At 48.5% G+C, this 258,048-nt stretch overlaps 12 protein-coding genes, 1 long non-coding RNA gene, 4 other non-coding genes and 1 pseudogene across 35 annotated transcripts; 9 read left to right on the top strand and 9 right to left on the bottom strand.

The window, feature by feature from the left end:
• Positions 1-31,203: 31,203 nt before the first annotated feature.
• On the bottom strand, positions 31,204-36,258 carry LOC135275417 (uncharacterized). The gene is made up of 4 exons (XR_010343036.1): positions 36,170-36,258; positions 33,937-34,152; positions 32,252-32,417; positions 31,204-31,317 (listed from the first exon to the last, which is right to left on the bottom strand). It is a non-coding gene; the product is annotated as an uncharacterized LOC135275417 (long non-coding RNA).
• A 2,096-nt stretch (positions 36,259-38,354) lies between these two features.
• Positions 38,355-48,442, top strand: LOC110568369 (voltage-dependent L-type calcium channel subunit alpha-1C-like; annotated as a pseudogene).
• Positions 48,443-65,460: 17,018 nt separating this feature from the next.
• LOC135275580 (U4 spliceosomal RNA) lies at positions 65,461-65,607 on the bottom strand. The gene has a single exon (XR_010343194.1). It is a non-coding gene; the product is annotated as a U4 spliceosomal RNA (small nuclear RNA).
• A 7,553-nt stretch (positions 65,608-73,160) lies between these two features.
• CD27 (CD27 molecule) lies at positions 73,161-80,153 on the top strand. Of its 3 annotated transcripts, XM_064377514.1 has the most exons (7): positions 73,161-73,444; positions 73,637-73,773; positions 74,497-74,584; positions 78,619-78,798; positions 78,987-79,076; positions 79,343-79,462; positions 79,704-80,153. In XM_064377514.1, the coding sequence occupies exons 1-7, from the start codon at positions 73,309-73,311 to the stop codon at positions 79,826-79,828; spliced, it is 876 nt and encodes a 291-aa protein (XP_064233584.1). In that variant the 5' UTR covers positions 73,161-73,308; the 3' UTR covers positions 79,829-80,153. The 3 variants fall into 3 exon arrangements, with proteins under 3 accessions (XP_064233584.1, XP_012328290.2, XP_012328288.2); XM_012472865.3 differs by lacking the exon at positions 74,497-74,584 and having other exon boundaries at positions 73,166-73,444; positions 73,637-73,768; positions 79,704-80,150; XM_012472867.2 differs by lacking the exons at positions 74,497-74,584; positions 79,343-79,462 and having other exon boundaries at positions 73,165-73,444; positions 73,637-73,768; positions 79,704-80,139.
• Positions 80,154-80,438: 285 nt separating this feature from the next.
• On the top strand, positions 80,439-92,549 carry TAPBPL (TAP binding protein like). Of its 2 annotated transcripts, none has more exons than XM_012472863.2 (7): positions 80,439-80,750; positions 81,484-81,714; positions 81,864-82,133; positions 85,571-85,909; positions 86,809-87,111; positions 88,918-89,001; positions 90,031-92,549. In XM_012472863.2, exons 1-7 carry the CDS (start codon positions 80,687-80,689, stop codon positions 90,144-90,146), a joined length of 1,407 nt encoding a protein of 468 aa, XP_012328286.1. In that variant the 5' UTR covers positions 80,439-80,686; the 3' UTR covers positions 90,147-92,549. The 2 variants fall into 2 exon arrangements, with proteins under 2 accessions (XP_012328286.1, XP_012328287.1); XM_012472864.3 differs by lacking the exon at positions 90,031-92,549 and adding an exon at positions 89,193-89,537 and having other exon boundaries at positions 80,520-80,750.
• VAMP1 (vesicle associated membrane protein 1) lies at positions 84,424-98,573 on the bottom strand. Of its 2 annotated transcripts, none has more exons than XM_012472869.2 (5): positions 98,444-98,573; positions 94,077-94,203; positions 93,691-93,849; positions 92,889-92,940; positions 84,424-85,689 (listed from the first exon to the last, which is right to left on the bottom strand). In XM_012472869.2, coding segments are annotated over exons 1-5 (357 nt in total). In that variant the 5' UTR covers positions 98,446-98,573; the 3' UTR covers positions 84,424-85,672. The 2 variants fall into 2 exon arrangements, with proteins under 2 accessions (XP_012328292.1, XP_012328291.1); XM_012472868.2 differs by lacking the exon at positions 84,424-85,689 and adding an exon at positions 92,367-92,482.
• Positions 98,574-108,033: 9,460 nt separating this feature from the next.
• On the top strand, positions 108,034-108,174 carry LOC135275584 (U4 spliceosomal RNA). Its single transcript, XR_010343198.1, has one exon. It is a non-coding gene; the product is annotated as a U4 spliceosomal RNA (small nuclear RNA).
• Positions 108,175-115,860: 7,686 nt separating this feature from the next.
• On the bottom strand, positions 115,861-117,014 carry MRPL51 (mitochondrial ribosomal protein L51). The gene is made up of 3 exons (XM_012472832.3): positions 116,783-117,014; positions 116,587-116,697; positions 115,861-116,176 (listed from the first exon to the last, which is right to left on the bottom strand). The coding sequence occupies exons 1-3, from the start codon at positions 116,859-116,861 to the stop codon at positions 115,980-115,982; spliced, it is 387 nt and encodes a 128-aa protein (XP_012328255.2). The 5' UTR covers positions 116,862-117,014; the 3' UTR covers positions 115,861-115,979.
• A 717-nt stretch (positions 117,015-117,731) lies between these two features.
• Positions 117,732-152,912, top strand: NCAPD2 (non-SMC condensin I complex subunit D2). Its single transcript, XM_012472831.3, has 32 exons — positions 117,732-117,897; positions 119,728-119,876; positions 129,393-129,468; positions 129,752-129,810; positions 130,295-130,476; positions 130,778-130,920; positions 133,988-134,115; positions 134,188-134,311; positions 134,497-134,644; positions 136,529-136,726; positions 137,064-137,198; positions 137,295-137,382; positions 137,478-137,658; positions 141,914-142,038; positions 142,719-142,958; positions 143,745-143,919; positions 144,178-144,262; positions 146,258-146,391; positions 146,718-146,850; positions 146,937-147,021; positions 147,098-147,265; positions 147,522-147,694; positions 148,410-148,521; positions 148,601-148,724; positions 148,806-148,961; positions 149,312-149,489; positions 149,582-149,676; positions 150,144-150,224; positions 150,415-150,598; positions 151,972-152,098; positions 152,184-152,339; positions 152,578-152,912. Exons 2-32 carry the CDS (start codon positions 119,750-119,752, stop codon positions 152,661-152,663), a joined length of 4,206 nt encoding a protein of 1,401 aa, XP_012328254.2. The 5' UTR covers positions 117,732-117,897; positions 119,728-119,749; the 3' UTR covers positions 152,664-152,912.
• On the top strand, positions 118,676-119,663 carry LOC105731178 (transcription factor BTF3-like). 2 transcript variants are annotated; one of them, XM_064376765.1, is made up of 2 exons: positions 118,676-119,247; positions 119,305-119,351. In XM_064376765.1, exons 1-2 carry the CDS (start codon positions 118,863-118,865, stop codon positions 119,349-119,351), a joined length of 432 nt encoding a protein of 143 aa, XP_064232835.1. In that variant the 5' UTR covers positions 118,676-118,862. The 2 variants fall into 2 exon arrangements, with proteins under 2 accessions (XP_064232835.1, XP_064232834.1); XM_064376764.1 differs by having other exon boundaries at positions 118,676-119,663.
• Positions 129,888-130,217, top strand: LOC135275560 (small nucleolar RNA U85). Its single transcript, XR_010343179.1, has one exon. It is a non-coding gene; the product is annotated as a small nucleolar RNA U85 (small nucleolar RNA).
• A 4,020-nt stretch (positions 152,913-156,932) lies between the features above and the next one.
• On the top strand, positions 156,933-159,274 carry GAPDH (glyceraldehyde-3-phosphate dehydrogenase). Its single transcript, XM_021671013.2, has 7 exons — positions 156,933-157,517; positions 157,598-157,704; positions 157,832-157,922; positions 158,014-158,129; positions 158,217-158,298; positions 158,493-158,905; positions 159,011-159,274. Exons 1-7 carry the CDS (start codon positions 157,347-157,349, stop codon positions 159,078-159,080), a joined length of 1,050 nt encoding a protein of 349 aa, XP_021526688.2. The 5' UTR covers positions 156,933-157,346; the 3' UTR covers positions 159,081-159,274.
• Positions 159,275-160,297: 1,023 nt separating this feature from the next.
• On the bottom strand, positions 160,298-175,841 carry IFFO1 (intermediate filament family orphan 1). 8 transcript variants are annotated; one of them, XM_012472825.2, is made up of 10 exons: positions 175,069-175,841; positions 171,027-171,087; positions 170,781-170,876; positions 169,831-169,971; positions 169,553-169,561; positions 168,731-168,912; positions 168,488-168,608; positions 168,130-168,225; positions 162,483-162,613; positions 160,298-161,366 (listed from the first exon to the last, which is right to left on the bottom strand). In XM_012472825.2, the coding sequence occupies exons 1-10, from the start codon at positions 175,839-175,841 to the stop codon at positions 161,258-161,260; spliced, it is 1,719 nt and encodes a 572-aa protein (XP_012328248.1). In that variant the 3' UTR covers positions 160,298-161,257. The 8 variants fall into 8 exon arrangements, 6 of the variants coding, with proteins under 6 accessions (XP_012328248.1, XP_064233580.1, XP_064233581.1 ...); XM_064377510.1 differs by lacking the exon at positions 169,553-169,561 and having other exon boundaries at positions 168,731-168,888; XM_064377511.1 differs by lacking the exon at positions 169,553-169,561 and having other exon boundaries at positions 160,298-161,362; positions 168,731-168,888.
• A 1,124-nt stretch (positions 175,842-176,965) lies between these two features.
• NOP2 (NOP2 nucleolar protein) lies at positions 176,966-190,742 on the bottom strand. 2 transcript variants are annotated; one of them, XM_012472823.2, is made up of 16 exons: positions 190,640-190,742; positions 190,266-190,375; positions 188,852-188,897; positions 188,606-188,694; positions 188,186-188,418; positions 186,216-186,271; positions 185,938-186,095; positions 185,640-185,839; positions 185,407-185,496; positions 184,202-184,289; positions 183,982-184,122; positions 183,252-183,391; positions 183,019-183,108; positions 182,779-182,901; positions 182,427-182,655; positions 176,966-177,739 (listed from the first exon to the last, which is right to left on the bottom strand). In XM_012472823.2, exons 2-16 carry the CDS (start codon positions 190,369-190,371, stop codon positions 177,090-177,092), a joined length of 2,439 nt encoding a protein of 812 aa, XP_012328246.1. In that variant the 5' UTR covers positions 190,372-190,375; positions 190,640-190,742; the 3' UTR covers positions 176,966-177,089. The 2 variants fall into 2 exon arrangements, with proteins under 2 accessions (XP_012328246.1, XP_012328247.1); XM_012472824.3 differs by having other exon boundaries at positions 188,186-188,406.
• A 1,471-nt stretch (positions 190,743-192,213) lies between these two features.
• CHD4 (chromodomain helicase DNA binding protein 4) lies at positions 192,214-228,368 on the bottom strand. Of its 6 annotated transcripts, none has more exons than XM_012472821.2 (39): positions 228,191-228,368; positions 224,241-224,362; positions 223,825-224,040; positions 223,518-223,636; positions 223,162-223,403; positions 222,789-222,916; positions 222,400-222,535; positions 222,082-222,260; positions 221,624-221,863; positions 220,234-220,437; positions 219,906-220,111; positions 217,734-217,865; positions 217,555-217,651; positions 216,696-216,887; positions 215,676-215,876; positions 215,352-215,489; positions 214,956-215,077; positions 214,654-214,827; positions 214,184-214,325; positions 213,960-214,091; positions 213,732-213,849; positions 210,292-210,416; positions 209,701-209,938; positions 209,373-209,548; positions 204,857-205,037; positions 204,686-204,772; positions 204,507-204,595; positions 204,270-204,403; positions 203,481-203,625; positions 202,987-203,152; positions 202,631-202,728; positions 202,386-202,515; positions 201,434-201,505; positions 200,997-201,134; positions 200,607-200,715; positions 200,363-200,495; positions 194,374-194,569; positions 193,002-193,165; positions 192,214-192,824 (listed from the first exon to the last, which is right to left on the bottom strand). In XM_012472821.2, exons 1-39 carry the CDS (start codon positions 228,288-228,290, stop codon positions 192,807-192,809), a joined length of 5,739 nt encoding a protein of 1,912 aa, XP_012328244.1. In that variant the 5' UTR covers positions 228,291-228,368; the 3' UTR covers positions 192,214-192,806. The 6 variants fall into 6 exon arrangements, with proteins under 6 accessions (XP_012328244.1, XP_012328245.1, XP_021526710.1 ...); XM_012472822.2 differs by having other exon boundaries at positions 223,825-224,019; XM_021671035.2 differs by having other exon boundaries at positions 194,371-194,569; positions 228,191-228,344.
• LOC135275538 (small Cajal body-specific RNA 11) lies at positions 202,814-202,950 on the bottom strand. Its single transcript, XR_010343160.1, has one exon. It is a non-coding gene; the product is annotated as a small Cajal body-specific RNA 11 (non-coding RNA).
• A 10,586-nt stretch (positions 228,369-238,954) lies between the features above and the next one.
• Positions 238,955-253,376, bottom strand: LPAR5 (lysophosphatidic acid receptor 5). Its single transcript, XM_064376763.1, has 2 exons — positions 253,172-253,376; positions 238,955-242,930 (listed from the first exon to the last, which is right to left on the bottom strand). Exon 2 carries the CDS (start codon positions 242,712-242,714, stop codon positions 241,602-241,604), a length of 1,113 nt encoding a protein of 370 aa, XP_064232833.1. The 5' UTR covers positions 242,715-242,930; positions 253,172-253,376; the 3' UTR covers positions 238,955-241,601.
• On the top strand, positions 246,848-247,130 carry LOC110568324 (small nuclear ribonucleoprotein G-like). Its single transcript, XM_064376762.1, has one exon. The coding sequence runs from the start codon at positions 246,848-246,850 to the stop codon at positions 247,034-247,036; it is 189 nt and encodes a 62-aa protein (XP_064232832.1). The 3' UTR covers positions 247,037-247,130.
• Positions 253,377-258,048: the final 4,672 nt, after the last annotated feature.

The following is a 258,048-nucleotide window of genomic DNA, read 5'->3' as shown; positions in this document are numbered from 1 at the left end:
CTAAGGCGAATTAACATATTTACAATATTAAATTTTTGAACTTATGAATACAGCATATCTTTCTATTTATTTATACATATATATTTTTTGAGACAGGGCCTCACTCTGTCACCCAGGCTAGAGTGCAGGGGTGCAATGACAGCTCACTGCAACCTTGAACTTCTGTGCTCAAGTGATCCTCCCACCTGAAGTCTCCTGAGTAGCCGGGAGTACAGGTATATGACACCATGCCTGGCTAATTTTTTATTTTTTGTAGAGACAAAGTCTTTCTGTGTTGTCCAAGTTGGTCTTGAACTTCTGGCCTCAGGTGATCCTCCTGCCTCAAACTCCCAAAGCACTGGGATTACAAGTGCACTCAGCCTACACCCAGCCATTTATTTATGTCTTTGTTGATTTCTTTCACCAGTATTTTGTAGTTTTCAGCATACATATCTGGCACATATTTTGCCATATTTATACCTAAAAACTTCACAGGGGTGCTATTATAAATGATATTTTTAAAATTTAAATTACAGTATGTTGTTTGTTTGTATAGATCCAAGATTTTTATTATATTTCTTCTTCTTCTTTTTTTTAATTTGAGACAGAGTCTCACTCTGTCCAGCCCAGGCTAGTGTGATCTCAACTCACTGCAACCTCCGCCTCCCAGGTTCAAGAGATTCTCCTGCCTCATCCACTTGAGTAGCTGGGACTACAGGCACCCACCACCAAGTCCAGATAATTTTTATATTTTTAGTAGAGATGGAGTTTCACCATGTTGGCCAAGCTGGTCTCAAACTCCCAACCTCAAGCAATGTACCCACCTCGGCCTCCCAAAGTGCTGGGATTACGGGTGTGAGCCACTGTGCCTAGCCTCTCCTTCTTAAAGAACTTGCTTTAACAATTATTATAAAGTAGGTCTGCTGGCAATGAATTTCCTCTGTTTTTGTTTACCTGATAAACTCTTAATTTTGGCCAGGTGTAGTGGCTAACGCTTATAATCCCTGCACTTTGGGAGGCTGAGGTGGGAAGATCACTGAGTCCAGGAGTTTCAGACCATCCTGGGAAACGTAGTGAGACCCTGTCTCTAAAAACATAAAAACAAAAATAGAAAACTCTTAATTTGGGCCTGGCGCGGTGGCTCACGCCTGTAATCCTAGCACTTTGGGAGGCCGAGGCAGGCGGATCACAAGGTCAAGAGTTCAAGACCAGTCTGGCCAACACAGTGAAACCCCATCTCTACTAAAAACACAAAAATCATTTGGGTGTGGTGGTGCACGCCTGTAATCCCATATACTCAGGAGGTTGAGGCAGGAGAATCACTTGAACCCGGGAGAGGGAGGTTGCAATGGGCTGAGATTGTGCCACTGCACTCCAGCCTGGGTGACAGAGCGACACTCCATCTCAAAAAAAAAAAAGAAAGTCTTGTTCTAAAGGAATGGAGTCTTGGTCACAGCTGCTGTTCTGTTCCCCACCCCCAGCCAGCACTACAGAGCAGGGGGTGTCAGAATTCTCCCATTTCACCTATCTTCCTGTGAGTGACTGATTGGGGTCCCGAAGGAAAAGCCTGAAAGAGGGTGCACACCTCTCTCTGTCTGCAGCTTCCAGGGGTTTCATACTCTCTCAATAGCCAACAGTAGGCCACTATTAATTGTTAAAATTTTCCAGCTTATTCTTCTTACTTAAGTAAGGAAATGCTCAGGTTCCATTTCTCCCCATACTCTCTCTAGACTCCAGGTTAATTATCTGCCCTGTGATCTCAATTCTTTGAGATCAAGAAAAGTCATTCGTGTGCAGTTTGTCCAGCTACTTTCTTGCTGTATAGCTGGGAGCAACACTCTTGCCATCATTTCAGTTTGGACTAGAAGTCCACTAAAAAGCTTTAAGCAGAAAAAGGAAATGTTCAGATATGTAATTTTTTATTTTTTGAGATGGAGTTTTGATCTTATTGCCCAGGTTGGAGTGCACTGGTGCGATCTCTGCTCACTGCAACCTCTGCCTCCCGGGTTCAAGCAATTCTTCTGCCTTAGCCTCCCAAGTAGCTGGGATTATAGGCGTGCACCACTGTGCCTGGCTGGTTTTGTATTTACTTTAGTAGGGATGAGGTTTCACTATATGTGGGCCAGCCTAGTCTCGAACTCCTGACCTCAGGTGATCCACCTGCCTCAGCCTCCCAAAGTGCTGGGATTACAGGTGTGAGCCACCACACCTGGCCTCACATATGTAATTTTAAACACTACTCTGACTATGGTAGGGAGAATGGATTAGGCAGTAGCCAGAAGGGAAAGGGACGGAGATGTCCATTAGGAGGGGCCCATTGCTGTCATTCATGAAGAAGATGATGGTGGCCTGGGTAAGTTTGGTGGCAGCAGGAATAAAAAGAAGAGGCTACATTCTAGAGATATTTGGGAAGAAGAATAAATAGAAGTTGCTAATTGATTGGATGTAGGAAGTGAGGGAGAGGAAGGAAACAGGGATGGCTCGCAGATTTCTGGCTTGAGCCACTGAGTGGGTGGCGATATCATTTACTGAACTAGAGAATGATGAGGGATAAAAAACTATTAGGGATGTTTACATATTAAAATGTAAAACATTGTTAGAAGTGATGGTGGTGGTTTAAAAAAACGCAAAATAGCTGTCCATTAATAGGCACTATAACAGAGAACAGACAGGGAGAAAATATTTACAATTCATATAATTGACAAAAGAATTTCTATCCGAGATTTAAAAAAAAGAAGAAGAAAGAAAACACTATACATCAGAAGAAAGAGAAACAACTCAACAGGCGAAGAATTTAGTCAACTAACTAAAAAAGAAACCCAACGCCAAAATCATTTGAAAATATGCTCAACCTCATCGGTATCACGAAAATGCAAATTAAAACAAGATACTATTTACACATATCAGATTTAGCAAATAATAAGAAATTTGATGATACCAAGAATTGGCAGAGATTTGCAGCAATGGGAATATAAATGGATAAAATCATTTAGAGAGGAATTTGGCCATATCTTGCAAAAATGAAGATACGCATCCTTACCTATAACATACATTTAATTCCTAGGTACATAATCTAGAAAAACTCTTGTTCACATGCACAAAAAAACACATGCAATGTGTTGATTTGGGCATTGTAAGGTGAAAAATCATATAAACTTCCATCAACTGGATATATACATGGGGTATTTTCATACAATACAATGCAAATACAGTACAATAGTAAAAAATGAAGGCGCTAAAGTTATATGTATCCACATGTTAACACATACTGATACATATATAGAGAGAGAGACAGAGACAGAGAGACAGACAGAAAGCCAAAAACAGCAAGTTGGTAAAAAAAAAAAAATACATACAGTTTAATACCAATTATATAAGATTAAGAAACAAGCAAAATATTTTATATAGATTATAGAGATATTCGTAGAAAGAGCATTAAAACTTGTATGAAAATTATAAGTCCAAATTCCAGATATTAGTTACTTCCAGGGAGAAAAAGACAGAAAAGGGACATATAAAGGGCCTCAATTTTACATGTAATATTTCATTTTATAAGCTGAGTCATTGTTAAATGTGTAATTATTATCTATACTTTTTTATATACCATAAATATATCATTAAAACAACTTTTGGACCAGGTGTAGTGGCTCACCCCTGTAATCCCACCACCTTGGGAGGCCGAGGCAGGTGGATCACCTGAGGTCAGGAGTTCCAGACCAGGCTGACTAACATGGTGAAACCTGTCTCTACTAAAAACACAAAAATTAGCCAGGCGTTGTGGCACGTGCTTATAGGCCCAGCTACTTGGGAGACTGAGGCAAGAGAATTGTTTGAACCTGGGAGGCAGAGGTTGCAGTGAGCCAAGATCATGCCATTGCACTCCAGACTAGGCAACAGAGTAAGACGCTGTCTCAAAAAAAAAAAAAAAAAAAAAAACTCTTGGCTCACTGCAGCCTCAACCTCCCAGGCTCCAGTGATCCTCCCACCTCAGCCTCCTGAGCAGCTGGGACCACAGGTAGGTGCCACCACACCAGGCTAATTTTTTAAAAATATTTTTTGTAGAGACAGGGTTTCACCATGTTGTCCAGGCTGGTCTCAAACTCCTGGATTCAGGCAATCTGCCCCCTTGGCCTCCCAAAGTGCTGGGGTTACAGGCATAAGCCACAGCACCCAGCCTTATTTTATTTGAGACAGGGTCTTTCTCTGTCACCCAGGCTGGAGTGCAAAGGCATAGTCACAGCTCACTGCAGCCTTCACCCCCTGAGCTCAAGCAATCCTCCCTCCTCAGCCTTCCTGGTAGCTGAGACTACAGGTGCATGCAAACACGCCTAGCTAATTTTTTTTTTTTCAGACAAGGTCTCACTATGTTGCCCAGGCTGGCCTTAAATTCCTGGGCTCAAATGATCCTCCCACCTCAGCCTTCCATTGTGTTGGGATTACTGGTGTGAGCCCCTGCACCCAGACTTCTGTTGTTTATAAGCCACCCATTTTATGGTATTTTGCAATAGCAGCCCAAACAGAATAAGACACGTGGAAAAAGGACAAAGAGATGACAAGATAGTAAAGAATACCCAAGGCCGGGAGCAGTGACTCTCACCAGCACTTTGGGAGGCTGAGGCAGCTGAATCACTTGAGCTCAGGAATTTGAGACCAGCCTGGCCAACATGGTGAAACCATCTCTACTAAAAATACAAAAATTAGCCAGCCGTGGTGGTGCGCACCTGTAATCCCAACTACTTAGGAGGCTGAGACGGAAGAATCGCTTGAACCTGGGAGGCAGAGGTTGCAGTGAGTCAAGATTGCACCACTGCACTACACCCTGGGTAAGAGTAAGACTCTGTCTCGAAAAAAAATAAAAATTAAAAAAAAATAAAGAATTACCGGGAAAACCCTAAGAGACAATGAGAATCCAGACACGTAGACAGCAAAAGGCTTTAACCCTCACTTAACCATAAAGGAAATCCAAATAGCTAATGAACACATAAAAAGTGCTCAGCCTCATTAGGCATCAGAGAAATAAAAAGAAAAACACATACAGCCGGGCACAGTGGCTCATGCCTGTAATCCCAGCACTTTGGGAGGCTGAGGTGGGAGGATTGCTTGAGGCCAGGAGTCCAAAGCCAACCCGGGCAACACAATGAGACTTTGTCTCTATTTTTTTTTTTTTTAATTACAGGCTGGACGTTGTGCCTCATGCCTGTAATCCCAGCACTTCGGAAGGCCAAGGTGGGAGGATTGCTGGAGTTCAGGAGTTCAAGACCAGCCTGGTCAACATAGTGAGACTGCATCTCATTTTCTAAAAAATTAAAATAAAATAATAAAATAAAACTATAAAAATTAAAAAAAAAATTTTAAAAAGGCCAGGCGTGGTGGCTCATGCCTATAATCTCAGTACTTTGGAAGACCCAGGTGGGCAGATCACCTGAGGTTGGTGACCAGACTGACCAACATGGAGAAACCCCATCTCTACTAAAAATACAAAAATTAGCCAGGCATGGTGGCTTATGCCTGTAATCCCTACTTGGGAGGCTGAGGCTGGAGAATCCCTTGAACCTGGGAAGCGGAGATTGCAGTGAGTGGAGATCGTCCCATTGCACTCCAGCCTGGGCAACAAGAGCAAAACTTCGTCTCAAAAAAATAAATAAATAAATAAATAAAACCTACATCCACCAGATTGACAAAAATTCAAAACTCTGACTACTAAAGATTGGTAAGTGTGTGGAGCAACTGGGACTCCACACACGACCCAGGGAATATAAATGGCTTTGGAAATCAGTTTGGCATTATCTAATAAAGCCGACAATACTCCATGATGCAACAAGTCCACTCCTAGGTATATAACCAGAGAGATGCACGCATTTAAGGACCAGCATACATGTACAAGAAGGTCAATAGAAGAAGTGTGGGCCAGGCACAGTGGCTCATGCCTGTAATCCCAGCACTTTGGAAGGCTGAGACGGGCAGATCCCTCGAGCTCAGGAGTTCAAGACCAGTCTGGGCAACATGGTGAAACCCCATCTCTACAAAAGATAGAAAAATTAGCCGGGTGTTGGGACGTGCACCTGTGGACCTAGCTACTTGGAAGGCTAAGGTGTGAAGATCTTGAGCCCAGGATGTTGAGGCTGCAGTGAGTCGTGACCATGCCACCGCACTCCAGCGTGGGCTACAGAGTGAGACCCCATCTCAAAAACCCAAACCAGAACAAACAACAAAAAAATAGAAGCAGTGTCCTTAATTCCATTTCCAAAAACTGGAAATAAACCAAATGTTCATTATCACAAAGAGTGGCATAAACACAGAATTGGATGACCTATAGCAGTGAAAATTGATAAAATATAGTGAAACAGGGCAACGAGCATGAATCTCATAAGCATTTTATATTTTTGTTGTTCTTTTAATTTTTTCTTTTTTTTTGTCAGAAGCATTTTATTAAGAAAAATAAGTTTAGGGCTGGGCACAGTGGCTCACGCCTGTAATCCCAACACTTTGTGAGGCCAAGACAGTTGGATCACTTGAGGTCAGGGGTTCAAGACCAGCCTGACCAACATGGTGAAATCCGGTCTCTACTAAAAAAAATACAAAATTAGCCGGACATAGTGGCACACGCCTGTAATCCCAGCTACTTGGGAGGCTTGAACCCAGGAAATGGAGGTTGCAATGAGCCAAGATGGCACCATTGCATTCCAGCTTGGGAGACAAGAGTGAGACTGAAAAAAAAAGAAGCATAGGAGATTAGAATATTGCACCCCAAAATATACCAGTTTGGCATACCTATTATTTTGAGCAGAAGAAAACTGAAAAACAACAGATAACAAAACAAAACAAAAAAACAAACCCTCTCTGTCCTCCCTGCCTACTTGACTAAAAGCAGGCTTAAACTCTTAGGCCAGAGAAAGCACCAATAGAAATCTACATAACAAAACAGCCTTACCTAAACAATCCTTATCTTCCATTCGTTCTCCCAGATACTTACTTTCCTACCATTTGCTGACCTTGGAAGCCTAAAACCCTTTTCCTCTCAGTTGTCACTTCTCTGTAAATTTATTGTTCTTTGTGAAGATGCTATATAAGCCCAAATTCTAATCACCCTTTGAGTTACTCATCATCGAGTTCTCCGCATGTACGCACAATGCATGCATTAATACATTCAACTTGTTTTAGTCTTGTTAATCTTTTGTCAGCCTAACTTTCAGGAACCCAGTCAGTGAACCCAGGAGGGTTAAGGAAGGGAATTTTCTTGCCCTACAGAGGCAAGACAGAAAACGTACAATCTGATTCCATTCATAAACTTAAAAAAACTAATCTATGTTGTTTAGGGATGAATGTGTAAGTAGTGAAGCTGATAAAATAAAAAGCAAGGAAATGGCAATCACCAAAGGCTATTTAGTCATTACTCTGGGAAGGAGAAAGTTGGTTATGATCAGAGAGAGGTGCACGGATGACTTCTGAACTTTAATAATGCTCCATTTCTTGATCCAGGTGGTAATTACATAATAATTTTACTTTATAATTATTTATTAAACTATATATACACACATATGCAATATTCTGCTAGGATGTATATTTCACACATAAAGTAAAATAAAAGAGAACAGGCTTGGGTTAAGGATGGCAAAAGACCTGAAAGATCCCATTTTGAGCATTTTGAGATATCTATGAGACAATCAAATGTTGAGCTTAAAAGACTGGAGATGTAGGCTGGGCATGGTGGCTCACGCCTGTAATTCCAGCACTTTGGGAGGCCGAGGTAGGCGGATCATGAGGTCAGGAGATCGAGACCATCCTGGCCAACATGGTGAAACCCCATCTCTACTAAAAATAATAAAATTTTTAAAATTAGCTGGGCATGGTGACGCGTGCCTGTAATCCCAGCTACTGAGAGGCTGAGGCAGGAGTATTGCTTGAACCCAAGAGTCAGAGGTTGCAGTGAGCTGAGATCATGCCACTGCACTCCAGCCTGGTGAAAGAGCAACACTCCGCCTCAGAAAAAAAAAAAAGATTGGAGATGTAAATTCAGTAGCCCTGGATATAAAGATAAAATTTGAGGGACAGGAGTACATAAAATAACCTACAGAATGCATGAGGGTGACAAGAGAAGAAGGCCTAAGATAAGGTCCTGTGGAACTCCCACATTTAATGGTCAGGCAGAGGAGGAAGAGTTGGCAAAGGGGACTGAGAAGTAGCCAGCTGGGTGAAGTGGCTCACGCCTGTAATCCCAGCACTTTGGGAGGCCAAGGCAGGTGCATCACTTGAGCCCAGGAGTTTAAGACCGGCCTGGTCAACATGGTGAAACCCCGTCTCTACTGAAAATACAAAAATTAGCTGGCCATGGTGGTGCACACCTGTAGTTCCAGCTACTTAGGAGGCTGAGGTAGGAGGATCGCTTGAGCCTGGGAGGAAAAGGTTGCAGTGGGCTAAGATGGAGCCACTGCATCCCAGCCTGGGTGACAGAGTGAGACCCTGTCTCAAGGAAAAAAAAAAAAAGGAACAGCCAAAGATGCAGGAAGAAAACCGAAGAAATACTGTATCTGGAGAAAAATGTTTTAAAAAGTTTAAAGAAAGGCGTGGTCAATATGCCCAAAGCTACTGAGAGGTCAAGTAGGATGAAGATGCAAAAGTATCCGTTGGATTTAGTAAATGTGGTCATTGACCTTAGCAAGCGTAGATGCAGTGAGGAGACAGGGATGGAATGAAATTTTTTGGTTAGTCTCACTAGAAGTTTACCAATTTTATTGATCTTTTCAAAGAACCAGCTGTTGGTTTTGATTTTCCTTATTGATTTCTTGTTTTCAATTTTATTGCTTTTTGCTCTAATTTTTATTATTTCTTCTCTTCTGCTTGCTTTGGATTCAGTTTACTCTTCTTTTTCTAGTTTCTAAGGTAGTTGATGGTATAATAAATCTTTCTTCTTTCCTACTGTAATGCATTCAATGCTATAAATTTCCCTCTAAGCACTACTTTTGCTGTAGCCCACAAATTTTGATCAGTTGTGTTTTCATTTTCATTTAGTTCAAAATATTTTTAAATTTCTCTTGAGATTTCTTCTTTGACCCACTGGTTATTTAAAGCACATTGTTTAATCTCTAAATATTTTGAGATTTTTCAGCTATCTTTCTGTTACCGATTTCTACTTAATTCATTGTAGTCTGAGAGCAGGCATTGTGTAATTTCTATTCTTTTAAATTTGTTAAGTGTCCTTTATGGTCCAGAGTGTGGTCTATCTTGGTGAATGTTCCATGTGACTGGAGAAGAATGCATTGTTCAATGAAGCAGTCTATAGATGTTCATTATATCCCGTTATTGGTGGTGTTGCTAATTTCAACTACGTCCTTAATGGTTTTCTACCTGCTGGATCTGTGCATTTCTGAAAGAGGGATGTTGACGTCTCCATCTCTAATAGTGGATTCATCATTTCTTGCAGCTGTAACAAGTTTGCCTCATGTATTTTTGATATTCTGTCATTAGGTGCAACACAGTAAGGATTATGTCTTCTTGCAGAATTGACCGCTTTGTCATTATGTAATGCCTCTCTTTTTGCCAGATAATTTTTCTCACTCTGAAGTTTGCTCTGTTTGAAATTTATATAGCTACTCCCACTATGTTTGTTTTTTTATTTTCCCCAAGATAGAGTCTTGCTCTGTCACCCAGGCTGGAGTGTAATGAATGGCATGATCTCGGCTCACTGCAACCTCCACCTCCTGGGTTCAAGCAATTCTCCTGCCTCAGCCTTCAGGGTAGCTGGGATCACAGGCACATGCCACTATACCTGGCTAATTTTTGTATTTTTAGTAGAGATGAGGTTTCACCATAGTGGCCAGACTGCTCTCGAACTCCTGACCTCATGATCCACCCACCTCAGCCTCCCAAAGTGCTGGGATTACAGGCATGAGCCACTGTGCCCAGCCCCACTATGTTTTAATTAATGCTAACTATATCTTTCTCCATCCACTCACTTTTGGTCTGTAGGTACCTTTGTATTTAAAGTGGGTTTCTTGTAGACAACATATAGTTAGGGCTTTTTAAAAATTCACTCTGACCGGCCGGGTAATCCCAGCACTTTGGGAGGCCGAGGCTGGTGGATCACGAGGTCAAGAGATCGAGACCATCCTGGTCAACATGGTGAAACCCCGTCTCTACTAAAAATACAAAAAATTAGCTGGGCATGGTGGCGCGTGCCTGTAATCCCAGCTACTCAGGAGGCTGAGGCAGGAGAATTGCCTGAACCCGGGAGGCGGAGGTTGCGGTGAGCCGAGATGGCGCCATTGCACTCCAGCCTGGGTAATAAGAGTGAAACTCCGTTTCAAAAAAAAAAAAAAAAAAAAAAATTCACTCTGACAATCTCTCTCTTTTATTTCATGCATTCAGACCCCACTGACATTCAAAGTGATCACTGATATAGCTGGACTCATACATATCATATTTCTTACTGTTTTTTCTTTGTTGCTCTTGCTCTTTGTTCTTTGTTGCTACTTTGTCTTCCGCTCCTTTGTTGTTGCTGTTGTTGTTGTTTTTGAGGAGTTTTGCTCTTGTTGCCCAGGCTGGAGTGCAATGGTGTGATCTCGGCTCACCTCAACCTCTGCCTCCCAGGTTCAAGAGATTCTCCTGCCTCAGCTTCCTGAGTAGCTGAGGCTACAGGCATGCGCCACCACGCCAGCTAATTTTGTATTTTTAGTAGAGACGGGGTTTCTCCATGTCGATCAGGCTCGTCTCAAACTCCTGACCTCAGGTGATCTGCCCACCTCGGCCTCCCAAAGCGCTGGGATTACAGGTGTAAGCCACCGCGCCGCCTGTCTTCAGCTCTTTTTCTGGCTTTTATAACTGTAAGGGAGCATTTGTATGTTTCAATTCTCTCTCCTTCCTCTTAGCATATCAGTTATACTTATTTTTTTCCTTTTCTTTTATTTTAGTGATTGCTGTAGAGTTTACAATACACCGTTAAAACGAATTGAAATCTACTTTCAAATAACACTATACTACTTCACAAGTAGTGCAAGTACCTTATAATAACAAAATAATCCCAATTACTTCCCCCATCCTTTGTATTATTACTGTCATTCATTTTACTTATGCATAACATATACATATGACCAAATACACTGATGCTATTATTATTTTGAACACACTATTACCTGTAAGATCAATTAAGATCAAGAAAGGCCAGGCACAGTGGCTCATGCCTGTAATCCCAGCACTTTGGGAGGCCGAGGCGGGCAGATCATTTGAGGTCAGGAGTTTGAGACCAGCCTGGCCAACATGGCAAAACCCCGTCTCTACTAAAAATAAAACATAAATGGCCAGGCACGGTGGCTCACCCCTGTAATCCTAGCACTTTGGGAGGCCGAGGCAGGCGGATTGCCTGAGCTCAGGAGTTCCAGACTAGCCTGAGCAACATGGTGAAACCCCACCTCTACTAAAAATACAAAAAATTAGCCGGGCGTGATGGTGCACTCCTGTAGTCCCAGCTACTCGGCAGGCTGAGGCATGAGAATCGCGTGAACCCAGCGGGTGGAGGCTGCAGTGAGCCAAGGCTGTGCCACTGCACTCCAGCTTGGGTGACATGGCGAGACTCTGTCTCAAAAAAATAAAATTAAAATAAAATTAGCCAGGCATGACCTGTAATCCCAGCTACTAAGGAGGCTGAGGCAACAGAATCGCTTAAACTCAGAGGCACAGGTTGCAGTGGACTAAGATCACGCCACTGCATTCCAGCGTGGGCGACAGAGTGAGACTCCGCCTCAAAAAAAAAAAAAAAAAAAAAAAAAACCCAAGTAATCTTATCTTCTTTTACTCATTCTCCAGTGCTCTTACTTTTTTATGCAGATCTGAGTTTCTGAGCTATATCGTTTTCCTTCTCTCTAAAGAACTTCAGGCCAGGTGCTGCGGCTCACACCTGTAATCCCAACACTTTGGGAGGCCAAGATGGGAGGACTGCTTGAGTCCAGGAGTTTAAGACCAGTCTGGGCAACATAGTAAGACTCTGTCTCTTTAAGAAAAATTAAAAAGGAAGGAAGGAAGGAAGGAGGGAAAGAAAGAGAAAGAAAAAAAGGAAGAGAGAGGGAGGAAGGGAGGAAGGAAGGGAGGAAGGAAGGAAGGAAGGAAAGAAGGAAGGAAGAAAATTTCGTTTAATATTTCTTGCAAAGCAGGTCTCCTGACAACAAATTCCCTCAATTTTTGTTTCTCTGAGAAAGTCTTTATTTCTACTTCACTTTTGAAGGATAATTCTGTAGGATACAGAATTCTAGGTTGGTGGGGTTTTTTTCTCCATATTTTCACTCCATTCTTCTTTCTTTCATGATTTCTGAGAAGTCAGATGTAATTTTTATCTTTGTTCCTCTAGAAGTAAGGTGTTGTTTCCCCTCTGGCTTCTTCTGTGATTTTTTTCTTTATCTTTAATTTGTAGTTTGAAATGATCAGTCTAGGTGTTGCTGGGGGCATTTATCCTGCTTGGTGTTCTCTGGGCTTTCCGGACCTGTGGTTTAACGTCTGACATTAATTTGAGGAAATTCTCAGTCATTATTGTTTCAAATATTTCTTCTGTTCCTTTTTTGTCTTTCGTCTCCTTGTGCAATTCTCATCACACACGTTACACCTTTTGTAGTTGTCTTACAGTTCTTGGATATTTTGTTCTGTCTCCCACCACCTCACCCCACCACCAGTCTCTCCTGCTTGCTTTTCAGATTTGGAGGTTTCTATTGAGACTTTTTTTTTTTTTTTTTTTTTGAGACGGAGTTTCGCTGTTGTTACCCAGACTGGAGTGCAATGGCGCGATCTCGGCTCACCGCAACCTCCGCCTCCTGGGTTCAAGCAATTCTCCTGCCTCAGCCTCCCGAGTAGCTGGGATTACAGGCGCGCACCACCACGCCCAGCTAATTTTTGTATTTTTAGTAGAGACGGGGTTTCACCATGTTGACCAGGATGTTCTCGATCTCTTGACCTCGTGATCCACCCGCCTCAGCCTCCCAAAGTGCTGGGGTTACAGGCGTGAGCCACCGTGCCCGGCCTGAGACATTCTTAAGCTCAGAGATTCTTTCCTCAGCCATGTATAGTCTGCTAATTAACTCATGAAAGTGTTCTTCATTGCTGTTATAGTGTTTTTTTATCCTTATAATTTCTTTGTTATTCCCTCTCAGGATTTCTGTTTGGATTTTCTTTTTTTTTGAGACGGAGTCATGCACTGTTGCCCAGGCTGGAGTGCAATGGTGCGATCTTGGCTCACTGCAACCTCCGCCTCCTGGGTTCATGTGATTCTCCTGCCTCAGCCTCCTGAGTAACTGGGACTACAGGCACCTACCACCATGCCCGGCTAATTTTTTGTATTTTTAGTAGAGACGGGGTTTCACTATGTTGGCCAGACTAGTCTCAAACTCCTGACCTCAAGTGATCTGCCCACCACGGCTTCCCAAAGTGCTGGGATTACAGGCATGAGCAACCATGTCTGGCCTCTAGCTCAGAGGTTTCCATCTCTTAGATCGTCCATCTGTTCTTGTTGACTGTTGATTTAATCCATTAAAGCCCTTAGCTTATTAATCACAGTTGTTTTACATTCCCAATTTGATGATGTCAACCTTCCTGCCATATCTGAGTCTGGTTCTGGTGCTTGTTCTGTCTCTTCAAACTCTGTTCGTCACCTTGCAGTATGCCTTGTAACTTTTTCTCTAGTAACCGACATGTACTGGGTAAGGCAGCTAGAGTAAACAGGTCTTCAGTATGTGGGGTGCAGGGGAGGGGAAGTGTTCTGTACTCCTACGATTACCTCTCAGTCTTTCAGTGAGCCTGTGCCTCCGGACTGTGAACTTCCTAAGTACTTCTAATTTTCCCATCCTTTGGTGGCACAGAATGGTTACAGGGAGCTAGAGTTGGGTATTTCCCTTCCCCCAGGTCAGCTGGGCTCTAATAAACCCAGCCAATTAGGCTCTGGCTAAATAATTTCTCCTGAGAGCACATCTTGTTGGAAAGAACAGATATGCGCTGCTGAATTTCAAAATGGTTCCCTTCCCCCTCCACTTGCCAGAAGCTTGAGGGGACTTTTCTCTGATATTCCCAGTCAGAACCTGATAGAGGTCCAAAATGTAAAACTCACAAAAGCGGGGGCAGTTCCTGATGCCTGGGTCTTACTGGAGATTTCATTTCTCAGACTTGTCTATAGTAAGCCTCCAGCAAGCCATCAATTAGTCCAGATTTCACTGTCCCGAGACTGGTTCCAATAGAGGCTGCCGTTCATGGGCTTCTGCTCTGGTGAGTTGTGGTTCTCTGCATTCACCTGTCAATCTCTCTGATTTGTGGGGCGTAGGGGGGGGCAATGGTTTGTTCTGTGTCCAAGAATATTGAAGGACTAGCTGTTTTCTGGACTAGAGAGTCCAGAAAATTCTCATAGCACTGAAGTCTTAAAGGAAAATCAGTTCTTTCCTTCATCCTTCTAAGAGATTCACTCATAGGTTCACTAAACACCTGCTGGCATCAGGCACCACGCTAGGGACAGGAATCTCTGCGACATGATTCCTGCCTTCGAGAAGCTTATAGACTATTGAAACAAACACACATTGATACAGTGTGTAACGGTATATGAAGCACATGTTCCATCACATTGAATCCTCACTACAACTCTGCTGTTTCCTCTACTTTTCAGATGTAGAAACTCTCTGACCACAGCCTTCCATTCTTGCTCAGCCACTCCCACTCGGCCTCAGCCCTTCACCCAGGACTGCCAGTCCTCTGCATCCTGGTTTGCAGGCATCAGCTCCTTCCACTTTCACTTCCCTTTCTGTCCATCTTACATCCTATAGCCCACTGTTTTTGTCACTCTTTTGTTGATACTATGAAGTCCCTTGCCTTTCTGAACTTTAATTACACCTTTATGGAAACATCCCGCAGTGGCACAATCTCGGCTCACTGCAACCTCTGCCTCCCGGGTCCTGGTTCAAGCAATTCTCCTACCTCAGCCTCCCAAGTAGCTGGGATTACAGGCACGAGCCACCATGCCCAGCTAATTTTTGTATTTTTTAGTAGAGACGCGGTTTTGCCATGTTGGCCAGTCTGGTCTTGAACTCCTGACCTCGTGATCCTCCCGCCTCGGCCTCCCAGAATGCTGAGATTACAGGCGTGAGCCACTGCACCCGGCCGAACTGAACTATTTCCTTCTCCGTGTGTGCAGTGAATCTCTGAGTACCACAGGCAGTCTCACGCATCAGTGTATATTGTGACTTCAAATTTACGGTCCCCACCGGGCCCTCAACACTGCCTGCTGATCCTGCTGCATCCCTGTGGTCAACCTACTCCTTTCCTCCATGCAACGAGTGCTCACAGCTCCTCTCTGCAAACTTCCAAATGCTACCACATGCTCTTGCTGTCAACAGATGACGCAGCACCCATATTCACCAAAAAACTCAACATCACCAAATTTACAAATTACCTGCATTTGCACCCGCTTCCTACCCTTACAATGGACAGAGGTCCAGTTGTTGACAATACCAAATATTATCAAAGATACAGAGCAATTGGAACTGCCATAAATGGCTGGTGCAAGTGTGTGGGGAAAACTCCCTCTGTGTCTTCCCTACTCTCACACTGTAACAGTCAACACAGAAGAAGACATCTGTGGCCAAATGTGTTGCGGGATGTTCCCTACACACCAAGTGGCAGATACCAGCTGGGTGTCCTCTAGTTCAGTTCTGACACTGTAATCCCGACACTGTCTCCAGCAGGTTGAAGGCTTAGTCCCCAAGGCTGCCCCTCATCACACAAGTCACAAGCTAGAGCCTCTGGAACTTCTGACTGACCAGCTTCAAGTTAGTGTTCCCATGACCTCCTCTTTGGGTTTGATTAATTTGCTGGAGCAGGTCACAGAACTCAGGGAAACACTTATGTTCACAGGTTTATTGTAAAGGATATTGCAGAAGATACAGATGAAGAGATGCACAGGGCGAGGTATGAGGGAAGGGCATGGAGCATCCATGCCCTCCTGGGTGCATCACCCTCCAGATCCTCTGTAAAGCTCTCTGCACCCAGTCCTCTTGGGTTTTTATGGGAGCTTCAAAACATCAGCATTCCTTCTCCCAGGGTATAGGGTGGGACCCTCTCATTGGAGGGTATTAAGACCCACAATCAGGCCGGGAGCTGTGGCTCACACCTATAATCCCAGCACTTTGGGAGGCGGAGGCAGGTGTATCACGAGGTCAAGAGATTGAGACCATCCTGGCCAACACAGTGAAACCCAGTCTCTACTAAAAATACAAAAACTAGTCTGGCGTGGTGGCATGTGCCTGTAATCCTAGCTACTCGGGAGGCTGAGGCAGAGAATTGCTTAAATCAGGGAGGCAGAGGTTGCAGTGAGCTGAGATCACACCACTGCACTCTAGCCTGGGCAACAGAGTGAGACTCTGTCTCAAAAAAAAAAAAAAAAAAAAAAAAGACCCACAATCAGAAAGAAGAGGGAACATTAAAGTCCTGCCTTAGGACAGGTGAAAAGAGGGCAGGAGGTCAGAGTCCTGCCCCTGAGGCCCAACACTACAGCAAGTTTAAAATGTTAGAGCTACTTTGGAAAGTAGTTTGGTCATAGGGTAAATATGTATTTAGTTTGGTCATAGGGTAAGTATATATTTAGCTTTATAAGCAACCTAAAGAGTTCTACTCCTAGGTATCTATCCAAGAGAAAGAAAAACAAATATCCAAAATACTCATATAAGAATGTTCACAGCAGATTTTATTTACAATAGTCAAAAACTGGAAACAACCCAAATATCCATCAAGTGAATGGACAAACGAATTGTGGTCTATTCATACAGTAGTAGTCTACTATATTCTGCTGTAGTAACACACAGGTACACACAATAACATGGCAGACTCTCAAGAACATTATGTTGAGCAAAAGAAATTAAATAAAAATAAGCCGCGGCTGAGCATGGTGGCTCAAGCCTGTAATCACAGCACTTTGGGAGGCTGAGGCAGGTGGATCACTGTAGGTCAAGAGTTCGAGACCAACCTGGCCAACACAATGAAACCCCATCTCTACTAAAAATACAAAAAATTAGCTGGGCGTGGTGGCACACACCTGTAAGGTAGGGACCCCTTAGGATCACTGTAAGGAGACTAAGGCAGGAGGATCCCTTGAGCCCAGGAGGCAGAAGCTGCAGTGAACTGAGATCACGCCACTACACTCAAGCCTGGGGACAAAATAAGACTCTATCTAAAAAAAAAAAAAAACAAATTCACAGACCATCCTTACAACTAAATCTTTGCACACATTTTATTTCCTCAGGCTAGACTCCTAGAAGTGGAATTGTTAATTCAGAGTATGTGAGCACTTTTAAAGCTTTCAAAACCCATGGGAACATTGGCTTTGAAGCCAGACAGACCTGACCTTGAATCCTGGCTTATGGCGTGTGGCCTTGAGCACATCACTTCTGAGTGCTAAGCATGTGCCCAGTACTCTTCTTGTCCCTCTATTTGGCTACTTACCACATTCTAATTTATTATCACTATTAATCCATGGGTCTTGCATATTATAAACCCCTGAGGGCAAGGCCTGTGTATATTCCTCCCTGCATCCTGCTCAGCATCCAGCACAGAGCTGAGCGTCCAGGCCAGGGACAGTTGTTCCTGCAGGAAAAGTAATGGTCTGGAAGGAAGGCCTCCAGGTTCCATTCCCAGCCTTCCCACTACCAGCACACGGTCGTAGAAAAGGCTTTCATGATGTGGCCCCATCACCTGTGCAAACTCATCACCTCTTACTCTGTTCTTTAGCAATTCTGAACTCGTGCTTCTCAAGAACTAGTAAATCCCAAAACACACCTTACTTTTTTACATTTCCACGCCCTCGCCCACATCTCAAGACTGGTGGCCCCTATTGTGCCCTTGTGGGAATTAGGAAAAGGTGCCACTTCCCCCTAGTGCAGGCTAGATTTCAGACCCCACCCATCCCTTGGCCTGGCACCATACTGCACTGACCAACCTGCATACCATTTCCATAACCTGGAACAAACATGCCGGCCCACATAGCAAACCCCTCCTCATCCACCAAGCCACAGCTCAAAGTCTTCCTCCTCTGTGGAGTCATCTTCAGATACCCTGGCAGGTTTCACTGGTTTCTCTGCTCAGCTTCCATTGCTTTTTGAACAGCCTCCATTAAAACAATTTTCTTTTTTGAATCGTGGCTTTTGGCCAGGTGCCATGGTTCATGCCTGTAATCCCAGAACTTTGGGAAGCTGGAACGGGCAGATCACTTGAGCCCAGGATTTCTAGACCAGCCTGGGCAACATGGCAGAGCCCTGTCTCTACCAAAAATACAAAAAATTAGCCAGGTGTTGGGGTACATTTGGTCCCAGCTACTCAGAAGGCCAAAGTGGGAGGATCGCTTGAGCCTGGGAGGCAGAGGTTGCAGTGAGCCGAGATCTTTCCACTGCACTCCAGCCTGGGTAAAGAGTGAGTCCCCATCTCAAAAAAAGAAAAAAAAAAAAAAAGGAATTGTGGGGTTTTTTCCCCTACATAATTCCTTACCTCATAAGATTATCCTCAATGCATTTTCCTCTTTTATTTCTTATACAAAGCCCAGTTCCTAACACATAGGAAATGATTGATAAAACTTGTTGAATGAATGAATGAATGGACAGTTTTCCTCTCTGGTTCTCATGTTACTTGTCTAAGAATAAAGGAATCAGAATAAAAGATGCCTGAAGTTCCTGCCAATTCTAAAATTCTTTTTTCCAGTATACATTAAGTAAATATTAGTTAAGCAAATAAGCAATACCCCCCAAAAGAAAATCTCTTTAAAGGTGTGCCTTGAAAGAACATGAATCCATTTGTTTAAGTTTTCTTCTAGAAGCAGTTTGGTATGAGTTTTTGGAAGCTCTTAAATGTTTTGCCTTGCCTCTGGAAACTTTCAGAGACCATCTGAGATAAACCAAAAATAGAGTTTAAGGAGAATTGCTTTAGGAAATCCTTCCAGAGAGCATCTTGTCTTTCATCTCATTCAGATCCCTCAAATTAGGCAATTTGGAGACGATCTCTGTCTTGAAATTATGTAAATTACCCATCTCTGCTATTTGTCTTTCTCGTATATTTTCAAAAAAGGAACGTCTGTTTCTTGACACAAGGCAACTCTTTACACATCTTTGAGGCTAACACTAGTGTTACTTCTCTCGTGAGAAGAAATTTTACCCTGTGTCCTTTCTTCCTCTACAGAGAGGCTGGCCTTCAGTGGACACTGGCAACCACCTCAGAGAGCAGCAATTCCATTTGAGGGCTTCAAGCCCCTGAGAGACTAATAGGACCAGAGATCTAGAAGTGGAGCTTTTACAAACCATATGGGTTCCTGGATCCCCAGAGTTCACAAACTCTTAAAATTCTATTCACAATATTGCAACATTGTATGCATTTGTGTGTGGTTTTTTGTTTTTTTTTTTTTTTTTGAGATGGAGTCTTGCTCTGTCACCCAGGCTGGAGTGCAGTGGCATGATCTCAGCTCACTGCAACCTCTGCCTCCTGAGTTCATGCAATTCTCTGCCTCAGCCTCCCAAGTAGCTGCGATTACAGGTGTCTGCCACTGTGCCCGGCTAATTTTTGTGCTTTTTAATAGAGATGGTTTTTGCCACGTTGGCCAGGCTGGTCTCAAACTCCTGGCCTCAAGTGACCCGCCTGCCTTGGCCTCGCAAAGTCCTGGGATTACAGGTGTGAGCCACCGAGCCCGGCCTGCATGTGCATTTTTCTAACAGAAGGGCACATCATTCCTAAGACTCTCAAAGGAGCCCCTTGATCCCAAAAAAGCTAAATAAGAGCCACTGGTCTAGGGTGTGGGCTAAAATAGGCTAGAAAATACAGGAGCTTTTTTATTTTGAGACAGAGTGTTATTCTGTCACCCAGGCTGGAGTGCAGTGCCACGATCTCGGCTCACTGCAACCTCTGCCTCCCAGGTTCAAGCGATTCCTATGCCTTAGCCTCCCAAGTAGCTGGGATTATAGGTACGAACCACCATGCCCAGCTACTTTTTGTGTTTTTAGTAGAGACGAGGTTTTACCATGTTGGCCAGGCTGGTCTCAAACTCCTGACCTCAGGTGATCCAACTTGGCCTCCCAAAGTGCTGGGATTACAGGCATGAGCCACTGCGCCCAGCTACAGGAGCTTTTAAGTTCAGATCATGGCCAGGTGTGGTGGCTCACTCGTGTAACCCTAGAACTTTGGGAGGCTGAGGTGGGAAAATTGCCTGGTTTGAGACCAGCATGGGCAACATAGCAAGACCCTGTCCCTATTTTAATTTTAAAAAGAAAGAAAGATCAGGTCATACTTTGGTGCATTGTTTTAGGTTATGTTATGTTAAAGACAGACTCCTCAACAGTCACAGATTGGAGTGCCTGGGATCAGCCCCTCTGCCCACACCAGCGGCCCTCCCTTAGGGGCTTCCTCAAATCCCCTGAACTTGCTGAAACCTACCCTGCTGTGCAGACACAGAGAAGTCTTGGGAGGATACCAGACGCCTGGCACCTCTGCCCTTATGTCCTTTTTTTCTATTAGAATCCCATTTTATTTTATTTTTATAGATTTAGGGGGTACAAGTGCAGTTTTGTTTCATGAATGTATTGAGTAGCGGTGAAGTCTGGGCTTTTAGCATAACTGTGATCCAAATAGTGTACGTTGTACCCATTGGGTAATTTCTCAGCCCTCACCCACCTCCCACCCTCCCACCTTTCCAGGTCTCTGGTGTCTACTGTGCCACTCTCTGTGTCCATGCACACACATTATTTAGCTCCCTCTTAGAAATGAGTACATGCTCTCACTCATATGTGGGTGTTGAACAATGAGAACACATGGACACAGGGAGGGGAGCATCACACACTGGGGTCCGTGGTGGGGAACTAGGAGAGGGATAGCGGAGGGTGGGCAGTTGGGGAGGGATAACATGGGGAGCAATGCCAGCTATAGGTGATGGGGAGAAAGGCAGCAAATCACACTGCCGTGTATGTACCTATGCAACAATCCTGCATGTTCTTCACATGTACCCCCAAACCTAAAACGCAATAATATATATATATATGAAATGAGAACATGCAGTATTTGACTCTCTCTGAATTGTTTCACTTAAGGTAATGGCCTCTAGTTCCATCCATATTGCTGCAAAAGATGTAATTTCATTCTTTTTAATGGCTGAGTAGTATTCCATGGTATAAATATGCCACATTTTCTTTATGCAGTCATCCACTGATGGGCCCTTAGGTTGATTCCCTATCTCTGCTCTTGTAAACAGTGCTGCGATAAAGTTATCTTCAGAGTTACCAACAACCTTGAAGCCAGAACTGGGCTCCTGAGAGGGCAGTGTGAGTGTGAAGAGCGAAATCACTATTCTGCCACAAGGGGGCACCCAAAGCCCAGACAGATGGGACGACCAGCATCCTGCCTCCATTGGAATCAAGCCAGTAGTGGCTCCTCCCTCGGGCAGGGAGCCACTGCTTGAAGCTCCCAGTTATGCAACTAGCCAACAAGGCCCTTCTACCCCTTCCCCAGGGGGCTTCACCAGCTCCTCTTAGGACAGAGTTTGTGTATGGTTCTTGCTGGCTTCAGTCCCTTCCCCAGAGGTAACCCTGGACCTCCCCTCCTCCCCGGGGATTATCTCTGCCCTGGATGTGTCAGATCCTGACCCTGCATGAACATGGCACGTGCTTCTGTTCTCCACTCCCTGGAGTTGCCCCTGAGGCCATGCTGGGTCCTGTCCAGTGCTCACAGGCATGAGTATGACTTCAGGGTTGTGAGCAGAGCCCTGCAGAGGTATGCATATGGCTATGGAGTGGTGACCCGCTCGAACAGAAAGAGTAAGGAAAGGAACCAGTAGTCGGGCTGTAGCTTGAGTTTGCAGATTCCAGACTTGAGGTGCTCTAGTGGGTGTATAATTTGGACCCAGGAGGCAGGCTGCAACTCTAAACCCATCAAAAGCACATGGACTCTTTCTTTTGATTAGTTGTCAACATGAAAAATTTTCTTTTATTTTTATTTATTTTTTTGAGATGGAGTTTCACTCTTGTTGCCCAGGCTGGAGTGCAATGGCACAATCTCGGCTCACCGCAACCTCTGCCTCCTGGGTTCAAGCGATTCTCCTGCCTCAGCCTCCGGAGTGAGTAGCTGGGATTACAGGCATGTGCTACCACACCTGGCTAATTTTGTCTTTTAAGTAGAGACAGGGATTCTCCACGTTGGTCAGGCTGGTCTCGAACTCCTGACCTCAGGTGATCCACCCACCTTGGCCTCCCAAAGTGCTGGGATTACAGGCATGAGCCACCTCATCTGGCAATTTATTGTTTTTTTTTTTCATTTTGAAAAGGGGTACAGACTTAGACACAATCAGAACTACTAAATTTATAAATGTAGTTTGAAACATTGAAGGGAACAATGTGCTAAACAGAGCTATAGAGATGTACACAGGCCCAGGTCTGGCTTCCTAGCCTCAAATCTGGCAAATACACAAGTTTAGCCTTCCTGAGAAGGTAACCACAGATCATGACCATACACTGCCCACTTGAGACAGTAAAACTGCTCCCCTCGTGGATGGGTGTTCTTTTAACCCCAGGAAAGTTTGGAATCAATCTTTGTCATGGTTTTTACCATCTCAACTTAGCTAAGATGAAACCATACTTCTTGGAAATTAATCCCTGTATGGTTCTGGTTGAGGGTTGGCCACAAAAGAAATTAAGATTTGAGAGTCAGGAAAGCAGGATGGGAGCGGCGGCGTGCTCCGAGGCCAGCGTGGGGTGCCAGTTGTCTGCTGGCTCACCTTGTCTGCATGAATAGCCAGGGCCGTGGAGCTGGGAGAGCAGGGAGCTCCGGCCCCTCTGCTTGTGGCCAGGCTGGCATCATCCTCCCCGAAGCAGTGGCCCTTCCCCCTACTGGGGGATGGGCAGGGCTGGGGCTTTCTGGAGCCAGGGACACTGCTGCACACGGGACTCTTGGGCTCTGGTCTCCACCCTTTGGGCTCCCTGTCTGTGGACAACCCCATAACCCTCGGCGCCTCCTGGGACCCAAACCAGCATGAGCCCAAGTGGGAACATGAATTCTGGCCTGAGGACAGAGTGGTCTGGGAAGGCTTCTGGAGGAAGCGGCCTTTGAGTTGAGATTTGCAGAAGGAGGACTTCAGGATTCACAAGAGAGGAGATGGTGCTCTTAGTGGAAGACATGGACACGTGCAGAGTCTGGGAAGCGTGTGTGCCCATGTGGCTGGCATGGCCACAGCGCAAGGTCCCTGAAGGGCTGTGATGGGATATGGATTCACAACAGTCGACGTGACCGTGATTGACACTGCCCCCAGCTAATTGTTTTTTTTTTAGTAGAGACAGTGTTTCTCCATGTTGGTTGGGCTGATCTCAAACTCCTGATCCTCCTGCCTTGGCCTCCCAAAGTGCTGGGATTACAGGCATAAGCCACCATGCCTGGCCTCTTTTAGCTATTTTATAATATACAATAAATTATTGTTTACCATTATCACTCTGTTGTACTATCAACTACTACATCTTATTCTTTCTAACTGTATTTTTGTACCCATTAATTATTCCTGTGCACTCCCTGCAGCCCACTACTCTCCCCAGCCTCTGGTAACCATCATTCTACTCTCTATCTTCATGAGTTCAATTGTTTTTATTTTTAGCACCCACAAATGACTGGGAGCATGCAAAATTCGTCTTTCTGTGTCTGGCTTAGTTTAGTTAACATGGTGATCTCCAGTTCTACACTTCTTCTTGCAAATAACAGATTCTATTCTTTTTAATAGCTGAATAATATTCCATTGTGTATATGTACCATATTTTCCTTATCCATTCACCTGTGGATGGACACTTAGATTGCTTCTAAATCTTGGCTATTGTGAATAGTACTGCAATCAATATAGAAATGTAGACATTTCTTTGATATGCTGATTTTCTTTCTTTTAGGTATATACCCAGCAGTAGGATTCCTATGTCATAAACAAGCTCTCTTTTTAGTTTTTTGAGGACCCTCCAAACCGTTCTCCATGGTGGTTGCACTAATCTACATTCCCACCAACAGTGTACCAGGGTTCCCTTTTCTCCACACTCTCATTAGCATTTGTTACTGCCTGTCTTTTGGATATAAGCCATTTTAACTGGGGTGGGATGATAGCTCATTGAAGTTTTAATTTGCATTTCTCTGATGATCAATGATGTTGAGGACTTTCTCATATACCCATTTGCCATTCATACATCTTCTTTTGAGAAATGTCTATTCTGATCTTTTGCACATTTTAAATCAGATTATTAGAGCTTTTTTTCCTATTTAGTTTTTCCCCTGAACTCCTTATATACTCTGGTTTTTAATCCCTCATCAGATGGATTCAGGATTGGGTTTTGTCTTTATTTTACACCCAATTCTAAACCATTAAATGCTGTCAAGTGGAGAAGTGACTTAATATTTATATTGGAAGATGACTTTGTGCATTTGCTATCTATTGCTGTGTAACATACCAGCTTGGCATGGTGGCTCACACCTGTAATCCCAGCACTTTGGGAGGCCGAGGCAGGCAGATCACAAGGTTAGGAGTTCGAGACCAGCCTGGCCAACATTATGAACCCTGTCTTTATTAAAATACAGAACTTAGCCAGGTGTGGTAGCACACACCTGTAATCCTAGCTACTCAGGAGGCTGACACAGGAGAATCACTTGAACTCCAGAGGCAGAGGTTGCAGTGAGCTGAGATCGTGCCACTGCACTCCAGCCCAGGGGACAAAGTCAGAGAGTGAGACTCTGTCTCAGAAAACAAACAAACAAGAAAAATAAACCACCCAAGGTATAAATTTACAATGATGTTTATTAGTCTTCTCACACTTCTGGAGGCTGACTAGACTCACCTGGGCAGTTCTGGCTCAGGATGTGGTTGCCTTCAAACAGTATGGAGTTAGAATAGTGTCAAAGGTTTCCTTGCTCAAATATCTCCTGGTTAATGCATGCTGTCAGCCAGGGCTTAGCTGGGGCTACCTGGTGGAATACCCACACATAACCTCCCTACCTGGCCTGGGCTTTCTCACAAAACGGTGAATGGGTTCTAAGTGCACACGTCCCAGGAAGGAGAGCCAAGTGGAAACAGTATCATCTTTTAAGACCTAACATTGGCAGGTCAAGAGCAGCACTTCTACTGTATTCTACTTACAGAAGCAGGGGTCTAAGCTCATTTTCAAGGGAAGAGAAACTGAATTCTATCTCTCCATGACAAGTGCAAAAAAATTTGCAGACAACTATTCACAATAGTGAAGAGATGGAATCAACCTAAGTTTCCTTCCATCAATAGAAAAAAGAATCAAGAAAATGTGGCAGCCGGGTGTGGTGGCTCATGCCTGTAATCCTAGCAATTTGGGAGGCCAAGGTGGGCAGATCACCTAAGGTCAGGAGTTTGAGACCAGACTGGCAAACATGGTGAAACCTGTCTTTACTAAAAATACAAAAATTAGCAGGATGTGGTGGTGCACACCTGCAATCCCAGCTACTTTGGGAGGCTGAGGCAGGAGAATCGCTTGAACTTGGGAGGCAAGGATTGCAGTGAGCTGAGATTGCACCACTGCACTCTAGGTTGGGTGACAGAGTGAGACTCCATCTAAAAAAAAAAAAAAATCAAAGTGAATCAGAGAATAAAAGAACTACATTAAAGCAACTGAAAAAATTATGAAAATTAGAGATAGTAGTCTAACACTGGGTTGTCAATAGGTGACCCTGAGTTAAGAGAACCTAAAAAAAATAAAATAAAACAGGCCTGGGCATGTGGCTCACACCTTTAATCCCCGTGCTTTAGCAGGCTACATTGGGAGAATAGTGTGAGGCCAGGAGTTCCAGAAAAGCCTGGGCAACATAGCAAAACCCCATCTCTAGAAAAGTAACAAAAATTAGCCAGGTGTGGTGGTGCATACCTGTAGTTATAGCTATGAGGGAGGCTGAGGCAGGAAGATTTTTTAAGCCCAGGAGTTTAAGGCTGCAGTGAGTTATGATTACACCACTTTGTTCTAGAACCTGGGTGACAGAGCAAGGCATTGTCTTGAAAGAAAGGAAGAAATGTAAGAATGGAGGGAGTAAGGGAAGGAGGAAGGGAGGGAGGGAAGGAAGAGAGGGAGGGAAGGAAGGAGGGAGGAAGGAGGGAGGGAATGGAAGGAGGGAACAAGGGAGGGAGGGAAAGGAGAAAAAGTGAAAAAGAAAGAAGGAAAGGAAGGAATGCAGAGATAGAGGAGTACATAATCAGTATCAAAGGGCACACCATATACCTGGAAAAACTAATCAGAATGACTGACCTAGAGCCAACCCTGGCTAAGCTACTGAACTTCAATGATAAAAAAAAGTACTCCACTGGCCTGTTGGGAGGAAAATATAACACACAAACATGTGAGAAGAACCTCCAGCCAGCCTCAGACCTTCCCATAGCCCCAGCCAGAACCAGATGATGATAGAGTCAGAAGTTAAAGAACTAAAGAAAAATGAATTAAGAATATTCTCCCAAGAATGATGTCATCCAAGTATACAAGCGTTAAACAGAAACTATCAAACCAATTTCAAAAATACAGCAGCTGTGGGTGAAGATAGAAACTGCAGAATAAAAAGAATCATGACACATTTAACTTTTTGATAATTTTAATGAACATTCAATGAAAACATATCACTTGCACACAGGCATTTATCTGAAGTTCAGAAATTCTCCCACCTTACTTTAGTTTCTTCAGCTTCTGTTGTATCACCCAAATGAAACATATATATTTAAACTAAACACAAACAAAATATGTAGTGATTTTTCATCAATTTATCTATTAATCTAACTACCTATTTGCACAAAAAGAGTTTCGAATTAATTATCACCTTTTTTTTGTGAGATAGAGTCTCACTCTGTTACTCAGGCTGGAGTGGAATGGTACAATCTCGGCTCACTGCAAACTCTGCCTCCTAGGCTTAAGTGGTTTTTGTCCCTCAGCCTCTTGAGTAGCTGGGGTTACAGGTACCCACCACGACGCCTGGATAATTTTGGAATTTTCAGTACAGCCAGAGTTTCACCATGTTGGCCTGAGGGGCCTAGCACAGGCAGGAGCCCGACCTGGGGAGGCTGGGCCTGGAGAGGAAGCTTCAGGCCTGGACAGGCCACCGGGAGTCAAGAGCTGGCCCGGGAGAGTCCATGAGAGGCGAGCTGGGCCGAGAAAGGCTGGTGCAAGGAAGGACCTGGCCCAGACTTGAGGCCAGTGCCAGGAGATAGCTAGGTCCAGAGACGTCTGCCAGAGGCACAAGCTGGGCCTCAACTGGCCAGTGTGAAGAGGCGCTGGGCCTGTGGACGCAGCTAGGATGCAGCCAGGCAGCCAGGCAGGATCTTGACAAGGGGAAGCTGCCAGCAGGCAGCAGCTGGTGCTGGGGAGGCTGTGGGGAGTCCAGAGTTGGGCCCGGAGGTCCAGTCCCGCTGGCCTTGGGAGTCCCAGCATTGGGTCCTGAAGTCCACCTCTGCAGACGCAGCTTTTTCCCTCCCAGTGGCCCCCCCAACATGGGCACAATACATCATCACGTGTGCCCCTCCAGGGCCAGGTTCTACCTCCCAGCAGCTCCCGCCTCCCGTCGATGTCTCCAGGAGGTCCAGCCTCTGCCTCCCTACTGGCTGCTTCCCAAGGCCCGGAACGTCTTCCTGGCCACATCTACGGGCCCATGTTTTGCCTCCCAGCAGCCTCTTTTGGCTCGGCTCCTGGGGGCCAGGTGCGGTGGCTCACGCCTGTAATCCCAGCATTTTGGGAGGCCGAGGCAGGTGGATCACTAGGTCAAGAGATCGAGACCATCCCTGTCAACATGGTGAAACCCCGTCTCTACCAAAAATACAAAAAAATTAGCTGGGCACGGTGGCATGTGCCTGTAATCCCAGCTACTCAGGAGGCTGAGGCAGAAGAATCGCCTGAACCCAGGAGGTGGAGGTTACGGTGAGCCGAGATCGTGCCATTGCACTCCGGCCTGGGTAACAAGAGCGAAACTCCATCTCAAAAAAAAAAAAAAATACAAAAAATTAGCTGGGCATGATGGCACGTGCCTGTAATCCCAGCTACTCAGGAGGCTGAGGCAGAAGAATTGCCTGAACCCAGGAGACAGAGGTTGCGGTGAGCCGACATCACGCCATTGCACTCCAGCCTGGGTAACAAGAGCGAAACTTCGTCTCAAAATAAAAAAATACAAAAAATTAGCTGGGCATGATGGCACGTGCCTGTAATCCCAGCTACTCAGGAGGCTGAGGCAGGAGAATTGCCTGAACCCAGGAGACGGAGGTTGCAGTGAGCCGACATCACGCCATTGCACTCCAGCCTGGGTAACAAGAGCGAAACTTCGTCTCAAAATAAAAAAATACAAAAAATTAGCTGGGCATGATGGCACGTGCCTGTAATCCCAGCTACTCAGGAGGCTGAGGCAGGAGAATTGCCTGAACCCAGGAGACGGAGGTTGCAGTGAGCCGAGATCGCGCCATTGCACTTCAGCCTGGGTAACAAGAGCAAAACTCCGTCTCAAAAAAAAAAAGGCTGCTGGGAGGCAAAACATGGGCTCATATATGTGGCCAGAAAGAGGATCCGGGCCTGGGGAGGCATAGGCTGGACATCCTGGAGAGGCCGACAGGAGGCAGGAGCTAGGCCCCAGGGAGTCGTTGGGAGGCAGGAGCTAGCCCTGGAGGGTCCAACCTGATGACGTTTTGCTCCCATGGGGAGGAGATGCCAGGAGGGCAGGAGCTGGGCCTGGAGAGGCCAAATTCAGGACCCAATGCTTGGGCCTGCTGAGGCCAGCAGGAGGAGACCAGAGCCGGACCAGCAGAAGCCGACTCGGGGACGTTTGGGGCCTGGAGGCACCCTGGGAGGGCAGTAGCCAAGCCTGGAAAGGCCAGCATGAGACATGAGCCGGGTGGGTCTGGAGAGCCTGAGTCGAGGGCCTGAGCTTTCGGGCCTACAAAGGCTGCTGGGAGCTGGGTAGGAGCTGAGTCCACAGAGGTTGCTGTGAGGCGAGGCTGGAAAGTGGGCCTGTAGATGCCACCGGGAGGAGGAGCTGGGCCCCAAGAAGCCAACCTGAAGATGTTCTGGACACAGAGAGGATGCCAGAAGGCCAATGCTGGGCCCGGGAGGGCCGCCGGGAGGCACCGGCTTGGCCTGAGGGGGCCACGGGGAGGCCGGGGGAAGGGCCTGTGGATACAGGCTGCCACAGAGGCAGGACCTTGGCTGAGCAGAAGTCATGGTGAGGCCACAAGCTGGGTCTGGAGGGTCCACTGAGCGGCAGATGCTGGGCCTGGAGGGGCCTAGCGCAGGCAGGAGACGGGCCTGGGGAGACCACCGGGAGGCAGGAGCTGGCCCGGGAGAGTCCATGAGAGGTGAGGTGGGCTGAGAAAGGCTGGTGTAACGGAGGACCTGGGCACAGACTCGAGGCCAGTGCCAGATAAAAGCTGGGTCCAGAGACGTCTGTCAGATGCACGAGGTGGGCCTCAACTGGCTAGTGTGAGGGAGGCACTGGGCCTGTGGACGCAGCCGGGAGGCAGGCAGGATTTTGGCCTGGGGAAGCCACCGGCAGGCAGTGGCTGATGCTGGGGAAGCTGTGGGAAGGCCAGAGCTGGGCCTGGAGAGGCCACTGTCAGGAGGTAGCTGGGCCTGTCAAGGCCACTGGGAGGCAGAAGGGACACCCGGAAGGCCCCACCTGAGGAAGCTTCGGGACGACAGATGAAAGGCCGCCGGTAATTGGCCAGGAGACGAGCCAAAAGAGGCTGCCGGGAGGCAAAATGTGGGCCCATAGATGCGGCCAGGAGGACGATCCCAGCCTGGGGAGTCCGTCAGGAGGGAGGCATAGGCTGGGCTTCCTGGAAGGCTGGTGAGACACAGGAGCTGGTCCACATGGGACCGCTGGGAGACAGGAGCTGGTCCTGGAGGAGCCCACATGACGACCTATTGCGCCCATGTGACAACATATTGTGCCTATGTTGAGGGGGCTGCCGGGAGGGCAGGAGCTGGGCTTGCAGAGGCGGACTTCAGGACCCAATGCTTGGGCCTCCCAAGGCTAGCGGGAGGAGGCAGCAGGAGCCGGGCCAGCAGAAGCTGACTTGGGAACGTCTGGGGCCTGGAGACTCCCTGGGAGGGCAGGAGCCGAGCCTGGAGAGGCCAGCGTGAGTCATGAGCTGGGTGGGCCTGGACAGCCTGAGTTGAGGGCTTGAGCTTTTGGGCCTACAAAGGTCCAAAAGCTGGGAAGGAGCCGAGTCCACATAGGTTGCTATGAGGCAAATTCGGAAGTTGGGCCTGTAGATGCCGCTGAGAGGAGGAGCTGGGACCCGAGAGGCCTACCTGAAAACGTTCTGGGTCCGGGAAGGATGCCAGAAGGCCAATGCTGGGCCTGGAGGGGCCGCTGGGATGCACTGGCTTGGCCCGATGGGGCCATAGGGAGGCTGGGGGCAAGGCCTCTGTGGCAGGAGCTGGACCTGAGCAGAGGCCACCATGATGGCACGAGCTGGGCCTGGAGGGTCCACTGAAAGGCAGAGGCTGGGCCCGGAGGGGTCTGGCACAGGCAGGAGCCGGGCCGCAGAGGCCAGGCCCGGAGAAGAAGCTTTGGACCTGGGCAGGCCGCCGGGAGGCAGTAGCTAGTCCGGGAGAGTCTGTGATATGCGAGCTGGGCTGAGGAAGGCTGCTGCGAGGGAGGACTTGGGCCTAGACTCGAGGCCAGCACGAGGCGAGAGCTGGGTACGGAGAGGTTTGCCACAGGCATGAGCTTGGCCCCAATGGGCCAATGTGAGGGAGGCCCTAAGCCTGTGGATGCAGCCGGGATGCAGGCAGGAAGGCAAGTAGGATCTTGGCCTGGGGAAGCCACCAGCAGGCAGCAGCTGGTGCTGGGTAGGCTGTGGGGAGTCCAGAGCTGGGCCTGGAGCGGCCAATGTCAGGCAGTAGCAGGGCCTGTCAAGGACAGCGGGAGGCACAACGGAGGCCCAGAAAGCCCCACTTGAGAAAGTTTTTGGCCGACAGAGGAAAGGCAGCTGGAAGCTGGCCAGGAGCTGAGCCCGGAGAGGAAGCTTTGGGCCTGGACAGGCCGCCGGGAGGCACGAGCTGGCCTGGGAGACTCCATGAGAGGTGAGCTGGGCCGAGAAAGGCTGGTTTGAGGGAGGACCTGGGCCCAGACACGAGGCCAGCACCAGGCGAGAGCTGGGTCCAGAGACGTCTGCCAGAGGAACGAGCTGGGCCTCAACCGGCCAGTGTGAGGGAGGTGCTGGGCTTGTGGATGCAGCCGGGAGGCAGGCAGGAATTTGGCCTGGGGTAGCCACCAGGAGGCAGTGGCTGGTGCTGGGGAGGCTGTGGGGAGGCCAGAGCTGGGCCTGGAGAGGCCACTGTCAGGAGGGAGATGGGCCTGAGTAAAAAAACATCTTGAGTAAAAAAACAATCTTAAGTAGAACTTTTTGTTAGACAAGCCCCCCTTCCCTTGACCTGCTCCTTTTGCTTCTGTAATAATCTGCTTACTGCCCCGACCCTAAACTGGTATAAAAATGTTGATTGCCCTTTGTTCTTGGCCAAGAGGTTTGAGCTCTAGCTGACTCTCAGATGCCAGCATAAAGGTGGACTCTCAACAAACTCAGTGCATGGCACTTCTGTTTAAACTTGCTAGGGCATAACACTATGAGACCATTTCATGACTGCCACTTCTTTGGTAGGCTCTAAGCCCTTCCTCCACTTGGTCACACAAGTCTATCTATGCAATCCCACCACACCCACATGGCACTCCTCACTCCACACACAATGGGTGAGGTATGTGACTATGTGACCATATTTGACACCTCCCTGCCTTTACTCATATTTGAAACAGGTTCCCTTTCTCTTTTCACTTTTTGTAAGTGAAGCAGATTATGTTGTGGGGCTTCTGTTGTGATGGTGATTAATTTTTGTGTTTAAAGATGATCATGTTCAGCACTCCAGGTTGGGTGACAGAGTGAGACTGTCTAAAAAACAAAAACTTAAATGGTTTTCTTTGATGGAATTTATAATACTTTGCTTTTGCTTTCTCACTGATCTTTAATGAGACAGTAACTGGATATGCCATCCTTGCTTTCTTCCCCAAAAATGCTGAATAACTTTTCATTTTATTTTTCTTAGTATTAAGCCCCCAACGACAGGGTTCTTGTCAGACCCAATTTTGCACATCTAATGCTTATACTAAATAAATGTTTGTTCAATAAGTGAATCTAAATATTAATTGTAAATATAAAGAAGTCATGATGAGATGGGAACAAAAGGCCCATCTTCATCAAATTAATCTCTTCTTAATTTGTTTCTGCAGATTATCTTACCTTTTAATAAAAATTAATTCAGTTGCCCACTTGACTGATGTTTTCCAGCCTTGGAATTCCATATCACAAGGGACTTTTGAAAGGAATGTTTTCCAGTAGTCCTTCCACATACAGATCATTTGAATGTGCTTCAAAGTTTTGGTCTTAAAAGAGATCTTCAAAGATCCTAAAAGATAAAACTTTTTTTTTTAATACCCTTAGGAAGAGAGAGAAAGAAAATTATTATAGAAAATAAAGAATACAACCTAAATAGTATTTTTTTTTTTTTAGATGGAGTCTTGCTCTGTCACCCAGGCTGGAGTGCAGTGGCATGATCTCAGCTCACTACAACATCCACCTCCCAGGTTCTAGCAATTCTTCTGCCTCAGCCTCCCAAGTAGCTAAGATTATAGGCACCTGCCATCATGCCTGGCTAATTTTTATATTTTTTAGTACAGACCGGGTTTCACCATTTTGGGCAGGATGGTCTCAAACTCCTGATCTCAGGTGGTTCACCCATCTCGGCCTCCCAAAGTGCTGGGATTACAGGCATGAGCCATCGCACCCAGCCTGTAAATACTATTTGGAAGCAGCCTTTTGCTACTCCCTGCTGGTGACCTTTAATAACCCTCCTCCATTGCTGCTGCACACTGGCACATTTCAGGCTACACTTTCATCTGCACTGCAACCACAAGATCAATATTCTTTACCCCTTCAACCTTGTAAGCATGCTATTTTAAAAGAAATAACTTTCCACAAAGAATTCATGGAATGTGAAATAACAATAGTAAGCAGAGGCTGGTTTAGATTAAAAGAGGCATAATAACCAAAGTTAGCACAAGAAGATTGTTTGGATCCAGATATAAAGCAAACAATGAGCTGACACCAAAAAATCATTTTTAGTTTTGTCAGATGTGATGAGATAGTGGCTGTTTGGGGATGTGCACTGAACAGGTAAAATGATGTGAAGACTGTGATTTGCTTTACAATATTCTTGCAAAGGGAGGAAAAGAAATAGAACAAAATGTAGGACAATCTTAATGATCACAGAAATTCAGGAATGGGTATTTTAGTGTTCATTGTACTATTTTCTCTACTTCTGAATAGGTATAAAAACTGTAATTTAAAAATGTAAAAAAAGAAAAAAAAATGGCCAGACACCATGGCTCATGCCTGTAATCCCAACTCTTTGAATAGCCAAGGTAGGGGCATCACTTGGGTCAGGAGTTTGAGACCAGCCTGGCCAACATGGTGAAATCCTGTCTCCAGCAAAAAAAAAAAAAAAAAAAAAAGAAAAGAAAACTGGGTGTGGTGGCAGGCACCTGTAGTCCCAGCTACTCAAGAGGTTGAGGTAGAAGAATCACTTGAACCCAGGAGACAAATGTTGCAGGGAACGGAGACTGCAGCCAGCCTGTGCAAAAGAGCAAGACTCCATCTCAAAAAAGAAAGAAACAAGTTTAAGAGGAACCCCAAAGCAAAAATCCCAACCTTTTTCTCCCAATCACTGAAACACCAGGAAGGTGTAATAGTTTTGCAGCATACCTGTAATTGGCTGACAGTGACCCCCCAAGATGCTCATAACCTAATCCCAGGAACCGGTGAACATGACCTCATATGGTAAAAGGGACTTTGCAGATATAAGGAAGTTAAGGATTTTTGGCAAGGAAGATTATTCTGGCTTATCACAGTGGGGTTGATGTACTCACCCAGATCCTTATCAGAGCAGAGCAGGTGATGGAGAGTGATGGGAAGTGTAGTGATGGAAGCAGGAACCTCGAGTCATTCAAGAAGGGCAGCACAGCTGAGGAGTGCAGGATGCCTCCAGGGCCAGGAAACTCATTCTCCTACAGAGCCTCAGAAGATACCTGCCCTGCTCCCACCTTGAGTCAGTGGGACTGACTTTAGAATTCTGGCCTTCAGAACTGTAAGGGAATACATCTGTGTTGCTTTTTTTTTTTTGAGACAGATTTACACTCTTTTTACCCAGGCTGGAATGCGATGGCACGATCTCGGCTCACTGCAACCTCCGCCTTCCAGGTTGAAGCAATTCTCCTGCCTCAGCCTCCTGCGTAGCTGGGATTACAGGCATGCACTACCACGCCCAGCTATTTTTGTATTTTTAGTAGAGATGGAGTTTCTCCATTTTGGTCAGGCTGGTCTCGAACTCCCAACCTCAGGTGATCCGCCCACCTCACCCTCCCAAAGTGCTGGATTACAGGCGTGAGCCACCACGCCCAGCTACGTCTATGTTGTTTTAAGCCCTAATTGTGTGGTAATTTGTTGTAGCAGAAACAGGAAACTAGTATCATAGTGAAGCCTCAAAACCCACCTGAAGGGGCTGGGTGCAGTGGTTCATGCCTGAAATCCCAGCATTTTGGGAGGTCAAAGTGGGTAGATTACTTGAGGTCAGAAGTTCGAGACCAGCCTGGTCAACATGGTGAAACCCCCGTCTCTGCAAAAAAACTAGCTGGTGTGGTGGCACATGCCTGTAATCTCAGCTACTTAGGAGGCTAAGACGTGGGAACTGTTTGAACCTGAAGAGGGGGAGGCGGAGGTTGTAGTGAGCCAAAATTGTACCACTGCACTCCAGCCTGGGTGAGAGAGCAAGACTCCATCTCAAAACAAACAACCCCATCTGAAGAAAGTTTCCAGTTCTGTCAGCAGTCCCCCACCCAACCCCCAGAAGTAGACAGTTCTTCTTCAGGGTTTTTTTGTTGTTTTTTTTTTTTTTTTTTTTTGAGATGGAGTCTCACTCTGTTGCCGAAGCTAGAGTGCAGTGGCGTGATCTTGGCTCCCTGCAACCTCTGCCTGCCTGGATCAAGCCATTCTCCTGTCTCAGCCTCCTGAGTAGCTGGGATTAGAAGCAAGTGCCACCACACCTGGCTAATTTTTGTGTTTTTAGTAGAGACGCGGTTTTGCCATGTTGCCCAGGCTCTACTCAAACTCCTGGCCTCAAGTGATCTACCTGTCTCAGCTTCCCAAAGTGCTGGGATTACAGGTGTGAGCCATGGCACTCAGCACTCACCAAGGCCTTTGATAGCATGCTTTTCCAGGTGATCAATCCTTGTCTGGTCTGGCTCTGCCACACTCTCCACCACACCAAAGTGGAAGGAATCCTTAGCTACTTTTCAGAAGAGGAGAGTGTGTACTTTAATCCCAGCTCGGTATGGCTCATTTTTGTAAAAACTGGGTTTCATCATGTTGGCTACACTGATCTCGAACTCCTGACCTCAGGTGGTCCACCTGCCTTGGCCTCCCAAAGTGCTGGAATTACAGGTGTGAGCCACCAAGCCAAGCCACGGACTTTGTTATTAAATAGCCTAACCCAAGTGGGGCGCCGTGGCTCACACCTTGAATCCCAACAACTCTGAAGGCCAAAGTGACAAGATGGCTTGTACTCAGGAGTTCGAGACTGGCCTGGGCAACATGGGGGCAAGACTCCCCCCCCATCTCTACAAAAAAAATACAAAATATTAGGTCAGGCATGCACTGTGCCTGGCTAATTTTTGTATCTTTTGTTGAGACGGGGTTTTGTCATGTTGCTCAGGCAGGTCTCACACTCCTGATTCCAAGCCATCCTCCTGCCTCGGCCTCCCAAAGTGCTGGGATTACAGGGCCCAGGCAGCCTCAATTTTTCTTTAAGCATTCCCCCAATGTCGCACGCTTGAACAGTTTTTTTTTAGTTTTTAAGACAGGGTTTACCTCAGTCTCGCAGGCTGGAGTGCTGTGGTAGGATCACAGCTCATTGCAGCCTTGAACCTTGGGGTTCAAGTAGCTGGGAGGCTGAGGTGGGACTACAGAAATGGGGGCACACCACTTTGCCAGGCTGCCCTTGAACTCCTGGCCTGAAGGAAACTTCCCACCTCCCCAGCGTCCGGACACACTGTTTCTATTTTTGACCCACATAAACACTATGCTGGGTCGGAGTTTGTTACTTACCCTTCTCCAGCCAGCAGCACACAGGACGCAGCGGGAGGTGGAGGTTACCGGGCTCCACTCTGCGGAGAAGACAACCCAGCTACTAGAAGACACACCTCCGCGTGAAGTCGCCAACGGTCCGCCTCCAGTGACGTCGCAGCTCCCGGCAAGGGAGGGGGTGTGTCCGAGCTTCCGGCGAGGGAGGGGGTGTGCGTCCGAGCTCCCCGCGAGGGAGGGTGTGTGTCCGAGAGGGAGGGTGTGTGTCTGAGCTCCCCGCGAGGGAGGGGGTGTGTCAGAGCTCCCCCCGCCCCCCCGCGAGGGAGGGGGTGTGTCCGAGCTCCCTGCAAGGGAGGGGATGCGTCCGAGGGGATGCGTCCTCATCTCTACCAAAAAAAAAAAAAAAACTACACAACAAAATTAGGCATGGTTGTGCATGCCTGTAGTCCCAGCTACTTGGGAGGTTGAGGTGGGAGGATTACTTGAGCCTGGAAGTTCAGGCTGCAATGAGCCAAGATGATGCCACTGCACTTCAGCCTGGGTGACAGGGGGATATCCCCATATCTTTAAAAGAAATGGCTGGGCGCACACCTGTAATCCCAGCACTTTGGGAGGCCAAGATGGGTGGATCACTTGAGGTCAGGAGTTCAAGACCAACCTGGCCAACATGGCGAAACCCCATCTCTACTAAAAATACCACAAAAAATTAGCTGGGCTTGGTGGCAGGCACTTGTAATCCTAGCCTCTCAGGAGGCTGAGGCAGGAGAATTGCTTGAACCCAGGAGGTGGAGGTTGCAGTGAGAGGAGATCCTGCCATTACACTCCAGGCTGGGCAACAGAGTGAGACTCTGTCTCAAAAATAAAAATAAAAATAGGCAGGGTGTGGTGGCTCACCCTTGTAATCCCAGCACTTTGGGAGGCTGAGGTGGGTGGATCACAAGGTCAGGAGATCGAGACCATCCTGGCTAACATGGTGAAACCCCATCTCTACTCAAAATGCAAAAATTAGCCAGGTGTGGTGGCATGTGCCTGTAGTCTCAGCTACTTGGGAGGCTTAGGCAGGAGAATACCCTGAACCCAGGAGGTGAAGGTTGCAGTGAGCTGAGATTGCACAACTGCACTCCAGTTTGGGCAACAGAGCGAGACTCCGTCTCAAAAAAAATAAAAAAATAAAAAAGGGAATCAGTTGTATACTCAGGTGTGTACTGCATGTTACTATTTTGGTTAGGTTAAAACTTGCAGCTGTGGCATGTCTGTCGACATGTGGTAAAAATCTAAAGATGTGTCGGGGATGAGGGTGTAGGTGCAGATAGAATTATTTGCAATATTTTCTTTCTTATAAAAAGAGCATTCTGGAGCAAACATGGGAAAATGCAAACATTTACTTATTTGTAGTCTTCAGGGACATTTATTTTTTGGTTTGATCTTTTCATTTTTATTTTTTTTGAAGCAGGGTCTCACTCTGTCACCCAGCCTCGAATGCAGTGGTGTAACCTCGGCTCACTCCAACCTCCACCTCCTGGGCTCAAGTGATCCTCCCACCTCAGCCTCCAAAGTAGCTGGGACCACAGGCACACACAACTACACCCGGCTAATTTTTCTATTTTTGTAGAGAAGGGGTTTCACCATGTTGGCCAGGCTAGTCTCAAACTCCTGGGCTCAAGTGCTCCTCCCACCTCAGCCTCTCAAAGTGCTGGGATTACAGGCATGAGTCACCACACCTGGCCTTCACAATTAAAAATTAAATAAACTTGTGTAAATGAACTTCCCATTTCAGGTGATATATTAGATTTTCAGAAGTAGAATTTATGGGAATGAGGTCCTGAGATTTTTGTTTTTATGAGGCAACGTCTCACTCTTGCCCGGGCTGGAGTGCAGTGGTGTGATCATAGCTCACTGCAGCCTCCAGCTCCTGGGTTCAAGTGATCCTCCTGTCTCAGCTTCCCAAGTAGCTGGGACTACAGGCACGCTACCACACCTGGCTAATTTGTAATATATTTTGTAGAGGCAGGGTCTTGCTATTTTACCCAAGCTGGTCCCAAATTCCTGGCCCCAAGCAATTCTCCTGCCTTGGCCTCCCAAAGTGCTTGGATGAGGTGTGAGCCACCGTGCCCAGCCCCAAGATCCTGAGACTTAAGGCTTCATTGGGTCTTTCCAGGTCATGATGGCCCAGGTCCCAGGAGACAGTCTGAGGCCAAGTGCTCCTGACATGGAGGACTTCGGCCTGGTGAAGCCACCTCACCCACCAGCCCATGTTGCTGTGAAGAGGAAGCGAGTCCTTTGGGAGAGCCAAGAGAGCATCAGCAAAGGGCCCTGGAGGGCCAAAGCCCTGGACTTGGGATGTGGAACAGTGAGAAATTAGAATGAGATGGTGGGACCTACTTGAAAGGGCTTTGAATGTAGGACTAAAGAGTCTGGCATGGCCTGGCAGGTGTAAGGAGCCACCCAGAAGTCCTGGGCTAGAGATTCTTGGGTGGCTGTGTGCATGGCTGCAGAACTCTTTTCTTGGCACCATATCACCGTCTTTGTCCTTCCTGTTCCCCATGGGATGGTGCTTGGGACTTGCCCAAGGGATGCTGTGGGACAAAGGGGTGGTGTGAGGGGTCTCTGGGCTAGGGCTAGGGCCACTCACACTCATGTTTCTCTGTTCCTCCCTGCAGATGACTGCTTATGGGGCTTTCCTGCACAAGGGCTCTTTCTGCCGGAACTACTTCAACATCCTAGACCTGCTGGTGGTCAGCGTGTCCCTCATCTCCTTTGGCATACAGTGAGTGGGACCCCTCAGCCCATGATGGGCCATGCAGCTAGCAAGGGGTGCCAGAGAGGACAAGCAAACCCTGAAGGGCCGGCCTGCAGGGCCACGGCAGTGTGATGAGAGCGGGGTGGGGCCTCTGAAGCTGTGCGTGGCGGCTTTGAGTTCTTAGATTCGTGTCCTCAGGGGTCTGACAGTTGGGACATGTTGATCAGGCAAGAATAAGTTTAAATACCTGGGTTTTGCCATGACAGGCAGGTCCAGGCAGGGCTATTAAGAAATGGCTGTCTCCAGGACCTTCCTGCCTCCTCCACCACAGCCCCAGTGCCCTAGGCTGACCTTCAGCAACCCACAGTCTGCCACTGCCATGATCTCCCCTGACCTGGACCCTCCTCCCCGCTTTCTCTCCCTTCTCTCTCCAACCAAAGCACCTCATGTGTGAGTGTATGTGTGAATGTATGTGTATATGTCTGTGTATGTGTGGGGTGTTCGTGTGCATGAGTGTGTATGTATGTGTGGGGTGTGCATGTGTGTGGTGTATGTGTGTTTGTGGGTGTGTATGTGTGTGAGTGTATGTGTGAATGTATGTGTATATGTCTGTGTATGTGTGGGGTGTTCGTGTGCATGAGTGTGTATGTATGTGTGGGGTGTGCATGTGTGTGGTGTATGTGTATTTATGGGTGTGTATGTGTATGTATGTGTATGTTGACCAGTTGACCATGTGTATGTGTCTGTGTGCATATGTGTCTATAGAGGTATATATGTGTGTATATGTGTACGTATGAGTGTGTGAATGTATGTATGCATGTGTGTATGTGTGTGTGTGACTATATTTGTGTAGTGTGTGTGCATGAGTGTACATGTGTATGTATGTGTGTGCGCGTGAGAGTGTGTGTGTGTTTTTCATTTCGCTGATCTGGGGTACAGTCTAGAGTTCTAAGCGCTCTCCAGGTGACTCCCCTGTACAGCCAAGGTTGCAGATCTTGTTCAGGGGTGAAGGATCTGATTACTAGTTCCTACCAAGTTCTAACAGCTGACAGTGTGAATCCTGCATCTTCACTTTCAAAACACTTCCACATACACATTCTTCTATGGTCCTCACACACACAAAACTATGAGGGAGACAGGGCAAGTGTTATCATCATGGTATAGATGGGAAATTTGGGGTTCAGGACATCATGACACTTGCTCAAGGTCACACCTATGGTAGAGAAAGGCGTAAGTCCCAGGGCTCCTGGATCTCTCCTCCCAAGGGTGTTTTCATGATCGACTGAGATCAGGCAGGGACAGGGGCCTTGGGAAAGGCCCTTTACTGTGATCATCGATTATATTACCCCCTATTTTCTGCCTGGTAACCTACAAGTCTAGATTCAAATCCCAGCACGGCCACTCAATCACTATTTAACCTTGAACCAGAAAGTCTTCCTCTTTAACCTGTGTTTTTCCCATCTGACCTTTAAATCCCTTCCACTGTGATTCAATGCAAACTGACTCCCTCCCAGAGAGACTGTAGGAGAGACACAGTGATAGATAGGAATGGCCTTTGCATCTCTTGGAATAAAAGACCCATGCACCAGAGAAATCGGATCTTTCCACCAGCCCCTTCTTGAGCACAACATCCTGACCATACAAGGCATGAAATCACCACTTGCTGGCCTGTCATTCATTGCTTAAATCCCAAAGCAAGTATGAGGCTCTCTGAAAGCTTGAGAGGCTATCTCAGGTAGTTAGCCCATGAGGGTTAGGATGTACTCCACAGCTGCTCACCAAGGTGGTATGGTTAATAACCCCCACCTGGGTAGGATGGACAACTCCGGAAACCATCCAGGCATTTTGCTGAGGGGGCCTGTGTCCTGCTGTCTCCATCACATTGAGGAAAAGCAGTAGCTTGAGATTCCAAGAAGCTCTGGCTTGGCCTCGGCATCCCAGCTGTGTGGAACCTGTAGTGCAGCGTAGGAGACAAAGGGACTGGCCTTCTGAAGGCCAGTCCTAACAATCAACTCTCAAAAGAAAGGCTAATTGGAGAAAAGGCTTTCACATTTATTTAACGTGTATACCCACAGCCTTCAGAATGCAGACCCAAAGATACAGGGGAAATTGTCTACTTTTATGCTTAGGTTCAAAAGAGTATGGACAGCCATGTAGAAATGTGATTGGACAAGAAGGATGGGATTCAATGTGAACGGACTAAGTGGGGAACCCAGTAAGGCCTGTCTCTAGATTCTCTCTGTGAAGCATTCCTTCCTTCTGGGTGGGGGACAGGATCCTCTCTGCAATAGGGGTCTTAAGATCTACACTCCCATATGTAGATTTGATAACTTTTTATGGCCAGTTTTTATACAGAAAAGCAGAGGGAACATTTGAGTGATGTTTTTAGGTTGTGTGGCTGGTTTTTGGTGAGACGGGGTTCTGGGTTCTGGTTTCTATGACCCGTCTTGGGGAAGAGGGATTCTAGTGTCTTTGGCTAGCCTCGGAGGAGAAGGGGGCGGAGAGACAGGAGGGCAAGAGAAGGCCAGAGAAAAACTTTTGCTTCTGAGACTGCTTCTAAGGCAGTCATTTCAGGGTGTTGTTTCCTGAGCCCCAACAGTAAAGCCCATCCTTCCTTGGAGTCGTCAGTGTGCTCTGGGTGGGTTTTATGTATAGGTGTCAGGGGCAACTGTCTGGGATATGTGTTTGGAGATAAACAGTAAGAAATCTCCTCCCTGTGCCCATTGCCTCCAGCCACAAGGCCCGAGATCCCACCATTAGTACGGCATTCCTTTAAGTGTAATGATGTCTTCAGCAGGCATCATGATAAAAGGTATCATTCAGCACACAGCTAGGTGATTTACATAGAATTCTTATTTAACCCTTGCAAAGACATTCTGAGCTGATTACACCCCCATTTTACAGATGAAGAAACTAGAACTCAGAAAATTTAGGAAATTTGCCCTCAGTGCCTTAGCAAGTGGCCGTGAATTCCCATGGCCTTGCTCTGAGTTTCTTTCTCTGACACTGTGGATGCCTCTGTGAGTAGCACAGTACATTGCTAATGACCTGCCATGAGCCACCTTGCATGTAATTTATTCACCCACAGGAAAGCCCCCGGGTTACAGGAAAGCTCCTGGTTCTCACAGGGTGGGAGACAGGAGTAGAGAACGGCCCCAGAATGCGAACATCCCCAAAATGGACTTTACGTTTTCTCAGGTTTACCTGGGATTCACCTGTCAGGACCCTCCCTTACCACATTATCTGTGCTCCCCCAGAAACAGGAGGAGCTTACTACACTGCCTATTTCCCTCTCCCAGGTCCAGTGCAATCAATGTGGTGAAGATCTTGTGAGTCCTGCGAGTACTCAGGCCCCTGAGGGCCATCAACAGGGCCAAGGGGCTAAAGATGAGTCGAGAGCAGGGGTAGGAAGCCTCCAGCCAGCCCTGGGGGAGTGAGAGCTCCACAGAACCCGTGGGGGAGTGAGAGGTGAGGGGTGGGTTGGAAGGAAAAGATGATGGTCAGGCCAAGTGGCTGCCATGTGGGGTCCTGGACACTGGTCCCACTGCATGTCCCTGTTCTGTAATGAACAGGGTAGTAAGGGAGGCAGCCATCCAAAATGTCTTCCCTAAGCAGAATGTGCCAAAGGGAGATCCCACTCAAACCCTGTGCCCCTGTGGTGCCGCCGTCCCTATAGCCCTACCACTGTAATATGGGCAGTTAGCAGGGTTTTTCTCCTCGTAGTCACGGAGAGTCTAGTGGGGGGCTTTGCATCCCATTAGGGTCCATCACTTCCCATGTGACTCTGGGAGCATGACTTTGCCCCTCTCAGCCCAATTACTCCCCCTTGTGGCAAACAGGCTGCCCTGCTACCTCCTGGAAAGGCTCCCGGCATCTCCTGAAGCCACGTCCCTCTCCCCTTCCCTTCCCACTGCAGCATGTGGTTCAGTGCGTGTTTGTCGCCATCCGGACCATCGGGAACATCGTCATTGTCACCACCCTGCTGCAGTTCATGTTCGCCTGCATCGGGGTCCAGCTCTTCAAGGTAAAGCGTGGGCTCCATCGTGGTCCCGCTTCCCCCCTCCCATCAGCATTCCCCGGGAAGGGAGTTGGCAGATGCAGCACAAACAAGACAGTGGCCTGGGCCAGACTCAGCCTGGATGTAACCTCCACCTGCAGCCCGACTCAAGCTTCAGACCAGGGGAGGGAGGCATTGGGCCACCAGGCCAGAGGCCCCTCACTCTCTCCACTTCACCTGCCCTTCAGGTCACTGCCCTTCCTCCCTGTGGAACCTCTGTGTCAGTCACTTGCTTTAAGCTTGCAGCAGTGACCTATTATCAACAGCATCATGTCCCCGCTGCACCACCCAGCTTTCAGAGCCCTGCACTTGTCAAAATCAGCTCCCGCTGCTTCCTGCGGGGCCCCTTGGCTACAATGAGGCCAGTGTCCTCCTTGGGTTCTGGTCCTTTTTGCCCTAACCCTTTTAGTTCTGCTATTCTCCCACCTAAAGCACTCTCCCCTGCCACCCCCAACTGTGTAAACTCTCATCTAACTCCTCTCTGAGCCCAGCACCGCTTCTCCCTCCCTGGCAAGACCTTCCTAGAGAGCACAGCTCCGATGGACCCGAGCTCCCGTTTTTGCACTGGAGTGCTACTTGTAGCACTGGCGTCTGTATTCGCCACTGTTCAGTTCATGTGGGTCAGGCCCTGCCCATCTGGATTCTGCACTTTTTATCCCACTGTCCCTAGCACAGTGCTGGGCTACAGAGATGCTCACTAATTGTTTTTGGATTGCCTCACTGGTTAGTGAACATCTCTAATAATACTCTGTTCTCTGCCTTCCAGGGAAAGCTGTACACCTGTTCAGACAGTTCCAAGCAGACAGAGGCAGAATGCAAGTGAGTGGAGATGGGAGGGCAGCCAGGGCCCGGCCGGTCAACCCCGGGAGGCTGGAGGCTTGACCCGAAAGGAAGGACAGCTCATTTTGTAAGCCTGCAGTGGCACCTGGACTTTTGCCTACGTGTCACCTGGCCTCACTGACACAATGTGTAGCATGTTTTGTTCCTGAAGTTTCTGCCCAGTGAAGCTCTTCCTCTGGCTAAAACTGTGAAGTTCAAGCCAGGCAGTCCCATCCCACCCAGCATTCAGGGTCACTGGCAGCCCAGGCGTGAAGGAAGATGGGCGATCCCAGAGTAAACTCCTTCTCCTCCTCTCTCAGGGGCAACTACATCACGTACAAAGACGGGGAGGTTGACCACCCCATCATCCAGCCCCGCAGCTGGGAGAACAGCAAGTTTGACTTTGACAACGTTCTGGCGGCCATGATGGCCCTCTTCACAGTCTCCACCTTTGAAGGGTGGCCAGAGTGAGTATGTAAACCAAGGCCTCCTGAACCCTGACACTCAAGGGCCAGCACTGACTTTCCATCCCATCCCCAAGTTTTCTTAATGTCCCGCACTCCTTGTGGAGGTCATATTTTGCTGGGTCCTCCCCAGGCAGTGAGGTATATTTCCAGAACAACTTATAGGCCACTGTCACTGCTGAAACATAGACTCTTCTTTCTCTAGAAGGTGTCAAGAAACTCCCACCAAAAATGACCTTTTTTTTAGCTCTCTTTCCAACCTCAGCATGAGCCACAGTGTCAGAGGTCTCTGTCTTGCCCTTATGGCATCCGGGAGCTGGGTGTAGGGAGAGTTTCTCCAGTGTGGGCCCTGTGGTCACCATAGGATTCAAGATTACCACTCCCAGCATGCCCTTCATTGGGTAAAGATGGCTGAGATGCTTCTGTTTTATTGACTGGAACCCGTCTCCTTAGAAAAAGCCTTGCCTATATTTACAGTGGAAAGTAAGAAAGGGATGGAAGCGTGGGCCCCACTTCCACTGCAGAGGCAATGCATTCGTACCTACAGCAGCCCGTGGGCCTTGCATTCTGCATCACCTCTACCAGGCAGCTTCCCATCAGGTCCTTACATCTTTGTAGAGACACCTGCTTTTCCCCTAATATGTATTCCAGTGACATTAGAATCTGAAAGTCAAAAAATTCTAAATGTTTCTAAGTCAAGAGCAATGCGTGGATCTTAGGTGAGAGTTATCAATATTATGCAGTAAAATATAGGTGATATCTAGAGAATAACCAACTGCTGTACAGGGCTACAGAGGAAGAGGAAGAGATTATCCCTGTCTGTGAAGAGTAACAAGCTCCATGGGGCACACGGCCCAGGCTCAAATGAATGAGATACACATGTAAACTGTTTAAGTCTAAGACCACGCCATGGTGATGATGGGAGTAGCATGGGTCATCTGAGTGTTTTTATCTAAGTGGAAATTTGCTCTCAGAGAGATTTATTTTACATTCCCTCTAACATCCTCTGAGTCCATGCCAGTTTGCAACGCTGAGCTGTCTCAATATTTACCACTATTTCCAGTATTTGAAATCAATGTCCATGACTCATGTTACATTTAAATAGTTCTTCACAGTTTCAAAACACCTTCTTATACATTATTCTAAGTACCCTGCAAGGTAGGAAAGTCAGGAATTACTGTCTCCAATTTACAGATGAAGAATTTGAGTCTCAGAGAGGTTAAGTGCTTTGCCCAAGGTCACACAGCCAGTAAGCGGCCGAGCTGGGACTCCAACCCAGAGCTGTCTCCTGCACCCTGACCCCTGGGATCCCTGGAGCAGTTCTGCCATCCTTCCGCAGAGGGGATCCAGCTTCTCCAGTTCCCTCTGTGGGACCTGTCTCCTCCTGCAGGCTGCTGTACCGCTCCATCGACTCCCACACGGAAGACAAGGGCCCCATCTACAACTACCGCGTGGAGATCTCCATCTTCTTCATCATCTACATCATCATCATCGCCTTCTTCATGATGAACATCTTCGTGGGTTTCGTCATTGTCACCTTCCAGAAGCAGGGGGAGCAGGAGTACAAGAACTGTGAGCTGGACAAGAACCAGGTAGCTTCCTGGGAAGGAGCAGAGGGAAGCGGGGCCCACCCTGCAGAGGGATTGTCTCTTCACTCCTCAACCAGAGTGGGCTCTTAGTCTTTGAGAGGCCCGTGCAAAAGAAATGCAAGTTCCTGCAAACCCCAGACCTGGCAAATGTACTCAGCCACCAAATATCTGTGAAGCTTCTACTTAAGGATACTCTACGATAGGTTTTGTAAAAAAAAAAAAAAAACCTCATGCCCTATCTAGAAGTTGACAAGTTAGAAGGACCCAAGTGGGTCAGCACCACTGATATGGAGGAGAGAAACTAGGATTGTGAGGGAGTGAGGGCTTTGGGGGTGGGGAACAGGACGGCTTCAGGAAACCACTCTTTCATGGTTTCTTAAGTAAAACCCAGAGGCCTGTGTCGGAGGTGGGGGCAGGAAAGAGGCTTAAGTGGGAGTGAGATGGTGACGCCAAGTATCGTGACAGGTTCTGTTAGCAGTGAAGAGCTGGCAGTACTGTTGCTGAGTCAGGAGGCTGTCAGGGTAGGAGGTAGGTGTAGTCCCTCAGTTCTGTTCCCCAGCTTGGCTCCTACTGGGAGGAGTCTGTGGGGAAACACATCCTTGTCTGTGAATAAGGAGTGCCCACGGGAAGGAGCACAGCATGGTATGCCCCTTATGACCCCCGCCAGGCCAGCCAATCCCCTGTGAGTTTTCCTGTTTACATCTCGGCCACAGACTCACCCTGCTGGCTGCTGTATGGACCCTGGTTTGAAAGAAGACAGGAAAGAGGGGAGGCCAGTTAGAAAGTAGAAATGAGAGAGGCTGAGACTCCGATCTAGTATCAGGTTAACGATGGAAAGAACAGGAGGAGGTGAAGTGTTAAGGCTCAGGCATTGGACATCAGGGCTGAGGGTTTGAGAAGAGGCTGGGGAGATTCCCCAATTCCTGATCTGGAAGTCTGGGCACAGTGCAGAGAAATGGACTGTCTCCAGAGTCCCAAGAATCTAGTTAGCCCAGAATCTTCTTCCCTGTCAATGAACTGTGTCTTTCCATCTTATGGACACTAGCAAATAAGAAAGATTCATTTAGTTGGCCAAGTGTGGTGGGTCATGTCTGTAAAACCAACACTTTGGGAGGCTAAGGTGGGTGGATCACTTGAGGCCAGGAGTTTGAGACCAGCCTGGCCAACATGGCAAAACCCCATCTCTACTAAAAATACAAGTGAATAGCTGGGCGTAGTGGTGCATGCCTGTAATCACAGCTACTCAGGAAGCTGAGGCAGGAGAATAGCTTGAGCCCCGGAGACAGAGGTTGCAGTGAGCCGAGATCTCACCACTCTACTCCAGCCTGCTGGATTTAGGACAGGAAAGCAAAACTGAGGAAAGAAGTAGGCAAGGAGGGTCTAGGGCATGGGAAGTAATCGGTGAGAAGGCCAGCTGTCCGTCGGTCAGGAAGCACAGTCTTAGCCGTGCCACTCCCTGAGGAGCCACGTGCCAGGCATCACGGGGAGCGGGGAGATGTGCACTCCCTGCCTATGTGCTCGATACAGGGATTTGACAAGAAGGGGCTCTCTCCTTGATTAAGGGAGCCATGGAAAATTCAAGACATTTTCTAAATAACACCTCTGACCTGTAGGTGAGCTAGAGCAGCCAATGAGTCCTCTGACTTCCGGAGAACCCCACCCCACAGTGTGTGGTTTCGTTCACATCCCACACTTCTCTGCCAGCCCCACACACCCTCCAGGTAACTAACCCCACTCTCCCCATCCTCGCCACCCTCCCAGCGACAGTGTGTGGAATACGCTCTCAAGGCCCGGCCCCTGCGGAGGTACATCCCCAAGAACCAGCACCAGTACAAAGTGTGGTACGTGGTCAACTCCACCTACTTCAAGTACCTGATGTTCGTCCTCATCCTGCTCAACACCATCTCCCTGGCCATGCAGGTCAGTAGAAGGGGGAGCGCAGCCACGGTGCCACAGGAGGGAGCAGGCCATGGGGGTGGAAAGTGTACCGGAACGGCAGGGCCGTCTCAGTGCGTCAGCTGCCTGGTCACCAAGCGGGCAGCTGGAGAAGCACGAGTGTTCTCTGTCAAGGATGCGCTCCTCTCTGGTCCTTAGGGAAGAATCCATGGCACCGTGGGCTGGTAAATGGAGAGAGGGGAGGAGATGGAGAAGGGAGGGAGTGAGCTGGACACATTCGTTGTGTCAGTAAGGCATGGCGTGTGGAGGTGGCTTCTGCATCCACCTGTCTTCAGGGACAGAGCTTGTGCCCGAGCTCTCTTGAGCGCCAGAAGTCTCCATAGAGTCATCACGACCAATCAGGGAAGGAACACAGATGTGTTCAGAGATGGCAGAGCAGGGAAGAGCCTGGAGGCTCTCCTGAGTCCTCCTGACTGCCCATGGAGAGTTGGGTTTGGTTCAGGGAAGGTCTTGCTCAGGCGAGGACCTCCAAGAAGGCTGGGCAAAAGGTGGGGAGGAAGAGAGACCTCCCTGCTCCATGTTCACAGCTGTTCCCCTCTCCTGATACAGCACTACGGCCAGAGCTGCCTGTTCAAAATTGCCATGAACATCCTCAACATGCTCTTCACTGGCCTCTTCACTGTGGAGATGATCCTGAAGCTCATTGCCTTCAAACCCAAGGTAGGCCTCTGAGAAAGGCTTTTGGTTCCCAGGCGTCAGGGGTGGGCAGGATGGGGAGGTGTGGTGCAGGTATCGAGGGAGAATGAGGGGAAGAAGACATGGTGAAGGGCCATCCCTGCCCTGATGATCAGTGCTCCAACTCCTACCCCTGCCCAGAGCTGAACCCAGGCCAGGGAACACTCTTAGCTCATGGTGTTGACCCTGGCTGGGGTGCACAAGCAGCAGATTCCTCACTGAGCTGAACCTCTGAGCCTCTCCTGATGGTCCCTCTCCTATGCCCCATTCTCTAGTATATAAGCTGTTAACAGAAGAAACTATGTCCTTAGACTGGCAGACCAAACCTCTCCGGGCCTAGCTCCCCAGATCCATACAGGCCTCTGTTCCACCCTCCTCCCATTTCATCAGCCACACAGACCAACCTCGTATAAAACATTCAACCAGGGCTGGATTTGCTCAGGGCTCAGGACTCCAGCCTAGAGGCGCCTCCTGTTCCCTGCTGCAGAGGTTATGGCTTTGCTCCTTACATGTTCTGGGGCAGGAAGAGCAATTACTTGCAAATTTCTCTGCTTTGCACCTTGTGTAAGGGCAAAAGATTAGGCCTGCTGCCGAATGAGGTGGGGTCAGATTTCCTGTCCTTTGGATCATCTGTGGTCTTCCTAGCCAGTCACCCCCACTGTCCTCAGTGGTGGAGGAGCAGATGCTGGTGTGAGCCACACGTTCTACCCTCAGCCTCTGTAGATGGGTCAGAACCACTGGCATCCACTGGCCAGGATTCACCACCAGGACAGCTGCTTCTGAGGGGGGCTGTAACAGCAACTCTTTTTAATAGAGTTTTTAATAGAGATGGGTTTTTGCCATGTTGGCCAGGCTGGTCTCAAACTCCTGGCCTCAAGTGATCCGCCTGCCTTGGCCTCGCAAAGTCCTGGGATTACAGGTGTGAGCCACCGAGCCCGGCCTGCATGTGCATTTTTCTAACAGAAGGGCACATCATTCCTAAGACTCTCAAAGGAGCCCCTTGATCCCAAAAAAGCTAAGTAAGAGCCACTGGTCTAGGGTGTGGGCTAAAATAGGCTAGAAAATACAGGAGCTTTTTTTTTTTTTTTTTTTGAGACAGAGTGTTACTCTGTCACCCAGGCTGGAGTGCAGTGCCACGATCTCGGCTCACTGCAACCTCTGCCTCCCAGGTTCAAGCGATTCCTATGCCTTAGGCTCCCAAGTAGCTGGGATTATAGGCATGAACCACCGTGCCCAGCTACTTTTTGTGTTTTTAGTAGAGACGAGGTTTTACCATGTTGGCCAGGCTGGTCTCAAACTCCTGACCTCAGGTGATCCAACTTGGCCTCCCAAAGTGCTGGGATTACAGGCATGAGCCACTGCGCCCAGCTACAGGAGCTTTTAAGTTCAGATCATGGCCAGGTGTGGTGGCTCACTCGTGTAACCCTAGAACTTTGGGAGGCTGAGGTGGGAAAATTGCCTGGTTTGAGACCAGCATGGGCAACATAGCAAGACCCTGTCCCTATTTTAATTTTAAAAAGAAAGAAAGATCAGGTCATACTTTGGTGCACTGTTTTAGGTTATGTTAAAGACCGACTCCTCAACAGTCACAGATAGGAGTGCCTGGGATCAGCCCCTCTGCCCACACCAGCGGCCCTCCCTTAGGGGCTTCCTTAAATCCCCTGAATTTGCTGAAACCTACCCTGCTGTGCAGACACAGAGAAGCCTTGGGAGGATACCAGACGCCTGGCACCTCTGCCCTTATGTCCTTTTTTTCTATTAGAATCCCATTTTATTTTATTTTTATAGATTTAGGGGGTACAAGTGCAGTTTTGTTTCATGAATATATTGAGTAGCGGTGAAGTCTGGGCTTTTAGCATAACTGTGATCCAAATAGTGTACGTTGTACCCATTGGGTAATTTCTCAGCCCTCACCCACCTCCCACCCTCCCACCTTTCCAGGTCTCTGGTGTCTACTATGCCACTCTCTGTGTCCATGCACACACATTATTTAGCTCCCTCTTAGAAATGAGTACATGCTCTCACTCATATGTGGGTGTTGAACAATGAGAACACATGGACACAGGGAGGGGAGCATCACACACTGGGGTCCGTGGTGGGGAACTAGGAGAGGGATAGCGGAGGGTGGGCAGTTGGGGAGGGATAACATGGGGAGCAATGCCAGCTATAGGTGATGGGGAGAAAGGCAGCAAATCACACTGCCGTGTATGTACCTATGCAACAATCCTGCATGTTCTTCACATGTACCCCAAAACCTAAAACGCAGTAATATATATATATATATAATGAAATGAGAACATGCAGTATTTGACTCTCTCTGAATTGTTTCACTTAAGGTAATGGCCTCTAGTTCCATCCATATTGCTGCAAAAGATGTAATTTCATTCTTTTTAATGACTGAGTAGTATTCCATGGTATAAATATGCCACATTTTCTTTATGCAGTCATCCACTTGATGGGCCCTTAGGTTGATTCCCTATCTCTGCTCTTGTAAACAGTGCTGTGATAAAGTTATCTTCAGAGTTACCAACAACCTTGAAGCCAGAACTGGGCTCCTGAGAGGGCAGTGTGAGTGTGAAGAGCGAAATCACTATTCTGCCACAAGGGGGCACCCAAAGCCCAGACAGATGGGACGACCAGCATCCTGCCTCCATTGGAATCAAGCCAGTAGTGGCTCCTCGGGCAGGGAGCCACAGCTTGAAGCTCCCAGTTACGCAACTAGCCAACAAGGCCCTTCTACCCCTTCCCCAGGGGGCTTCACCAGCTCCTCCTAGGACAGAGTTTGTGTATGGTTCTTGCTGGCTTCAGTCCCTTCCCCAGAGGTAACCCTGGACCTCCCCTCCTCCCCGGGGATAATCTCTGCCCTGGATGTGTCAGATCCTGACCCTGCATGAACATGGCACGTGCTTCTGTTCTCCACTCCCTGGAGTTGCCCCTGAGGCCATGCTGGGTCCTGTCCAGTGCTCACAGGCATGAGTATGACTTCAGGGTTGTGAGCAGAGCCCTGCAGAGGTATGCATATGGCTATGGAGTGGTGACCCGCTCGAACAGAAAGAGTAAGGAAAGGAACCAGTAGTCAGGCTGTAGCTTGAGTTTGCAGATTCCAGACTTGAGGTGCTCTAGTGGGTGTATAATTTGGACCCAGGAGGCAGGCTGCAACTCTAAACCCATCAAAAGCACATGGACTCTTTCTTTTGATTAGTTGTCAACATGAAAAATTTTCTTTTATTTTTATTTATTTTTTTGAGATGGAGTTTCACTCTTGTTGCCCAGGCTGGAGTGCAATGGCACAATCTCGGCTCACCGCAACCTCTGCCTCCTGGGTTCAAGCGATTCTCCTGCCTCAGCCTCCGGAGTGAGTAGCTGGGATTACAGGCATGTGCTACCACACCTGGCTAATTTTGTCTTTTAAGTAGAGACAGGGTTTCTCCACGTTGGTCAGGCTGGTCTCGAACTCCTGACCTCAGGTGATCCACCCACCTTGGCCTCCCAAAGTGCTGGGATTACAGGCATGAACCACCTCATCTGGCAATTCATTATTTTTTTTTTTCATTTTGAAAAGGGGTACAGACTTAGACACAATCAGAACTACTAAATTTATAAATGTAGTTTGAAACATTGAAGGGAACAATGTGCTAAACAGAGCTATAGAGATGTACACAGGCCCAGGTCTGGCTTCCTAGCCTCAAATCTGGCAAATACACAAGTTTAGCCTTCCTGAGAAGGTAACCACTGATCATGACCATACACTGCCCACTTGAGACAGTAAAACTGCTCCCCTCGTGGACAGGTGTTCTAACCCCAGGAAAGTTTGGAGCCAATCTTTGTCATGGCTTTTACCATCTCAACTTAGCTAAGATGAAACCATACTTCTTGGAAATTAATCCCTGTATGGTTCTGGGTGAGGGTTGGCCACAAAAGAAATTAAGATTTGAGAGTCAGGAAAGCAGGATGGAAGCAGCGGCGTGCTCCGAGGCCAGCGTGGGGTGCCAGTTGTCTGCTGGCTCACCTTGTCTGCGTGAATAGCAGTCAGACTAGCAGCTCTTCAGCTCCTGTCAGATCGCCTCCTTCAGCTTCTCTAATTCCTGGCCAGACATATGTGCAGCTCCATAGCAAGGAGTGCTAGGTCCTTCTGCAGACACCCATACCATCAGGGTGGGTGGTGGTGAAGCACAGATATAGGCTTCAGGTGGTCTTTGCCCTTCCTCCACTTCACATCCAGTGCTTCTCCCAACTGACCCATAGTGACCTCAGGCCCACCACAGATGCAGAGGCCTCAAAGACTCCTTCACCAGCTGCCATGATTGATTAAAGTCTAATCTCTAAAGCAAGTTCCTTATTCTGTAACACTCATAGTGGTTTTGACTCCCTGGCCAAACCTTAACTGATAAAAATCACAATCACTAATCTAAATTGCAAACAAGTTTTAGCCATTGCGTGCATTTGGTACTTAAAGTTTTTTTAATGCTTAAAAGAATTTAACATCTATTAATACTCAAACAGGAAATAAATGAAACCAAAGAAAAAAATGAAAAAAATTTTTAAAGAATTTGACATATATTAGGCTGGGCGTGGTGGCTCACACCTGTAATCCAAGCACTTTGGAGGCCAAGGCGGGCAGATCACCTGAGGTCGGGAGTTCAAGACCAGCCTGAACAACATGGTGAAACCCTGTCTTTAAAAAAAAAAAAAAAAAGAATTTGACATATAGTAATACTTAAACAGGAAATAAATGAAACTAAAGAAAAAAATCATGAAAAAAATTTTTAAAGAATTTGGCAAATAAGCATTGTAGATTAGCTTTATTATTATATTGATATTTAAAATGTATAATTGCTAGGCGTGGTGGCTCATGCCTGTAGTCGCAGCACTTTGGGAGACTGAGGCAGGCAGATCGCTTTGAGCCCAGGAGTTCGAGACCAGCCTGGACAACCTGGTGAAACCCTGTCCCTACTAAAAATGCAAAAACTACCTGGGCGTCATGGTGTGCACCTGTAGTTCCAGCTACTCGGGAGGCTGAGGTGGGAGGATTGCTTGAACCCAAGAGTTCGAGGCTACAGTGAGCTGTGATCGCACCACTACACTCTAGCCTGGGTGACAGAGAGAGACCCTACCTCAGAAAACAAAATGAAACAAAACAAACAAAACCACACAAACTTGGATCATCCTGCTTCTTGCAGCTCTCCCCATCCAGCCCGCCCATTTCTTTGGCACTAAAATATGATGGCTTCTCCTCAGGCCTAGCAGCACCCACACCATCCATCCTAAAGCTCCCATTGACTATCTGAGCTCTCATAAAGGTGAGATTTGTCTCATATGCCTCCCTTACACCTCTTCCTAGTAGATTTCTTCACTTTTTCCCTTCCATTCCGAGTACAGCCCCACTTAAGGAGCTCTGAGCTCTCATGCTGCCCTACCCCAGTCAAGAAGGAAGTTGCTGGTGATCAAGTCACACTCCAGTGAACACTGACTGGCACCTTTTCTGCATCAAGCCCTAGCAGGGCATTCACCTGAGCTACCAGACGTGGCTGCTCGCACCTGAGCCTGCCCTATGAGGCAAGCATCTGCATCCCCATGTGACAGTGGAAACAGACCCCAGAGCTTGAGCAACCGCACAGCTAGCAAGTGACCGAGCAGAGAGACGGCCTTGGACGTGGGCCAGGCAGCGCAGATTTACTCGAATCATCCTCCACTCCTTCAGATTTTCACCAACTGATTGATCCTTGGACTCCCTCCCCAGGCTGCTCTGACATCCAGGACCCTGCATGTGCCTGTCGCCTGCAACATTCCTCTATCCCCATCAAAGTAGGGAGCATCAGGCTGGGTGCGGTGGCTCACAGTGGTAATCCTAGCACTTTGAAAGGCCGAGGTGGACAGATCGCTTTAGGCCAGGAGTTCAAGATTAGCCTGACCAACATGGCAAAACCCCATCTCTGCTAAAAATGCAAACAAATTAACTAGGAATGGTGGCGCGTGCTGGGGTCCCAGCTGAGGCATGAGAATCACTTAACCCGAACCCAAGACTGAGGCAGAGGTTGCAGTGAGCCAAGATCGTGCCACTGCACTCCAGCCTGGGTGACAGAACTCCACCTGGGTGACAAAGGGAGACTCCATCTCAAAAAATAAAAAGTAGAGGGCATCAGTTCTGGCCAACATATGGGTAAAAGAGAAGGCTGCCACTGCCCTTGCCCTTTGGGAGTCCCAAAAACCCTGCAGAAAAGAAGGGTCAGAGGAAGCACCTGTGGGAAAGGGTGAGGCCCCACCAACCCACTCTCTTCCTCTCCTCCTCTCCTAGACGAGGGAGCCATCAGAAGCAAAGGGAGTGTGGGAAAGATTAGTCAGACATGTTTCCATAAGTCACAAGAGAGCCCCAGTAACGGCCCACAGGGTGTCATAGCAACACGCCTACACCCCAAGGCACCACCTTCCAGCTCTGGAGAAAACAACAGCCGCCTTCAAATGTCAGCATGCACATGGGCAACGAACAACCTGAAAATGAAATTCGGGGCTGGGCGCAGTGGCTCAGGCCTGTAATCATTTTGGGCAGCCAAGGTGGGGGGATCACTTGAGCCCAGGAGTTCCAGACCAGCCTGGGCAACACGTTAAAACCCCATCTCTTAAAAAAAAATACAAGGCCGGGCGTGGTGGCTCACGCCAGTAATCCCAGCACTTTGAGAGGCCGAGGCAGGAGGATCACGAGGTCAGGAGATCGAGACCGTCCCGGCCAACATGGTGAAACCCTGTCTCTACTAAAAAATACAAAAATTAGCTGGGTGTAGTGGCGCGTGCCTGTAGTCCCAGCTATTTGGGAGGCTGAGGCAGGAGAATTGCTTGAACCTGGGAGGCAGAGGTTACAGTGAGCCGAGATCACACCACTGCACCCCAGCCTGGCACCTGGCAACAGAGCGAGACTCTGTCTCAAAAAAAAAAACAAAACAAAAAGTAGACAGGCATGGTGACGCGCACCTGTAGTCCCAGCTACTCAGGAGGCTGAAGTGAGAGGATCACTTGAACCCAGAGAGTACAGGTTGCAGTGAGCCGAGATTGCACCACTGTACTCCAGCCTGGGCAACAGAGCAATACCCTGACTCAAAGAAAAAAAAAAAAGACAGCAGGTGAAATTAAGGGCCAGGCATGGTGGGTCACGTCTCTAACCCCAGCACTTTGGGAGGCCAAGTCAGGCGGATCACCTGAGGTGAGGAGGTCAAGACCAACCTGACCAACATGGTGAAATCCCATCTCTACTAAAAACACAAAATGAGCCAGGCGTGGTAGCACATATCTGTAATCCCAGCTACTCAAGAGGCTGAGGCAGGAGAATCGCTTGAATCCAGGAGGTAGAAGTTGCAGTGAGCTGAGACTACGACATTGTACTCCAGCCTAGGCAACAAGAGTGAGATTCCATCACAAAAAAAAAAGAAAGAAAAGAAAGAAAATGAAATTAGGGGGAAAAAAAACCTTCCATTTACAATAGCATCAAAAAGAATAAAATCTTAGGTGCACATTGGCCGGGCTCACGCCTGTAATCCCAGCACTTTGGGGGGCCAAGGCAGGCAGATCAACTGAGGTCAGGAGTTCAAGACCAGACTGGCCGACATGGTGAAAACTTGTCTGTACTAAAAATACAAAAAAATTAGCCAGGCATGGTGGCAGGTACCTGTAATTCTAGCTACTCAGGAGGCTGAAGCAGGAGAATCGCTTGAGCCCAGGAGGTGGAGGCTACAGTGAGCCAAGATCGGGCCATTGCACTCCAACCTGGGCAGCAGAGTGAGACTCTGTCTAAAAAAAAAAACAAAAAAACTTAAGAATACATTTAACAAGGAAAGTGCAAGACTTATACATTGAAAACTAAAAAACATTATTGAAAGACACTAAAGAAATCCTAAATAAACAAAAAGACATCTGTGTTCATAGACTGAAGGTTCCAATATTTCCCAATTTCATCTACAGATCCATGCAGTCCCTATCCAAATTCCAACTGCCTTTTTTTTTTTTTTTTTTTTTTTTGCATAAATGGACACACTAATCCTAAAATTCATATGCAAATGCAAGGGACACAGAATAGCCAAAACAATTTTGAAAAGAAGAACAAAGTTGAAGTCCCAACTTCAACACTTACTATAAAGCTACAGTAATCAAAACTGTGATACTGACCCAAAGATGGACATAGAGATCAGTGGAAAACAATTCAGAGTCCAGAAATCAACCCATACATCTATGGTCAATTAATTTCAACAAGGGCGCCAAGACCATTGAAAAGAATAGTCTTTTCAAGAATCAGTGCTAGGACAACTGCATATCTACAGGTAGAAGAATGAAGTTGAACCCTTATCTAAAACCAGATTTTAAAAATTTAACTCAAAATAAATCAAAGAACTAAATTTTTTTTTTTTTTTTTTGAGACAGCGTCTCACTCTGTTGCCAGGCTGGAGTGCAGTGGCGCGATCTTGGCTCATTGCAAACTCCGCCTCCCGGGTTCAAGCAATTCTCCTGCCTCAGCATCCCGAGTAGCTGGGATTACAGGCGAGGGCCGCCACGCCCAGCTAATATTCGTATTTTCAGTAGAGACAGGGTTTCACCATGTTGGCCAGGATGGTCTCGATCTCTTGACCTCGTGATCCGCCCGCCTCGGCCTCCCAAAGTGCTGGGATTACAGGCGTGAGCCACCGCGCCCGGCCCAAAGAACTAAATTTAAGAGTTAAAACTGTAAAACTCTTAGAGGGAAGGATAGTGAAAATCTGTATGACTTTGGATTTGGCAACAGTCTCTTAAATATGACACCAAAGCACAGGCAACAAAAGAAGAAAAAGTAGATAAACTGGATTTCATCAAAATGTGAAACTTTTATGCATCAAAGGGCATTATTAAGAATGTAAAAAGACAACTCACAGAATGGGAGAAAATATTTTCAAATCACATGTGGTAAGGTCTAGAATAATCATATCAAAAAGAAAAAAAACTCCTGCAACTCAACAACAAAAGACACAAATAATTTAATTTGAACATGGGCAAAGGACTTGAATAGACATTTTTCCAAAGAAAATATGCAAATGGTCAATGAACACATAAAAAGATGCTCAACATCATTAGTCTTAGTGAAATGCAAATCAAAACCACAATAAGATACCACTTTATACCAACTAGGGTAGTTATAATTTTTTTTTTTTTGAGATGGAGTCTCTCTCTGTTGCCCAGGCTGGAGTACAGTGGCGCAGTCTTGGCTCACTGCAACCTCCACCTCCCAGTTTCAAGCAATTCTCCTGCCTTAGCCTCCCGAGCAGCAGGGATCACAGACACCCGCCACCACACCTGGCTAATTTTTGTATTTTTAGTAAAAACAGGGTTTCACCATGTTGGCCAGGCTGGTCTTGAACTCCTGACCTCATTATCTGCCCTCCTTAGCCCCTCAAAGTGCTGAGATTACAGGCGTGGGCCACCACACCTGACCAACTTTTTAAAAAATAGAAATGTACCTGTGTTGGCAAGCACGTAGAGAAATTGGACACCTCATGTACTGCTGCTGGTGGAAGTGTAAAATGGTGCAGCTGTGTGGAAAACACCTTGTCAGTTCCTTAACTAGTTAAACATAGATTTACCATGTGACCCAGCAACTCTGTCAGTAGGTATGTACCTAAGAGAATTCAAACCATATGTTTGCACAAAATCTTGTACATGAATGTTGATGGCAGCATTATTCATAATAGCCAACAAGTGGAAACAAGCTTGGACAACGAAACCCCATCTCTACAGTAAAATAAAATAGAATTAGTTGGGCATGATGGTCCATGCCCGTAGTCCCAGCTACTCAGGAGGATGAGGTGGAAGGATGACTTGAGCCTGGGAGGCGGAGGTTGCAGCGAGCTGAGATCACCCCACTGCACTCCAGCTTGGGTGACAGAAAAAGACCCTGCCTCAAAAAAATAAATAAATAAAAATAAGAAAATAAAAAGTAGAAACAGTACTAATGAACAGATAAACAAAATGAGGTATATACCCATACAATGGAATGTCATTCAGTCATAAAAAGGAATGTATTGATTTAAGCTAGACATAGATGAAGCTTGAAGACATCACACTACATGAAGCCAGACACAGTCACATATTACATTAATATGATTCCATTTATGTGAAATGTCACAAATAGGCAAATCCACAGAGATAGTAGCTAGATTAGTGTTTGCCAGGGGCTTGGAGAGGGGAGAACTGGGAGTGGCTGTGACTGCTAATGAGTAAGAGGTTTTTTAGGGGGGATGGAAATGTTCTGGAATCACATAGGGGTGATATTTGCACATCTTTGCAAATATAGCAAAAGCATTGAACTGCACGTTTTTCAGTGATTAAAATGATTCATTTTATCTCAGTAAAAGTCTGGCTACTGAATTGTACATTTTTCAATGATTAAAATGATTCATTTTATCTCAATAAAAGTCAACAGACACCAAGGACCCCTTCAGTTTAGGGTTGAGGTCAGTGCAGTTTGGAGGGTCACCAAGTGCTGAAGCAGGAGTCTAGAGGTCAGTGTGAAAAGTGAGGTAAAGGACACCCTCTCCGTGCAGGTCTGAAGTCCCCTGACATTAGGAAAGGAGGGAATGCAGAGATCTCCCCTACCACCAGGAGGCTTTTCTCAGCCCCCAGGGCAGATGGCAAGCATATACCATGTTTGGCAGAGGTGTCCCCATGATTGGCAGAGGCCCCTCCAGTTGGGTCTGGAGGACAGGATTGCTGTGGTGGAGCCGAAGGTGGACTTCAGAACACTGGTGGTGACATAAGGGTAAAAAGACCTTAGTCACAAAAGAGGAAATACAAACAGCATGATCATGGAAAGATGCTCAGCCTCGCCGGGAATGGGAAGAGCGCACACCAAAACAACGAGACAGCATTTTCCTCCGAGATGCTAAAAACAGTTTGCTAATACGAAAGGCTCGCAGAACGTAAGGAAATCCATGCTCTCGTTCCACTGCTGGTGGGAGTGTGAATTGGTAGGACCACTCTGGAGGGCAACTTGCCAGCATCTATTAAAGTGAAAAATGTGCACACCCTATGACTCAGCGATTCCAATGCCCAGCGCTTATTCTAGAGAGACACTCCCACATGCACAGCGAAGTATGAGATGTTTATGCAACACCACTTGCAACAGTGCAATGTTAGGAGCAACCTACGTATTCAGGAACCAGGAGAATGGCTAAAAAGCCTCTGTACATCTGTTCCCTATTTAACAAAATGAGTAGTTCTAGAAGTATAAAATGAAATGATCTCCAAGACATACAACTGGATTAAAAACACGAAAAGCAAATCGTAGGATACATACTGTATATCATTTATGGAAAAAACAGAACACACAGAAAAATGCAACTGTGCTGGGGCCAATGGAGAATTATGCCTGGCAGGCTGAGTCACAAGGCCAGTTAACAAATCCTTCTCTATCTCCAAAAAGAAGCACTTTATTTATTTATTTTTTATTTTTTTTTTATTTTTAAAGATGGGGTTTCACCATGATGGCCAGGCTGGTCTTGAACTCCTGACCTCAGGTGATCCACCCAACTCGGCCTCCCAAAGTGCTAGGATTACAGGCATGAGCCACCGTGCCCAGCAAAAAGAAGCATTTTAAAAAGCAATATATTAGCTGGGCATGGTGGCATGTGACTGTAATCCCAGCTACTCGGGAGGCTCAGGCAGGAGAACTGCTTGAACCCAGCAGGTGGAGGTTGCAGTGAGCCGAGATCACACCACTGCATTCCAGCTTGGGTTACACAGCGAGACTCCATCTCCCAAACGAAAAAAAAAAAAAGCAATATAAGAAGAACATGGGGCAGATGCAGTGGCTCATGCCTGTAATCTCAGCACTTTGAGAGGCTGAGGTAGAAGGATCTCTTGAGGCCAGGAATCGAAACCAGGCTGAGAAACATAAGGAGACCCAGTCTCGACATAAAATGAAAAATTAACCAGGCGTGGTAGTGTGCACCTCCAGCCCTAGATACCCTGGAGGCTGAGGTGGGAGGATTTCTTGAGCCCAGGAGTTTGAGCCTGCAGTGAGCCATGATTGTGCCACTGCACTCTAGCCTGGGTGACTAAGCAAGGGCCTGTCTCTAAAAAAACAAAAAGAAGAAGAACATGGAACTGCCAGACTTGGGCTATTTCATTTTCCGGAGATAATTTTTTACTGAGTGGAGAGAAAACGGGTGGTTTGTTCCTTAGGCTTTATTTCTTGCCCTGTGCTAGAATTATCACAGCTTTGTGTAAGATTTCCTTTAGTGAATATAGGTAGCCTACGGTGCCCCAAATACGAAAGGAAAAGATAAAGTCAGATGTTATTGCTGTCAGTCATCTCAGATATCAAAAAGAGAGGCAGTCCCCTTGCCAGGGAGAAGGAACAACCAGATGCTGTCCATAAAGCACCCTCCCACCTCTCCTAAGACACGGGTCTCCCTTGCTCTGAAAAATTCAAGTGGAGAATCCTCTGGAGGAGTGGGGCTGGAAATCAGAGTGAGAAATATTTGATTATTGCTTAATAACTTTTTTTTTTTTTGAGACAGTTTCACTCTTGTTGCCCAGGCTGGAGTGCAATGGCGTGATCTCGGCTCACTGCAACCTCTGCCTCCTGGTTCAAGCAATTCTGCCTCAGCCTCCTGAGTAGCTGGGATTACAGGCATGCACCTCCACACCCAGCTAATTCTGTATTTTTAGTAGAGACAGGATTTTTCTATGTTGGTCAGACTGGTGTTGAACTCCCAACCTCAGGTGATCCACCCACCTGAGCCTCCCAAAGTGCTGGGATTACAGGCATGAGCCACCGTGCCCGGCTGCTTAATAATATTTTAAGTAGAAAATAAAATAATTTTAAAAATCAGGCAGGGCATGGTGGCTCACACCTGTAATCCCAGCACTTTGGGAGGCCCAGATGGGCAGATCACCTGAGGTCAGGAGCTCAAGACCAGCCTGGTCAACATGGTGAAGCCCCATCTCTACTAAAATACAAAAATTAGCCAGGTTTGGTGGCGGGGTGGGGGCGCACCTGTAATCCCAGCTACTCAGGAGGCTGACAGAAAAATCGCTTGAACCCAGGAGGTGGAGGTTGCAGTGAGCCGAGATCACACCATTGTACTCCAGCCTGGACAAGAGCAAGACTCCACCTCAAAAAAAATAAAAAGAAAAGAATGTTTAAAAGCTTACACATGTGCCTGGCACAGTGGCTCATGCCTGTACTCCCAGCACTGTGGGAGGCTGAGAGACTCAGATCAACTGAGGTCAGGAGTTCGAGACCAGCCTGGCCAACAATGGTGAAACCCTGTCTCTACTAAAAATACAAAAATTAGCTGGGTGTGGTGGCACATGCCTGTAATCTCAGCTACTCGGGAGGCTAAGGCAGGAGAATCCCTTGAACCCGGGAGGCAGAGGTTGCAGTAAGCTGAGATCATGCCACTGCTCCCCACAGGTGCATCTACCTAGAAGCCAGGAGGAGGGGCAGGATCCCAGATAGGGAAGAACTCTGTCTCTCCAAGACCCCAAAGATGACTAAAAGTAATGACTGGGCCTCACCCTAGTAAGTCAGTAGTGGTGTTGTGGTGGTAAATGTTAATAGCCGGCTCTTGGGAAGGGGAGCCCTGGATCTATAGCATTTGCTGATGTACGTGCTTGTAAGTATTCCTACTGTGGCCAGTTGGCCAATTTCAAGCTACCAATAAGTAACCTCACAAAATTCCTGAAAACGTAAGGATCCAGCTTTAGCTAAGCATTACTAGCGGGCTCCAGCATAGCCCTAGGAGGCAAGCTGCCCCAAGAGCTCCAGCTCAGACGCCGTGCCACAGACTAGCAGGGGAAACAGAAGTCTTAGGTTCCTCTCAAAGATCACAGTTCTGAGGCTCAGAAACAGCTGGGGAAAGTGGGGTGTGCCTCCCTCCCTACCGCAGGGAAGATCACTCTAGACTGGCGCCATGAGCCGTCTACCTCATCTGGTGGGCAAGGGAAATCACTCAGAAGAGCAAGAGCACAGTGGCTCACACCTATAATCCCGCGTTTTGGGAGGCCAAGGTGAGCAGATTGCTTTAGCACAAGAGATCGAGACCAGCCTGGGGAACATAGTGAAACCCCATCCCTACAAAAAATACAAAAATTAGCTGGGCTTGGTGGTGCATGCCTGTAGTCACAGATATTTTGGGGGCTGAAGCGGGAGGATTGCTTGAGTCCAGAAGGTCAAGGCTGCAGTGAGCCAAGATGGTGCCACTGCACTCCAGCCTGGGCAACAGATCGAGACCCTGTTTCAGGAAAAAAATGCCAGGGGCCTCCAGGCATGGTAGCTCACACCTGTAATCCCAGCACTTTGGGAGGCCCAGGCAGGTGGATCACCTGAGGTTAGTAGTTCAAGACCAGCCTAGCCAACATGGAGAAACCCCATCTCTACTAAAAACACAAAAATTAGCCAGGCATGGTGGCACATGCCTGTAATCCCAACTACTTGGGAGGCTGAGGCAGAAGAATAGCTTGCACTTAGGAGGCAGAGGTTATAGTGAGTCGAGATCATGCCACCGCACTGCAGCTGGGGCAGCAGAGCAAGACTCCATCAAGAAAAGAAAGAGAGAGAGAGAGGGAGAGGGAGAGAGGGAGAAGGAGGGAGGGAAGGAAGGGAGGGAAGGAAGGAAGGAAGGAAGGAAGGAAGGAAGGAAGGAAGGAAGGAAGGAAGGAAAGAAGGAAGGAAATGCCAGGGGCCCAGAAGCCTACTGTGAGAGGAAATGTCCCCCATCCCCTTGTGAAATGACGATTCTTCATGATGAAGAATATGAATAATACATACAGAGCAGACATAACGCCTATGCACAGCTTGTTCAATTTAGTGAGTCGTTCTGTCTCTCACACTCCTTTGGTTTAGTTCCCAGGTTAACTGGCTGTTCCGTCAACCCCATTTCTTGGGACTTGCAGCCTCAAATACCAAGGAAGAGAAAGGAGGAATGCGTATTTATTGAGTACCCAAACAAGACAAGTCCAGACATTTCATTTATATTATTACGCTTAATTGTCCCAACATGTTGCAAAGTGCATGACACTATCCTCGAGCAGATGAGGACTCAGCCAAGAGGTTGTGGGAGAAGGTGGAGATGATGCAGGTAGTAGCTGGCAGAGGGGCCTTTGGACCACCAATCTGTCTGGTTCTGAAAGTCGGGCTCTCTTCACCTACCCCAGGATCCTCCTGTCTCCGTTGGCTTGGGCCCCTGAACCACCCCTTGGTTCCAGGTCCAGACTGCTCCCTTCATAGCGACGTCTTTCACGCACTGTTTCTCCCTTTGCCTGGTATCTGAGAAATTCCTTTTATTGGTCTTGCCCTTCCCTGGCTACATAGACTGAGAGTCAGAAAACCTCAAGAGTCAGAACTCAAACCTTACACGCATCAATTTACACGACATCTGATTTCAGAAGTTAGCTTTAACTCACACTGTAATCCCAGCACTTTGGGAGGCCAAGGTGGGCGGATCACCTGAGGTTGGGAGTTCAAGACCAGCCTAACCAACATGGAGAAACTCTCTCTCTACTAAAAATACAAAATTAGCTGGACGGGATGCAAATTTAATACAAAATTAATCCTCTAAAGAGTATACAAAATTAATCCTCTAAACCACAGATCACATAAAATCACAAGCGTGACAAGTCCTAAAAAAGAGAGTGTGGCCAGGCTCACACCTTGTAATCCCAACACTTCGGGAGGCAAAGGTGGGAGGATTACTTGAGCCCAGGAATTGGAGACCAGCCTGGGCAACATAGCAAGACCTCATCTCTACAAAAATAAATAAATAAATAAATAAATAAATAAATAAATAATCCAGGTGTGGTCTCAGCTCCTCGACAGGCTGAGGCAAGAGGATTGCTTCAGCCCAGGAGATTGAGGCTACACTGAGCTGTGTTGCCACTGTGCTCCAACCTAGGCAACAGAGCGAGACCCTGTCTCAAACAAACAAACAAAAAAGTATAACTATAGGTCTGTGCTCAGCCAGGTGTGGGGGTTAAATTTATATTACCCACATGGTTGGGAAACTTCCTTTGTCCCCAAGAAAATGACATGAAAACTGGTCTTAAGCCAGTGGCATCCCTGGAGTGTCTGACAAAAGCAACTGCAAAAACACTGAAGGGACATGTCCCCAACCCAGCCGCCAAGGAGTCCCACGGAAAAAGCCTGCTGAATATACACTTTCTTTCCGCCTCTCTCGCGCGCACTCTCTCTGTCTCTCTTTAATGGAGATGGGGTTACACTCTGTCACCAGCACTGAAGTACAGTGGGGTCTCACTCTGTTACTCAGGCTGGTCTCAAACTCCTAGCCTCAAGCCATCCTCCTGCCTCAGCCTCCCAAAGTGCTGGGATTACAGGTGTGAGCCACTGTGGCGGGCTTAAAGATGAACTCTTGATTCAAAATTAGAAAACACACCAGAAACAGTTTGACCTAGAGAACATTTTTAGCTTTTTTGAAATGGAGTTTTGTTCTTGTTGCCCAGGCTGGAGTGCAATGGTGCGATCTTGGCTCACCGCAACCTCCACCTCTCAGATTCAAGCGATTCTCCTGCCTCAGCCTCCCGAGTAGCTGGGATTACGGGCATGCACCAGCATGTCCGGCGAATTTTGTATTTTTAGTAGAGACAAGATTTCTCCATGTTGGTTAGGGCTGGTCGAGAACTCCTGACCTTAGGTGATCTACCCACCTCGGCCTCCCAAAGTGGTGGGATTACAGGCATGAGCCACCGCCCCTGGCTGAGAACCTTTTTCATCTATGTCAGTCATAAAAATTAAATGTATGATGTTCGTTGTGGGCTTGCAATAAAAAAAAATTAAATATTTGTACTTAGACCTAGATCACTATACATAAAGTGTTGAAGAAAGATTTTTTTAATAATAAAACACATTAAATCATATTCTTGCTAAATTTATTACTATTAATGTTTTAGTATATTGCAGAAAATGTTGTTACCTATTAATATTTTAATGAGAACAACTAGATCTTTTATGTTGCAAATAAGTAAATGCAATATTTTTTTTAATTCAGTACGTGTAGAAACTGCCAAAAATTGCCAGAGCTGACTATATTTCAAGTCGTCATGGCGGGGTGTTGGGAAAAGTTTTCAACTAGCAATAATCGCGCCTTGGATAAACCTCATTGGCTACAATACTGCCACCGCGCAAAGCTTGCGGTGTCCTTTTTTTTTTTTTTTTTTTTTTTTTTTTTTTTTTTGAGACGGAGTTTCGCTCTTGTTACTCAGGCTGGAGTGCAATGGCGTGATCTCGGCTCACCGCAACCTCCGCTTCCTGGGTTCAGGCAATTCTCCTGCCTCAGCCTCCCGAGTAGCTGGGATTACAGGCACGCACCACTATGCCCAGCTAATTTTTGTATTTTTAGTAGAGACGGGGTTTCACCTTGTTGACCAGGATGGTCTCGATCTCTTGACCTCGTGATCCACCCACCTCGGCCTCCCAAAGTGCTGGGATTACAGGCGTGAGTCACCGCACCCGGCCTGCTTGCAGTATCTTTAAATATTGCTTTTCCTATCTTTGTCTCATTCTTTTTATTATAGTTTTATTATTTGTTGTCGTTGTTGCCACACTGGTCTCAAACTCCTGAGCTCACGCAGTCCTCCCACCTCTGCTTCCCAAAGCGCTGGGATTACAAGCATGAGTCACTGCATCTAGCCAGTCTCATCCTTTTTATGTTTCTATCTGTGATATGTAATTCTATCTCATCCTTTAGAATGTTTACATATACTTCTATAGAACCTGAGTGTACATGATTAATTTATTTAAAACATTGTATATTTTGGGATACATGTTGAAAATCGTTTTATTGATGGTGTACAAAATTTTTAAAAAAGCAGAGACCACTGAATTAGAAATATACATTTTTTGGGCTGGGCACGGCGGCTCACGCCTGTAATCCCAGCACTTTGGGAGGCCGAGGCGGGTGGATCACGAGGTCAAGAGATCGAGACCAACCCGGTCAACATGGTGAAACCCCGTCTCTACTAAAAATACAAAAAATTAGCTGGGCACGGTGGCGCGCGCCTGTAATCCCAGCTACACAGGAGGCTGAGACAGAAGAATTGCTTGAAACCAGGAGGCGGAGGTTGTGGTGAGCCGAGAACACGCCATTGCATTCCAGCCTGGGTAACAAGAGTGAAACTCCGTCTCAAAAAAAAAAGAAAAAGAAAAAAAAAAAGAAATATACATTTTTTTTCAGGCACAGATGAAACATTTACAACCACATACTAGGCCATAGAGCAAATTTCAAACAAATGCCAGAGGATTCATATATATTTGTTTTCTTTGGCTGCTATAACAAATTAACACAAACTTAGTGGTTGAAGACAACCCAAATGTATTATGTCACAGCTCTACAGGTCAGAAGTCTAAAATGGGCCTCACCAGGCTACAATCAGTGTTGGCAGGTCCAACTGCCTCTGGAGCGTCTAGGGGCAAATCCGTCTCCTTGCCCCTCCCAGCTTCTGGAGGCCGCCCACGTACCAAGGCTCATGGCCCTTTTCTTCCAGCTTCAAGGTCAGCAACATCACTGATCCTTCTCACGCAGCCACCTCTCTGGCTCTCCCTCCTCTGCCTCTCTCTTCCACTTACAAGAATCCTTGTGATTACACTGGGTCTATCTGGAGAATGCAGAATAATCACCCATCTCAAGGCCAACCTTGATACCATCTGCAGCCATAACGCCCTTTTGCCATATAACCTTACATGCGGTTCCAGGGGCACAGGTGTCCTCGGGAGGCCAACGTTCTGCCCGCCGTGCTACACAGACAGACTGAGTGCTCTGGCCATAATATATTTAAAACTGCAATAATAAACAACAAAAAGTTAAGCCCCACAGATCTGAAAAATTCATAGTGCATTTATAAATGAAATAGATGTAAAAAGTAAATAATAATGGGAAAAGTAAATCGGCCATAATGAATAAAACAATATAGCAAAGCTTATGAGACGTAGCTAAAGTAGATCTTCAAGGGAAGTTTATAGCCTTAAATGCATATATTAGAAAAGAAGAAATTTCTAAATTAATTAATCAAGCATCCAATAAATTAGAAAAAGAATGACAAAGTATGCCGGGTGCGGTGGCTCACGCCTGTAATCCCAGCACTTTGGGAGGCCAAGGTGGGTGGATCACTTGAGGTCAAGAGTTCGAGACCAGCCTGGCCAATGTGGCAAAACCCCTACTAACAATATAAAAATTAGCCAAGTGTGGTGGTGCACACTTGTAATCCCAGCCACTCAAGAGGCAGAGGTTGCAGTGAGCCGAGATTGCGCCACTGCACTCTAGCCTGGGTGACAGAGCAAGACAACAGTGAAACATCTACGCTTGAAATACACATACACACACACAAGCAATCAAATTCTACCAGGCTTTCAAGGAACAGATTATCCCTACTGTATATAATCTGTATATAAAAAAAGAAAAAATAGCACTTAAAAAACAAGTGGTCAAAGAATGGAAAATAGGGTGCTGTCACAGAAACCAAGGGAATTAACAATTCTCACATAGGTAGGGAGCTGCCAGATCCCACATATCTCTGTTAAACTTTGCTTCATGGTTGAAGCACTCCCCACCCCATGAATCCCCCTATTAGAGGGATAGATACCTATATTGCACCCCAACTCTCTCCTTCATAGCAATAATGACCATTACTAACAAATTTTAATTCTGTTTTGTTTTTTAGGTTTTATGAGATGAGGTCTTGCTCTATCACCCAGGCTTGAGTGCAGTGGCACAATGATGCCTCACCACAGCCTGGACCTCTTGGACTGAAGCGATCCTCCCACCTCAGCCTCCCGAGTAGCTGGGACCACAGGCTTGTGTCACCACACCCAGTTAATTTATTTTTTATCTTTGTTTTCTTTTGTTTTTTGAGATGGAGTCTTGCTCTGTTGCCCAGACTGGGGTGCAGCGGCACAATCTCAGCTCACTGCAACCTCCGCCTCCTGGGTTCAAGCAATTCTCCTGTCTCAGCCTCCTGAGTAGCTGGAACTCCAGGCACACGCCACCATGCCTGGCCAATTTTCATATTTTTAGTAGAGATGGGGTTTCACCATATTGGTCAAGCTGGTCTTGAACTCCTGACCTTAGGTGATCCACCCAAGGCCTCCCAAAGTGCTGGGATTACAGACATGAGCCACCGTGCCTGGCCCCCAGTTAATTTTTTTTTTTTTTGTATGTAGAGACAGGGTCTTACTCTGTTGCCCAGGCTAGTCTTAAACTCCTGGGCTCAAGCAATGCTTCTGCCTTGGCCTCCCAAAGTGACTGGGATTACAGGTGTGAGCCACCTCACCTGGCCAATTTTACATTTGTCTTTGAGATTATATGATCAATGTCTGACTCTCACACTGGTGTGTCAACTCCATCAGGGCAGAAACCACATATTTGTCTGTTTTTAATCTTTGTGCCCCATTACTTAGCTGGTTTCTAACACAAAATGGATGTGCCACAAACACTTGTCAAATGAATGAGGAGGTCTAAGGGGCCTTGAGCCCTCTGACATTTCCATTGTATAATTGTGGACAGAGCCCCTAGGGCACAAAGCTGAGCTGGACCATCCAATGTTTAGCCAGTGCCTATGTGCTAGGAGACACTGGGAGCTGTGCTGGGCTTCTGAGGCATGGGCAGAGGCTGGAAATACCCACTGTTGGTCAGTCCCCTGTGTCACTCAGACTGGGGAGGTACAGAAATGCAAATTACAGAGCTGTGAGGACCCAGAGCCTCATTAATGAGCTTAACTCGCTGTCCTGCCCAGGTGGCCTCTCAAACAAAGCCTTGCTGGGAAGGAGGCTTTAAGGTGGTGGGGGCAGCGGTGCTGGTAGTGGTCATCAAAGAAAGTGGGAGTTGGGGAGGAAGGAATGGGGAGCAGGAGTCAAAGAAGGCCAGACAAACTCAGACCTTTGGGTGATGAGACTCAGGAGCCCTAAGTCAAGAACAGTGATTGAGGACATCTTTGTCCCATAACAGAACTTCCACCTAAGGAAAGGTCTTGCAGAGATTGGTCCTGCTGAGTGCTTTAACAGGTCATTGCTTTATAAAAATTGGAGAAAAAAGAAAAGGTCTGCCACACCTAACAGCCTTCTGTTTAGAGCTGGTTTAGAGGAAACTTTAAGCAAGTCTTGTGTCTCCCATTTTAGGCCTGAGGCAGGGTAAAGGTAAGGGAACAGACAGGAGACACGGAGGCAAGAATAAGACTTCGGCTGAAAGAGAAATCAGAACCAGAGGTGGCCACGAGGACACCCGACCCACTGGAACACGTGCAGGTGGACAGCCTGCCCAGGACTTTTCCTGAGTGGGGAGCAAGAAGCATCTTATATAGGTTTTAAGGAGCAGGTTGCCCTTGGCTGACATCTAGGCTACAGCCACTGGGCCAGGTGGAGGGTTGCTCAGTCCCTCTCAAAAGTCATGAGAGGCTGGATGCAGTGGCTCATGCCTGTAATCCCAGCACTTTGGGAGGCTGAAGCAGGAGATCACTTGAGGCCAGGAATTTGAGGCCAGCCTGGCCAACATGGTGAAACCCCGTCTCTACTAAAAATACAAAAAATTAGCCAGGCATGGTGGCCAGTGCCCGTAATCCCAGCTACTTGGGAGGCTGATGTATAAGAATCGCTTGAACCCAGGAGGCAGAGGTTGTAGTGAGCCGAGATTGTGCCACTGCACTCCAGCCTGGGCGACGGACGGAGACCCTGTCTCAAAAAAAAAGAAAAAGAAAAAAGCCAGGCACAGTGGCTCATGCCTATAATCCCAGCACTTTGGGAGGCTGAGGCAGGTGGATCACCTAAGGTCAGGAGTTCGAGACCAGCCTGGCCAACATGGTGAAACCCCATCTCTACTAAAAATACAAAAATTAGCCAGGTATGGTGGTAGGTGCCTGTAATCCCAGCTACTAGGGAGGCTGAGGCAGGAGAATTGCTTGAACCTGGGAGGCGGAGGTTACCGTGAGCCAAGATTGGGCCATTGTACTCCAGCCTGGCGACAAAGCAAGACTCCATCTCAAAAAAAACAAGAACAAAAAAGTCATGAGAGTCCTCGGAGTTCTCGAGAAAGGCTTCTGTGGGCCTGTCTCTGGAGAGGAAAGAGAAGCAGAGAACTGTTGAGAAAATACCATATATTTTTATGTCCCAGACAGGCATGGGGGAGAGGCTGACCCCAAAAGAGAAAGTGATGGTGTGAGATTTCGAGGAAGATGTCAGCAGGCTCTATTCCCAGGGCCTGTAGACAAAAAGAAGGGCCCGGCCAGGTATGGTGGTTCATGCCTGTAATCCCAGCACTTTGGGAGGCTGAGGCAGGTGGATCACCTAAGGTCAGGAGTTCCAGTACAGCCTGGCCAACGTGGCAAAACCCCATCTCTACTAAAAATACAAAAATTAGCTGAGCGTGGTGGCGTGCACCTGTAATCCCAATTACTCAGGAGGCTGAGGCACGAGAATTGCTTGAGCCTAGGAGATGGAGGTTGCAGTGAGCCAAGATCGCACCATTGCACTCCAGCTTGGGTGACAGAGTGAGATGGAGTGGGGGCAGAAAGGAAAGGTCCTGTCCAGGGAGCAGCCTTGGATGGGGAAGGCTCACCAGAAGTGGGTGCAAAGAGCGCTGGAGATGAGCTCATTCTATTTGCACAGGAAAGAAAAAGGCCCAGAAACCTGGCTTTCCTCCTCTTGGCCGGGGTCCTCCAGGAGAGCCAAGCAGACCCTGCCTCTGCTGTGATCCCCTGGAGAAGAGAAATGTAGAGAGAGGAGATGGGCTTTGGCCCAGAGGACAGAGGCCTTAGGCGAGTGAGCAGTTCCCAGTTGGCTCAAGGTTGCTAGGCTGGAACTCCAAGTCCCTGTTCTACAGATTTCTTCCTAAAGGTCCCCGGTTCCTCATCATTCTCCGGAGGGTCTCATCCATCCTCCTAGGGCCTGCTGTCAGCTAGCCACCCACTACCCCATGCCTGCCTTGAGGCTTAAGGCTAGCCAAGAAGACATTTACCACAACCTGGAAATGGCTGGCGACAGAAAAGTCCTCGGGCCGCCCCACAGCACTCTCTGCGGTGGGAATTCGGGCGCCCTGCCTGATGGTGAAAAACGTGGTTTTGCATAAACCGCTCTCTAAATCACACCCAGATGTGGCTTCTGACTTGAGTAGACCCCCAAGAAGAGCTGCACAGGGGGCTGGGAAAAGACAAGAGAACAGAGAAAATGAAGAGAAAGGAAACTACAGAGTGAGATAGAGAACCGATCTGACAGGTGCGACCACAGCAGTGTGACATTTATGAGCAGTGTGGAAACAACTGCAAAGCCCCTGAATGAAAAACTTCCTGGGGAAATAAGCCACTCCGTATCTCGGTCACCAAGGAAAGAGTGGAGGAGGTTGCTGACCCATGTGTGTTCCCAGGACTCAAAGAAAGAAAAGTCTAGCTGTTTCCAATATCCCCAAATCAGTCTTGCGGGGAGAACTGGGAAAGTAAAAAAGAGATGACCCCTGTCAGAAGCTACCTTTAATCCCAAGTGCCCAAGGTCTGGGAGAGAAGATGCCCCAGGTGATCCAGGACACCAGTGACTGACACAGCCAGAGGTGGGAAGGGGAGGAGAAAGATGGCACAAAGGTGAGGCAGCAAGGGTCTCAGAGGGAAGGCCAGGTGGGCAGTGGGTGGCTGTTGAGAAACGTTAAGTTCACCCTGCCCCCGTGGCTCCCTTGTGGACAATACCCTTTCTTTTGCAATTAGTGTTAAGCGGGTAACAGCTGCCTACTTGGAATATTTTTGAGTTATGAGTAAATACAGAACACCTGTTTATTAATAAGAATCACCTGTTAAGAGAGAATACGTGGATCAAAATCTGCTCAGGGCCTTCAGCCTGGAATACTGTCAGCCCCTAAGGCTCTCAGCTCAGTAGGCTGTTCGCCCCCCACCCCCCAGATAGACCCACTTTGCTGTTCTATCTGGGTGTCTCCCTCTCATTGCCCTCAGCACTGCCTGGGTGGGGGTCTCCCGGCCGAGCTGGTACTCGGTAGGTGGCACCCACATCAGAGGCTGGCATAAGGATTAAAGGAGAGCATATGTGATCTGCAGGAGGGTGACAGAAGAGAGGCAGGCCCACGCCCCTTGTCTGCAATTCTGAGCAATTCTATAGCAAACTCATTGGGTCATCAAACCAGACCTCAATTGAGACAAGGCTATTTGAGCTTCATCCCACTCGGTGTAAATATTCAATAGTTTTGCTGCAGAAATGTTTCGTTTGATTATGAGGCTACTCAACTCCCCAAGGGTGTTTTATGGTGCTAGTTTCCATATAAACCTGAAAAATTCTGAATTCCAAAACTTATCTGACCCCCAGAATTTCAGGTAAGAGCTTGTGGACCTGTGCTCAATTCTGGTTCTCCTTCCTTCTTTCAACTGCTGTCTGAGAAAGGAGGGATGCAGGTACGGGCGACAGGAGACATGTGGATTCATTTGTAAACTGTGGATGGGGGTGGGTGATGTGGGCACCTTTGTGCACAAGTGCATAAATAGGAGGGGTGGGCAACTGTGTGCATCCATCATCTTTTTGTCACGGAAGCAGGAGTAGGTGGGTTACAGGCTTCATGAGCAGGAGACGTGGAAACTAAGGAGGCATGTTTAAAAAGCAGCAGGTCTGACAGAGTTTGCCCTTAATACTCTCCCCAGAACACGGAAGGAGGAAGGGGGTGGAGATTGCTGCTATGAGAGAAAAAAAAAAAACACCACAACAGAGCTTCTGCCTTCAAAGGTTGGCTTGCCACCTGAAGCAGCCAGTGCCCAGGGGTTGCAAAGAAGAGACAGCAGCGCCCAGCTTGGAGGTGCTAACTGCAGAGGCCAGCGGTCAGCAACTGGGCACAGAAGGAGCTCCCTGGGCAGGGACCATGGCATGGCCACATCCCTGGTGGCTGTGCATTCTGGGGACCCTGGTGGGGCTCTCAGCTACTCCAGCCCCCAAGATCTGCCCAGAGAGGCACTACTGGGCTCAGGGAAAGCTGTGCTGCCAGATGTGTGCACCAGGTAAGAGGGGGCCTTGGCAGGGGCCAGGTGAGTGCCAGAAGAGAGAGGACTGGGGCCAATTCAGTAAATAGGCACAGGGTGAGACTGAGCTCAAGCAAGGAGAGAAGTCCTGCAGTTGCGGGGAGGCACCACCTTGAAGAGGACAGAGAATCAGCCCTTCTCGGGCCTTGATCCCTTACCCTCTGCTCCCAGGAACATTCCTTGTGAAGGACTGTGACCAGCACAGAAAGGCTGCTCAGTGTGATCCTTGTATGCCCGGGGTCTCCTTCTCTCCAGACCACCACACCCGGCCCCACTGTGAGAGCTGTCGGCACTGTAACTCTGGTGAGGTGGGCAAGGGTGTGTGGGTGGGGACACTGGACAAGCATTTGGGGGAGCAAGGCTGGTGATGGGTTTGGGGGGGCAAGGAGGATGAGGGGGTCAAAGCTTCAGCCTTCTTCAGGGCTCAGAGCAAGTGGAGCCAATGCTGGGAAATGGGGCACCCTAGGTGGGGCATGAATTAATGTGGGCAGAAATCTAGTATTTCAGGGAAAGGGATAAATAGAATTGGGGGATTGGTGAGAATGCGTCTATGGATAGGATCAAGACAGTCAAATGAGGGGAGTGGCTCTATGACCCCAGATTTCAGACAAGCAACCCCCAACCCATAAACTGGCTGTGTTCCCAGAGTGCACATGTGTAGGTTGGCCCTTGGGAATTTGGAACACATCTTTCTTTCCTTTTCTTTTTTTTTTTGAGATGGAGTTTTGCTCTTGTTACCCAGGCTGGAGTGCAATGGCGCGATCTCGGCTCACCGCAACCTCCGCCTCCTGGGTTCAGGCAATTCTCCTGCCTCAGCCTCCTGAGTAGCTGTGGAACACATCTAAGGAAATAGCAAAATAAGCCAATAGGTAACAACCTTTTTTGCACAAAAGCCAATTTAAGAAAATTAGTACGTATGTGGCCTGTGTTTTTATTTTATAGTTCCATCTTTTTTTTAACTAAGAAGTATAATATCTGCAATAGCGCTCATGAAGGCTGTGATTATTTGTCCATCTTCGCTACAATTTCAGAAGCTACGGCCAGTATACACTAGAATTGCAGACTTTAAAGTGCCCCCTTTGAACAAGTGTTTTCTAGCAAGACACTTCTTAGAACTAGGTAACTATAACTATTAAACTACCTACTTGCAAAAATGTGTTTGGTGTCACTAGGTCTGTTGGAACTGCATTTTGTTTTGTTTTGAGACAAGGTCTAATTCTGTCACCCAGGCTGGAGTGCAGGGGTGCAATCAGAGGTCACCACCGCCTTGAACTCCTGGGCTCAAGTGATCTTCTTGTCTCAGCCTCTCAAAGTACCGGAATTATAGGCATGAGCTACAGTGCCTGGTCCAGTAAAAACAAAAACAAAAACCAAGGCTGGGCGTGGTGGTTCATAGGTAATCCCAGAACTTTGGGAGGCCAAGGCAGGAGGATCACTTGAGCCCAGGAGTTTGAGACCAGCTGGGCAACATAGCAAGACCTTGCCTCTAAAAAAATTGGCTGATCATGGTGGTGAACCTGTAGTCCCAGCTACTTGGGAGGCTGAGATGGGAAGGTCACTTGAGCCCAGAAGGTCTAGGGAGTGAGCTATGATCACACTGCTGTACTCCAGCCTGGGTAACAGAGCAAAACCCTCTGTCACCAAAAAAAAAAAAAAAAAAAAACAAGGCGGTCCAGTGGCTCACACTTGTAATTCCAGCACTTTAGGAGCCCAACGCAAGCAGATCCCTTGAGCCCAGGAGTTCGAGACCAGCCCGGGCAACATGGCAAAACTCTGTCTCTACTAAAAATACAAAAAGTTAGCCAGGCGTGGTGGCGCAAACCTGTAGTCCCAGGTACTGAGAAAGCTGAAGTGAGAAGATCACTTGAGCCCAGGAAGTGGAGGCTGCAGTGAGCCGTGGTTGCACCCCTGCACTCTATCTTGGGTGACTGAGTGAGCAGAGACCCTATCTCCAAAAAAAAAAAGAAAACAAAAGCTTTTCCATTGCAAATAAACCAAAGAGCAACATACTTAATACACAAGAAATATTCTCCAGTCTACTTAACTTAAAAATGTGACTGTAATAGATGCTTTTCTCTTGGCAGCAGGCCCTGCAGGGTTGGAATTTTTCTTAGTGAAAACTTCCCTACTCACTCGCAGACCCTACCTGAAGGTCTTCGCCCCATACTGAGCCCATCCTCAGTCCCTTCACTTGTTCCAGACTGGCCCAATCCATGACCCTTCTCTGGGAGCTCAGCCAATAGACCCCAAAGTACCACAGCAGCATCTGGCTGCAGAAAGACCCCAGGGGATTGCGACCAGGGGCGAGAAGATGGGTGGGCTGAATGTGTTTGGCCCTCTCTGGGCCTCAGTGCTGGTATCTGTGAGATGAGGAAGTATCTGAAGTCAGCCTGGATTTTTTTTTTTTTTTTTTTTGAGACAGAGTTTCACTCTTGTTGCCCAGGCTGGAGTGCAATGGCGCGATCTCTGCTCACCGCAATCTCCACCCCCCAGGTTCAAGTGATTCTCCTGCCTCAACCTCCTGAGTAGCTGGGATTACAGGCATGCACCACCACACCCAGCTATTTTTTGGTATTTTTTTTTAAGTAGAGACAGGGTTTCTCCGTGTTGGTCAGGCTGTTCTTGAACTCCCGACCTCAGGTGATCTGCCCGCCTCAGCCTCCGAAAGTGCTGGGATTACAGATGCGAGCCTAAGCGGGGCCCAGCCTGGAATTTTGAGCTCAGGCTATACCTGGTAAATAGAACCCCCAGGTCTCCAGATACTCACCACTGAAACAATGGCACCTCATTGTTTTTAACTCTCCCCAAGCCCTTCTTTAACCTTTCCATTTCCCTTTTAGCAGAGACCCTTGTCATCACTCCTCCCTACCACCAATGCTCTCCCCTCCCACACTGTCCCAGGCTTCCTCATTCTTCCCTTGCAGGTCCTTATCCAGGACCTGGCTCACAATTCCTGGGAAGTCACAAGGAAACTAAATTGTAGTAGCAACTCAGAGTCAGCATTCATTAGGAGGTCACAGGACCATAAGGATGCCAAGAAGAAATTTGTCCCTCTCCCTGTCCTGACAAAAGGCATAAGTGGAAGAAAACTGTTAGATTGGGTTATGATCTTTGACACTCTGCCTTTCTGTGCCCTTCTTCCACTCCTAGGACTCCCCAGGTCTGCACAAGTATCTGCCCTAAGGCCCACCAGGCTCCCTTGCAGCCCATCCCACACCTGGGTGTCACTGTCTTACTCTGAATCACCCTCCTCTCAAACCAGCTGCCAGCGAGCCCAGCCCAGCCCAGCTAGTGCCCTACCACCTCCGCCCCTAGGATAATTAAGACCAGCATCAGACCCCTACACTTGAGCAAAATGTATATTTTAAAGGCAAAGTCTCACTCCTGTAATCCCAGCACTTTGGGAGGCCGAGGCGGGCTGATTACAATGTCAGGAGATCGAGACCATCCTGGCTAACATGGTGAAACCCTGTCTCTGCTAAAAATACAAAAAATTAGCTGGGCATGGTGGCACATGTCTGTAGTCCCAGCTGCTCGAGGGGTTGAAGCAGGAGAATCGGTTGAACCCAGGAGGCGGAGGTTGCAGTGAGCCAAAATCGCTCCACTGCACTCCAGCCTGGGCGACAGAGCGAGACTCCGTCTCAAAAAAAAAAAAAAAGGCAAAGTAACTGTTTATTTATTTTAATATATCCATAGGTTCTGCAGCCATCAACACTATCTAATTCTATAAAATTTTTGTCACCCCAAAGAAACCCGTACCCCTTAGCAATTACTCCCCATCTCTTCCCACCATCCTCATCCCCATCTCCAGCCCCTGGAAATCTCTAATGTACTTTGTTTTTTGTTGGTGGTGTTTGAGACAGGGTCTCACTCTGTCACCCAGACTGGAGTGCAGCGTCATGATCTCAGCTCACTGCAACCTCTGCCTCATGGGCTCAAGCGATCCTCCCACCTCAGCCTCTCCAGTAGCTGGGACTACAGGCATGTGCCACCATGCCCAGCTAATTTTTGTATTTTTTTTAGCGATGGGGTTTCACTATGTTGGCCAGGCTGGTCTCGAATTCCTGAGCTCAAACAATCCACTCACCTCAGCCTCCCAATGTGCTGGGATTACAGAAGTGAGCCACTGCACCTGGCTATTTTCTATTTCTTTAACTGGTGCTGGTTATGCCTGTGAGCCAAATTTGTACAAATTCTTCAGCTTTAGCCTCATGTGCCTCTTTGTATATATATTATACTTCAATTAAAAGTTATTATAGTATCAGGAGCCAGGCACAATGGTTCACGCCTGTAATCCTAGCGCTTTGGGAGGCTGAGGTGGGTGAATCACCTGAGTTCAGGAGTTGGAGACCAGCCTGGCCAACATGGTGCAAACCTGTTGCTACTAAAAATATAAGAAATTAGCCTCGGGTGGTGGCAGGCACCTGTAATCCCAGCTACTCAAGAGGCTAAGGCAGGAGAATTGCTTGAACCCAAGAGGTAGAGGTTGCAGTGAGCCAAAGTCATGCCACTGCACTCCAGCCTGGGCAACAAGAGTGAGACTCCATCTCAAAAAACAAAAATATAGGCCAGGTGTGGTGGCTCATGCCTGTAATCCAAGTACTCTGGAGGCCAAGGCGGGCGGATCACCTGAGGTCGGGAGTTCAAGACCAGCCTGACCAACATGGTGAAACCCCGTCTTTATTATCAAAAATAAAAAATAAAAAAAGTTGGCCAGGCGTGGTGGCTCACGCCTGTAATCCCAGCACTTTGGGAGGCAGAGGCAGGTGGATCACTTGAGGCCAGGAGTTCGAGACTAGCCTGGCCAACATGGTAAAACCCTGTCTAAAAAAAAAAAAAAAAAAAAAGAAAGAAAGAAAGAAAGAAAAAAGAAAAAACAAAGTATCAGGAGCATAAGAGAAATTTATGTAAGCTCCTTCTGATTTTCATAGTTTCTATGTCTGAACTGATGAATCTTCCTTCCAAAAGATCCAACTTTCTTCTTTAATAACAATAACAATGGTAAAGGCATTGGGGGACAGGGGTGGGAATGGAAAAGAGAAGCGCATCCCTAGAGGTGGGCCTGCGATGGGGGTTGCAGGACGAAGCAGGTGGACCTCAAAGGTCTCCACAGGCCTGCTGTCTTAGGCTCCCTGGTCCTCCTCTTCCCCCAGGTCTTCTCATTCGCAACTGCACCATCACTGCCAATGCCGAGTGTGCCTGTCCCAAAGGCTGGCAGTGCAGGGACAAGGAGTGCACCGAGTGTGATCCACCTCCAGACACTTTGCTAACCACTCAGCTGTCTCAGGCCCTGGACCCACACCTTCAGCCCACCCACTTACCTTATGTCAGTGGTAAGTTCCAGGCAACCCACTGTGCCATCATTTGGGGTAGAGGTGACACCCCAACCAGTACTCCCCACTCCTACCCCTAGATAAGGTCAGCCTGTTTCTGCCTTCCCATCCCATCCAGGGCCTCTCAGGCCTTCAGATGTGCCCTATGGTGTTCCCTGCTGCTATTCATTCTGTCTCTGTTTTTCCAGAGATTCTGGAAGCCAGGACAGCTGGGCACATGCAGACCCTGGCTGGCTTCAGGCAGCTGCCTGCCCCAACTCCCTCTACCCACTGGCCAGGTGAGTCTTCTTCCTAATCCCCGCCACTAGAAAGAATGCATACAGGAGGGGCCAGAAGGGAAGCCAGACAGAAAGCTCCTAGAAGTAGGGGTACGAAGGAGTCGAAAAAGCAGAGTCCAGCAATTAGGAGAGGACTTGGCCAATGGTGGGGAGTGGAAGAGAAGAAGGTGGGGGAAAGGGGAGAGGCAAGGTGACAGGAGGGCTGGGCTGAGGGAGCTGAGGGCTAGACCCTCCCCTAACCCCTGTGTGGCTCCTGCCTATCACAGCCCAAAGATCCCTGTGCAGCTCAGATTTTATTCGCATCCTTGTGATCTTCTCTGGAACGTTTCTTGTTTTTACCCTGGCTGGAGCCCTGTTCCTCTATCAACAAAGGAAATATAGACCAAGTAAGAAACAGAATACTGGTCTCCAGCCCTGCCTTTGCACCACACCCCACCGGCTCAACCCCACTGCCCACGCCTGGAATCTCACTGAAACCCACCAGCTCCATCTTCACCAGCCTCGGTCCTACGCTTTCTCTCCCCTTAGCGGGCATGCTCCTGACACCCCTCCCCCTCTGCCCATCTCTTCCTCCCTTCTCTCCCTGCCCCCACTGCTGGCCAAGACTCATTGGATCTCCTTCTGCAGACAAAGGAGAAAGTCCTGTGGAGCCTGCGGAGCCTTGTCCTTACAGCTGCCCCAGGGAGGAGGAGGGCAGCACCATCCCCATCCAGGAGGATTACCGAAAACCGGAGCCTACCTCCTCCCCCTGAGTCAGTGCCTGCAGGAGCTGCACTACAGCCCTGGCCTCAACCCCACACCGCCAACCACCCAGGGAAGAGTGAGACCTGGCAGCCGCAACTGCAGCCCCATCCTCTTGTCAGGGCCTTTCATGTGTACATCTGTGACAGAGTGCCTTTTCGAGACTGGCAGGGACAAGGACAAATACGGATGAGGTGGAGGGTGGGAAGCAGGAGGCTGGCCAGCTGCACCTGCGCTGCGGGAGGGCGGGGGCTCTGGTTGTAAAACACACTTCCTAATTCGAAAGGCTCACATGCTACAAGACGGGCGAAATAAAGTGACAGATGACCACCCTGCAGCTCCCCAGCTTCCTCTCTAAAATTCCAGTCCCAAAACCCAGGCCCCTACCCGCCTCCTGGCTCAGGTCGGAATCTGGCAGAGGAGCCTTCTCAGCCGGTTGTGTTGGGCCCTGCTTGAGGGTGGAGGTGAGAAAGGTCCCCAGGCTACTGGGAATCCTGTGTCTGACTTCGGATCCCCCTTTCCCACAGTTATAGCTCCACTTTCTTGGGATGGGTGGGGAGCAAAGGGTGCAGAAGTCAGGTCTTGAAATCACCTGGGGATTTCTGGATGAGGTGGGTGGAGAAAAAGAACAGCAAGCAGGGCCTGGCAGCTGCTGCAAACGGCTTCACCCAGAGACGCAGGCGCCAGTGACACTTGCTCTAAGTGAAAGTGAAAGAGAAGTCGGCAGCAGAGGGAACAGAAAAGAAACCCACAGGCCGCTGACTGGCCAGGGGTGCTTGGAGAGCCCCCCTTCTCCCACCGAGCCTCGCAAGTGGGGTAGGACTGCAGAGGAGGACAGTGGGTGAGGAGGGGACTGGAGAGCAGCCTCCATGGGCACAGAGGAGGGCTTGTGCCTGCTGCTGTGCCTGGTTCTATCTGGAGCGGCAGAAACCGGTGAGTCGGGAGAAGAGCTAGTGAAGTGCAGGGTGCCACCCTCCCCGAGACTCCAGAAGAGCAAAGGGGCTGGGAATGACCCAATCGCCTTCTAAGCCCAACAGGGGAAAGGCTCAGCGGCTGGCAACAGAAGGAACCAATAGTGTGTCGGGAGGGAGGCTGGACACTCCACAGGGAAAAGGCTAAAGAGGGGCCGCCTCTGTGGCCATGGTCAGGAGCCACTGTCCTACGGAGAGGGCACTGGCCTGGTAGTTGATACTTCAGAAGAGGAGGGGACTCCTCAGGCCAGGAAATCACTTGGAAGGCGACCTGGAAGGCAGGGGAGGGGAAGGCTACCCGTAATGGGAGAAAGCAGTGCAGGCTGTCATGCCCCAGCGACCTCAAGTGTTCAGTCTCCTCTCCCTGCTGTGGCACTTGCTTTCTTTCTGAGAATTCTTTTGACTGAAGAGATAGTCTTTCATTCAACAGTTGGAAATAAAAGCATAAACCCCTCTGAGCAAGGCAAGTCTAGGACTTTAAATAACCCACACCAAGAGGTATTTGCCCGTACCAGCAGGTGCTCTCCAGAAAGCTGGTTTGGGGGACGACAGGAGAATAGAGGGCCACAGAGATAGCTAGGATCCTGGAGGGCAAGTTTTACCCTTTGATGATGCCACAGTTTTTTGGGGTGGGAGGAGCAAGTGTGGAGTAGCTTTCTGGGCAAGAGGGTGCTCACCCCAGCCTTTGTCTGCAGAGCTTCACACAGCAGAGAGGCAGTGGCGGGCAGTGGACGTGGTCCTAGACTGCTTCCTGGTGAAGGACGGTGAGCACCACGTAGCTCTTGCCAGCAGTGAGAACAGAGGGAGGGCCTCCCTCGTGCTGAGGCAGGTGCCAGTGCTGGACGATGGCTCCCTGGAGGGCTTCACCGATTTCCAAGGGGGCATGCTGGCCCAAGATGACCCACCTGTTATCTTCAAGGCCTCAGGTAAAAGCCTTCCACCTATGTCCTTGGCCCTCCTGGGCTCCCTCCACCAGGACAGCCCAGGTTCCGATTACAGACACACACACTGCTTCCCGTTGGCCCCGGGGTTCTCACTCCAATTTGCCCTCCATGTGTGCCCCCCTTCTCTCCAGTGGACCTGGTCCAGATTCCCCAGGCCGAGGCCTTGCTCCATGCTGACTGCAGCGGAAAGGAGGTGACCTGTGAGATCTCCCGCTACTTTCCCCAGACAAGAGAGGCCACTGTTGAGCCAACAGCTTGGTTCATGGCCAACGTGCAGGTCTTTGGAGGGGGACCGAGTATCTCCATGGTGATGAAGGCTCTCGGTGATGTTGAGAATGAGGCTTTCCGGCAACCGATGCTGAACTTCCCCCTGAACCCGCAGGGAACTGTGGGAACTGCAGGTAAGAAAATGAAAAGCAAGGCCGGGCGCGATGGCTTATGCCTGTAATCCCAGAACTTTGGCAGACAGAGCCCAGTGGATCACCTGAGGTCAGGAGTTCGAGACCAGCCTGGCCAACATGGTGAAACCTTATCTCTACTAATAACCAAAATTAGCCGGGTGTGGTGGCAGGTACCTGTAATCCCAGCAACTCGGGAGGCTGAAGGAGGAGAAGTGCTTGAACCCGGAAGGTGGAGGTTGCAGTGAGCCAAGATCTCGCCACTGTACTTCAGCCTGTAAGGCTGAGCGAGACTCCGTCTCAAAAAAAAAAAAACCCTTGAGTCCACAAGTGAATGCCTGGAAGCCCCTATCTGAAGGTCCAAACATAGAGACAACCTGTGTGTTATTTCCAAAATGGAGCTCATTCGCCTCTCACTGGGATGCCATGCAGAAGCAAGACACATGATGCTATTCTGTTCACGGGTGCTGTCCACTGTAGTCTTATTGAGCCAAAACCCAGTTTTCTTCCAGTGAAAGGCTAGCCTGGTCTAGGGCTTCAGGAGTAAAGCTCAGGGATGCATCATTTGTTCATTATCTTACTAGTAAACCCAGTACCTGCTCTCACCAGCTCAGCACATCCTCAAGGGCACCAGAAATTGAGAACACGACGACAGGGTTCTACAGAGCCCATTAATCCAATACTCTGTGCCCCACTTTTTTGTGTCTCCAAGAAGAGACAACGAAGTCCAGAGAAAATTAGGGGGCAAACTTCCTATCCTTGGAAAACCCCAGAACGCTCTAACCTCTCTGTGGTCCAACCTAAATCTATCCTGCCACATTAGAAAAAACAGGTCTTCATGTCTGTCTAGTGTCTACTATACTCCTGGTATGGGGAGGTATTTCCCTCTTTTTATTTCAAACCTACAAAAAAAGGTGAAATTATAATATAATGAACACCCATATACCCTACACCTAGATCCACCAATTGTTACTATTTTGCCACATTCTCTCTTTCTCTCCCCGCAGCCCCATGTGTGTGTGTATGTGTATGTATGTGTGTATATGTGTGTGTGTATTTTCCTCTGAACTGAGAGTAAGCTGCAAAAGACAACACTTGAACCCCAAATGCTCCCATGCATAGCATGTATTAGTTTACAGTCAAGGACAAGGACATAATCCTTCATAGTCACAAACCATCATGTCAGAAACAAACCAAAGTGGGGGAGTAGTTTACCCATGGTGCAGGCAGTAAGGAAGTGCAGTGTGTAAAATAGTTCAGAACAGGCGTGGCTCACGCCTGTAATCCAAGCACTTTGGGAGGCTGAGGCGGGTGGATCACCTGAAGTCAGGAGTTCAGGACCAGCCTGGCCAACATGGTGAAACCCCCTCTCTACTAAAAATACAAAAATTAGCCAGGCATGGTGGCATGCGCCTGTAATCTCAGCTACATGGGAGGCTGAGGCAGGAGAATTGCTGGACCCCAGGAGGCGGAGGTTGCGGTGAGCCGAGATCACACCATTGCACTCCAGCCCGGGCAACAACAGAGATGTCTCAAAAAAAAAAAAGTTCAGAATAATAAAATCAGCTAAAAGTCAAATGGCTTTATAGTGTCACCATCTCCCAACATCAGCAATTCTGAACAATATCAGCGATAAAATACTCCTCCCTGCCAGGGCAGACTGTCCCTATCTCCCCACACCACTACCTAGTACGCCACTGATCTTCATACTTTTAAGATATTTTAAAATTGATACAATAATAGTCTCAGCTATAAAGTCCAGGGCATGGTGGTACACACCTGTAGTCCCAGCTGCTCAGGAGGCCGAGGCAGGAGGGCTGCTTGAGCCCAGGAGTTTGAGTCCTGCCTGGGAACATAGGGAGACCCTGTCTCTTGTGCCTCAGTCTCCCAAGTAGCTGGGATTACAGGCGCCCACCATCACACCCAGCTAATTTATTTTTTTATTTTTTTATTTTTTGAGACGGAGTTTCACTCTTGTTACCCAGGCTGGAGTGCAATGGCGTGATCTCGGCTCACCACAACCTCCGCCTCCTGGGTTCAGGCAATTCTCCTGCCTCAGCCTCCTGAGTAGCTGGGATTACAGGCACGCGCCACCGTGCCCAGCTAATTTTTTGTATTTTTAGCAGAGACAGGGTTTCACCATGTTGACCAGAACGGTCTCGATCTCTTGACCTCGTGATCCACCCGCCTCGGCCTCACAAAGTGCTGGGATTACAGGCGTGAGCCACCGCGCCCGGCCCTTTTTTTTTTTTTTTTTTTTTTTTAATGGAGTCTTGCTCTTTCATCAGGCTAGAGTGCAGTGGCGAGATCTTGGCTCACTGAAACCTCCACCTCCCCGGTTCAAGCGATTCTCCTGCCTCAGCCTCCCAAGTAGCTGGGACTACAGGCGCACGCTAACACATCCAGCTAATTTTTGTATTTTTAGTAGAGATGGGGTTTCACCATGTTGACCAGGATAATCTCAATCTCTTGACCTTGTGATCTACCCACATTGGCCTCCCAAAGTGCTGGGATTACAGGCGTGCATCACTGCACTTGGCATACCTGGCTAATTGTGTATTTTTAGTAGAGATGGGATTTTACCATGTTGGCCAGGCTGGTCTTGAACTCCTGATCTCAGGTGATCTGCCCACCTTGGCCTCCCAAAGTGCTGGGATTACAGGTGTGAGCCACCATGCCTGGCCTGAGACCCTGTCTCTTAAAAAAAAATAATTAATTAAATGTCTCCAAATTCAAATTTCTCCACTTGTCCCAATAATGTTTTCTACTGCTTTCTTTTTCTAAGTACACAATTGAAACAAGAATCATGCACTGCATTTAGTTGTGCTGTTCCTTGTTTTAATCTAGAGCATTTTTCACAGAATTGACATCTTTGAAGGGTCCAGGCTGGTGGTCTTGTAGAATATCCCACCATTTAGATTTGTCTGATCATTTTCCTCATGACTGGATTTAGGTTAAGCATGTTTGGCAGAGACACTACTATTACGTGCTTTTTAAACTCTTGTTCCTAGTCTTCACGGTATCCTTGCTTAAACAGGTGAGCTTCATAACACTAAGTGACCTGTCAAAGGTCACAGAGCCAGTAAGTGGAACAACCAGGGTTTCAGAGCTCTTTCAGCTATTCTAGTAGTTCTTACCTGAAGATTGATGGTAACTCTTAATTTTGCATGTGTATTTCCCGGTGAGAGGTCCATAGCTTTCACTAGATTATCCTAGGGGTAAGTGATCCCAAGATGGTAAAGGCCACCGTGTGTATCATGCTGCCTTTCTAGAGCCCCATTTCTTTGTGGTTCCATGTGATGGAAAATAAGCTCAACTGGCCTCACTGCCAGGCAAGGAGGAAGAGGCAGGTGTATGCCCATAACACGCCCACAGCTTAGAGATCAGGTGACCTCAAGGAGGAAGTAGCCCACAAATCACGCCTCTTTTCCTCTTCACAGTGGAGTTCCAGGTGACAACACAGACCCAATCCCTGAGCTTCCTGCTGGGGTCCTCAGCCTCCTTGGACTGTGGCTTCTCCATGGCACCAGGCTTGGACCTCATCAATGTGGAGTGGCGGCTGCAGCACAAGGGCAAGGGTCAGATGGTGTACAGTTGGACCGAAGGGCAGGGGCAGGCTGGGCGGAAGGGCGCTACCCTGGAGCCTGAGCAGGTGGGCATGGCCGGGGATGCCTCCCTCACACTGCCCAGCCTCACTCTACAGGATGAGGGGACCTATGTTTGCCAGATCACCACCTCTCTGCACAGAGCTCAGCAGATCATCCAGCTCAACATCCAAGGTGAGGCCAGGACACGGTTATCCCAGGGAGGGGGATAGAAAATGCCTACTGGGAGCGTTTCCAGATTGGAACCCAAACGCAAGAGTGATTTCCTGAGAAGCAGGCTTCATTCCCACAATTTAAATGCCAATTTCACCCTGGAAACACAGATGACATTAGATAAGGAATCCCAGCTGGGCGTAGTGGCTCACGCCTGTAATCCCAGCACTTTGGGAAGCTGAGGTGGGCAGATCATCTGAGGTCAGGAGTTCGAGACCAGCCTGGCCAACATGGTGAAACCCACTCTGGGCTAAAAATACAAAAATTAAGCAGGTGTGGTGGTGGGTGACCGTAGTCCCAGGTAGTCAGGAGACTGAGGCAGGAGAATCTCTTGAACCCAGGAGGCGGAGGTTGCAGTGAGCTGAAATTGCACCACTGCACTCCAGCCTGGCAACAGAGCGAGACTCCGTCTCAAAAAAAAAGGAGTCCCATTGGATTCCAGGATAATTCCACCAAGATTTCCAGCCCAGGATGCTGCTGCCCTGCTGTGGCCGGCTGTCTCCAACAGCCCAGTCCTTTTGGACCACATCCTGAAGAACAGTAGCGGCAAACCAAGGCGGGGCAGTGGGAACAGTTCTGACCATCATCACTGCTATCCTTTAAAATCTCTGGCTTAGAATGGTGGTAAGAAGCCCGCCAACCTTTAGTTAACTTTACTATCACTTTTCTGGAAAATGCAACCCCGCAAATTATAGCCTGCATTCGTGTGGGCCCCTCACACGCCCCCGCCTTGGTACACCACCAAGGGACACTTTAGTATCCACAACCTACTCTCATCTTGGCAGGAAGAAAAGGCTTCAGGTTCCTCCACCGTCCCCAGTTGGATCCCTGTGTAATCTTATTCCTCATTCTTTCTCCAGCTCCCCCCAAAGTACGACTGAGCTTGGCAAACGAAGCTCTGCTGCCCACCCTCATCTGCAACATTGCTGGCTATTATCCTCTGGATGTGGCGGTGACGTGGACCCGAGAGGAACTGGGTGGATCCCCAGTCCAAGTCTCTGGCGCTTCCTTCTCCAGCCTCAGGCAAAGCGCAGCAGGCACCTACAGCATCTCCTCCTCTCTCACTGCAGAACCTGGGTCTGCAGGTGCCACTTACACCTGCCAGGTCACCCACATCTCTCTGAAGGAGCCCCTTGAGGCCAGCACCCAGGTTGTCCCACCAGGTACTGGGAGAGTCCCCCTTTTCCACACTTGGGTTCATGGCTTTCTTCCCCCAGCTCATCTTTGGCCTCGTTCTGCTGCCCATGCACTTTGTTCACAGTCCTGGCTTCAGGCTTCTGCCTCTGCTCCTGGCTTTGTCTTTCCCAAGGTGGCAGCTGCTACAGCTTCTACCATACATCCCCTGAGACTTCATTATATTCCAGCCTCCAGGGTGCCAGGCAAGGTGCTTAAGGGCTGGAGATCACAGATGAATAATTCCTGATCATGCCCTCCAGGAGCTTAGTCCAGTAACAGAGACAAGACTAAGTAGACAGAGATGACATTTGAGCCAAGTTAACTAGCTTAGATAGAAACTAGCATATATGAAGGCCGAATCATAAAACAGCCTAAAGAGAATTTGGAGAATGGCAAGTAATTCAGCACAGCTAGAGCCTAGGGTATATGGGAAAAAGGGAACGTGACTCTGAAGCTTCAGAGGTACTTCTATTTATTGAGCATTTACATGAATCAACCACTGTAGTAAGCACTTAAATGTACGATTTCATGGATTATGACTCCCATTTGACAGGTGAGCAACCTGGCACTAGCAGATGTCAATGAATTTGCCCAAGGTCATCTATCAATCAATGGTAAAGAGAAAATGTGAAAAACAGGCAACTGGATTCCCCTTACAGGGAATCCTGTAGATCTCACTGGGTGGGCCTTCAAGCTAGAGCTTCCTGAGAACCATGGCATACTGCTGAAATGTTTTATTGTTTTATTTATTTGATACAGAGTCTTGCTCTGTCCCACAGGCTGCAGTGCAGTAGTGCAATCTCAGCTCACTGCAACCTCCACATCCTGGGTTCAAGCCATCCTCCTGCCTCAGCCTCCCAAGTAGCTGGGACTACAGGCATGCACCACCACACCTGGCTAATTTTCATGTTTTTAGTAGAGATGGGGTTTCGCCATGATGGCCAGCTGATCTCGAACTCCTGACCTCAGGTGATCTCCCAAAGTGCTGGGATTACAGGTGTGAGCCACTGCACCCTGCCTGTGGAAAGGTTTTAAACAGGAAAGGGAGAGGAAAGAATCCACAATTTGAAATGGAAACATCCAGGAGCACTGGGCATTACTTGGTTGCTCATTAGACTGTGAACTTCCCAAAAACTGGGGTTTTGCCTCAGCTCACATCATTCCCCAGCTATTTACAAAATCCCAGTTAACTGTGGTTTTTGTTTTGTTTTGTTTTGTTTTGAGATAGGGTCTCACTCTGTTGCCCAGGCTGGAGTGCAGTGGCAAGATCTTGGCTCACTGCAGCCTCTGCCTCCCAGGCTCAAGTGATCCTCCCACCTCAGCCTCCCAAGTAGCTGGGACCACAGCTGCACACCACCACACCCAGCTAATTTTTTGTATTTTTGGTACAGATAGAGTTTCGCTATGTTGCCCAGGCTGGTCATGAACTCCTCTGCTCAACCCATCCACCCGCCTCAGCCTCCCAAAGTGCTGGGATTACAGGCATGAGCCACCGTGTCCAGCCCAGTTAACTGTTAACAAATAAACCAACCTAAATCTCACTTGCAAAGCAATTTAAAAAACCTTGTCCTTAAGTGGGAAGAAGTAGAGAATTCTGTGTGGAGTAATCCATGAATATCCAGCAACCTTGAATAAGTACAAATGCTGCTGGCTGCCTCTTCCAGGCTCCTCAATCAGGGACTCACACACACACACTCCTTAGCTCCTCCTCCCTGGAGCAGACACTGCAGGTAAGGGCTCAGCTGGTGATTCCTGCCCACAATGATCGCTGCCCATGTTGCTCTTGCCTACAGAACAGAGAACCGGCTTGGGAGTCATCTTTGCCAGCAGCCTCTTCCTTCTTGCACTGTTGTTCCTGGGGCTTCAGAGACGGCAAGGTAAGAGCCTGGTTGCCCTTGGCTCTGGCCCTGGCCCACCTTACCCACTCTAACCACCTCCCCACCCAGACCAGGGTGGAAGCCCAGATACCCCAAGTTCCAGCCACCCACCCACCCATTACAGACCCCTGCTTCTGAGTTTGCCCTAAATGAAAATGAAACCAGTCTTGTTCCCTCTTGTTTTCTCCTAGCTACCTCACTGTCAAGACTCTAAGTCACTCTGGGTAGCCACTCTGCTGCCTCAGAGTAGAAAGAAAGTAGTCACGTGCTCACAGAAGGACTCTATATCAAGTCACAGAGCTAAAAAGGCATGAAGGTGGCACCAGCTCACTGGGCACTAGCCCTGGCTCTGCATAGGCCTCTGCCTTCCTTCACCGTGCACCCTGGGCTCATGCACCAAAGCAGAGAACAGGAAAACAAAGCTGGAAGAAATGGAGAAGGAACAAGTGAGGGACAATGGGGCATGGAGTGGGAGCTGGGCTACCACTCCCAATCTCAGCTCTGTCAAAAATAAAAGCCCCTTGTGTCTGCTGTGACCAAGCTTTTCCACCTTCCTGTCTTTCTCCACACTGGTCCCAACTGAGCCCTGTCCCCCCAGCCTGGAGGCCCCGACTTGCAAAGTGTTTAAGGTATGAAACAAAGACCATCAGAGGGCTGCATCCTCCCTCCGGTCCATGAAGTTGCATCTCAGCTGCAATCAGGTTTCTGCTCCTTCAGATAACTGCTGGGAATTTCAGGATACCTGCAAATGCCTCACTCCCTCAGCTGCAAGGGAGAGATTTCTCCTTTTTTTCATTTCTAAAATGTGCCCGGTCAATACGATAGAACTCAGCATACCAAAACTGTACATGAGGATGATGGGGAAAAGGGGATTTTCACTGACAGCTTTATCTGGGCACATCCCCTGGGACAGGACAAGCAGGCCAAGGACCTAGGAAGGAAGCAGATGGAAGAGGCCTGAGGGAACCTGCACTTATTTGCCAGTGTGAGATGCCCACGCAACTTCCTGTCTTCACTTCCTCTCACTAGCACCTACAAGAGTTGGGCTGGTTCAGGCTGAACGCTGGGAGACCACTTCCTGTGCCGACACACAGAGCTCCCATCTCCGTGAAGACCGCACAGCACACGTAAGCCAGCCCAGCTGACCTAAAGCGACATGAGACTACTAGAAAGAAACGACGCTCCTCCCTGCCAGCCTCCCAGCTACTCCAACCCAAACAACAACCAAGCCGGTTTAGTGGTAGGAATTTGTATTTTTTGCCTTTGTTCAGAATACATGAAATTGGTAAATATCCCACATGCCTTTGGTGGAAGTACAACTGTTGTTATTACTCTATACAAGTATGAGATCAGGGTTAGGAAAAAAGACAAAGAGGTGATGACAGACACACAGTGGAAACCCCACATCGTCTCATGGCAAACCGAAGAAGGGGATGTGGGAAGCTCAGCTTCATTTGACTGCAAAGTCCCGGGGTTTAGTTGCACATTTGCTCATGCACATGGGTGGTGGGAGGGAAGGGGGATAGCAAAGACACACAGAAGAGGGTACAGGGTGGGTGAGAAAGAAAGTAGAGGGGCTAACACCCACAAAAGAACAAAGCCGACTACCCCTGGTGAGCCTCAGAGGGACAGAAACCCAGGAATGATTCCTGTGATAGGGCTGGGAGAGCCAAGAGGACGGCTTTGCTCCAGGCTTGGGACACATCGAGGACAGTGGTGGTTCTTCTCCAGCAGTGACCCCCTGCATTAGGCAAGGAGGAGCCCAGAGGAGAGTGGAGACCTTCGAGGGGGACCGTTGGGAGGGTACACTGACTGCTTTCTTCCAGCTCTTCAGTCCTGCCCTGGGGCAGGACGAAGGGAATGTGGGAAACAAGGGTGAAGGGAAAGGAAGGATGGTTTTGCACAATGAAATGCTGCTGCATGGAAAGTGGGCATCCAGACCCTGCCCAGCATGGTCTCAGCCTCTTCCTATTTGTGGACCGGAGGGAGGAGGGAATAAAGAGCCATGGGCATTTCCCCTTCTGTTCCCAGCCTCCCCTCCTCCCCTCACACCTGAGTTTATCCCACATTAACAGCCTATCCTGAAGCTCAGCAACTGCCCCCAAGATAGGCTGAGCCGCTCCCATCCTCAGGTTCCACTGTCTATATATACAAGCTATGCAAAGAGGAGGAAGAGAAAGGAGGCAAAGTAGAATTCAGACAGGTAAGGGTGGTTTGAAGGGGAACATACTGCAGGAAGAGCAGAGAGGTGGTTCTCGAGGAGAGGGCCCCTCAACAGCATGGCAATACACAAGGACACCTGTCACAGACTGGCACGCCTCCCCTCAAGGCGGGGCTGGTGGGTCTACACGACTTCTCTGCATCCTCAGCATCGGCCGGTCCTCAGGAGGGACCTCTTGCCTCATCCCTGTCTTTGGCAAGTGCACGGGTGGTATGGAGGGAAGGATTCCATGGTGTCCAAAGATCTCACTGCTAACAGCCTCAAGCTCCTTCATCAACAGGAAGAGAGGAATGGGACCCTCTTTAACGAGGGCAAGGAGTGGCTTCCTCTGAGCTTGTTACTTTCAAATTAAGCATTTGACTCACTGTTTCTCTATAACTAACAGGCATTCTCTCTCTTTATGCCAACAATTAACTGGGAGCTAGGTGAAATTATTTGGCTAGAGAAAATTACTGGCTAGATGAACTTGTTTGGTGCCCTCATATGGAATGCTGTAGCAAATGTAAAGAAGAGAAAGTTCCTTCCAGCTAGAAGCATATGGGACTGCTTCTAGGATGGAAACAAGTCCTGCTATTTTTATAATCCGTAAGTGTTCTCCAGGCCTCTGGAGAACAAAGTAAAGTTGTAATATCCCCAAGGACATAGAAAATCCTGGACGAACAGATTAGAAATAACTACAAAAAGCAGGTTTTACTTTCAAAACGGGGGCTGCACTGGAACCAATTGGACTTCTGTCCACCTGCAGGACCCTCTCCAGGCCTGGCCCAGGAGGAAAGTTCCACATGACCAGGTGGCACTGAGTGAGCTGCCATCTTCCCAGTCCCACCCCATCTCTTGCTAGTGGCCAGGCCTTTCTAGGAGACACTACAGGCACCGACACTCTTCTCCTCCCAGGTCTGGGCAGCTTCGCAGACACTTCGCCTCAGCCACTCCCCTCCCTGCCCCTTCCATCAGCCTCCAACTCTTTTGGGCTTTGGGGGAACTTGAGAGTACAGAAGAAGAGGGCGGAGAGGAGGCGCCAGCCATTGCTCTTCAGGTAGCGACTTAGATTTTGCCACGAGCAGCATTTCTAGTGTTGAGGGACAGAGTGCAAATGAACGAAACGAAAAAGGAGGAATGGGTGATGGAGAAGCCTCGGCTGGGATGGAGGACGGAGGGTGGGGAAGTGTGTTGAGAGAGCAAACAGAGGGAAGAGGACGTGAGTGTGGATGGCAATGGAGAACAGGGAAGGGGTGGCACATTCTCAAGTAAAAAAGTAGACTGGACACAGGAATCAGGAAGTCCCAGATGGAAAAGAGAAAGAGACAGGAGAAAACAAGAGGGCAAATTACACCAAGTTACCAGACATTCAGGTCTTTCCATTGTAAGTGCCCCATCCCCACGGTCTCCCTCCAACCCAAGCCAGTGACACACAGCATAGCTCTACTTCCTCAGAACAGGAGGGACCGTCTCCCTGCAATGCCTTGCAGGGGGAAGGCTTGTCCATCAAAGAAATCCCTTGTCTCTGCCCTTCCCCGCTCCCGAACCAGGTGACGATCCCATAGCAGTGGTCTCCATACCTCAGTCAGAGAAGCCCCACTCCCCAGGCAGGCAGGCAGGCAGGCAGGGAGAAGACTCCAGGACCTTCCCACCTCTTCACCCCACCAGCAACCTCAGCGATACTTACTTACAATAACTACCACGATGATGGCACAGATGGCTCCCAGCATGATCATCATCTGAGGAAACATGTGAACAAAAAATGAGCCCTTGGAATCCGGGAATGAGGAAAAGAGTCACATCTCTAGTGGGAAAGAATTTCCTCCATCCTTGGGATGGTGGAAAGAAAAGCATCACCCAGGAGAACTACAGGCCTCTTAGAGAGACCCTACCCTCTGCTTCCCATGGGATCATAACCCCAGCATGTCTGTAGCTTTTCAGATTCATCACGGGACCTGCACTGGGCTCCTTTTTGCTTAGTTCCTAGTGTCTTGGGGCTTTAGAAGGCATTCCAATAGAGATACAGACTCTGGATATTTAACCAATTGGTTCAATTTTTCATTGTGAGGTGTTCGGCTCATTCCCAAAAGTTGCAGTTATTTTTTAAATATATATTTCAACCTGAGAAAGCTAATTTAAAAGAAAAAAAAAGTGCCTGAGCCATTGTGCTGATGTTGGGTGTGTCTGAGAATGGGACAGGTGAAAATTTTGGCAAGCAACTGCTTTGGGGAAAAGCTCCTTAACTGACGATTCAAACTCCTCAGGTTATCACTTTTTCTCCGGTAGCAGTTCTGAATACTCTAGCCTACCCTGGTGGCCAGTTCTGGGTAATGCAATCTCAAGAGGAGGCTTTCCAGATTTCCTTCCCAGCTATGCGGGTCAGAGAGATCCTGCGCCATTAGAGGGGAGAAAAGTAGAAGCTGAGGGTTTGCTTGCCTACTACCAGTGGAAGCCCAGAAAAAGAAGAAGGATGGGACAAGAAAATTCACCTTGCAGTTTTTCCACCAATACTTCCTCTTTAGCTTTGCAGCACTGCTCTCAAATTGCGATGCTCCCGCCTGCAAGGCATCAGCTCGGTCATCCAGCTCTGACAGCTTCTGGTCCCTCTCCAGGACCTTGTCCACGTTCACACGCATGATGTCCACCACCTGAGGAGAGCACAGAAACAAAGCTGCTAAGCTTCCTGCCAGAGACAGAAGAAAGAACAACAACCAGAGAATCACAAGTCTGGCCCTGTGCAACTCTAAAGGGTGCTGCTTTGCCTCTCAGGCCCTTTGACTAGTCTCCCATGAAAAAAGGAGAACAGATAAGACGTTCCCTATTATTTCCAAACTCCTATGATTTGGAAACTCTCAGAGAAACAGCTATCACCTACCTCCTCCACTTGTGCCTGGGTTTGCTGTAGTCGTCTGTTACTGGTCATGTTAGGAGGAGGGCCAGGGGGACCCCCACCTGGGGCAGTCCCTTCTGTCCCTTCAGCGGGTGGCTGAGCTGGAGCAGACCTGTGGAAAGACATGGGCAGAGTACACAAAGTGACCAAGACAAGAAAGGAGTCAGGCGTGGAAGTGCACAGCTGTAGTCCCAGCTACTCAGGAGGCTGAAGTGGGAGGATCGCTTGAGCCCTGGAGTTTGATGCCAGCCTGGGCACCATAGTGAGACCCCTTCTCTAAAAAAACAAACAAGAAAGGACTCACATGCATCTTCACCCCAAACCACCAAAACAATTATGATCAGTTTATACAAAAAAGAATGGATTCTCACTCCTTGGAAATCTGAAGTAGAGAGATGCAGCACAGAGGCAAGAAGTAAAAGATGAAAGACTCTGTAACAACATTTAGATGGGGTTCAGGGACATCCAGGGTGGCATCAAGAAATCTTGTCTGGGGCTATCCTTTGACCCAACTCAAACACATCCTCTGCCATGATGGCTACAAGGGACAAATGTGCTAGCCTTGTCCTAAAAGGCATTTCCCCGCTGATGTTGTCTGGCTGTGTCCCCACCCAAATCTCAACTTGAATTGTAGCACCCAGAATTCCCACATGTTCTGGGAGGGACTCAGGGGAAGGTAACTGAATCATGGGGGCCAGTCTTTCCTGTGCTATTCTCCTGATAGTGACTAAGTCTCACGAGATCTGATGGGTTTATTGGGGTTTCTCCTTTTGCTTCCTCCTTTTCTTTTGCTTCCACCATCCATGTAAGAAGTGCCTTTTGCCTCCCGCCATGATTCTCAGGCCTCCCCAGCCATGTGGAACTGTAAACATCTTTTTCTTCTCAGTGTCAGGTATACCTTCATCAGCAGCATGAAAACAGACTAATACAGTAAATTGGTACCAGTAGAGTGGGGCATTGCTGAAAATATACCCAAAAAGTGGAAGCGACTTTAGAACTGGGTAACAGGAAGAGGCTGGAAGTTTGGAGAGCTCAGAAGACAGGAAAATGTGGAAAGTTTGGAACCTCCTAGAGACTTGTTGAATGGCTTTGACAAAAATGCTGATAGTGATATGAACAGTAAGGCTCAGATGGAGATGAGAAACTTGGGAACTGGAGGAAAGGTGACTCTTGTTGTTTTAGCAAAGAGACTGGCAGCATTTCGCCCCTGCCCTAGAAATTTGTGGAACTTTGAACTTAAGAGAGGTGATTTAGGGTATCTGGTGGAAGAAATTTCTAAGCAGCAAAGCATTCAAAAGGTGACTTGGGTGCTATTAAAAGCATTATACTTTAAGAGGAAAACAGAGCATAAAAGTTCAGAAAATTTGCAGCCTGATGATGCAGTAGAAAAGAAAAACCCACTTTTTGTGGAAAAATTCAAGGCCTCTGCAGAACTTTACATAAGTAGCAAGGAACCTAATGTTAACCCCCAAGACTATGGGGAAGATATCTCCAGGCCATGTCAGAGACCTTCACAGCAGCCCCTCCCATCACAGGCCCAGAGGCTCAGGAGAAAAAAGTGGTTTTGTGGGCCAGGCCCAGCGTCCCCATGCTGTGTGCAGCCTTGGGACTTGGTGCCCTGTGTCCCAGCCACTCCAGCTGTGGCTGAAAGGGGCCAACATAGAGCTTGGGCCATGGCTTCAGAGGGTGGAAGCCCCAAGCCTTGGCAGCTTCCGCATGGTGTTGAGCCTGTGGGTGCACAAAAGTCAAAAACTGAGGTTTCGGAACCTCCACCTAGATTTCAGAAGACGTATGGCAACACCTGGCTGCCCAGGCCACGGTGTGCTGCAGGGGCGGGACCCTCATGGAGAACCTCTGCTAGGGCAGTGTGGAAAGGAAATGTGGGGTTGGAGCCTCCACACAGAGTCCCTCCTGGGGTACTGCCTAGTGGAGCTGTGAGAAGACGGCCACCATCCTCCAGACCCCAGAACGGTAGATCCACTGGCAGCTTGCACTGTGCGCCTAGAAAAGCCACAGACACTCAATGCCAGCCCATGAAAGCAGCCAGGAGGGAGGCTGTACACTGTAGTGTCTGACAGTTTTCTCCTTTTTATATTCAAGTTATTGGTTATGGTTATTGGTTTATATGCCCAGTTATTGGCTATGCCTCACATAAGATGAGGAAATCAGGGCTCCCATAAGGGCAGCTTGGAAAATCACCAAAGGCAAAGTCTATGTAGGTGGAGTGAGTCAGGACTGTTTGTTTGCTTTGTTTTTGGCAGAGAAAATGGGGGTTTCACTTAGATAGAATCTGGGGCCCAAAGCAATTACATTAGTTACGGAAACTGTTCCAAGAGCATAGACAGGAAGCGAAAATGCTAGAAATTGTCCTCAGTGTGCATGCATTATAGACATTCTGTCCCTTCCTTTTCTGGATTTGGCACAGAGTCTCAGATGACTCCCTTGGTTACTTATATCCTAAAGAGATCTTGGTTTCCTCTACTATACACACAGAGACTGTTCTCTCTTTCTGTACCACTCAAAGCTAATGTGTGGTCTTCAAGACAAACTCCCCTCCGTGTCCCAAAACATGGAGGCTAAACTCACCTCTAAAGAATCCCCAGAAGTATAACCTAAGTCATGAGATGTTCTCGGCCAAGGAAGCACCCACAGGCAGTGGGGAGAGCTCTCAAATTTGATGAAGAATAGAAATTACAACAAGAACTCCTCGAACAGAAGCAGAGTCTCACCGAACATACTTCTTCACAGGAGCAGTTCAGGAGTAAATGCAACAAAGATGAAACCACACAAAGTCACCAAAAAGGAAATTCTTTGACTAATTACAACAGAACTAAGACCCAGAAGCTTCTCCTCCTTGATAAGTGAATTTCCTTACATCTAAAAAGATAGAGAATAACTCCTCAGAGAGGCTATGGTAGCAGATTACACCTGACTCATTCCCCATTTAAGGAATCGCATTCCCATTTCCCTCTAAGGTGCAAAGGAGGTAAAGCAAAGATAGACACAAAGTCATGGGGACCACAAGACTCTTGTCCTGCCACCGAGCTAGCTAAGCAATCTAGTCCTCGACTGAAGGCAGAAAATTCAATGAGTAGGTAGCAGCCAGTGTTGGAAGCAGTCCAGGATGGTGGCACCAATGACAAGATTAAGGTCAAAGACCTCGTGATGGCCCGGTAGCCATCACGATTTCTCCATCACCTTCTGTTCTTCCCACGTGGATACTATCTGGAAGCCCCCTCCCCAAAATGAAAACAACAGGAATCCTATGGCTTGCCCAAAATGCATAGAACACTTGTATCTGGTTAAAACCATAGAAATCAAGAAGAAAAAGTAAAATGGCTATGAAGTAATTGCAAGGGCAATTGCACTTACCACTTCTTGGGAGTTGGAAACACTCGGCGGTAAAATACCTAGGGATAATTACAACCCTTATGTAACACAAGAACATTTTTCCCTTTTGTGTCACTTAGGGAAGCAACATAAATATATCTAGGACCAGGCCAGGGTAGTAATCAGAAAGAAAAATCTGTATGAGACATATTGCGGTCTTGACAGAGAAGTACTTCACTTGCTTAGCCATAGTTTTCCCTCAGGATCTTGCGAAGAGGATGATGTTGAAGATTGCTGCAGACTAAACTGTGTGTGTTGGAGGAAAGGGAGAAAGCTCAGCTCTCTCTATTTCTCCTCCAAATATTTGGGTAAGACTCGGTGATAGAAAAACACCGCCTAGACGGGTGGCCTTGATAAAACAGCCGCTTGGGATGACAGGCCACTACCCCACTTGAGTCTTTCTGAGCTGCTCACCTGGTGCCAGAGAACTAGCAGATAAAAGTTTCTGGAGCTTTGCTCACTGCCACGAGGGGGGCTAGACATCACACTTTGGGTGAGGGGTAAACAAATCCAGAGATTGTAGGGCAACCCAAGTTACTAACTGGCAGTTGCTCCCATGACTGTCTTTCCTGAGGTTCTAAGTAGTGATTTAGCCAGATGACAGAAGGGCCTTTCGAGAACCCTGCCCAGTTGTCTCCATCCACAACCCCCAGCTCCCGCCCTCTCCAAGTCTCCACTATAGCAAAACCAGAATGAGGTGCCACTCCACGAGAGGAGAGGGTGCAATGATTGTGGGACCCCTGCGCCCCTGCCCCGCCCATGGGGTGCTAGCTATGGCTGGTGCGAGAATGGGGTCCTGGCCCCCCTCCTTGGGGGTGGCCCGGTCCAGAGGCGGCGCGCGGTGGTGGCTCCCCGCGCTGCTGCAGCTGCTGCAATGCGCCATTTTCCGTCCCGCAGAGTCGGGCGCTTAGGGTGAGAGTTGTCAAGCAGGTGCCGAGCCCCCCACACCAGAGTCAACTCACATTTTTCTGACAGAGAGAGCGAGAGTCCGTTCCTCTCCAGAGGCTGCAGCTGAAGTGGACGGAGCTGCCGAGCTCCGCCTCGCGCTGACCACCCCGGGCTCTAGCTGCGGTGGAACTCTGCAGCTGCCGCGCCGGCCCCCGCCTTTATTAGTGCTGGCCACGCCTCCCAGATAACGGTGACAACCCCGCGGCCCAATCCATGCCTAGGACGGTTGCCCAGCACTACAGTCCTAGCCCGCCCCGCCCCTGCTAACTTGCCAATCACAACTCTCCTCTCATCCGACTCCGGAAAGGAGAGGTTTCTGTCAGGATCTTTCAGTGACCAGCGCAACCATAGTTTGCGCTCCAGTCTGGCAGAGCGACTGGGCGGGGTGGCGATGAGGTGTGGCCCTTCGGATGGCGCTTCAACAGTTTGTTAGACATTTGTGATGCCTTCCAACCAATCGCAGGGCAGTTACTGAAGACCGTGCCCGCCCCCGCCCCGCCCCGCCCCGCCCCCGCCCCCGCACCGCCCCCGCTCCCGGCCCCGCACCGCCTCGGCCCCGCCCCCGGCCCGCGCCGGGACTCGCACGTTCCGCGGGAGGCGGTAGCTCCCTGGTGCGCTCCTAGCCCAGGTGTTGGGTTCTAGCTCGCGCTCCGCGCTACCTCCCCGCCTCTGACTAACGCTCTGAAGGTACAGGAGCCTGGAGACACCGCCTAAGGCTCCCGGTGCCAGATAACGGATGCGGGGTACCGTTCCATCTCAGCGAGCACTAAGCTTTCATTCTTCCGTATATTTCAATATACCCGATCCTAAATTGAACTTCCTCCCAAACCTGCTCCAGTCGAGGTTACCACATCGACTCAGTTGCCCAGACCAGAAACCTGGAAGCCATCCTAGATTTCCTCCTCTTCACCTTTACCTCTCCCCCTGTAATCTACCAAACCGAGTTGATTTTTCGTTCTTGGTATTCCAATGATTATCTCCCCTCTGCTCACTATTATCCCTTTCCTGGACTCCATCAGTTGTAAAATTCACCATTATTTTATGTCCTGCTAAGAGAAAAGGTTATAAGGCCGGGAGTGGTGGTTTACACCTGTAATCCGAGCACTTTGAAAGGAGGCCAAGGCAGGCAGATCACCTGAGGTCAGGAGTTCAAGACCAGCCTGGCCAAAATGGTGAAACTCCGTCTCTACTAAAAATACAAATATTAGCTGGGCGTGGTGTCGTTCACCTGTAATCCCAGCTACTGCGGAGGCTGAGACAAGGGAATGGCTTGAACCCGGGAGGCAGAGGTTGCAGTGAGACGAGATCACACCACTGCACTCCAGCCTGAGCAACCGAGCAAGACCCTGTCTCAAAAAAAAAAAAGAAAGAAAGAAAGAAAAAGAAGGAAAAAGGTTGCAAATTATCTGTGACAAATGCTTTCCTACCACTTAGCATTTTTGTTTTACATGTATTGAAAATATAGATTTATGGCCGGGAACAGTGGCTCACACCTGTAATCCCGGCACTTTGGGAGGCCAAGGCGGGCGGATCACTTGAGGTTAGGAGTTCGAAACCAGCCAGCCCAACATGGTGAAACCCGGTCTCTACTAAAATTACAAAACAATTAGCTGGGTGTGGTGGCGCGCACCTGTAATTTCAGCTACTTGGGAGCCTGGGCAACAGAGCAAGACTCCATCTCACACACACACACAAAAAGAGGCCGGGCATGGTGGCTCACGCCTGTAATTCTAGCACTTTGGGAGGCCAAGGCAGGAGGATCACAAGGTTAAGCGATAAAGACCATCCTGCCCAACGTGATGAAACCCTGTCTCTATTAAAGATACAAAAATTAGCTGGGCGTGGTGGCACGTGCCTGTAGTCCCAGCTACTCGGGAGGCTGAGACAGGAGAATCGCTTGAACCCGGGAGGTTGCAGCGAGCCAAGATCGCACCACTGCACTCCAACCTGGCGACAGAGTGAGACTCTGTCTCCAAAAAATATATATATTTGTATATATACAGAGAAAGAGAGAGAAAGATTTATATACATATCGATTTCTATCATATTTCACTCGTGTATGCATAAAAAGGGAAACAGAAAACAATAACAGGGTAACTATCCTTAAAACTTCACATTCAGAGACTGATTGTTAATGATTCATTTTTTTGACTCAGTCTTGGATGTCCATGAATCTTCACTCAGTGTAGTCCTCTGTGCATGCCATAAGGGCTTTGGTGGTGCAACATTTCCTAAGAATGTTCCTCTCCTGTCTCTGGAGTTTTCTTTCAAGCCTCAGACACCCATTTTGGCAAACTTTGATGCTCATGAGCAGGTATAAAAAATATAGTTTGGCTGCTGTCTGACTAATAAAGTGAAACATCCCAGTTAGAAGATATTGAAAAGCAAAAAAAAAAAAAAAAAAAAAAAAGCAAGTGCCCGATAAGATCAATGATATATCATTCTGCTTCCAGTCTTGCCGTCCTTTGTATCTATCCTCTAAAAATCCACCAAAGTTATCTATCCAAATGTCACAGGTCTTCTCAAAACCCTAAAACAATTGCATTCATCATATGTGTTTATCCCATTCTCCTCCTGAAACCACATCAAAATGGTAAGTGAGGGGAAAAAATGAAAATTTGGAAAAATTTGCAAAAAATGATAAGTCCCTAATGACAAAAAAAAATGAGGCCAGGCAGAGCCGGGCACAGTTGTCCAACGCTTGTAGCCTGTGTGGGTAACCCCCCATATAGGCACTGAGGAATGAGAGCTAAGCAGAACCCTGGCACAGTTAGGGCTTGAGGAATATCTCACTTTATAGTGTTACTACTCAGCTATTTCCTTTTTTATAATCCTTTATATAATCATATATTAGTTTATAGAATTAGGGTTTGAAGAATCTCTTTATATAATCCTCTATATATAATCATATAATAGTTGATAGTATGAGTGCCTAAAGAATATTTCCCTACATATATATATATATATATATATATATAATTATATCTTAGTTCATAATCGGAGGAATGCCTAGAGTGGACACAGTACAGAGCATGAATTAAGGAATAAGCAGCTTATAATTGGAGGAATGCCTAGAGCAGACACAGTGCAGAGCATGATTTAAGGGAAAAATAGTTATACCAGGACAAGAATCCATGGCCCAGACGGCAGCATTCAGTATTGTAAAGATACCTGCTGTATGGCAGACTTGGGGCAAGAGTCACTCCTCCTGATAAAGAAGTTGTAGGACCTTGCTCCAGTTCTTATGGAAGGCTGCCCTCAGATCGGCAATTCACCTTGGTGACTGTGAACTTTATCAGCTCTTGCTACTGTGCTGCTTGAAAAGCATCTTCCCAAAGAACCCATTGGAAGCTGCCAGAAGGTGGCGGTAACCTTGACAGCTCTGTCACTGCTATGTGACTTAAAGCATCCTCCTATAAATCTTCTTAGAAGTAGTTTGCCCATAGATAGAAGTGCCGCACACTGCACGCTCTTCACTGCGCACGGCCCACCTTCAAGCCTAGGTGACCTAATGGGGGTAGACCCCATGTTTTATTGCTCACGACCCTATCACTATCCTTAAAGATGATTTCACTCACTGCCCTGCCCCCTAACGTATACACAATAAATACTTATGCTTCTGGACATTCGGGGCCTCACCTGACTCTGCTTATAAGTGGCGTGGCCCCCTGAGCCCAGCTGCGTTTTCCTTGTACTTCTGTGGCCTGTCTCTTTATTTCTCGGATCCTGCGCCTCAGCACAGCATAAGGCACACCCCACAACCCTGTGGGGCCCTCAGCCCTACAGCCTGTAATCCCAGCACTTTGGGAGGCCAAGGCAGGTGGATCACGAGGTTAGGAGATTGAGACCATCCTGACCAAGATGGTGAAACTCCATCTCTACTAAAAATACAAAAATCAGCCAGGCATGGTGGTGCACACCTGTAATCCCAGCTACTCAGGAGGCTGAGGCAGGAGAATCGCTTGAACCCGGGAGGCAGAGGTTGAAGTGAGTTGAGATCGTGCCACTGCACTCCAGCCTGGTGACAGAGTGAAACTCCATCTCAAAAAAATAAATAAATAAATAATAAAGAACGGGGCCGGGCACAGTAGCTCACTCCTGTAGTCCCAGCTACTTGGGGGTCTGAGGCAGAAGGATAACTTGAGCCCTGGATGTCCAGGCTGAAGTGAATCAAGATCATGCCACTGCACTCCCACCTGGGTAACAAAATGAGACCCTATCTCAAAAAGGAAAAAAAAAAAAAAGGCCAGACACGGTAACTCACACCTGTAATCCTAGCACTGTGGGAGGCCTAGGAGGGTAGATCACTTGAAGCCAGGAGTTCCAGACCAGTCTGGCCAACACAGCAAAACCCCATCTCTACTAAAAATACCAAAATTAGGTGGGCATAGTGGAATGCCTGTAGTCCCAGCTACTTGGGAGACTGAGGCAGGAGGATCACTTGAACCTGGGAGGCAGAGGCTGCAGTGAGATCTTGCCACTTCACTCCAGCCTGGGCAACAGAACAAGATTCTGTCTCAAAAAAGAAAAAGAAAAACAATGGGAGGAAATATTTCTTTTTTTTTTTTTTTTTGAGTCGTAGTTTCGTTCTTGTTACCCAGGCTGGAGTGCAATGGCGCGATCTCGGCTCACCGCAACCTCCGCCTCCTGGGTTCAGGCAATTCTCCTGCCTCAGCCTCCTGAGTAGCTGGGACTACAGGCATGCACCACCATGTCCAGCTAATTTTTTTGTATTTTTAGTAGAGACGGGGTTTCACCATGTTGACCAGGATGGTCTCGATCTCTTGACCTCGTGATCCACCCGCCTCGGCCTCCCAAAGTGCTGGGATTAGAAGCGTGAGCCACCGCGCCCGGCTGGAAATATTTCTAACAGCATGAATGCCTATGTATCCCCTCCAACTCTCCCCTGAAAAATACTTAAAATCATTGAATTTTTTTTTTTTTTTTTTGAGATGGAGTTTCACTCTTGTTGCCCAGGCTGGAGTGCAATGGCACGATCTCGGTTCACTGCAACCTCTGCCTCCCAGGTTCAAGGGATTCTCCTGTCTCAGCCTCCCTAGTAGTTGACATTACAGGTGCCCGCCACCTTGCCCAACTAATTTTTTTGTATTTTTAGTAGAGACAGGGTTTCACTATGTTGGCCAGGCTGGTCTAATCTCCTAACCTAAAGGGATCCTCCTGCCTTGACCTCCCAAAGTGCTGGGATTACAGGTATGAGGCACCTCACCCGGCTCAAATGTTTTTTAAATTAAGGCATTTTTTTGGCCGGGCATAGTGGCTCATGCCTACAATCCCAGCACTTTGGGAGGCCAAGGCAGGAGGATCACTTGAGCCCAGAAGTTCAAGACCAGCCTGGACAACATGGTGAAACCCCTCTACAAGAAATAGTTACCGAAAGAATTAGCTGGATGTTGTGGTGCACACCTGTAGTTCCAGCTACTTGGGAGGCTGAAGTCGGAGGATTACCTGAGCCTGAGGAGGTCAAGGCAGCAGTGAGCCATGACTCGCACCATTGCACTCCAACCTGGGCAAAAGAGTAAGACCCTGTCTCAAAAAAAGGTGGGGAGGGCATTTTAAAAAACCTTTTTATTTTCAAATAATTATAGATTCAAATAAGATGGCAAAAATACAGGGAAATTCCCCTAAATCTGTTTACCCAGTTCCCCCAACAGTCACATCTTGTATAACTACAGTTTAAAATTATTAAAATATTAAAACCAGAAAATTAACATTAGCAAAATTCAGTTTATTCAAATTTCACCAATTTTACATACACCCCTTTGTGTGTTCCTGTGTGTGTTTGAGTGGTTATATGCAACTGTATCATGTATAGATTTGTGTAACCACAACGACAATCAGGATACAGAACTTTTACATTACTGCAAGGCTCCCATGTGCTACCCTTTTATATCCCAACCCACCCCATCCCTAATCCTTAGCAACACTAATTTGTTCTCTATCTCTGTATTTCAAGAGCGTTATGTAAATGTAATCATTCAGTACATACCTTTCGAGATTGACTTTTTTCACTCATCCACGTTATTGTGTGTATCATTAGTTTTCACTGATTAGTATTCCATGGTATGTTTAACCATTTACCTGCTGAAGAACATTTGGAGTGATTTCAACACTGGGGGTGCTGCTGCAAATAAAGCTGTTGTGAACTTTGTATGTGCAGGTTTTGTGTGAACATAAATTCTCATTTCTCTGGGATAAAGCCTGAGTGCAGTGGTTGGGCAGTAAGGTAATTGCACCTCTAGTTTTATAAGAAGCTGCCTTTGCCTGTGTTACCCAGGCTGATCTTGAACTCCTGGGCTCACGCAATCATCCCACTTCAGCTTCCCAAGTAGCTAGGACTACAGGCACCATGCGCAGCTGTATTTTTTAATTTTAACTAGGCTAATAGGTGTTCAGTGCTATATCATTGTGAATTTAATTCTTATTTCACTGATAGCTAATGATGTCAAATATCCTTTAAAATATACTACTATCCTCTTTGATGAGATGTCTATTCACGCCTTTTGCCTATTTTCTAACTTCATTGTTTGGATTTTTTACTATCGAGTTTGGAAAACTCTTACGTATTCTAGATAAAAGTACTTTGTCCAATACGTGGTTTCTTCAAGTCTGTCATTTGTTTCTTTTTTTTTTTTTGAGACAGAGGTTCATTCTGTCGCCAGGCGCCAGGCTGGAGTGCGGTGGCACAATCTCGGTTCACTGTAACCTCTGCCTCCCAGGTTCAAGCAATTCTCCTGCCTCAGCCTCCCGAGTAGCTGGGACTACAGGTGCATACCACCACACTCAGCTAATTTTTGTTATATTTTTGTTAGAGACGGGTTTCACCATGTCTTCCAGGATGGTCTCGATCTCTTGACCTCATGATCCGCCCGCCTCGGCCTCCCAAAGTGCTGGGATTATAGGCTTGAGCCACCACGCCCAGCCTGTTCCTTTTTTTTTTTTTTTTTTGAGACGGAGTTTCACTTTTATTGCTCAGGCTGGAGTGCAATGGCACAATCTCGTCACTGCAACCTCCGCCTCCCAGGTTCAATCAATTCTCCTGCTTCAGCCTCCCGACCAGCTGGGATTACAGGTATGCACCACAATGCCCAGCCAATTTTTTGTATTTTTAGTAGAGGTGGGGTTTTGCCATGTTGATCAGGCTAGTCTTGAACTCCTGACCTCAGGTGATCCGCCCACCTTGGCCTCCCAAAGTGCTGGGATTACAGGTGTGAGCCACCGCACCCAGACGTGTCATTTGTTTCTTAATCCTCTTCACATAGTCTTGGCCTGCGTGGTGGCTCATGCCTGTAATCCCAGCACTTGGGTAGGCTGAGGCATGTGGATCACCAGAGGTCAGAAGTTTGACACCAGCCTGGCCAACATGGCGAAACCCCACCTCTACTAAAAATACAAAAATTAGCCAGGCATGGTGGCGGGTGCCTGTAATCCCAGCTACTAGGGAGACTGAGGCAGGAGAATCACTTAAATCCGGGAGGCAGAGGTTGCAGTGAGCCAAGATTGTACCACTGCACTCCAGCCTGGGTGACAGAGCGAGACTCTGTCTCCAAAAAACAAAACAAAACAAAACAAAAAAAACAGCCCAGGTGAGGTGGCTCACATCTGCAATCCCAGCACTTTGGGAGGCCGAGGCCAGTGGGTCACCTGAGGTCAGGAGTTTAAGACCACCCTGACCAATATGGTGAAACCCTGTCTTTACTAAAAATACAAACACTTAGTTGGGCATGATGTTGGGCACCTGTAATCTCAGCTACTTGGCAGGCTGAGCAGGAGAATCGCTTGAAACCGGGAGGTGGATGTTGCAGTGAGTCAAGATCGCACCATTGCATTCCATCCGGGGCAACGAGAGCAAAACTCCAACTCAAAAAAAAATTTTTTCAAATTTAAAAATAGTCTTTTATAGAGCAAAAGTTTTTTTTAACTTTGATAAAATTCCGTTTAATAAGGTATGATGTTTAGACCCATGGTTTTTTGTTTGTTCGTTTTTTGTTTTTTTGAGAGACAGTTTCGCTCTTATTGTCCAGGTTGGAGTGCAATGGCCTGATCTCGGCTCAACGTAACCTCTGCCTTCCAGGTTCAAGCGATTCTCCTGCCTCAGCAGCCCCCACCCCCCGCCCAAGTAGCTGGGATTACTGGCATGCACCACCACGCCCAGCTACAGTTTTGTATTTTTAGTAGAGATGGGGTTTCTGCATGCCGGTCAGGCTGCTCTCAAACTCCCAACCTCAGTGATCCGCCTGCCTTGGCCTCCCAAAGTGCTGAGATTACAGGCGTGAGCCACTGAGCCGTGCATTTTTTTTTTTTTTTTAACCTGTGGATATCCAATTGCTCCACAACCATTCATTGAAAAACCAGTCCTTCCTCCATTGCATTGCTTTTGCACCTTTGTCAAAAATCAGTGTGCAGGCCAGGTGCGGTGGCTCACACCTGTAATCTCAGCATTTTGGGAGGCCAAGGGGGTGGATCACGAGGTCAAGAGATCGAGACCATCCTGGCCAACATGGTAAAACCATGTCTCTACTAAAAATGCAAAAATTAGCTGGGTGTGATGGCATCATGCACCTGTAATCCCAGCTACTCAGGCGGCTGAGGCAGAAGAATCACTTGAACCCAGGAGGCAAAGGTTGCAGTGAGCCGAGATCATGCCACTGCGCTTCAGCCTGGCAACAGAATGAGGCTGTATCTCAAAAAAAAAAAAAAAATCCGATACGCGTGTTTGTAGGGGTCTACTTCTGCATTCTCCCATCAGTGCCATTGATCTATGTGTCTGTCCTCCCACCAATATGATACTATCTAAACTACTGTTAACTATATAGTAGTAAACAACAGATAGTTATTCCTCCTATTTTATTCTTCTTTATTCTTCTATAGATAAAATGTATTTATGAGTTGGCCCAAAAGTGAAGACTATTTAAACATGAAAAACTAAGTGAAAGCAGGCAACCAGGGAGGTAGCTGAGTCACAAAGACTATTTTGCCTTGAGGGCATTTGCCAAAAAGTTTAATTTGCGCGTAGCAACCTCACAGGCTACCATTGTGGCACAGGAATTAAAGCTCAGGGCTTACCCAAGGTTGGAAATCTAATAGAAAGTCCTTACCATAAAGCCAGAACCCCAAAGACCTATATCCTCATGTAAGAATGAATTAAAAATATACTAGAACCCAAACTGCCCCTAGGACACTCCATGGAATGTTGTCTGGGAACCTAGGTGCCTGCTGGCGTTCTTTTTTTTTTTTTTTCTTTCAAATATTTGCAGAGAATGTATAACCACAAGGTGTGGTGTTTCTGCTTGAACTCTTTGTTGATCTTAAGAAAATGGCAAGAATTTAAAGTGGTTTTGGATTGACAGTACCACCAAGAACCCAGCAGAATTTCTTCTTCTGGATGAACTCATGCACCATCGTGCATGAGTTCAAATGACAGGATCCTTTCTGGATGAACTCATCTGTAATCTAGGCCTCAGGGAATTTCCACAGATACAGCTCCAAGAAAAATAAATTGTGGTCAAAAATTGCAAACAAGGAACAAGGTACCAAGAACAAGAACCAGTAGAGATAGAGACAGGAAATGAGAAAGAAAATTAGAAGCTTTGCACAGTGACAGTATTGTAGCCAATGAGGTTTATCTGAGACGCCATTACTGCTAATTGAAAATTTTTCCCAATACCCCTCCATGATGACTTGCAATATAGTTGGCATTGGCAATTTTTGACAGTCTCTACCGAGACTAAATTAAAATAATAATAATAATAAAATAAAGAAAATTAGAAAATTAAGCCAAATAGTTCAATGTCTAATTAATAGTCCAATGTCTAAAAAGAAAAAACAGGGCATGTGAGGGAGAGGGAGAAAAAAGGATGTGTGTGAGATTGATTATAAAAGAAAAACAAGACTCACACCTGTAATCCCAGCACTTTGGGAAGCTGAGGTGGGCAGATCATCTGAGGTCAGGAGTTCGAGACCAGCCTGGCCAACATGGTGAAACCCACTCTCTACTAAAAATACAAAAATAAGCAGGTGTGGTGGTGGGTGCCTGTAGTCCCAGTTAGTCAGGAGGCTGAGGCAGGAGAATTGCTTGAACCCTGAAGGCAGAGGTTGCAGTGAGCCGAGATTGCACCATTGCACTCCAGCCTGGGTGACAAAGTGAGACTCCGTCTCAAAAAAAGAAAGGAAAAAAAAAAAAGAAATATAAGAAAACCTTTAAACAAGTCTTTCCAGATTAAATAGTGTTCTCTGTGCCCAGAACAAAGAGAGAATCAGATAAAGACACAGTTCTGTGAAATCTCAGAATCGGAGAAAAGAGAAAATCCTAAAAGCTTTCAAAAAGAGAGTAAAAAATGATGGAACCAGAATCAGGATAGCATCTCAAAACAAGATTGGAAAATAGAAGACAATGTGGCAGTGCCTTTAATTTGGAAGAAAAATGACTATTAAATAGCTAAAATTTCGTATCAGCCAAACTATCAATAAAAGATGAAGGTAGTAGCTGGTGCGGTGGTGCTTGTCTGTAGTTCCAGCTGTTCAGGATGCTGATTCAGGAGGACTGCTTGAGCTCCGGGGTTCAAGGATGCAGTGAGCTATGATCACACCTGTGAATACTCAGTCCACTGAACCCCAGACTGGGCAACATAGGAAGACTCCATTTCTTTTTTTTTTTTTTTTTTTTGAGATGGAGTCTTGCTCTGTCACCCAGGCTGTAGTGCAGTGGCACGATCTCGGCTCACGGCATCCTCTACCACCTGGGTTCAAGCAATTCCCCTGCCTCAGCCTCCTAAGTAGCTGGGACTACAGGTGCGCGCCACCACGCCCAGCTAATTTTTTTGTATTTTAATAAAGACAGGGTTTTACCATGTTGGCCAGGATGGTCTCAATCTCCTGACCTCATGATCTGCCCTCCTTGGCCTCCCAAAGTGCTAGGATTCCAGGCGTGAGCCACCGCGCTCGGCCGTTAAGACTCCACTTCTAAAAAAGTAAAAATACATTTACAAGGTGAAGGTAGAATAAAGATATCTTTCAAATATGTAAGATATCAAAATTTTTACCTCCCTTTCTAAGCAGGCTACTACGAGATATGCTGGAGATATACTCTGAAAAAGGCAATAGATCTAGAATGTGGAATGTTGAATCTACACATCAAAATGGTATAACGAAATGCTTAGAATGGAAATCATGCTGCCAATCCAGAAACAACCTGTCCTGACTAAAGCAGAGGATGGGAAACAGTGCAGGCAGTCTCCAGGGAAAAGAAACTGATAAAGTATCCGATATGTTTAATCATTTGAAAAATAATATGATTGGCCAGGCGCAGTGGCTCACACCAGTAATCCCAGCACTTTGGGAGGCCTAGGCAGGTGGATCACGAGGTCAGGAGTTCGAGACCAGCCTGACCAACATGGTGAAACCTTGTCACTACTAAAAGTACAAAAATTAGCTGGGCACGATGGTGCATGCCTTTAATTCCAGCTACTCAGGAAGCTAAAGGAGAGGAATCACTTGAACCTGGGAGGCGAAGTTTGCAGTGAGCCGAGATTGCACCACTGCACTCCAGGTTGGGCAACAGAATGAGACTCTGTCTCACACACACGCAAAAATAATAATATAATTAAATTTTGGGGTTTGGGGGCAGGAGTTGTTTTTAGAGACAAGGTCTTTCTCTGTCACCCAGGCTGGAGTGCAGTGGTACAGTCTTGGCTCACTGCAACCTCTGCCTCCCGGACTCAAGTGATCCTCCTACTTCGGCCTCCCAAGTAGCTGGTACTACAGGTGTGTGCCACCATGCTTTGCTAACTTTGTAATTTTTGTAGAGACAAGGTTTCCCTGTATTGCCCAATGGTCTCAAACTCAAACTCCTGGGCTCAATCTTCTCTTTCCTTGGCCACCCAAAGAGCTGAGATTACAGGCATGAGCCATCACACCTGACCTGTGATCAAGTATTTTACAGATCCCATGGGTATATAAATAAAATTAGAGCCAGATACATGAAAAGAAGACTTTTTTTTTTTTTTTTTGAGACGGAGTTTCGCTCTTGTTACCCAGGCTGGAGTGCAATGGCGTGATCTCGGTTCACCGCAACCTCCGTCTCCTGAGTTCAGGCAATTCTCCTGCCTCAGCCTCCTGACCTTTTTTTTTTTTTTGAGACAATGTCTGACTCTGTCATCCAGGTTACAGTGCAGTGGCATAATCTTGGCTCACTGCAACCTCCACCTCCTGGGTTCAAACAATTCTCCTGCCTCAGCCTTTGAGTGGCTGGGATTATAGACGCCTGCCACCACATCTGGCTATTTTTTTTGTATTTTTATTAAACAGGTAGTTTCACCATGCTGGCCAGGCTGGTTTCGAACTCGTTCCTGACCTCAGGTAATCCACCTGCTTCGGCCTCCCTAAGTTCGGGATTACAGGTGTGAGTCACCACCCCCAGTCGATATAAAGATTTTTAAAATAAGAAACATAAGTTATGCCACAGTACACCACTTGCTTCAGTAATAAACAATATTCACAAAGTCCTACTGATATAAACGCTATCTACTCCTACTGATTTAAGCCAAAATTTTGAGATAACTATAATGAAAAGGAATGGAAGATGGGAGGTATAAGAAAAGGAGAATTAGGGGTGTGAATCCAGTCTCCGGACAAGGTGACTAGCTAATACAGGTCACTGGCTCTCTCCCAAAATCAAACCTGGCTTACCCATAGAAGCTATAAGAAATCATGAATTTCAAGAACTAACAACAACAAAACTGTAAGAATGTCCTAGAAAAAGACTGAAGGCTATGGTTATGGGCTGAATTATGTCCTTCAAAAATTCAAAGCTTGTGGAAGCCCTAACCCCTAGGCCTCCAGTGAGACCTTATTTGAAAATAGGATTATTGCAGATGTAATTAGTTAAACTGAAGTCATACTGGAATTGGATGAGTCCCTAATCCATTTTGACTGGTGTTCTTATAAAATGGGGCAATTTGGGGCCAGGCGTGGTGGTTTATACCTGTAATCCAAGCACTCTGGGAGGCCAAGGCATGCAGACCACCTGACCTTGGAGTTCAAGACCAGCCTGACCAACATGGTGAAACCTCGTCTCTACTAAAAGCACAAAAATTAGCCAGGTGTGGTGGCGGGCGCCTGTAGTCTCAGCTACTCTGGAGGCTGAGGCAGGAGAATCACCTGAACCTGGGAGGTGGAGGTTGCACAAGTGAGCCAAGATTGTGCCACTGCACTCCAGCCTGGGCAATGGAGCAAGACTCTGTCTCAAAATAAAACAAAAACAAGAACAAACAAAATAGATGTGGGGGAATTTGGAGGCAGATACACACACAGAATAATGCAATGAGAACTTGAAGGTAGAGCTAAAGCTAGGAGAGGGCCTGGAACAGATAGATCCTCACAGCCCTCAGAAAGAATCCAACCTGCTGAAACCTCAATTTCCAGACTTCTAGACTCTGGAACTATGAAACAATAGATTTGTGTTGTTTAAGCCACCCTATTTATAGTACTTTCTTTTTTTTAATTCCTTTTTTTTTTTTTTTTTTGACACTGAGTCTCACTGTTGCCCAGGCTGGAGTTCAGTGGCACAATCACAGTTCACTGCAACCTCTGCCTCCCAGGTTTAAGCAATTCTCCTGTCTTGGCGTCCTGAGTAGCTGGGATTGGAGGTGCCTACTACCACATGGGCTAATTTCTGTATTTTTAGTAGAGACAGGTTCTCACCGTCTTAGCCAGGCTAGTCTCGAACTCCTGACCTCAAGTGATCCGCACCCCTCTTTGCCTCCCAACGTGCTGGGATTATAGGCATGAGCCACCATGCCTGGCCATAGTACTTTCTTAGGGCAGACCTCGAACTCCTGACCTCAAGTGATCCGCACCCCTCTTTGCCTCCCAATGTGCTGGGATTACAGGCATGAGCCACCATGCCTGGCCATAGTACTTTCTTAGGGCAGACCTCGAACTCCTGACCTCAAGTGATCCACACCCCTCTTTGCCTCCCAACGTGCTGGGATTACAGGCATGAGCCACCATGCCCGGCCATAGTGCTTTCTTAGGGCAGATCTAACAAATTAATACAGCTATCTCGAACTAGCATATGTGTAAATTACCAAAACAACAAACATACATATATTAGACATGTACATTACACATATGTGTGTAATAGGTAGTAAGAATACCAAAGGGAATTGATAATGTGCTAAAGTGTTTGAGCTGATATAGATACTGGTAAGTTAAAGAAACAACGTGGGTGGTGAGGTTTTTTTGTTTTTTGTTTTTAAGATGGAGTCTCGCTCTGTGGCAGTGGAGCGATCTCAACTCGCCGCAGCCTCCGCCTCCCAGGTTCTAGCGATTCTCCTGCCTCAGCCTGCCAAGTAGCTGGGATTATAGGCACACGCCACCAGCCAGCTAATTTTTGTATTTTTAGTAGAGATGGGTTTCATCATGTTGCCCAGTCTGGTCTCAAACTTCTGATCTTAAGTGATCAAGAATGGTTTCATCACCGCCTCCCAAAATGCTGGGATCACAGGTGCCCAGCCAGGAGTGGTTTTTTATATGAGTGTTTCTTAGTATGAATGTCCCTAAGGACAAAAAATAGAACACTGTATTTCCAGGAGACCTCAGGTGCAGAAGATGAAGTTAATAATACTCGTCAATTCCTGATGAGCGTTTTCACTTATCCATGGAAGGACCCTGCTTCCTTCCCTTTGTATATTCCCCTTTTCCCCATTCCACTCCTTCAGCATAAATGACATTCTAAATCACTTGACAGTTATTTTGTTTGACAAACATGCATTGTTTCTTTTTGTTGTTGCTGTTTTTGTTTTATTGTTTCTGTTTGTTTTTTTGAGATGGAGTCTTGCTCTGTCGCCCAGGCTGAAGTGCAGTGGAGCGATCTCGGCTCATTTCAACCTCTGCCTCCCGGGTTCAAGTGATTCTCTTGCCTCAGCCTCCCAAAGTGCTCTAGTGATTTGCCGACCTTGGCCTCCCAAAGTGCTAGGATTACAAGCATGAGCCACCGTGCCTGGCCTCAAGACCTCATTCTAATGCCATCTTTTCAACAAATACCGTTTCTGACCATCCCCTCAGCAAAAACAAACAAACAAATAAAAACTCTCATGGGACTAATTTTTATCATCATATTCAAATTCATATTTTGTTTACATACATATCTCTTTTTTTTTATTTTTCCAGTCTTGCCCCTGCATAAACTGGATGAAGCTGCTGCCAATTTAACCAGGTGGGAGTCCCAGTGCTAATTGTCTGCTGGATGGAATATCTTTATTGGAATAGATTAACATAGCCTCACATTTGTGGTTTGTGACCACTGATTTAGCAAATACATTCTTTTTCTTTTTTTCTTTTTCTTTTGAGATAGGGTCTCACTTTGTTGCCCAGGCTGAGGTACAGTGTCACAGGCTTGGTTCACTGGTCTCGACCACCCGGGCTCAAGCAATCCTCACCCAGCCTCCTGAGTAGTTGAAACTACAGGCACATGCCACCATGCCCGGCTACTTTTTTTTTTCTTGTAGAGACAGTATCTCACTATGTTGCCCAGGCTGATCTCGAATTCCTGGGTTCAACTGATCCTTTCACCTTAGCCTCCCAAAGTGTTGGGATTATAGGCATTAGCCACTGCACCTGGCTAATATTCTTTTCTAAATCATCAAGAGGATGGTCAGAAGTAGTCCACCAGGGAGGGGGTGAGCAACAGTATACGGTCGTGGTCTTTCATCAGGGCTATGTTTTTTTGTTTGCTTGTTTTGTTGTCGTTGTTGTTTTGAGACAGAATCTCACTCTGTCGCCCAGGCTGGAGTGCGGTGGCACGATCTTGGCTCACTGCAACCTCTGCCTCTCGGGTTCAAGCGATTCTCCTGCCTCAGCCTCCCAAGTAGCTGAGATTACAGGCGCACACCACCACACCTGGCTAAACTTTTGGATTTTAGTAGAGACGGGTTTTCACCGTGTTACCCAGGCTGGTCTTGAACTCCTGAGCTCAGGCAATCCACCTGCCTCAGCCTCCCAAAGTGCTGGGATTACAGGCGTGAGCCACCGTGCCCAGCCCCATCAGGGTTAGGTTAATTCTGTTCTCTGTCATGATGTAGTCTAAAAAATGTGGACCATTTGCACATTCTGCACAGTATCACATTGGTCCATCATCTTGTAACTTTATATCCTTCAGACATCTTTTAAGTAGAATGAAGACTACTTAGAGGTAGGAACCAATCCTAACTTGGTGATTTTTGTTCCTCCAAAAATCCTTGCACATAATAATTCAGTATTTATTGAAGGAAAATGTTATATACTGTTTCATACCACAAACAAGATTGTTCTGGCCTTGAAAACAATATCTTTTGTATCTTTGGAGCAGGAAATATTCCATAAATGCCTGTTGACCTATTAATTTCCTCTTCACTAACAATTAGATACTCTACCAAGATATGTAGATACCTTCTTCAGGGTGCCTTGCACTTAGCAGAGTTCCAAATATTTTATTTTCTACACTCACTCCAGTATCACCAAATGATGTAAAGTATCACAGCCAATCACACTTCACACCAACCTCTCCATTCTCATGCATAGCTCCTCTCCAGCCACCCCTCTGAAAACTGACTCTCCTAAACATTTCCATTAAGACCCAGGATCATGTTTTCATATATACCCATCAATCCATTTATCCAAAACCCACTTGTAATTTAACAGGTACTTTTTATTTTTATTAAAGATGGTGTCTTGCTATGTTACTAAGGCCAGCCTCCAACTCCTGGTCTTAAGGGATCCTCCCACCTCAGCTGCACAGTAGCTGGGATAATAAGTGCACACCAACCACCATGCCCTGCAACAAGTATTTATTAATCTAACTTCCCTTTTACACAGTTTTTGTTTTTTTAAATATAGAGATGGGGTTTTGCTATGTTGTGCAGGCTGGCCTTGACTCCTAGCTTCAAGCAATCCTCATGCCTTGGCCTCCCAAAGTGTTGAGATTACAGGTGTGAGCCACTGCACCCAGCCCTAAGTTCACTTTTTTTGAGACAGGGTCTCACCCCAGTTGCTCAGGCTGGAATGAAATGGCATGATCTCAGTTCACAGCAAACTGAGATCACATCAAACTCCTGGGCTCAGGTGATCCTCCCACCTCAGCCTCCTGAGTAGGTGGGACTCTCCTGGGTAGGTGGGACTCCATTTCAGAGTGGAAGGTCTTTAGAAACACTATTAACCTAATTGTTATTAGCTTGCTATAAGTATTATGTCAAAAAGTGCCGATGACACTCTGATCAACTTTTCTTTTTTAAAGGCATTAGGTATAGCTAGACTGTAAAAGGCAAGTGTTGTGAGGCCCAAACCTAAGACCCTAAAACCTAGGATGAGTCAAGACTTCATAGTCTACATGAGTAGAGGCAGCATTAAAGGAAAACAAAATTATGTGGCTATCAAATTCCAAAGAAGCCCCATTTTATTACAGAGAGCATACAAAGCCGTTTCCTCATAGGGAAAAGTGGTTTCCCTTCTCCAGGGTAACAGATGAGCCTTTTCCGAAATTCTCAGCTTTCTCTTCTATCGATACTTCCCATGTCTGTTAAAGTGTTTGTAGAGATAGCGGATGCGTTTATTAAGGTTGTGCAGGTCATCAGCGAACATTCTGTGTCCAACCATTTTCTTCTTTCGGATACAACGTTGCAATTCATTCCCCTTCCAACCTCGAAGCCATACGGGGCCCCTGATCAGTTCTTTGGGGTGCTTTTCAAAGTTTCCTGTGTAATGTGAGAGAACACATTAGATCCAAGACAAGAGGACCCATCCTACACCAGCTAAGCTTTCAACCCACAGTTGCATCTTGCTGAGCAACACCTATAGGCAAGACACATTACAGTAGAGAATCAATAGCACTCTGGAGCCAGACTGCTTGGGGTTAAAATTCTGACACTGACATTTATTAACTTTGGAAAAACTGATTTCTCCGTTCGTTCCTCAGTCTCCTCACTTATGAAGTAAAAATTATATGAGGGCACTCAGAACAGTGCCAAACACAATGTAAACAGCTACATAGGTGTTTGCTCTTACTATTGAGCACAGTATCAGTCTCTACACAGGAGGAAAAGATAGTCGTTACAACGTAATTGCCATTCTGAAATTCTATACCACGTCGAGGGTCAAGTCTTACCCAGGATCCCGATGTTGTCATACACTCCGAACATGGCCCTCTTCTCATTCCAACGATCAACCACTTTGGGGGGCGGGAGGGTGAGCCTTATACCGATCAACCTAGGAACATCTGAAGATGGGGAAGGGAGGGAATGAATCTGAGCCGCCTATTACACTACGAAGCGGTTATCGGGGTGTCTACATCAGCCACTTACCGAGAGAGAAGCTTCTGCACGCCAAAGGCACCCAGTCCAACAGGCGCCGACCCGCCCCGCATAAGAGGCTCCCTGCCATTTCTCTAGTCCCCCCTTCAACAGCACACCAAACAAGCCCAAGAATGAGGCCCAAATGTGGCCCTCAAGAAGATGACGACAGGACCTGTCCCCGCCGACTTCACAAGTATACTAACGTGAAGGCAGCCATCTTGGGCCTTACCCAGGTAGCTGCGGGCGCAGGGCCCGCCTAGGACCCGCCCCCTGGTTCCGGCCAGAGGGGTAAGTACCTCCGAGGGGTCCCTCCTCAGTGCTTCCGGTTTGCCCGCCGGAAGTTTTGGAGCGCTGAATTAGCTGAGGTCCGCGACTCGTCGCTGATTCCCAAAAACTGAGATTTCAAGAAAATTCATCCTTTCCACTTTCTTTGGCGTCCTTTAACTGTGAAGGATATGAAGGTTGAGAACCTGGAACCCGCTTCCAAAGACCAAGCCCTTTCTCTGTGCCTCACAGCAGTCTTGCGCTGTAGGTGTTTTTATTATCCCCATTTTACTACGGGGAAGGAAATTTGAGGCCTTAAAAGTGACTTGCTGGACGTCACTTAGCGGAGGAGATGGCGAAACCTGGATTAGAGTCGATGCCTTTTAACTCCCAGCGTGGACTTGCCTCCTTTCCTGGAGGTGACTGAATGGTTCAGTATTCCTGCTGCCCAGCCAGGGACGCGACATCTCTGGCCCGCAGAAATACGGCCTCCCCGCCGACAGGGCAAAGGGGGGCCTTGCGGGCAAAGAGGCATTAGCGGGCGAGTAGGGCGTGGAAGCGGGGGCCGGAGCCGGAGCCTTGGCCCGCCCCCGGGCGGCGCTGTGATTGGCCGGCCGCTCCGGCGACCGTCGCGATTGGCCCTCCTGCAGCCGTTGAGATTTGAACTCGGTATTTGTGACTTTGCCCGCGCGTTGCCAGACTCAGAGGTGGGCCTTTGCCTCTGCCTGCCGGGGATTGGTCGGTTTCTCCGCCAACTTGAAAACTGCCTCGCTGATTGGTGCGTGTTTTGCACGCGTGTTTTTTCCTGTTCATTTCAGCCCGACTGCCGGAGTCAGAGGAGCCGCGGGTGAGATCCCCAGGTAAGATGTGGTGTTGCAGGTCGTAAAAGAGTAGGAAAATCGAGTACATGGCTGTGTGACCCGGAATTGGACAATATACAATAGGCAGGGAGGTCTAGTAGGTATATCCTTGGGGCGCAATGTGGGAGAAACTGTAAGTCTGACAGATCCGCAACGGAAGATGTTAAGCAAATCGCTTAACCTTTCTTATTTCAATTCCCGCTCTGTAAATGCAGTTGTATTATTATGCACCCCGTAGGATTGAGGATAGGAGACTTAGATAGATATGATATATGCAGATAGTCTAACAGACCTGGCACAAGATAAATAAATCGTCTGTGTTAATGCTTTTCCCATTCTGGTGCAGGAGGCCCACTGGCCCCTGCTGGGGCACTGTTCTGGCCTCAGATGAGACCAGACCATTCTCTCTGTACTTAAGAGCTTTGCACATAAAAATGGAAATAATAGTAACTTTAAAGAACTATAAAGTGGCACAATATGCCACTTCATAGTTTGTTTGTTTTTTTTTTAAAGACGGGGTTTCACCATGTTGGTCCTGCTGGTCTTGAACTCCCGACCTCAGGTGATCCGCCCGCCTTGGCCTCCAAAGTGTTTGGATTACAGGCGTAAGCCACCACTCCCGGCCCACTTCATAGTTCTTTAAACACCTTCCTACTGCTTGATTCGTTTGGTCATCAGAGCAACTTTGTGAAGTAATCAGAGATTAGTCACTTTGTCTTTTACAGATAAGGCCCAGGGGTTTAAGTAACAAGACCAAGTGGCAAAGTTACTACTAGAATTAGTTTCTAGTCCAGGGTCAATCTCACATCCTGTCAGATAATGTTATTAGCTTGCTGTAAGACTAAAAGCCCTTTAGCTGCCATCTTGCGTCCCTGCGTGTGTGCGCCTAATCTCAGCTGGTCCACCCGAGACCCCCTGAGCACCAACCCTAGTCCCCCGCGCGACCCGTTATCCGCTCCGACAAGATGAAAGAAACAATCATGAACCAGGAAAAACTCGCCAAACTGCAGGCACAAGTGTGCATTGGTGGGAAAGGAACTGCTCGCAGAAAGAAGGAGGTGGTTCATAGAACACCCACAGCAGATGATAAACAACTTAAGATCTCCTTAAAGAAATTAGGGGCAAACAATATCTCTGGTATTGAAGAGGTGAATATGTTTACAAACCAAGGAACAGTGATCCACTTTAACAACCCTAAAGTGCAGGCATCTCTGGCAGCGAACACTTTCACCTTTACAGGCCTTGCTGAGACAAAGCAGCTGACAGAAGTGCTACCCAGCATCTTAAACCAGGTTGGGGCAGACAGTCCGACTAGTTTCAGGAGACTGGCTGAAGCTCTGCCCAAACAATCTGTGGATGGAAAAGCAGCACTTGCTACTGGAGAGGAGGAGGATGATGAAGTTCCAGATCTTGTGGAGAATTTTGATGAGGCTTCCAAGAATGAGGCAAACTGAATTGAGTCAACTTCTGAAGATAAAACTTGAAGAAGTTACCGGGAGCTGCTATTTTATATTATGACTGCTTTTTAAGAAATTTTTGTTTATGGATCTGATAAAATCTAGATCTCTAATATTTTTAAGCCCAAGCCCCTTGGACACTGCATCTCTTTTCAGTTTTTTGCTTATACCCAATTCATTCTTTGCAGCTAATTAAGCCGAAGAAGCCTGGGAATCAAGTTTGAAACCAAGGTTAATAAAGTTCTTTGCCTAGTTTAAAAAAAAAAAAAAGACTAAAAGCCATTATGCATGTTAGGGGTGGGGAAGTAATAGAACCAGATATAAAGACAGGTCTTAAATATAGATCCTGACCTTTTCACTGTTTGGTTTCTAGCCCTGTGAGCCTGTAGGAGAAGATGGCCCCCCAGATGTATGAGTTCCATCTGCCATTATCCCCAGAGGAGTTGTTGAAAAGTGCAGGGGTGAATCAGTATGTTGTGCAAGAGGTACTGTCCATCACACATCTTCCACCACAACTTAGAGGTAAGACTTCATAGCTATCACTGTACCTAGCTCTTCCAAACAACCGTCCCACATGGAGTTGCTACACTGTCATTTCTGTTCCACTACACCAGGAAGCTCCATAAGATCAAGAAACATGTTTTTCTTACTTTGCTGTTTTATCATAACATTTCATGGGTTACATGAAACAAAGAGTACATTCATTAACTGCCTTTTCTGAATTAGTCAAAAACAGTCTTGGTGTACATGATTACTCTTGGGGGGAAAGTTTTTTCCATCTTTACCTCTTACCATTTGTTAAAATTAAGTCCTGGTGGATTTAAGAGTTATAGGAAGGGGATAGCTTTTTCAGAATGTCTGGGACTTAACCCGAGCTGTTTTTGTAATACCTTTTTAGAGTCTAGATATCCTCCTTCCAAGATGTGCAATTGTGGGTTAAAAAAACTCATAATATATATGTACCACTGCAACACCAATATATGTACAGTGCAGTCGCCTACTGAAACCTATAAATGATGAAAAGCACCTTTTGCATTATCAGAAAGACCTCATAATGTCATTGTACTTGTTGGAAGCAGTTTTGTAGCAGTTAGGTTGCTTTGGAGGTACATAAATTAAAGACTGTGGAACCAGGCTGCCTGGATTTGAATCCTGGTTCTACCACTCTGACCTTGGACAAGTTATTTAATTCTCTTGGTGCCTTGGTTTACTAATCTGTAAATATAGAGATTATAACCTATTTCATTAGTTATCACCTACAAGAAGAAGAGTTGGTTAATGCAGCAGCTTGACAATATGGCCCCAGCTTGTCTCCTCTTGGCCTTTCTTTCATGGATGCTAGATGGCAGCTTCTTATTCTTTCTTAATTTTTTTTTTTTTTTTTAGTCAGGGGTCTTGCTCTCTCACCCAAGCTGTAGTGCAATGCTGTGATCTCAGCTCACTGCAACCTCTGCCTCCCAGGTTCAAGTGATTCTCCTGCCTCAACCTCCCGAGTAGCTGGGATTATAGGTGCCTGCCACCATGCCCAGTTTTTTTTTTTTTTTTTTTTTTTAAGACAAAGTCTCACTCTTCCGCCAGGGCCAGATTGGAGTGCAGAGGTGCGATTTCCGCTCACTGCAACCTCCGCCTCCCGGGTCCAAGCAATTCTCCTGCCTCAGCCTCCCTAGTAGCTGGGCATACAGGCCCACACCACCATGCCCAGCTAATTTTTGTATTTTTGTGGAGACGGGGTTTCACTATGTTGGCCAGGATGGTCTCGATCTCTTGACCTCGTGATCCACTCGCCTTGGCCTCCCAAAGTGCTGGAATTACAGGCGTGAGCCACCACACCCGGCTAATTTTTGTATTTTTAGTAGAGACAGGGTTTCACCAGGTTGGCCAGGCTGGTCTTGAACTCCTGACCTCAGGTAATCCACCCACCTCAGCCTCCCAAAGTGCTGGGATTACAGGTGTGAGCCAATGTGCCTGGCCTTCTTTTCTTTTTCTTTTTGAGACAGTTTCTCACTGTTGTCCAGACTGGAGTGCACTGACAATCTCAGCTCACTGCAGCCTCCCTGTCCCAGGCTCAAGTGATTCTCCTGCTTCAGCCTCCCAACCCAGTAGCTAGGATTACAGGCAAACGCCACTACCTCCCAGCTAATTGTATTTTTAGTAGAGATGAGGTTTCACCATGTTGACCAGGCTGGTCTTGAACTCCTGACCTCAAATGATCACCCACCTCAGCCTCCCAAAGTGCTGGCATTACAGGCTTGGGCCACCACACTAGGCTAGATGACAGCTTCTTGTTCTAATGTCCAGAAGTGGAAAAGGAATTTTCTATATTGTACTTTTTCTTCTTTATTTTATTTTGAAAGACAAGGTCTTGCTCTCTTGCCCAGGCTGGAGTGCAGTGACGTGATCACTGCTCATTGCAGCCTCAGCTCACTCAAGCAATGCTCCCGTCTCAGTCTCCCAAGCATCTGGGACCACAGACATGCACCACCATACCTGGCTAATTTTTTTTTATTTTTTGTAGACATGATGTTGCCCAGGCTGGTCTTGAACTCCTGGGCTCAAGCAATCGTCCCACCTTGGCCTCTTAAAGAGCTGGGGTTGCAGGCTGGAGTGCAGTGGCCTGATCACAGCTCACTGCAGCTTCAACCTCCCGGGCTCAAGCAGTCCTCCTACCTCAGCCTCCCAAGTAGGTGGGATCACAGACATGAACCAAAGTGCAGAGATTATAGGCGTGAGCCACCATGCCCAGCTAGCCTTTTTTGTTAAAAACTAAGACACAGACACACACATTAGCCTAGGCCTACACAGGGTCCGGGTCATCAACAAGTTATTAGACGATGGGAATTTTTCAGCTCTATTATATTGTTGTTATTATTATTATTTTGAGACAGACTCTCTCTTTCTTGCCCAGGCTGGAGTGCAGTGGCACGATCTCAGCTTACTGCAACCTCCACGTCCCGAGTTCAAGCAATTCTTCTGCCTCAGCCTCCTGAGTAGCTGGGACTACACATGCACACTACAGGTGCACGCCACCATGCCCGGCTAACTTTTTTTTTCCTTTTTTTTCCCTGAGACAAACTTTCACTCTTGTTGCCCAGGCTGGAGTGCAATGGCACGATCTCAGCTCACTGAAACCTCCGCCTCCCAGGTTCAAGTAGATTCTCCTGCCTCAGCCTCCAGTGTAGCTGGGATTACAGGCATGCGCTGCCATGCCCCGCTAATTTTGTTTTTTGAGTAGAGATGGGGTTTCTCCATGTTGGTCAGGCTGGTCTTGAACTCCTGACCTAAGGTGATCCGCCCACCTCCACTTCCCAAAGTGCTGGGATTATAGGTGTGAGCCACCATGCCTGTCATCTTTTGTTTTTTTAGTAGAGATGAGGTTTTACCATATTGGCCAGGCTGGTCTCGAACTCCTGACCTCGTGATCCACCCATCTCAGCCTCCCAAAGTGCTGGGATTACAGGCGTGAGCCACCACACCCTGTTATATTTTTATGACACCACTGTCGCATATGTGATCTGTTGTTTACCAAAATGTTACAGGGCACAGGTAAGAGAAATAGAATTACCCAGACTGGCTAAACTGATCAAATTATTACCTAGGAGCCTCCTTAAACTTAAGCATATCAACTATTTGGTAAGCAAGGAAGAAGGTAGAGTGTGGAGGTTCGCTGATGGATGGCAAACCAACAGTGTACACAGATACACTATGTCATGTGGATATATATGTCACCAATTGAACATGCTGCATACTATGACAAATTATTCTTCAGTTATTATAACGAGGCATCGTTTTTTTTAAACAATCACTTTTTTTAAGTTCCGGAGTGCGTGTACAGGATGTGCAAGTTTGTTACATAGGTAAACATGTGCCGTGGTGGTTTTCTGCCCCTATCAACCCATCACCTGGGTAGTAAGCCCAGCGTGTATTAGCTATCTTTTCCCTCCCGCCATTCCACCCCTTAACAGGCTCCAGTGATATTGTTCCCCTCTCTGTGTCCATTTGATCTCATTGTTCAGCTCCCACTTATAAGTAGGAACACGCAGTGTTTGGCTTGCCCTGCTAATTTTTATGTTATTTGTAGTAACGAGATTTTGCCATGTTGCCTAGGCTGGTCTCAAACTCCTGAGCTCAAGTGATTTGCCCGCCTTAGCCTCCCAAAGTGCTGAGATTACAGGCATGAGCCACTGCACCCAGCCAAGAGTCCTTTTTTTAAAAACAATTGCATTCCTTTGATGATTTTGGTGGTTAGAACCCTGAATACAACTTCTCCTCTAAATAATATAAGATCAAATTATTTAATTCATTTAACAAGTATTTACTGATCATATGCTGTGTGCCAGGCATTGTTCTAAGCACTGGTAATACAACAGTAAACAAAACAGGCAAAATGACAAAGTTCTTCTTTTCAAGGCTCTCAACAAATAATAAACAAGTAAATATGTAGTATAACAGGACCCCTTATCCAAGGAGATATATTCCAAGACCCCAATTAAATGCCTGAAACTAGAATAGTACCAAACCCTATATATACTATGTTTTTTTCCCTCTACCTGCATACCTATGGTAATGTTTAATTTACAAATTAGATACAATAAGAGATTAACAACAATATTAATAAAATAGAACAATTATAACTATGCCAACATCACTACTCTTACACTTTGGGGCCATTATTAAGTAAAATAAAGGTTCCTTAAACAGAAGCCCTGTGACAGTTGATCTGATAACCCAGGTGGCTGCTAATGAGTGAGTTAGGGTAGCATATACAGCCTGGGTATGCTGGGCAAAGGGATGATTCACATCCCAGGCAGGAGGCAGCAGGGCAGCACTAGATTTTATGCTACTCAGAATGGCACACAACTTAAAATTTATGAGCTGTTTATCTCTGGACTATTTCTTTTTTGTTTTTGAGACAGAGTCTCGTTTTGTCACCCAGGCTGGAGTTCAGTGGCTTAATCTCAGCTCATTGCAACCTCCACCTCCTGGGCTCAAGCAATTCTCCTGCCTCACCCTCCCAAGTAGCTGAGACTATAGGTGAGTGCCACTGTGCCCTGCTAGTTTTTGGGGGTTTTTTGTTTTGTTTTGTTTGAGACAGTTTTAGTCTTGTCACCCAGGCTGGAGTGCAGTGGCACGATATTGGCTCACTGCAACCTCTACTTCCCCCAGGTTCAAGCAATTTTCCTGCCTTAGCCTCCTGAGTGGCTGGGATTATAGGCACTCACTACCACACCCCGCTAGTTTTTTGTATTTTTTAGTAGAGATGGGGTTTCACCATGTTGGCTAGGCTGGTCTCAAACTCCTGACCTCAGGTGATCCGCCCACCTTGGCCTCCCAAAGTGCTGGGATTATAGGTGTGAGCCACCAGGCCCCGCCAATTTTTTCTATTTTTAGTAGAAATGGGGTTTCACCATGTTGGCCAGGCTGGTCTTGAACTTCTGACCTCAGGTGATCCGCCCACCTCAACTTCCCAAAGTGCTGGGATTACAGGTGTGAGCCACCGTGCCCAGCCTGTTTCTGGAATATTTCATTTAATATTTTCAGACTTGAGATTGACCACAGGTAACTGAAACCTCGGAAACCGAGAACATGGATTGGGGAGGACCATTGTATGTTAGATGGTTGTAAGAGCCAAAGAGAAAAAGCAGACAGTGTGGCCAGGCACAGTGGCTCACACCTATGATCCTAGCACTTTGGGAGGCTGAGGCTGGTGGATCATTTGAGCTCAGGAGTTTGAGACCAGCCTGGTCAACATGGTGAAACACCATCTCTACCAAAATTACAAAAAAGTTAGCTAGGCATGATTGTGTATACCTGTAGTCCCAGCTAGTTGGGAGGCTGAGGTGCAAGAATTGCTTGAGCCCAGGAGGCGGAGGCTGCAGTGAGCCATGATCACACCATTGCACTGCAACCTGGGCCACAGAACTAGACCCTGTTTCAAAATTAAAAAATAAAAAGAAGTGTACTGCGAATGGTGGCTCGTCCCTGTAATCCCAGCCACTTGGGAGGCAGTGGCAGGAGGATTGTTTAAGGCCAGGAGCTCAAGACTAGCCTGGGCAACATAGTCTCTAAAATTAATTATACAAAGCTTAGTAATAAATAATATAGCCAGGCACAGTGGTTCACGCCTGTAATCCCAGCACTTTGGGAGGCCACGGTGGGCAGATCACGAGGTCAAGAGATCAAGACCATCCTGGTCAACATGGTGAAACCATGTCTCTACTAAAAATACAAAAATTAGCTGAGCATGGTGGTGCGCACCTGTAGTCCCAGCTACTCGGGAGACTGAGGCTGGAAAATTGCTTGAACCCGGGAGGCGGAGGTTGCGGTGAGCTGAGATTGTGCCATTGCACTCCAGCCTGGGCAACAAGAGTGAAACTCTGTCTCACAAATAAATAAATAAATGAAATAAAGAAGAAGATAGTAGGGCCTGCCATTTTTATGTTGGATTATCAGAGAAGTCTTGCTGATACATCACGTTTGAGCAGAGACCTTAAGAAAGTAAGGAAATGAACTATGCAGATTATCAGGGAAGGGCATTCTAAGCAAACAGAAAAGCTCAAGCCTTGAGGTGGGCAAATGCCAAAATAGTTGGACCTAAAGCTAGGAAAAAGAGATTAGGTAGGAAGTGGTACAGATTATTCTAGAATCTTGCTCCTCAAAATGTGGTCCTCAGATCAGCATTGTTAATATTATTATCTCATGATCTGGGAGCTTACTAGAAATGCAGGATGTCAAGTCCTACTTCATAGCTGCTGAATCAGGAAATCTGTATTTTAAGAAGATCCCCCAGGGAATTTGGGTACAATTATAAGTTTGAGAAGCACTGATCTCTAGAGTCTCATAGACCATGGCAAAAACTTGAACTTCAGTGTGAATGAACTTGAAAGCCATTGGGTTTTGAGCATGGGAGTGACACAGTCTGACATTTTAAAAGATTCACTGACGACTGGGCGCGGTGGCTCAGGCCTGAATTCCCAGCACTTTGGGAGGCCAAGGTGAACGGATCATGAGGTCAGGAGTTCAGGACCTGCCTGGCTAACATGGTGAAACCTCTTCTCTACTAAAAATACAGAAATTAGCCAGGCACGGTAACAGTTGCCTGTAATCCCAGCTGCTTGGGAGCTGAGGCAGGAGAACTGTTTGAACCCAGGAGGCGGAAGTTGCAGTGAGCCGAGATTGTGCCATTGTACTCCAGCCTGGGCAGAGACTTTGTCTCAAAACAAAACAAAAGATTCACTGTCTACTGTGTTGAGCAGAGACTATAGGAGGCAAGAGGAGAAGCAGGGAGACTAGTTTAGTGGCTAATACAGTAATACCAAGTAGATTGGCCTGGAGGAATAGCAGGGGAAGTGGTGATAAAATGTTGCATTTAGGATGTATTTTGAAAGTAGAGCTTACAGGAATACGGATGGATGGGATTGGATTTATAGAGTTGGAAAGGAATCTGAAATGAGATGATGACGAGGCTTTTAATTTTTTTGAGACAGTCTTGTTCTGTTGGCTCTGTCACCCGGGCTGGAGAGCAGTGGCATGATCTTGGCTCACTGTAACCTTTGCCTCCCAGGTTCAAGCAATTTTCATGCCTCAGCCACCTGAGTATCTAGGATTATAGGTGTGCACCACCACGCCTGGCTAATGTTGTCCAGGCTGGTCTTGAACTTTCGGCCTCATGTGATCTGCCCGCCTCGGCCTCCCAAAATGCCAGGATTACAGGCCTGAGCCACCACGCCCAGCCTTACAAGGCTTTTTGACTTGAACAGCTAGAAGAATGAAGTTACCATTTACTGAGATGGGGTAGAATATGGGAGGAAGAGGTTTAGATTGTTGTTTATGTGAGTGTGGAGTTCAAGGGAGAGGTGTCAGCTAAAGATACACATTTAGGATTTAGTACTCAGCATGTAGACAACATTTAAAGCCATGAGATTGGAGTGAGTTTAGATGGAGAAGAGAAGCAGTTTGAAGACCAAGACCTGAGACAGTCCAGCATTTAGAGGTTAGGAAGATGGCGAAGAACCAGTAGAAGACATTAAGCAGTCATTGGGGCACAAAGTGAATGAAAGAGCTAAATGGAAGCCAAATAAATAGAGCGTTTCAAAAACAGGAGGTCAACTGCAGATTAACTATTGGATTTATTGATGTCAGTCACTGGTAACCTTGACAAAGCTATTTCATAGGATGCTGGGGGCAAAAGCCTGCTTGGAATAGGTTTTTAAGAAAATGGAATGAGAGAGATTAGAGATGATGAATTTACATAATGTATTTGTTTTAATATGGGCAGCATTACGTGTGTATGTTGAGTAGGAGTGATCAGAGAGGGAAAAGCTAGTGATGCAGAGGAAGAGGGTGCAGTACCTTTAGTAGGTAAGAGTATGTGATTTGGTACACAGGGAGGAAATGGCTTTACAGGACATGGACAGTTTATCCACAGTAGCAAAAAAAAAAAAAAAAAAGGCAGAATATATGGGCACAGATGCAACTAGTGCAGGTAAATATAGAGCTTGGGGCAGTCGAAAGTTCTCTTCTGTCTGCTTATGTTTCCTCGATAAGAAGGGAAAGCCTTTAACTGAGAGTGAGTTTGGGAGGAAGATCATGGTGTTATGAGCAGAGGATAGGTGTGAAATAATTGCCTAGAAGAAAGTGAATAGACTTGGGTGTATGAAGGCCCACTTCAGATTAGTAGTCATGAGTTTAACGTTGGCATGTTTGTGTGTTTTTCTCAGGCCATTTTTATTTGTGTGGTTACATGAATGGAGTAATCAGAAAGTTGATTTAACCTAGATTTGCCAGGGAAGTGTGTGTTGTTGTTGTTGTTAATTAGTGGAATAAGAAGTATCATAATATCTAACAATAGGGGAATAGTAACTTAATTAAGATAGATACAAGGCCGAGTGTGGTGGCACTTCCTGTAGTCCCAGCTACTCCAAAGGCTGGGGCAGGGAGATCACATGAACCCAGAAGTTTGAGGCTGCAGCAGGCTATGATCCTGCCACTGCACTTCAGCCTGGGCAACACAGCGAAACCCTGTCTCAAAAAAAAAATTGTTTACCAAGGTTTCTAATACACTTTTTGTAATGCTAAATTTTAAAAAGCAGAACAGAGAAGTGAATATGTGATGTGAACTCAACAATGGAAATATGATGTATAGAAAATGGACTGAGAAAAATTATGCTGTTATAACTGAAAGCCTGAGACTGGATATTTATAATTAACAGAAATTTATTGGCTCACAGTTTTTTCTGGAGACTGGGAAGTCGCAAATCAACACACCAGTAACTGGCAAGGGACTTCTTGCTGCATTGTTGCAAGGCAGAAGGCAGAAAGGCACAAATGAACCTGCTCCCTAGAGCCCTTTTTATAATAATATTAATGTATTCATGACGGTGGAGCCCTCATAACCTAAACACCTCCCATTATACCTCACCTTCCAACACTGTCATGTTGGGGATTATGTTTCCAACATACGAATTATGGGGGCACATTCAAACCATGTAACATATGCTAAGTATTGTTCTGACCGGTTTGCATGGATTATCTCGTTCAGTTTTGACATTCATACCTACCATTGACCCTTGAACAATGTGGGGGTTAGGGACGACAACCCCTGTGTAGTAAAAAATCTGCATATATAACTTTTGACTCCCCCAAAACTTAACTACTTAAGGAGACCTGACAACTAAGTGCATTGTGGGATCCTGAAGCAGAAAAAGGACATAAATGTATAAACTTTTTTTTTCTTTTTTAAGATCCTGAGTTTGTGTTCACTCCTAACTGCTATAAGTTGGACAAGTCATACAGCTACTCTACGATGTAAAATAGGTTTAATACTGTCTCCTTTAGCTCAGGTGTGGTGAAGCTCAAACAAGGCTCTAATTGTAACACAAATATATCATCATCATTATAGGTTACACTAAAGTGAACTGTTTGTCTCTTTTTTGAGTGATTCTACCAATAAAAGTAACAAACTGAGTTTTCTGCCATGGGTAGAATTTACTAAAAAGTCCTCTCTCTCTTCCAAATGTATTAATTTTTTCATCTTCATAGCATTTCAGGCTGCCTTCCGAGCTCAGGGGCCCCTGGCTATGCTGGAGCACTTTGATACTATCTACAGCATTTTACAGTAAGTGCAACACCCAGCTGGTACTTTAAAAAGAACTGGTGGCTGTTTGTCCTAATTGTGCATGTTAGTCCTGAAACTCCTAAGTTATAGGTTCACTGATAAATGCTTCTGGGTATTGATATCTCTACTGATGAGCATGTGCCCAACTTGCCACATATTTATTCAGTTGAACAATTTCACATGTGTTTTTAAACATTAGATTCCACAGGTAGATCTGATCTGTTAGACAGGGCTCTGCAGTCTCCTTCCTATCTCACCCCCACACTTTGTCTTTCCCTCATAGTCACTTTCGAAGTATAGACCCTGGCCTCAAAGAAGATACTCTGGAATTCCTGATAAAAGGTGTTTGTGGGTCATCGGGTGGGGGATGGAAGGTGTTTGTTGTCATTTGTTTGTTTATTATTTGCTACGTTTTATCAGCCACATGATGATATCAAGGCTGTTGTGATTCAGTTGGTTTGGCTAAGCCCAGGGACCTTTGGCCTGTTAAAGGTCTGTAATCTTGGTGGGCGATACAGAGTTATGTGTGTTCACTGTAAGGGCAGACCAACAAGAACTTTTTCCTACTTTTGAGCTATCTCTTTTTAATAGGGGTGATTCTTCCAGTTGCTGGAGAGAGATTGTGGTAACTGGAGGGAGAGAGTAGGAACAGGGCATGTTCAGGGTATCATGGCCAAGGGTCCCAAAGGACTTAGTTTGTATTATGACCGCTGAGAGATGAAACACAGATCTTTGGTAATCTGATGGCTGCAAGTGCTGGGTGTTTTGAAGTTGGGGTATATGAAAGAAGTGAGTGAAACTGACTCCAAGATTCTGCCCCTCATAGTGGTATCCCGCCACTCCCAGGAGCTTCCAGCTATCCTGGATGATACAACCTTGAGTGTATCAGATCGAAATGCTCATCTAAATGCCCTCAAAATGAACTGTTATGCTCTGATACGACTTTTGGAATCCTTTGAGACCATGACCAGCCAGACAAACCTCATGGACCTGGACCTTGGTGGGAAGGTAAATTTGGAGTTTTGGGCTCACTTTATATGGGGTCTGGGGAGATAGGGGAACGGATGGGAAACGGGGGAATCCAATGATCCTATGAATCCTTTCTGTCTTCATTGAGAGTTTAGGAGGAAGAACCCAAAAGTATCACACATTTTCTTCCTAGACAGATAGCACTGTGCAACGTGTAATATTTCTTCCATATCACCTTCTGTCTTGTCTTGATACTGGATTATTTGGGCACTCAGACTGGCAGATCTTGACCCTCTTTGTTCCCTTATTTTTTCCTCAATGTATACCTGATCCTTTTTAGGGTAAGAAAGCTCGGACCAAGGCAGCCCATGGCTTTGACTGGGAAGAAGAGAGGCAACCAATTCTTCAGCTTTTAACGCAGCTACTTCAGTTGGACATCCGTCACCTGTGGAACCACTCAATAATTGAAGAAGAATTTGTCAGGTGGGTAGGGAGGATGGCTACAGATAATACTGAGCTGTGAGAGTGAGGCTCTGTTGCTAGATAGGCCCTTTTTTTTTGAGATGAAGTTTTGCTCTTGTCACCCAGGCTGGAGTGCAATGGTGCGATCTCAGCTCACTGCAATCTCCACCTCTTGGGTTCAAGCGATTTTCCTGCCTCAGCCTCCCGAGTAGCTGGGATTACAGGCGCCTGCCACCACACCCAGCTAATTTTCATATTTTTAGTAGAGATGAGTTTCTCCATGTTGGCCAGGCTGGTCTTGAACTCCTGACCGCAGGTGATCCACCTGCCTCAGCCTCCCAAAATGCTGGGATTACAGGCATGAGCCACTGCACCCGGCTGATCTGCCTTTTAATACTTCATTTCATCCCTCAGTTCTTTTTTTTTTTTTTTTTTTCCACACAGAGTCTCACTCTGTCACCCAGGCTGGAGTGCAGTGGTGCGATCTCAGCTCACTGCAACCTTAGCCTCCCGAGTAGCTGGGACTACAGGTGCCTGCCACCATGTCCAGCTAACTTTTCTCTTTTTTTTGAGATGGAGTCTTGCTCTATTGCCCAGGCTGGAGTGCAGTGACATGATCTCGGCTCACTGCAACCTCTGCCTCCCAGGTTCAAGCAATTATCCTACCTTAGCCTCCCAAGTAACTGGGACTACAGGTGCCTGCCACCACACCTGGCTAATTTTTTGTATTTTTAATAGAGACGGGGTTTCACCATGTTGATCAGGCTGGTCTCAAACTCCTGACCTTTTGATCCGCCTGCCTCTGCCTCCCAAAGTGCTGGGATTACATCATCCCTCAGTTCTATCTGCAATAAAAGTATAATCATAACATGGAGTTGCTAAGAATTGGATAATGAAATGTTAGAAAGTCATCTAAATGCCCATTTATTTATTCCTAAAACAGTATTTACTGAGAATCTCCTAGTTGTGCAGCTGGCACCATTATAGGCACTGGAAACAAAAGTTTCTGCCCTCTTAGAGTCTGTACTATAGAGTAGAAATAAGTAAATAAGTAAATAAAATAAGTAAAATAAGTTTGATGGAAGAAGGTTGTGATTTTTAAATCAGCTACTCTAGGCCAGGTGCAGTGGCTCACACCTATAATCCCAGCACTTTGGGAGGCCAAGGAAGGTGGGTCACCTGAGGTCAGGAGTCAAGACCATCCTGGCCAACATGAAGAAACCCTATCTCTACTTTAAAAAACACACACACACACACACAAATTAGCTGGGTGTGGTGGTGAGTGCCTGTAATCCCAGCTACTTGAGGCTGAGGCAGGAGAATCACTTAAACCCAGGAGGTGGAGGTTGCAGTGAGCCGAGATCACAGCATTGCACTCCAGCCTCGACAACAGGAGCAAAATCCTGTCTCAAAAAAAAAAAAACAGTTAGATAGATCAATCAATCGGCTACTCTAATAAGACTTCTTTGAGATGGTGACATTTGAGCAAAGACCCAGAGGAGGTGAATGAGGCCTGTGAGAATATGTGGAGGAATAGCAAGGGCAAGGAAAAGGAACAGCAAATGTGAAGATCTTGAGGAGGGAGTGTGTCCAGCATGTACTAGCAATAGCAAGGATGCCAGAGAGCTGACAGCTGAGAACAGGGAAGAAGGCTAGGCTGTGAGGCCATGGGAGCGATGGGGAGCCAGACCGCAGGTTCTTGTGGGCCATCATGGTGTCTTTGGCATTTCCTCAGAGTGAGATGGAGCCTTGGGGTTTCCAAGCAGGACAGTGAGGTGATCTGACTTGTACTTTAACAGGGCCATCCTAGCTGTTATATTGAAATAAACTATGGAGGGAAAGGGGAAGCAAGAGACTCATTAAGAGGCTTTTCCAGTAACTCAAGCAAGAGATGATGGTGTCTTAGACCAAGGCATGGCAGTGGAGATGGGGAGAAGTAATTGGGTTCTATACTTTTTCCTTAAGGTGGAGCTTACAGGATTTGCTAACAGACTGGGTGTGAGGTGTGAGGTGTGAGGTGTGAGGGAGAGTCCGTTGAAGGATGACTCTCCTGGGTTTTGGCCTGAGCATTTGGAAGACTAGAGTTACTGGTAACTGAGATAAGGAGAAGGCTGTGAATAGGTGTTTTGGGAGGAAGATTAGAAGTTCTGTTCTGGACACACAAAGTTTGAGGTGTTTATTAGACAGCCATGTAAAGTTGTCAGATTCGGCAGTTGAATATATAGGTCTGCACTTCAGGAGAGAGGTCTGAGCTAGGGATAACACATTTGGGAATATAATAGTATTCAAAGCTGTGAGACTGAATGAAATCAGTAAGTGTAGCCAAAAGAGAGCAGAAATCCGAGAACTGATACCCTAGGCCACTCCAGCATTAATTAAGAGTGAGGAAGCTGGGTGCACGGCTCTCACGCCTATAATCCTAGCACTTTGGGAGGCTGAGGCAGGAGGATCGCTTGAGCCAGGAGTTTGAGATCAGCCTGGGCAACATAGTGAAATCGTGTCTCTACAAAAATAGAAAAATTAGCTGGGCATGGTGGAGGCTGAGGTGGGAGCATCACCTGAGCTACAAGGAGGTCAAGGATACAGTGAGCTGTGATCGTGCCACTGCACTCTAGCCTGGGCAACAGAAGCAGACACTGTCTCAAAAAAAAGAGTGTGAGGAACTAGCCAAAGAAACAGAAAGGAGTCTTGTTCTTGTGTCCTGGAAGCCAGACGAAGCATTTATTTCAAGAAGAAAGTGAGTAACTGTATCACATGCAGCTGTGAAAGATAATTGAGCTGAGGATTGAATCAGTTGTTATATTTAGGAATGAGAAGTCACTGGCGACTTTGTCGTACTTTTATCATATATCCAGGTTCTTCGTCAGCATCACAACTGGTTGAAAGTTGGTAATCTTGAAGGAAGGAGTACCTAAGTGGGGTCAGCAAAGCAAAGCAACCTGGTATAGAAGGTCATAGCTAGAATAAAGAAAACTAGAAGACCCTGACTTTGGGAGCAGTAGGGATAGAATGAATGAGGCAGGGCAGGGCGCCAATATAAGTGGATCCCGACAGCTGCTTTCATCATCTCAAACTCTTCCTTTCGCAGTTTGGTTACTGGCTGTTGCTACCGCCTTCTGGAGAATCCCACTATTAGTCACCAGAAGAACCGCCCCACTCGGGAAGCCATAACACACCTGCTTGGTGTAGCCTTGACGCGTTACAACCATATGCTCAGTAAGTTACCTGTCACTTTGCCCTGCCTTTTTTCATTTTGCCCATAATTTCTCATGTTTAGTGCTTCCACAGGTGCCACGGTGAAGATCATCCAGATGCTGCAGCACTTTGAACACCTGGCACCTGTACTGGTCGCAGCTGTGAGTCTATGGGCAACTGACTATGGAATGAAGAGCATAGTGGGAGAGATTGTAAGGTGACTATTCCATCTCAAAGTTTCTCATGCTCATTTTCCTCGAGGAGGGAACAAAGAAAGATTGGAAATATATTGTCTGTGCAACAGTAGCTTCCTTCAGATATTAGATACCTGTCTTACCTTCCCTTACTGGGAACTGAATAATTGAGCTATGTTGCTGTGGCTGTGTTTTCTTCTCTGTGTAGAGAAATTGGACAAAAGTGTCCCCAAGAGTTGAGTCGAGATCCTTCAGGGACAAAGGGCTTTGCAGCATTCCTGACAGAATTAGCAGAACGTGTCCCAGCTATCCTGATGTCTAGCATGTGCATTTTGCTAGATCACCTGGATGGAGAGGTAGGTGGTCCCCTAGGGATCTCTAAGCTTCTTCTGGGGATTTGAAGTCCAGTGTTGAAAGGCTGTTTCTTAACAGAACAAGAAAGTAGCTTTGACAAGTTGTCTAGATTTATTGTTGTGACATTTCCTTTCTGTAGAGAAGCAGGTCAAGTTTGTTGAATAAGGTGCTCTTTATTAATCTATTAATCTTTCAATTCACATTGCTTTTATCCAGTTCTGGTAGGAGAGATGACATTTCTGCAGCTTAAGTCTAGTAAGAGCAACTCAGCTTTGGTTTATTTATTTTTTATTTTTTGGAGGCAGAGTCTGGCTCTGTCACCCACGCTGGAGTACAGTAGTGCAATTATAGATCATTGTAGCCTCGATTCCTGGGCTCAAGCAGTCCTCCCACCTTAGCCTTCCAAGTAGCTGTGACTTCAGGCACATACTACCAGGCCCAACTAATTTTTTATTTTTTTGTAGAGATGGAATCTTGCCATATTGCCCAGACTAGTCTCAAACTCCTGGTCTCAAGCAACCCTCCTGCCTCAGCCTCCCAAAGTGCTGGGATTACTGGCGCTGCCATGCCTAGCCTTCAGCTTTGATTGAGTCCCATCTATTTCTCAAGATAAAGCATCTTCCCACCAACTGGCTTGCCTTACTTTCTCAAACCATGAGCTTTCTCAAATCAACCCATGTCATCTCTCTCAATTCTCTCTCATCCCTGAATGCTAACCTGGCTGATTCCCAAACTGATATTAGGTACTCCTAGGTGAATGTCAAGGACAAAGACAGTCCACATGTTCATCTAATTTACTTTTTGTGCAAGACCCTATTTTCTGGTTCTTGGCCTGGCAAAACCTTAATCTTGCTTCTCCATCACATTATATATTGGACTTCCTGGCACCCTAAGGCAGATTTCCATGTTTCTGTCTCATTTTCTGTCAGTAAAGCATTGGAAGGAGAGTGGGAGGAAAAGGAAGGGATATTTATTAGTAAGAGTCAAAGGCTTTGAGGCCGGGTTTGGTGGCTTACGCCTGTAATCCCAACACTTAAGGGAAGCTGAGGTGAGTGGATCACTTGAGGTCAGGAGTTCAAGACTAGCCTGGCCAACATAGTGAAACCTGGTCTCTACTAAAAATATTTTAAAAATTAGCTGGGCATGGTGGCACATGCCTGTAATCCTAGCTAGCAGGAGGGTGAAGTGGGAGGATTACTTGAACCCGGGAAATGGAGGTTGCAGTGAGCCAAGATCACGCCAGTGCACTCCAGCCTGGGGGACAAAGCAAGACTCCGTCTCAAAAAACAAAACAGCCAGGAGCAGTGGCTCACGCCTGTCCCAGTACTTTGGGAGGCCAAGGCAGGTGGATTATGAGGTCAGGAGTTCGAAACCAGCCTGGCCACCATGGTGAAGCCGTGTATCTACTAAAAATACAAAAATTAGCAGGTACCCGTAGTCCCAGCTATTCATGAGGTTGAGGCAGGAGAATCGCTTAAACCTAGGAGGCAGAGGTTGCAGTGAGCCAAAATCGCACTACTGCGCTTCAGCTTGGGCAACAGAGTAAGACTGCGTCTCAAAAAAAAACAAGAACAACGACAAAGGCTTTGAGACCTCAGCTGAAGGGTAGTCATAAATGCTTTCCAAGTGTGTGTTGGTGAGTGTATGTGATTTTTATATTCAGCTGCTACTGCCATGCTTTCCTGTGTGAGTCCTATGAGAAAAAATTGTTTTTGGCACTTGTTTGTTCCAGCATTCTCTGAGCAAGAAGTCCTCTTTGGGACTCAGCTTTTTCCTTTGACCTCAGGATTGAATACCTAGGCAGTTAATCGGAAAAGTTATGGCCAAGCACAAGCAAGCTTCGCCTTGACTAAAGGCCTTATCCTCTCTATGCACCTCTCTCTTAGAATTACATGATGCGTAATGCTGTGCTAGCAGCCATGGCAGAGATGGTACTGCAGGTTCTGAATGGCGATCAGCTGGAGGAAGCAGCCCGAGACACCAGAGACCAGTTCTTGGATACTTTACAAGCCCATGGCCACGATGTCAACTCCTTTGTGCGGAGCCGTGTTTTGCAGCTCTTCTCCCGAATTGTCCAGCAGAAGGTAAGCAACCTTCTATGTGGCAAAGACATATGGTAGGCCTCTGTATACCAGCGTAAAGAAGAATCCAGTGTCGAAGGTAAATATCTGCCCAAAGAAGTCTAGAATTCACTTTTTTATTATCAGTAATGAAAGTCTTCCTCTACCAAGGACAAGGATACCTGGCTCCCTTTAAGGACTCCAATGTGTCTTGTCACCCAAGGAGTACTCCTAGTTTATATTCTGTAGAAAGGTTTTTTAGAGTGAGCGAGTAGCTCAATTTGGAGTGTACTGAAACTCATCTTGAACAAAATGGATGATGTGGGACTTGAGCAGGTTCTTCTCTTCCTCCTCTACACAGGCTCTCCCCCTGACACGTTTCCAGGCAGTGGTGGCTTTAGCTGTGGGACGTCTGGCAGACAAGTCAGTGCTAGTATGTAAAAATGCCATCCAGCTGCTGGCCAGTTTTCTAGCCAATAATCCTTTTTCCTGCAAGGTAAGTAGACTTGGTCCAACAAAAGAGAAGGAATTAAATGGAAACAGGGATGAAATTATATCATTTACTGACCCTGCTATTCATTTTACCTGATAGCTTAGTGATGCTGACCTTGCTGGACCACTGCAGAAGGAGACCCAGAAATTACAGGAGATGAGGGCCAAGAGGCGAACTGCAGCTGCTTGTAAGTAGTTACTGCCTCGGAGTCCTAACCCCAGACAGGCTTCTCCTTGCAGTCAGAAACCCCAGCGAAAGAGACTAAGTGAGACTGTCATTCAGCTGCAGTGCTGGACCCAGAGGAGGAATGGGAAGCCATGCTGCCAGAGTTGAAGTCTACCCTGCAGCAGCTTCTCCAGCTTCCCCAGGGAGAGGAGGAGATTCCTGAGCAAATTGCCAATACAGAGACCACTGAAGAGGTGAAAGGACGCATCTATCAACTGCTTGCCAAAGCTAGTTACAAGTAGGCAAAACAGGGGATATTCTTCATGATCTGTTTATGCTTAGAGTTAACTTTTGAGAAACTAACACAATGTTTCTTTTAAATGAACTGCAGTCAGATATGCTGCCACCAGATGATGGTAGATGCTTTCATGTAGCAATGGTCTGACCATAGGCACAGTCCACAATTAAGCACGTGTTTCTACTTTATAAATGTTTCAAGAAACTACTGAAACAATTAAATGTTAACAATATTATCAAACATTAGTACTCCTTCAACTGAAGAAGAGCACCTATAAGTTTGTAAGTTCTAGTTGTATGATCTTGAATAAGTTGCTTGAATTTTTGGGCCTCAGTTTCATTATCTGTAAAATAAGAAATTGATTAGATCTTATGATCTTTAATGACTTTCTAATTCTAAATTTCATGAGCTAATAATATCAAACTTGCCTAATACTACCTTAATCTTCAAACCTCCTATGAATTCTGATCTTAGAGAAAAGATTTCTCCAAGTGTTTTTGTGACTCTAAAACTTCAGAACAGCTTAACAACAAAAGCCCTTATAGCTGTCAACAAGTTGTGGTTTTTTTGTTTTGTTTGAGACAGAGTCTCACTCTGTTGCCCAGGCTGGATGGAGTACAGTGGCACGATCTCGGCTCACTGCAACCTCTGCCTCCCGAGTTCAAGCAATTCTTGTTCCTCAGCCTCCCAAGTAGCTGGGACTACAGGCACACGCCACCACACCCAGCTAATTTTTGTATTTTTAGTAGAGACGGGGTTTCACCATGTTGGCCAGGCTGGTCTTGAATTCCTGACCTCAGGTGATCCACCCACCTCAGCCTCCCAAAGTGCTGGGATTACAGGCGTGAGCCAGCCGCCAACAAGTATTCCTAAACCTCAGTCACAAGTTATTTGTTATTTATTTACTTCTTACCTAACTGGGATGTTTTTAAAAGGCTAGAGAGTGGCTTGTTTGCCCTATGACTCCCTTATGTCTCTTTAGTGTCCTCTTTTTATTTTGCTAAAGCAAAAATAGAGACTATCATTTTATAAGTGGATCTTCCACCAAGTATACTAGTATTTTCTCCTGTCAGTTAGAAGAGGGAGGGTTGTTTGTTTGGAGACAGGATCTCACTGTTGCCCAGCCTGGAGTGCAATAGCACGATCACAGCTCACTGCAGCCTCTCTGTAGCCTCAACTTGCCAGGGCTCAAGCTGTCTCCCAATTAGCCTCCCGAGTAGCCTGGCTAATTTTTATATTTCTGGTAGAGACAGGGTTTTGCCAAGTTGCGCAGGCTGGTCTCAAACTCGTGGACCCAAGCAACCTGCCCACCTTGGCCTCCCAAAGTGTCAGGATTACAGGCATGAGCCACCAGGCCCAGCCTGAAGAAGGTTTCTTCTCATGGTAAAGATTTTGCCCCTCCTTCAGAAATCCTCGGCAGTAGATGCTGGAGGTTAAATTCTTAATAACTAAGTTTTTTTGCCTCACAAACAGCAGCGTTTCTTCTCTGCATTTTGTATTGTCTGCTTTAACTTTGTATAACTTTAAGGTTTCTGCCCACAATTTTGGGGGTAGCTGGTATTACCAGATTGTCTTCCCCATCTTGCAGATAAGGAAAAACAAATCAAGTTAGATAACTCGACTGTCACAAACAGCTAGTAAATAGCAGAGCTGGCCCCAAGTATTCAGATTACAAATGCAGAGGAGTCTTATTGCCTGCAGTTACAAATTAAAACATACATTGTTATAAAACTTTCTTTTTCTTTTCTTTTCTTTTTTTTTTTTTTGTTTTTTTTTTATAGTCAGGGCCTTTGTTGCCCAGGCTGAACTTGAATTTCTGGGTTGATGTGATCCTCCTACAATAGCCTCCCAAGTACTAACTGGGACTATAGGTGAATGCCACCGCACTTGGCTTAGAATAAAACTTTTTAGTTTTAATTTAATTTTATTTATTCTTTTTGAGACAAGGTTTCACTCTGTCACCTATACTGGAGTGCAGTAGAGTGCAGTGGCACAATCAGAGCTCACTGTAGCCTCCACCTCCTGGGCACATGTGTTCCTCCCACCTCAGCCTCCCGGGTAGCTAGGACTACTGATGTACACCACCACCCCTGGCTAAGTGTTTTGTATTTTTTTTTGTAGAGATGGGGTTTTGCCATGTTGCCCAGGCTGGTCTCGAACTCTTGGACTCAAGGGATATGCCCACCTCAGCCTTTCAAAGTGCTGGGATTAGAGGCGTAAGCCACTGGGCCTAACTTAAATGATTTTTTTTAAAACAGCTTTGTTAAAAGCTGAAATATGCTTTTAAAAAATTAGGGGCCAGTTGCAGTGGCTCAAGCCTGTAATCCCAGCACTTTGGGAGGCCGAGACGGGTGGATCATGAGGTCAAGAGATCGAGACCATCCTGGCCAACATGGTGAAACCCCGTCTCTACTAAAAAATACAAAAAACAATTAGCTGGGCGTGGTGGTGGGTGCCTGTAGTCCCAGCTACCCGGGAGGCTGAGGCAGGAGAATTGCTTGAACCCAGGAGGCGGAGGTTGCAGTGAGCCGAGATCGCGCCACTGCACTCCAGCCTGGTGCCTGGCAACAGAGCAAGACTCTCTACAAAAAAAAAAAATTAGATAGTACGGTACATTTACATGGTGCAAAATTTAAAATTACAAAAGGGAATGCCCCTGAAAAGTCCCCTTCAAACCTGTTTCCCAGCCACTTAGTTCCCCTTCCCACAGGAAGGCAATGTTAATAATTAATTGGGGCTAGGTGGGGTGGCTCACACCTGTAATCTCAATGCTTTGAGAGGCTGAGCCAAAGATTGCTTGAGCCCACAAGTTTGAGACCAGCCTGGACAACATGGCAAGAAGAAGATAATGTGCAGACAAACATGTTTTCTTTTTTCCCCCTTTTACATAACTGATAGAATTCTCTCCCCATTGATCTACCATCTTGCTCTTTTCACTTAACTGTGTGTCTCAGTGGTTTCTTAAAATATTTATGGCTGGGCGTGGTGACTCATGCCTGTAATCCCAGCACTTTGTAAGGTTGAGGCAGGCGGATCACAAGATCAGGAATTCAAGACCAGCTCAGCCAACATGGTGAAATCCTGTCTCTACTAAAAATACAAAAATTAGCCAGGCGTGGTGGTGCGCATGTGTAATCCCAGCTACTTGGGAGGCTGAGGCAGAAGAATCGTTTGAACCCAGGAGGCAGAGATTGCAGTGAGCCAAGATTGTTCTACACTCCAGCCTGGGTGACAGAGCAAGACTCCATCTCAAAAAAAAAAAAAAATATATATATATATATATATACATGGCCAGGCGCAGTGGCTCACACCTGTAGTCCCAGCACTTTGGGAGCCTGAAGCTGGTGGATCTCTTGGGGCCAGGAGTTTGAGGCCAGCTTGGCCAACATGGCGAAACCCCATCTTTACTACAATCACAAAAATTGGCCAGGTGTGCTGGCACATACCTGTAATCCTAGCTATTTTGGGAGCTGAGGCATGAGAATCACTTGAACCCAGGAAGTGGAGGTTGTAGTGCACCAAGATCATGCCACTACATTTTGGTCTGCATGATAGAACAAGACTCTGTCTCTAAAAAAATATATAGATTTATACATAAATAGTTTCCCACTCTCCTTTTTTTTTTTGAGAGGGTCTCACTGTGTTGCCCATGCTGGAGTACAATGGTATGATCACAACTCACTGCATCTTTGATCTCCCAGGCTCAAGTGATCCTCCCACCTCAGCTCCCTCGAATAGCTGAGCCCACAGGTGCACACCATCACACCCGGCTAACTTTTTTTACTTTTTGTATAGATGGGTCTCCCTGTGTTGCCCAGGCTGATCTCGAATTCCTGGACTTATGTGTCCCCATTATTTTTTACAGCTACATAGAATCTTATTGTATGGATATGCCTGAATTAACTAATTATTGAAGGTTTATTGTTTCTAAACTTAGGAAAGTTTTTAAACAGGTGTTTGGAGTAGGTTTCTGATTTTAAAACTTTAAAAAGACTTATTGGCGTTTTTTTTGAAGACTAGTAATGCCTTGTAGCTTCAGAAATAGGAAAAGTGTTTGCAAATGAACAATCGGGAAAGAAAATAGGAAAAGTGTTTTGAACCCCACCCCTTAGTAGGTGTTGCACAACTTTTTAAGCATGTTAAGAGCTCCTATTCTCTGGGCAGTAGGTCCAGGGACTTGATAGAATCATGAGGTATGCTCCCTTACAAATGCGGTGACATTCTTCTGGATGCTGACAGGCTGGTGTTCTTTCAGACAGGCCATCATTCTCACTCGAGAAGCCACAGGCCACTTCCAGGAGTCCGAACCCTTCAGTCATATAGACCCAGAGGAGTCAGAGGAGACCAGGCTCTTGACTATCTTAGGAATTATCTTCAAAGGTAATCGTTTTCCTTCTTCAGTCAATAAACAGCACCCATCAACTAATACTTAACTGAGCATTTACTTTATGCCGTCCATTAGCCTGGCTAAGAACCTGGTGCTGAAAGAGCCCAGAGATGAATTGGCATTGCTTCTGCTCTGGAATGGAAGCAGCCCATGGACCTAAGATTGATAGTCACAGGGTGACTGTGTAGAACATAGAAGGCTTTAGGTATAGTTTTTGAGAAATTAAGATATTTTAGAATAGGTTCTAATTTCATATCTTCACATTGTGGAAAGAAATATCCAGGGCCGGGTGTGGTGGCTTACGCCTGTAATCCTAGCATTTTGGGAGGCCAAGGCAGGAGGATCGCTTGAGCCCAGAAGTTCAAGATCAGCCTGGGCAACATGGCAAAACCCCCATCTCTACAAGAAATACCAAAATAATTAGCCAGGTGTGGTGGCATACGCCTGTAGTCCCAGCTTGTAAGGCTGAAGTGAGAGAATCACCTGAGCCCAGCGAAGTTGAGGCTACAGTGAGCAGTGATCATGCCACTGCACAGCCTGGGCAACAGAGTGAGACCCCCATCTCCAAAGAAAAAAAGAAGGAAAATAAATAAATATCCAGGGATGTTGACAGCTGTTGGATTCCCCTGTATCCCCTTGAATGAAACCATCCTGTACTTCTCTAACTCCTTAGGCCCAGCAGCTTCCACACAAGAAAAGAATCCCCGGGAGTCTACAGAAAACATGGTCACAGGACAGACTGTCTGTAAAAACAAACCCAGTGTGTCAGAGCCTGAGGAATCGAGGAGAAATGACGAACTGGTGAAGCAGGAGATGCTGGTGCAGTATCTGCAGGATGCCTACAGCTTCTCCCGGAAGATTACGGAGGCCATTGGCATCATTAGCAAGATGATGTATGAAAACACAACTACAGGTATGCCAGAGTCCTCTTCTGTAAGAACAGGCTTGGGGTTCTTTTGTATTTTTTTAATTTTTTAAATTTGTATTAATAATAGAGTTGGAGTCTTCCTATGTTGGCCAAGCTGGTCTCAAACTCCTGGGCTCAGGTGATCCTTCTGCATCAGCCTCCCAAAGTGCTGGTATTACAGGTGTGAGCCACTGTACCCGGCCGTGGAGCTTGGAGTTCCTGCCCATATTTTATTGATATATCTTATCCACTCCTTTAAAAGGCAGGGGTTCTCAGTTGGGCGCAATGACTCATGCCTGTAATCCCAATACATTGGGAGGCCAAAGCAGGAGGACAGATTGAGGCCCAGAGTTCGAGACCAGCCTGGGCAACATAGCAAGACCCCATCTCTACAAAGAAACAGAAATTAGCTTGGCGTGATGACACACACCTGTAGTTCCACCTACTTGGAAGGCTGGGGCAGGAGGATTGCTTGAGCCTAGGAGTTTGAGGCTGCAGTGAGCTATGGTCATGCCACTGCAGTCCAGCCAGAGCAACAGAATAAGACCCCGTGTCTTTAAAAAAATAAAAGGCAGTGTTTTTTATTTCTATTTGCTTCCTCTAGCCACTTACAGCTTATACGTTTTAATGCCTGTGGTATTTCATGACAAGGCATTACAGAAGGAGTCAACATTCTCAGGGAAAGTGAGGAAGGCCTCCACTTACATCTTGCTACATTCAGAAAGGTTCTGTCTTTAGGTATTGGGGAAGTTGTGCCAAGTAGATGGGTGACATTTGTACATGTTCTCTCAGTGGTGCAGGAGGTGATTGAATTCTTTGTGATGGTCTTCCAATTTGGGGTACCCCAGGCCCTGTTTGGGGTGCGCCGCATGCTGCCTCTCATCTGGTCTAAGGAGCCTGGTGTCCGGGAAGCTGTGCTTAATGCCTACCGCCAACTCTACCTCAACCCCAAAGGGGACTCTGCCAGGTCTGTGGGGTGCTTTTGCCTTTGCTGACTTTTCCAAGGTCAGCTTCTCACAGGACTTCCCTTGTTTCCTAAAGGAAGAGGTGCATTTCTCCAGAGGAGTTCAGATCCATAGGCAGTCCATCATAATGGGGCTTGGGGTGGGGCTGGTTTCCCAGGGAAAGCAGTTATTTGACACTGTGGTGGGATAGCCCTAATCACTGTTTGCCAAGTTCAGCTTCCCAGTCTTATCATTACCCCTGATCTCTGCTGTTCCCACAGAGCCAAAGCCCAGGCTTTGATTCAGAATCTCTCTCTGCTGCTCGTGGATGCCTCGGTTGGGACCATTCAGTGCCTTGAGGAAATTGTAAGGCTTCCTGCTTTCTTCTTTTCTTCATTCAACAAGTATTATTGCGTTATTACTATGCATTTCGCAATTTACTTAGTCCCAGAAAGAAGTATAAGACTCTTTGTTTTCATGTTTCCAACTTTAAAGGAACCTGCCAGTTGGTAGTCAAAAACCACAGAACATTGTTAGAGCAATGCAGCAGGTAGATAATAAAGTGCCAGAATAAGTTTTACAGGTAATGGTTGTCATAGCAATAATATAACAACATCACTCATACGGTATTGAATATATGACAGGCACTTGCACTCACATTACTCATGGTAACTTGTTTAATCCTCACAGCAGCCCTGTGAGGTAGTATTATCTGCGTTTTACAATGAGAAATCTGAGGCACAGAGAGGTTAAAGAATGTAGCTGGTTACAGCTAATTAGTGGCAAAGTTTGAGATTCAAACTCGGGCAATAAGAGCTCTAGAAAATATACTCTTGGCTGGGCACAATGGCTCATGCCTATAATCTCAGCACTTTGGGAGGCTGAGGCAGGCAGATCATCTGAGGTCAGGAGTTCGAGACCACCCTGACCAATATGGTGAAACCCTGTCTCTGCTAAGAATTAGCCGGGCATGGTGGCGGGTGCCTATAGTCCCAGCTACTCAGGAGGCTGAGATAGGAGAATTGCTTAAACCCGGGAGGTGGAGGTTGCAGTCAGCCGAGATTGTGCTACTGCACTCCAGCCTGGGCGATAGAGTGAGACTCTATCTCAAAAAATTAAAAAATTAGGCCAGGTGCGGTGGCTCACTCCTGTGATCCCAGCACTTTGGGAGGCCGAAGCAGGCGGATCACGAAGTCAAGAGATCGAGACCATCCTGGCCAACATAGTGAAACCCCATCTCTACTGAAATATAAAAAGTAGCTGGGCGTGGTGGCGCGCGTCTGTAGTCCCAGCTACACGGGAAGCTGAGGCAAGAGAATTGCTTGAACCCGGGAGGCGGAGGTTGCAGTGGGCCAAGATCACACCACTGCAGTACTGCCTGGCAACAAAGCAAGACTGTCTCAAAAAAATCATCTGGAAAACATAATAAAGTTGGGAATGTAGGCTGGAACTAAACTGTGGAGGTCTCTGAATGACTTCAGGAGTCTAGGACTGTAACTGTTAGCCAGGCACCCGGCATTTGAATGAGACAATTCTGCTTTGTAGCGTTTGCATTGTGGGCACAAAGAGTGGAGGTGGCACTGACCTCCAGCTCCCGCTGGGAAGAGCATTCCTGCCAGCCACATTTTTCTCCTCACTGGAGAAAAGAAAACAGCTTGGTGGTGGCGATCGCCCCATGATGTCATATGCCAGTTACCTGCAGAAGCCCTACAAGAGGCAGGGGAGACCTGCAAATTGGGGTGCAGCAGAAGTGACCTGGGGGAAGCAGAGGCGGGGGAGACCGACCTATGGAACAGGAAGGCCAGTGGAGGCTGCTGTAGTGGGCAGTAATGAGGGGCTGGACTTGGGGACTGGAGAAATTGCTACAGAATGGGCTTAATGGAAGACAGATTTTTAAAGGAAAAATAGATAAGACCAAGTGACTAATTTGTATAAAAAAAAATTGAGTGACTGAAATTTTAAGCACGTGTAACTGAGAGAGTGTTCATACCATTGGCAAAATGAAAAGGCAAGGATGGGTGATGGCTTCCATGTTAGACATGTCAAGTTTGTGGTAACGGCAAGAAAATCTGTTAGAAATCTCCATACTTAGAACTATGGACTCACGTGGAACTCAAAAGGCCAGTTTTGGTATGTCACTTGAATAAATATAGTTTTGAAGGCATGAGAGTAGAAAAGTAGAGAATGGAAAGAGAAGGGCCTCTCAAACCCCTGCTTTACATTTTGAGCCTCCTCTTTCTTTTTCCATTCCTAAGTATTACTTTTGTCCACTTCAGGTTCTCAATATAATCTTCAGAGAAGTGGACCAAAGATAAAGGGATTGTTATTTTTTGGCTGAAGCCCTTTTTCTTTTCTCCTTAGCTCTGTGAGTTTGTGCAGAAGGATGAGGTGAAACCAGCAGTGACCCAGCTGCTGTGGGAACGAGCCACCGAGAAGGTCACCTGCTCTCCTCTAGAACGCTGTTCCTCTGTCATGCTTCTTGGCATGATGGCACGGTGAGGCTCCCACCCCAGCAGGCAGTGGGGTGGGAGAGCAAAGGAAGGTTCTGAGAAGGCTCCTTTTCCTTCAGTCATCACAGTGAGGCCCAGCTGAGCTCTGCTGTGAGTTAGCCACCTAAATGAAAAACAAAATAGAGTACCAGCCCTCCTGCCTAGCAGAAGTATTGGGATTCAGTAAAGCAACAGGACCCAAGGGGCTGGCCCTGTGTCAGAGCCTCCCGGTAGTGTTCCAAGGCTCTAGACACTGTGTGGGGTGCTAGTACCTATCCCTATTGGCCCTTCCCCCCATAACTGCCTTTAACTCTGTGGCTTCCTTCCCCTAGAGGAAAGCCAGAAATTGTGGGAAGCAATTTAGACACACTGGTGAGCATAGGGCTGGATGAAAAGTTTCCACAGGACTACAGGCTGGCCCAGCAGGTATGCCATGCCATTGCCAACATCTCTGACAGGAGAAAGGTATGTGGGGATGGTTCCAAACTAAGGAGAGTGGAGGTCCTCGTGTCCACCCTATACAAGCACCCACATTGTCTTGTTCTCCACAGCCTTCTCTGGGCAAACGTCACCCCCCCTTCCGGCTGCCTCAGGAACACAGGTTGTTTGAGCAACTGCAGGAGACGGTCACAAAAGGTGAGCTCCCAGGAAAGGCCTTGGGCAGAGTTGGGCCCTTGGTTGCAGTGAATAACTTCTCCCTTCTCCCCTACAGGCTTTGTCCACCCAGACCCACTCTGGATCCCATTCAAAGAGGTGGCAGTGACCCTCATTTACCAACTGGCAGAGGGCCCCGAAGTGATCTGTGCCCAGATATTGCAGAGCTGTGCAAAACAGGCCCTGGAGAAGCTAGAACAGAAAAGAACCAGTCAGGAGGACCCGAGTAAGTGGGCAGGGCTGACCTACTGCAGCAGCCAGCTTCTGTTTTCCTACAGGGCCGGGAGCTGCTGCCACCACCACTTCCTACAACAGCCCTTGTTTGTCCAAGTCGAAGTTGGGCCAGTTCCCACCCTCATCTCTTACTACTTCACTGGTTTGAATAGCATGTGAGCAAGGGGAAGATCAGTAAAAACCAGATTCAGGCTTGATGGGACTTAAGGATGTCTCTTTGCCCTGCCTTCCCTCTCCCTCTCCTCCAGAGGAGTCCCCCGCAATGCTCCCCACTTTCATGTTGATGAACCTGTTGTCCCTGGCTGGGGATGTGGCTCTGCAGCAGCTGGTCCACTTGGAGCAGGCAGTGAGTGGAGAGCTTTGTCGGCGCCGAGTTCTCCGGGAAGAACAGGAGCACAAGACCAAAGATCCCAAGGAGAAGGTGTGTGACTGTCCTAAGCACGTCCCAGATTTATTTCATTACCTCAGCTCGGAACTGAGCTGATCCCCTTCTGGCAATCTGCTCCTCTGCTATTACATGAAGCGAAGAGTTTCTGCCTCTCTATAGCTACTACCCTAGGAAAGATTCGTGTGAACATGATGAAACTATCAGTGATCACCCAGGAAGGAAAGATTTAGGTAAACGCAGAGTGTGGAGTTAGAGACCTCAGCATAAAACAGAGGCTTTTTGTCTGAGGCAGGGTTTGTTAGAACATGCACACACCCGCCCGCCTTTTCCACCAGCCTTCATTACTGGCCTGGCCCCACTGGGGCCTTGTGTTCTCTCCGCTAGAGGCAGTGATGTCTTGCAGACAAATAAGATATAGAGCCTTGCAGCACTGGAGAAAAGTCTGACCTTCTCTGTGACTTTGAAGCATTGTCTGACATGATCCATCTGTTTACCCTGTATAGGAAGTTGTTATGTCTTCCATGAGGAAGGTGTAGAAACACGCTTTGGCAACTTAAAAACAAAAACAGGGACCTCATTGTTTCCCTGTTTAATTCAGGAATCCTTTCTCTTGACAGACATTTGGTAATTCCCTAAATGCTTTTGTAGAATTTGCCTTTCTTCACATTGTTCGTGCAAAATAAAGTATGGGCTGGAATCAGAAATGTTGTCTCTACTTATCCGTGGTCCCCGGCATCATTCCTTTTAGAATACAAGCTCTGAGACCACCATGGAGGAGGAGCTGGGGCTGGTTGGGGCAACAGCAGATGACACGGAGGCAGAACTGATCCGCGGCATCTGTGAGATGGAACTGTTGGATGGTAAGAAAAATTGCTGCACTCAGCAGTTTCTCCCCAACTGAGATAACCTGTCCCAAACCTGCAGTTATTCTTCCAACAGGCAAACAGACCCTGGCTGCCTTTGTTCCACTCTTGCTTAAAGTCTGCAACAACCCAGGCCTCTACAGCAACCCCGACCTCTCTGCAGCTGCTTCACTTGCCCTTGGCAAGTTCTGCATGACCAGGTAGGCCCTGGGGCTGCTATCACCTTCTCGAGGAAGATGGGGATGAAGTGGCTTCCCTGATGGTCCTCTTCTTGCCCCTAGTGCCTCTTTCTGCGACTCCCAGCTTCGTCTTCTGTTCACCATGCTAGAAAAGTCTCCACTTCCCATTGTCCGGTCTAACCTCATGGTTGCCACTGGGGATCTGGCCATCCGCTTTCCCAATCTGGTGGACCCCTGGACTCCTCATCTATATGCTCGGTAAGAGACCCCTCACAACATGGTAGCCATTCCCCAGAGCTCCAGAGTCTGTTCAGAGCCAGTGTGATAATCACCAGGACTCTTCCCCTAGGCTTTGGCATCACCTGGAACATTTGCTTGATACTTAACCTATACAGGCCCCTGGCTAAGAGTCACCCCAGTGGGACTGACATTTCTGGTTAGAAGCTTCACCTCTTTCCCTCACTCCAGCTTTCAACTCTAGACAGCTTTCTGACTGCTTCCAGAGTGGCGTAGCATGGGGTAATTGATTCCTGCTGAGGGCCTTTTCTACCAGTGTTAGGGTGTAGTCCAGAGGTCTTGGTCCCCACAGCCTGCAATTCCATTCCTAGCCTCCGGGACCCTGCTCAGCAAGTGCGGAAAACAGCAGGGCTGGTGATGACCCACCTGATCCTCAAGGACATGGTGAAGGTGAAGGGGCAGGTGAGCGAGATGGCGGTGCTGCTTATCGACCCCGGGCCTCAGATTGCTGCCCTGGCCAAGAACTTCTTCAACGAGCTCTCCCACAAGGTGAGAGGCAGAGAGGCACTGAGGGCTTGCTGCAGAGGGAATATGTAGGTCACCTCGTCTCTTTAATTAACATGGCTCTGTCTGTCTTACAGGGCAACGCAATCTATAATCTCCTTCCAGATATCATCAGCCGCCTGTCAGACCCTGAGCTGGGGGTGGAGGAAGAGCCTTTCCACACCATCATGAAGTATTGTTCCCCGGGCGCTTGGGGCACATTTTCCACATAGCAGGGGCTTAGGAAGCAGACACACCTGTATTTGAATTCCGCCTTGGCTACTTTTTAGCTGTACAGCCTTCTGCAATAACTTAGCCTCTCTGTGCCTATTTCCACTTCTTTTGAGGCTGATGATACTTAACTCTTAGTTCTTGAAAATATTAAATAAGATAAAGTTCCTAACATGGTAGCAGGCATACAATAGCACTCACTACATAGCAGCTGCTCCTGTTAATTTCCATTCACAGTGAAAATTCCTGAGGTGGGGGGTCCTTCTCTGCTGAATGGGACAGGGCAAGGGGAGTGGTGAGGCAGGCAGGGGCCATGGCAGAGAACATCAGAGAAGACAGACTGGTGCTGAGGAGGGTCCGGAGTTGGTCTTAGTGGATGGGAGAGCTGGCCCTGGGCCAGTCACACATCCTCATCTCCCCTTCCTGCAGGCAGCTCCTCTCCTACATCACCAAGGACAAGCAGACAGAGAGCCTGGTGGAAAAGCTGTGTCAGCGATTCCGCACAGCCCGGTATGCTACCCTCCCTGAGACTCCTTTGTGCTAAGGGGGGCCCTGCAGGGGATTGAGGCCTGTCCCCCACCCCGTCGGTCTATCCCCCGCTCTCCCTGTGGTATCCCTGGGACTGGGGAGGCTGATGGGGCAGGTTGAGCCTTTGCTAGCTGCATCTCACAGTTCCTCACAAAGCCCTTCCTATCTGCAGAACTGAGCGGCAGCAGCGGGACCTGGCCTACTGTGTGTCACAGCTGCCCCTCACAGAGCGAGGCCTCCGCAAGATGCTTGACAATTTTGACTGCTTTGGAGACAAGCTGTCAGATGAGTCCATCTTCAGTGCTTTTTTGTCAGTTGTGGGCAAGCTGCGACGTGGGGCCAAGCCTGACGGCAAGGTGAGCAGCCCGGGACACTTCAGCGCCTGTCGGGTTCCCACGTCTGCTGACCCTAGGCAGCATCCTAGTTCTTGCAGTCGCATTCCCATCCTACTTATCCCCAGCTTGGTTGCAACCAAATTGCCAGAGTGACCCAAGACCAGAACTTTCTGTCTCTGATTATTATTTTTATTTATTTATTTATTTATTTTTTGAGACAGAGTCTTGGTCTGTCACCAGGCGCCAAGCTGGAGTGCAGTGGTGTGATCTCGGCTCACTGCAACCTCCGCCTCCCGGGTTCAAGTAATTCTCCTGCCTCAGCCTCCCGAGTAGCTGGGATTACAGGCACGCGCCACCATGCCCAGCTAATTTTTATATTTTAGTAGAGATGGGGTTTCACTATTTTGGCCAGGATGGTCTCGATCTCTTGATCTTGTGATCCGCCCACCTCGGCCTTCTGAAGTGCTGGGATTACAGGCGTGAGGCCACGCCGGCCCAATTCTTTTTTTTTTTTTTTTAATTCCAAAAACACAACCAAAGCAGCATCTCATCCAATTCTTCTTTGTTTTTAATAGATTTTCTTTCTTTTTCAGAGCAGTTTTAGGTTCAAAGCAAAATTGAGCAGAAAGTACAGGGGGTTCCCATCTACCCCTTGATCCTACACCTCACGGCCTTCCCCACCTGCAATATCCTGCACCAGGATGGTCCACGTGTTACAGTTGAACCTACATGGACACATCATCTCCCAAAGTCATGGTCTACATTGGGGTTCACCATATGTAATGACATGCATCCACCATCGCAGTATCATACAGAAGAGTTTCACTGCCCTAAAAATCCCGTGCTCCATCTGTGTCTCTCTCTCTCCCCACAACCCCTGGAAACCACTGATTTTTTTACTGCTACTATCGCTTTGTCTTTTCCAGACTGTATCATTGGAATGAGACAGTATGGAGCCTTGTCAGCCTGGCTTCCTTTACTTAGCAATGTGCATTCAAGGCCCTCCATGTCTTTCATGGCCTTGTTTCTTTTTAATCATAGAAGTAACTGTGGCCGGGAGCAGTGACTCACTCCTGTAATCCCAGCACTTTGGGAGGCCGAGGCAGGTGAATCATGGGGTCAGGAGTTCAAATCCAGTCTGGCCAACATGGTGAAACCCCGTCTCTACTAAAAATACAAAAAATTAGCTGGGCATAGTGGCGGGTGCCTGTAATCCCTGCTACTCAGGAGGCTGAGGCAGGAGAATCACTTGAACCCAGGAGGCAGAGGTTGTACTCAGTCGAGATCGTGCCACTGCACTCCAACCTGGGCAACAGAGTGAGACTGTCTCAAAAAAAAAAAAAAAAGTAGTAACTGTTTTCAGGCCTGCTCTGAATCTCCTCTTCTCCCTCCAGGCTATAATAGATGAATTTGAGCAGAAGCTTCGGGCCTGTCATACCAGAGGTTTGGATGGAATTGAGGAGCTTGAGATTAGCCAAGCAGGTAGCCAGAGAGCCCCGTCAGCCAAAAAATCATCCACTGGTACGTCAGGCAGCCTGTGCCCTCCCCTCCTGCAGGATTTGTTTCTAAATTTCTTTTTAAAATTGTGTCTTTCTACCTCTTCTAGTTTCTAGGCACCAGCCTCCGCCTTCTGCAGCCTCAGACAGTGACTTTGTCACACCAGAGCCCCGCCGTACTACCCGTCGCCATCCAAACACCAAGCAGCGAGCTTCCAAAAAGAAACCCAAAATTGTCTTCTCAAGTGATGAGTCTAGTGAGGAAGGTATGATGCTCCCGCATGTCCCCCGCCCCGAAGGCACACAGCTAGGGTGTGGAGAGCTGGTTTCCATAGGACCTGCTGTGGGGGCCGCATGTAGATGCTCTGCCCCATGCCCCATAAGAGCCTCCCCTATACAGCTGGGATTTTATTTCTGAAGTGTGGCGTACAATTGTTCTCTGAAATCTATTTTTCACCATCTTTGTGACTCAGCTTTTTCTTATTCCCCTAATTCTTTGCATAGATCTTTCAGCAGAGATGACAGAAGAGGAGACACCCAAGAAAACAACCCCCATTCTCAGAGCATCGGCTCGCAGGCTCAGATCCTAGGAGTGGCCTTGCCCATTCCTGACCTCCCTGTGCAGGGTATCTTGTACGGTGACCTGGAATTCTAATTCTGTGCCCCTTGTAAAATACTTGTCTGTCTTCTTTTTAAAAAAAAAATACACAGTCGTTAAAATGCAAGGCCTTTCTCTTAAATTAGCCTAACTGAACTGTGTTGAGGTGCTTTCACTTTGGAATATATGTTTGCCAATCTCCTTGTTTTCTAATGAATAAATGTTTTTATATACTTTTAGACATTTTTTTCTAAGCTTGTCTTTATTTCATATTTCTCATTAGCCCAGATTCATGCAGCAGAGAGGGTTAGCAGTCCAGAGAGAGATGAGTGAGCCCGGAATCCTAGGGCCTGTCCCGGGATCGCAGATGAGCTTCCTTCCCGTCACTGCCACCTTTCCCCTCTCAACCTCCCGGCCTCTCTGGGGAGAATTATGCAGTGCTGAGGCTGAGGCTCCAGATCAGTGCTTCTCAACCGGGGGTGATTGTGCCTGCCAGAGAACATTAGACAACACCTGGGGACCTCTTTGTTGTCACAGCCTGGGGGGAAGAATGCTACCAGCATCTATTTAGCCGCGATGTTGCTAAACACCCTACAGTGCACAGGACGGCCCCTCAACGAAGAATTACGTAGCCCAAAATGTCAATAGTGCCACAGTTGAGAAAACCTGCTCTAGACCAAGGGTTGCTTTCCTCCATGTACCCCACCCCACCCCTACTCGTGTTCCCTAATCCCATCTCCGAAGGTTGGCAGCAGACCGGGCCAGGCTGATGGAAGGTCAGGTCGTGATCCCCTCCAGCTCTGCAGGAGACATGGTCTGTTTCCTGGCACTCCTAACTCTTCCCAGGTCTGCAAGGGGTGGGCTGCCCCCTGAAGCCTGCCCACCCTTTTCCAGCTCCCCAAGTCTCCTCTGCTGAGTCACCTAGAATGGGAGGCTGTGAGCGGGCTGTCGTGACCACACTGGTGCCTCTGCTGTCATGACAACAGCATGCTACGTCAGTAGTGCTCCTTGGGCACTGAGCTCCCTCTTTTGCAGGGAGGAGAGGACAGTAATGAAAAATGACAAGCATGAGGCAAAGGGGAAGATGGCGCCTCGGAATCACGCTTGGGTGGCGCAGGAGCATGGAGATGCTCTTAAGGCTCTTGATGGGAAAGGGTTAATGGTCCTGGTTGCAGGAATAGCTGAGTCAGAGGTTCAGAGGTGGGGCTTCCTCCACTCCTCCGTCCCACTCCTTCCACCATTAGGGACCCTCTTGCTACTCTGCTCTGGGTGATCATCGTGAAAAACCAACACCAACCATGCCAGTGGCAGCCAGATGAGGACAGCCTGGCTCTGGGTCCTAAGGAGGGAAGGCAATCCCAGAAAGGCAGGGACAGCGACTGGAGTCTTGTGCGTGCCTTTTAAGCAAAGATTATCACCAGGCCGGCTAAACTTAGCAACCAGCTTTTAGCTAGAAGGGCAGGGGGCTGGTGTCAGGTTACGCTGGGCCAGCAAAAAGGCCCGGGATACCCCCTCCCAGGCACCTGCTGATGGGCCAAGGCCACCCCACCCCACCCCCTTCAAATCCTTCCAAGTGTTCCACACCCTTTCATCCAACACTCACAAACCTGGCCCTCTACCCTCCTAGGAGGGGAATGGATCCCCTGTGTGAAGGGGCAAGGGGCCTCTTCCCACCGTGTGCCCAAGACCTCTTTTCCCACTTTTTCCGTCTTCTTGACTCACCCTGCCCTCAATATCACCCTCGCCTCCCGCCGGCGCAGGCAATGAAGGGGCGTCCCTGGCTCCCGGCTTGCCTGCACGTTCCAGGGCGGGGAGGGACTTCCGCCCTCACTTCCCGCTCTTCGCCCCGGGCTGGATGGAGTGAAAGGGACGCTGTCTCTCACCCTGGGCAGCACAGCCCACAGGTTTCCAGGAGTGACTTTGTGGGAGGCCTGTGGGCCCCCACCAGCCATCCTGTCCTCCCCCTCTGCCACAGCCCGGGGAGAACCGCCGGTGCACACAGGGCCTGGATTGTCTGCCGTAATTATCAGGTCCAGGCTACAGGGCTGCAGGACACCGTGACCTTCGTGCAGAAACCTCCCCCTCAAGCCGCCTCCCAAGCCTCCTTCCTTTCCAGGTCCCCACCGCCCAGTGCCCAGCCCAGGCCTCGGTCCCAGAGAGGCCAGGAGCCAGGAGATGGGGAGGGGGGAGTGGGGGCTGGGAAGGGCCCGCCGTGGCCCCAGGACCCCTCCTAGGCCTTTGCCTCAGCTTTCCGGTGTCACTACCGCAGAGCCTCGAGGAGAAGTTCCTCAACTTTCCCGCCTCTCAGCCTTTGAAAGAAAGGGGAGGGGGCCGGCCGCGTGCAGCCGCGAGCTGTGCCGGGCTTTGGCTCCAATTCCCCATCTCAGTCGCTCCCAAAGTCCTCGTTTCATCCGTGCGTGAAAGGTTAACGTCCCTGGCTCCCCAGGGCCCCCGTCCTCGACTCCCTAATCTCTTGCCTGCTCACAGTCCAGTCCTGGGAACCAGCACCGATCACCTCCCATCGGGCCAATCTCAGTCCCTTCCCCCTCTCTGCCGGGGCCCACACGCTTGGTGAGTGCCCAGTTGAACTAGGCAGCTCCGGGAGGGGTGCCGGGGGGTTGAAAAAAGCGGGCCCGACTACTCGCGGTTTTACGGGCGCACGTAGCTCAGGCCTCGAGCCCTCGGGCTGGGACTGGCTGAGCCGGGCGGAAGGCGGGGTTTGAGTCACTGCCTGCTGCCACGCCCCCCGTTCCTATAAATTCAGCCCGCATCGCCCCGCTGCGCTCTCTGCTCCTCCGGTTCCACAGATAGCCGTCGCTTGCCTTTCATCGCCAGGTGAAGACCGGCGGAGAGGACCCCGGGAGGGCCGGGACGGCCTGAAGGCGGCAGGGGCGGGCGCGGGCGCGGGCCGTGTGTGTTTGCGCCGCTGCGGGGTGGACTCGGGCCCGGGCGGCCTCCGCATTGCAGAGGCGTGCGGAGGACGTGTTGCGGCGCGGGTTGGGCATGGAGGCTTGAATGGCTGCGGGGGGAGGTGTGGGCGTCGGCCGGTGCCGCTTGGCCCTCACTGTCCTCTCCTTCCGCGCAGCCACATCCCTGAGACACCATGGGGAAGGTGAAGGTCGGAGTCAACGGGTGAGTTCGCAGGTGGCTTGGGGGCCCTGGGCTGCAGCCGCCCCCGAACTGCGTCCACGAGTCTCGCGGGCTCCGGGTCTTTGCAGTCGTGTGGGGGTGGGGTGGCTGTCCCCCCCGCAAGGAGAGCTCAAGGTCAGCGCTAGGACCTGGCGGAGCCCCGGACCCAAGCTGTGGCGCCCTGTGCAGCTCCGCCCCTGCGGCGCCATCTGCCCGGAGGCTTCCTCCTTTCGTCCCCAGGAACCGGAGGTCCCCACTCCCGCCCGGGATTCCTTCCGATCCGGACCCCTAGTTGGGGCCGCTTTCTTTCCTTTCGCGCTCTGCGGGGTCACGTGTCGCAGAGGAGCCCCTCCCCCACGGCCTCTGGCCCCGCAGGCCCAGGGATGCTAAGTGCGCAGCGGGTGCATCCCTGTCTGGAGGCTGCGCCCTGCGGTAGAGCGGGCGCCATGTTGCAACCGGGAAGGAAATGAATGGGCCACCGTTAGGAAATTCTGCTGGTGACTAACCCAACGCTTCTGCCTCGGTGGGTGGAGTCGCCTGTGCCGAGGAAGTCAGGTGGAGCAAGGCTTGCCGGCCACTGACCCGCAAGCCCGATGTCCCCTCTGGGTGATGCTTTTCCTAGATCATTCTCTGGTAAATCAAAGAAGTGTGTTTATAGAGGTCCTCATGTGTCGCCTCCTCCCAGAGGTGTGGCTGTGACTTGGTGCCTAGCTGGGGGAGCTGAGTCATGCATGGGGGTGGAAAAGGACATTTCCACCTCAAAATGGTCCCTCTGGCGGGGACCCCATCCTGCGGCGCCTGCTCTTCCCCTGCTAGCCTACCATTGACCCGACCCCAAAGGCCAGACTGTAAATGTCACCGAGAGGATTGGGTGTCCCAGAGCCTTGGGAAACCTGCCCTTTTCCCCATTCCGTCTTCCAGAAACCGGATCTCCCACTGCACCCTGGTCTGAGGTTAAATATAGCTGCTGACCTTTCTGTAGCTGGGGGCCTGGGCTTGGATTCTCTCCCATCCTCTTCCTCCCACGCACATACACATACCTGTTGCTCCCACGCCTGATTTCTGGAAAAGAGCTAGGAAGGACAAGAAACATGGCAAATCAGAGCCCTGGGACTAGGGGGTTAAAAAACAGCTTTTTCCCTCATCTCTGTCCCTTTTGTAGGAGGGACTTAGGAAAGGGGGTGGGCTTGCCCTGTCCAGTTAATTTCTGACCTTTACTCCTGCCCTTTGAGCTTGGTGATGCTGACTGTAAAGTGTTTTCTCCCTAAAGGGTGCAGCCTGAAGCTGAGCCAGGCAGCAGCAAGTATTCCTGGGGCATAGTGGGGTGATGAATGCCATGTGCTAAGCTTGTGCCCAGGCTGTGGGTTGGCAGTGCCCCACATGGCCACTTCTCCGAGAAGGGCTTCCCATGACTGGGGGTGTTGGGCAGCAGTGGCGCCTTCATTTGGAGCCATGCTGTAAAGCTAGGCCACCCTGGCAGGCAAGCTCAAGGGAGATAAAATTCAGGCCCTCCTAGGGGTAAGAATATGCTACATTCACCCTCTTAATGGGGAGGTGGCCTAGGGCCGCTCACACACACTGGGAATCCTCCCCTCCTTATGCCTTCTTGTGTCTTAGATTTGGTCGTATTGGCCGCCTGGTCACCAGGGCTGCTTTTAACTCTGGTAAAGTGGATATTGTCGCCATCAATGATCCCTTCATTGACCTCAACTACATGGTGAGTGCTGCCCCAAAGCTGGCATGGGAGGAGCTGCCTGGCTGATGGGCAGCCCCTTCATACCCTCACATGTTCCTCAGGTCTACATGTTCCAGTATGATTCCACCCATGGCAAATTCCATGGCACTGTCAAGGCTGAGAACGGGAAGCTTGTCATCAATGGAAATCCCATCACCATCTTCCAGGAGTAAGTGGAAGACAGACGGAAGAAATGTGCTGTGGGGAGGCAGCTAGAATGGTGTGCCCCCCTTGGGTATATGGTAATCTCATGTCTCTCAATACTGTCCTGTCCCTGTCTCCCCCCACCCCCATAGACGAGATCCCTCCAAAATCAAGTGGGGCGATGCTGGCGCTGAGTACGTGGTGGAGTCCACTGGCGTCTTCACCACCATGGAGAAGGCTGGGGTGAGTGCACGAGGGCCCGCAGGAGGCGAAGCTGACTCAGCCCTGCAGAGGCAGAACCCAGGTTTGTAACTGTCTACTTTCTCTGCTCCAGGCTCACTTGCAGGGGGGAGCCAAAAGGGTCATCATCTCTGCCCCCTCTGCTGATGCCCCCATGTTCGTGATGGGCGTGAACCATGAGAAGTATGACAACAGCCTCAAGATCGTCAGGTGAGGAAGGCAGGGCCAGTGGAGAAGCAGCCAGCCTGGCACCCTGTGGACGTGCTCCCCTAACTTGCCCCTCCTCCCTCTTTGCAGCAATGCCTCCTGCACCACCAACTGCTTAGCGCCCCTGGCCAAGGTCATCCATGACAACTTTGGTATCGTGGAAGGACTCATGGTATGAGATGCCGAACGAGACTGACGCTCCTGCCTTTTTCATCCAGAATTGGCTCCTCCCTGCCATGGCATACAACCCTGGGGGTTGGGGGGTTCTGGGGACTGGCTCTCCCATAATTTCCATCCAAGGTGGGGAGGGAGGTAGAGGGGTGGTGTGGGGAGCGCTCTGCAGGGCCTCAATCCCTCCTCTTCCAGACCACTGTCCACGCCATCACTGCCACCCAGAAGACCGTGGATGGCCCCTCCGGGAAACTGTGGCGTGATGGCCGTGGGGCTCTCCAGAACATCATCCCTGCCTCTACTGGCGCTGCCAAGGCTGTGGGCAAGGTCATCCCTGAGCTGAACGGGAAGCTCACTGGCATGGCCTTCCGTGTCCCCACTGCCAACGTGTCAGTGGTGGACCTGACCTGCCGTCTGGAAAAACCTGCCAAATATGATGACATCAAGAAGGTGGTGAAGCAGGCGTCAGAGGGCCCCCTCAAGGGCATCCTGGGCTACACTGAACACCAGGTGGTGTCCTCTGACTTCAACAGTGACACCCATTCTTCCACCTTCGATGCTGGGGCTGGCATTGCCCTCAACGACCACTTCGTCAAGCTCATTTCCTGGTAAGTGGCTAGGGCTGGTAGTCAGGCTCTTAAAAAGTGATGTGGGAACTGGTGCCCTCTGGTGGCTGGCTCAGAAAAAGGCCCTAACAACTCTTCATCTTCTAGGTATGACAATGAATTTGGCTACAGCAACAGGGTGGTGGACCTCATGTCCCACATGGCCTCCAAGGAGTAAGACCCCTGGACCACCAGCCCCAGCAAGAGCACGAGAGGAAGAGAGGCCCTCACTGCTGGGGAGTCCCTACCACACTGAGTCCCCCACCACACTGAATTGTTCCTCCTCACAGTTTCCATGCAGACCCCTTGAAGAGGGAGGGGCCTAGGGAGCCCCACCTTGTCGTGTACCATCAATAAAGTCCCCTGTGCTCAGCCAGTTCTTTGTCCTGTCTTATCCTGTCTAGGGCAGAGGGGAGGGAAGCTGGGCTGGTGTAAGGTGAGACATTCTTGCTGGGAGGGACCTGGTACATCCCCCTCAAATCGAGGGTAGGGCCTCCAAACAGCCTTGCTTGCTTCAAGAACCATCTGCTTCCTGCTCCTCTAGAGGTCTGAGTGCTACAGGAAGCTGGCACCACCGCTTGAGAGAACAAGCCCTTTTCCTCTCCCTGCTCCAGTCCTAGGCTATCTATCTGCTGTTGGCTGAACATGGAAGAATCTATTCTTTGGGCAACCCCAGGGAGGGTGACTGGCTGGTGGAAGTCAGGGCTCACACTGGGTTCTGATGGTGACTGGTTAATAGAGCTGAGCTTCAGCAGGCAATTGGCCTCTGCAGCTGTGAGGTCTTGAGCAAGCGCTCCTGCCTTCTGTGCCCTTGTACCTTATCTGCAAAATAAGGATGTGACTGTGGCCAGCCCCTAAGGTCTTCAGCAGGATTTATCTAGCTACACTAAGTACTTAAAATCCATGCCCAAGATGGTAAGCACTATATAATTTTTAAAAATCCGTAAGGTTAATGCCCACTTCATACAGTTTTGAGGAAGATGAACTGTGTGTTTGTTAGGGTGACTTCTTATTTCCATCATCATCCTTAGGGGAGCTTGGGTAGGGGCAAGGCATGGAGCTGGGACCTGCTTTGGGCAGTTAGAGTGCTCACGCCTATAACCCCAGCACTTTGGGAGGCCAAGGTGGGTGGATCCCCTGAGGTCAGAAGTTGTTTTGAGACCAGCCTGGCTGAAACACCATCTCTACTGAAACAAAATTTAGCCAGGCATGATGGCACGCACCTGTAGTCCCAGCTACTCGAAAGGCTGAAGTGAGCTGAGGCCACGCCACTGCACTCCAGCCTGGGCAACAGAGTGTGAGACTCCATCATCTCAAAAAAATTAAAAAGAAGTACCTACCTCAGAGTTCAAACTAGTTAATATTAGGAAGTGCTTGAAACAGTAACACCAAACATACTCGCCAGTTTCATTATTATTAAAGAATCCATTCGAATGTCAGCTCAGCACAGCCTCCTATATGGAGGCATTATGAATCACATCTCCCCAGTTTCTCCAGGCTTTTCCAAGAGTCAAGGACACCTTAGCCTATTGGTCTCAGTGTATGACAGACACAGAGGAGGCACATCTTTAGCTGATACTTAAAAGAAACAGACCCTAAGCCAGCGCGCACGCACACGCGCATGCATGCACAGAGCTTCGCCTTCTCTGTCATTCTGCAGTGACCAGGAGAGCAAGAGCTCCCACCTCCCTTCAAGATATTGTGCCCATCCCGGGCACTAAGGCCTCTTTAAAGCACGGCGCCTCCATGAGAGGGCCACAGCCACATATATTCCACCCGGCAGGTGGACAGCATGAGCACGTGAACCATAGCAGGGACAGGGTGCCCCGGCCAGCCCCGATGCCCTCCACACTAACGGGGACAGAAGCCCTCTCCAACTGCGTGTGCTGCAGTGGCCACGCCTAGCCTCCAGCTGCATTCATTCCACTCCAGTGCCTGGGCCAGTTAGCACCAGTGCGGAAGACAGTGAGCCGGCTCCAGACAACAGTGATGGAGGAAAGGTCCTACATTCACATTCCTGACACGTGGACAAGGTGAGGGGCTGTAATCGCTCTGGCAGCATTTTAAAGATGGGGAAGTAGCAGACACCCACACATGAAGGCAGGAGAGCCCCAACTGTGGTGGAAATGGCTCCGGAAGGGCAGGGCCAAGCCTAGCTCCAGACACCCCAGAGCCCAGGAGAAGCCAAGACCGAGGAGGAAGCCTGAGGGAGGAGCGCCCCAGTCCCCAGGGGCCAGGCCTCGTGCAGTGGTGCAAGTGATGCTCCCCTCTGTGCAGTCCCACCCTCTGCCTCGCTGAGCTCCCAGCTGAGAGGATCTCGGGCCGGGGCGGGGCGTGCAAGGGGGAGTCAGGTCTCTATCTCAGGGAGCTATCAGATGAGACATCGCGATCTGAGTCCTCAGTCTCGCTTGGCGGCGGTGGCGGCGGGTCGCTAAGCGGGACCGCAGAGAAAGCAGGAGACTTTCTAGAAAAAAACACCAGTTGTCAACCTTGGGGCAGGCAGGAATCCTGAAGTCGGCACTCCTCTTCCTGCCGCCTCTGGCAGCAGGTGAGGAGCACCAGAGGTGAGGGCGGGGCGTCAGGAAGGGAACTCTTTCCAACCCCACCCTGACTGGGAAATGGGCCCCGCCTATGTCTTGGGAACTCCAGAGGCTGAGGTCAGGTGCGGTGGCTCACACCTGTAATCCCAGCATGGGAGGCTGAGGCGCGCAGGGTGGGGGTGGGGCAAGCGGGGCAATTAGAGGTCAGGAGATGGAGACCATCCTGCCTAGCATGGTGAAACCCCGTCTCTACCAAAACACGGCTTGCGGGCGTGGTGGCGCAAGCCTGTATTCTCAGCTACTCGGGAGGCTGAAGCAGGGGAATTGCTTGAACCCGGGAGGCGGAGGTTGCAGTGAGCCGAGATTGTGCAACTGCACTCCAGCCTGGTGACAAAGTAAGACTTCGTCACACACACACACACACCCAAAAAAACCTGCCCCTACTTCTCTTCTGTTTCTTGACAGTTTTTTTGATTTTTTTTTTTTTGAGCTGGAGTCTAGCTCTGTTGCCCAGGCTGGAGTGCAGTGGTGCAATCTTGGCTTACTGCAGCCTCTGCCTCCCAAGTTCAAGCGATTCTCCTGCCTAGCCTCCCAAGTAGCTGAGATTAAAGGTGCTAATTTTTTTTCTTTTTTGGTATTTTTAGTAGAGATGAGGTTTCACTGTGTTGGCTAGGCTGGTCTCAAACTCCTGACCTTATGATCCACTCACCTTGGCCTCCCAAAGTGCTGGGATTACAAGCGTGAGCCACCGCACCTGGCCTCTTCTTGCCAGTTTTTAAACTGCCTCTAACCAGAGGAACCACCAGAGCTGGTGGCCTTGGGAGGTTTCAGCCCTCCAGCCATGAATGGACACCATGTGATCCAACTGCCAAGCAGGAGAGAGCTGTGGGTCTGGGCCAGCCACACCAGGTGACTCCCAAAGGGCAGCCCCGCACCAAGATGTGACCCAGTCACTGCCTGAGGGTCTTCGGGGCTGTGTTCCACCCTTTCTCCTCCCTGCGTCCCCCTGGAAGGCTCCAGACCTCAGGGGAGGCGCCTACCGGTCTCCGGACTGGGTGATGAGCCGGCGGCAGGTCTCCATCTGCACGTCCAGGCCGCGCTTCATGCTGCACATCTCCATGTACTCGTGCAGGTGCCGGTTCATGTCATTCTTGGCCGTGGCCAGCTCCAGCTGTGGTGGGGCAGGCAAGGCCATTGGGGTTAGTAGGTGGGGTTCACAGTGACTCTGTTCCCCCCGCCAGGAGGCTAACACACCAAGGGCAGTGGCTGGGCTGGGAGCCCAGGCAGCCATTGCTGAAGGCTGATTTTAAAATAAATCAGACCGAGGCAGAAGGCACCAAATACACTATTATTTCCTCTGGTTTTCCTGGAAATCTCTGCCCGTGGAGGAATGTAAAGGTACTGCTGCAGGCTGCATTCAGACTGGTAAGAGTGGCGAGGAAAGTCAGTGCAGGCGGGATGGAGTAAATCCACAGGCCCCCAGGGCCACATCAGGTCCTGCTGGGCTCCGCTCACTCCTCATCCACTGTGCTGTGCTGACTGCACTGTGAGCTCATTTAAGGGTTAGCCACGGGTCTTCCTCATCCCTGCAGACCCAGACCTCGACAGGATTTAACTCTGTGAAGTGCCCATGAGACCTGTGGCATACAAGAAGCTTGGCTCATTGCTGAAAGGGGCCCAATCTTCTTCCCATCACTTTATTTTCTCACCTAAAAGTCATTCTCAGACACTAAAAAGGAAGACTCCCATGTTGTAGGTGCCACTGATTCTGAGATGTGTCCTGACTTCAGAAATGTCACACGTGGAAAACATGGGGCTCAGAATCAAAGAAATCCAGTCTCCCTCCCAGGGCCCATTCTGCAGCCCAGGCTCTGAGGCGGACTGAGAGGCAGGGCCCAGGCAGCACAAGCTCTGGGCCGGGGACAGTCGACTGCCTCTCTTTGGTGTGGGTACAAAGGGCAAGGGCCATAAAAGGAGGCAAAATCAAACTGCCTGGAGGTGACCTTTGTGAATGCCTGAGCAAGAGGACGGGGAGGGTGCCAGCTGTGATCACCTGGATTGGACAGAGGTGGTGGGAACTCAGAGAAAGAAGGAAACAGGCCACGGGGCCAGACAACAGTAATGGTCAGGACACTGACATGTGGGGTGAGATGGCAGCTGGGTGGGTGAGAAGCCCTAGTGGGGACAGCTGTAGTGGCAGGCTCGTCTGCCACAGTAGCGGGAGGAGCAGGACACAGTGACTGTTCAGCCCAGGGAGAAAACACAGTGCTACCAGTTCTTACTCAGATCAGCTGCCTATTCCCCAATTTCTCTACCTTGGAAAAGCCAGAGTGCAGGGGGCTGGGTTCTGGAACCATCACTCAGGGAGACTGGGAAGAAGGAAAGGAACCAAATATATTCTACTGAAATACAGGGCTAGTACTGCCACCAGTAGTCTGCATATTCTATGTCCCCGCTTAATTCACAAATTTACAGCAGGAACGCGGTCAGGAGATGAACGTGCAAGTCAGGAGACGTCCTTGATAAGCTACCTTGAAAACTGCAGGCTCACTGTGTGATCAGACTTGGGGGTGAGATGGGAGGAGACAGAGAGGTGAGGAGGAGTGGGGAAGAACTGCCTCCCGCCTGCCACTCTGGGCAGTGGATTTACCAGAGGAACTGGTCCTTACTCCGTCTTAGTGACCCTGAGATAAAAGGTCACAAAGATAAAGGCACCTTGGGTACTCCTGAGGTCAGCAAGTCCCCCTAAAGGTTCCCCTAACACAGAAGTCCTCAACCCCCAGGCCACACACCGGTACCTGTCTTGTGGCCTGTTAGGCACCAGGCCCAACAGCAGGAGGTGAGCAGTGGGCAAGTGAGCGAGGCTTCATCTGGATTTACAGCTGCTCCCCATCACTGGCATTACCGCCTGGGCCCCGCCTCCTGTCAGATCTGCAGCGTCATTAGATTCTCATGGGAGCGGGAACCCTACTGTGAACTGTGCATGTGAGGAATCTAGGCTGCATGCTCCTTATGAGAATCTAATGCCTGATGATCTGTCACTGTCTCCCGTCACCCCCCGACGGGACTGTCTAGTTGCAGGAACATAAGCTCAGGGCTCCCACTGATTCCACATTCTGGTGACTTGTATAATTATTTCATTTGTTTACTGAAAATGAAATAATCTTCAGTAAAAAAAATGAAATAATTATACAAGTCATTAACAGTATAACAAGAACGTAATAATAATAGAAATAAAGTGCACAGACCATGACGGTGGCTCACACCTGTAGTCCCAGAACTTTGGGAGGCCAAGGCGGGCAGGTCACCTGAGGTCAGCAGTTCAAGCAAGACCAGCCTGACCAATGTGGAGAAACCCCGTCTCTACTAAAAATACAAAATTAGCCACGTGTGGCAGCACGAGCCTGTATTCCCAGCTACTCAGGAGGCTGAAGCAGGAGAATCACTTGAACCAGGGAGGCGGAGGTTGCGGTGAGCCGAAATCGTGCCATTGCACTCCAGCCTGGGCAACAGAGTAAGACACCGTCTCAAAAATAAAATAAATAAATAAAAATAAAGTGCACAATAAATATAATGTGCCTGAATCATCCTGAAACCATTCCCCACTCAGGTCAGTGGAAAAACTGCCTTCCAAAAAACCAGTCCCCGGTACCATAAAGGTTGAGGACTGCTGCCCTAAAGTCATTGTAGTGGGAGAGAGGGGGAATCAGATGACTTGAAAATACCTTTTTTTTTTTTTTTTGAGACAGAGTCTCGCTCTGTCACCCAGGCTGGAGTGCAGTGGCGCATTCTTGGCTCACTGCAGCCTCTGCCTCCCAGATTCCAGTGATTCTCCTGCCTCAGTCTCCCAAATAACTGGGATTACAGGCACCCACCACAACGCCTGGCTAATTTTTGTATTTTTAGTAGAGACAGCATTTCACCATGTTGGTGGCCAGGCTGGTCTTGAACTCCTGATCTCAAGTGAGCCACCTGCCTTGGCCTCCCAAAGTGCTGGGATTCCAGGGGAGAGCCACTGCGCCCAGCAGAAAATAGCTTAAAAGGCATGACTCCATTTAGGATATTCTTTTCGTTCATTCAGATCGTGTTTTACACTGGGCACTTGAGGTCCAGGGAGACTAAGGAGAGACGGCAGCCTGAGATCTCCTCTTCACGCAGATGGCTGCGCAAAGGCCCCTACTTGGTTGAAGGCACAATGAAAACGGCAGACCTTAAATCCACCAACCAAAAGAGGGAGGCGAGAACCAGGTCAGGCAGGAGGGAGGAAACGGCGAGCCGCGTAGACAGGAGAGTGGGGAGGATTGGTTTCCCTTGCCATGTCTTTAGGTAGCAGCACAAATCCAGGAAACCTCGTCTACCTGGCCAAGAAAACCAGGTTTGCTTGCAGGAGCAGGACAACTTGATGTGTGTTGGGAGAGTTAGTATGTAGAAAAATAATTTCCCAACTTCCTTCTCAAACACATCCAGTGTGAAAGCAGTAAGGGTAAAGTCACTCCCTCCTTATCCACTGTTTCACTTTCCATGGCTTCAGGTACCCGAGGTAAACCTTGATCTGAAAATATGAAATGAAAGATTCTAGAAATAAGCAATTCCTAAGTTTTAAACTGCACGCTGTTCTGAGTGGCCTGATAAAATCTCACTCTAGGCTGAGCACGGTAGCTCACGCCTGTAATCTCAGCACTTTGGGAGGCCATGGCAGGCGGATCACCTGAGGTCAGGAGTTCGAGACCAAAATGGAGAAACCCCATCTCTACTAAACCTCACTCTCTCCAGCCCAAATCGTGAACCGTCCCTCTGTCCCAGAGATCCACACTGTCTACAATGCCTGCCCATTAGTCACTTAGTAGCCATCTCAGAGATCAGACTGACTGTCACGGTATCACAGTGCCTGTGTTCAAAGAACCCTTATTTTTACTTCATAATGGCCCCAAAGCACAAGAGTAGTGATGCTGGTAATTTGGATATGCCAAAGAGAAGCCAAAATGTGCTCCCATTAAGTGAAAAAGTAAAACTTTTCAACTTAATAAGAAAAAGAATCCTATGCTGAGGTTGCTAAGATCTATAGTAAGAAAGAATCTCCTATCTGTGAAATTGTAAAGAAGGAAAAACAAATTTGTGCCAGTTTTTCTGTCACACCTCGAACTGCAAAAATTACTGCCACAGTGCATGCAAAGTGCTTAGTTAAGATGGAAAAGGCACTGAATGTGTAGGTGGAAGACATGAACAGAAACAGGTTCCATTGACAGCGAGTGGACCCAAGCTATCAGGGGTTCGGTGCTAGCTTTGGTTTCAGGCACCCATTGGCGGATGCCCGCAGATAAGGGGGGACTACGGTATGAATCTGCCACATGGGCTTGAAGAGAGGTTGAGAGTCAGAGAAGGCACCAGACCTCTCCCCGAGTCAGAGCGTCCGGAAATGACCATCTCACCACGGCAGGAGAGCTCATGGGCGTCCTGTCCATCCCTCCTCCCACAGCAACCTCCATTCTGTGGTTCCACACACCCTTCTTGCAGCTCCTAAAGCCTGGAGTTTAAGGTGCCACTTGCCTCTAGGTACCTCTAGAAGGTACTTCAAGGCTCGGGAGAAAGCCTGGAGATTTCTCTGTTACCTCAAAGGCTGAGTGAGTGGAAGAAACAGGAATGTCCAAGTCCATCTCTGAGTGCTACGGCACTGATGGTGTTAATAATAAAACGGTCCCCACTACGGTACACTCACTATGAGCCAGACACTGCCCTAAACTCTATATGTGCATTATTTCATCTGATATTCTAAACAATCCTATAGGGGAAGTTTTATTAAATTCCTCATTTTACAAATAAAGAGGCCGGGCATAGTGGCTCATGCCTGTAATCCCAACACTTTGTGAGGCCGAATTGGGAGGACTGCTTGAACTCAGAAGTTTGAGGCCAGCCTGGAAAACAAGTGAGACCCTGTCTCTATAAAATATCAAAAAATTAGCTGGATGTGGTGGCACATGCCTGTGGTCTCAGCTACTTAGGAGGCTGAAGTAGGAGGATTGCTTGGATCCAGGAGATTGAGGCTGCAGTGAGTCTGGAGTGACAGAGCAAGATCATGTCAGAAAGAAAGAAAAGGAAGAAAGGAGAGAGGGAGGGGGGAAAGAAAAGAAAAGAAAAGAAAGAGGGAGGGAGGGAAGGAGGGAAGGAAGGAAGAGGTACAGAGGCTGGGCACATGGCTCATGCCTGTAATTCCAGCACTTTGAGAGGCTGAAGCAGGAGGATCACTTGAGCCCAAGAATTTAAGACCTGCCTGGGAAACACAGGGAGACCCCCATCTCTACAAAAGAAAAAATTAAAAACTAGCTGGGTGTGGTAGTGCACGCCTGTGGTCCCAGCTACTCGGAAGGCTGGGGTGGGAGGATCACTCCAGCCTAGGCAACAGAGTGAGACTTTGTCTCAAGAAAAAAAAAAAAGGAAGTAACTGACTCAGAGGGAACAAGTAACCTGTTACAAGTTCAGAGTGATTGTAAGTGACAGAGCTGAGATTTGAACCGACATCTGTCTGCTTCCGGAGTCTTCAGAGCCCACCAGAAGGACTACAGCTGAGAGGCCACTCCTCCCAAGACCCTGGTCTCTAAGGTCCCTCAGGAGGGATGAGGCCACTGTGCCTGCGGCCCCACTCAAAACCCTCTGCGACCCTGTGCCCCTGGCTTCTGCCCCTGCCCTTACCTCTATCTGGTCAATGGTCTCCTGATACTCCTTCTCCCGGGTTTTGAACAGGGACTCCGTATCTTTAATCACCTTCTCCAGGCTGTCTTCCTGCTGCTGGAGTAGAAAGGGAAGCGAGGGAGGCCAGCCAGGGAGGGATGGGATGGGGCGCATTCCACAGGGCCAAGTCAGGGGGAGAGAGAGAGAAAGACCGGTTAAAGAAACTGGAGAAAGAAAAGCAAAAGGATCAAGGAAGAGGGGAGACGCAGGTAGAGGATGACAGCCACATGGGGGGACAGAGCGAGGAGTGGAGGGAGGGAGGCCGGGCGTCGGGCTGGAGGCAGAGCCAGAGGGCCCTGAGGCCGGGAGCAGAGGTTACCTCTCCCTGGGCCTCTGCAGCTGCCATGGCATAGCCTGAGAAATCCTCCCAAAGCAGCAGGGTCTCCTCAGTCTCCTCCCAAGTCAGGCTGTCACAGTCGTCCTCAAAATCATACTCCCTCCTAGAGACAGGGAACCCGGGTGTCAGGGCAAGCGGGGCCTCGTCCTGGCAGGGGACTGGGGAGCTCCGGCCTCCTGGGCTGCTGTGGCATCGGTGCTGCGGGAGCACGGCCTGCGGACTCACAGCTGGTTGAGCATGCGCTGCATCTCCTCGTTGATGCTGAGGGCTGTGCTCTCCTCCTCATCCCCATCAGGCTGGCGGGGCCCCTCACTCTCCGACAGGGAGGTGTCGTCCTCGACGGCAGCCTTGCGCTCCCGCTTCCGCCCCCCCATGGATGGGACCTTAATGGGAGACAAGTGCAGAGACTACAGAGACGAGGCCGGGTGCATGAGGAGAAAGGGCGGGAGCGGGAGGCCGGGCAGAGAGGGCGGGAACGGGGGAGAAGCGTGAACCAGCAGGAAGGGTGGGGCAGACAGAGAGAAAAGTCACAGTTACAACGACAGGAACAGAAACACAGACAGTCACCAAGGGCCAGACACACAGACACACAGCAGGGGCCAGGGCTGCAGACTGAGAAGGCAGCACAAGAAGAAATAGAGAAAGAGAGTGGTCAGACAAGGGAGGAAGGGCTTGTTAGGGCCGCAGTCAGATATGCATGAGGGCTCAAGAGGAATTTTTTTTTCTAAAAAAAGCCTTTTTGATTAAATGACTCAACTAAAAAAAAAAAAAAAAGCTTTAGGCTGCAAGGAGGATGAGGGTGCAATGTGTACAAAGGAGAACCTGAATGACATCCAGATCTGGAAAGCCGGGGGAGAAGGGAGAGAAAGAAATGCAGTCAAGAGAACGAGAGAGAGAGAGAGAAAGGGGGAAGAGCAAGGAAAAGAGAAAGGGGAGAAAAAAATCTGTGCTGAAGAGCCCAGCGGGCCCTAACTGGGGGCCAGGAGGCCTAGGCAGCTTAGAAACGGGGACTGGGACATTAATAAGCTTGCATGAGATCAAACTAACCAGCTTCTTCTGTGGAGGAAGCAAGAGAAGATGAGAGGAAGAGAGGAGAGGAAGCAGACAGAGGAGAGAGGGGGGGAAGGGAGAGACGGCGTTAGAGATAGCTTCCACAATGCCCCTCCTGACGCTGCTCCTTGCCCCCCAGCCTAGCCCCACAAGGGCCCCAGGTGCCAGGATAAGGCTCCCCAAGTGGGAGGCAGGGCCGGCGTTCCGGGCCAGGCACCGAAGAAGCATCCACCTGCCCCACCCACCCCTGAGAGCGGAGGCAGCTTCGTCCTCACCTGGAACATCTGGATCATGTCCTCGCAGTTGCGCTGCTGAGCCACGTCGCAGAGCTTGGCGGTGATGTCGATGCGACGGCAGATGTCCATGTCCACCTTCATGGCTTTCTCCTGGATCTTGGTATCCAGCTCCGACAGGTTCTGTCCAGGGAACGCAGGGAACAGTGAGGAGGCACCCAGTTCTCCAGACAAGGACGAATAAGGCCTGGCAAGGTCCTCATCCTCCCACCACATTGCACCAGTGCCTCTTCCATGGAGTCTCCCTGAGCTGAATGCACCCCTCTTCCTGGGTGGCAGTGGCCTCCCCACAGCACTGTGTGAATATTCTGGGCATGGCAGCTCCGACCACTGCTCCCTGGCCAAATGGAAGCCCTGGAGGGCACAGCCAGTGCCTGGGACATGTAGGGGCTCCCTGGGACATGTAGGGGCTCCCTGGATCAGCAGTCCTCATCCTCCTGGAACTTAGATTCCCAGAGAGAAAGAGACTCCTGGGAATTATAAGCGTGGAGAAAGGACTGTAATAATCGCAACAGCTAACACTCTTCCAGCTAACGCTGCGTGCCGGGCACTGTCCTAAGTACACGATCACCTTCACAATACTCCTGCAGAGTGCACGCCTTTCTTTCCCCACACGGAAGGTGAGGCCTCAGAGGCTGAGGAACTGGCCCAGGGCCCCAGCGCCAGCCGCAGAGCCTCCACCCCAGAAGCCACTCGCTAACTGCTCTGCAACCCCAGGCCCTCAGAAGCTGCACCACCTCTGAGATGCAACACCAAGACTTTTGTTCCTTCTCTTTCTCTGGAGTTGGGGTGGCTAGGGGAAAAGGGAAGGGGAGCAAATAGAAGGGGAGGAGGCATGGACAGGAAGCCAACAGGCCAACTCTAGAAGGGCCTGCTGCTCTGGCCTGAGAAGCCTCACGTTGACCCTCGGGGAAGCCTGGGGCTGCACTCACGTTACTCATGAGCCCCTTGAAGACCACCAGCTCAGCCTTCAACTGTTCCACCTTCAGTGCCAACTCCTCCTGGCAGGCATCAGCCTCCTGGGCTTCCTGCAGTTGGGAGAAACCCTGATGTTAGTGGCACTGCTGAGGTGGGAAGAAGGTAAAGATGACAAGGAGGGACAGGGAGGTGATGCCAGGGTCGCGGCCAGACAGGGGCACCCAGGGAAGCACGGGCAGTGAGTGGGGCACCACCCTCACCTCCTGGAGCTCATTTACACGGTCCTGCAGCTGGATCCGCACCGTGTACTCCTCTTCCCACCTGACAGACAGGGAAGGGCGGAGAGAGCTTAGGGACAGAGTCCTTCCCTGCCCCCACGGCTCCCTGTCCCCACCTCTCTAGTTCAGGCCTCAGACCCCAGTTCTGGTTCCCCGGATGGGGAGGAGCAGGGCACGGGAACGCCTGGCCAGCCAGCCGGTGGCCAACTGCAGCTGTCGCGTGGCTCCGTGCTTCCTGACGGGCATCAAGCTCGCCAGCTGCCTTCCCAGAACCTCCGGGTCACACACCAGGAGCTCTGTTTGAGCAACTGCTGCAGCTCCGGTCCTCTGTGGCGCCCATCCCCGCTCAGGCCCCAGTTCAGCCAACTGCCTGGCTGGCCTCATCGCCCACCTCCTGCCCACACCAGACCACCAGGTCCACCCAGCCCAGTCTCCCACCTTCAGTCGCACAGATCCGGGCTCCCGCCTCCTGCCCGCACCAGAACAGAGCTCGTCGAGCCCGCTGCCCTGCCTCTTGTGGTATCATTTAACCCTGTAAAAGCATCTGCAGGACACATACTGTATCAACAGAGTGGGTCAAGAGCCTGATAGGAGACACTCAAAGTCCTTCCCCACAAGCTCCAGAAACTGCCCACCCAGAGCCTCCTCTAAGTGAGCCACAGAGAGGTGACCAGCCTGGCTCAGAGGCCAGAAGTTCCCCAGCAGCATGACAGCAGTGGACACACGAGCCTGGGGTTACTAGCACTCAAACCCAGAGGGAAAATAGAGTATGTAAAGGGGCCCGGTGAGTACAGTGGATGAGCACTAGAAGCAGCCTCTCCCGGACCCAGAATTCAGAGACTAAGACCACAGCGGTCTGGACAACGCTGGGCCACAGCACAGGGTGCTAGGTAGCGCATGCTTCCCAGAGCCAGCTTTGTCACGTCTCATCGGCCACGGCAGGCGGTGCATACTCCATTCCATCACAGAGATGGAAGCCGGGGCAATGCACTGCTTAGGACCTGCCCCGCAGTCTGGCTGGCGTAGCAGCACATCTCAGACCCTGTTCCTGTGAGCTCATCACTTCTGTCAGTCTGAGAAAGGAAGGGAACTGCACCAACAGAGAAACTTCAACATAAGATAGGTGGTTAGGAAGGGGCTAGGAAGACAGCAAGAAAATGGAAATCTAAGTAGGCAGCTTCTGTAGCCCTGGGTTAAGCCCTTTCCTCCCCTTCCCTCCATCTTCCTTCCTATGTCAGCCTCTGGGTCCCATCTCCTCACTCACAGCCGCACTGCAGTACTCCTAATAATAACTCCTCCACAACACCTCGGCTGCCCCTCCCTGCTGGCCAGAGCAGGAGGAGGCGGCCAGCCCAGCCACCACCCTGCTGGCTCCCCACACAGCCTGGCTCCCAGACTGCCTGGCTCCCAGCCCCCTTCCCTGTGGGTCCCATATGTGCTTCTCCCCTTCCCCCTGGCATTCTCATGCACACAGTCAGGCCAGTAAGGGGCCTGGTCACATCAGCTTGTATGTTTTCTTAGCTAAGACCCTTATCTTTTCTGGGTCTTGGTTTCTTCATCTACAATATGAAGGCATGAACTGTGGTGCCCTCATGCCCCTGGAGTCCACAAGTCCCTGGAGGAAGTCAGTAAGCCTGTCAAGGGCATGCTAACCCTGGACAAGATGCGTGAAGGAGGGCAGGAGGGGCTGTCTGACAGTGAGCTCGGTGAAGCCCGGAAGAAGCTTAAGTAAGACAGTAGCTAAAGGTTAAGTTTAATGAAATCTTACAGGGTAAAAAATCTGAAAATGGATCATCTGGAAGCCGACTACAATTCTGTTTGCTCTCCAGCCAGACTTCACACAAACAGGTTCATTTTGACCTCCACTTCCATCTGGTCTCACTTACAAGGTTCCCTTAATATGGGCAGACCCTGAGGGATTTCTATGCATTCTGCATGGACCAAACACCTCTATTTCAAAAAACCGTATCCCTGAGTTGAAGAGAGAAAGCAGGGACCATTCCTATGTTGGAAAAATGGGGGCTCAAAAAAAGGTCACACACAAGGCAGGGGAGCTGAAAATAGAACCCAGGAAGCCTTTAGCTGCCTCCCAGTTTAGTGCTCAAGCCATCCCAGGCCTTCCAGGCGGAAGACAGGAGTTACAGTGTTGCTATAAAGAGACCAGAATGAAGGCAGGGGATCTGGGGTGGAAGAAGAGTCACTGCCAGTGTCACGTACCATCCGAGCCTAGCTACAGCCCTCTACACAGCAGTGTGCTGCAGAGTGATGAGCTAATCGGTCTCCAAGGAATAACTCTTTCCTGCCCTGGACAGCTGGATCAAGGACAAACACTCCTTCAGTTAAAAAAAAAAAAATGCTCCTGAGAACAGCAGTTGTTCCTGTGGTTATGGATACATTCCAGAACTGTGCCTGTTCCACTACTGAGTGTGGCAGTTAACTCCAGCAGGGGCACAGCAGGCTGGTTCTGGGTGGCACCTGAATAATGATTTCAGGACAACTGAAACGCCCAAGGACGCAACTAAGGAAGCCAGCATGAGGACAGGACTCAAACTCAGAAGGCCTGCTAATCTGTGATCCGGTAGACTCCAGCAGGGTAGAGATCCTTGAAGGTCTCCCCCTCAACCCAGCAGTCATTTCCTAGAACATTCGGCCAATCCTCACCCAGTGCTGAACCCCTGCTACACTGGGCTGCATAGACAGTTTCCAGGCCTGCCCACGAGGGGTCCTAATAGCTGAGATGAGATGGGAGGCCCCCAAACCAAAGCCTCCTCTGACTGTCACCCCCCTCATCCTCAACCATAGCATGGGTCGGAGTCTGCAAGACACTACCTCTGCTCTCACTCCTGTCCTTTCGGCCTGGTTATCAACCATCTAAGGAATCCTCTTGGTATACAGCCAGCACTCCTGGCATCACATCCCTTCCCCTCGCCCCTTGGGGCCCGGCTTTTCTCAGCCCAATCTTCATCCACAGACTGCACTGGGCCCGCCCCACCGCCTCCAAGTCCTAGGGAGTGTCTGTATCCCAGCTTCTTCCTGCTCAGTTCCTTGCTGGCTCTCTACTCTCCCTCCACTGCTGGGGCTTTATACTGCCAGAGATTCTCCATCAGCCCTGCTTTCCACCCTTATCCTAGGGAATTCCTTTACTCTTTCTTTTCCCACTTTGTTGGCCTACTCAAGCAATGGCTTGAGGTCCCGGAGCTTTTCCTATGAAACCAGAGAAGGTACCTGGTTTCCATCAATATTCTTTTTTTTTTTTTTTTTGAGACGGAGTTTCGCTCTTGTTACCCAGGCTGGAGTGCAATGGCGCGATCTTGGCTCACCGCAACCTCCGCCTCCTGGGTTCAGGCAAGTCTCCTGCCTCAGCCTCCTGAGTAGCTGGGATTACAGGCACGCGCCACCGTGCCCAGCTAATTTTTTTTTTTTTTTGTATTAGTAGAGACGGGGTTTCACAATGTTGACCAGGTTGGTCTCGATCTCTCGACCTCGTGATCCACCCGCCTCGGCCTCCCAAAGTGCTGGGATTACAGGCTTGAGCCACCGCGCCCGGCCTCTTTAAGAAACCCTAGGCTGTGAAAGAATCACTCACTGCAGGGTGCAGCCCCTTCCTCATTACCCCCTTCCATTTTCACTCAATTTAGTCTCCCTAGTGTACACTATATCCTTGCCTCCTACTTTTGAAGCTTATATCACTAAACTGCCCCAGGACTGAGACTGGTAGGGCTCAGACTCTGTATCTTTCACACATCACAAAGCCCGCAGTTAAGCCTGGATGGCACAGAACAAGCCGGAAAAGTAGGAATCGCCCAGTGTTCTGCTCTCAACGTCCTTATTCCTGTCTCGAGTGGGGCTTCTGCATTCTCTGCGGATTCTAGTCCCCTGCATCCAATTCCTTCCAAGCTCCTCATTATACAGCACAAACTTTACTCTCATTCTTTTCACCCCACACTCTTAGGAACCCACACCGACTCCCAGCTGGTTGTGAGTGGCATGACACAGGTCCCTGTCCCCACTTCCCAGTCCCTACCTCCGCTTGTACTCGTCCCGCTCCCGCTTCACTTTGGCCAGCACGTTGTAGAGCGCGCGGATCTCGGGGGTGATGGTATCGATCTGGACGCCCACCCCATCCGGGTGCACCCACGACAAGCCAGGTCCTTGCACCAGAGTGGGCTCCAGTCCCGGCCCGAGCCGGCGGGCGTGCGAGAAGGACCAGATGGTGCCGGGCATGAAGCGGGCCGATGAGGAGTAGGCGGTGGAGGTGGAGGTAGAGGACGACGAGAGGCTGGCCGCGGAGGGGGCGAGGGGGCCGGCCGGCGAGCGCGCGGGCGAGCCCAGCACCCGCGCCGACGGGCTGCAGACGGCGGCCGGCCGGGCGCCCAGCGGCAGCCCCAGGGGCCGGATGGGGCTGATGAAGCCGGTCTGCACGGCCTGGTCGCGGCGACCCAGGCCCCGCCGGCCCTGCTTACCCTCCTCCAGCGCTTGCTGCAGCTGCTTCTCCAGCAGCCGGTTCCGACGCTCCAGCTCGTGCACCTTGGCCAGGAAGCAGCGGAACCGGAGGTTCAGGGTCTTGAGCACGTTGATGTTGGAGCCCAGGTCATTGCGGAGGGCCATGGCGGCAGGCGGGGCCGGGCCCGGCCCGGGTGGCGAGTAGGCAGCAGGGCCGGCAGGCGAGAGAGGCGCTGGGGGCAAGTCTCCTCCCCCGGCGAAGTGGTCGCCTCCCAGTGGGTCCCCCAGCGGCCCGGCCAGGCCCTGCTGCTCCTGCTGTAGGAGGAAGAGATTGGGGCCGAATAACGGATTCATGGCTGCGCCTTCTGCTGGGAGATGCAGACCGGTGCAGGAGCAGGGATGAAGGGCGAGCGAGAAGAGCCAATGCGGCGCCGGCGGGACAGGGCCGACCAATCAGGCGGCTCGGCGGCGGGGCAGAGGTCAGGAGGCGGGACGAGGGGGGAGATGCCAATGACAGGCTCCGATTGGAGGCCTGACCCTGGACCTTTCCGGGTCTGAGGCCGAGCCCAGGGCCGAGGAGAGCCACCGTCTGGAATCCAACCGGGGTGGCATAAAGCCCAGGACCCCATGGGTTCTGGTGGCAAGCCCATCTCCCCTACACTTCTTGTTTTTTTTCTTTTTTGAGACGGAGTTTCGCTCTTGTTACCCAGGCTGGAGTGCAATGGCGCGATCTCGGCTCACCGCAACCTCCGCCTCCTGGGTTCAGGCAATTCTCCTGCCTCAGCCTCCTGAGTAGCTGGGATTACAGGCACGCGCCACCACACCCAGCTAATTTTTGTATTTTTAGTAGAGACGGGGTTTCACCATGTTGACCAGGATGGTCTCGATCTCATGACCTCGTGATCCACCTGCCTCAGCCTCCCAAAGTGCTGGGATTACAGGCGTGAGCCACCGCGCCCGGCCCACTTCTTGTTTTTTGAGACCGAGTCTCACTCTGTCGCCCAGGCTGTAGTGCAGTGGCGCGATCTTGGCTCACTACAATCTCTACCTCCCGGATTCAAGCAATTCTCCTGCCTCAGCCTCCCGAGTAGCTGGGATTACAGGCACCCGCCACCACGCCTGGCTAATTTTTTGCATTTTGGGTTTCACCATGTTGGCCAGACTGGTCTCGAACTCTGATCTCAAGTGATCTGCCCGCCTTCATCTCCCAAAGTGTTAGGATTGCAGGTGTGAGCCACCGCGCCTGGCCTTCCCCTACACTTCTGTTGCCCTCCTCTTCCCACAGTCCAGACTCCCCTAACTCTGACTCCAGGGCTCTCCTTTCCTGGGAAGACCCAAGAATGCAGGAGCCTAAAACTGACCTGACTTCTCAGTAGCACCCAACCATTCCCTCTCCTCAAAACCCCAGTCCCACCTTCCCATCTCTACCCTTAAAGCAGCAAAGGCAGTACCAGTTCCCTCAAAAAATACTCAGTGGCCAGAGGTTGTAAAATGTGTATTAAATTTCATGGGCATGCACGGTACAAAAGGCTTCCTCACAGAGGCAAGAGTTCCAAACCGGTGACAAAGGCAGCGAGCCACCCCAGTCTAGCTTTCAACCATCTAAGACAGGAGCAGCTGGCTGTTGCCCCTGGACTGAGATTTCCTCCTCTTTGCTGGTGGGGGGCGGCTGGAACTGACAAGAGACACAGTGGGAGACTGAGGCCCCTTGGGGGTGCCATTCTGTTTCTGGAAGGCAGCTTTCTTGAAAGGCTGCTCTGGCAACTGCTGCTTCTCAACCCCCTTGGCCCTTCCAAAGGGCTGACGACCGTCCTTAGGCTTAAGAGTGGCCCGGGTCTTGAATGGGGATAGCACAGCCAGTGTTTCTGTGTCTGTGCTCTTGGGAGGGGCATTCTGCTTGAGGAAGGTAACTTTCTTGGAGGACTGTAATTTAGGTGATCGTTGCTTTAGCTTCCCAGTCACCTTTGGCTCCCTGATCCCTTCAGCTTTTCCAGCTGGCTGACTGCTATCCTGGAGCCTGGAGGAAGCTTGGGTCTTTGTGACAGAAGGTATAGTGGACAATTCTGAGTCTGCCCCTTTGGAGATGCCATTCAGCTTCTGGAGGGAGGCCTTCTTGGGATGTTGCTGTTTCTGCAGCTGCTGCTTTGCTTTTGCAGCCCTCTTGGCCTTCTTGGCCGGCTGGCTGCTATTCTCAGACTTGGGGATGACCTGAGGCAAGTCTACATTTGTATGTGTGGCTGTTTCAGAATTTCCTGGGGTTAAAATTAAATAGATCATGTCAGAAAATGGGCCTGGTCACCATATTTTACTATTCTCATATTAAAATATGAGAATTGCCATCTCTTGGCCAGGAGTTCCACACAATTAGGTCAGTACCTAAGAGCAGATTACCTAAATTCCCATTACTTAGTAATTACTTAGTATCACTTCACCTTTACTCAAGTCCTAGTTGAACCTTGTATTAAGAGATCACTGCCACTGGTCATTAGAGAAATGCAAATCAAAACCACATTGAGATACCACCTCACGCCAGTTAGAATGGCAATCATTAAAAACTCAGGAGACGACAGATACTGGAGAGGATGTGGAGAAATAGGAATGCTTTTACACCATTGGTGGAAGTGTAAATTAGTTCAACCATTGTGGAAGACAGTGTGACGATTCCTCAAGGATCTAGAAATAGAAATATCATTTGACCTAACAATCCCATTACTGGGTATATACTCAAAGGATTATAAATCATTCTCTATTATAAAGACACATGTACACATATGTTTATTGTGACACTGTTCACAATAGCAAAGACTTGGAACCAACCCAAATGCCCATCAATGATAGACTAGATAAAGAAAATGTGGCACATATACACCATGGAATACTATGCAGCCATAAAAAAGGATGAGTTCACATCCTTTGTAGGGACATGGATAAAACTGGAAACCATCATTATCAGCAGACTGATTCAAGAACAGAAAACCAAACACCGCATGTTCTTACTCATGAGTGGGCATTGAACAATGAGAACAACACACAGAAACAGGGAGGGGAACATCACACACTGGGGCCTAAGGGGTAGGCGGTTAGGAGAGGAATAGCAGGGGGTGGGGTATTAGGGAGGGATAGCATTAGGAGAAATACCTAATGTAGATGATGGGGTGATGGATGCAGCAAATCACCACCATGGCACATGTATACCTGTGTAACAAACCTGCACAATCTGCATGTGTACCCCAGAACTTAAAGTATAATAAAAAAGAACTTAAGGCCGGGCGCGGTGGCTCAAGCCTGTAATCCCAGCACTTTGGGAGGCCGAGGCGGGTGGATCACGAGGTCAAGAGATCGAGACCATCCTGGTCAACATTGTGAAAACCCGTCTCTACTAATACAAAAAAATTAGCTGGGCATGGTGGCGCGTGCCTGTAATCCCAGCTACTCAGGAAGCTGAGGCAGGAGAATTGCCTGAACCCAGGAGGCGGAGGTTGCGGTGAGCCGAGATCGCGCCATTGCACTCCAGCCTGGGTAACGAGAGCGAAACTCCGTCTCAAAAAAAAAGAACTTAAAAACAAAAAAAGAAAAAGACAATCAATATGCACACATTAAATAAATATTTGTTGAACTTCTAAAAAAGAAAAGAAAAAAGAGAGAGAGATCACTGCCTATAGGCAAGGCATGATGGTTCACACCTCCAATTCCAGCACTTTGGGAGGCCAAGGCAAGTGGATTGCTTGAGGCCAGGAGTTCAAGACCCAGCCTAGCCAACATGGCAAAACTGCCTCTACTAAAATTATAAAAATTAGTCGGGCATGGTGGTACACACCTGTAATCCCACCTACTTGGGAGTCTGAGGCACAAGAATCAGTTGAACCTGGAAGGCAGAGGTTGCAGTGAGCTGAGACTGTACCACTGCACTCTAGCCTGGGTGATAGAGCAAGAATCAGTCTCAAAAAAAAAAAAAAAAAAAAGATCAAGAGGTCACTGCCTATCCTTGAGCCAAAAGGTTGTTTATTTGTTTGTTTTTGCTCTTGTTGCCCAGACTGAAGTACAATGGCACAATCTTGGCTCAGCACAATCTCTACCTCCCAGGTTCAAGTGATTCTCCTGCCTCAGACTCCCAATAGCTGGGATTACAGGCTTGCACCACCACTCCTGGCTAATTTTGTATTTTTAGTAGAGACGGGGTTTCTCCATTTTGGTCAGGGAGGTCTTGAACTCCCGACCTCAGGTGAGCCGCCCACCTTGGCCTCCCAAAGTGCTAGGATTACAGGCAGAGCCGGGGCCAAGCTGGGCCAAAAGATTTTTACAGGAAGTTGCGCTCCCTTGAGAACAGGAAGTAACAAAATGCTGTAAGGAAGAGATGAATCTCAGGGTTTGGTTTTTTTATTTTTTTATTTTTTTTTGAGATGGAGTCTCGCTCTGTCGCCCAGGCTGAAGGGCAGTGGTGTGATCTTGGCTCACTGCAACCGCTGCCTCCTGGGTTCAAGTGATTCTCCCGCCTCAGCCTCCTGATGATCACAAGCATGTGCCACCACGGCTGGCTAATTTTTGTATTTTTAGTAAAGACAGGGTTTCACCATGTTGACCAGGCTGGTCTTGAACTCCTGACTTCGAGGGATCCACCTGCCTCAGCCTCACAAACTGCTGGAGTTACAGGTATGAGCCACTGCGCCCAGCCTCACAGGGTCTTCTCAACGAATCTGAAGCACTAGGCTTTATTTACTTACTTATTTTTTATTTTTATTTTTTGAGATGGAGTTTCGCTCTTGTTGCCCAGGCTGGAGTGCAATGGTGCAATCTCGGCTCACCACAACCTCCGCCTCCCGGGTTCAAGCAATCCTCCTGCCTCAGCCTCCTGAGTAGCTGGGATTACAGGCATGCAACATCACACCCGACTAATTTCGTATTTTTAGTAGAGACGGGGTTTTTCCATGTTGGTCAGGCTGGTCTCTAACTCCTGACCTCAGCCTCCCAAAGTGCTAGGATTACAGGCATGAGCCACTGTGCCTGGCCTAATTTACTTTTTTATTTACCTTTTCTTTTTTTTGTATTTTTAGTAGAGACAGGGTGTTTTTTGTTTTGAGGCAGGGCGTCACTGTGTTGCTTAGGCTGAGATGCAGTGGTGCCATCATAGCTCACTGAAACCTCAAATTGCTGGGGCTCAAGGGATCCTCCTGCCTCAGCCTCCAGAGTAACTGGGAACTACAGACAAAGTCTCCTTATGTTGCCCAGACAGGTCTCAAACTCGTGGTCTTTTTTTTTTGAGACGGGAGTTTCGCTCTTGTTACCCAGGCTGGAGTGCAATGGCGCGATCTCGGCTCTCCGCAACCTCCGTCTCCTGGGTTCAAGCAATTCTCCTGCCTCAGCCTCCCGAGTAGCTGGGACTACGGGCGTGCGCCACCATGCCCAGCTAATTTTTGTATTTTTAGTAGAGATGGGGTTTCACCATGTTGACCAGGATGGTCTCAATCTCTTGACCTCGTGATCCACCCGTCTCAGCCTCCCAAAGTGCTGGGATTATAGGCGTGAGCCACCGCGCCCGGCCTCAAACTCATGGTCTTAAGTGATCCTACCGCCTCAGCCTCCCAAAGTGCTGGGATTTACAGGCATAAGCCACCACCACACCTAGCCTATTAATTTTTTAAATCAGAGAAGTTTTTTTCCATGTGGATTGTGATGAAGTGCAGGATAATTAGAAAGGATTCCCACAACCACCAGAGACAAGCTAGGAGAACATCAACAAGGACTAACATTTTATGTACTTTTTAAGTTACAGCAAATTTTACTTTTTCTTTTCTTTTTTTTGAGACAGAGTCTCACTGTTGCCCAGGCTGGAATGCAATGGCGGGATCTCACTCCAACCTCCACCTCCCAGGTTCAAGCGATTCTCCTGCCTCAGCCTCCCGAGTACCTGGGACTACAGGCACAGGCCACCATGCCCGGCTGATTCTTGTATTTTTAGTAGAGATGGGGTTTTACCATTTCAAACTCCTGACTTCAGGTGATCTCCCTGCCTTGGCCTCCCAAAGTGCTGGGATTATAGGCATGAGCCATCACGCCCAGACAAATTCTACTGTTTATGAAGTATCTCTTCTCTCCCTCTTTCAACTAAACCCAGGGATATATCCCAGTAAGCAGCACTCTTTGTTTTTGTTTTTGTTTTTTTTTTTGAGACAGAGTCTCACTCTGTCACCAGGCGCCAGGCTGGAGTGCAGTGGCGCGATCTCAGCTCACTGCAACCTCTGACTCCCAGGTTCTAGCAATTCTCCTGCCTTAGCCTCCTGAATAGCTGGAACTACAGGCACGTGCCACCACGCCCAGCTACTTTTTGTATTTTTTAGTAGAGTGGGGTTTCACCATGTTGGCCTGGATGGTCTCGATTTCTTGATCTCATGATCTGCCCACTCGGCTTCCCAAAGTGCTAGGATTACAGGCGTGAGCCACCGCGCCTGGTCAGCAGCGCTCTTAAGGCTGTTTCAAAAACCCCACCCTTCCCTTGAGATCCAGGCCAGACTCCTCAAGGTGGCTGAGAAAATAATCTGCAATGAGTGTGATGGTCTCAGAGAACTGCTGACAGTTCTGTGGAGCTCTGTTCCAACCCAGTGCTGAGAATGCTGGACCAGCAGAGGCATAATACCAGTAAGTCAACCCTGTGCCAAGAAGGAAAAGAAACCACAACCTGCATTTGGAATGCATTTAGTGCTGAACAACTGCAGCCACTTGGCAGAATACAGGAAAAGGCCTCCATCCTTATGAACACTTTAACCTATTCACACGGACTCAGCACTCAAAAACAATTCTAGCTGGAATGGAAGGCTTCTCTCATCCAAGCATGCAAAGGCTGGAGTAAGGGATGCATGAATCTTTCCTTTCCCTTCCCTTCTGTCACTCCTGAAAGGTGGAAAGAGCAAAGGTGGTGATGAAGGGTAGAAAAACATCACTTACCTGTCTGGAACTGGGGAATAGAATTGGAGAATTTCTTGAACTTGGCAATAAAGAAACCATCCATATTGTGGGTATGAGGGTAGAAGCGTCGGGTAGAACGCAGACTGGGGTGGAAGCGCCTTTCTCGAAAGCGGGTAAAACCTTCCTGGCCAAAGTCTAGGCCTGTGGGCACCAGTCGCACATTCCTCTTTTTCAGAGCGTAGTCGACCACCCACTCATTCTCTTCCACCTGGATGCGAGGGGAAGACAAAGACAGAGGGAGGAAAAAGCAGAACTGGAGCTGAAGGGAGCTCTAACGGGCAAAGAGCCCTCCAAGCCCAGCCTCCCCGGCTCTGCCATGGCGGAGTCTCACCATGATAGAACAGGTGCAGTAAACGAGGTAGCCTCCTGTCTTGGAGGTGGCATTGACAGAGTCAATAGCACTCAGGAGCAACTCCTTCTGGAGGTGAGCACAGCGCAGAATGTCCTTCTCATCCTGTCCCAAAAGGAGACCGAAAGGCAGCCTCAGGAGGGGAGGAGAGCCCCCACCCCTCTTTCCAGCTCTACAAGACCCAGCCAAGGCCTCTTAGGGGCCCACCACCCGAATCCTCACCTTGTTAGTCTTCACAGCTGGGTCCTTGGAGATGACCCCAGTGCCACTGCAGGGAGCATCCAGCAGTACTCGATCAAAGCCTCCCACCACCTGGGGAAAAGATACAGATGAATCAGATGTCTCTTCTGCAACCGGCAGTGCACTATTTACTAGGGTGAAGTCTAAACACTGAGGTCAGGAAGGGAGAAGGTAAAGTGGAAGAAGCCTCAGGAGAGACACTGCTCAAGCCTCACCTTGGGGAACTGGCGCCCATCATAATGGCTGATAACAGTGTTGGTGACTCCCAGCCGGTGCAAGTTGCCCACAACACTCTTGAGCCGCTCAGCATTGGTGTCATTGGCAAGGATCACACCCGTGTTCTTCATCAGCTGGGCTAAAGGGAGGGCAGTAACAGTGCTGATCAGCCAGTTCCGCTGTTTCCACACTTGCTCCCACCCTCCTGCCCGGGAATCCACGAGAAGCGTCATCACCTCAAGGCAACTTCACTCCCAACAAGCCGGCCCACTGTATAGGCTGATCCACTCTGCACTAGCCCCTGGTGGTCGGCAAGTCTACCGATGTGGTTTTCCTGTTTTTACTGAACACCTGTCTGGTACATACTAAATTACTTCTTTTAAGTGATAGCAGCTTAATAAAAGTTATGACTACTGATTATGTGCTGAACACTGCCAAGGACTTCTAAATGCATCGTCTTAACACTCACAATTCAAGCATAATACAGGGGCCGACCCAAGCACACAATTACCATCCCATTTTACGGATGACAAAAGAGAACCCATAGTCAGATGAGTAGTAAGTGGCACACCCAGCACTGGAATCAAGGCCAACTCCAGAAACTGCTCCTCACCACTCTGCTAGCTGCCTGTACATTGCATTCCATAAGCACTAGTGAGTCAGCAACCCCATCTACTTTCGAAAGCAAGAGAGCCCAGTGAATCCCACCTGCCTGCCCCTCTCTCATACCAATGTAGCTGGTCTTTCCTCCAGGGGCAGAACACATGTCCAGGATCCGCTCATGTTCCTGGGGTGCCAAGGCCATGACAGGCAACATGCTAGAAGCTCCCTGCAGCATGTAGTGCCCAGCCAGGTACTCGGGGGTAGCACCTGTGAAGAAGGACCACCCTGTGACATGCAGCAGGGACAGGAACAGAGGTGGAAGGGCTCTTGGGTATGGGAGACTTACCAATGGGCACAGAAGAATCATATACCACTAGTCCAGTCTTTGACCACTTGCCCAGGGGATCCAGGTTAACCCCACGATTGATTAGAGCCTGAAGAGGAATGAAGATTTTTTTTGTTTTTTGAGATAGAGTCTCACTCTGTTCCCCAGGCTAGAGTGCAGTGGCACAACCTCGGCTCACAGCAACCTCTGCCTCCTGGATTCAAGCGATTCTTCCTCATGCCTCAGCCTCCCGAGTAGCGGGACTAAAGGTACGCACCACCAAGTCAGGCTAATTTTTGTATTTTTCATAGAGACAGGGTTTCACCTTGTTGGCCAGGCTGGTCCCGAACTCCTGACCTCAGGTGATCCGCCTGCCTCGGCCTCCCAAAGTGCTGGGATTACAGGCGTGAGCCACCGTGCCAGGCCAGGAGGAAGATTTTAATAACCTCATAGGCTACTCTACCCAGAAAACAGATAAAGACATTAAAAACATGGTTCATAAGAACATGGCCCATGGCCCCAAACTCCTAGAGTGCTGACTGAGAACACAGTCATCATGGACTCATCAAGCAGTTTCTCTCTCCCACCCCATCCCATGGTGCCCTTTTTTCTTAACCTCAGGCTCCTAACTCAAGGTCTGAACTTCATTCCAATGGAGCAGGATGCCACCTCCTATTACTTTATTTCCTGGAAGTGGCATCTGATTTTCTAAGAGGCTGAGCCCCTCCCCCATCCAAAAAATTTAATAATATTGGTTACAGCACATAACATTATTAGGTTTTCTTTACACCAAGAGATATACAACACATATAACCAAACAATTGACTTCAGAACAGGGGGTCTTTAACCTGGGGCCCCTGAACCCTTGGAAATGAGTTCAAAATACTGAGTGTGCATATGTGCATATGTGTCTTTTTTTTTTGCAGTGAGGAATTATGTTTCCCCAGCTCCTCAATGATCTTCCAATTTCCTTGGGAGGCAGCACGCTCATCCTGAAGTCTCATCCCAGTCACAGGGAGCAGAGGCCGGATGGAGGGATGAACTTCCCATTTCCCAGAGGTCCTAGGCCCCCAGCCTGCCAGAGACACCAGGCCTCTGGGTTTGCCTCCCGGAATCTTGCTTAGGTCCTAAGGCCCCACCCAGTCAGGGTGGCATAGGGGAACCTCTGAGGTTGGCAGAAGTCAGTCCCCTTCTGAGGTGAGCAAACCTCAAAAGCCACCCCTTACCTGGGCAAGGTCCCGGCGTCGGGTTTTCAAGGTATTGGTCCGGAGGGTGACGGGCCGAGGCACCTCATTAGCTTCTAAGAACTCCACCAGCTTCGGGAAAGACAGCAGGGAATAAGTGAGGCTGGCTAAGGAGGTCAGTCAGAGGAGGGAGACAAGGAGGCTTGAACATCTTCCTTACACAGGGTAAGGTGGTGAGAAAGAAAAGCAGAGGGGGCATTCTGGCAATCTAGTACCTCGGACAGAGGGAAGAGGTCCATGAGCTTGCCAAGCAGGAAGTCTCCATAGGAGTAGTAAGTGGCCAGATCCTTCTTGAGCCGGTTCAGATATTCAGAACGGGACCGCCCTTCTTCCCGCTGAGCCCCAAAATCACGCAGGATTCCCACAATATCCTGGATCCGCTTGTGAACTCGTTGCAGATCTGGAGCCTGGGCATGTGGGCCTGTTAAGGAACTGTGTCATGATGTCCTAGGGCCTGGAAATCCCTCTCCTAAGCACCTTCCTCCTATTGCTCACTCTGCCCTGAAAGGATATCCTGCTCCATCTCCCCAGCAGGGGGCAGCACAAACGGCTCCTCATCCACATTGATCTGCAGGCCCCCATCTGCCTCCTCCTCCTTTGGGGGGCCTGACTCAGAGGTCACTTCTTCCTCTTCCTCTTCATCCTCTGTCTCCTCTTCACTCCACTGGACCCTAGAAATAGGTCCAGGAACAGAGTGATTCACAAACCAAAACAAACACCTCCTCCTTCCTCACAGCTTCCCCCACCCCAGCTGCTGCCTATGCTCCATCCCAATAGCTTCCAAAACTCACCCAGCAGCAGCTTCCTGGGCCTTCTGCTTCCGAGCAGCTTTTTCAATGGGCAGCAACTGAAGAGACAAGGGCTGTTAATACAGGCCTGCCTTTCCATCAGCCCATGAAGCACTTTCTATCTCTATATCTTATTTTTTCTGCTAAATAAAAATGTTAACACTTGCTCTCAGAAGGAAATAGAGAAGCAAAGAAATGAAAATAAGATCGGCACAATACTGATCACTGTTGAAACTAAGTAATGAATTAGTCAGGCGTGGTGGCGTGCGTCTATACTCCCAGCTACTTGGGAGGCTGAGGCAGGAGAATTGCTTGAACCCAGGAGGTGGAGGTTGCAGTGAGCTGAGATTGAGCCACTGCACTCTAGCCTGAGTGACCGAGCAAGACTCCATCTCAAAAAAAAAAAAAAAAAGAAACTAAGTAATGAATTAAGGGATTCATTACACTTTTTTTCCTACTCCTATGTTTTTCACTTTTCCATTAAGAAAAAAAAACTTGAAACACAAATATCTGTATGTATAAAAAGTGATAAGGACAGGCATGGTGGCTCACACCTGTCATCCCATCATTTGAGAGGCTGAGGCAAGGCGGGCGGATCATGAGGTCAGGAGATGGAGACCATCCTGGCTAACACGGTGAAACCCTGTCTCTACTAAAAATACAAAAAATTAGCAGGGCGTGGTAGTACACGCCTGTAGTCCCAGCTACTCAGGAGGCCGAGACAGGAGAATCGCTTGAACCCGGGAAACAGAGGTTGCAAAAAAAAAAAAAGACAAAAAAATTGCCCTTGGCCACCATTTTGCCATATTTTTTCCAGACTTATTTTTCACATAATGCATTTTCAAGTTTGTTTCTTGCTTTTGATACTTCAGTTACATCACAAGCATTTTCACAGACATAATGACCAGTATGCATGAACCATAATTTACTTAAGCAGACTGTATATTCTGGAAGTTTCCAGAGTTTCTGCCATTATGATCCACATGGTGCCTGCAAACCTAATAGTGACTCTGTAGATACAAGGCGTTGCAGGAAAGGGTGCACATGGAAACTTTTTTTATTCTATACAATTCTAATAATCCATTCACATACTAATTGTATAATAATTTCCTGCACCTCAGTAAATAACTCTTTGCCTACATTTTGGATCATCTTCCTTAACAGGGAATTACTATGTCAAAAGGATTCAGTTTTGTTTTGTTTTTTTTGATGGTGTCACTCTGTCATCCAGGCTGGGGTGCAGTAAAGATCACAGGTCACTGCATCCTTAACCTCCCAAGCTCCAGTCATCTTTCCACCTCAGCCTCCTGAGTAGCTGGGACTACAGGCGTATGCCACCACACCAGTTAATTTTTTTTTTGAAATTTTTTTTTTTTTGAGACAGAGTGTCACTTAGTTGCCCAGGCTAAAGTTGCCTAGGCTGGTCTCAAACTCCTGAGCTCAGGTGATCCACCCGGCCTCCGAAAGTGCTAGGATTACAGGTGTGAGCCACTGCACTCAGCCAATTTTTAAATTTTTTTTGTAGATATGGGTTCACCCTATGTTGTCCAAGCTGGTCTCCAACTCCTGGTCTCAAGAAATCTTCCTGCCTTAGCATCCCAAAGTGCTGGGATTATAGATGTGAGCCACCATACCCAGCCAAAAGGAACACATTTTTCAAAGTTCTGAGTTAACTGCTTTATAAAAACAGTGCCTATATGTCTATTCCCATCGGTGGAGCATACCATTGCCCGCCTTCCCACATCCACATCAGCAGAGCCTCCTAGATTTTTTTAAATGCTCCATCCTACAGCAGTTTCAAACTTGTAGGTGCACTGAGAGAGGATGTAAGGCAGTAGGGAAACAGTGATGGAGCACAAAAATTGCTTTCCTCTAATCAGGCTTATCCTTGTCACTAAAAAATAGTCTCAAAAACCTAGAAAAAAACTAAATAGCAAGGATCTTCTCTGAATGCCCAGAGAGATGAATCTCACCTCTTCACCTTCCTCCTCATTCTCAGAGTTGGAGTCAGCTCCATAGTCATCTACCATATCAGCATCACTGTCCTCAGAGCCCCAGAGGTCCCCGTGGTTCACCACAGCATCTTCTTCAGAGTTTTCCTCTTCCTCATCACTGCTAGGTGCTGGGCGCTTCTTGCCTCGAGCAGCATTAAATAGGGACTGGGTTCCCTTCTTATCAGCTGTCTGGATAGCTCCTGCAGAGATCCCTAAGGGTTTGAAGAGTTCTGGACTAATGGCAGCCACACATACCCTGGCCCCACACCCTGGGAGCCTGTACTTTCTACTCCTCAGAATGTCCTTTGGCTGTTCCTCTCTGGAAATGTTCAGCAAGTCCTTCCCTACCCAGGACCCAGAGGACTCCACATGTAGCATCCAGCTCTTAGTTTCACTGACCTTGTAGTAGCTTTCCAGGCAACGGCTTGGCCTCAGGAGACTTACTTGTCTCAGGGGCTTCAGCAGAGCCCAACCTCCTCTTGGCTGCTCTGAAAAGATACAAGAGAAACAAGGAGTGAAGAAATGGGAAGATTCTTCCAGGCTCTGCCATTTCCACCATAGGGAAATATGAGAGTCCACAATTAACTCTGTGGTCAAAGATGAGCAGTACCAATTTAACCTACTGAAGTCGATACTCACACTTACCTCTTTCGAGCACGACTAGACAGTCTCTTGGAATTTTCGGCACTTACTGTTTAAAAAAGAAAAATGAGGCAGGAATAAGTTACAGGAGACATAGAAAGTAAATGAGGGCTGGGTGTGGTGCTTCATGCCTGTAATGTCAACGCTTTGGGAGGCCAAGGCGCGCAGATCACGAGGTCAAGAGTTCAAGACCATCCTGGCCAACATGGTGAACCCTGTCTCTACTAAAAATACAAAAATTAGCTAGGCATGGTGGTATGCGCCTGTAGTCCCAGCTACTTCAGAGGCTGAGGCAGGAGAATCGCTTGAACCCGGGAGGTGGAGGTTGCAGTGAGCCGAGATCGCGCCATTGCACTACAACCCACACTCCAACAGAGCAAGACTCCATCTCAAAAAAAATAAATAAATAAAAGTAAATAAAAAATAAAAATGGGAATGAAAATAAAAGTGGTAAGAGAATTAGTACACTAATTAAAGGGAGTCCATTTGAATCTCAGCCCTGTCATTACATAATAGCTGTATACAAGATCTTTTTTTTGAAATGGAGTTTCACTCTTGTCTCCCAAGTTGGAGTGCAATAGAGCAATCTCGGCTCACTACAACCTCCATCTCCCTGGTTCAAGTGATTCTCTTGCCTCAGCCTCCCGAGTATGTGGGACTACAGGCCTGAGCCACCACACCCAGTTAATTTTTGTATTTTTAGTAGAGACAGGGTTTCACCACGTTGGCCAGGCTGATCTCTAATACCTGACCTCAGGTGATTCACCTGCCTCGGCCTCCCAAAGTGCTGGGATTACAGGTGTGAGCCACCATGCCCGGCTACACGAGTTTCTTAACCTCTCAGCATCCACTTCCTTAATAGTGCCTCTCTCACAGGACTCTAAGACGATGAAGTGATATAACATGACCAACAAGTTCAATATAGTGTCCAGGATTTGGTACCATCTCAATAAACTGCATCCTTTATCCAATGCCCAACACAAACTCCCAGTCCAGTCTTCCACACAGCAGACGACTCGGCATGGAGAAGCCAGATCCACGCTTTTCCATTTCCATCCCTTCCAAAAAGCAAGTCATTGACCCCTCCCTTTCACTACTTCCTCTTACTACAATGTTACCTATTTTTCAAAACCCATCTTAACAAAAACTTTTACAGTTCTGCATAGGATCTCCCTTCCTCTGAACCCACAATGTTTTAAATCACACTTTTCCTTGCACGAATAGTTGTGTCCGTGTCACATTTTCTCTACGACCTAAACAGTTCCTACAATCTCAACGACAGTGTTTCATTCATACCTCCTAGTAACTCATACAGAGAAGACTGAATAGAAAATGAACAGAGACGAAAAAAGAGAGGAGGTTATAATACAGAATACTGCAAAAGCTGAGGGATCAGGGGGCCACAACTAATTGTTACCTGTAGGCAAGAATCTGGCGAGTTCTGTCTCGGCGCCCTTCTGCTTCCGGGCCTTTCGGCCTGGCCCCCGCTTCTCCTTCTTCGTAGGGTCCAACTTGCGCCCCATGGTACTGTGGCATACAGAAATGGGAGAAGATAGCGTCGTGCGTGTCGGAGGGAATGGCAGAACGCAGGCGTGGCGTATCAGAGTGGGAAAAGGTACAGCCTCAACTCAGCACCCACGACTCAGCACACGCGACTCACGCACCCCCGCTATACCCCTGGCCCGACCAAACGTCCTCCCACCCGTAAACCCAGGTAGCGCATCCCTCTCCCCACGTCCCAGACCAGGTCAGCACTGCCACCCTTCGTCCCCCAACTTCCTCTAGACCAACCAGAACGCCTGAGACTGCCCTTCGGGCGGCGCTCCACGTGCACTCCGGAGCTAGCTTTCAGCCCGCATTCGCCACAGAATCGTTCCACGCAAGCGCACGGGTAGCGTCGTGGCCCCGCCTCTTCCGGTTGCGTCCAGTAGGCCGTTGCACCCGGAACTTAACGCTTGCCCTGGGAAAGAGCGCGGAGCCGGCGGCGGCTGGCAGGGGGAAATTCGAAGGGAACGCGCAGGTTACACCCGCGGTGGATGGAGGGAGCAACGTGACGAAACCTCTCCGCTTGCCCGCGCTTCCTTCAAGGAGTTAGCTTTGAGCCTCATGGCCGGTTTCTGTCAGAAAAGCTCGTGCCTGAAAGCCGCACCCTCTCCTCAAACCAGGGCCTGACAGCAGGGTCCTCTCCCTGGCATGCACTGCTTTAATCCAGCATCAAGATAATGTAGTTCCAGGCCGGGCGCGGTGGCTCACGCCTGTAATCCCAGCACTTTGGGAGACCGAGGTGGGTGGATCGCCTGAGGTCAGAAGTTCGAGACCAGCTTGGCCAACATGGTGAAACCCCCATCTCTACTAAAAATACAAAAAATTAGCCGGGCGTAGTGGCGGGCGCCTAATAATCCCAGCTGCTTGGGAGGCTGAGGCAGGAGAATTGCTTGAACCCGGGATGCGGAGGTTGCAGTGAGCGGAGATAGTGCCGCTTCACTCCAGCCTGAGCAAGAGCAAAACTCCACCTCAAAAAAAGAAAAAAATCATGGAATTCCTTGCCACTTACCTTCTACTCCCAGCCTCCCCTTTTAAAAAATTTTTATAGAGACGGGGTGTAATGGGTGGGGGTGGGTCTCACTATATCGCCTGGGTTTAAGCGATCGTCCTTGCCCCCGCCTTTGTGCTGAGATTACGGGCTCTGAGCCACCGCGCCCCGCCCTACTAGCCCCTTCCTTGACGCTCACACCTGCTCAGCTCCTCAGTTGTGCTGCACTGCACCTCGTTCACAGGGGGCGTTCCGGCCCGAACTCGCTTTCAGGCGAGTCTATAATTAGTTGGGAAACGACGGGTTGCAAGGCTGACCTGGTCTGGGACTGGAGGAAGGGTGAGCTACCAGGATTTAGGGGTGGGAGGGCATTTGGTCCGGCCTCCAGGGGTGTTAAATCGAGACTGTGGTCTTCCACAAATTGCATCCCCATTTTGCACAACTAAGCAAGAAAAACCTCCCTCAGCCTTCCCTGAAACTAACATTAAGGTAGTGGTTAGTAGATGTTAAAAACTGTTAAAAGTACTTCACTGGTTTAACTTGACAACCATGAGGTAGCTCTCTTTGTTTTATACATGAGAAATCTGCATCCCACGTAAGTTAAACAACTTGCTCAAGGTCACAGAGCCATCAAGCTGTGGTCCTCCAGTCTTACAGTCTCTCATTTTCCACAGGTAGAAGCCATCCTTGGCTGGGCACACACTGCACCCACACACAGAACCCAGCTCTTCAGTGGAGTATCAGGATACCTTAATTTTCAATTATACAGGTGCCGGGCTCCTGCCACACACACTCATCCACCTGCACCTACACCCACACTGAACCAGAGCACTAAAATACAAGGAAACTTTTATTTTCAATTTTCATCAAGAAATTTGCTGTGGTTTTTTATGCTTTTGGTTTTTTCCTTTTTTTTTTTCTACTTTATTTTATTTAGCCGCTCAGTGGCTAGAGCCGCTGGGTTCCTGGTATTAAAAAGATGCCAACAGAGGTAGCTGTGTCTTGCCCAGGGGCCCAGCCCACTCTGAATACCCCCCAAAAAGGAGAAAAGAAAACACAAAATAAACCAACAAAATAAAACCAAAAGGAGGAAGAAATTCAGATCATTTTCTTCAAGCCTGGCAAGAACCCACAACAGTTTGTGTGTAACAGGCGTTACAGTGGGGAAAAGCCAGGGTCCAGAAGGCCAGCCCGCCAGCTCCTGCAGATGGCGCCGGCGCTACTGCTGCATGTCTCTCCTGCAGGAAGGGCACCACTGCCCCTCACTCCCACCCCTCACCCAGTGCACGGGGGCTGTTCCTTTACAACATGGAAGATGGGCAGAAGGAAGGTGAGGGTCTCTCAGGCCCCCAAGGGAGAAGCTGGGACAAGAGAAAAGTGAGGAAGGTCACTGCTCAGCGGTGGAGGTGGTATCAATCTGCATCTTCACTGCTGCTGGGCTACCTATAGAAAAAGAGAACCAAGGAGTCAGAATTCCAGATGACAGGAAGCTACCCAATCTCAAGGGAATTCACTGATAACCCATCCACCCAGTATGCAAAGCTAGGGACATACATCAAAGTTACAAGCTCTAGAATGGTTCTGCAGGAAGAGGTGGCATCGAGAAGAAAATGATCCTACCTGCTGTGGGGTAGGCTCGGGTGCCCGGTTTGCCAGGCGGCTGAGAATGTTACGCTCTGACATCTGTAACCTCACAGCAACTGGGGGAATTCGGGCAATGGTAGCTGGGAGTCGAGTCACATCGGCTTTCATGTCACTCAGCAGCTCTTCCAGCTGTTTCAAAACTGCATAGGGAGAAAAAGAGGTGGTGAGCTGTGGTGGCCAAGACTGAGCTCCCTCTATCCTAGTGGACCAGCCCCTCGTCACTTCTCAGTGTCCAAGTGACTGTGATGTGTTACTGTCTTCTGTCACCTGACCTCCATCATATTCCAATTCCTATTCCTTATATTTCAGTTCCAACTGTCCATAATCCTGTGCTTTTTAAAGTCACCTAAACCTTCACTATCCCTTGCTATTATGGTATTTCCCCTTCTTGAGAAGCTTATTCCTGTTTTCTTTTCTCTTAATACTTCTCTACCTTCAGAATCTGTCTCCCACCTCCATTATAACAGCATTCTTTTCCTCATTTCATCCTCCACCTCCTCATAACCTTTTACTTTAATTAGAAACAAAATGTTGAAAGGGGTCTAGAATTTGAAGGGATCTTTTATCACCTGAAGTTACCTCTAAAGTATCCCAAATGACACTATATTATTCTGCTTTGCTTTCCGTCTCAAGAACCTGAATATATTTGAAGTTAAAATAGGTGGCCAGGGCCAGACACAGTGGATCCTCACGCCTATAATCCCAGCACTTTGGGAGGCCAAGGCAGGTGGATCACTTGAAGTCAGTTCAAGACCAGCCTGGCAAACATGGTGAAACCCTCTCTCTAATAAAAATACAAAAATCAGCCACAAGTGGTGCTGCGTGCCTGTAGTCCCAGCTACTCAGGAGGCTAAGGCAGGAGAATCATTTGAACACAGGAGGCAGAAGTTGCAGTGGGCCAAGTCCTCCCAAAGTGATGGGATTACAGGCCTGAACCACTGTGCACAGCCCAGAACCATCTCTTAAAAAAAAAAAAAAAAAAAGCCGTTTGGGAGGCTGGATCACCCAAGGTCAGGTGGGCGCCTGTAATCCCAGCTACTCAGGAGGCTGACAGGAAATTAAAACTCCCAGGTGGAGTTCGTAGTGAGCTGAGATCGCGCCACTACACTCTAGTCTGGGCAACAGAGTAAGACTCCATCTCAAAAAAAAAAAAAAAAAGAGGCAAAGAACTACTGTCTTTGATTGCCTCTAAGGTATTAGCTTCCCAAGGATGGCAAAGATCCCTAGGTACCTCCTAAACTCCCAAAGAAGTTCTGAAAAAGGTTTGAAAACAGATATATATACATTGGGATGGGGTCAGATGAGGAAGGAAGCTGAATCAGCAGGAGGCAGGGGAGCCACTGGCTACCTTTGTGCAGGACTGCATTGGCTGGCTTGTTTCCTGCCATTGACTCCTTGGACAGGTGCTGATGACTTTCCGCCAAACACTCCACCTCAGCAAAGCGGGTGTTGAGGGCCATGGAAGGGTGAGAAGGGTCTTCTGACATGTTCAAGTAAGCAGCCCGGCGCAGCTGTTCCTCAATCACCAGAGCCTGTTCTAAGAGCTGGACAAGGGATAACAGGAAACGGGAGTTGGACTGGTAACTCACTTTGCTCACTTCTGATTGGCCTCTCAGCTCACCTCATTGTTTCTCATGGTAATAAGAACCTATAAAGAACTTTATGTACAGCTCATTCCCATACCCAAGCAGTTTAACTTGCCTCGTACCTTTTTTCTTTCCTTTTGAATGTCCTTGTTTTTAAAACTCTTTATCTTTTAGGTTCTTATACAAAAATGATAAAAACTCAATTTAGACAACAATACCAAAAATTAAAAACAGATAATCCTACCTTCTAGAAGAAATACTAACATTCTGATGTTTTTCTTTTTAGGTTTTTTTTGTGCATAGTTTTTTACAAAACTGAGATCATACTATATACATATCCATATTATGTTTTCATTCAGTTTACACAGTTAAGCATCTTCCTTTTTATCATCTACTCTTTATCAACTACTCTTCAAAAACACGTTTTGGCTGGGTGTGGTGGCTCATGCCTATAATCCCAGCGCTTTGGGAGGTTTAGGCGGGCAGATCACTTGAGGTCAGGAGTTCAAGACCAGCCTGGCCAACAAGACAAAAAGCCATCTCTACTAAAAACACAAAAATTAGCCAGGCATGATAGCGCACACCTGTAACCTCAGCTACTTGCGGTGCGGAGGCAGAAGAATGCTTGAACCTGGGAGGCAGAGGTTACAATGAGCCGAGATCACGCCACTGCACTCCAGCCTGGATGACAGAGGGAGACTCTGTCTCAAAAAAAAAAAGTAATAAAAGGGTTATTTTTCTATTTAAAAGTATTTTTGGCTGGGCACGGTGGCTCACGCCTGTAATCCCAGCACTTTGGGAGGCTGAGGCGGGCGGATCACGAGGTCAAGAGCTCGAGACCATCCTGGCCAACATGGTGAAACCCCGTCTCTAAAATAAAAATAAATAAATAAAAACAAAAAAATATATATTTTTGTTTTTTATTTCCTGTGATCGACATCTCACTCCCATTCCTCTGAAACTCAACCTTTCTAATACTGTGGCTTTTTGTTTCATATGTATGTTTTTAAGTTACAGAATGATGTTTTCTGTACAAATGTTTTTTCTTCTCCCACTACATACCTCTTAAACGCTCTACTTACGTTGTATGCACATGAATGTTGTTGCTTCTGTTGCATAACGTTCCACGATATAAATACATGTTGTACCCATGCATTCTCCTATTTACCTATGCATTCTCCTAATGCTGAACAATTTAGGTTGCATCTAGGCCCCCACCACCAAAGTCATACTGCAGAAACACTCTTGCACATGCCACCTGATGGAGCTGTATAGGATTCTTTGAAATATATCCCAAGAGGCAGAATGCTGGTTCTTAAGTTATGAAAATATCTTTTGTGTGTGTGTGTGAGAGACAGTTTCATTCTCGTTGCACCGGCTGGAGTGCAATGGCATGATCTCAGCTCACCGAAACCTCTGCCTCCTGGGTTCAAGCAACTGTCCTGCCTCAGCCTCCTGAGTAGCTGGTATGACAGGCATGCACCACCACATCCAACTAATTTTGTATTTTTAGTAGAGACGAGGTTTCTCCATGTTGGTCAGGCTGGTCTCGAACTCCGACCTCAGGTGATCCGCCAGTCTCAGCCTCCCAAAGTGCTGGGGTTACAGGCCCAAGCCATGGCGCCCGGCCAGATTTTTAAAAATTACTTAAAAATATATATTCATAAAACGCATGACTCAATTAAGACAAGAGATTTCTCATACCTTTCCCCTCTCCTAGTATCAGCCAGCCCTCGTATGCAGATGATCTGATGCTTCTCAAACACGTACCTTGAGCACTGGTTCTGATCCCACTAGTGTATGGTGATGTATGGTGATGGGGCTCAGTAGTGGGAGGGGTGTTGATTTATGAGAAATCTCAAATGACTTGTCTAAAATTCGTTACCATTCTTTTGTAGAAAAGAATGACAATTAATTTTCTCAGTGAGTCAGACTCAAAATGTTAGTTATTTTCTGTCTCACTCACTCCTTTGTACCTGAAATCTACTAAGTCAGGAGTTGGCAAGCTATAGCCTGTGAGCCAGATCTGCCCCACCACCTGTTTTTATATAGCCCAAGAGCTAAGAATGGGTTTTACATTTTAAAATGGTTGGCAAAAAGTCAAAACAAAACTATTTCATGCCACTTCATGAGAATTATACAAAATTCAAATTGTAATATCCATAGATGAAATGTCATTGAAACACATCCTAACTTAATGGTTTATGTATCCCCTGTGGCTGCTTTCACACAAAGATGAAGTTGAGTATGTGCAACAGAGACCTCATGTCCCACAGAGCCTGAAGCCTATCTAGCCCTTTAATAGAAAAGGTTTGGCTGGGCACAGTAGCTCACACCTGTAATACCAGCACTTTGGGAGGCTGAGGCGGGCAGATGACCTGAGGTCAGAGTTTGAGACCTGCCTGGCCAACACAGCAAAACCCCATCTCTACTAAAAATATAAAAATTAGCCAGGGATGGTGTCAGTACATGCCTGTAATACCACCTACTCAGGAGGCTGAGACAGGAGAATTGCTTGGAGGCAGGAGGATCACGTGAATCCAGTAGGCGGAGTTTGCAGTGAGCTGGGAGATGGCGCCACTGCACTCCAGCCTGGGCAACAGAGACTTCATCTCAAAAAAAAAAAACGGTTTTATTAACCATTTTTGGTTTGGGGGGAAGGGGAGGGGAAAAGTTTACTGACCCCTACAGTAAGTCACTAAGTCCAGTAAATTCTTTGGTGTTTTGTTTCCTTTATCTTTACCCTTTCATTTTCCACAACCAGCATCATAGCCCAGGCCCTTAACACTTCCTGACTGTATGATAGTTTTGTAATCTTATGAATGCTATTTCCATTTCCCTTGGTCCTATCAAAACTCTGCTCACAGACTTTCAACGGCTGGCCATTAACCATAGGGTAAAGTCCAAACTCTCTTATCTGGTGCCAAAAACCCACCTACTGACCTCTGCCTTTCTCATTCCTTTCTCAGCCCTTCTACCTTTCTCATTCCAACCAACCTCCCACCATCACCCAATACAAATGTTTCCCTACAGTCAACTGGGCTATTTGCTGTTTCCAGACAAGCTTTGCTGCCTCATGTCTTTGCCCGACCTAATCCCTTTGTTCAGACACCATTCTGTTCCTACCAAAAAATCTCTATCGCATTCCTCAAAACTTTATTCCAATGCCATCTTCTCCATAAAGTCATTCGTGAGTTCCCTCCCTACTCCAGTTCCCTCTGGAGAACTTTTTTTTTTTTTAAGACATTGAGTGAACTCCAATGCCTAGGCTGGAGTGCAGTGGCACAATCTAGGCTCATTGCAACCTCCCAAGTAGCTGGGACTACAGGTGCACACCACCATGCCTAGCTAATTATTTTTTTGTAGACATAGGGTTTTGCCATGTTGCCCAAGCTAGTATCAAATTCCTGGACTCAAGCAATCAGCTCACCTCAGTCTTTTAAAATGCTTGGATTAACCACTACACCTGGCCCTCTCTGGAGAACTTTCTTATGCCAATCAGCAATCTCTCTCCTGATATGCAAAATGACATTCATTTAATTACATGTGCTCCTACTTGAAACTGAAAGCTCCTTGACAACAGGTACCATGCTTTGTCTTTTTATTCCTGTGCACATCACTGCTTAGTACATAATAACTTGAATGCTTATTAGTGTACATTATTAATGTACATTTCTTACTCCCCTGACTATACTCAGCATACGAGATAAGAGACATATCTTTTTTTTTTGAGACAGAGTCTCGCTCTGTCATTCAGCCTAAAGTGCAGTGGTTCGATCTCAGCTCACTGCAATCTCCACCTCCCGGCTTCAAACGATTCTCCTGCATCAGCCTCTCGAATAGCTGGGATTATTACAGGCACCCACCACCACAACTGGCTAATTTTAGTATTTTTAATAGAGACAGGGTTTCACTATGTTCGCCAGAATGGTCTCAAATTCCTGACATCACGTGATCCACCTGCCTCAGCCTCCCAAAGTGCTGGGACTATAGGCATGCGCCAAAGAGACAGGTATTGTCTTCATGCTATCCCATTTGAGGGTCTGCATACAAGGTTCCTTCAATAAACATTTGGTGGTGGAACACAGTGGCTCACACCTGTAATCCCAGCACTTTGGGAGGCTGAGGCGGGTGAATCACCTGAGGTCAGGAGTTCGAGACCAGCCTGGCCAACATGTTGAAACCCCATCTCTACTAAAAATACAAAAATTAGCCAGGTGTGGTAGCAGGCACCTGTAATCCCAGCTACTTGGGAGGCTGAGGCAGGAGAATCACTTGAAACCAGGAGGTAGAGATTGCAGCGAGCCAATATCGTGCCACTGCACTCCAGCCTAGGCAACAAGTGTGAAACTCTGTCTCAAAAAAATAAACAAACATTTGCTGAATTTCTGAAGGAGACTCCTTTCAATGGGCACAGCTCTAGTGATTCTGAAAATAGAGCTCTACTTTTTTTTTTTTGAGACAGAGTCTCACTCCGTTGCCCAGGCTGGAGTGCACTGGCACGATCTCAGCTCACTGCAACCTCCACTTCCTGAGTCTCCTGCCTCAATCCCCCAAGTAGCTGGGACTACAGGCATGTACCACCATGCCCGGCTAACTTTTGTATTTTTAGTAGAGATGGGGTTTCTCCATTTGGCTAAGCTGGTCTCAAACTCCTGACCTCAGGTGATCTGCCCACCATGGCCTTCCAAATTGCTGGGATTAGAAGTGTGAGCCACCGCACCTGGCTGAGTTGTACTTTTCTATCTACTCTTTGTAGCTACCCCACCCCTTATCCACATAGATACTTTTTTTTTTTTTTGCAAAGAGTTTCACTTTCATTGCCCAGGCTGGAGTACAATGGTAAGATCTCGGCTCACCACAAACTCCACCTCCCAGGTTCAAGCAATTCTCTTGCCTCAGCCTCCCGTAACAGGCATGTGCCACTATGCCCAGCTAATTTTGTATTTTTAGTAGAGACAGGCTTTCTCCATGTTGGTCAGGCTGGTCTCGAACTCCTGACCTCAGATGATACACCCACCTTGGCCTCCCAAAGTGCTGGGTTTACAGGCATGAGCTACCGTGCCCGGCCCACACAGGTACTCTTTAACCCAGAAAAAAGAACCAGGCTAGGCACAGTGGCTCATGCCTGTAATCCCAGCACTTTGGGAGGCCGAGACAGCAGGATTAATTGAGTCAGGAGTTCAAGACCAGCCCAGCCAACATGGTGAAATCCCGTCTCTATTTAAAATACAAAAAATTAGCCGGGTGTGGTAGCAGGCGCCTATAATCCCAGCTACTCGGGAGGCTGAGGCAGGACAATCACTTGAACCCAGGATGCAGAGGTTGCAGTGAGCTGAGATTGAGCCATTACACTCCAGCCTGGGCAACAGAGTAATAGAGTGAGATTCTGCCTCAAAAAAAAAAAAGAACCAGCAGCCCACTGACTGATAGCTCTACCTCCTCAGAGATGCAATTCAGTCCCACCTCTGTATCTTTCCTCAATACTCCAATCTGCAGTGTTACCCAAACAAACCCTCTGTACTACTGTGTCACTTACTGGGCACATAGTCATCTATAGCTCATGTACAGTTAGTTAACTTTCAAGTCTGTGTGTCTTCAACCCTAATGTGTGAGTTACTTGAGAGCAAAGCCTTCCATACAATGAAGAAAGTGAGAACAGTACGCTGGATGAAGACTCCTTCCACTGCAGGACGTTATGCACTTTCAAGTTTGTCACTTAAGCGTTATACTCCTTCCCAACCCGCTCACCTTGAACCTTCGAGCTAGAAATTTATTCTTGATCTCTAAGAAATTGCCACGGTTCATTTCACCCTTGAAAGGCTCATTGAGGATGGCATAGCGTGGATCATTCTGGATGTCTTGCCACCGGGCATAGCCATGGCTATTGGAAAAGTGCTCAGGAAAAACAAAACAAGGAAAATAAGAACCTCAACCTACGAGACCTTCAGAACCCTTCACCAAAAGCCTCAGGCCAGATTCAGGCAAAGGATACTTTATGATACCAGCTAGCAGCCAGTAGTCGTGCCGTCGATGCCAGATCTCATAAGTCTTCTTGGTAACTGTGGCTGCCCGTTCTTCATTCTGCCAAAGGGAGTGCAACTCTGAAGAGGAATTTATGAAAGGTTGGAGAACGGGGAAAAAAAGCAAACATCTGTGAGAATTGAAAAATCTACTTATTCTTGTCCCCCACCCTCCCCTACCCCTGGATCCATCTTCATATAATCTGTTTCTGGCTTTCTACACAGAACACAGGGGAGTACACCATCAGTTTGGCATTCCTTCAACCAACAGAGTTTGTGAAGTCCCTGTGCCATGGTTTCTAACAAGAACCCCAATTTCACATCAGATCCTTCTAACCCTGGTGGGCCCCTCACTTCCATACCAGTAAAACCACCATCTGCAATGTTGAACATGAAACGCTGTTTAATATTTTTCTTCTGTTTCTCATCATTCAGATCCTTGGGGGTCTCTCCATTCTGAAGCATCACCTCTTTTTTCTCTTCTTCTTCTTTCTTCTCTTCTACAAAATACAGAGAATAAAAATATCAGTTCTAGACAAAAGCCCAGCACCATTGCCCTTACCCAGAACATTGTATGCTCCAAGAATCATCCACCTCCACCGCTTCCCTACCTGGGTGTGTCTCAGACCCAGAAAGTAGTGCCATCAGCCCACTGACAACTAAATGTGGGGACATGTACAGTCTTTTATCTTGGGATAAAATGACTAGATGGGTATGGCCAGGGAGGCAGGGCAGATACAGTCCTTGCTTCTGGTTTTAGAGTTCTTCTAAACCACAATCAACTTCTCCAAACACCCACCTTTGTCTTCTACTACAATAGGGGTCAGATCTATTGCTGACTTCTCCTCCACCTTCTCTACATCAGCAACACCTAGGGGAAGAGATGTTATTGAGAATAAACCTAAAAGAAGAACATTCTCCTCTGTTCCACATATCTAATTATCCAATTGGAGAGACCTACATCTAAATGTCTGCAATTAAAGTTATGTTAGCCAGGCACAGTGGCTCACACCTGTAATCCCAACACTTTGGGAAGCTGAGGTGGGCAGATCACTTGAGGTCAGGAGTTCAAGACCAGCCTGGCCAACATGGTGAAACCCCTCTCTATTAAAAATACAAAAATTAGCCAGGTGCAGTGGCTCACGCCTGTAATCCCAGCACTTTGGGAGGCCAAGGTAGGTGGATCACCTGAGGTCAGGAGTTCAAAACCAGCTTGGCCAACATGGCGAACCCCCATCTCTACTAAAAAAAATACAAAAATTAGCCAGGCATCTGTAATCCCAGCTACTCAAAAGGCTGAGGCAGGAGGAGAATTGCTTGAACCCAGAAGGCAGAGATTGCAGTGAGCCGAGATCATGCCACTATACTCTAGCCTGGGCAACAGAGCAAGACTCCATCTCGAAAAACAAAACAAAAATTACCTGGGCATGGTGATGGCATGCCTGTAGTCCCAGCAACTCAGAGGCTGAGGCACAAGAATCGCTTGAACCCAGGAGGCAGGAGTTGCAGTGAGCAGAGATTGTGCCACTGCATTCCAGCCTGTGTGACAGAGTGAGACTCTGTCTCAACAACAACAAAATAGAGTCATAAGAGATATCTTGAGATGGGGGAAAACCTGCCACCTAAAAATCCAGGGTGCAAGACTTCAATGTGTTACCTCCTCCTGACATCTCTACAGCCCCACTGAAAGTCCATGAGTGACCATGGTTCACACAGGGATCTGTAGTGCTTCAAAATGTGAATACCTTTACCTTTGGGCTCTGTCTCCATAGGTTCCTCTGTTCTCTCCTTCACCTCTGCCTTTTCCACTTTCTCCTCCCCCTCAGGGGGTTCAACAACGACCTTTTCATCCTCTGAGGCAGGGGCAGGGGGCTGTGTACACTTCAAAGGAAGAAAAGAAAAAAAAACAGATGAAGCAGACGGGCTAGCACCTAAAAGGAAGACTGGACTTACACATCTGTCTTTAGTAAGGCATTCAGTCACCCCCATCTCTTACCTCAATGGCAGTCTCAGGGGCTGCAGGTTTAACCTCCTTTTCTCCTTCTATGCTCTCTTCTTCTTTAAGGCTATTTTCCTCTATTTTTATCCCATCTTCTGCAGACCAATAAGAGATAATCAATTAGGAAGAAGGTCCTAGATCAGAGAGAAGGTCATTTTTTCCCAGTTTGTCTCATCTTAAATTGTCCTCTCGTGCCTTTAAGAGCCAGCCCTATTCTTAGGATGGCCCTCCTAAACTGAGAGGGAAATTGCTGTGTGTCCTGCCAGACTACCCTGTTAGAACTGAGCACAGGGGAGCAGAAAAATAGGCCAGGACAAGAGAGGGACAGAAAATGATAGGACAGGCAGACTTACCAGCAGGTGGGGCAGGTGCAGGAGTGTTGGGCTGCGTGTCGCCTGGAGTGGAGGGTGTAGGAGTCTTTGGGGAGGGTGACCCTGGCTGAGACATTTTCTTGTTTTCCTCTACTTCAGCCAGTTCAGGCATGCTCCAGCGCCCATTAACATGTTCAAACTCCTGAACCTGTAGCAATGGGACAAGAAGTTGAAGACTCAATTCCAGGTACAGGCTCCTTTCCTGTTGGCCCTCCAGTCTCCGCCTCCCAGGTTCAAGCAGTTCTCCTGCCTCAGCCTCCCGAGTAGCTGGGATTACAGGTGCCTGCCACCCCAGCAGCTAATTTTTGTATTTTTACTAGAGATGGGGTTACACCATGTTGGCCAGGCTGGTCTCAAACTCCTGACCTCAAGTGATCCACCCACCTCGGCGTCCCAAAGTGCTGGGACTACAGGCATGAGCCATCACGCCCAGCCCCCTAGAAACTTGTAACAACGGCAAGAGGTTCAGGGCTCACCTTCTTGCGTATCAAAGACATAACACCAATTCTAGTAAGGACATGCTGGCGAGACAGGCCTTCTCGGGGGACACCATCAGCAAAGGTCTCAGCCCCATCTGCCCCCGGCTCACATAAATGCCGCATAAAAAGAGAGACATATGCCCTGCAGTAAAGAAGTAGAAAAATGAGTTAAATAGGGATCATGCTGACTCTTTTTTTTTTTTTTTGAGACAGAGTCTCGCTGTCACCAGGATGGAGTGCAGTGGCGTGATCTTGGCTTACTGCAACCTCTGCCTCCTGGATTCAAGCGATTCTCCTGCCTCAGCCTCCCAAATAGCTGAAACTACAGGCATGTGCCACCACACCCAGCTAATTTTTTGTATTTTTATTAGAGACGGGGTTTCACCATGTTGGTCAGGATGGTCTCGATCTCTTAACCTCGTGATCCACCCACCTCAGCCTCCCAGAGTGCTGAGATTACAGGCGTGAGCCACCATGCCTGGTCCACACCGACTCTTAAATCAGATTATTTTCCAACCCTTTGTGAAGCATTATCACAGTTAATGACTATGGCTCCACCTTGAGGTAAACACCACCACTGCACTGGAAGGCTGATCTCCAGACCCCACACCAAGACCCAGGTTCTCTTCTAGGGAAGCCAGGAACCTATTACTAACAGCTTCACCTGCCAACTTCAACAGAGGAAACAGCCCACTTCCCCGAACGGCCAGGACTAGAACCATGGAATGACCACATAGATAGCAGAAGCCCTTACTCTAGATTAGTCCACTCCAGCCCTCAACTTACTTGAACTCTTTCTCTGATTTGCCTCGCAGATCTCTTACAAGCCACTGGGTAGTAAAAGCATCCTGAGGTGGCATACCATATCGCATAATTGCATTAAGAAAGGCTTTTCGCTGACGAGCATTAAAACCAAGTACCTAGGAGAAGAAGAAACCCAGGTGAGAGGGAGCAGGTCACACTCCACCAAAGACCCAATATCTGGTACTCACTCACCCCTCCTTAGGATCATATGACACTTACTTCAATATTCCCACCAACACGGGCCAACAGAGGAGGCAATGGCTTATCTTTGTCATTCCGCAGGCCCTTACGACTGGGCCTACGGGGAGCTGCAAGAAGAAGAAGATGAATGAGTGACACTGGTAGGATATCAAACAAGGCAACATTTACAACAGCAAAAAAAAAAGCACAGCCCTCACCTTCTGAACGTTCATCAAAGTCTTCATCACCTTCCTCTGAGGCCACTGAGTAATCGGACTGGTTGTCGGACTGGTCGTCCTGCCAATCTGGAGGGAGAGAGGGCAGATGAGCGGGGCCCACTGCTCTAGTGGAACGGCCCATGGGTGGGGGGCGGGGCCGGCCACACACACCTCGGTCCTCCTGGGAGCCATCATTGTAGTTGACCTGTTTACGGATTCTTTTTCCTTTGCCCAGATTTCGGGCTAGATCTTCTTGCTGCTGCTCATAATGGTGCCGCAGCAATTTCTCCCAGTAGTCAGGATCCACACTTTCTTCCTGTTTAATGATTTCCCGTTCTACCTCCTCTTCCTCCTGGGACAGAGGGAGGGCCAGGACTCAGGAGTGCTGAAGTCAGCACCACCAGCTACCCCTGGTCCTCACAGTTCCCATTCTGCTAGCTCCTTTTCATGACTGGACTCTTAAATACTTGGTTGCCTGTTTGGACCTAAGAACTTAGAAGAAATTTAATTGAGAGAACATGGTTCCTCTTAATTATGTATAGATTAGCAGTCGGCATAACTCAAGAAAAACATGGGATGGAGCTATTATCACAGGGAAGGATGAAGAGACAGTATGCTTTCTTCTAACCCCTTGCACTGATGCATATACAAATGCAAAACAGCAAAAAGAAAAGAGGTCAGAGCCTTAGAAAGGCAGAATGGAGAAGCTTCTGAGATACTGTTTTTAAAAGATGTCATAAGAGAGAAAACAGGAGAGGAGGACTAAAAGCCTTTCTGTTCTTCATAAACTTCATAAAAGCTTACCAACTATCTGCAAACGAAAACAATTACATATATCCTCTTATGTCCCAAAAATGTTGATGCTCCTCTAAAAGTATATTTTTTAAAGACACTTCAAGACCACTCACTGATTCCACATCTCTTATATTGGAATTAAACCACTGCTAATAGCATAATATTAGAAATAACCTAAATGTCCATTATTATGGAACTAATTAAATTACAATTGGCCCTCTGTATCCATGGGTTCTGCACCTGTGGATTCAAGCAACCATAGATGGATAATATTCAGAGAAAAAACAAAACTATGTCTGAACTAAATATTTTCTTGTCATTATTCCCTAACCAATATAGCATTTACATTGCATTCGTATTACTTTTGTGTTTAAAAGGAAAAAAGGCCGGGCACGGTGGCTCAAGCCTGTAATCCCAGCACTTTGGGAGGCCGAGGCGGGTGGATCACGAGGTCAAGAGATTGAGACCATCCTGGTCAACATGGTGAAACCCCGTCTCTACTAAAAATACAAAAAATTAGCTGGGCATAGTGGTGCGTGCCTGTAATCCCAGCTACTCAGGAGGCTGAGGCAGGAGAATTGCCTGAACCCCAGAGGCAGAGGTTGTGGTGAGCCAAGATTGCGCCATTGCACTCCAGCCTGGGTAACAAGAGCGAAACTCCGTCTCAAAAAAAAAAAAAGGAAAAAAAAGGCCGGGCGTAGTGGCTTACGCCTGTAATCCAAGCCCTTTGAAGGCCAAGGCAGGCAGATCACCTGAGGTCGGGAGTTCAAGACCTGCCTGACCAACATGGTGAAACCCCATCTTTAAAAGTAAAAAAAGAAAAAAAAAAAGTGTTTAGGTACATATATGTGTGTATACATATACATGTATGAATATATGTATAATTTGTATACACATAAAATATTTTTAGAAAAGATATAAAAGGAACTGAAAACACTAGCTGTCCCCAGGAAGGAAACTAAATTCTTAGAGGTCAGGAGAGAAAAGAGATACGTGTGTATATGTATAAATATATATATTTATGTGTATTTATTTTTTTAAGAAAGAGTCTAGCTCTGTTGCCAAGGCTGGAATGCAGTGGCATCATTACAGTTCACTGCAACCTCAACCACCAGGTTTAAGCAATCCTGCCACCTCAGGCTCCCGAATAACTGGAACCACAAGCAGGCGCCACCACACTCAGCTACGTTTTTACTATTTGTAGAGATGGAATTTTACCATGTTGCCCAAGTTGGTCTCCAACTCCTGGGCTCAAGTGATCCTCCTGCCTCAGTCTCCCAAAGTACTGGGATTACAGGCATGAGTCATCATGTCTGGCCCTTTTGCGTATTTTGAACCATGTAAATTACTATCTACTGAAAAATAAAACTTAAAAATATTTTTTAAAAAGTCAACAGCAGCTGTAGTCACTAATCAAAGAGCAATGTGTATACTCATGTAGTCACCAGCAAAAATGATCCACTTAGCATGTGCTCCCCGTCAATCACTTCTATTACATTCACTGCCACTGAAAGGGATATGAGCACTCTATCAGTAGGGTTGTTTCTGACTGAACTCTACTGCTTTATAGACCTGTGTCAGACCATTCAGCCACACTTACACATAAACTAAGGTTGGGAGCAATACCTTCAAAAACAAAATCACAGATTAAGTGTCAGGGAAACACAGCAAGGGGGATGGTTCTGAGTCGGAAGAATGAGAAAAGATGACAAAGACCACCAGAGCCAATGCCAACTCAAAGAACCATGAGCTGAGTGGTTTACAGGGGACCAAAAGAAAAAGGAAATTTTATTTTTCCACGTCATACTCCTCTATACCATTGGGAGAGAAAAATATTAAAACGAGCCACACATTCCTCACACAGTATTTTCTTTTTTACTATAAAACACCAAGAAAATGAAGAGAGGACAATAAAAAGGTATCTAATCTTTAAAAGAACATAAGGAGGGCCAGGTGCAGTGGCTCAGACCTGTAATCGCAGCACTTTGGGAGGCTGAGGCAGGTGGATCACCTGAGGTCAGTAGTCCGAGATCAGCCTGGCCAACATGGTGAAACCCTGTCCCTACTAAAAATATAAAAATTAGCCGGGTGTGGTGGCACACGCCTGTAATGCCACCTACTCAGGAGGCTGAGATGGGAGAATCGCTTGAACCCAGGAGGCAGAAGTTGCAGTGAGCCAAGATCATGCCACTGCACTCCAGCCTGGGCAACACAGCAAGACCCTGTCTCAAAAACAAAAAAAAACACGAGGAGCCTGGGCATGGTGGCTCACACCTGTAATCCCAGCACTTTGGGAGGCCAAGGTAGGCAGATCACCTGAGGTCAGGAGTTCAAGACCAGCCTAGCCAACATGGTGAAACCCTGTTTCTACTAAAAATATAAAAATTAGCCAGGCGTGGTAGTGTGAGCCTGTAATCCCAGTTACTTGGGAGGCTGAGGCAGGAGAATTGCTTGAGCCCAAGAGGAGGAGGTTGCAATGAGCCAAGATCATGCCATTGCACTCCAGCGTAGGCAACAACAGTAAGACTCTGTTTCAAAAAAAAGAAAACCATAAGGAGGCCAGGCACGGTGGCTCACGCCTGTAATCCCAGCAATTTGGGAGGCCAGAACATGCAGATCACTTGAGGTCAGGAGTTCTAGAGTACCCTAGCCAACACGGTGAAACCTCATTTCTACTAAAACTACAAAAAAATTAGCCGAGCTTAGTGGTGCCTGTAATCTCAGCTACTTGGGAAGCCAAGGCAGGAGAACCGCTTGAACCCAGGAACTGGAGGTTACAATGAGCCGAGGTCACGCCACTACACTCCAGCCTGAGCAAAAGAGCAAGACTTTGTCTCAAAATAAATAAATAAATAAAAATAAACACAAGGAGGCCCGGTGCAGTGGCTCACACCTGTAATTCCAGTGCTTTGGGAGCCCAAGGGATGAGGATCACTTAAGCCAGGAGTTCAAGACCATCCTGGGCAACATAGCAAGACATCTCTAAAAACATTTAAAAAACTAACCAGGTGTGGTAGCACACATCTACTAGGGTCACTCTTGAGCCCAGGACTTTTAGATTGCAATGAGCTATGACTGTGCCACTACACTCTAGCCTGGGTGACAGAGCAAGACTCTGTCTCTTTTTTGTTGTTGTTTTTCCTTCAGACAGTCTGGCTCTGTTGCCCAGGCTGGACTGCAGTGGCACAACCTCAGCGCACTGCAACCTCTGCCTCTCGGGTTCAAGAGATTCTCCTGCCTCAGCCTCCCAAGTAGCTGGGACTACAGGGTGCGCCATCATGCAGGTTCCTGGCTAATTTTTGTATTTTTAGTGGAGATTAGGTTTTACCATGTTGGCCAGGATGGTTTCAAACTCCTGGCCTCAAGTGAATTGCTTGTTCCGGCCTCCCAAACTGCTGGGATTACAGACGTGAGCTGCTATGCCTGGCTGAGACCCTTTCTCTCAAATAAAATCCAGAAAACCCAAGGAGATAGATTATCTAGCATCTTCTGCCTTTTCTCTAGAGAGATGAGGTAGCATTCAAAAATTTATTTGTAGGGTTTAATAAAACACATAAGAGAAAATGACATTGTCTTTTTTTTTTAATTTCTTTTTTTTTCTTTACTTATTCTCTTCTTTAGTTTCAGAAAATAACATTCTGGTAAAGAGCCAATATAACCATTGTGAACATGAAATTCAGCTGTAAGTCTTCTGACAACAAAGGCAAAGATGAGAATCTGATTAGTCAAATGTGATGTTATCAGCTTTGTTTTCAAGGGAAGAAGTATATCAATTCATCAATGTACAAATTTGCCTACAGATATTTTCCTCTCATCTCAAATACCACCTTGGTCTCAATTCCAATTTTCAGACCAATCACCAAGTACAGGATTGCCTTAGATTCATACTCACCCCCATTTCTTCTTCCCGTACCACATACTGGGCCACTTTGAATGAGCTCAAATATTCATTCATGCCCTGCAATTCCGTGTCTTCAGTCTCATCTTGGTTACGGTCCAGCAGCCGTTCAATGGCCTTATCATCATAGTGGATAACACTGCTATCTTCTCCCTCTTTGTTGTCTCCTCCTGTAAAAAATCAAGGGCCCATACCCCCAAAGTCAGCTTCAGCAGCTGCAGTGGAAAAAGCAAGTCCCACAAGACCCCTGGTATCAAAGATTCTCCCTAATCTTTAGAGAGGCCAAGTCCCACACCAAAATGTAAGTTCCTGACTAGCTCACCTCCATCAGTGGCTTCATCCTTGAATAGTTCCTCAGTGCCAAATTTGAGGATATCATCAAGCTCCTGTTTGGACATAGATCCAGTCTTGGAGCCCAGCCCAGGCCGCACCACTAGATGCGTCAGCATCATTTTCTTCTTTGCCACCTGCGTGATGCGCTCCTCCACTGACGCACGGGTCACAAACCGGTAGATCATTACCTTTTTATTTTGCCCAATCCGGTGAGCTCTGCTAAAGGCCTGGAGTTGAGCAGGAAATAAAGCCAGAAATTGTATTTTCCTGACGCCACTCTTATCCTGACTTCCACATAATATGCTAAATTCAGTACAAGGCAAGGTCTGCAGCTTGCCTTCATAGGAAACATCCTTTTGCACCCCTGCCCCCAGACACCACCCCCTATCATGTTACCCAAAATAGGACCATAGTTAACCAAACTCTTTGGCTTACAATAAGATAAACACCACAAAAAGAATCTGTTGTTTCTTACTTAAAAAGCTTATTCCAGACGGTGGAGCCCTCATAGAGGTCACTGTGCCTTTCTAGCATAACATGTTACTTATTGTATCTAAGGCTGCCTGCTGCCTCTGCTCACCTGAATGTCATTATGGGGGTTCCAGTCAGAGTCATAGATAATAACTGTGTCAGCGGTGGCCAGATTGATTCCAAGGCCCCCAGCTCGAGTGGAAAGCAAGAAGCAGAACTGCTGAGCACCCGGTGCTAATAAAGGAACCAAAAACACCATTAGAAGTGTCTCCTAAATTCCAATTCACAAATGTAGTTTAAAAAATTAAGCTGGGCACAGTGGCTCATGCCTGTAATCCCAGCACTTTGGGAAGCCAAGGTGGGTGGATCATTTGAGGTCAGGAGTTCGAGACCAGCCTGGCCAACATGGCGAAACCCCAGCTTTACTAAAAATACAAAAATTAGACGGGCGTGGTCATGCACACCTGTAATCCCAGCTACTTGGGAGGCTGAGGCAGGAGACCCACTTGAACCCAAGAGGCAGAGTTTGCAGTGACCAGAGATTGCACGATTGCACCATTGCACTGCAGCCTGGGAGACAGAGCGAGACTCCAATTCAAAAAAAAAATTAGCTGGCCATGGTTGCACATGCCTGTAGTCCCAGCTACTCAGGAGGCTGAGGCAGGAGGATCACTTGAGCCCAAGAGTTCAAGGTTATAGAGAGCTGATTGTGCCACTGCACTCCAGCCTGAGCAACAGAGCAAGACCCTATCTTTAAAAGAAAACATGTCAGAATAGGTCAGGTGCGGTGGCTCACACCTGTAACCCCAGCAGCAGTTTGGGAGGCTGAGGTGGATGGATCACCTGAGGTCAGGAGTTGGAGACTAAGCTGGCCAACAAGGTGAAACACTGTCTACTAAAAGTACAAAATTAGCCCGGCACGGTGGCTCACGCCTGTAATTCCATCACTTTCAGAGGCTGAGGTGGGCAGATCACGAGGTCAGGAGATCGAGACCATCCTGGTCAACAGGGTGAAACCCCGTCTCTACTAAAAATACAAAAATTGGCTGGGTGTGGTGGCTTGTGCCTATAATCCCAGCTACTCCAGAGGCTGAGGTAGGAGAATCGTTTGAACCAGGGAGTCGGAGGTTGCAGTGAGCCAAGATGGTGCCACTGCACTCCAGCCTGGCAAGAGACTGAGACTCAACTCAAAAAAAAAAAAAAAATTAGCTGGGCATGGTGGCAGACGCCTGTAATCTCAGCTACTCAGGAGGGTGAGGCAGGAGAATTGCTTGAACCCAGGAGGCAGAGGTAAAAAAAAAGAATGTCAGAATATAAAACCTCATTAGGTAAACACCACAGTAATGATCACTGTAAGCAAGGGTCCACGGATGGATACTGAAATCAGTGTGAAAGTTTAAGGAGAAACAGGACACTGACATAGTCTCAAATATCTCCGTCAAGCTACTAGACGGGTGAGGTGGCTCAGGCCTATAATCCCAGCACTTTGGGAGGCTGAGGCGGGTGGATCACGTGAGGTTGGGAGTTTGAGACCAGCCTGACCAACATGGAGAAACCCTGCCTCTACTAAAACAAAATTAGCCAGACGTGGTGGCGCATTCCTGTAATCCTAGCTACTCGGGAGGCCTGAGACAGGAGAATCACTTGAATCCGGGAGGCGGAGGTTATGGTGAGCCCAGATTGTGCAATTGCACTCCAGCCTGTGCAATGAGAGCGAAATTCTGTCTCAAAAACAACAACAAAATCTCACTCAAGCTATTTATCAATCATAATGGGAACAAGAGAAACTTCATCCTGCAGAAACTCAGCAGATACCACCTTAACCAGTGACCAAGTCATTACCAGTAATCCTCCAATATGATGCATTGAAAAGGACACATCAGGCCGGGCGCAGTGGCTCACACCTGTAATCCTATCGCTTTGGGAGGCCGAGGCGGGTGGATCACGAGGTCAAGAGATGGAGACCATACTGGCTGACATGGTGAAACCCCGTCTCTACTAAAAATACAAAAATTAGCCATGGTGTTGTACCCCCTGTAGTCCCAGCTACTCGGGAGGCTGAGGCAGGAGAATCGCTTGAACCTGGGAGGCGGAGATTGCAATGAGCTGAGATCACACCCCTGCACTCCAGCCTGGCGACAGAGCAAGACTCTACCTCAAAAAAAAAAAAAAAAAAAAAAAAATCATCACCTCTGTGCATTCTTGCCCAAAATGTCTAATGCAATCAAGAGAAAACATCACACAAATCCAAACTTAGAGACATTCTACAAAATAACTGACCAATGCTCATCAAAAGTATCTCTATCAACCAGGCACAGTGGCTCACACCTGTAATCCCAGCACTTTGGGAGGCCAAGGCAGGCAGATCGCCTGAGGTAAGACCAGCCTGGCCGACATGGAGAAACCCCGTCTCTACTAAAAATACAAAAATAGCCAGGTGTGGTGGTACATGCCTGTAATACCAGCTATTCAGGAGGCTAAGACAGAAGAATCACCTGAACCCAGGAGGCATAGGTTGCAATGAGCCAAGATCACGCCACTGCACTCGAGTCTGGGCAGCAGGGCAAGACTCTGTCTTAAAAAAAGAAAAATCACCTGTATCATACAAGAAAAGGGAGAAAAAAATGAAGAAATGTCACAGATAGCAGGAAACACGGTAACTAAATGGAACATGGGACCTGGGATTGGATCCTGAAACAGAAAATGGACAGCAGGAAAAATGGGTGACATTCATTTAAGGTCTGTCATTTATAGTACAATACCAATGTTAATTTCCTAGTTTTGATCATTGTACTGCAGTTATATAAGCTATTATTAAGAGAAGCTAGTTGAACAGTACACATGAACTCTGTGCTGTTTTGTAACTTTTTTCTAAGTCTAAAATTAAAATGAAAAGTTTTAAAACAAGCAGTAGCAGCAATACTGGGCACAGTGGCTTATGCCTATAATCTCAATACTTTGAGAGGCCAAGGCAGGAGGATTGCTTAAGACCAGAAGTTTATGATCAGTCTGGGCAATATGGCAAGACCCCATCTCTACAAACAAATTTTTTAAATTAGCTAGGTGCAATGGCTGAAGCCTATAGTCCCAGCTAGTCGAGAGGCTGAAGCAGCAGGACCACTTGAGCCTAGGGGGGTGTCCAGACTGTAGTGAGCCATGATCATGCCACTGCTCTCCAGCTTCAGCAACAAGAGTGAGACCCTATCTTGAATAAACAAAACAAAACAAACAAAAACCTAGTAGTGTCTACCAAGGCAGCCAAGTCTGCCAATAACTTGCTATTTGAGCTTAAGCAAGTCCTGACCCCTTGCTCGCCCTCAAAATGCAATGCTTTCTCCTTTCTAACAGAAAGAACAAAGACCCCAAAGGAAAAACATTCTCCTAGGAATAGTCCAACACATTCTTCCAATTGAGACATTCAAAAGCTTTACTCTTCCATCTCAACTGACAAAGCCCCAAAAGAACTATACTGAAAAGGAGATGCACAAGAAGTTACACAGTACCAAAATATAAGCATTTACTGAAACTAAACAACTCCTTCTCTCTCACCATTGAAGCGGTCAATGGCCTCTTGCCGCATGTTCCCAGTGATTCCACCATCAATGCGTTCATATTTATAACCTTCATGTTCCAAGAAATCCTCTAGCAGGTCTAGCATCTTGGTCATCTGTAAAAGGAGCATGGTTTAACTATGGAAAAGACAGATGTTAATCCCTTTCCTTATGTCACTAAGGGTTGTCTATGACTGTTCCCTAAAGCTCCCAGCCCACGTGGTACCTGGGAAAAGATGAGTACACGATGTCCACCCTCCTTAAGGTTCTTGAGCATTTTCTGCAGCAGCAATAATTTCCCAGATGCTCTGATTAGGGCACTACCATCATACATGCCATTAGGCATCTTAGGGGCTTCCTGAGAACAAAAGCAAAGAAGAAAAAATATTAAAAGAAAGCCTACATGGAAGAGTCCCAACCCAGGGAGGAAGAGGAGGTGGCACTACATACCATCGCAGCCACAGGGAAGAGGTATGGATGGTTGCAGCACTTCTTAAGATCCATCACCACATTTAGCAGAGACACCTGGTTACCACCACCTCGGGCATTGAGTGCTTCAAAATTCCGAGTGAGGATGTACTTGTAGTATTTCCTACACGGGCAAGGTAGAAACGCAAGTTAGACTCGAGAGCCTTTCAATCATAATGGAGTCCCAACAACTGAGATCTTTCTTCCAACACATCCCACTTTGGGACTGAGGACACCTAACACACAAGCACCACCACCACCATTTTAAATAAGGAAAGGTATAACTTAAAATAAGTAAGAATTATGTGCCCCAGCGCCCTAGCATCAGGTTTCTTCAGGCCTTGCTTGCTCCTGTCACCAGATGCCTTGAAGCTGAGTGGGGGAGGAATAGGAAACACTCTGCAGACTGGCAGATGTCTAAATGGAGTCTGCTTCTGTCCCTCCCAACTCACTTCTGCATAGGGCTCAGCTCCACACGCACAATTAGTTCTGTCTTGGATGGCATATTCTTGAACACATCAGCTTTAAGCCGCCGCAACATGTGTGGCCCCAGCATGTCATGCAGTTTTTTTATCTGGTCCTCCTTGGCAATGTCAGCAAACTCCTCCAGAAAACCTTCCAAATTGCTTCAGAAAGAAAAAGGAAAAAGTTACTGGAAAAGGAGAAAGGAAGAAAGGAAAGTGATACAGGAAATGGGTAACAGGAAGAATGAGAAGCATAATTATGAGCTGATTACAGATAAGCACACACTTACTGGAACCTCTCAGGGGTGAGAAAGTTGAGCAGATGAAACAACTCTTCCAGATTGTTTTGTAATGGAGTCCCAGTCAGCAACAGCTTATGCTGGAGTGAGTAACCATTCAAGACCCGGAAGAACTGGTGAGGCAGATGGAGAGAGGTGAAATCCAATGAAAAGAGGACTCTAGTAAATCTCTGCAAAATTTCAAGTTGTTTCACTGCCGAATAGTTAAGCCTCCCACTCCTCACATTCTTTTTAAAGGCCTGGCCACCAAGAGCTGTCACATATAAGGAAGGAAGGCAGAGACAATTTTTCCCTCTCCTCTCCTCCTCCAAGTTTTCCCCTTAATGAATTGGTAGTACTAGAAAAAACTCAAACTGGGTGCTCCAATGTCCCTCCCTAAGCCCTCACCTTAGACTGATTGTTCTTCAGCCGATGGGCTTCATCCACAATGAGGCAGGCCCAATCAATAGAGCCCAAGATAGCCATGTCAATGGTGATTAATTCGTAGGATGTCAGCAGCACATGGAATTTCACAGATGCCTCTTTCTGCACATGAATGCAACTTGGTCACTACTAGTCAGCTCCTCTGGTGTAAGCACAACCGGGGACCCATGGAACTTTTTCCTCCTCCCAGGGTTACCCTTTTGCCTCACAGGGACCAGATCACAAAGAGGTAAACTAAGCCGGAAGCCACAACTCTTTCTCTAGAGTGGCTTCCTTCCCTTGAGATACCTTCATGCGGGAGGCCTTCTTGCCACCACGAATGGCATTGTCTTCAAAAGAGAACTCATTCTCTCGGATGATGGCACGGCTGTCCTTGTCACCCACATAGGTTACGACATACATGTCTGGAGCCCACATTTCAAACTCCCGCTCCCAGTTGATGATGGTAGAAAGAGGGGCACTCACTAGGAAAGGGCCTTTGGAATGACCCTTGGAGGAAATAGAGAAGGAGAGTGAGGACTGAGGGCCCCAGCACACTGCAACGTCAGAGAACACCCACCACCCTGCTGCCCCCTCAAGCTGAGCCAAGGACTGGAGCCTGCACTGCTGCTCCTGCTCTCACCTTCCTCTATGCACATGCCCTGCCCACTCCTTTCTAAAAAGCTAGGGTCTCACCAGAACTACAAGTCTTATCTCTTCCATTAAGTCTTTCTACACTTTTTTTCTGAGATGGAGTTTCGCTCTTGTTGCCCAGACCGGAGTGCAATAGAGCAATCTCAATTCACTGTAACCTCCACCTCCTGGGTTCAAGCGATTCTCCTGCTTCAGCCTCTCTAGTAGCTGGGATTACAGGCATGTGCCACCACATACAGCTAATTTTGTATTTTTAGTAAAGATGGGGTTTCACCATGTTGGTCAGGCTGCTCGAACTCCTGACCTCAGGTGATCCACCCACCTCAGCCCCCCAAACTGCTGGGATTACAGGCGTGAGCCACGGCACCTAGCCAAGTCTTTCCATACTAATTCCACTCACAATTCTACTTCCCTTAACACATAATCATTCGGCTAGAATTGAGACTCTATGGACCCATTGCTATTCTACCCAGGGTTCCATGCCCTCAAATCTGCTGTGTACATATGTTTATCTACTATCTACTCAACACATGTGTACATGTGTTTATTATCCACAGTGTTCTTGAAGATCAGAGACCAATTTTTTTATTCCCTTATCTCTCTCCTCAGAGTATAAGTGAAGGCTGCAAACACAAAATACCCACACACAAAACTATCAGCCCCAGATTTCCTTACCTCCTTGTAAAGGGAATAGAGGAAGACTGCTGTCTGTACAGTTTTCCCAAGGCCCATCTCATCAGCCAAGATGGTGTCAGTGCCCTGAGCCCAGGAGAAGCGCAACCAATTCAGGCCCTCCATTTGATAGGGGTGCAGAGTTCCACCTGTAGCATCCAAATACTCTGGCTGTCGCTCATACTTCACTGTTGGCTGAAGGGTGAAACAGGGAAGTCAAGAGCTGGCAAGGAACTCCCTTCTTCCCCTAATACAGAAGCTGCTTCTACCTCACTAGTCTTCACAGATCCTCCTAGAGAGAGCTACAAAAAATTTTGAAGGAAAAGATCCCCTACGATTACTGCAAATTCGTGTTCAGTTTAGGGTCCTCCAGGAAACAGGGCTTTAATCAGACAGACCTGATTTTGGTCCTATAGATCACAGAGGAAAAACATATCACAGACTCCCTATTAATACAATAATTCTACTAGTCAGGATCCACCAGATCAACAATCCTATGTCTCTCCTAGATTCATCTTTTCAACATTAAAAACCCTCAAATTATACTGTACAAGCAAAACCCAGAGGAAATGAGCCTGAATTAAGCCAGATTCCAATGTAAGTTCATAAAAGCTTGGCTGTGTGACCCCTCCCGCTAGATAACACTGCATCTTTTTTTTTCTGATGCCAAAAGAAGAAAGTAATCCGAGTGCTTTCTGATATACAGAGATGTGGAGAAGTGGGGAAGCCGACTTTGTGAAGTAATCTCAGCTACAAAGTTACTATTTGCATGCCATTACTTAGAGTGCCATCATTAGACTGCAGCAAAGATGCACTGTCCTTCCCAACAAACTACTCTACAGTCCCTTCCACCCCAACTCACGTCAACTGTTGGCGTTTCCGGAGGCCTCTCCAACTTTCGCAGCTTTACCTTCTTGAGTTTCTTGCCTGGTCGGCCTTCCTCACCCCTCATTAACTCCCTAAAGAAGAAAGACATCATACAGCTGCCAAAGTCCTTTTCTATAGAAGAAACAACTCTACTCCTCGCTCAAAATCACTCACCTGTGATTCCAATAGCTCTGCTTGAACAGGTCATAATCCTGGATCTCCACATCCTCACTCTCCCAAGAAGCCTGATCATAAGGTAAGTCCCGCCACTTGATCAAGTAGTGGACATGGCCTTTCTTATCCACACTGCCAGTCAAGGAGAGAAAACCCTCAGAGCCAGAAAAGGCAACCTCCTCACTTCCTCTAGAAAACTGCCAATACCAGGAAGGGTGCGGTGGCTCACGCCTGTAATCCCAGCACTTTGGGAGGCCGAGGTGGGAGGATCACAAGGTCAAGAGTTCGAGACTATCCTGGGCAACATGGTGAAACCCTGTCTCTGCTAAAAATATAAATATTAGCCGGGCGTGGTGGTGGGCACCTGTAATCCCAGCTACAGCTACTCGGGAGGCTGAGGCAGGAGAATCAATTGAACTCAGGAGGCAGAGGCTGCAGTGAGCCAAGACGGCGCCACTACACTCCACACTCCAGCCTGGGAGACAGAGCTAGACTCCATCTCAAAAAAAAAAGAAAACTGACAATACAGTATGTTCCACACCAGACCTCTTGGTATGCCACAGACCATGTTTTCAGAACCTCTACTATACCAGTTTGTGACCAAAAATTATCTCTAATTTATACTCCCTTAGAGCTCAAACACCAGAATTCAGTCAGTTAATAATTAATATAGTGTTGGCCAGGTGCAGTGGCTCATGCCTGTAATTCCAACATTTTGGGAAGCCGAGGCAGACAGATCTCTTGAGGCCAGGAGTTCAAGAACAGCCTGGCCAACACAGAGAAACCCTGTCTCTACTAAAAAAAAATTAGCCAGGCATCAGGCCAGGCACAGTGTCTAACGCCTGTAATCCAGCACTTTGGGGGGCCAAGGCAGGCAGATCACAAGGTCAGGAGTACGAGACCAGCCTGGCCAATGTGGTAAAACCCTGTCTCTACTAAAAATGCACTAATTTGCCAGGTTTGGTGGTGCACGCCTGTAGTCCCAGCTACTCAGGAGGCTGAGGCAGAAGAATTGCTTGAACCCAGGAGGCAGAGGTTGCAGTGAGCTGAGATTCACGCCACTGCACGTTGTATTCTAGGCTGGGTGACAGAGTGAGACTCTGTCTCAAAAAAAGAAAAAAAAAATTAGCTGGGCACGGTGGCACACGCCTGTAATCCCATCTACTCTGGAGGCTGAGGCAGGAGAATTGCCTGAACCCAGGAGGTGGAGGTTGCGGTGAGCCGAGATCACGCCATTGCACTCCAGCCTGGGTAATGAGAGCGAAACTCCGTCTCAAAATAAAAAATAAATAAATAAATAATAATAATATAAAGTGTCAGGTGTAGTAGCTTATGCCTGTAATCCCAACACTTTGGGAAACTGAGGCAGGCAGATTGCTTGAGCCCAGGAGTTCAAGACTGCTGTGAGCAGTGATCACACCACCACACTCAAGCCCGGGCAACACAGCTAGACCTTGTCTCAAAATAAATAAATAAATAATAATATAAGGCCAGGCATGATGGCTCACGCCTATTAATCCCAGCACTTAGGGAGGCCAAGGCAGGCGGATTGCCTGAGGTCAGGAGTTCAAGACCAGCCTGGCCAACATAGTCAAACCCCACCTCTAGTAAAAATATAAAAACTAGCCAGGTGTGGTAGTGGGTGCCTGTGCTCAGCTACTAGGGAGGCTGAGACAGGAGATTCGCTTGAGCCCAGGAGGCAGAGGCTGCAGTAAGCCAAGGTCACACCACTGCACTCCAGCGTGGGCAACAGAGCAAGACTCTGTCTCAAAAAAACAAACAACTAGGAGTGGTGGCTCACGCCTGTAATCCCAGCACTCTGGGAGCCCGAAACGGGCTAATCACCTGAGAAGAGATCCAGACCAGCCTAACCAACATGGTGAAACCCTGTCTCTACTAAAAATATAAAAATTAGCTGGGCGTGGTGGCTCATGCCTGTAGTCCCAGCTACTTAGGAGGCTGAGGCAGGAGAATCACTTGAACCTGGGAGGTAGAGGTTGCAGTGAGCGAAGATCACGCCACTGCACTCCAGCCTGGGCACAGAGCAAGACTCTGTCTCAAAAAAAAAAAAAGTGTCTTCCAAGTCTAAGTTATTGGTGACATCCACTTTCCCAATCCCTTTAGCAGGGTCTCCCATGGAAACTGCCTATCTCCCATGTGCCCAGCTGGTACCTGTGGTTAAGGATTCGGTGGATCATCATCCACTCAGGTTTTATCCCATAGCGATAGAAGCGTTCCTCCATCTCTGCAAATTTAGGGTCCTTGTTCTTCCGCTTTCGGCTCTTTTCTTCATCACCACCAAAGTCCCCAGAAGGTGGCTCATCCATATCATTCTTTCGCTGATAGTTTCGGAACATCACCTGACAGTGCAGCTCCAGCTTCGAGTGGAAAGAGAAAATCAGCCGCCAAGAAGCTGTGTTCATTCCTTCTATCCACAAGGCTGTTTTATCACTACCCTCTTCATCGTAGCCCCCACATCTCCAACCTATGCTAGACTTACCTGCAGTTCAGACACCCAGGAGCAGTGCCAGTAAGACATGCCTTGCCATTTCACAAAGAACTGCCGCTCTGGCCGCCCCTCCAAGGGCTTTGGGGAGGGTGTACTGGGATCAGCATCTGGAGGCCGAGGTACTGGTGTGGGAGACGGTGGCTGACCCCACTTCCAGATAAGGATCTTCTGCACTTTGCCCTTCAGAGCTGGACACTGAGAGAAAAAGAGACAACCTAATCCCAAATCATAACCATGAGAGGAGAAGGGACAGCCCACAGTCTCAACTTCATCAAAGGACAATTAAGATCTCATTTCAAATAAAATCTAATCCCAGGACTCCTCCAGAGAGAGAATGCAGGTCGAGGACCCCTCATCTGAAATGATTGGGACCAGAAGTGTTTCGGATTTCACATTTTTGGATTAGCGTGCTCAACCTGTGATAAAATTCTCTCTCCATTTCTGGACATCATCCAGGATTTGTGTGCCGCCATCACTCCTATCTGCTTAACAGAGCCAGTAGTTAGACTTTAACAATAATCCAGAACCAGTGGGCACAGGAAATCAACAGACTTAGAGCACAGAATTCCTCCCTTAAGCAATCTAAAAGCAGTAAGTGGCCCTATTAAACATTCTAAACTGGCTGGCATGGTGGTATACACCAGTAATGCCAGCACTTAGGGAGGACAAGGGGGCACAGTGGTTTGAAACCAAGAGTTCAAGACCAGCCTGGGCAGCATAGTGAGACCCTGTCTCTACAGAGAATTTATTTTTTAATTTTTTTTTTTTTAAAGAGGGGGTTTCACCATGTTGGTCAGGCTGGTCTTGAACTCCTAACCTCAGGTGATCCGCCCGTCTTGGCCTCCAAAGTGCTTGGATTACAGGCGTGAGCCACCACGCCCGACGGAGAATTTTTTTTTTTTAATTACCTGGATGTGGTGGCATGCACCTGTACTCCTAGCTACTCAGCAAGAGGCTGAGATAGGAAGATCATTTGAGCCCAAGAGTTGGAGGCTGCAGTGGGTTATGATCACACCACTGCAGTCTAGCCTGGATGACAGAGACCCTGTCTCCAAAAAAAATTTTTTAACTAAAACATCAAAAACACTGTAAACTACCAACACCCTGAGGCAGAGTGTCAACACAGGGACAAACATTCTCAGCTAGAAAAACATTGCTTCATCTCCTCTAAGGGAGCTGGCAAAACATCCACTCCTCTGTTTGAAGTTAGTCCTACATTTTCCCAGGACAAAAGTATCCCAACACTACAGGATGAAGGAAAATACCTGTCTCAGGACTAAAAAGCTCATAGTTCCTCTCCTGCACCTCAGCCTCACAATACCCTACATAGAAAAGACTACACTTTCCACGTCTTCTGCCCTGGCTGAGATTAGTCACTCACCGTACAACGGGGACAGAGCCATTCACCGTTGGGGATCTCTGGAAGTGGGGGATTCAGGCAGTGGATGTGGTAGGATGAAGGACAGGTGTCACAGCAGAGCAGCTCCCCACCATCCTTGCAGACTCGACAAAATTCCATATGGTGGTCATCCTCCTCTTCGAGGTCTCCCCCAACCTCTTCTAGGATCTCCTCACCCTCTGAATTGTCTTCTTTAGCCTCCCACTGGATGCCTTCCTTCTCCTGCAGTAAAAGACCACAGATTCACGTTATTACCACCCACCCACCCATCCACCAAAGTCTGAAGCCAGTGCCTCCATCATTCCCATCCATTCAAATGCTTCCCAAAGCTCACAACCCGCAGCACCAGCATTTCTATTTCCATCCAGGCCCCAAAGAGCTTTACTGTCCCACCCTTTCTCTCATGGGCTCCAAGGGGTCACAAACGGCCAGACACTCACGCAGTGTGGGCAGCTCCACTTGCCCTCGGGAGCCTTCTCCATGTCGGGATCCAGGCAGACCATGTGGTAAGCTCGGGGACAGGTATCACACAGGATGATCTCACCGCCTTGCTGGCACACCTCGCAATAGTCCTGGTGGTCTGTCTCATAACCATCCACAGCAGTCACCTCCTCCTCGCCTGGGCAAGGAAGAGGGAAAGCCCAGTTATTAGAAAAAAACTACCTCCCCCCCACCCCCTAACCCCTATCTCCTTAGGGAGATTCTTCCCCAATCATTCCCACCTCATCCCATCACAAATACACAGAAGAGAAACACACCTTTCTTTTTCTTCTTTGTAGTTCGGAGTTTCTTGCGGCTGCGGCTACTACGGCTGGTGGAACCATCAGAAACAGAATAGCTATTGATACTGGCATCATCGAAGTCAGATTCCACATCTAAGTCATCATCCTCACTCTGGCAGGATGAAAAAGAATAAGGTTAGACGTTCAAGCCAAGGGGAAGGAGAAAGTGGCAAGGAGGGGAGTACTCACTTACTGTGGATACTACAATCCCAGCAAGCACCGTTATATAGGGAGCCTAGTCTCTTGTTCTGTGGGCAACTCACCACATTCTTACGTGCCTACTATGAAGGACAGGTCCTGACATAAGGTCACATCCTTTCTATTAGACATGGCACCCTCCCTAAAGTGACGGGCTGGGCTCTCACCGAGGATCTCTTACGCTTGGAACCAAAACCTCCCAACTTGATTTTCAGGGGAGCTACTTTCTTGGGTTTAGGCTTCTTGGCATCAGGTACACGAGGGCTGCCCTTGGGCTTCCTCCGAGCATTGGGACCTAAAATCAGGATACATCCAAATATATACCACAAGACCAAAAACGGGGAAAATAAAATCTTCTCCACCTAAGCTTGCTTCCCAACATCCAAATTCCCAAATTTTCCCTCCTAAATCCAAGACTCATTCCTCCCTTCTATCTCTATCTCCTACTTTAGGGCAAACAGAACAGCATTCCCATGCTCTGTCTTTGACACCCTAGGCCCACATTAGACTCCCCCGGTTCCCATTTGAACCCCATTTCACCTTTGCCCTCCTTGGTCTTGGCCTTGCGGATAGGCACCTCCACAGGGGGAGGTGGTGGTGCAACCTCAGTGGCTGTCACCATGCTCTCCACCACAGCCACCGCTGCCGCTGCTGCCGCTGCCACTGATGCCCCAGAACTGCCTTTGAAGGGGTTATTGGTACTGAACTCCCGCCATTTTGCACCCAAAACCATCATCATCTTGGAGACAGCAATCTTGGGATTTTTGGCAGCAATGAGGGGTCTAGTGGAGCAACGGACAAGAACAGAGGAAAATGTGTAAGAATAAAAGAAAGTGAAATAAGAAGAGATAATAGAAAGACTCTCTTCCCCCTTCCCCAAGCCCCTCCTGTTTTACCTAACAAACTGGCTGAAGGCCTTGTAGTTGGTGAGGGTTCGATAATCCTCCTCTGAGAACATGTGGTCAATGTCTTCCATGCCCCAGTCTTCCAGGAGTTGAGCAGATGATTTAGGCTCCTGCAGAAAGAGCGAAGTCAAGGACCTGCCACCTAATCTCCACACTTGCTAAGCAAATTTGTGTTGAAAGACCAAAGTAACAGAATTAAGAGGAAATGAAGAGAAAGTGTTCTAAAGGGCAGTAGAGTGTCTAGGAAACAAAAGGACAATAGTTAACAGTACAAAGAAGAGGATGGAGGTCCAGGCACCTTTGAATCATCATCATCGTCATCCTCCTCCTCCTCTTCCTTCCGCTTGGATTTGCTCTTCTTCTCTTTCTTAGGTCCAAGCTTCTTTTTCTTCTTCTTGCCAGGGGTATAGTCGCTGCCCTCACTGTCTGAACGCAGAGCCACCTCTTCCTCCTCCTCCACAAACTCTGGCCCCTCCCCAGAGCTGTCCCCCAGCTGCCGGCATAAGAGCATACGCTGGAGCAGGGAAAGGGGGGGAGAGGGAGACAGACACACACATGCTACACACATGCTGACCTCAGGACAGCCCTGAGGCTCATCCCCAGAACCTGGCCCACCACTCCTGAGAAAGAAACAAATGTCCTCAGCCCTTCAACCCTTCTGAGAGCTCCTCCCTTCTTCCTCTCATTCCCTATAACATTCAATCACCCACACACCTCCTTTTTTTGGCGCTTGCTCTTAGGGATTTTAGGGTCCCGAGGTTTCTTAGGCTTTTTCTTCTTCTTGAGCTTTGGAGTCTCTGTTTCTGACAAATCCTCTTCTGGGTCCTCTTCATTTTCTACATATATTAGGCAAAGAGTGGCAGGCAGGGAAAAGATCAATAGCAAAAGGTTAGGGCCTAATCCAGAGGCTTCAGACTTTACTCCCCACCTCTTGTCCCAGATTCCTCTGAAGAGAACTGCTATACTCTGTAGAGAAGGAAGCTGATACCCAGGACAAAAACAGACAAAGAGAGAGCTGTATATACCCGAAATAGGCCTGCCAGGCCAGACCAGGCCCACCTCGGGCAGCTGTCCAGACCCCTGCCTCCTCTCTCCCATTCCTACTAGCAGTCTTCTAGGTATTCACCAGTACAGCTTAATCAAGCTGCTTAGACTTCACCAAGATAACTAGGTTTAGGCCTTCTGTAACTGGCCACCAACTATTCTATAAACCAGGGAACGAGAATGAAAGGTCCTATTCAGAAGACAAAAACTATAGAAGATACCCTCACCAATTCCCACAACAGGATCAGTTCAGGGGTCTGGGAAACCACACCCTTCTCTGACCACTTTGAAGTCATCACTGCTCAAATTAACCAGAGCCTCCAAGTCCTAGGTTCAGTTGCCAGCCCAATCTCATCCCCACTCCTAAAATACAATTGCCTTTCCCCATCTCCAACCCTAATGTTCCTCCTCAGCTTCTCCTGGGTCAGCAGCCTCTTCTCCCTAGGGGCCCAAATCAGCCCAGCTGTCACCATCTCCCCCTGCGCCAACCCCCAGCAATCCTCCTCCCATCTGGCTCCACCTCCTCCCCTGGCTGGAAGCACACACAAAGCCAGGGGTAATACCGAAAGCTCCAGGGCAAGGAAAGGTGGGAAGGGGCACAGAAGGGAAAGAGAAGGCCATGAGGCAGCTTCCTTTGTAACAGACATTCACACCAGCTCTGACTCCTTCCTCCCTCCTCTCTCTCCCTCTTCCCAAGCCACCTCCGCCTAAAGTGGGGGTGGGAGGAGTAGAGAAAGGAGTGGAGAGAAGAAGGGAGTGCCTCACCCACTGAGGAGAGGGAAAATGGCTCCTGACCGCAGAAGCCAGCCCTGGGCACCCAGCTGCCAACATAGGACAGACAGGAAGTGGCAGGGGAGGGGGCGGGGTTGAGAAAGGTAGCAGGGGAAAAAGACTGCCCTCATAGAAGCCTCCCCAATTACCTGGCCGTAGGTCTAAATGCCACCTATTCTGGGAAGACACAGTTCACAAGAGGCCCCCCTAAAGTCCTAACCAAGGAAACCCAAGGAAAGCAAGACAAACATGAAAGTAATACTATGAGAGGAACTCGATTACTCCCTCAATCATAATTATTTTTTCAATCATCAGAGCTGAGATTTAACAAAGGCTCAGTGAACCTGTAGTCAGAGCATACAACCTTCTCCCCAAATATCTGATACCCAAAAGATTTAGTTTGAGGAATGGAGGCCCACAAGAAGTCTCTGAAGTTCAGCTTCCTCACTACTCCCACCCAGAGTCCTATCCAACATATGGGGATGTCTGCACAAAAAGGAGCAGGACCTAGAGAGTGGTAGAAAATAATATCCCAGCCAGGCACGGTGGCTCATGCCTCTAATCCCAGCACTTTGGGAGGATGAGACAAGTGGATCATTTGAGGTCAGGAGTTCGAAACCAGACTGGCTAACATAGTGAAACGCCGTCTCTACTAAAAATACAAAAATTAGCTTGACGTGGTGGTTGGTGCCTATAATCCCAGCTACTTGGGAGGCTAAGGCAGGAGAATCGCTTGAGCCTGGGAGGTGGAGGTTGCAGTAAGCCAAGATCGAGCCACTGCACTCTAACCTGGGTGACAGAGTGAGACTCTGTCTCAAAAAATATACATATATATATCCCTCTTTCAATCCCTGACATGCTCTTGGCTCTTGACCCGCCAGAATTAGCCCTAAAATGTCTCTGGCTCCCCACTTCCTGAGCTAGACAGATACTATGGAATATGAGACATTAGGCTGGACAAAGCATCATCAGACTCCCTGATTCTCACGCAGCCCAGAATGAGACTAGGCACAAGAAAGCCCCTCCCATTCCCTTGGGAATGGAACACCAGCCTGGATTTCACGAGAAAGAATCATTTTCTTAAGGGTTTTTCCCCACCAATCCCCCCAAGTCAACCCCCAACGCCCACCAGCTACATCTGAGCACCCCCATAAAAGCTGGAAGTGGAGACAAAGATAACCCATGGAGGCAAAGGGGACATCCTTCCATGCACATAGAGCCCCCAAACTTCTCAGGCAAATAATATGCTGAAATGGCAAACAGCAAAATGACTGAGATAAAGATTTGGGAAAGGGACAGGAATGGGGTGTGGCAAGTGGAAACAGTGGGTCACGCTACAGCCCAGGACAGAGTTCACAGCTCCTGCACAGCTCCCAGTCAACATGAGGGGCAGCCCCAGACCAATGGGCCAATGGGAGGCCAAGATATGGAACCAACAATGTCTAGGCAGCACTACAGTTTCTCATGTGCCTCTTAGAAGGACAGGGTCCCCTTACCACCACCACCACCATCACCACCACCACCACCACCACCACCCTGTTCTCACCTTGGGCAAGAGCACAGAAATCTGCCTCTCTACCCTACACAAGGATGAAACCAAGTTTCTCATCCCAACAGTTGAAGACTCTATGACAAGACTAACCCCTCTCCTAAATGGCCTCAGGTTGAAGTAAAGACTTCCAACTTAAAAAGTGCAAAATTTGAGAGCATCTCTCCCAGACCACAGCAACTTCCACTGGAGCTAAGAAGACAGAAGGCAGATGTGAAGGATGCTGGATGAGAAACAAAAACAGGATCAGCAGGCTCCAGAATGAGAAGAAAAGTAGAAGCAGAAGGGATGAAGAAATGGCATGTAGGAAAAAAAATGAACCTAGAAAAAATGAAGGTCAAGGAAACAAGTAGGTGACTTAGCTAGGGGCTCTGAAGAAAGACAGAAAAGAAAGAGATCTGCTTAGGAACGCGACATCAATCATCATTTGAGAATAGACAAGGGCTCCCCCAATCAGCCAGGGTGGTTATAACCATACGGGTTTGGCCAGTTCATGGAGCCACCCCAAAACACAGATAGTGCAACCTCTAGCACACCTACACAAGGCACTTCACACTGCCAGCCTAAACCCCAGGCTACCTCACAGAGTCAGAAGCTGCTAGGAAAAAAGCCAGAATTATGTCCACTAGCCAGGAGAAGAGGGGTGCCCTCCCTTCTTTTGCCCCTCCTCACTAGGCTATTACATCCTCTCTGAGTCCCCATCACTTCCCCACTCAAAACATTCCAGTAATCTGCCTGGCTAAAAGCGCTCCAGATCATGCTGAGGAGCGCGATTCAAACTTCACACAGTTGAGAGCACAGAAAACCGGTAACTGATCAGAAGCTAAAAATAATCAGATAGAGTGTAACCAGCACTCCTTCTTTCCTTTCCACAGAGGCAACCACAGGATCCTACTAGCACAGATGCCCGGCTGGTCTTCTCAGAATCCTCAACGTCCCCCTCCTCCACCACCACCACCACCACAAGCCTCCAGGGGTCCCAACTACCTGCATTCCTCCGAGGACCCACACACAAGGTAATGCCTGCCAGCCCAGAGAGCTCCCTCAACTGGGAGCTGCAGAGCATTCCTCAAGACAGAGTGCAGCAAGCTGGCATCTCCGTCCGCGGTGCCCAGGAGGCACATGGCTTCCACCCCCCTCACACCAGAGCTCCGCAGAAGGGAACCACTCCCTTCGAATGCCCTCCACCTTCGGCTCTGCACAGAGACAGCCGAGCAACACAGCCCTGCCTCCCCAGAGGAGTCACTCGGGAGAGTCCAAATGCTTCCTTCTCACCCAGGGCCCTTGGGGAAGATGTTACCTGGGTGGGGTGGCGGCAGGCTGTTGTTCAAAAGTGCATCCATATCCTCCTCCTCACTGCCCGCAGAGCAGGGGGACGGGGAACCCAGGCCCGACGCCATCCCCTTCCGCTCCCGGCCAGGGAATTGGCCCAGCTGCTCCTGCCGGCGGCCTGGGGCCCTCTACACTGGCCCGAGTCACTGTGCGGGGGAGGGGGGAGAAAGAGAGAACAGTCAGTGACGCGCACTGTCCCCTTCCCCCACACCCACCCGCTCTTTCCGCCCCCCACCCCAGCCACCCTACCAGGGCACCCGAACCGCTCAGGCTGAACTTAGTTCCACACTCCTCGGGGGCAGCCCGGAAGCCGGCTCCCCGGCAGGCGCCCCCACGGAGCGAGGGAGCGACGCCTCCGAGGGCAGGCTGGTGCAGGCGAGGGGAGGGAAGATGCCGGGCTGGACCGAGCGGGGTGTGACGGGGGAGGGGGTCCGAATGGTAGCGGCGCGGGGGGAAGCCAGGGGAGGCAGCAGGCAACAAGGCGCTCGGGGACACAAGGTCACTTGGGGGTGGGGGGGCGCCTCCCTGCGCCCGGGGAGGGGCCAGTCCCCAGACAGGGCAGCTCTCCAAAGGCTGTCCTCTGGGACAACTCAGGTTCTCCTCAAGAGGTGCAAGGGACGAGGGGGCGTGGAGGCTCGGGCACTGCGGGGGGCCGGAGGCAGGGACGCGGGGGACGAGAGCGTCCCACCGGGAAGGGGGCCGGGCCACGTGTGTCCCGGGGGGCAAGTGATCAAAGGGCGAGGGGGCGGGCGCCGGGCATTGTGGGAGACCAAGCTGGAGGCGGAGGGTCGCGGGGAGCAAGACTCCGGCAGGGTTAGGGCGGGGGCTGGGAGGAGGCCGGGCGCCCTGCAGGGCCAGGAAAGGAAGGGTCGGCTCCTCCGGGCAAGGGGCGGTCCGCGGGTCGGGGGACGCCTGACGAAGTGGCGGGTGACGGGATGACCCTCGGGGCTGGTCGGGCCGTGAGGGGCGTCTTTGTGGGAACCCCGCGCTCTCCTCACCCCGGAGCCGCCGCAGGTCGCGCTGGGTCCGGCCTGGTGTCACTCCCGCTCCGGCTCCTTCTCGCCGCGGCCGAAGGGGGGAAAATGGCTCCGGCTCCGGCGTCGCCTCTTAAAGGGCCTGAAACACCGGCCGGGAAATCCCACCGCACAGGCCCCGCCCCCCCACGGACAGCCCATAATAACCTCAACCAACTCCAACCCCCCCTCCACTACCGCCACCCTCCTCCCTAGGTCTCCCGGGCAACCCCCGCCCCCTCGTCGCTCAGGCAACCACTGGCCACGCCCCTTCGAGCGCGCGCGCGCGTGTCACCTGGGCAACCGCCCACCTCCTGGCCATCCCATAATACACACGGACACTCCCCCCACATACACACAACACACACCCCGCCCCCCCTCACATTTCATACACATATATGCCAGGGGCTACTGACATCTCATGATATTGCAGACCTTTTGCAACTAACCCTCTTAGACATCCCATAATAGCCATCCTTTGCCAACTTCTTCACTCTTGGCCCTAATGCTAACATCCCATAATAATTCATCACCCCTCCCTCCCCATGGCCATCCCATAATAAGCAGCCCTCCCGGCACTTATGCCTTATATCCCATAATACTCATCCCCATCCCCCACAGACATCCCATAATAACCACCCTCCATCCACCCCCAGTTTGATATCCCATAATAGTCAGAAACTCACCCCCCCCATACTACAACAACGGACACTCGGCCTCCTCCCACACACATCCCGTAATAATCAGTCTCCCACTTTCTATACTGACATCCCATAATAACTAACCCCCGGAGCTGCCCTCAGTCCCTGCAGGCTAGCGTCTAGAGGCTCACATCACCCCCAGCCTTCCCTCTCCTAGCTCCACAGTCTATGATAAGTACCCCTCCTCTATCAAAAAGATAACCCATAATGATCAATGGCCCTACTGTCGCCCTACAGATGGACGGACATCTAATCTCTTTTCCTCTAACACTGGAAAGCTATCCCATAATAATTTTACTCTCCTACCCACATCCTGACATCCCATAATAATTGCAAGGAGCTCGTGGTCAACCAAACATACCATAATACTCCCAACACAACCCAGTGTCACATCCCATAATGCTTCATCTCCACTCCACCACCCCTATACCCTTGGAGCCAGGCATCCCATAATATTCATATTCTTCCCACCCCCATCTCCAGGCGCTGTCAGTCTATTCTAACACCTCGAGCAGGGAGGGCCAGGCAGGCTACCCACGCTTCCCTGTCCCCGCCCCCACTTGCACACACCTTAATCCTTTTCTGGGCCAAAGCAGTATCCTGGCAAAAAGCCTCCTGATGTCTGAAACCCAGCTTCCCTCATACCATCATTTCCAGACACTCAGGGGCCAGGAGCCCACCTAGGGCCTCACCTAGTCCCACCAAAATCCAGGTATTTTCCAGATGCTTACCTCCAGCTCCTAAGTTTTAAGGAACACCAACCAACCAAAATACCAAGCTGACAGATGAAACATTTACATGAAGTCTAATTCACTCTACAGCATCCCATAATAATTAGCAACTCTCATCCCAAGACTATCTCTCAACATCTAGCACTCCTCCCTCCCCCTCACAACACCCCCAGGTAAGGGACCTTTCACCAACACCCCTAGGCCACTCCTGCGGATGGACATCTCATCACGATGTAAACTGAAGATCCTGCTCTATACACACCAAGAGTGGAGGCCCACCCTCCCCCTACTCACCACTACTCATGTTCATTCAACCTATGTTGACAAAGTACCTAACAAGGCAGAGCTGCGCACCATGGAGAAGCAAGGAAGACCACGGGTGCCTCCCTTCAAAAAGCATAAACCACCAAGCAAGCAATACACCACAGAATGGTGCCAAGGGAGAACTACTGAGTGCTATTTCCCAATTTCCTGTTACAGAAAATCCCACTGGTCCCAAGAGAGAACATATCCCAGTAGGATACTTCCTACTGGTCCTTCTAGAGCTGGAAGGTACTTAAAGGATTTATGGGTATAGAACATGGTCAAGACAATCTCCTATCTGTTCCCTTACTAGGGGATTTTGATTGGAAAGCAATGCTCATCCATTCGGTATTACTAATACTGAAATCCTGTAGTATGTTCACATCCTTCCTCCTATTTTGTGTGTGTGTGTGTGTGTGTGTGTGTGAGATGGAGTCTTGCTCTGTCTCAAGGCTGGAGTGCAGTGGCACGATCTCGGCTCACTGCAACCACCGACTCCCAGGTTCAAACCATTCCCCTACCTCAGCCTCCCCAGGAGCTGGAATTACAGGCGTGAGCCACCACTCCCGGCCCTTCTTAAGAGACTCCACAATATGCCAGCATTGTTTCCTTCATTCTTGAACACCAAATCCTGCTTAACCTCAATGTCCCATATTTTTCAGGCACTTTCCCATTTTATATCTTGAAGTCTCACAATACCTCCAGTGGCCTCCATCCTCATCTTGTTGAGGCCCCATTCTCCACCTCAAAAAAATATATATTGCCTGACGTGGTGGCTCACGCCTGTAATCCCAGTACTTTCAGCACTTTGGGAGGCTGATGTCTGAAGGTGATCTGGGAGGCAGATCACCTGAAGTCAGGAGTTTGAGACCAGCCTGACCAACATGGAGAAACTCTGTCTCTACCAAAAATACAAAATTAGCTGGGCATGGTGGCACATGCCCGTAATCCCAGCTATACTTGGGAGGCTGAGGCAGGGGAATCGTTTGAACTCGGGAGGCAGAGGTTGCAGTGAGCTGAACTCGCACCACTGCACTCCAGCCTGGGCAACAAGAGGCAAACTCCGTCTAAAAAAAAAAAAAAAAAACTTCAGTTGTATAATGTTCTCCATCTTCCCCTGCCTGTGTAGAAGTCAACATTCCAGAAGGCCTTCTACACTTAATTATGCCCCAAGGTAGCCCTCCAGCATACACCATCCCCTTCCCTAATTGTACCTACCTTCCAGTTACCCTTGGGACCCAACCCTAGAAGCTGAAAGAACCCAATCTTTTTTTTTTTTTTTGAGACAGGGTCTCAGTGTCGCAATCACAGCTCACTGCAGCCTCGAGCTCCTGGGCTCAAGTGATCCTCCCACCACAGCCTCCCACCTGTAGCTGGGACCACAGGCATACATCACCACGACTAGCTAATTTCTAAATTTCTTGTAGAGAGGGGGTTTCACTATGTTGCCAGGCTGATCTTGAACTCCTGGACTCAAGCGATCCTCCCGCCTTAGGAAAGACCCCAATCTTAAAATCCTTTGGACCTCAGAAAAACGGAGCCCATCAGATTGTCACTTTTCCCTCTTCCTGACTCCCAGAGATTCAGGACCTGAGTGAAAACCAATGTCCCGGCACCATTGCCTTGCTACCCTGACAGATAATGTCTCCCTCTGCTCATGTAACTTTTTTGTATGGGTCCAAGACCTATGGAAGTGGAACTGGTTGAAGAGAAACAGCGACTTCCTTGTAGAAAGGGCCCTTCCTGACCAGTAGTAAGTGGGATGAACCTCATACCATGTCTGCCCTTCTCATCTCATTTCCCTAGAATAAGGCCTAGCCAGATGACTCTCCCCTTCTCTAGGATCCAAGGGACTGGAGAATTGGCAAAAAGAAATGAGTTCAGGAAAGACAAGAGCTTGCCTCAGGGAATTACAATCCCTCTGCTCCCGAGCAGAGCACCAGGGACACAGAGAAGTCTTCCCCAGGCTCCTGCCTGACTTTGTAGACCCACTAGCATTCCACATTTAACTTTCTTCTCATCTTGGGACTGCAGTTTTTGGCATCAAAGACCTCAGGTCCTGTCAAAAGCTCCCACTGTCACCTTTGAAGTTGGTGATTCCTTTTTCCAACCTTCCCTTCAGCTCCCTGGCCCACCCTCTTGCTGCACTCACTGTGGCAATCGGGCCATTCTCCCCCATTCTGCAAGGCTTCCAGTTTCCCTCGTTAAATGTTCTCGGCATCAAGACTGGGCCCCATTTACTTACCCAAGCCCTCTCCCATACTTATTCTGAATACTAAGAATGAAACTTGTGCTCCACAATGGGGTAGAGGGGGAGGAGGCAGCTCTTTTCAGATGCCATGATGTGGGGACACCTCCCTTCAGGGAAGTTTTTCCTTCCTAAGAGGCTGCCAGATGACTATTGTGCCCTCCTCCACCCCTATTTCTCCGGGAGATCCAGCCTGTCTCTGGGCCTCAAATTCCACTCTGCAGTATCTCCAGCTGCCCATGCCCATACTCTCATTTCCACAGTAATCTGTCCGTATAAACCAGTAAGAGAGTGTTTAACTGGGTAGTCACAGCCTCCTGCCTACGACTAAAAATACAGATATCCTTTGTCCACTACTCACACTGTGCCCCTATTCCTGTAGGTTCTACCCACTTCTTCCTTTGCTGCTCTTGCTCCCCACCTCTCCCTGACACTGCAACAGAAGGTTAAAATCCCTTCCACTCTTCTTGAGTTCCAGAAAGGGCTCGGAGGGGTGTACTGGTGTGTTGCTTTGAGGTCCTGATGCTTCTATGCTTCCCCTCCCTCCGGTAAGCCCCATGCTACCCTCCCAGATAAATTATAAATAAACCACTAGCATGATTGGCCCACAGAGACTAAGGGTGGGATAATCTCCTAATTAATGCACCCAGGAGGGCAGCCTCTCTAACCAGTTACCTTAGAGTTCTCTTTTCATCCCATGGTACAATAGAATCTAGAATAACACTCAGAGTGGGCCGTTCATGGAGTTTTTAGCATTTGCTCTATAATTCCTCTCCTTACACCTCTGTTTTGCATGAACCCAAAAAACTTGCTCATAAGAGGTCCAAGGGGCCACAGTGTTCTCCTGCTGTGTCAGAAAAGAGGATTTTGGAGGACAACAGAGGGAAGAAAAGCCACAGTGACAGTGCACACCAAAGGCTGGACAGGATGCAGATCATGTGGGGCTTGGGGGTGACATGCCAGGTGTTTGTATCTCAGGAGGCAACCTAGCCTCTGTTCTTTGGGAGTGACTGCAAGGTAGCAAAGCGCCCCGTGCACAACCCTCCAACCTGAGCTGTGGTCCCCAGGCTCAAACCCAGGAAGACAAAGATGGAAGGGAGATGGGAAACTATGGCCATCCAGGAGCACTACTCCCTTTGATATGCCACTCCGCCAGAACCTTTCAGTTCTCACTTGCAGTGCAGCACTGCAGGCCCCGGACTCACTGGGCAACCCTGCAGCGCACAAGCTGTTTAAAGGACCCAGGTGTCCAGGGTTCAGATCTGGCTCGCTGAAGGCTGCCCCAGGGGACCCTTCAAACAGCTGTCACCAAAGAAACCTCTCCAGCCAGTTACTCCTGCCAGGCCTCAGGTCCGGCTCCAGGGCTCACCCCACCCTCCTCAGCTCCTTCCCTCCCTCTTCCTTCCTTCTCCCTCCCCACCCCTCCCTAGAGCTTCACCTACCCTGGACAGCCCCACCCAGCTGTGCAGGGCACATCCCATAATAATTCTCCTCGTTAGCCCCTACCCCCCCCAAAAAGAAGAGAGGCGGCCATCCCATAATAGCCACCCACAAGAGACATTCCGCGGTGACCGCCCCCTCCCTGCAGAGCTGCTGGGAGCAGCCATCCCATAATAGCTGGCCGCCTGTTTTACTGGTTACGGCTGTGGAGTGAGCTGGAGAGGAAATGGAGGGGAGGGGGGAGGGGAGAAGGATCCAGGGCCCCCACTTTGTGGGAGGCAGGGAGAAGGGGAAGGAGGGTGGCATAAGGGGCTAGGGAGCAGAGGAGACCGTTGTGCAGGTGGGAGGTGTGATCCACTGGTCACCACCACCCTGCTTTAGGGCTTTCTCCTTATTCGCCAGGGGCTACTTTTCCCCTCAGCACCCCGGAGGTGGCTGCTAGTTAGGGGAGATGCCTGGGATGGGTTGAGGTGCCCAAAGTGTCTGTGTATGTAGGGAGATGGGTTTCAGGTGTTCCGCTTGGGGCGTTTGAGAGAGGAGGCTGACCTTAGAGAGGATGATAGGAGAGTAAGGGGTGAGAAGGTGGGGGCGCTGGAGAAGAGCTCCTCAGGCCCTCCCCATTCTGCATCACCATCCCATAATAATCCCCCAAGCCCCACTCCCCCTCCCACATACGACATCCCATAATATCTTCTGGAGAAGCAGTCCCCGCAGTAGGTACAAAGAGCTATCCCATAATAAGCTCCCCCACCCCCACTCACCACCCCCCCAACTTGGCCCCCCCTCAGTCACATGCAGCCGGTGCCATCCCCCGCTGCTCCCCCCTCTGGCCACCGAAGGCCTTGCCAGCCCATAATACTCTTGCCTCTGGTCGCAGGAGGCCTCCAGCCCATAATACTCCCTTCCACCACCACCCCCCCCTTCCCGCCCCGCACCCCTTCCTCCCGCCTCCAGTTGGAGCCGGGCCTCACCAGCCCATAATATTCCCCAGTCTCCTAAGGCTGTTCCAGCCCATAATACTCTCCCTGTCTCCTAAGGCCTCTCCATCCCATAATACTGCCAGACGCCTGACCTGTGGGCCAAACCCCAGCCCGTTCTACACATCGAGGCTGTGTCAGCGCCACCGGCCTCCCTCCCTGTCACTCCTCCCTCCCTGGTCGGCGCTTTCCCTCCCAGGCTCTCTCCCGCCCTCCTGCCCTGGGCCCCTCTCCCAGCCCCACCCCGTGCCTGCCTGGGCCCTCGCTTCCCCTCCAGCCTCCTCCCTTGCCCTTTCTCCATTGCTTGGTTCTCCATCCAGCTTTCTCCTGTCATGCACTTTTCCATTTCCTCCTTGATCTGTGGGATGGACATGGGCCTAGTAGGGAAAGAGTGCCCCCAGAGGGCAGCAGGCCAGTCGCTGCCCCTAAAGACTGCCTGCTTGACCTAGCACCATGGAAACGTGCCCAGCCTGCCTTGCTCACCTCCTCCCATGGTCCTAGTTCTGATTGCTGGCAGAGCTCTGTCTGGGTGAGGATTCACCTGGAGACCTTCACGTCTTCCGGAATCACTCCCCTTGGGCATCACAGGCAGAGTTTACCAATGGCCTCACCCCCCCATGCTCTTGGAAAGAGCTCTCATTTATGGGGCCTCTAGAGTACCTTTCAAAGGTGAGCTCCTTGAGCCTCACAATAACTCAGTAAGTGGATATGATAAGCCCCATTTCACAGAGGAGAAAACAGAGGATCAGAGAGGTCAAGAAATTTGTTGAAGCCACTTTGCCAAGAAGTGAGAGAGTTGAAATTAGTTCCCAGATTTGTTTGATTCCAAAGTTCTGAGATCGTCTGGGATTCCCCAAACCCTGAGTGAGAAAGTTCACCTTCTAGAGCTTTCCATGCTCCTCTGGCAAGGACAACATGATGAGAATTACCCCACCTTGTCCACAGCCTTCCTGTGTGAGATTAACCTCCCCTTCCCCATTTCTTCCATGGGACTCCAGGTGGCAGCCTCAAGGGGATTCCCCTCAAGTTGGTTGAGGACCAAGAAGGAAGACTCTCTGCCCTCCTTTGGTATACCTTACCTCTGCCCTGGTTCTCCTAAATTTATTTTAAGATTAATGATTGTAGCTGGGTGTGGTGGCTCACACCTGTAATCCCAGAACTTTGGGAGGCAGAGGCAGGCAGATCACATGAGGCCAGTTAAAAGCAGCCTGGCCAACTTGGGGAAATCCTGTCTCTATTAAAAATACAAAAATTATCTGGGCGTGGTGGCACATGCCTGTAATCCCAGCTACTCAGGAGGCTGAGGCAGGAGGATTGCTTGAACCTGGGAGGCGGAGGTTGCAGTGAGCTAAGATGGCACCACTGCACTCCAGCACGGGTGACAGAGCGAGATCCTGTCTCAAAAAAAAAAAAAAAATTAATGATTGTTACTCTTCCCAACTACTGTCACCATGTGGAGGGACCATCCTACAGAGGAGACAGACTTTGAGGAAGAGAGTGTCAAGGGATGGTCCCTGCTCATTGGAAACAATCAGGAGTGCTGCTTTGGAGATGCAGGGGACATCCCAGCCTGGGGGAGGGGAATCATGGCCAACTACATGAAGTCTTAAGGCATCCTGCCTGGGTGTGAGCCCTCAAGGGAGTGTGTTTTAGGGCCCAACAAAATTGGGACCTTGAGTGAGCCGGCTCTCAACCCCCCACCCCTATAGCAACATGGTGTCCAATGCACAGGGGGCTGAGGCAAATGGAGAGGGGATGGGGTGTGCTGTAGGGCAAGTGGATGAAGAGCATGGAGGAAGAAGAGGAAGGCCTAGATGATGCAGTTGATTCAAGGTGAGCCAGGCAGTTGAAAGCAGTGGCTACATGAGGAGGGGAGGAGAAGCAAGGAAACCTACTATGTAACAGGAAAGGGAGTCCCAGGAAAGAGAGGTGTACTGCAAAAAGCAGGAGTTTGGGAGCCAAATACAGACCGAGCCACTTCCTAGTTGTGTGACCTTAAGACCTCACATTCTCCAGGGTGTTTCTTTTATTTATTTATTTTAGAGATGGGTTCTCCCTTTATTGCCCAGGCTGGAGTGCAGTGGCTATTCACAGGGGCGATCCCGTGATCAGCACAGGAGTTTTGACCTGCTCCATTTCCGACCTGGGCCGGTTCACCCCTCCTTAGGCAATCTGGTGGTCCCCCACTCCTGGGAGGTCACCATATTGATGCCAAACTTAGTGTGGACACCCGATCGGCATAGCACACTACAGCCCAGAACTCCTGGGCTCAAGTGATCCTCCCACCTCAGCCTCCCGAGTAGCTGGGACTACAGGCACGCGCCACTGCACCTGGCTCTCCAGGGTGTTTCATCTGTAACAGGGATGAGCGTCATCTCTAACTCAGAATATATCATATTGTTTAATATAATAAAGAAGAATTATGCATCTTAAGCACTAACTTGAAATCTTGGCATACACAAGAATATTTTTTAAACCTGCTAAAAGGCCGGGCATGGTGGCTGATGCCTGTAATCCCAGCACTTTGGCAGGCTGAGGTGGGCAGATCACCCGGGGTCAGGAGTTCGAGACCATCCTGGTCAACATGGTGAAACCCCATCTCTACTAAAAATACAAATATTATCTGGGCATGGTGGCGCGTGCCTGTAATCCCAGCTACTAGGGAGGCTCAGACACGAGAATAGCTGGAACCTGGGAGGCAGAGGTTGCAGTGAGCCGAGACTGCGCCACTGCACTCCTGGGCAACAAGAGCAAAACTCCATCTCAAAAAAAAAAAAAAAACCCCGCTAATGCTCATTCCCTGCCATCTAAGATTTTCCCCTTCTCTACCTTTGGATTTTCCTAGACCTTAAATGGGGCAGCTGCAGGGCATGGGGTGAGGGCTCTGGACTTCATACTGCTCTCTCAGTCCTGGGAAACCCTATGAAAATGACCTAATCTATTCTTGCCTCTCTGTTCTCTTGATGGAAAGCCTTTGGATATCTGAATGAGGGGAAATAGTCCCCTAGGACTTTGACACCAGAGATTTCACATTAGAGACAATGTATTGCCATCTACCTCTTCCACAGGCCATGGTCACACTTGTCCTCGGCTATTGTAATGGCTCCCTGACCAGCCTTTCTTTTCTTTAGACTCTCCCAACTCATTTTCCTACAGTTTATCCCACAGTTTGTCAGTGTGTTCAAAACCTCACTCAGGAGCCTCCGTGGGCTTCCCATTGCCCACTAAATCAACTGCCAACACCTTACCGTACGGCATTCTTGTGTTTTCGGTTCCTACTAGATTGTAAACTACTTCACAGCAAGATCTGACTGTTCATTCATTCAACAAATATTTATTGAGCACTTTCTTTGTGCCAGGCACTGTTTTAGATGCTGGGAATCATCAGAGAACCAAACAAAAATCCCTGCCCCCACGGAGCTTACATTCTACCTAGGATGTAGGACGGGTGGTGGAGATGATGAACTATAAAAATTAGAATAAATAAATAAATTATATGGTATGTTGGAAAGTGATGTATGCCGTGAGTTTTAATTACTTTGGAACTCACTCACATACCTGCCTATAAAAGTACTCAAGTGGCTGGGCACTGTGGCTCACATCTATAATCCCAGGACTTTGGGAGGCTGAGGCAGGTGGATTACCTGAGGTCAGGAGTTTGAGATCAGCCTGGCCAACATGGTGAAACCCTATCTCTACTACAAATACAAAAATTACCCGGATGTGGTGGCACTCATATGTAATCCCAGCTACTTGGGAGGCTGAGGCAGGAGAATCACTTGAAGCCGGGAAGCGGAGGTGGCAGTGAGCTGAGATCATGCCACTGCACTCCATCTTGGGCAACAGATTAAGACTCTGTCTCAAAAAATAAAATGAAATAAAAAAATGAAAGTACTCAAGTAGTTTTCAAAAATTATGTTTGATTCTGTTTGAATAGGGCAGTCTTGAGATTTTGGACTATGAGGTTTGGCGCTGCTGGTGCTCTCAAGACAGGAAGGGTGCAGGTCTTGAATCCGGAGGATGAAGAGAGATGGAGCAGGTGCTAATCACCAGGCCTCTTCCACAGCTGGAAGGTAAGTGCTGTGCTCCAGGCTCCAGGCTCCAGCCTCCACCCAGATGGAGAAGGCCCGGATTTCATGGCTATCCCTGAGGAATCTGGGTCAGTTCTCTGATTTGGCCACCAGGGGTCATTTTACCCCTGTAAATCACCATCTGGAGTACTCGCATAAAGGCACACACAAAAGGCTACCCTGGAATAAAACACAGACACACACGGAGAAGAACCCTGACACTCTCACTCTCTCTTTCTCTCTCTCGATCGTACGCACAGCGCGCACACACACACACAGAAATACAATATTGAGACATAGGGACAGAAATGCTATGGGACGCACACAGGGCAAACACTCCCTCAGTAATGTCAGAGCCTGAAGATGTCCATAAGCGCCAACTCTGCAGCCTCTCAGAGCCCCCAACTTGGGTAAAGAGGGAAGGAATAGTAGATGGCCCATTTCCTTTGCTTCCAGCATGCTAAGAATGGACAGACCATTCCTGTCCTTCCATCTCACTCTTAACTTACCCATAAACTCTTCTCTCCTGGTTGTGGCACAATTCCCTTTTCCCTCACCCAGAGAAGCCCCATCCCCTCCCACTGAGTGTGTGACTAGTTCCACCCCCCAGTCTCCCACCCCCATCCCAGGGCTGCTGCTCTGATATGCCCAGGGTCGTGTTCCATTTGATGCACTACTCCTAGGGCTGTAGATGACGACTATCAGTAGTAATTAATTTGTTTAGCACTGCCCTCTCCCCACAGTAATAAAAAGCACTGTATATAATGCCCTGGGAAGAAGTTAGCCATGAACTCTAATACTTCAGGACAAGTATGGTTCTCAAAGTGTGATCCAGGGACCAACCCTTTGAGGAGGTCCACGAGGTCAAGCCTATTTTCATAATACTGCTACACAGATGTTATTTGGCCCTTTCACTCTTATTCTCTCACAAGTATGCTGTAGAGTTTTCCAGAGGTTTCATGAAGTGTGTGTGATGACATTATTGCTCTCATGGCTAATGGAATGTGTGCTTGTGTATTTGTTTTAAAAATGTATTTGCTTTAATTTCTAGTATGGCAAGCATCAAAAGAACAAAATATAAGCAAAGCTCTTTGAGATCCTCAGTTTCTAAGAGTGTAAAGGGGTCTAAGACCAAAAAGTTTGAGAACCAATGCTTTAGTAGAAAGAATTTTCTCCTTGCTCCGGACAAAGCAGAGAGAGACAGCATATTAAGGACCTAGAATGGAGGAGGCCCTGAAAAGGGGCGTGGTGGAAGAAAAGTTAACCTAAAAAAGGGTTTGGACTTGAATTTTGGCGAGGGGGAAACGAGTCAGTTTTGCCCTGCCCCAACTGCCCCATGCTGGGTGCCAGGTCTAAATTGTCACAAGTCACTAAGTGAGAAAGAACCTAGTTCTGTCCATATGGAACTCTCAATGGTGAGGAGGGGAAGCCCAGGCAGAAATGAAAGTGGGTGGCATCCATGACCCTAGACAGCAGATGAACAGGCATCTCAGTAGCTTGGTCCATCCAACCTGGGGCTCTTCAGCTCTCAGGCCCCTGTGGTGGTTTAAATCCAGAATGCTCATTTTGTTCCATCTAACCAGCTTTTAACAGTTTAATGCCCCGCCCACCAGTAGGCATTCTGTCCTTGTCTGCCCTCTGCACGGGTGGGCTCTCTGCATCACTTCCCACCTCTGGAGAAGGGGTCCTCTGCGCGCTCACAGTTTAATGAGGCCATTTCCAGCAGCACTGCCTTCCCCGGGCCCTGGCTTCCACACTTTTTACTCGTCTGCGTTCCTAAGCTGGAGTTGCCACCCAAAGATCCAAAGCCCACCTTCTTGTGTTCACACCCTGAAAACCTCCCAGAACCAGAGGCGCCGGGGGTCGGGCACGGACGGGCTATCGCATGATGTGCGTTCAGAGGGCCGAATCCTGGGGACACTGTGTGAAGGAAGTCAGGGGGTGGGAGTTGGAGGGTTGGAGCAGCCCCTGACTGGCAGCATCCGGCCTGGTGGCGTCGGTGGTGATGGACTGTTCGGCTTGCGCGAGCGCCTCCCGCGTCCCGTTGGTGGCCAAGGTCCTGGTCTGGTGCGGAGTGCCCAGGCCGCGCAGGGTGTTGCGGAAGCCCTCGGCGCTGAAGTAGTACACAAGCGGGTCCAGCACGCAGTTGGCTCCGGCCAGCAGCACCATCACCATCAGCACCCCGCGCACACGATCGCGGGCAGGGGCGCTGGCCGTCACCAGCTTGCTCCGCAGCAGCCCGTAGACCGCCAGCGTGGCGTTGTAGGGTACGAAGCACAGCAGGAAGATGACGAGGTTGGCCAGCAGGAGGCGCACCGTCTTCCGCCGCCTCTGGCTCCGCGTGGCGTCGGGGCGCGCCAGCGTCCAAAAGACGCGGCCCGACGAGTAGACCACCGCCGCCAGGGGTAGCAGGAAGCCCAGCGTCTCGGCCAGTAGCACGAGCGGCAGCAGCCCGCCCTTCCACAGCTCATCACTGAAGCTCTCGAAGCATAGGCGCACCTCGAGGTCCCGGTAGCGGCAGCGCGACGGCCTGTGCACGCGGGCGGCGGGCACGGCGAACACCAGGATGAGCGCCCACACGCCCAGGCAGAGCAGCCTCGCCACGCGGGGCCGCCGCAGGTGGCGCAGTCGCAGCGGGTGCACGATGGCGGCGTAGCGGTCCACGTTGATGAGCATCAGAAAGATGCAGCTGCCGTACATGTTCATCTGGAAGATGGCGCCCGCCGTCTGGCACAGGAGGTCGGGAAAGGGCCAGTGGTGCAGTGCGTAGTAGGAGACGCGCACGGGCAGCGAGAGGGTGAAGAGCAGATCGCTGGCCGCCAGGTTGCACATGTACACGCTCACCACCGAGTGCACGCGCAGCGCGCGCAGGAAGACCCAGAGGGCCAGCGCGTTGAGGGGGAGCCCGGCGGCCAGCACCAAGCTGTAGACCACCATATGCAGGCGGTGGGTAGGTCGGTAGTCAGGACACTCGATAACAGAACTGTTGGTTGAGGTATTTGCTGACATCGTGCCAAATTTGTAATGGGAGCTAGGTTGGGGATGCCATGGGGCACACCAGGGTCAGGGCATGGCATTCACCTCCGGGTCTGGGGCCTAGAGGCTGTACAGAGATGGTCCCAAAACAAGCAGAGGCAGGGCATGGGAATATGGACTATGGCTGCAGGGACAGATGGCTGCCAAGTGGTGGGTGCGTTAGGTCACAGCTTCATCAGCAGCGGAGACCTGGAATAGGAAAGCAAGCCAGAAGTTACACAGAGACAGGGCTACACACACAAATGTTTAGCTACACTGGCAGGCAGGGACTCAGATGCCTAGGTTTAAGTCTTGGCATTGCTAACTTGGCTAGTTGTGTGACTTCAGAAAAATTAATCTTGGCTGGGTGCAGTGGCTCACACCTGTAATCCTGGCACTTTGGAAGGCCAAGGCAGACCAATCGCTTGAACCTAGGGGTTAGGTACCAGCCTGGGCAACATGGCAAGACCCCGTCTCTACAAAAAAAATACAGGGCCAGCTACGGTGGCTCACGCCTGTAATCCAGCAGTTTGGGAGGCCGAGGTGGGTGGATCACCTGAGGTCAGGAGTTTGAGACCAGCCTGTCTCGAACAAATACAAAAATAAGCTGGGTGTGGTGGTGCAGGCCTGTAATCCCAGCTACTCAGGAGGCTGAGGCAGGAAAATCACTTGAACTCGAGAGGCAGAGGTTGCAGTGAGCTGAGACCACGCCATTGCACTCCAGCCTGGACAACAAAAGCAAAACTCTGTCTCAAAAAATAAAAATAAGTCCAGGCACGGAGGTTCACATCTGTAATCCCAGCACTTTGGGAGGCCAAGGCGGGCAGGTTAGGAGTTTGAGACCACCCTGGCCAACATAGTGAAACCCCATCTCTACTAAAAATACAAAAATTAGCTGGGCGTGGTGGCAGGTGCCTGAAATTCCAGCTACTTAGGAGGCTGAGGCTGGGAGAATCGCTTGAACCGGGAGATGGAGGTTACAGTGAGCCGAGATTGTGCCATTGCACTCTAGCCTGGGTGATAGAGCGAGAATCAGTGTCAAAAATATATATATAAATATAAAAAAATTAGCTGGGCATGGTGGCGCACGCCTGTAGTCCCAGCTACTTGGGAGGCTGAGATGAGAGGATCACTTGACCCCAGGGAGTGGGGTGCACCACTGCAGTCCTGCCTGGGTGACAGAGTGAGCCCCTGTCTCAAAAAAAGAAAGAGGGCCAGGCCGAGCGTGGTGGCTCATGCCTGTAATCCAGCACTTTGGGAGGCCGAGGCAGGCAGATCATCTGAGATCAGGAGTTCGAGACCAACCTGGCCAACATGACAAAATCCTGCATCTACTAAAAATACAAAAATTAGCTGGGCATGGGGGGCTACACTTGTAATCCCAGCTACTTGGGAGGCTGAGGGATGAGAATTGCTTGAATCCAGGAGGCAGAGTTTGCAGTGAGCCGAGATCATACCACTGCACTCCAGCCTGGGCGACAGACTGAGACTCTGTTTCAAAAAATGAGAGAGAAAAAAGAGAGAATTCATGAGGTTGTTTGGAGATTAAGATGACGTATGTAGGCCAGGCACAGTGGCTCATGCCTGTAATCCCAGCCCTTTGGGAGGCCGAGGCAGGTGGATCACCTGAGGTCAGGAGTTCGAGACCAGCCTGGCCAATGTGGAGAAACCCCGTCTCTACTAGAAATACAAAAAAATCAGCCAGGAAAAATTAGCCAGGCATTGTTGTGGCGGTTGCCTCTCATCCCAGCTACTCGGGAGGCTGAGGCAAGAGAATTGCTTAAACCGGGGAGTTGGAGGTTGCAGTGAGCCGAGATTGTGCCATTGCACTCCAGCCTGGGTGACAGAGCAGGACTCCGTCTCAAAAAAAAAAAAAAAGAAAAAGAAAAAGGAGAAAAAGATGATGTATGTAAAATGCTTAGGTTGCTGTTACTATCTCAAGATCTTTTCCTTCCTTCTTTACTTGCTTACTGAGCTTATAGAAGGTTCCAGGCATGTTCACAGCAGGGAACAAAACAAAAAGGCTTGGCTTCCACCTCCTTTGCATTCAGGAGGGAGGTAGATGATAAGCACAAATCAATAGGTTGTCTTATGGAGTACCTCCCTGGACCAGGTGCTAGGCTAGCTCCTCATTATCCAAAGAATAAAGTTCAAACTCCTGAGTACATGGGAGGCTGAGGCAGGAGAATCGCTTGAACCTGGGAAGTGGAGCTTGCAGTGAACTGAGATCGCGGCACTGTACTCCACCCTGGGTGACACAGTGAGACTCCATCTCAGACAAGGAAATAAATAAACAAAACTCCCGAGTACCGAACAAAATCCCAACCTTACTCATCACATCCACCATTGCACCTATGTGGGTGCAATGCGGTCAAAGCAAAGTGGGTTCAGCTTAATGGCTGGACTTTTCAGTTGCTTCATCTGTAACATGGGAATAATAATATAACAGTGCCCTCTTAGGCTGATTGCATGCTAGTCTTGACCAGAGCCACATGTGAATAAATTTGACAGCACAGTCTTGCTAGGCAGGGGAAGGTCCTGTGGGTTGAGTTTTGCCAGGTGCTCCCCCAGCAGGTCTAATCTCAGATGAGGCTCTGTGGTACTGGGGAGATAGTGTTTTGGTCATGAGTGATCAAAGGGGACCCTAAGCCTAGAGATCACAGAGGTGAGGTGAGGAAGGGTACCACTGGTGCTGACGAGGCTGCCAGAGGGGAAACCGCAGCAGCTGCAGTCCTCAGGCAAAAATTGACAAAGGATGTGGTCAAGAGATGGAGGAGCCAGAGGAAAGGACAGCCTTAGGGAAGCCACTTTCCTCGATGCATAACGCCATAGAAACTATCCCTCCACTTCAGCCCTGCGTACCTTCTATTTTGTGTGTGTATGGTAAAATATACATAACTGAACATTTATATATATATTTTTTGAGGCAGACTTTCCCTCTGTCACCCAGGCTGTAGTGCAGTGGTAAGATCTTGGATCACTGCAACCTCCACCTGGGTTTAAGCAATTCTCCTGCCTCTGCCTCCCAAGTAGCTGGGATTACGGGTATGTGCCACTACGCCTGGCAAATTTTTTTGTATTTTTAGTAGTGATGGGGTTTCACCATGTGGGCCAGGCTGGTCTCTAACTCCTAACCCCAGGTAATCTGCCCCCAAAGCACTTGAATTACAGGTATGAGCCACCGCACCTGGCCTATAATTTTTTTTTTTTTGATAGGGTCTTACTATGTTCCCCTGGCTGGTCTTGAACTCTTGGAATCAAGTGATCCTCTTGCCTCAGCCTCCCAAGTAGCTGGGACTTACAGGCATGCACCACTGCACCCAGATAACATTTATCATTTTAAAATGTAAAATGCAGAGTCATTAAGTACACTCACAGTGCTGTGGCCGAGCGCGGTGGCTCATGCCTGTAATTCCAGCAGTTTGGGAGGCTGAGGAGGGCAGATCATCTAAGGTCAGGAGTTCAAGATTAGCCTGGACAACATGGTGAAACCGTGCCCGGCTTGCAATTTCATTTTTATAGCTGAATAATGTATTTCATTGTATAATATTTTGCTCATCCATTTCTGTCAGTGAAGACTTGGGTTGTTTTTAGCTTTAGGCTATTGTGAAGAATGCCACTGTGAACATGGGTGTCTAGATGTCGTCTTAGAGAGAGAAGCTGTCTCTGAGACCCTGAGCAACTATCCCAAGACACTGAGCTTATTCCTTTCAAAAGGAACTGTTAGGGCTGGACGTGATGGCTCACGCCTGTAATCCCAACACTTTGGGAGGCCGAGGCAGGTGGATCACCTGAGGTCAGGAGTTGGAGACCAGTCTGATCAACAGGGAGAAACCCCGTCTCTACTAAAAATGCAAAATTAGCCAGGCATGGTGGCACATACCTGTAATCCCAGCTACTCAGGAGGCTGAGGCAAGAGAATCGTTTGAACCCTGGAGGTGGAGGTTGCCGTGAGGCTAGATCACACCATTGCACTCCAGTCTGAGCAACAAGAGTGAAAGTCCATAACACACACACACACACACACACACACACACACACACGAACTGTTTAAATAGTTGCAAGAAAATAAGTCATCAACCTTACTATAACAAGTTTGGGCTCTGTGTGCCCATGGAGTAGCCATCATGAGTAAAGCTCACCCTCCTGAGTTGAAAAAATTGATGGACAAGAAGTTATCATTGAAATTAAATGGTGGCAGACATGTCCAAGGAATATTGCGGGGATTTGATCCCTTTATGAATCTTGTGATAGATGAATGTGTGGAGATGGCAACTAGCGGACAACAATACAATATTGGAATGGTGGTAATATGAGGAAATAGTATCATCATGTTAGAAGCCTTGGAACGAGTATAAATAATGACTGTTCAGCGGAGAAACCCATGTCCTCTCCCCATAGGGCCTATTTTACTATGATGTAAAAATTGGGTCATGTACATTTTCATATTAGACTTTTTGTTAAATAAACTTTTGTAATAGTCAAAAAAAAAAACAAACCAAGTTTGGTTTTTTTTTTTTTGAGACGGGGTCTCACTTCGTGGTCCAGGCTGGAATGCAGTGGTTTGATCTCGGCCCACTGCAGTCTTGACCTCCCAGATTCAAGTGATCTTCCTATCTCAGCCTCTGAGTAGTTGGACCTACAGGCATGTACCACCATGCCTGGCTAATTTTTAAGTTTTTTGTAGACGGCCAGGTGCAGTGACTCATGCCTGTAATCCTAGCACTTTGGGAGGCTGAGGTGGGTGGATCACTTAAGGTCAGGAGTTTGAAACCAGCCTAGCCAACATGGTGAAACACGGTCTTTACTAAAAATACAAAAAAATTAGCCAGGCATGGTGGCAGGCGCTTGTAATCCCAGCTACTCAGGAGACTGAGGCAGGAGAATCGCTTGAACCCAGGAGGCAGAGGTTGCAGTGAGCTCTGATCGTACCACTGCACTCCAGCCTGGGTGACAGAGCAAGACTCCATCTTAAAAAAAAAAAAAAGGAAAAAATTTTTTTTTGTAGAAACAGGGTCTGACTGCATTGCCCAGGCTGGTCTTGAACTGGGCTCAAGCAATCCTTTTGCCTTGGCCTCTGAAAGTCCTAGGCTTCCAGGCGTGAGCCACTGTACCTGGCCACAAGTTTTACCTGTATTTGGTTTTATTCTCCCTCTGACCACCACCACCAGCAGTTTGAGATGTGTAAGAAATATAGTAAAACAGTTAAAGGGAATAAAGAAATACTTCTTGCAAAATACCAATCTCAGCAACGAAAATAACACCAAATGGGACTTAAACATGCTGAAAAGCAAGTAAAACCAGGCTCATTTCTGACACACTCCCCTGCCCCATGCTCCTTTGCTCCAGGCACACCAAACTAATACTAATTGTGGAGATGCCTTATGTTTTCAGCACTCTGCCTTTGCATGTGCTGTTTCTTCAACTTGGAACGCCCTGCCTCCCATTCTCTAACTGGCAAGCTTAGTCTTTTTTCATGGATCTCAAAGCCTTCCCTGACAGCCCCACACACACAGCAGATGTGATACCTTCACTTATCTCCCTCTGCAACAGTGCACAGGTTTATCAGAGCTCTCCCCACAAGTATGGTAGTCAGCTGTTCCTGGTCTGCCCCTCCCATTAGACTGTGACCTCTTAGAGGGAGGGGCTGTGGACTGTGGCTTATTAATCTCTGTGCATTCCCAGCACCTACCTCTCTAAATGTTAAAAATAATAGCTATCATGGCCGAGCAGAGTGGCTCATGCCTGTAATCCCAGCACTTTGGGAGGCCGAGGTGGGTGGATCACAAGGTCAGGAGTTTGAGACCAGCCTGGCCAACATGATGAAACCTCGTCTCTACTAAAAAATACAAAAATTAGCTGGGTGTGGTGGTGCATGCCTGTAATCCCAGCTGCTTAGGAGGCTGAGGCAGGAGAATTGCTTGAACCAGGGAGGCAGAGATTGCAGTGAGCCGAGATCACGCCACTGGACTCCAGCCTGGGTGACAGAGCGAGACTCTGTTTCGAAAAAAATAAAATAAAAAAATAAAAATAATAGCTATCATTTACTGATCATCACCATGTCGTAATTTGTGTACATAATCTCCAGCCTTTCCAACAGTCCATTGAGGTAGGTGTTTATCCTCATTTTAAAAGGAAAAGAATCAGAAGCATAAGAGCTTGGCACCAAGGAGTGAAGTCAGAATTTAAACCCAGGACGGCCTAGCTCCAAAATCCAAATTGTATGATGCTGCTTCCAGCAAGAGTGATGGATGGATGCTGCAGAGAGCACTTGGTCTTTTATAGTTGCCTCTATGAAATCTGTGCCCTAGATACATTATTTCACTTCCTCATTTGTCCAACAGAAATGTATAAAATGGGTTATTTGAAGTGGGTTATTACAAAGAACCCACTTCACCACGCCCAGCCAGGAACTGGTCTTTTACTGAGTTGTACATTTGGACAAGAAAGAGTGTGATAAGAAGTGGTAGATGGCTGGGTGCGGGGGCTCATGCCTGTAATCCCAACACTTTGGGAGGCCAAGGCGGGCGGATCACCTGAGGTTGGGAGTTTGAAACCAGCCTCAACAACAGGAAGAAACCCCGTTTCTACTAAAAATACAAAATTAGCTCGGTGTGGTGGTGCATGCCTGTAATCTCAGCTAGTAGGGAGGCTGTGCCAGGAGAATCACCTGAACCTGGGAGGCAGAGGTTGTGGTGAGCCAAGATCGCACCATTGCACTCCAGCCTGGGCAACAAGAGTGAAACTCCATCTCAAAAAAAAAAGAAAAAAGTGCGTGGTGGCTCATGCCTGTAATCCTAGCATTTTGGGAGGGCGAGGCGGGCAATCACAAGGTCAGGAGTTGGAGATCAACCTGGCCAACATGGTGAAACCCCATCTCTACTAAAAATACAAAAATTAGCTGGGTGTAGTGGCATGCATCTGTAATCCCAGATACTCAGGAGGCTGAGGCAGGAGAATCACTAGAACCCGGGAGGCAGAGGTTGCAGTGAGCTGAGATTAGGCCACTACACTCAGGCAACAGAGACTCCATCTCAAAAAACAACCAACCAAAAAACCACTTCCCTTAAAAGACCTGTTTGAAAACAGCTTGCACTAAGATTTCAATAAAATTTACACTATAATTACAGTATCACTTGATCGTTCTTAACCATTACTTGGAGAACCAGTAGATCCTTCCAATTAGGAAGCATATACTAGACACTGAATGAGTGGATGGATTATTTTCCAAGAACCTCGTCTTTCTTTCTTCCTTTTTTTTTATATTTGAGATGGAATCTCTTCTCTCTCTCTCTCTCTCAGGCTGGAGTGCGGAGTGCAGTGGCGTAATCTCAGCTCACAGCAACCTCTGCCTCTCGGGTTCAAGCGATTCTCCTGCCTCAGTCTCCCAAGTAGTTGGGATTACAGGTGTCCACCACCATGCTCAGCTAATTATTTTTAGTAGAGAAGACTGGGTTTCCCCATGTGTGCCAGGCTGGTCTCGAACTCCTGACCTCAGGTGATTTACCAGCCTCGGCCTCCCAAAGTGCTAGGATTATAAGTGTGAGCCACCACGCCTGGCCAATCTCGTCTTTTTTTTTTTTAAACCTCTCAGTACAGTGGTATGTCAGATCTTTCTGTTGAAAAAGTTACAATGTTAAATAGACCAAGATGTATTCATTAAGCAGCTATTTAAAGGTAAAGTTAGGCCAAGTGGTGACACACACTTGTAATCCCAGCACTTTGGGAGGCCGAGGCGGGCAGATCACTTGAGGTCAGGCATTCGAGACCAGCCTGGCCAACATGGCGAAATCTCGTCTCTACTAAAAATACAAAAATTACCTGGGCGTGGTGGCAGGCACTTGTAATCCCAGCTACTCAGGAGGCTGAGGCAGGAGAATCACTTGCACCCAGGAGGCGGAGGTTGCATGAGCCGAGATTGCGCCATTGCACTCTAGCCTGGGCAACAAGAGCAAAACTCCATCTCAAAATAAATAAATAAATAAATAAAAAGGTAAAATTAAGAATTTTTTAGCAAAGGAAATGGCTATGCTCTCTCATTACTGTGTTCCGAAGGGAAGAAGTTCTTGAGTTTCTTTTTTTTTTTTTTGAAACAGAGTCTCACTGTGTTTGGAGTCTGGAGTGCAGTAGCACAATCTTGGTTCACTGCAACCTCTACCTCCTGGGTTCAAGCAATTCTTGTGGCAACCACCCGAGTAGCTGGGATTTAAGTCTCACACCACCACACCTGCCTAATTTTTGTGTTTTTAGTAGAAACAAGGTTTTAGCACGTTGGCCAGGAATCTCTAGGTGCTGGGACTACATGCATGATCCTCCGAACCCAGCCCATTTTTTTTTTTTTTTTTTTTTTTTGAGACGCAGTCTTGCTCTGTCACTTGGGCTGGAGTGTAGTGGCACGATCTCACTGCAACCTCCACCTCCCAGGTTCAAGCAGTTCTTCCGTCTCAGCCTCCTGAGTAGCTGGGACTACAGGTATACACCACCATGCCTGGCTAATTTTTGTATTTTCAGTAGAGAAGGGTTTTCCCATATTGGTCAGTGTGGTATTGAACTCTGACCTCAGATGATCCACCCGCCTCAGCCTCTCAAAGTGCTGAGATTACAGGCATGAGCCACTGCACCCAGCCCCAGCCCATCTTGGATTTCTTTTTTTTTTTTTTTTTTTGAGATGGAGTCTAGCTCTATCGCCAGGCTGGAGTGCAGTGGTGCGATCCCGGCTCACTGCAACTTCTATTTTCTGGTTTCAAGCAATTCTGCCTCAGCCTCCCGAGAGGCTGGGACTACAGGCACACACCACCACGCCCAGCTAATTTTTTGTATTTTTAGTAGAAACGAGGTTTCACCTTGTTGGCCAGAATGGTCTCAATCTCTTGACCTCGTGATTCGCCCGCCTTGGCCTCCCAAAGTGCTGGGACTACAGGCATGAGCCACCGTACCCGGCTGGCTTTCCTTTTTCTGTTTGCTGGTTTTTGAGACAGAGTCTTACTTTCAGCAGGCTGGGGTACAGCGGTGCAGTCTCGGCTCACTGCAACCTCCCCTGGTTCAAGCGATTCACCTGCCTTAGCCTCCCAATAGCGGGATTACAGGCATGCGCAGTTATGCCCAGCTAATTTTTGTATTTTTAGTAGACGAGGTTTCACCGTATTGGCCAGGATGGTCTTGGGCTCCTGACCTCGTGATCCGCCTGCCTTGGCCTCCCAAAGTGCTGGGATTACAGGGTGAGCCCCTGCGCCCGGCCTGGGTTTCTTTCTAAAGAGTCTGGTTGTCAAAAAGGCGCCTCTTTCTGACAGTCACACGGAATGGCCCAAGCTGAGCACTGAGAGCCTCCAGGCCCCTGGCCTGGTCCCATCCCACACTCCTGCTTCCCCGAGCCCGGGGGCCCCTTCAGGAGCTGAATGGGCACAGTGCCAGGCCAGATGGTGAAGATGGAAAAAACTACCAAAAAGGAGGCTAACAGGAAGTGGAAGGAGGGAAACTAGGTGTGGGGGAGGGGCAGCCCAGACCCTTTCCCCCAAATCCTGCCTTGAAGAAGAGGTCAGGCTGTGGGAGAGATGCAGGAATCAAAGAAACGGCAGCTGCCCCAGAAAAGAAGGAACACCAGGAAGGAAGGACACAGAGGTGGCCTCAGCCTCCCGAGTAGCCTCAGAAACGTCGGCACCCACTGATGTCAGGTAAGTATACCACTCACTACACATGTGCATGCACAGACATACAGACATATACACACGCTAAGAGATGTGCACACATGATCCCTGGTAACATACAAATTGGTGTCTATACACATCCTGTAATGTACAAGTATGTGCACAGACAACTGGGCTGGGGAGGAAGAGAAAGAAGCCCCTGCCTTAGGGACAGTATCCTTACACAGACAGACATAGAACCAGGAGGCTTCACAAGCACAGCAGATCTCAACCCCAAGGCAATCAGGGCCAAAGAGACCACCATACACACAGAGGCCCCGGGGCTGCTCCTTCCGTATCACCCACCCCAACTCCACTCACACACCAGAGTGTGTGCAGCCACCTTCCTGCTCCCTGGGTCTCTGTCCTTCAGCTTCCCATGTACACATCCGGGGACCAGCTTCCTTACCTCCTCAGGGCCTCTGGGATCTGTCCCATTGCCCTCTGAGCTGGGCTGGGCACTGCTCTTTGCCGAGATAAGCCAGAGGGGCAGGGCTATTTTCTGCCAGAGGCAGGAAGTGAGAACAAGAGTGTAAAAGTAAGCAGGAGGCAAAATCGTGATCATTCCCTCACTCCTCCACACACACCCTGCCCTGGTATCCAGCCTCTCTGGCAGCAGACTAATGATGTCGAGGGGAGCTGAGGAGAAAGAACCAGGGGGTTGGGGACAATGAGAAGGGTGTGGAGGGGAGGGGAATGCCTCCTCTCTGCCCAGTTCCTCCCATCTGCCTCGCCTGCCTTGCCAACCTCCCCACAGGCACCACATGCCTTGCTCTGTCTTTGCCTCCTCTTTCAAATAATTCACATCCCAGGTCTCCGGACTCCAATTCCTTAGGGTCAGAGGTCTGAAAAGAGGGATTCTCACATCTTCCCATCCTCCATGCTCCTGAGGATCAGCTCTGGAATAGCCCCATCCTCCTTTCAGAGTCTCGTGGCCCATCAGTGTCTCAGCCCCGACACAGGAAGTCCCTGTTTAGCGTGCGCCCTGACCCACTTGCTGAATTAGCGAAGCCTACTTCCTCTGCCTCTGTGTTCAGGCAGCGTCGGGAGGATGCACCCTTTCCCCACAGTCAGGTGTCATCATGAAGACTCCTCAGTATCTCTATATCCAGGCCCTCCAAACAGATGCCAGCTGTGCTGAGCCTTCAGCAGAAACTTAGCTCGGTCTAAAGCCTTTGTGAAAAGCTCTGTCCCAGAGCTGTTTGGGGGGCACAAATGAATCCTGTTCTTCCACTTATCCTGCGCCTGAGGGGCAGGGATGAGATGGAAGACTAGATGGAACAGGAGGATGAACCCTCATCCTAGAGGTCTGGGGACAGTACAACGTCCCCAGGGTGAGTGGGGAGGCCTCCTTCTGCCCCAGGGGCCACATTCCTCCTCGGAGAGGAGTCACTGGAGCCGTCACGTCTTCCCTCCTCCTTGGCCCAGGCCTGCCTGCTTCTCCAGCCAAAATTCCTGCTCCCACCTCTCCCCACCCTTCCCTACTGAAGCCTGTCTCTTCCTGCGTTTCCAGCATCATCTTTGGCCCTGGCTTCCCCTCCCTGAGTATTCTGACCTCATCCGTCCTGACATTTGTGTGGGAAAAGGCAGAAAGCAAAGGTAATCTACACCTCAATAACTAGTTTCCCCAGTGTGCAGATAACACCTCGCCATTGTGCCTCTCCCCTCACCCTGCTTTTAAGAGGTGGGAAAGCAAGAAAGTCAGTCCCAACCAAGAGAAGCCATGGAGGCAGGCCCAGCCACCTGACGTGTGTCCTGAGGTGGTCTGTGTGCAGCTGACCCTCACTTGTAGCCTGGCAGGTCCTGCCTCCTCAGGAAATCCACTGGAGCCTGTGGGCCTTGCTGACCTCACTTGACCTTAGTGTGCACTGGCTTCAGCCTTCACCCCTCCTGCCACCTCCTTCTCCTGGGTTTTGTTTTTTGAGACGGAGTCTCGCTCTGTCACCTAGGCTGGAGTGCAACGGCACAATCTCAGCTGACTGCAGCCTCTGCCTCCCGGGTTCAAGCGATTCTCCTTTCTCAGCCTCCTGAGTAGCTGGGACTACAGTCACCCACCACCACACCCGGCTCATTTTTGTATTTTTAGTGGAGGCAGGGTTTCGCCATGTTGGCCAGGCTGTTCTTGAATGCCTGACCTCGTGATCAGCCTGCCTCGACCTCCCAAAGTGCTGGGAGTACAGGTGTGAGCCACCACGCCTGGCCATTTTCCTGGGCTTTTTAAAAATGCCCCTGGGCATAAAATATCTCTTTTGGCAGGTGTGCCTTGGAGTATGCACTGGGGACAGCAGAGTGGAGACAGCAGATGGCATCAGACAGATGGAGTTGGGCTCTAGTGCCTCTGGGTGACCGGGAGGTGAGGCTTACACATACCACATGTGAATAAGTTTGTTTCACCTTAATCCCTGCCTCCATGTCCACCTAGTTCTACAACTTTAGCTCACCCTAAAAGGAGGATTTCTGCTGGCCTGGGCAACGGAGTAGGACCCCATCTCTACAAAATATTTCAAAATATTAGCAGAGGCTGGGCGCAGTGGCTCGTGCCTGTAATCCCAGCACTTTGGGAAGTTGAAGCGGGTGGATCATGAGGTCAGGAATTCAAGACCAGCCTGGCCAAGATGTTGAAACCCTGTCTGTACTAAAAATACAAAAATTAGCCAGGCGTGGTGGTGCGTGCCTGTAATCCCAGCTACTCGGAAGGCTGAGGCAGAGAATAAGTTAAACCCAGGAGGCAGAGGTTGCAGTGAGCCGAGAGCGTGCAACTGCACTCCATCCTGGGCAACTGAGCGAGACTCTGTCAAAAAGAAAGGAAAGGAAAGGAAAAAAAGGAGGCGTTCTGGAGATACCATCTGGTGGAGGTCCCTTCCTTGTCATGGGGCCCCACAACCACAGGTAATAGGTAGGCCCCATCCTCATCATGTGATACAAAGGTATCATAAAGCCCTGCTGACCTCCAGTTACGTCCCCCACCTCCAAAATTCCATCCCCTCAAGCCACAATCTGTCAGAGCCGTAGGGATATCAAAGAGCATCAGTCTAATCCCCTTATAGAGATGCACCCTTTGGGTTAAGGCAGCACTTCCTGAAGACCCCATTACAGTACATCTTGGCTAGTTGGGAAGGATAACACTGAGAACACATCTGTGCTAGTCGACCCATTAGCGAGTTTGATTAGATTAGCTCATTGTCATCTGCCGGGCCCTGGGGGATGAGTGGTGTAGGGGTTGAGGTTTAACTGGGAGTGGGAAAAGGGTGTAAACAGTCCCCAGAGGGTCCTCCCCGGAGGCTCAGGGTTCAGCACCACAGTGGGGGCCTAGAGGGGGAGGGGGAGGACACAGCCTCTGTGAGACGCCCCAGAGTAGGGGCTTCAAGTGTCAGAGAGGCACCCCCGGGGTACAGCAGGCATGTTAGCTGTTTGTCCAGCTCCATCTGAAAAGATCTGTCTATTTGAAGCAGCTCCTTTCGGCTTTTTACTCTGTTCAGCAGAGTTTTCCAGGGCCCATGCCCACCCTCATCTCTGTCCCCAACCCATGTTCCCCATTTCTACAGGAGGGGTGCTGCCCCTTGTGCTCCCTGTGCGGTTTAACGCATGACACCCCCATACCTGTGCTCCTTGTTGCTCTGCGCTGCCCCAAGCTGGCTTCCGCTGCCTGCTCTGAGCTGGGCTGGTAGGACCTGCTCCTGGGGCGGGAGGGGACACACCCACTTCAGCAGATCTCAGCACATCCCTCCCAGCTCAGGCACTCACTCAACCCCACGGGGTCAAGGAGAGAGTGAAGAGGAAGCATTGCCCTCAGAGGCCTTCACAGACTGGCCAGAGAAGAAACCCCAGCAGCTAAGGACACTTAATCCAGCCCTGACTCTTGCCGACTAAGAACTGCCCCCTACCCGTCGTTCAGATATTCCTGCTGTGTCTGGGAACTCTTCCTGGCACACCCACCATCAGATGCCAGATGACTAACCCACCAGCCTCTCGCTGTCCTCACCGGTTCCCCCTAGGTGTTTCTCTTCCTCTCTTCCTTTCCTGGGTCTGCCAGGTGGTTTAGCCCATGCCACTTGTGGCTTGTGCCTCATCCTGCCTGGGGCCCTCTGCGTGCCGGCACTCTGCTAGACCCTGCCTCCCACTGAGCGCACTTGGCTCCTGCATCGAGAAGTCACCAGACTGGACGGTTCCTCTTTGCTTAGGTGTGTTTCCCTTTGGCCCCTTGTCTCTGTGTCCTTGGGCCAGAGGACACAGAGACGAGGGGCCCCGTGGGCATTGGGGCCGGGCATGTTGTCGATGCTTAATAAACAAGTTCAAGTCCTTTGGTGGTAGGTGGAAAGGGGACTGTGGTGAAATGAGTTTGGGAAGCACTAGGTTAAACAAGTTTCTCTATTATGGAGCTCTGGAGGGCCTTTAACATGCTGTTAAATGATAGGCCTTGTGTTGATCATGGAAACTGGGTGAAGGGTACATGAGGGTGCATTATACTATTCTATTTTTGTCCATATTTGAACTCTCATAGTAAGCAAGCTTTCCAAAAATGCTGTTAATTACAATGAAGCTATAGAAGGGAGACTTCTACGGTATCCCTGGAACATACTTTGGGAGATTTCAAGTTATTTATTTATTAAAAAAAAATTTTTTTTTTTTTAGAAACAGGGCTTCTCCATGTTGGTCAGGCTGGTCTCGAACTCCCGACCTCAGGTGATCTGTCCACCTCAGCCTCCCAAAATGCTGGGATTACAGGCATGAGCCACCGCGCCTGGCCTATTAATTTTTTTTTTTGAGACAGAGTTTCACTCTTGTTGCCCAGGCTGGCATGCAAATGGCACAATCTCAACTCACCACAACCTCTGCCTCCCAGGTTCAAGTGATTCTCTTGCCTCAGTCTCCCAGGTAGTTGGGATTACAGGCACGCACCACCACGCCTGGCTAATTTTGTATTTTCAGTAGAGACAGGGTTTCTCCATGTTGGTCAGGCTGATCTGTAACACCCGACCTCAGGTGATCTGCCTGCCTTGGCCTCCCAAAGTGCTGGGATTACAAGTGTGAGCCACCGTGACTGGCCGGAAGATTTCAAGTTATTAAGGGCCAATGCTGGAGTCATACTCAGTGTAGGTTGTTAAGATGCAACCACTTAAACGTCCAGATCATCTGGCAAATTCCTGTACACCAAGGGTTTCTTTCCTGTAATCCCAGCACTTCAGGAGGCCGAGATGTGAAAATTGCTTGAGCCCAGGAGTTCGAGACCAACCTGTGCAACATGGAGAGATGCCCATCTCTACAAAAAACTTTAAGAATTAGCCGGCCATAGTGGTGCATTCTGGTGGTCCCAAGTATCTAAGAGGCTGAGGTGAGAATGTCGCTGGAGCCCAGGAGGTCGAGTCTGCAGTGGGTGGTGATCATGCCACTGCACTCCAGCCTGGGTGACAGAGTGAGACCTCCCTGTCTCAAAAAACAAAACAAACAAACAAAAAACCCCCCAAGTTTTCCTGATCTAGGCTGTAGTTCCTGGTTTTCCCCTTCCTGATAAAGTGCAAGCTGTGCCTGCCCTATACCTGGGGATTGGTCCCTTTGGACAAGATCTCATCAGGCCCTGGCCTTTATCCTTCAGAGGAACAATGTTACACTTGCATCTGACATCATAGGCCTTAGGGCTTCAGCAG

Source organism: Aotus nancymaae, unplaced genomic scaffold (genome assembly GCF_030222135.1).
Source record: "Aotus nancymaae isolate 86718 unplaced genomic scaffold, 86718_ANA_hifiasm-v0.15.2.pri h1tg000016l, whole genome shotgun sequence".
NCBI classification, from domain to species: domain Eukaryota; kingdom Metazoa; phylum Chordata; class Mammalia; order Primates; family Aotidae; genus Aotus; species Aotus nancymaae.
Note: the sequence above shows the minus strand (reverse complement) of the source record. Positions and strands in the feature narration are given on the sequence as shown.

Bases quoted from the DNA above. Each gene is read 5' to 3' on its own strand.
- LPAR5 (XM_064376763.1), bottom strand. From the start codon at position 242,714: ATGTCAGCAAATACCTCAACCAACAGTTCTGTTATCGAGTGTCCTGAC.
- CHD4 (XM_012472820.2), bottom strand. From the start codon at position 228,290: ATGGCGTCGGGCCTGGGTTCCCCGTCCCCCTGCTCTGCGGGCAGTGAG. The intron at 222,261-222,399 runs GTGTGTTTCTCT...TTCCTTGCCCAG, and splicing joins TACAAAGAAGAAAAAGAAAG to GCGAGGAGGAGGTGACTGCT. The intron at 213,850-213,959 runs GTACCACGTGGG...CTCCTTTTACAG, and splicing joins GTGTACTCATCTTTTCCCAG to ATGACCAAGATGCTAGACCT.
- LOC110568324 (XM_064376762.1), top strand. From the start codon at position 246,848: ATGAGTAAAGCTCACCCTCCTGAGTTGAAAAAATTGATGGACAAGAAG.
- NOP2 (XM_012472823.2), bottom strand. From the start codon at position 190,371: ATGGGGCGCAAGTTGGACCCTACGAAGAAGGAGAAGCGGGGGCCAGGC. The intron at 188,695-188,851 runs GTAAGTGTGAGT...GTATCTTTTCAG, and splicing joins TCTAGTCGTGCTCGAAAGAG to AGCAGCCAAGAGGAGGTTGG. The intron at 184,290-185,406 runs GTAAGGGGTGGC...ATTCCTCTTCAG, and splicing joins GACGCCGGGACCTTGCCCAG to GCTCTAATCAATCGTGGGGT.
- MRPL51 (XM_012472832.3), bottom strand. From the start codon at position 116,861: ATGGCAGGGAGCCTCTTATGCGGGGCGGGTCGGCGCCTGTTGGACTGG. The intron at 116,698-116,782 runs GTAAGTGGCTGA...CCCCATCTTCAG, and splicing joins GTGCAGAAGCTTCTCTCTCG to ATGTTCCTAGGTTGATCGGT. The intron at 116,177-116,586 runs GTAAGACTTGAC...CACATTACACAG, and splicing joins TGACAACATCGGGATCCTGG to GAAACTTTGAAAAGCACCCC.
- IFFO1 (XM_012472825.2), bottom strand. From the start codon at position 175,841: ATGAATCCGTTATTCGGCCCCAATCTCTTCCTCCTACAGCAGGAGCAG. The intron at 162,614-168,129 runs GTAAGGGCAGGG...GCCCCACCACAG, and splicing joins AGACCATTGACCAGATAGAG to CTGGAGCTGGCCACGGCCAA. The intron at 161,367-162,482 runs GTAGGCGCCTCC...GTTTTTTTCTAG, and splicing joins ATCACCCAGTCCGGAGACCG to AAAGTCTCCTGCTTTCTCTG.
- VAMP1 (XM_012472869.2), bottom strand. The intron at 93,850-94,076 runs GTAGGTGATAGC...TGCTCTCCTCAG, and splicing joins CCCAGGCACAAGTGGAGGAG to GTGGTGGACATCATGCGTGT. The intron at 92,941-93,690 runs GTGAATTTTCTT...ATGTTTCCTCAG, and splicing joins ATTGGTGGAAAAACTGCAAG to ATGATGATCATGCTGGGAGC.
- CD27 (XM_064377514.1), top strand. From the start codon at position 73,309: ATGGCATGGCCACATCCCTGGTGGCTGTGCATTCTGGGGACCCTGGTG. The intron at 74,585-78,618 runs GTAACTATAACT...CTCTTCCCCCAG, and splicing joins AAGACACTTCTTAGAACTAG to GTCTTCTCATTCGCAACTGC. The intron at 78,799-78,986 runs GTAAGTTCCAGG...CTGTTTTTCCAG, and splicing joins CCACTTACCTTATGTCAGTG to AGATTCTGGAAGCCAGGACA.
- NCAPD2 (XM_012472831.3), top strand. From the start codon at position 119,750: ATGGCCCCCCAGATGTATGAGTTCCATCTGCCATTATCCCCAGAGGAG. The intron at 149,677-150,143 runs GTATTGTTCCCC...CCCTTCCTGCAG, and splicing joins CCTTTCCACACCATCATGAA to GCAGCTCCTCTCCTACATCA. The intron at 150,225-150,414 runs GTATGCTACCCT...TCCTATCTGCAG, and splicing joins CAGCGATTCCGCACAGCCCG to AACTGAGCGGCAGCAGCGGG.
- LOC105731178 (XM_064376764.1), top strand. From the start codon at position 118,863: ATGAAAGAAACAATCATGAACCAGGAAAAACTCGCCAAACTGCAGGCA.
- GAPDH (XM_021671013.2), top strand. From the start codon at position 157,347: ATGGGGAGGTGGCCTAGGGCCGCTCACACACACTGGGAATCCTCCCCT. The intron at 157,518-157,597 runs GTGAGTGCTGCC...CATGTTCCTCAG, and splicing joins TCATTGACCTCAACTACATG to GTCTACATGTTCCAGTATGA. The intron at 157,923-158,013 runs GTGAGTGCACGA...TCTCTGCTCCAG, and splicing joins CCACCATGGAGAAGGCTGGG to GCTCACTTGCAGGGGGGAGC.
- TAPBPL (XM_012472863.2), top strand. From the start codon at position 80,687: ATGGGCACAGAGGAGGGCTTGTGCCTGCTGCTGTGCCTGGTTCTATCT. The intron at 80,751-81,483 runs GTGAGTCGGGAG...CTTTGTCTGCAG, and splicing joins ATCTGGAGCGGCAGAAACCG to AGCTTCACACAGCAGAGAGG. The intron at 85,910-86,808 runs GTGAGGCCAGGA...TTCTTTCTCCAG, and splicing joins CATCCAGCTCAACATCCAAG to CTCCCCCCAAAGTACGACTG.